At 45.6% G+C, this 243,068-nt stretch overlaps 7 protein-coding genes across 11 annotated transcripts; 5 read left to right on the forward strand and 2 right to left on the reverse strand.

The window, feature by feature from the left end:
- The first annotated feature begins 4,037 nt into the window (after positions 1 to 4,037).
- On the forward strand, positions 4,038 to 45,859 carry BIN2 (bridging integrator 2). The gene is made up of 13 exons (XM_083729421.1): positions 4,038 to 4,433; positions 15,653 to 15,733; positions 17,684 to 17,738; positions 19,542 to 19,636; positions 21,622 to 21,717; positions 23,776 to 23,883; positions 27,079 to 27,164; positions 31,075 to 31,150; positions 32,625 to 32,707; positions 33,862 to 34,663; positions 37,974 to 38,045; positions 38,592 to 38,687; positions 44,977 to 45,859. Exons 1-13 carry the CDS (start codon positions 4,356 to 4,358, stop codon positions 45,085 to 45,087), a joined length of 1,839 nt encoding a protein of 612 aa, XP_083585547.1. The 5' UTR covers positions 4,038 to 4,355; the 3' UTR covers positions 45,088 to 45,859.
- Positions 45,860 to 55,276: 9,417 nt separating this feature from the next.
- SMAGP (small cell adhesion glycoprotein) lies at positions 55,277 to 63,727 on the forward strand. 2 transcript variants are annotated; one of them, XM_083729533.1, is made up of 5 exons: positions 55,277 to 55,334; positions 57,539 to 57,730; positions 60,772 to 60,849; positions 62,682 to 62,762; positions 63,435 to 63,727. In XM_083729533.1, exons 1-5 carry the CDS (start codon positions 55,292 to 55,294, stop codon positions 63,608 to 63,610), a joined length of 570 nt encoding a protein of 189 aa, XP_083585659.1. In that variant the 5' UTR covers positions 55,277 to 55,291; the 3' UTR covers positions 63,611 to 63,727. The 2 variants fall into 2 exon arrangements, with proteins under 2 accessions (XP_083585659.1, XP_083585658.1); XM_083729532.1 differs by lacking the exon at positions 55,277 to 55,334 and adding an exon at positions 55,526 to 55,613.
- Positions 63,728 to 65,459: 1,732 nt separating this feature from the next.
- On the reverse strand, positions 65,460 to 75,600 carry DAZAP2 (DAZ associated protein 2). Its single transcript, XM_083729536.1, has 4 exons — positions 75,388 to 75,600; positions 71,454 to 71,575; positions 68,783 to 69,025; positions 65,460 to 66,934 (listed from the first exon to the last, which is right to left on the reverse strand). The coding sequence occupies exons 1-4, from the start codon at positions 75,398 to 75,400 to the stop codon at positions 66,809 to 66,811; spliced, it is 504 nt and encodes a 167-aa protein (XP_083585662.1). The 5' UTR covers positions 75,401 to 75,600; the 3' UTR covers positions 65,460 to 66,808.
- Positions 75,601 to 95,831: 20,231 nt separating this feature from the next.
- On the forward strand, positions 95,832 to 134,472 carry POU6F1 (POU class 6 homeobox 1). 2 transcript variants are annotated; one of them, XM_083729419.1, is made up of 11 exons: positions 95,832 to 96,298; positions 116,681 to 116,780; positions 117,354 to 117,558; positions 119,843 to 119,964; positions 123,999 to 124,224; positions 126,163 to 126,401; positions 127,808 to 127,936; positions 128,843 to 129,070; positions 130,509 to 130,647; positions 131,203 to 131,377; positions 133,541 to 134,472. In XM_083729419.1, exons 2-11 carry the CDS (start codon positions 116,727 to 116,729, stop codon positions 133,884 to 133,886), a joined length of 1,863 nt encoding a protein of 620 aa, XP_083585545.1. In that variant the 5' UTR covers positions 95,832 to 96,298; positions 116,681 to 116,726; the 3' UTR covers positions 133,887 to 134,472. The 2 variants fall into 2 exon arrangements, with proteins under 2 accessions (XP_083585545.1, XP_083585546.1); XM_083729420.1 differs by lacking the exon at positions 95,832 to 96,298 and adding an exon at positions 97,299 to 97,490.
- A 3,590-nt stretch (positions 134,473 to 138,062) lies between these two features.
- TFCP2 (transcription factor CP2) lies at positions 138,063 to 172,593 on the forward strand. Its single transcript, XM_083729457.1, has 15 exons — positions 138,063 to 139,004; positions 155,092 to 155,243; positions 156,668 to 156,744; positions 157,155 to 157,260; positions 158,670 to 158,776; positions 160,784 to 160,936; positions 162,993 to 163,103; positions 164,887 to 164,975; positions 165,497 to 165,545; positions 165,931 to 166,024; positions 166,621 to 166,711; positions 168,861 to 168,964; positions 169,446 to 169,588; positions 170,670 to 170,721; positions 171,003 to 172,593. Exons 1-15 carry the CDS (start codon positions 138,883 to 138,885, stop codon positions 171,038 to 171,040), a joined length of 1,488 nt encoding a protein of 495 aa, XP_083585583.1. The 5' UTR covers positions 138,063 to 138,882; the 3' UTR covers positions 171,041 to 172,593.
- Positions 172,594 to 180,967: 8,374 nt separating this feature from the next.
- Positions 180,968 to 220,134, forward strand: CSRNP2 (cysteine and serine rich nuclear protein 2). Of its 2 annotated transcripts, none has more exons than XM_083729447.1 (5): positions 180,968 to 181,212; positions 204,661 to 204,909; positions 206,439 to 206,698; positions 212,046 to 212,342; positions 213,716 to 220,134. In XM_083729447.1, exons 2-5 carry the CDS (start codon positions 204,759 to 204,761, stop codon positions 214,616 to 214,618), a joined length of 1,611 nt encoding a protein of 536 aa, XP_083585573.1. In that variant the 5' UTR covers positions 180,968 to 181,212; positions 204,661 to 204,758; the 3' UTR covers positions 214,619 to 220,134. The 2 variants fall into 2 exon arrangements, with proteins under 2 accessions (XP_083585573.1, XP_083585574.1); XM_083729448.1 differs by lacking the exon at positions 180,968 to 181,212 and adding an exon at positions 203,156 to 203,273.
- Positions 220,135 to 221,185: 1,051 nt separating this feature from the next.
- On the reverse strand, positions 221,186 to 238,735 carry LETMD1 (LETM1 domain containing 1). Of its 2 annotated transcripts, none has more exons than XM_083729464.1 (9): positions 238,468 to 238,735; positions 232,799 to 232,950; positions 231,197 to 231,312; positions 228,898 to 228,980; positions 227,042 to 227,228; positions 224,272 to 224,373; positions 223,786 to 223,938; positions 222,825 to 222,921; positions 221,186 to 222,246 (listed from the first exon to the last, which is right to left on the reverse strand). In XM_083729464.1, the coding sequence occupies exons 1-9, from the start codon at positions 238,587 to 238,589 to the stop codon at positions 222,176 to 222,178; spliced, it is 1,083 nt and encodes a 360-aa protein (XP_083585590.1). In that variant the 5' UTR covers positions 238,590 to 238,735; the 3' UTR covers positions 221,186 to 222,175. The 2 variants fall into 2 exon arrangements, with proteins under 2 accessions (XP_083585590.1, XP_083585591.1); XM_083729465.1 differs by lacking the exon at positions 238,468 to 238,735 and adding an exon at positions 233,310 to 233,970.
- Positions 238,736 to 243,068: the final 4,333 nt, after the last annotated feature.

Here is a 243,068-nt window from a genome sequence, read left to right on the forward strand (position 1 = left end):
AGTCGGACACGACTAAACGACTAAACAACAACAAGGACCAGTTTGTATAGGTCTAGGTAGACATATTGCTCAGACAACAGCCCCATGCAGAACATGAGAAGAACCTTCTAGATCAGGCCAGGGGCCCATTCAGTCCAGCATCCTGTTTTCACAGTGACCAACCAGATGCCTAAGCAGAATCTGTCTGCAGTTTCCAGCTGGCATTCAGAGGCATTACTGCCTCTGACTAGTAGCCATTGATAGCTCTCTCCATAATTTTTTCCATCTGGGGGGACCTCAGATTGGGGAATGACTGCAGTGGGCACTAGCAGATGACGCATGAGGAAAGAGACATGGGACAGTCATGAGCAATCCACAACATCTCAATGCAGTCGTACCTTGGAAGTCAAACGGAATCCAGAAGTCCATTCGACTTCCAAAACATTCGGAAACCAAAGCGCAGCTTCTGATTGGCTGCAGGAGCTTCCTGCAATTGGAAGCCCCATCAGACGTTTGGCTTCCAAAAATAGTTCGCAAACCGGAACAACCACATCCGGGTTTGCGGCATTCGGGAGCCAAAATGTTTGAGAACTAAGCTGTTCAAAAACCAAGGTACTAGTTTTTAGTGTGGTCTTTGCTCCAATCTGATACGTGTTTTGGACAGTCGTTTGTCCATTTGGACACCTCTCAAGGTATCGTGACCAATTCTTTTCATGCTGGTTCCTGAGATAAAGGAGGAGGTTTTTGTCTACGTTTACATAAAATTGGGTGCCATTTTGAATCAAGATGGCAGAGTGAGCCTTTCAAAACTGCACTGATTTCTCCCTCCCCTCCGATTCCCAATCTACACCAGCTATGAGGCTGCTAGTGGCTTTGTAAAAATATGTACAGAGGGTTATGAAGTCCAAGAGAACCTGGGGGAAAAAACCTGTGCACATCTCTTGCAGATAACAGCAAAAAAATGCTTTTCTTTATTTAGCTTCTGGTTACATGGGTATGGCTTTTGATCATGTTAGGAATTATGGTTACTCACCTCTGTTCCCTCTGAAGAAGCATGAAATATAGTTAAAAATAAATGGGTCGTTCCTCTTTTCTGCACTGTCTTGGAAGAAAGCTCTGTTGTCCCTTCTTTTCTCACTTCTCCACCTGGTGTCACCGCCCCTTGGCAGCTGTGACATTGGCACTGCTTCATCTCTCTCAAAGTGCAAGGGCAGATCTACACCCAAGGGGGCAGGAAACACTATAATAAGTCAGAAATTAAATTGTTAGACCAAAAGAAAAAAAGCGCTATGTAAAATAGCAAATAATTTTTTTGCTCTCCAGCGCCATCTGGTGTTGCATGTTTATAATGCATTCAAAGTGCTGTTGTTGTTGTTGTTGTTTTACTAATGTAGCTGAGTCCCAAGTCTCAACAGGGTACATGCAGCTTGGTGCTTTACCTCCATCTGGTCAGATCCTGCCCAACAATAATCCCTGTTACATCACTGGCAGGGGAAGGACCCACAGTGAGAGGTGCTGCTACTATAGCTCCTACAACGTACTAAGGCCTGGTTTCAAGACTGCGCCTCTGGCTAATCTTAGCTCAAACTTTAGAATGTGCTCACTAGTCCCCCTAATGCCCCAGCTAAGGTGGTCACTGTTGTACAATAAATCCAAAGTCACAACAATTGGCTATGAATTTAAGGCAGGCTGAATTTGGTGGATCCTAACCTACCCAAAAGCTTGCCCGAAGAAGCAACAAGAGGAAGGACTTGTAAGGCTTCGGGCATGAGCTGTGAGGACTCCTAGAGCCCAACTGCCTCCTTCCCAAAGCTGCTGCCCCCCACCCAGGAGCCCCTGTCCAGTGGCTGGGAGAAACTAGGGGGCTCCAGGATCAAGGTGGAAGCTTGTTTTTTTATTTTGCTTTGTCACGAAGTCCATCTGCACTACAAACTTTGCTAAGTTTAACTGTCATGGCTTACCACCCCTCCACCACCCCAGTAACTGTTACGACTGGTCTTTTTTATTTAAACATATATATTCAGTTTTACAATATACATTTGAATTTAAATGATAATCATAAACATATAGGATTCCCGCCCCCACTCCACGGTTTCCATTGTCAATTTTCTCCATTTTTCTTTAATTTCTCCATTTCTATAATTTCTCCATTTTTCTTTAAAATCCATTTTTACCTTAGTTTTTCATACATTACAAGTGTTGCTATGATCCTGCCAAAGTTTTTAGTTGTTTTCAGTGTTCTCTCAGATAACTTATAAATTTTCCCCATTCCTTGTTAAAGTTTCTATCTTCTTAGTTTCTGATTTTCCCGGTCATTTTCACCATTTTAGCTTGGTCCATCATCATTATCCTGATTTGTCTTTTTTAGAAATAAAAAAGGGTGCCCAGCATTCTTCACAAAATGCAGATATTCTAGTGGCAATCTATCAACTTATGTGAGGAGGAGGAGGTAAGGATCTTGAGCCCCTGAATACAACCCACAGGTCAAGGTGTGGACTACCATAAAACACAACTTTCATCTGCAGAGATGCTCAACTTGTTGGCTACTGTACAACCTCAAGCCTTTGTCTGCTTCCACAACTACACTTCGCTTAACCAGTTGGTGTGTTGTTGGTCTTTGGCGGCTGCTTCTTCTTCTTCTTCTTCTTCTTCTTCTTCTTCTTCTTCTTCTTCTTCTCCTTTAATAGTGTTTGACTTCATAAGAAGTTTTTTCCCCTGTAAGTTCTTCTTTCAGGTAACTTCCTCAAACCGAACAAGACTAAATTTGTACGTACCAGAGGTTAATGCCATTTCCCAGCAAGTTCCGATGGTGGAAAACTGCAACCTCACAGAAAAATAAAACTGTATATTGGACTACTTTGTTCCTTCTTTATTTTGTAGAACACTGGTACCTCAGGTTAAGAACTTAATTCGTTCTGGAGGTCCGTTCTCAACCTGAAACTGTTCTTAACCTGAAGCAGCACTTTACCTAAAGGGCCTCCCGCTGCCACCACTGTGCGATTTCTGTTCTCATCCTGAAGCAAAGTTCTTAACCCGAGGAACTATTTCTGGGTTAGCGGAGTCTGTAACCTGAAACGTATGTAACCTGAGGTACCACTGTAGTTTATTCTATACAGCAGTTGACTCTAAAATCAAAATATCAATAATATAGGGAAATTGCAAAATGACCATATCTGAACAAGTCATCACAAGCTTTCTGTTTTTGGGGTGGTACCTAGAACTGTCTATGCATGAGTGGAACAGACTTCTGCTTGCACAGTGGGACTTCACTGTGCAAGCACAGTGAGAGCTTTTTCCCTGAAGGGTGAGTTGCCCATTTTCTACTGTACACTACATGGAATTTAGGTTCCTTCAGATAACCTATTTATTGAGCATTCATCCTGATTTGGTGGACAACTTTTATACAGGCATTAGGTTATAGATGCTCTTTACTAAACTTTTGTTCTGACCTGTTACATGAAAAGGAGCCTTCATCCTATATTCCTCCAGATCTGCTTGCTTGGTCTTTTATACATCTTCCCATTAGTCGTTTGTTCATTCCACACTTTCCAGTGCTCTGAGCCCATTAATCCACTTTAATTGTGAAAACCTAAATTTCCCAGGATGCACTTGGATCTCTTCCACAGAATGCTGACATAGAGACACCCTTGGTATAATTTGATGTTGTTTAGAACATTATTATTTTTTAGATAGTCGTGTATACATTCTCTCTACTATGAACATAAAAAAATTATTATGAGAGAGAGAGAGAGAGAGAGAGAGAGAGAGAGAGAGAGAGATCTGTCCTATACCACCTTTGAAACACTTTTTGGAAATAAATAAAGCAAGCACTGAGAGAAATTTCTAGACACAAAGCCGTATCCAGAATTTGACCTTTTTGGCCTGATCTAGCAAGTCATTTCTCTTCCACCTTATTTTCCATCATTTGTACCTAGGTCTTCACTGCAAGGCCACAAGGCAGATTGCAACATATCGCACAATAATAAAACGTGTTTCAATCAGCACTTCATCCATTTCAAAATACTTCACATATCTCAGAGTAAAACAGCCATTAGAACACTTGCTTTGCAGAGGAAGAGGATGTGAGTGTACCTCACAGTCTCAGAATTGCAAAATAACTTTGAAACGGATGAAATGCCGATTTTAACAAGTCACTGCTGTTCTGTTCCTGTGAAGAAAGCCTCGCTTACCCAGCGTTCAGCTGAGGAGACACACACGCCCCAAAACTGATGGTTAAACGGATGCCAAGCCTGGTGACAGCTGACACCCCTTTCTTAAACTTCCTTCCACGGAAGTTAAAAAAAAGAAGAAGAACAAGAAAGAATTAAACCACAACTGGATGCTGAAAAACAGAAACTGCACAACTAGACACAGCCATGGCAGAGGGCAAGACTGGAGGCGCTGGGTTGTTTGCAAAGCGGGTCCAAAAGCAATTCAGCCGAGCCCAAGAGAAGGTACCGTGACAGAGAGGTTTCCTTTACTTTGGTAATACTATGGGAGGGGAGCATAGATGGGCTGCTCTTTCACTTCTCCAAAAATGTATCTCAGAAAGCAGAGATTAGACAAAATTGGGAGGAGGGGGAGGGAGGTTCCCTGCCTCTTGTCCGGATTGTTTCAGTACAGTTTTGAATGTCATACATCAGGGTGGGGTACCTGAGTGCCCATTCAGATGTTGCCAGACTCCAGCTCCCATCATTCCAGATCACTGGCCAAGCTGGCTGTGAGTTGTGTTTCAGACATTGTTGGGCTCCCTACAATGTTCTCCTCCCCTGCCTTATATGTTGGTCTGTGTTGCAATAAGGTATGCAAAACTGTTTTAATGTAAAATAGGTGTCCCTTCACACACACATACAGTGGTACCTCAGGTTACATATGCTTCAGGTTACATACACTTCAGGTTACAGACTCTGCTAACCCAGAAATAGTGCTTCATGTTAAGAACTTTGCTTCAGGATGAGAACAGGAATCATGCTCCAGCGGTGCAGCGCGGCGGCAGCGGAAGCCCCATTAGCTAAAGTGGTGCTTCAGGTTAAGAACAGTTTCAGGTTAAGTACAGACCTCTGGAACGAATTAAGTACTTAACCTGAGGTACCACTGTACTTTAACCCAGGGATCAGCAAGGTTTACCTCACCTGAGCCTGTTCACTCCAGTGGAGATCCCTCTGTGGGCCAGATCACGCGCATCCACGATTTTCTGCGTCTGTGCAGACACGATTTCCAGTGCCGTGGAAGCGAGTCCCCATGCTGCGCTGCGCCAGTTTAGCACAGCACGCAGGGATTCGCCGAGCAGGCGGCTTGGTTCAGAGGTGGCTCGGGGGCTGGTTAAACAACCCCACGGACCACTGTTGTCTTAGGTTGCCAACCCCTGCTTTAACCAGTCTTTTGGCCCCTCTGTCGAAAGGATATAAACAGTGCTTTTTTCCTAAAAAAAATCTTTTGGGATACTCTCATTTCCCTACTCATATTGAAATACTGCCCTTCAATTTAGATTCACAAAGTGTTTAGGGGTATGTGTACCCCCTGCGTCCCCCCCCCCCCCGAAAAAACCACTGGATATAAATATCTGTTAAAGATGGGCTTTTCCTCCAGTCATTCATTGTACGAATAACTGTATGAAATGGTGAGTCCAATGTGATGGTTTGTCATTGAACCACCATTTCTATGTTATATAGTCACCGCTACAAACATTAGACTCTTTCGCATAGTTATAGTTGAGCAGCTGTTGCCTCAGTTCTGTGAGAAGGGACAAAATTCTGCCGTGTGTTGGCTTGCCATAAGTCAGGATAATTCCTAACATGTCCTGTTTTTCGGGTGTAAAAAAATGGTGTCGTGGGGGAATTTTGCTGAATGTCCCAGATGCATGGCAACATGATGGAAAAAGCAGGGGAAACAGCTGCATTTTGCATTTCCTAAATAAATAAAAAACTCAACTATTTGGGGGGATTTTACTTTTTGAAATATGGCAACCCTGGTCATGTGCCCAAGGTATGAGGCAGGTCAAGTGTTTGCTCATTGGCACAAACACTGGACAGGGAGAAATCTTAGGAGAGGGGTGTTGAGTCACTTACAGAAAGTCATATTTTCAAAGAAAGAACCTTTGTGCTAAGCATGACTCTGTAACTTTTCAATGGCCTCAAAACATGTAACGCATAATGTTGGGGTTCCCCTCCTATACACCCCTGGTTCGATTTTATCTGACACCTGCCAGCCAAGCCAAATTTCATCAAGCACAGTAAAGTATTCTACTCAGAAGGACATTTCTTACGTAGGACATTTTCTACATAACTGTCTCCTTTGTCTGCTTCCTCACCTAACTTGCCTTCTGCCGGTGGTGTCTAGGAGACGGTGGCTGAGTAGTCAGAACAGCCATTATTTGGTTTAAATGACCTGGTCATGTCATTACTAAGGTTTAACCTGAATGCAAGAGACATGAGATTACACGAAAGATTAAATTTAGATCCTGAATCTCTAATACAAAACTGAACCTAAAAACTCATCCCCCAAGTGTGGATCCTTATTAGGGACGGGGTAGAAAAATCGGTTTGGTTTGGATTTTAATGTAAGTGTACCTACCGGTAATTCCCACTTTTCAGAACAATTTGCAGACTGAAACACAGCTGCTCTTCAAAGTTCGCCGTTCTCCAGCTTTTGTGATGCAGTTCTCCAACCAAATAATGCATATTACCAAAATGTGTGCATATAGAATGCATTATATTAGGGGGCGTTGCTTTCAAAAATGTGTCTATCAGGCTAAAATGCACATATGGGGGGGGGGGGTTCACTAACTGCACAAACTAATGCAGAAATGCGGAGAATTCAATGTAAGACTGGAAAAAGAAAAACGGAGAGGAACCAAAATACACAGATTTTCCCACTCCGGATCATAATGTAGGCAAGACGGCACCATCTCTGCACAGGTTTGCAGAAGTACAGATGTTCTGGAAAAACCCTCGAGGGGAAGGGCGAACCCTCAAAACAGCCCAATGAAAACTGAGTATGTTCAGTAAGCACAGAATGCTGGCTGACTGTTGAGAAGGAGCAATCAGAAACTGGGTGGGCTTGGAAGGGAGTTATCTGGGAAAGGGACATGGCTGGCCAAAAACTCAGGACAGGAGCACTCTCTGCACTGCAGCATTTTGTTGCAGGTCTCCCTTGCAGGATGCACTAAGGGTGAACTGGTGTAATATGGAACAAGGTTCACAATTATCAAAACAATCTTTATTACGGTCCAGAGACCCAACAAATCGTTATAAAGCAATGCACAATTCATACAGCCTACCTCCAGATTAAACAAGCATTTTGTTCAAAAGATAGGGATCATTGGTTCTTTCAACCACCAATAAAAACTTTGCCACTGCTAATGTTCTAGCGTTTGTCCGGTCTTCCAATAGGAACCTAACATAGTGAGCCTCAGATTTTCCCAGGAAAGGTACCAGCAAGGGTAATATCAGTTCAGCCCTGGCTTGCTCATATTTTGTACAGTGCAGCAAAATATGTTTTATGGAATCAATGTCTTGAGCACACGAGCAAAATCTGTCCTGGTAGGGAACTCCTCTCAACCTGCCATCCAACACTGCAGAAGGAAAGACGTTTAGTCTGGCTTTGGTGAAAAGCCTTGGATAATTTGGTACTGTCACGTTTTTAATGTAAGATGTTAACTTAAAGACATGCCCATATTGTACTCCTACTGCCAGCGGACTACAGACTGCCTGTGATCGAGATCGCAAGTCACTGTGTGCATTATCCCATAATCTTTCCTTTAACATCTTTAGGGCGCCTTCATAACCCAGGTAATACAGTTGGGGGGCGTGACAGACCAATAGAGATGGCTTTTCTAGCCATGGTTTTCTGCCATTTGCTGACAAACTCCTCATTGGTCAGGTGTTGGTACAAACCCTTCCCTAGATCAAACACTGAAATCCTGAGCCAATGTTTTAGGGGCAGCCCACCACGCTTTAGTTGAAATTGGGCATTCACCAGCTTCTAACAGAAGTATGGAGTTGGGGACACAGTTGGGTATTCACAATTAATTCTCAAGCTGTGTTCCAGACTTGGAAATTTAAGTGACAGGCATGCACATCATAGCTGGCTTAGCTGCACCTTGCCCTCCCCCTGGGAGGCTTCACACTGACTGACTGCCTTTTAAATATTATTTTTAGAAGTGCAGCATTGAACATTCATGTTTTTCCCCATGTATTAGTCATGTGCCAGACCTCAGTCCCCAGCCCCAGTGGAGTTCCCTAGAGCCCTGTCCTCTCGTCTGTTTCCTTACTGCCACGTAATGGATCCAAGAGGAAATGCTGTGCTAGGGTTCAACCAGAAATAGAACCGGGGTGATGGCCTCCCAAAATCTGCCTTCCGAGTTGAAGCGTGGTTAGCTGGGTTTGCCCTTAAATCTAGCCTTGCCTCCTCCCCATCGTCCCCATCATTGCACTATTTTAAAAAGGGGGGTTCATTTCAAAAATGAACAAGATGATTAATACCTTTGGCCATTTGGCATTTGATCTTAATGCCCTGCCATTCTGAGAGAAGACAGGTTATGGCTAAATTATGGGGGAACTGTTTTTCCCCTCTCCCCAGGTCACCCTGGGAAGCTCCACAAGGGGAGCTAAGAACAAAATTAAAGTCAGAAGAGATCCTAGAGGTCATTCAGCCCAGCCCCCTGCTCAGTGCAGAATCTGCAATGCAATATGCAACTACTGTGCCACATCCCTGACATGTATGCCCCGGTATGCCCCACGGAGAGCCTCAAAGTCCATAAATAGCAACACCCTAGAGGTCCTGGGCCCTAAGGAAGTTAGATTAGCCTCAACCAGAGGCAAGGCCTTTTCTAAACTGGCCCCGGCCTGGTGGAACGCTCTGGCTCATGAGACCAGGGCCCTGCAGGATCTGATTTCTTTCCGCAGGGCCTGTAAGACAGAGTTGTTCCGCCTGGCCTTTGGCTTGGAGCCAATTTGATTCCCTCCCCCTCTTTCTTTTTTCTTTCTCCTCCTGTGATCTGGCTGCATTTTAAAATTTTAATGTTTCTATATTTTAATGTTGTATTTTAATCTTGTTTTTAAGTTGTATGCATTCAACTTGTTTTTATGATTGCTTGTTAGCTGCCCTGAGCCCGGCCTTGGCTGGGGAGGGCGTGGTATAAATAAAAAATATTATTATTATTACAAAGTTAAAGCCTCACCAAAGCTACTGTAGAATCGTTTGCAGGAAGCCAGAAAGAGTCAAGTGCAACCAAGTTTGCTACTTGGACTGGGAAACAAATAACCGTGGATCTCATAACCGTTGGCAGACATTTCATTGGCTGCCTGCGGGATTTGTTGCTTTCTCAGCCGGTGTGATTCTAGCATTGTTCTACACCTACAGAGTTGTGGGAAACAGCAGATAAGCTACTTGTTTTGTTCTCAGCCACAAAACCAGGTGACAGTTCTGTTAGCGTGCTAAAAAGTATTGCCTGCCCTACTGAGCATTCGCAGATTAGGTTTGTCAGGTTGCAACCCGGAGACCCACGCTGTCATTGTAATTTCCTCTAAAAGAATATGCAGCAGCTTCTCTGAATTCTATTCCTGGTACTTCTGAGCATGTCTTACTTCTGCTACTATGAGACATACCTGGAACTCCGCTTGGGACGGCTGGTGGGAAAGAGGCAGGCCAAAAGATGGAGGAGCCAACTTGAACTGCAGACTGTGGGTGCCCTGCATGCGCACTCCATGCCACACCATCATGACGTCACATCATGATGTCATGACGGCACAGCAAGAGGTATGTATGTTCCCATGCTGCTGTGCCACCAGGGTCTGCACCTCTGCCACAGGGCCTCTGTTGGGGCCTGCTGTGGCTACAAACACAACAGGAAACCTCATGCCTTGTGAGCATGCAGAAACACATGTCTGGCCACTGCTGGAAACAGAATTCTAAAGCTGTTGTGTTGTCGTTTAGTCGTGTCCGACTCTTTGTGACCCCCTGGACCAGAGCACGCCAGGCACTTCTGTCTTCCACTGCCTCCCGCAGTTTGGTCAAACTCATGCTGGTAGCTTCGAGAACACTATCCAACCATCTCGTCCTCTGTCGTCCCCTTCTCCTTGTGCCCTCCATCTTTCCCAACATACCTAATGGGACCTTTTTCAGCTCCAGAAAGGCAGTTCCTGTGTTCTTTTGTGACTAACCTGCTATATCACCAAGTCCAAAGAGAACCATAGTGAACTGACCTAGACCCTGTGATCATTATCTGAGACCCTTCCTCACGTACCCTCTCCACCAGAGGCCCAGAAGATGGCAACATGAGAATGGGCCATTTCAGTGGTGGCTCCTCATTAGCAGAATGTTCTCCCCAGGGAAGGTTGCCTGGTGCCATTGTCACATATCTTCAGGAGCCAGGCAAAAACATTCCTTTTTAACCAGACATTTGGCTTCTAATTATAGCCTTTTAGAGTGGGTGGGGAGTTTTAATGTGTCCCCCCCCCCCTGTTTTTAGTAAGTCGTTTTGAGTTGCCATGCCAAAAAGAAGGCTAATAATAATAATAATAAATACATTTTGTGTGGGTGGGGCTAAACTGGTTGGTTTCCTTTAACCCTCCCAGTACCCAGTCTGTTGGTCCTGATAAATGCTAAAGGAAATCCTCATAGGAAGATGTGTGCATGTGTGTGTTTTTGTTTGGTTTCTGTGTAATCATAATTGAAAATACCAGATGGAAGCAGGGAGGGGAAGGAAACCGCAAAAAAGGGGATGTTTCTGAAGGCAGGGAGTGTCACATTCTAGCCCCTGGTTCTGGAGAGGCTGTTGTTGACATGGTGGGAGAAAGCATGTTCCTTCTTTGATATAGTAACTTTAACTGATGACAGTGTCAGGCCCACCCCACCCCCAGCAACATTCACTCCTGCAAAAAGGAAGTGCTAGCTAAGCCAACAAGTGCATTGTGGGGTTGTTACAGCTTGCACAATTATTTTAAGTTGGGAGATTTGTAGGAACATCATCTGAGTACCGTCAGGGGAGTGGAACTGGGTGTGCAAAAATTAGCTTCCTTTCCTCACAGGCGTACACAAGTCCCCAGTTAGCTGCAGGAATGGGGACAGTCTGCTTGTTCCCTGGTCTCCGAACACAGCTTGTCTCTGGAAATGCACAGCGGCCCCACAGCTATACAATCTATTCTATTACACCAACTGCAGACCCAAGAGCAGAAGACGAGCCTGATGGAGCAAGACAGTCCGCCATCCTGTTCTCACTGTGACTGACAGGATGCCTTTGAGAAACCCACAAGCACAACCCGAGCACAATAGCACTGCCCATACCTCTGTCTTCAGAAGCACACTGCCTCTGACTGTAACCGTAGCATAACTCTGGCTAATAACCACTGACAGCCTTCTGAAAAGCCACACACTCTCCCAGGCGATCTCTCTCAGAGGTTTCCTGTAGGCATAGGAGACACAATTGAACCCTGCAGGACCCCATAGACCAGGGGTCAGCAATCGTTTTCAGCAGGGGGCCGGTCCACTGTTCCTCAGACCTTGTGGAGGGCCGGACTATATTTTGAAAAAAATATATGAATGAATTCCTATGCCTCACAAATAACCCAGAGGTGCAATTTAAATAAAAGCACACGTTCCACTCATGTAAAAACACCAGGCAGGCCCCACAAATAACCCAGAGACGCATTTTAAATAAAAGGACACATTCTACTCATGTAAAAACATGATTCCTGGACCGTCTGTGGGCCAGATTTAGAAGGCGATTGAGCCTGATCCGGCCCCCGGGCCTTAGGTTGCCTACCCATGCCATAGACCATGGGTCAATTGGGTCAACAAATTAAGGCCCGCGGGCTGGTTCCGGCCCAATTGCCTTCTGAATCTGGCCCATGGACGGTCCGGAAATCGCCGCGTGGATCGCCAGCATGCACATTCTCTCTCTCCCCCTCACATGGTGGTGGCGGCGGCGCCTCCTCCTCCCTCCCTCCTCCTGGCTTCTCCCCGCCCTGCCTAGAGGAGGAAGGGGGCTGGGCTTTGTTGGTGCCAGCCCCTCTCTGGAGTCCTTTTGCGTGCCGCTCATCATCCCTCTGCCACCGCCACCCCTACCGCTCGCAAGACACAGGAGCCCCAGTTGGCTAAGCGCCCCTCTCGAGCGGCCACCATTTAAAGAAGAAGAAGAAGAAGAAGAAGAAGAAGAAGAAGAAGAAGAAGAGGAGGAGGAGGAGGAGTTTGGATTTGATATCCCACCTTTCACTCCCCTTCAGGAGTCTCAAAGCGGCTAACAGGAGTCTCAAAGCCTTTCCCTTCCTCCCCCACAACAAACACTCTGTGAGGTGAGTGGGGCTGAGAGACTTCAGAGAAGTGTGACTAGCCCAAGGTCACCCAGCAGCTGCATGTGGAGGAGCGGAGATGCGAACCCAGGTCCCCAGATTACGAGACTATCGCTCTTAACCACTACACCACACTGGCTCTCCAGAGCCCATTTGTGTGCCACTCATTGTCCCTCGTTCATTTTTTTCTTCAAAATATAGTCCAGCCCCCCACAAGGTCTGAGGGACAGTGGACCGGCCCCCTGCTGAAAAAGTTTGAGGACCCTTGCCATAGACCAAAGGGATGAGCACAAGCGCCATCTTCTGAGGCCTCACTGCAACTTGAAAACTTGAGCCATTGCAAAACAACCCCCATCATAGCAAGGACGCCCAGGAGGATACTACACTAGTGGCCAGAATTGTGGAAACCTTTGGAAAAAGTGTATTTCAGAGGTTTGATGGCTCATAACACCTCATTGGCTCTCCAAACACTCATGCTCATTGGCTACATTCAAATGAAAGCAAGCTCGGCATATCAACTTAAGCAAGTTGCGCTTCCTTTTATTGGTTATTTGGCTATAACTTTTGACAGAATACAGATAATTGAACAAACTTTGTTGCATTACATTCTCCATTAACTTATCTTTCATAGATAGGTATATTTTCTGGTATTACTCCAAATAAAGGTGGTGTTAAAGGTAAAGGTAAAGGTACCCCTGCCCGTACGGGCCAGTCGTGTCCGACTCTAGGGTTGTGCGCCCATCTCACTTAAGAGGCCGGGGGCCAGCGCTGTCCGAAGACACATCCGGGTCACGTGGCCAGCGTGACAAAGCTGCATCTGGCGAGCCAGCGCCGCACACGGAAACGCCGTTTATCTTCCCGCCAGGAAGCGGTCCCTATTTATCTACTTGCACTTAAGGGTGCTTTCGAACTGCTAGGTTGGCAGGCGCTGGGACCGAGCAGCGGGAGCGCACCCCGCCGCGGGGATTCGAACCGCCGACCTTTCGATCGGCAAGTTCTAGGCACTGAGGCTTTTACCCACAGCGCCACCCACGTCCCAAAGTGGTTTTATGAGCCATCAAACCTCAGAAATACACTTTTTCCAAAAGATTTCCACAATTTTGGCCACTAGTGTATGGTCGAAAGTATTAAAAGTTGCTGAAAAGGTGAAGGTCTGCTTCCAGGCAACAGCTCCGCCAAAGAACATTTGTCCTGCAGTGGAAGAAGAAGAAGAAGAAGAGGAGGAGGAGTAGGAGGAGGAGGAGTTTGGATTTGATATCCCGCTTTATCACTACCCTAAGGAGTCTCAAAGCGGCTAACATTCTCTTTTCCCTTCCTCCCCCACAACAAACACTCTGTGAGGCGAGTGGGGCTGAGAGACCTCAGAGAAGTGTGACTGGCCCAAGGTCACCCAGCAGCTGCATGTGGAGGAGCAGGGAAGCGAACCCGGTTCACCAGATTACGAGACTGCCGCTCTTAACCACTACACCACACTGGCTTTTAGTGCTTGATAAGGTCCCTCAAAGGGACGCAGGTGGCGCTGTGGGTTAAAGCCTCAGCGCCTAGGACTTGCCGATCGAAAGGTCGGCGGTTCGAATCCCTGCGGCGGGGTGCGCTCCCACTGCTCGGTCCCAGCGCCTGCCAACCTAGCAGTTCGAAAGCACCTCCGGGTGCAAGTAGATAAATAGGGACCGCTTACCAGCGGGAAGGTAAACGGCGTTTCTGTGTGCGGCTCTGGCTCGCCAGAGCAGCGATGTCACGCTGGCCACGTGACCCGGAAGTGTCTCCGGACAGCGCTGGCCCCTGGCCTCTTAAGTGAGATGGGCGCACAACCCCAGAGTCTGTCAAGACTGGCCCGTACGGGCAGGGGTACCTTTACCTTTAAGGTCCCTCAAGAAAGAGGTATGCAGGAAAACGGGTTGCTAGTGGGCACATTTGCAAAATAGTCATGGCCACCACACACATGACCTGCGGTCTATTCTATTGGTTACAGTGGTGTTTTTTCAGCAGTGGGAGGGACTGATCCTCCAGGTGCTGGGGACAGCATCTGTGGATACAGGTGAGCTCACAGGTACCATGTTGGCACCACCTGAGGCAGGAAGGACATGCATAAAGCAGCCTCAGGTGACTGATCCTTCTAATTCAGTAGTGCTGACAACCAACAAGCAGCAGCTCTGCAAGGTTTCAGGAAGGGGGGTCTTCCTCTACCTGAAACTGCCAGTGTTTGAATCTGGGACCGTCTGTGTAGGAAGCATGTCCCCCCCCCCCAAAGGTTTTGCACAGGTGTCTTTGTTTTGCATGATGTCACCCACGCGGATGGTCCCAGCAGTTGACGGCCTACCATTTGGAACAAGCAAATATTAGCACAGCTCGCCCACCCTCGCTGAAAATAAAGTGGTACCTCGGGTTACATACTGTCAGGGGTTCAGAAGGAGAGACACAGGAGGGGGAGCAAATGGAGAGTGAGGAGGAGGAGTACGAGGGGGGCGCAGGCAGTGACAGTGGCCAGAGTTATTCCACAAGCCTCTCTAGCGAATCGGAGGACTCACAGAAGGGAGCGCCGGTGGCCAGAGCGAGGGGGGTTCCAGGGGGGAAGCCCCAGGAGGAAGGGGCCAGCGGGGAGTCCCTGAGCAGCAGTTGGAGATCAGGACCAGCGTCTCCACCAGAGCGCAGTGGGGAGGGGGAGTCCCAGGAGTCGGGACCAGTGTCCTCACCACCAGAGGGAGGAGAGGAGTCAGGTTTGGCAACGCCCACATCAGGAAGCGGGGAAACGGTCAGAAGGAAAGTCACCGGCTGGGCGCGCGCGCCAAGTTCAAATGTACAGGAGCGTGGCACAGCGGGGAGCCCGGGAAGGGAGCCAGGTCCTAAAGCCCGCCGGAGGGAGGGACAAGACATACGCTTCAGGTTACAGACTCCGCAAACCCAGAAATATTACCTCAGGTAATAATACCTCAGGAAATATTACCTCAGCAAAGAAGAACTTTGCTTCAGGATGAGAACAGAAATCGTGCAGCAGCGGCGCAGCAGCAGCAGGAGGCCCCATTAGCCAAAATGGTGCTTCAGGTTAAGAACAGACCTCCGGAACGAATTAAGTACTTAACCCAAGGTACCACTGTAGTTTCTTTTCATTTTACCAAGACAGAAGCCTTACTGAGCAACACTCCTTGATATAACCCACAGGCTATTTATTTTATTAAGCATATTTTAAAATCTTGCCCTTTATTTTGCTTCATGAGATCCTAACCATTGGGAGAGATGACTGACTGAAAATCACCACTGTGGGAAACAGAAAGTCCATGGAGCATTTATTTAAAAATCAGTCTTGCGCCTTAACTGCTCAAGTAAAGTTACATGCTTTGCTCTGTAATGCTGTACAATCTTTCTTTATTTCCCTGTCACTGTAGGTTTTGCAGAAACTGGGGAAAACGGTGGAAACAAAAGATGAACAGTTTGAACAGGGCGCGTACAATTTCCAACAGCAACAGGTTGTATTGCACACGAGAGAGTGAGATGTTCCCTGCTTTCTGGAAACTTTGAGGGTAGTGGGGAATGTAATATTTTTAGGATTGTTCCGTGTTCTCGCAGTGTTTCTCAACCCTGGGTCTCCAGTGTTGTTGGACTACAACTCCCATCATCCCTGGCCACTGGTCCTGCTATCTAGGGATGATGGGAGTTGTAGTCCAACACAAGCTGGAGACCCAAGGTTGAGAAACACTGTAAGACCAAGCATCTCTAGTGTACCTGAATCTGGAGTTGATCTGACCCAGGTTTTATAGGCCCTCTGGTTAGGCAAACCATGAAAGATTCTGGCAAGCCTCAGTCTACAGACTTGTTTGGCCCTAAATTTGTTGTAAAACAGCATACTCTGCTTAGGCCACTTCTCCACATCCCTGTGGGTTCCTGGGTGGAAACAGAGAATAAGGAAAAATAATGGATTACAGTGGTACCTTGGTTCTCAAATGCCTTGGTTCTCAAACAACTTGGAACCCAAACACTGCAAACCCAGAAGTAAGTGTTCCGGTTTGTGAACTTTTTCAGAAGCCAAATGTGCTCCGTTTTGAGTGTTACACTTCCGATTTGATTGTTACGCTGAGGTCTGTCTGTTTTTGCTATTTATTTTGCATTTTTGTTTTTGTGGCTCTTTTGTGTTTTGTTTTTGTGACTGGGTGGAACCCAGTTCAGCTACTGATTGATTGAATGTGTGACTGCAGTACATTGTTTATTGCTTTCATTTTATGCATCAATGGTTTCATTAGAAAGTAAAATTCATGTTAAATGGCTGTTTTAGGGGGTGTTTTTAAAAGTCTGGAACGGATTAATCCATTTTGCATTACTTTCTATGGGAAAGTGTGCCTTGGTTTCGGACTGCTTTGGTTTTGGAACGGACTTCCAGAACGGATTAAGTTTGAGAACCAAGGTACCACTGTACTGAAATATATAGTCTCTTGAAGATTGGTATCTATAGATGGAGGATAAAGCTAGTTATGAAGTTTTGGGTTTCTTAAAAGATACCGAAGAAGGGGAATTAAGTGTCATATTGAAAAAGAACCATTGTGAGGAGACACACACATACACAGACCCACAGACAATCTTGCTCCAACAGTAGGTGTGATGTTTATGAAGACCCTGAAGGCGATGGAGCACTTTGGTAATTTTGGACAGTGGACTTACTAGGGTTACAGGATTCCACTGTTTAGATGGCAATATGTGTTACTACTGGTGCAACTGGGTGGTTTTCAGACTCTGGGCGTAACACTGTTATGGCGGTGGAGGTCGGCTGTCTTTCGATGGTGTTCCTTCGCCTACTTAAAAATGTGATAAAGTAACCCTGCTGCCTTTGGAGACCCTTCTGTCCATTTTGCTGAATGGGGGCTCTGGACTCAGGCCCTGAAGTCCTGCCTTTATGGTAAGGTAAAGGTAAAGGGTAAAGGAACCCCTGACCATTAGGTCCAGTTGTGACCGACTCTGGGGTTGCGACGCTCATCTCGCTTTATTGGCCGAGGCGAGGGAGCCAGCGTACAGCTTCCAGGTCATGTGGCCAGCATGACTAAGCCGCTTCTGGCGAAGCAGAGCAGCACAGGGAAACACCATTTACCTTCCCACCGGAGTGGTACCTATTTATCTACTTGCACTTTGAGGTGCTTTTGAACTGCTAGGTTGGCAGGAGCAGGGACCGAGCAACGGGAGCTCACCCCGTCGCGGGGATTTGAACAGCCGGCCTTCTGATCGGCAAGTCCTAGGCTCTGTGGTTTAACCCACAGCGCCAGTGCGTCCTGTGCCTTTAAGGTACCCCCCTCCTTGTGTTTTGTTGTTGTTTAACCGTTTAGTCGTGTCCGACTCTTCAATGAACTAATAGGAGCATCGTGCAGAAATGTACAGATGACACATCTGACGCAATGACTTCTTCCCTTTTCCCTTTATTCTTTTGCCCCCAGGCTGAAGGTCACAAACTCTACAAGGACCTTAAGGTTTTCCTCAGTGCTGTGCAAGGTACAGAAAGCCAAGTCTTAATACCTGTAACGTTTTCAGCCCTCGGCAGCCACCGCTTAAGGCAGTTCCTTCACGGTCCAACTGCTTCACAGGATGTGGCCTCTCTGATGAAAGGTCATCAGCTTTGCCATCTTAAGAGAGCGAGATTGCCTGACAAGATATGTTTTTTCAAGCAGATGCTCCACTTACAGTTGGCTCCTCTCCAAACCTATCCATTTTTCCAAAACTGGAAAATTATCCCACCCTTCCATCAAGTGGCTCCTGGCAACACCTCTTGCCCCTTTATCCTTGCACAACAGCCCTGAGAAGTAGATTAGACTGGGAGGTTATGACTGCTAATGCCTAAAACCCTGAAGAGATTACGGTATGTTAGCAGTGGCGTAGCATGGGAGGTGCAGGGGGGGCCGGCCGCACCGGGCGCAACATCTGGGGGTTAGGGGGCATAAATCCACGGGTTAGGGGGCGCAAATTACTTGCCTTGCCCCGGGTGCTGACAACCCACGCTACGCCACTGTATGTTAGTCAGTGTCTACAGCAGTGGTTTCTAGCCAGTGTGCTGTGACACCCTGGGGTGCCTTGAATGATGGTCAACACTGGCCTCTGTCCCTTTTCCCTTCCCTCCCTTTTCTGATGCCCTCTTGTATCTCTGCCTCCCAAAAGCTTGCACAGCTGTTTGTTGCAGCAGCCCTGGCTACAAGCTCCCTAGGCGAATGGTTCTTCTGGGGCTGGCCAGAGGGTGCTGGTTGCCAGGAGCTGAGGTGGTCTCGGAATAAGCAAACAAGTGGGTGAGGGAGCCCAGCCAGCCGGTCCACCAGCCCTTGCTGTTGGGAATGGAGTATGGACAGACAAGTCCCAGGTGCCTGTGGGGTGGTGTGAGGAGGCACCTCTCTTTGCGGCATTGGGGGGGGGCAGCTCAGAGACCAGGGGCAGCAAGCAGCGGCTGCCCAGAGGACTCCCAAGGAGAGGGGAGAGGAGGCTGAGGGAACACTCCACAAGGAAGGTTGTTCAAAAAAGGGTGAGAGGCTGCCAGCTCTGCAGACAAAGGGGGACCTAACTGGGCTCCTGAGCCCCCCAGGGGTGCCACAGAAAGAATGTAGCAGGGAGCCGTAGACTCAAAAAAGTTGAAACCTATACAGTATTAAATTAGATAGATAGATCAATGCTCTGACTCATAAGACAACTTCTTATGTCCATTCTACTGCAACTCTGGTCATCTCCTTTTAAAAAAAGTTTTTTTATTAACAATTTCAACATAACAAAATAGGGGTTTTGGGGGGGGTGCGCCGAACCCTGGCAATCACCCCAAAGGCTCTATTTGCCTGGACCGTGTCACCCCTTAAGTGGACGACGCAGAGCTCACCGCCATTAACTTCCGCAGCGAACCGGAAGTCCCTGGTCCTCTCCTGATAGAGTTCCTCTCCCACAATTTATGCACGTCTTTGCCAGATCGTTTCTTTTAAAGCTGTGAGAAACGAGGCACCTATGGGGTTGAGAAACACCATCATGCCTTTGTGAGGCCCTTGTCATTCCCTCTTTATCACAGCTAGCGGATATTATTTTCACTGTACAAAGCTGTCCAAAAGGAGAGAGGGTGTAGGTGGGTCCAGTAACCTGATTTTAAAACAACCACATGGGGACCTGGAAGAACTGAGCACACAAACAATGTGCGCAGTTGAAGAGCTGTCGTGCTTGAAGACTGAATATTTTAAGTAATTCCTGTCAGCAGTGGGGATGTTGACTTGGCCAGGGACTGATAATGACGACTGAGAGGTAGTCATCAATCTTGCTGTTTGCCCTTTGCAGTGATGCACGAAAGCTCTAAGAAAGTGTCTGAAACTCTGCAGGAAATTTACAGCGAGGAGTGGGATGGGTATGAAAAATTGCAAGCCATTGTGCAGGTGAGTGCGGCACATTTGTTAAGTCCCAGTTATCGGGGACATATTTTGCTTCATAATAAAAGTGAGCATTCCTACAACGTTACATAAGTGCTGGAATTAATCTTACAACCTTCCTGTAAGGTAGAACAGTATTATCATAGAATTGCCGAGTTGGAAGGGACAAGGGTCATCTAGTCCAACCCCCTGCAATGAAGAATCTTTTGCCCCACGTGGAACTCAAACCCATGATCCTGAGATTAAGAGGCTCATGCTCTACCTTCTGTTGAATAGTGGGTAGACATAGCAGACGACACAGCGATTTCTCCAAAGCAGCTCTTTATTTGTAAGCTGGAACAGAACTGAACAGCGAACAGCTCAGCCGGCCTGCTTTTATAGGCAGCTGGCTGTCAACATTCTAGCAACAACAACCCAGGGTTTCCTGCCTAAAATAACTGACGTGGACCTGAGTGAAAACTACACACACAATACTCCTGGTGGCCAGGGTGAGAACTTCAATACATAACACCTTCCATGTCCAGATGATTGCTGAGGCAACAGCAACTCCTCCAAGGCCACCTAGTGAGCTCAAAGCTGAGCTAAAGTTTGAGCCAGGGCTTTCTCCAGCTCACAGCCTTTGCTCCTACAAGACACCTGACTCGAGTCTGATTTTCTTAAACTGTCCACTCTTATTACAAATGGCAAAGATTGCAGGTATATCTTCAGATTTAAACTAGTTTATCAATCATTCTCTCTTCCCTGGGAACCATAGTTCCGTAAAGCAGAGTTAGGTAGGGAGACTAGCTAAGAGTGGTTTAGCCCAATATAAGGGCCAAAACAGATGTGATAATCCCACAATTGTTGCTTTGCCTAAGCAGGAAGTAGAGGTGAGAATCAGTGCTGTTTCCTTTTCACTAGGGCTAGACCATGGGTAGGCAAACTAAGGCCCAATTACCTTCTAAAACCAGCCACAGGTGGTCCAGGAATCAGTGTGTTTTTACATGAGTAGAATGTGTGCTTTTATTTAAAATGCTTCTCTGGGTTATTTGTGGGGCATAGGAATTCATTCATTATTTTTTTCAAAATATAGTCTGGCCCACCACATGGTCTGAGGGATGGTGGACCAGCTCATGGCTGAAAAAGATTGCTGACCCCTGGGCTAGACAGATCTTAGCTTCTTTCTTGTGGATTCAGGAGAAACTTTAGAAATATCTGCTGGACTAGTCTTGGGTCTGTACATGACACAATTGCTTAGGATAGCAGCAGTTGGCAACAAGATCTTAAAAAGAGGTTATTTGCTCCTGTGTGAGAGAGGCAGAGGGAGCGCCTGTTGTCACAGGATATAACAGCAGAGAGTATGCTCTTTTTAAAAAGAGAGTGTTTTTATCTCATGTTTTTATCTCATATCTGCAGATATATGCAGACTTAATCACTAATTGACTAACATACAGTTAATCAATTAATTACCGTATACAAATAGTATACTTCTGACAGTCCTACTTTAAAGGAACAATTTTGACACAGATCTCCCACGATGCCTGGCGCCTCTGACTATTCTTATGCCTTCTTCTGAATTTATCTGTTTCACACATGCAACTCACCCTTTGATTTCACGGTCACTGAGTAACGAAGCATATATATGTAGAGACAAAGCATTGGTTTCCCTCTCCTAAAATAAGTAAAAGAAAGGTAACAGTGGACCAGCAAATAATTTCACCTAATCCATATACAGTAGTCACCTTTTATTTAGAATTTCCCATAATTCCTGCTCACACCAGTATGGCAAGTTTACGTCAAACCTACTTGTCCAATAACAGACAGTATAAGCTGTATAAGCAATACAGACAAATCCACCAGCAGTTGTTTATCTCCAGCCTCTAAAGAAGGGATGGCACACCTTGAGAATAAGCCCTTAAAACTTGAGAAAGAAGTGGCTTCAGAGAGGCAGGGGTTGCACAGAACATTCCAGTGCCATTTTTTTAAATGTCTGTTTGTCCTTTTACCTGCAGAGCAATGACCTTCTGTGGGAAGATTATGAGAAGAAACTGGCAGATCAGGCTGTCAGGACTATGGAGAATTACTTGACACAGTTCAGTGAAATTAAGGTGTGTATTTCAGGGCTAACTTTGCAGTATCCAGCACCCAGAACTGAAAGTTCAACTTTCCATTTTTACATGTTTCTAGTCCTCAAGGAAAGGGACGCAGGTGGCGCTGTGGGTTAAACCACAGAGTCTAGGGCTTGCCAATCAGAAGGTCGGCGGTTCGAATCCCCACGACGGGGTGAGCTCCCGTTGCTCGGTCCCTGCTCCTGCCCACCTAGCAGTTCGAAAGCACGTCAAAGTGCAAGTAGATAAATAGGTACCGCTCCGGCGGAAAGGTAAACGGTGTTTCCATGCGCTGCTCTGGTTTGCCAGAAGCGACTTAGTCATGCTGGCCACATGAACCGGAAACTGTACGCCGGCTTCCTCGGCCAGTAAAGCAAGATGAACACTGCAACCCCAGAGTTAGCCACGACTGGACCTAATGGTCAGGGGTCCCTATACCTTTACTAGTCCTCAAGGAAACATAATGCTACTGGGAGGAAATTTTCTTCCTCCTGATCATCATATAAAATATGTTCACAAGTCAATCTCTTTACTCGTGTGTGTGTGTGTGTGTGTGTGTGTGTGTGTGTGTGTTGGCCTTTCCCAGGCATCCCCAACCTGCGGCCCTCCAGATGCTTTGGCCTACAACTCCCATGATCCCTAGCTAACAGAACCAGTGGTCAGGGATGATGGGAATTGTAGTCCCAAAACGTCTGGAGGGCCGAAGGTTGGGGGTGCCGGGCCTTTCCTCTCATTATTTTAAGCTAGGCAAGGCCAAATGTGGCCCTCCAGATGTTTTGCTACTACAATTCCCATCATCCCTGACCACTGGTCCTGTTAGCTAGGGATCATGGGAGTTGTAGGCCAAAACATCTGGAGGGCCGCAGGTTGGGGGTGCCTGCACTAAGCCATAGTATTTGTGGAAGATGTCACAGTATATGATGAGTATTTGGGGTGTGCGGTCAGAAGGAGGTCTTCCAGGGAGATTTGAATCTTGATCTCTGTGGTCCAAAACTGCCCTTATCATCAGTAAAAAAAAATTATAAAAATGCCTAAAATAGGCTAGGAACTCTACACAACTGAACATACATTGGTCTCTGCCTGCAGATTTACAGTGTTAAATACTTTGCAAAAAATACAGGCTATAAATTATAATTACTAGCATTCCTGAGAGTAAAAACACAGTGTGAGGATTAATAAGCTCAAAACTGTGGCCCACTCTGTAGGCAGGAAATTTGGCAGCCTTCTGTTGGAAGTGTATTCCATAACACCGAGGCCAGAACCAAAAAGGCCCTGCTTCATTATTTACCTCACAAGTAGAAGGAACCTTCAGCAAGGACTGTTCATCTGATCTTCAGCTGGAAGCTATGCAAGGAAGCTATCTTCAGCTGTGCAAACGGGTCCTCACCTCGCTCCCCTACTGAGTTCTGAATAAAAACAAAAAAAAATCCTTCCAGTAGCACCTTAAAGACCAACTAAGTCACTGGCACCAGAGCCTGCAATAAACCCAGATGCCAACTTTGCTGCCACATACACCCGGACCCACATACTGGCCCCAACAACATCACACATACCATCTCGGGACTATTTAATTGCTCATCGTCTAACATTGTGTATGCCATCAAATGCCAACAGTGTCCTTCAGCTCTCTATATTGGACAAACAGGCCAGACCTTACGCCAAAGAATAAACAGACATAAATCTGACATCAGGAATCACAAGACAGAGAAACCAGTAGGAGAACACTTCAATCTCCCAGGACATTCTATACAAGATCTCAAAGTAGCTGTTTTACTACAAAGGAATTTCAGAAATAGACTGGAAAGAGAAGCTGCTGAATTGCAACTTATTACCAATTTTTTACTTAGTTGGTCTTTAAGGTGCTACTGGAAGGAATTTTTTTTGTTTTGACTATGGCAGACCAACACGGCTACCTATCTGTAACTGAGTTCTGAATAGTGTCCTTGATGGTTTATCGGCCTCCAGATCAGAGAGGCAAATTTGGTTGAAATGTTCTTGTTATGGCAATAGAAAAAGAAAGTGAGCATTGACTCTAAAAAATTGTTTTTCATTTCAAAGGAGCGAATTGCTAAGCGGGGAAGAAAACTAGTGGATTATGACAGCAGCAGACATCACTTGGAAGCCCTGCAGAATGCCAAGAAAAAAGATGAAGCTAAAATTGCAAAGGTATAAGGCTGTCTTGAGAGCCCATCCAAACACTGACCAAGAAGGAGTTTCTTACAACCAGGAATGTCATTCCCATTGTGTCTCTGATTCTTGAATTCTTCCTCTTTGGCAAATCATGCTTTGCTCTACAATATAGGCTGTTGGATCCTTTTCATATCCCATTCAGTCTGCTTACAGCACTCTCGTCTTTCTACCCCTCTCACAATGAACAGACCACACCATTTAGTAAGTTTAAATGCTTTGCTTACCAACTCCAAAGATCATATCCATGCGTTGTTCCATGCAGCAGCAAGAAGAACACAGGTAGAAAATTATCGGGTAACAAAATACAGAAAAATACTTCTGAGTATGCAGTCTGGGCTTGAAGTGATCAAGCCCAGATGTGCTGCCTAATCGGCTTCACACGCTGGAAGAAAACTTAACTTCGTTCCTTCCAGGTGAGGGGTGTTACCTAGCTGAGTCTAGGAATACAATTCTGTGTTCTTAACCCCTTCATGCATTAACTTCATGCTTGCTAGTTATTGTTGTTGTTGTTTAGTCATTTAGTCGTGTCCGACTCTTTGTGACCTCATGGACCAGAGCACACCAGGCACTCCTGTCTTCCACTGCCTCCTGCAGTTTGGTCAAACTCATGTTGGTAGCTTCGAGAACACTGTCCAAGCATCTCGGCCTCTGTCGTCCCCTTCTCCTTGTGCCCTCAATTTTTCCCAACACCAGGGTCTTTTCCAGGGAGTCTTCTCTTCTCATGAGGTGGCCAAGGTATTGGAGCCTCAGCTTCAGGATCTGTCCTTTGAGTGAGCACTCAGGGCTGATTTCCTGAAGAATGGATAGGTTTGATCTTCTTGCAGTCCATGGGACTCTCAAGAGTCTTCTCCAGCACCATAATTCAAAAGCATTAATTCTTCGGCGATCAGCCTTCTTTATGGTCCAGCACTCACTTCCATACATCACTACCGGGAAAACCATGGCTTTAACTATACGAACCTTTGTCGGCAAGGTGATGTCTCTGCTTTTTAAGATACTGTTTAGGTTTGTCATTGCTTTTCTCCCAAGAAGCAGGCATCTTTTAATTTCATGACCGCTGTCACCATCTGCAGTGACCATAGAGCCCAAGAAAGTAAAATCTCTCACTGCCTCCATTTCTTCCCCTTCTATTTGCCAGGAGGTGATGGGCCCAGTGGCCATGATCTTCGTTTTTTGATGTTGAGCTTCAAACCATATTTTGCGCTCTCCTCTTTCACCCTCATTAAGAGGTTCTTTAATTCCTCCTCACTTTCTGCCATCAATGTTGTGTCATCTGCATATCTGAAGTTGTTGATATTTCTTCCGGCAATCTTAATTCCGGCTTGGGATGCATCCAGCCCAACCTTTCGCATGATGAATTCTGCATATAAGTTAAATAAGCAGGGAGACAATATACAGCCTTGTCGTACTCCTTTCCCAATTTTGAACCAATCAGTTGTTCATATCCAGTTCTAACTGTAGCTTCTTGTCACATAGAGATTTCTCAGGAGACAGATGAGGTGATCAGGCACTCCCATTTTTTAAAAAACTTGCCATAGTTTGCTGTGGTCGACACAGTCAAAGGCTTTTGCATACTCAATGAAGCAAAAGTAGATGTTTTTCTGTAACTCTCTAGCTTTCTCCATAATCCAGCGCATGTTTGCAATTTGGTCTCTGGTTCCTCTGCCCTTTCAAAATCCAGCTTGCACTTCTGGGAGTTATCGGTCCACATACTGTACTGCTTAAGCCTGCCTTGTAGAATTTTAGGCATAACCTTGCTAGCCTGTGAAATGAGTACAATTGTAGTTGGAGCATTCTTTGGGATTGGGATGTAGACTGATCTTCTCCAATCCTTGGCCACTGCTGAGTTTTCCAAACTTGCTGGCATTTTGAGTGTAGCACCTTAACAGCATCATCTTTTATCATTTTAAATAGTTTAGCTGGAATATCATCACTTCCACTGGCCTTGTTACTAGCAGTGCTTTCTAAGGCCCATTTGACTTCACTCTCCAGGATGTCTGGCTCAAGATCAGTAACCCCACTACCTGGTGTGTACGAGACATCCATATTTTTCTGGTATAATTCCTCTGTGTATTCTTGCCACCTCTTCTTGATGTCTTCTGCTTCTGTTAGGTCCTTACCACTTTTGTCCTTTATTATGGTAATCTTTGTACGAAATGTTCCTTTCATATCTCCAATTTTCTTGAACAGATCTCTGGTTTTTCCCATTCTATTGTTTTCCTCTATTTCTTTGCATTGCTCGTTTAAGAAGGCCCTCTTCTCTCTCCTTGCTATTTTTCAGAAATCTGCATTCAATTTTCTGTATCTTTCACTATCTCCCTCGCATTTTGCTTGCCTTCTCTCCCCCGCTATTTGTAAGGCCTCGTCAGACAGCCACTTTGCTTTCTTGCATTTTCTTTTCATTGGGATGGTTTTCGTTGCTGCCTCCTGTATAATGTTACGAGCCTCCATCCATAGTTCTTCAGGCACTCTGTCCACCAAATCTAATCCTTAAACCTGTTCCTGACTTCCGCTGTGTATTCAATTAAGGGATTTGATTTAGATTGTATCTTACTGGCCCAGTGGTTTTTCTTACTTTCTTCAATTTCCCACACATTGCTCAGTAGTTAGAGGAGTACATCACTTACCAGAAGTACATAATAGATAGGGAGCAAAGATCCTAACCCCTGTTCCTCTGCTTCCTATATACCTATCACACTTTATTTCTTCCTCCCAACCACTGTGATGTCTGTGAAAAGTAGCCACATGTAAGCCGTGATCTGCCTATGAGAAAACTAGAATGCTGTTCTTGGGGACAAGCAGAAAAGAAGTGGAGGGGACTGTGGAACTGCTGGCTAATTTTCTCCATCCATTGTCCATCTATGATTCTCTTATCTCTTCTTTAGAGGCTGTTTTCCATGTGTGATGGGTGGTGCTGATGCTGGGACAATTAGTTGTTCAATGGCAGATGAGCACAGATGAATGACAAGTGGGGAAAGAGGCTCTACAATCCCTTCCTTTTCTCTCTCCTTGTCTTCAGGATCCTTGGCTGTCAGAGCCTGGTTTACATGTGGCTAACATTTCACATGGGGGGGGGTTGTAAGCGGGATGTGAGTCTGCAGTCCACTGGCATGTCTACACTGTTAATGCTCTCCATTTCCTGCACCTCTAATAAACTCTTGGGTCCTGCAGGCCGAAGAAGAGTTCTACAAAGCCCAAGCTGTGTTTGAAGAGCTCAACAAGGAACTAAGAGAAGAGCTGCCGGACCTTTACAACAGGTTAGGCATGGGAACAAAGATCAGGGTGCAAATGGCAGAGAATCTCAAAGTAGTATGTTGAATCTAAGAAGTGTGGTTGTGCTGGTGACTAGGAAATACATGTAGATTTGATCCTTCTTTCATTGTTGAACTCTGGGACTAAGCTTGCTGACGATGAACCCAGGCTGGAAGGTAAAAATGGGGTGAAAGGATATATTAACACTGGGCATAAAATGCAATTTACAGATTGTTTCAACGCAAGTCCAAGGTAAGTTAGAATCATAGAACTGTAGAGTTGGAAGGGACCTTGAGGGTCATGTACTCAAACCCCCTGTAATGCAGGGATCTCAGCTGAGACATCCATGGGAGATGGCCCTCCAACTTCTGCTCAAAACCTCCAGCAAAGAAGAGTCCACCACCTCCCCAAGGAGTACGTCCCACTGTCTTAACAGCTCTCTTACACTCAGAAAGGCCTTCCTGGTGTTTAGTCGGACTCTCCTTTCTTCTAACTTGAATCCACTGGAAGTTCTGGGTGGGTCTTGACTATCAACGGGCAAATATCAAAAAATTGCTTCCCCACAATTCAGCAGATACCAAGATATTGGGAGTTACTGTGTTCACATGGGTGTTTGCACAATAAAGCTCTCTTCAGTGCTGTAGGAGTAAAATAAACATGGGGAAGGGCCAGTGGGGACAAATAATGATGATGATGATGATGATGATGATGATGATAAATTTATTATTTATACCTTGCCCATTTGGCAGGGCCTCCCCAGCCACTCTGGGTGGCTCCCAACAGAATATTAAAAACATGATAAAACATCAAACATTAAAAACTTCCGTAAACAGGGCTGCCTTCAGATGTCTTCTAAAAGTTTGGTAGTTGTTTATTTCCTTGACATCTAATGTGAGGGCGTTCCACAGGGCGGGTGCTGCTACCAAGAAGGCCTTCGGTAAGGGAAATACCAGAAGGCCCTCGGTGCTGGACCTCAGTGTCCGGGCAGAACGATGAGGGTGGAGATGCTCCTTCAGGTACACTGGGCCAAGGACGTTTAGGGCTTTGAAGGTCAACACCAACACTTTTTCTCCCTTCGCTGCTGTTTCAATTGCATTACAAGTTGCAGAAGTCAAAGGTTCTAACACAGGAGAGCCTTCTGTGCTTCTCCCAGCCCCCGTGCATTCTAGAACCCTGGGAAATCAGGGTTCCAAACAATGCAGGGAGTCTCCATCCACAAGGACAGGAGACTCCTTGCTTCAGACTGTCCTCTTCCACAAGTTGAAGGGTGATAGAAGGAGAGCAGAGCCAGCACATTTCTTCCTACTGCTCCCACCCATGTGTGTACTGTATTTTCAGCTAATAGGTTTATGTGTTGTGTGATTTCTGCAGTCAGGGATAGGAACTAGCTCTAGCAGTGGGTCTCTTTGGGGAAAATGTGGAGTATCACTTTCATCCAGCTGTTGATTTAGAAAACCTGCTGAGCTTGTTGGCACATCTCCTTTGACTGAGCTACCGTTTCTCAGATGACTTGCTGCTTGGAGTTCTTAGTCCGTGTATCCAAAACCTTCCCTGGTCTCTGGCTGCAGTTCCTTAGCCCTACGGCCTGTCGACAACACGTCACATAAAGTGGAGTCCAAATACCAAGAGGACAAAGACAAAGGATTAGCCACCTGAAATATCTTGTGGGCTAGCTATGAGATGAGCTGCTTCTCAATCAGAGTTCAGAAAAGTTTGATGACCACAGGATGGCAGCAAAATCCACAGAATTGAATTTTAGCTTTTGTGAAAAAATGATTGTTTAGGATAGGACTAGATGGGTCACCATTAGACCACAGGTTTGTTGCCAAAAATGACAACCCTTTATCCAGTTTCCCCCTCTTGTCCCATAAACATTGAGATTCTGAAAGGCATAGTATCATCTTACTGTGTGCTTTGGTGGCCCTTCCCAGTAGAAACCTACATGATGGATTGTCTGTCTAAAGTCTCACATTCTGAGAGGACAGTGTGGTGTAGTTTTTTAAGTATCAGACTTAAATCAGGGAGATAAAGGTTCAAATCTCCACTTAGCAATCACTTAACAATCTCTCAAAGGACCTGTTGATGCCATTTTACCATTGCACTGTGGAGAGCATATTAACTTATGGTCTGTGTGTGTGGTTTGGGAGCTGCACGGCCAGGGAAAAAACAATGCTATCCAGGGTTGTAAAGACTGCAGAGAGAATCATTGGGTGCGCTCTTCCCACCTTAGATCAAATCTATGCTGCCAGGTGCCATAAGAAAGCGGCAGAGATAGCACAGGATAATATGCACCCCGGAAATGATCTCTTTCAGCTTCTGCCTTCGGGAGGAAGGTACAGGGTTATAAAGGCCAGGATTAGCTGCTTGAGAAACAGTTTCTACGCAAATGCAATTCTGGTTCTAAACGCAGCATAAGGGGTCTCTATAGTATAGTGTATTTTAAAATGGGGTTTCAGAGTTTTTAGGGGTTTTTGAATGTTTTATGTGGTTTTGTAGTAGTTTTATGTAGTTTTTATGTAGTTTTATGTAGTTTTTCAATTTCATTGTTCTGCATGGGACAATGACAATAAAGATATCGTATATTATATTTTGTAGCCACAAAGCTAGCTAGGTGACTATGGACACAGTCATGAACCTTTCGCCTAGTCAATCCCCATGGGGTTGTTTTAAAGATAATGGAGGTGTGTGTGACTTTACAGAGAAACACATGGTAATAGGATGGCCCATCAAGCCATTCATTGGCTAAACACTACAGGATGAAGAGAGGGAACAGACACAATGGCATTTCAGCATTTGGTGTCATCTCTAAGTCTGCTAAGGGATGCAGGTGGCGCTGTGGGTTAAACCACTGAGCCTAGGGCTTGCCAATCAGAAGGTCGGCGGTTCGAATCCCTGCGACGGGGTGAGCTCCCTTGTTCGGTCCCTGCTCCTGCCAACCTAGCAGTTCGAAAGCACGTCAAAGTGCAAGTAGATAAATAGGTACCATTCCAGCGGGAAGGTAAACGGCATTTCTGTGTGCTGCTCTGGTTCGCCAGAAGCGGCTTAGTCATGCTGGCCACATGACCCAGAAGCTGTACGCCAGCTCCCTCGGCCAATAAAGCGAGATGAGCGCCGCAACCCCAGAGTCGGTCACAACTGGACCTAATGGTCAGGGGTCCCTTTACCTTTACCCAAGTCTGCTGTTAGGCTGTATCTACACCAGTCTTCTTGCCACATTTCATTATATTTCACTTTATTTCATTTTCCTGTGCTGCCCTGGAAGTAATTTTTTAAAATCAAAATTTTTAATTCGCAAAAAATAAATGCAACCAAAAAAATAATAAATGAATTACAATTACTGTATATTAAAGACTTGGGAGTGATTTTCAAGCAATTCCTCTGTATGCCTCTGTGTAGACAAACCAAAATTGTGCACAACAGTCTTAGAGAAAGAGGTGAGGTTCCCCTGTGGATCAGGAACTGGATAAGAAACAGGAAGCGTAGGAATAAATGGGCCATTCTGTCAATGGAGGGATGTTGAAGGTGGAGCTGCCCCCCCAAGCACCCGTAAGGGGACCTGAGCTTTTTAACTTGTTCATTTTGCTGTCTAACTTTCTTTATAGACGTCTAATCGGCTTGCCTTTTTAATGGAAGGCCTACTGCTGGGAGTGAGGGGAAGAAGATGAACTAGAAATCACTCAGAGTTCTACCCCAAAATGAATTTAATTCACATTTAGTTCACCCAACGATTATGGGAACTACTTTCAGGTGTACATAGATTTTTGAACTAGTTCAGTGAACCCCACGTGGCCAAACTACTTCATTCTGCTCTTAGAAGGTCCCAAAAAACTCAGCATGTGCCATATTACTCTTCTTTATTGTGTGGCCCCAACCCAGTTAACATTTGGGCTTAGTTTTTTTATCTTTTTTCTCCAGCCGAATTGGGTGCTATGTGACAATATTCCAGAATATTTCCAACTTGCGAGATGTCTTCTACAAGGAAATGAGCAAGGTAAATGAGCAACGGTGTCATACATGTGGGCCATTTGGACAAATGGGTGCGCTGTATCATTGCCTCCTACCTGCCCTCAGCCGGCCTGTTTTCGTACCAATCCTGGGAGTGGCCCATAGTCTCAGCGTCGTCCTTGTAGGATGGCACCAAAACTGCCTTCCACCCCAGCAGTCCCAATGGGAACAACAATGCACAGAAGTCAGGATTTGAAAGTGGTGCACATAATTTCTACTTCATTGTAATAGCCAGCTGAGTTGCATTCTCTCTTCTCTCTCTCTCTCTCTCTCTCTCTCTCTCTCTTCTCTCTCTCTCTCTCTCTCTCTCACACACACACACACACACACACACACTCAACTTGTGTGCATTCAGCTTTACAAACTTGGCAAAAAAAAGGGGGACAGAAAGGGGGCAGAAAAGAATTTGACAAACCCACCCGCCATTGCATCCAATATATTTTGACTATACACAATTTTGACTTTAGGAGCGATCCCTGAAATGTGATCCCTGCTTAACTTGAGGCTTGCTGTATTATTATTATTATTATTATTATTATTATTATTATTATTATTATTATTACTGCTACTACTACTACTACTATTTATTAAATTTGTATACTACCCTTTATCTCAGAGCAATTCACAACATAAAATACAAGATAAAAAAGACAAAATACATAATAATAACAAGAATACCCCCCCCCATTTTATTATTATTATTTACTCATCCGAAACATATTTTGGTATTATCCAGGAATCAGTTCAGTCCAAGGAAGAATGATGATTGGAACAGACATCATTCTTCCTTTCTAATATTGTTAAAGTGCCTCTAGGGCAGGGAACTGCTGTTTATTTTTAAATCTCAGAAATAAATGAAAGGGCAGCTGTCAGCTGATGTACCTTGAGGAAAGTTCCAAGAGGAAGGGGATATAAAGCAGGCAGTGACAACATTAAGCCCTACACAGCTTGGGGCCAGGATACCTAAGAGAATGACTCCTCCTGTATAGATTTGTCTGGTTGTTTAAATCTGGCAGGGAGGCTCTCTTGGGTCTGCCACCTCTATCAGAAGCTCCAGAGCCTTCTTGGTGGTGGCATCCCAGTGGTCCATTTACCTCCCCTCTGAGATATGGCTGGGGAATACCTGTCTGTGTTTCCAGCTGAAAAAGTGTGTCTCCACCCAGGCCTTTGCTGGATATTCATGACATTTTATTTTATTTTTGTCTGGTTGCCATATATCTGCCATGTTTTATGAGTGGCTGTAATAGGAGATGGATTTCGGTTTTAATTACAGCCCGCTCTGGAACTGCATTGCAGTGAAAAGTGTCTGAGAAACATTTTAAATAAACCAATAAGCTTGAAACACTTGTTGACTTGAAGCAGTCAGTCAGGATTAATTATTTTATGTGAATAAGTGAATAGCGGTAATTTCTTAATTACTGGGTAATGATATTTGCTTTTCTTGTTGCTGCTGCTTGTAGCTAAACCATGACCTGTATGATGTGATGAGCACATTGGAAAAGCAGCACTCCAATAAAGTCTTCATTATTAAAGGGGTGTCAAGGTAAGTGATTTCCTCTTTCCTGTGGGCATAGAGGAGTCTTGGAAGCAGCAGCCATGTGGGCAACTAGCAACTCCTCTCCACTTTGGATCCCAGGAGATCTGGTTTGTTTGTCAGTCAGTTAATTAAAAGATTTATAACCCATCTTTTAATAACAGGGCTTCTCAAGGCGGCGAGCTGTTTTAGAACAAAATACATATGGAAACTTTGAAAGGGGAAATGTGAACAGCCACTAAACAGCAGTCAGAGTAGAAACAAAAAACCTTTCGAGAGGAGCATGTTAGCTTCAGAAAGACTGACCGAGCAGCCACATCGATTACAGTTCATTTAAATGGGCCAAGATTACAACACTGAATCTCAGCAGCCACCTGATTACATAGCTTTGGGACTACCACAGAAAAGCGCCATCTTGACTAACGGAGGGTAGAATAACCAGTGGGTTTTATATACTGAATCTTAAGAGCAGGGAGTCACTTATAGGAAAAGATGCTCTCTTGGTTCAATCCATGACAGCCTCTGATTTGTAATCATTTGTCAAGTCTTGGCTCAGGTCAGAGATGGATTGCAGTTGGGGGGTCACAAGCAGGTCAAGGTCTAAAGCATGGGTAGGCAAACTAAGGCCTGGGGGCTGTATCTGGCCCAACTGCCTTCTAAATCCGGCCCGCGGATAGTCCAGGAATCAGTGTGCTTTTACATGAGTAGAATGTGTCCTTTTATTTAAAATGCATCTCTGGGTTATTTGTGGGGCATAGGAATTCGTTCATTTTTATTTTTATTTCCAAAATATAGTCCACCACCTCCCCCACAAGGTCTGAGGGACAGTAGACCGGCCCTCTGCTGAAAAAGTTTGCTGACCCCTGGTCTAAAGGGCCTGAGGCAGATTACATGCTCCAAGATGGGTCAGTGGTCAGTTTCTGGAGCAAGCAGACAAGGGGAGGTGATGTTAAGGGAAGCCATGGGAGTCTTGTGCGTTAAGATTGGGTTTTCTGTCAAATCTGGAAGTTGTTGAGCTTTTCTGGACAATGCCAGAAGTGTAGATTTTGGAGAAATTCCTTTATAATAGCTCAAATACTTGGAGAGGTTTACTTTCATTATAGAGGCTGAATAAAGCTGCACATTCAAACTTTGTAACGCAACTTGTGTTTCTCGTTATGCAGTAACAGAGCATCGTTGGTCATCTCGTCTCCAGTAAGCCCAACCAGCCCCTCTGCCATACCTTCAAGGAACAGCATAAGTGAGATGCCCATATCTCCGCCTGCCATTTCCTCAAATCACGAAAGAGAATCTGCTTCGGCAACCAAAGCAGCATCTGCGCCTGGTGGGGCCAGCAAGGCAGAGGAAGAGACAGCTCCATCTTTGGCTATGGATGCGGCCAGGCCAGACTCTTCAACTGCTAGTGAAGCCAAAGAGGACAGCCAAACAGTAGAGACAACCCCCAGCATTCCCATAGGCACCCTCCAGGAAGTTGAGGAGGCTGCAAATGATATAGCAGCAGGAATTTTATCAGAGGCAGTGCTTGAGGTTGCTGGCAAAAGCCCAAATGTTCCCAAAGACTCTGGAGAGACCTCCCAGCCTCCTTTGAGGAGTGACTTTGAAGCCAGTGATACTTGTGAGAAAGATGAGGGTTCCTCGTTGCAGCCAAGGGTTGAGGTCTTGTCTCTACCTCCCCAAAGCCCTCAGGATGAAGCGCAGACTGGGGGAACAGACCGTCAGGAGAACAACATGCCACTCAGAGAGAGTTCAGTTCGTCCTGAAGACAATCCTAAAGATCCTTCATCTGAAGCTGAAGAAGCCCAAGAAGGTGCACCAAGTACCACCAATGACTGCCTTTCCCCTGCTTTACCAAAAGCAGAGGATGCTCAGCAGCAGCCAGAGGAAAGCGGGGATGCTGAAGAGGACGTCAACAGTGAAGGAAGCATTGAAGAAATAGATGTCTCCCCAAAGGCCACCAATGCTCAGGTAAAAGGCATGAGAGGGTTCTGCATGACCAACCTGTCCCACTAGGTAACTGCACGCTGTGCATTAAGGGATCTTTGTTGTTGTTTAGTTGTTTAGTCGTGTCCGACTCTTCATGACCCCAGGGACCAGAGCACGCCAGGCACTTCTGTCTTCCACTGTCTCCCACAGTTTGGTCAGACTCATGTTTGTAACTTCGAGAACACTGTCCAACCATGACAGTGTATCTGAAGAAGTGTGCATGCACACGAAAGCTCATACCTAGAACTAACTTAGTTGGTCTTTAAGGTGCTACTGGAAGGAATTTTTTTATTTTGTTTTGACTACTGGGAAAACCATGGCTTTAACTATATGGACCTTTGTTGGCAAGGTGATGTCTCTGCTTTTTAAGATGCTGTCTAGGTTTGCCATCGCCTTTCTCCCAAGGAGCAGGCGTCTTTTAATTTCGTGGCTGCTGTCACCATCTGCAGTGATCATGGAACCCAAGAAAGTAAAATCTCTCACTGCCTCCATTTCTTTCCCTTCTATTTGCCAGGAGGTGATGGGCCCAGTGGCCATGATCTTTGGTTTTTTTGATGTTAAAGGAGCTTTAGTCTTCTCATTAAGGAGTGAAAAATTCAGTGTGTGGAGAGGCATGTTGAGATGGACACAGAGGAAATGGAGGGAAACTCAGCTCAGTAGGAAACCTGGGTTGTTGTGATTGTTGATGGCATCTTGTCTTGGGAGACAATCAAGGAGTACACCTTCAGGGTTGAGGTCAAGCTGTTGGAAGGTTGCAGCGCCTGCTGTGGCTGTAGAGACTGATGCAGGAGAGACATGTTTTGTTACAGCTGGGGCAGATGAAGGCATCCGGTTGTGCTACTGCAGATGCACCATGACGTTTCTTCTCTCTGCGCTCCTCCCAGCGGTCATTCCTCCTTTGGTCACTGCTGTGGATACATGACTTGACTGCCTGTCACCAGGCACCGTGTTGTGATTATTTTAGAAGTAGCTTTTGTCGTTATTATTCCTTGTTGTTATTTAGCACAAATTTGGAGAGAAATTAATAAAAGCAAAAAGGGGACTCTGCCCCAAGCACCCTGCGATCCGAATTACCTTGTGTTATTTCTCAGAATGAGAACATTGAGAGATGAGAACTCCTACACTTTCCAGGCTACAAAAGAATGAGATGGGGAGGTGGGAGAATTGCTCCAAGCTGTACCTTCCAAGATGGCTTTGCATAGTCCGAATCTACCTTATGCATCATTCTCTGTGAGCTAACAATGTGAGGAATAGCTTGCTATAATACGATTATGTGTCTACCTGGTGGCTCTTGTAATATGTCTTCCTAATTGGTGGTAGAGGCATACAGTATGAAATCAATACTGAAACCAACAAGAGAGGTGTGCAATTTAGGAACAGAAACAGTGGGAAGGAAGACAGTGATTGTATGCAGGGCAGTATAACAACTGTACTGCTAGATCAATCTCAAGACCAGCACTGACAATCCAGGCATTTCTGGGATCTTATTATGAGCAGGCAATGAAGGAAACAGCCCGGCCCTCTAACAGAGATTTGCCTTTCCCACTTATTTGGTTATTTCTCCCTTAGAGCAAGGCCCTTCTTCCAGTGCAAAATTGCCTCAGCAGCTACAAAAGCTACTCAGCTGCAAAAGCTTTCCCCAAAAACAGAGCCTCTCACTTGGGAGATTTAATTGGAGAGGCATCACACATGCCAGACATGAAGAGTACCAATGCTGTCTGACAGGAAAAACCAGTGCAGACTCCAAAAACCAGCACCATTTTAGGGCTGCTAATTCACTGTTTGGAAACCTCTGTGTGAGGTGTTCCCAGAGACTGTTGACTGAAGGCAGATTTGTGCCTGATTTGTCCTGTGGCAAAGTAGTAGCAACCAGAAGAAGAAGAGGAGGAGGAGGAGGAGGAGGAGTTTGGATTTTATATCCCACTTTATCACTACCCAAAGGAGTCTCAAAGCGGCTCACATTCTCCTTTCCCTCCCCCCCCCCACAACAAACACTCTGTGAGGTGAGTGGGGCTGAGAGACTTCAGAGAAGTGTGACTAGCCAAAGGTCACCCAGCAGCTGCATGTGGAGGAGCGGAGAAGCGAACCCGGTTCACCAGATTACGAGTCCACCACTCTTAACCACTGCTTTACATATGTTAGTAACCCTCAGGACACGGACCTGTGGGCTAAGTCAGTCTCTTCCTCCCATGTTGCATATGGAGAGATGGGCACTGAGAGTACAGTGACTTTGCTTCATGCAGCTTTGGTGACTGGGCGTAAGTGGGTGCAGAGAATGGCAGCATATTGCAGAAACTGCCCTGGGACAATGCAGTTTCCTTTAAGGAGGACATGTGCATGTTGGTACCGGTAATCCCTGCAAATCCATCGCTGAAGGAAATGACGCTCCGAAAGGGCTCTTAATTGGCTTCTAACATGCCTGAAAACTCCCCAAGGGACTCTCAAGCAGGGCCTTGATGAATGAATTTAAGATTTAAAAGATTAATATCCTGCACTCAGGGCAGGTGACAAATAAGTAAAGCAACTGCAATAAAACTGTGGGGTGTGAAACACAGAGCAGTCAAATACAACATTCCTAGAGTGGACATGTTTAGACATGAAGAGGGATGTTTGTCCAGCCAGTAGATAAACTTCCTGTTTCCTCTACATGTGACCAGAGGTGAGCGTGACCTCACCTGTGCAGGTAAGAAAAGCACAGGGCTGGCCGCCACATCTCTCTCCTCTCCATTTTGCTTTCGTCGAAGAAGGAATAGAATAGGTCTGATGGTTGAGTCTGTAAGCTCTGCTGCGTAGCTTGTGTGGTGCCCGGGGTGGGCAGGTGAGCACACTGGGGGTGGTGCCGCACTACACCCCTGCCCACCCTCGGAGGGCACAACACTCCCAAAGAATACACTCACCCTGCCCTGCCAGCCTTGTGCTGCTTTGCAATGCAGCAGGGCTGTGTACAGAGGACGCAACAGCTTGTGGGGTTGGCAGGGTTGAGGAGCAAAATGCACCCCCCCAAAGAAACAAAAAATGCCCCTCTGGGCCTCCCCATGCGATGCCACTGTGTAGGCCACCATATGTGTGTGTTTTAATGATTTGGCCACAGGGGCTGTATGCAACAAAAGTTGTCTGGAATAAAAAATATAATACTGAAAAGTACTTGTACTTCAGGGAGTGGCCATAAGAAAGTAATTCCATACTGTGTGTATTCAAACACACTTGCAGCATCCTCCAGACACCTGTGGTCAAATTTCAAATCTGGTGCTGTGATTCCGTTCAATAAGTGAAAGCCCCTTTTTTGTTTCAGATCATCTCCAGCTTCTTCTCAGATGATAAGAAAGAGAATTATGGCAAGTTGCCCTCGGGCTTCCTTTTCAAGGTAAGGAAAAAGCAATCACTAACCTGATCTATAGGGACGTGAGTGGCGCTGTGGGTTAAACCACAGAGCCTAGGGCTTGCCAATCAGAAGGTCGGCGGTTCGAATCCCCGCGACGTAGGTGAGCTCCCGTTGCTCGGTCCCTGCTCCTGCGAAGCTAGCAGTTCAAAAGCACGTCAAAGTGCAAGTAGATAAATAGGTACCACTCCGGCGGGAAGGTAAATGGCGTTTCCGTGCACTGCTCTGGTTCGCCAGAAGCTACTTAGTCATGCTGGCCACATGACCCAGAAGCTGTACGCCGGCTCCCTCGGCCAATAAAGCGAGATGAGTGCCGCAACCCCAGAGTCGGCCACGACTGGACCTAATGGTCAGGGGTCCCTTTACCCTTTACCGGATGTACAGGCAGAACCTTTGGCTCTTGTGTAAATGAGTCACAAAAAGTAGGCCTGAGTTAAGGGGGAATAGCATGATTCTTTAGGTGTGTGTGTGACCTGCAAGTTGCCCAGTCTAGAAATGCATTGCTCATTGGTATCCTGTTTCCTTTTCCAGGCTCAGGCAGTCCAAGCTCACGCTTCCAAGGATGAGAAGCACCTTCAGTTTGGAGAAGGGGAAATCATGCTAGTGCTGTCAGATAAAGAGGCTGAGGTAACATCAGGGCACTTATTTGGCACTGTTGTTCAAAATGCTAATGGATGACAATACTTGGCACTGATGTGATACAGGATGCCCTAGGAACCAGAGAGGGCCAACTGTGGCCCCAAAGCTTACATGGGCAGAGCCAATGCTCTTCTCGTGAAGCTCCTCAATAGGATAGGACAGGATTAAGCGGACCTCAGGCTTGTGGGATCTGCTTCTCCTTCTTTTGCTAAAACCCTGAGGTCAACAAATCGGAACCTGGAGCAAGAGAAATGGAATTAAAGAATGCTGAGCTCAAGCTGTTGTTCAGGCATCACCAACTTGCAGCCCTCCAGATCCTTTGGCCTACAACTCCCATGAGCCCTAGCTAACAGGACCAGTGGTCAGGGATGATGGGAACTGTAGTCCAAAACATCTGGAGGGCTGAAGGTTGGGAGTCCCGGCTCTTGTTTTTGAGTAGCAGAATGGAATGGAAGTCGCAAAAATCCTCTCCTTGTTAACTCCTTCCCCCACCCAGTTAAGAAAATCCTTAATTTCAGTATAATCTTCTTGGGGGGTGGGAGTATTATTTTGTTGTTGTCATTGTTCAACCATTGGGAGTCTTAAACCATTACCAATTTCCATCAAATCACCCAGAGAGCTACCAGTAGACCCTGATCTACTTTCTGCCCAGTAGTCCATTAAATAATGGCACTATCCATTTTTTAATTTGTCTTGTCTGGAAATGGCAACCCATTTATTTTTGAGAGAGAGCACCCTTATATATGCTCCCCCACCTATGCCCCCACTGACTTGCCAAGTACTTCCAGGGTGCAGACTCTGACCCTCCAGTTTGGGACAACTTCCATGCCTAGTCCGTGGACCTGCATCTTAGGTCCATGAAGGAGGCCAGGAATTTTTAAATCAAAGGTTGGCAACCAATTATTATTATTATTATTATTATTATTATTATTATTATTATTATTTACCCCTTATACCCCACCCATCTGGCTGGGCCTCTCCAGCCACTCTGGGCGGCTTCCAACAGAATATTAAAATACAATAACCTATTAAACATTAAAAGCTTCCCTAAACAGGGCTGCCTTCAGATGTCTCCTAAAAGTCAGATAGTTGTTTATTTCCTTGATATCTGGTGGGAGGGCATTCCACAGGGACGGCACCACTACCGAGAAGGCCCTCTGCTTGGTTCCCTGTAACTTGGCTTCTCGCAGTGAGGGAACCGCCAGAAGGCCCTCAGCACTGGACCTCAGTGTCCGGGCTGAACAATGGAGGTGGAGACGCTCCTTCAGGTATACTGGACCGAGACCATTCCATTTCACTGCCCATTTCTCCCCCTCCTCCCCTGCAACCTTGCTTAAAGGGGTCGTGCAGTGGCAACTTCTAGTGAGGTCTCTCTGGAAGCAGCCGCTGCAGCCGCACAAGACCAGCGATGGCAGGGACAGTTGGGCACTTGTGGGCCCTGCAGAATTCTGTCACCCAAGGGATGACCTTGTCTATAATTTATCAAAAGTGGTAACTCAACACCGCATCTAGGAAGCAACTAGGTCATTGTCTCCCAGGGGCAAAGGCAAGGCTTTGCACATTTGGGGCCGGGGGGGGGGGGGGATGGAGGAAAGATACCAGCCCCACAGTCATGCAGACTCTACATCAGAATACACAAGTGCACACCCTGTGTTCATAATTTACTTAGTTTATAATGGGGTCAATAACTCAGTTTTCCGTGGTGCAGAATTTGGGTTCCATTGGCGTAGAAATGTTGGCACTGATTATTTTTTTAGTGCCGGTCATGATGAGTGGAGCATATTTTGGATTTTTGTGTGTGTAAACAATAGAACCTCATTGGGTTTCTGATAACTATGGGGCATGACCCCGTTGTTTCACAGAAAGCACAGCCTGACCTTGTTGCATTCTCTGCTCTCTGCATGGAACAGGAACTGCAGGCAGAGCTGCTGCTGCTGCTGCCGCCATGTGTTAAGTCTATTTACATGTGTGTTCCCAAACCCACTGTCTTCTATCAATTATTAACTCTCCTTCACACCCTTCTCTCCACACCAACAGCACTGATCATTTGCTTCCTACAAAGGCAGAACATTTAAAGGCAAATCGACATGCTATGCGTTGCAACTTTAACCATTTGGAAATCCTTTTATACAGAAGCCACTGAACGTGTATTTATTTCCTTTTTCTGCTAGTGTAATATAGCAGCTAAAGGGGCAGCTGTGAATCAGGATGTACACCATTCAAATGTGGCATCAGCCCCATAGGTTGCCTTAGGCAAGCCACCAGCAATTAGTCTTATCTCCATGCGCCCCCACCCCCGCCCCCACCCCCCTGGATTTCAGCATTGAGTCTTACACAACTCGACTCAGAAGTGAGTCCCATCTGGCATGCTGCCTCTGAACATGAAGGGTCCGCATAGCTTTCAGGGCTGTTAAGGGTAGGTAGGCAAGTCCTCTGTGAATTTGTCTAATCCTAACCCTACAAGGGACGCGGGTGGCGCTGTAGGTTAAAGCACAGAGCTTGCTGACTTGCTGATCAGAAGGTCGGCGGTTCGAAACCCCATGACGGGGTGAGCTCCCGTTGCTCAGTCCCTGCTCCTGCCAACCTAGCAGTTCGAAAGCACGTCAAAGTGCAAGTAGATAAATAGGTACCGCTCCGGCGGGAAGGTAAACGGCGTTTCCGTGCGCTGCTCTGGTTCGCCAGAAGCGGCTTAGTCATGCTGGCCACATGACCCAGAAGCTGTATGCCAGCTGCCTCGGCCAATAAAGCGAGATGAGTGCCGCAACCCCAGAGTTGGTCACGACTGGACCTAATGGTCAGGGGTCCCTTTAAAGGTAAAGGTAAAGGTACCCCTGCCCATACGGGCCAGTCTTGACAGACTCTGGGGTTGTGCGCCCATCTGACTTAAGAGGCCAGGGGCCAGCGCTGTCCGGAGACACTTCCGGGTCACGTGGCCAGCGTGACATCGCTGCTCTGGCGAGCCAGAGCTGCACACGGAAACGCCGTTTACCTTCCCGCTGGTAAGCGGTCCCTATTTATCTACTTGCACCCGGAGGTGCTTTCGAACTGCTAGGTTGGCAGGCGCTGGGACCGAGCAGCGGGAGCGCACCCCGCCGCAGGGATTCGAACCGCCGACCTTTCGATCGGCAAGTCCTAGGCGCTGAGGCTTTAACCCACAGCGCCACCTGCGTCCCTCAGGGGTCCCTTTACCTTTACCTTTAACCCTACAAGGTGAGTACTTTCAGGCATGGAAAGATTCTTCCCTGCATTCAGAGCTGCCTTATACCTTTCAGACTATTTGTCCATTTGAACTCAGGATTTATTTGTATTTGTCGGTTGCCTCCTAATGGCCCACTTCACACATCACATTAAACTATAGTTTAAAGCAAATTATGGTTTAATCTAAAGTTAATTTGTCCCTGCTACACTTGTTCCCTGCTCCTGTTGCTGCTGCTGCACTGCAGGTGAAGAGTCTGACTTGATGTCTGACGCTAGACTTGTGGTCTGTTCCCCCCCCCCCAATAAACCATGAATTAGTAAGCCAAGGACAAAGAGCTGATGGTATATTTGGAGAGAAACAAACCCTGAGCCAGCTATGAGAACATTTGAGCTTCATGCACCAGAGCGACTCACTGCTTGTCCACATTAAACCATGGTTTGTTTCAAGCTGTCGTTTTTAATGTGGTGTGCATGCTGAGCCACTATGAATTGTCTAGGTAAAGAACACATGTTGATATAAAACAAAAATTAAAACAGTATGATCAAGGGGACGCAGGTGGGGGTGAGCTCCTGTTGCTTGGTCCCTGCTCCTGCCAACCTAGCAGTTCGAAAGCACGTCAAAGTGCAAGTAGATAAATAGGTACCGCTCCGACGGGACAGTAAACGGCGTTTCCGTGCGCTGCTCTGGTTTGCCAGAAGTGGCTTGGTCATGCTGGCCACATGACCCGGAAGCTGTACACAGGCTCCCTCGGCCAGTAAAGCGAGATGAGCGTGCAACCCCAGAGTCGACAACAACTGGACCTAATGGTCAGGGGTCCCTTTACCTTTACTTTATCCTCACAGTATCCTTACAGTATGATCAAGTTCAGTGGTAAAATCGCAAACCATCACAACAGAATAAAGAAAATGCCAACCATAGACAAAGGATTGTATTCAGAGCAAACCCACTGAAATTACCTAAGGTAGCCTATTGATTTCAATGGGTTTACTCTGAGTAGGGCAACACTGGATTTAGTTAATATCATATCACCTGCTACCTGACCCTTTCTAACTGAAGATGCCAGGGATTGACTCTGGACCTTTCTGCCTGCGAAGCACGTACTCTATCCCTGAGCTATATTGAAGCTGTAAATACTGTATTTTTCGCTCTATAAGACACACCAGACCACAAGACGCACCTCGTTTTTGGAGGAGGAAAACAAGAAAAATAATAATCTGAATCTCAGAAGCCAGAACAGCAAGAGGGATCGCTGCACAGTGAAAGCAGCAATCCCTCTTGCTGTTCTGGCTTCTGGGACAGCTGCACAGCCTGCATTCGCTCCATAAGACGCACACACATTTCCCCTTACTTTTTAGGAGGGAAAAAGTGAGTCTTATAGAGCAAAAAATACGGTAAATAAAGCTGTGGTCCCTCCCTTTTGTTCTTGATTGTGTACATCTCTACTGGTGTTCTAACTGCTGTCAGGAATAATTTTTTCAGATGTCATAAAATGTAGCGGGGATGGAGGGATGACAACCTTTTCACTTCAGTTGTAAACCTGCTCTCAAAAGTGTGTTAAATATCTGAAATTTAGGCTCCTAGACAACTCAAACTGTCACTTCACATTTTTCCAAAATCAAAGCCAATCAAGAACTTAATCTTGCATTTGATGCAAAACATTTCCATCTGCAAGATGCTTTCACACAGCCCTGTGGGGGTTTTTTTTACCGTGGAGATGAAATGGAAGTTTGCTTCTATATGCTGCATGTTCAAAATACAAAACTGTGGTTTTTAAATGCTTAAAATTTAAGAATATGGTGGTTTTGAGTTTCACAAGCTATTTTTTTTTGGGGGGGGAGAGCTAAAAATGAAGTTTGCCAACCAACTTCTGAGATACTGTGTGTTTGTGTGCAAATTTATGCATTCTAGGGGTTGATGCCCGTTTGCTTCACTCACCAACCCCACAACCCCTCCTCAAAGCTCTCTCTTTCCCCTTGTTGTTGTTGTTTAATCGTTTAGTTGTGTCCGACTCTTCATGACCCCATGGACCAGAGCACGTCAGGCACTTCTGTCTTCCACTGCCTCCCGCAGTTTGGTCAAACTCATGCTGGTAGCTTCGAGAACACTATCCAACCATCTCGTCCTCTGTTGTCCCCTTCTCCTTGTGCCCTCCATCTTTCCCAACATCAGGGTCTTTCCAGGGAGTCTTCTCTTCTCATGAGGTGGCCAAAGTTTTGGAGCCTCAGCTTCAGGATCTGTCCTTCCAGTGAGCACTCAGGGCTGATTTCCTTCAGAATGGATAGGTTTGATCTTCTTGCAGTCCATGGGACTCCCAACAGTCTCCTCCAGCACCATAATTCAAAAGCATCAATTCTTAGGCGATCAGCCTACTTTATGGTCCAGCTCTCACTTCCATACATCACTACTGGGAAAACCATAGCTTTAAATATACGGATATCAGTCCACTCACTGCTTCAAGGCAAATTCACTCATCTGCTTCCACCCCCACCAAAGCCCAGTTTGCTTGCTTGCCTGCCTGCTACTTGCTTTCCCTGCTGCCAGTTCACTCATCTTCTGCCCCACGAACTTGCCCTGCCGCCTGCCTGTCTCAAATGCTTCCCTCATCCTGGAGCTTGCACAACCGGTCACCAACAGGACAACAAACTTGTGTAAATATAGTGTGTGTGTATGTGTGTGTTGAGATGTAATGTGCTTCAAAAACAAATCTAGGCATTCAGAAATATTAGATTTTGAAATCCAAATTTGGAGTTTTTATGTGAAGTTCTGAGGCTGGGGGGGGGGAGGTATGCTACTTTTTGCTGTTGTGAATCATCATCATCATCATCATTATTAAGATGGTGGTGATGGTGAGTCTTGAATTCTGTTCTGAAAACTACATTGTGTGATGTGCTGAATGATTTGTAGCCATGCAATATGATGAGCACATCTGCACACGGGGTCTTCCATGCAGGAGCCATTTAATAAACTTACTGGCTTTTAAGCACATTGCCTATGCTGAGAAGACTCTCTGGGCTGTAGTGATGGGAAAGGTATTGTTAACCTGACTAAGAGTGGGGGATTTTTCTTTCTTTTTTCTAGGAAAAGGGATTCCTGATGGGTATAAAGGAGAAAGACTGGAAGGAGAACCAGAATATGCTATTGAAAGGAATTTTCCCACAACATCTCGTTAAATCTATCCCTTTGGAATAAACTCAGATCTGGAGCAGAAACAGGGTGAAGAGAGAACTCAATGAAGAGAAAGCCCTTCTGTCCAAATGCTGATTTGCCAAAACTCCATGTTAATTGTTCTTTCACCCACGTAGCACCTTGTCAATGTGATAAAAATGTAGATGGCTGGCGGGCCATTTTGAGGGGTAGGAACTGAGAGTTTTTGCCTCCTACCCCATATAGTCTTCTCAAAGGAGTCCCCCATCAAAGCTACATGCTGAAATGTGAATGTTGCCAGATAATGCATTGGCATTATTACGAGCTTATTATAAATTATTATAATGGGCCCACAACAAATGGGTTGATTCTGCTTGGTAGTAGACACAGAATAGGGATTAACGACATGTCCACTGGATAAATTGACACACAACGTCTGTGTACATTCATGTATTTGCTTTGTGCGTACACATGGTAGGAAGTTGCGATTGGCCGTACCTGCTTAGTGTATAACTGTGCACTTGCCCATATGTTCAACAAAATATACCTGTGTATGTGATTTCACACATGGCCTTCTGTTTACAGGCTCCATGTTAATTCCTTCACCGAAGCGTTTTCTGTGCAGGGGTTTTGTAGCATACGAATCAGCCTCACAGCTTGTTTCAAAGCTTCCTGGAAGTAACTCACTGGAATGTAATGCTGACCCAAACTAGATAACTCTCAGGGGACCATATAAATTATATTTGCTTGCTTTGACCCTCTCCCTTCTTTTTAATTTGTAAAGCCAACATATTTCAATAAACCATGTTTTGATTAACCTGGTCGCCCTGTGTGATCTGCCTGTGAGCACAAGGGACAAGGCCGTGGGTCTTGTGTGCTTGCCAGCCTCTCATCAGCATCACAAAGAGTTAATGGGGAGTGAGCGTTCTGATGACTCTGCCCTTTATTATCAATGTAGTGAAACTGGAAAGGTGAGATGGGAAGGGAAACGCCTTAGCCTAGTCACCAGAAAGCCAGCCAGCCAGCTAAGGGAAGGAGCTGGAGCTGAGAGAGGTACCCACACTAGCTGGACCTTGGAGAGATACTCAGCCAGCAACAAGGCCAATTATTCTTTGCCCCCATGTCGTCTTATCAGGTAAGAAGAACCGGGATGGGAAGCCAGTTTCTAATGCTGGAGTTAATGGAGATCTTGCCCTGTTGTCTTTTTGTGTGTGATGCCTATTATCTAGGTTAGAGCCTAAAAGCTCTGATGGGAGCAGTAGCTGTGCCTATGCAATATTTCCAGGCATGCCTACACTAGATCAGCTCAGATGTATTCCATTGCACAGCCAATCCCTGTATTCAGCACCATGCCCTATGTCTAAAAGACATTGGCAGAGACGTTTCTTAAAGGTTTGTGAGGGTTTCTGATAGGCAAGCAGAACATTTTAAAAGCTGGAAAGATGTGTGGTGGCGGTGTTGAAATGCAAGTTATTTCTTCCCCCTTTGCAGTTGCTTCTCTAGGTATGCCGTGAAGGGGATTCTTAAAAATAAAAATAATAACTCATATAGCACAGCCCTTTACCCCTCTGTCTCCCTAATTCAAATCTGTCACTTGATTTAATACAAATCTGTATTAACCTCAGTTAATACTTTGAGAATGAAAGAGAAACATAAACCATATAGAATATGAAAAGAGGAAGCTGAGAGTACATTAAGAATAACACCTTGCATGGCTTGGTTCTGCAAGAGAACTCTTTCACTGAGGATAGCAAAACTGGGGGGGGGGGGGGGAGAGGTGGTGGAAGGTGCTTTGTGGATGCCCATTTTGCCTTGGGTACTGTAGGCAAAATGCTACACCAGCCCATTCTAAACTGCAAAGGAGCACAGATTCGATTTTCACAGAGCACAAATGCTGTGTGGGCTGGCTGCAGAAATGATACAATATTTACATTGGAGTTTGGGTTTCAGATATGAGTATCTGCACAACTGAATAAAACTGCACTCCCCTTACAGCTTCCGGAATACAGTGGCCAAACTACAGGTTACATGCAAATGTGTGTGATTAAAGCTTGACATCCCCTTTATTCCTTTTGATTGAAAAGCCACTTTGAGAAGGGAAAGCAGGGGTACGTCGAGAGCTAAGCTCCTCTCAGCTCAAAACACGGCTTCCAGAAGCCATTATTTGGGATGGGGTAGATGCTGTCATTCTCCTGATATATTCATGCACTCAGCAGTTTACTCCTAATATTTTGTTATAAGATGTCTAGATTTCCTAGCTGACCATTGTGTTCAGGAGGCTGATGAAAGCAAGTGAGTTTCACCACCCCAGGCCAATCCTTTCCCAATCAGATACTCAGCTGGGAGACTTATATACTTCTTAGCTGAGTACAGTGGTACCTCAGGTTAAGTACTGAATTCGTTCCGGAGGTCCGTTCTTAACCTGAAACTGTTCTTAACCTGAAGCACCACTTTAGCTAATGGGGCCTCCCGCTGCCGCCGCGCTGCCGGAGCACGATTTCTGTTCTCATCCTGAAGCAAAGTTCTTAACCTGAAGTACTATTTCTGGGTTAGCGGAGTCTGTAATCTGAAGCGTATGTAACCTGAAGCGTATGTAACCTGAGGTACCACTGTATCTGCTTAGGGAGAAGATGCAGGAAACCACTTCTATTATACTGTTGCATGCCACTAGGGTTGCCAAATTCTACACTTCCAACATGGGCTGCCATACGTCTGGATTTCCCGACATTAAAGCGATTTCCGCCCAGACACTGTTTTTGATGGCTGAATCCCGGCAAGGTCCTGGAAATTCCTGACTTATGGCAACCCTACACTCCACCCCAGTCTTGTAGCAATGCAAGGTTCCAGGGGTTCCAGACACCTACGGAGGGTTCATGTTTCCTTTTGGGATGAGGCACAGTGGAGACGGTGGAGTCTTTATGATATATGGTTTATTTACACATATATACAGCCTGAGCCTATGATGGAGAGCCATTCCCACCCCAAAATACTCTTGTTTCTCCACTAGCTGCAAACAGACATAAAACATTGCTCTCTGAAACTCTCTCCAGCTTGTTGCTTTACTTCTAGGTCACATCGCAGACCCAAATCTCTACTTTAAACTCTGGCTTTATCTAGAATCTCTTGCTACCGCTTGGCAGAGTGACTTGTAACCATATTATCAATTAATCAATCAATTTCCTTTATTCGACCGATAGTCAGAAATAAAACACAGAAATAAAACACAATACAGAATTATGAACTAAAATATCATGAACTAAAACATCATAGGGGTACATGAATAAGGTAGGGCCACAGCACTAAACCTCTCACAGATAACCCACATCAAGGCATTCAATTGTACGTTTCCGACGCTTGAGTGCCAGGAAAAGGAATTTAGCCACTGACAAAGTTGTTTTCCTAGAAGACTTATTTAGCAGATATGCTGTCTGCTTTCCTCTTTGTCGGGGACTAAGCTGGGGTAAGTATGGGGTTATAAGATACTGTCTTAAATCGTTGTAGAAGGGACAGCTCATTAAAATGTGCTCTGTGGATTCTACCTCACCCAACGCACAATGGCATAATCTCTGGTCATATGGGACTCCTCCATATCTTCCCTTCAGAACCGCCGAGTCAAGAACATTCAGCCTAGCCGCGGTAAATAGTCTGCGGTATTCCACGTAGTGGATATCCGCCAGGTAGCGAGCTGGAGCAGCCCGATACAACTGCTCCCCCAGAAACAGCCCAGGTTTCACACGGGCTATGTCCTCCTGTCTCGCAATATCCCTTAATCTTTGGGCGATCACCGCCTTTGCGTGGCTATACGTCATGGACTCTATATAAAGGGAGGACAACCCGCACTTCTGCACTTCCTCCACTATCTCCCCTTCCCATGGAGATTTAAAGTTATCCCTCAGAATCAAGGGGGCCAAACCCACCGGTCTGAAGCAAAGCTTAAGCCAAAGCCATAACTTCGCTTTCAGGGCCACATACCTAAAGGCTTGGCAACCGGTTTCCAATCTCATGATCGCACCTGCCACGGAGGGGGGGATCCTGAGTATGGCCCTGAGGAATTGGGTTTGAATAGATTCCAATTTTTCAAAGTCCCTACGTGAGCCCAAGGCAATGCCCACCAGTAGAAGAGGGAGGACTTTCATTTTAAAGAGTCGCAAGGCAACTTTGACAGTTTGTGCCTGTTTCTTAGAGTACAGGGTTCTAATCACCAAGGCTGCTTTCAATGCGTTCGAGGCTATGTATTCTCTGTGCGCCAAGAAGGACCTATTTGATCTAACAACCTGACCCAGGTATTTGAAGCAGCTGACCTGCTCTAAAGGAATACCATTAATTGACCATAAATTAGGTTTCGGTCGAGCGGCAAAGACCATTATTTTGGTCTTGGCATAATTTAGTTGGAGCTCATGTTGGGTCACATATTCATGAAGAGCTCGAAGCATCCTCCTTAATCCGATGGGGGACGTAGCTAATAGGGCGGCATCGTCCGCATACAGCAGGACATTCAAGGCTCGTCCTGCCAGTTTTGGGATGGAAATCAGTATTTGCCATATGCACCACTAGCGAATTAATATAGAAATTAAACAGGGCAGGGGCAAGCAAACAGCCCTGTCTTACTCCCCTAGTGGTGGCAACCGGATTGGAGACTAGCCCCTTGCTATCTAGCCTAATCCTCAGGAAGGTATTTGTATGCAAATTAATAATCAGCAGGAGAAGGCGGCGGTCGATAGATGTCGCTGCCAATTTTGCCCATAGCTGGTTCCTGGGAATTAGATCAAAAGCCTGCTTAAAGTCTATAAAGGCGACGTGGAGGGCTTTTAGGCCATTGTCAGCATACTTGGTGGCCAAGTGATTTAGGATCAAGATTTGGTCTGTTGTTGATCTTCCAGGGCGGAAACCCGCCTGTTCCTCTGCGAGGATGTTGTTGCTTTCCATCCAGGTCGTTAATTTGTTAAGTAGAAATCTTGAATAGATCTTCCCGATAACATTTAGCAGGCTAATTGGTCTAAAATTGGCCGGGTCTGTGCTTGGCCCTTTCTTGTGGATTAACACAATCAGTGCAGAGTTCCAGCTTGGAGGAAATTGTGCTGTTTTGTTTATATAAGTAAAAAGAGCTGCTAAGGGTTGACACCACCAATCCTTATTGGCTTTAATAACATCTATGGAGATAAGATCGTCTCCGGGTGCCTTGCCCGCCTCAAATTGGCCTATAAGTGTTTCCACTTCAGAGCAGGTAACAGGATCCCACTCAGGCAAGGGGGCCAATTCTATCCTTTCTCCGCTGGCAGCGTGAGCTGCATATAAATCGGAGAAGAAGCTTTCCCAGGTGTCAGCTGAAATTTGGGGTTCTATCCTTGACCACGGTCTACCCAGGTATTGAGAAATTTGGTGCCAAAAGGAGGAGGGATTTCTATTTTCTGCAGCTTTTAGAAGGTTGTTCCAATCATTTCTTTCTGCCACAAGCTTCTTTTCCTTTAATAGTGCTTTATACCTTCTCTTGAGGTTCATAAGGTGACTGCTAGGTGCGGGGTCATTTGATGCCCTATATGCCAAGAATTCATTATATAGGTTGTTCTTGAAGTGTCTACATTCCTCGTCAAACCACTTTTTATGAGAGAAATGGTTACTATTCATTACCGAGGCCTTAGTTAACGAAGGTTTTAGCAGATCTACTAATTTGTCATACATTGGCAGTGGCTCAACTGCCTGGACAAGGGAGTCCCTTGTCTCTTGCAGTTGGTCAGACCGAAGGAGTTCATTTATCCGTTGAGCCAAATTGTCGGTCCATTTTAAGGCAGTGGGCCTCATCTGAAGCTGGTTATTTGTAATAGGCACACAGGAATAGGTAGCCAATTCTCCATCCAGGGTCAGAGAGAGTTCTAATGGAAAATGGTCACTTTCCAGCCTCGTTACCACCCTAAAGTTAGAAATTTTTGGAATTAGGTCTACTGATGTCCAAATAAAATCTATGGTAGAGGCTCGGGAGCCTGACCAGAAAGTAAATTCGGCAGGGTAATCAGAACTGAGAGCTCCGTTTAAAAGGTGAAAATTAAGAGACATCAAAGTTTGTCTACATTTAAAACCTGCGTATGTAGCAACACTGTATTTAAAATTCCTGGGTAAAAGGTCTGAGGTTAAAATGGGTAGTGGGGGATATTTATTATATTTAGCAAATAATGATTTATCAGAGTGAGACAATCGGCCATTGAAATCTCCTGCAACTAGGAAGGAGGCTTCAGGATATTTCTCTAGGAGAGTTTCAAGAGTCAGTTGAATTCCCCTCCATCTTTGGTCCACCAGGTTTTTCTTGTAGGTTGGGTGCAAATAAACATTAATCACCACGAACACTTCCTCCGCTGTTTGTAGCTTTACACCCAGCATGGATGACGACTGGATGTCGATTTGTTCCACTTGCAGATTTAAGGCCAAAGAAACTAAGGTAGCCAGTCCACCTTGTGGTCTACCAGGTGATAGTGAATTCTGTTGTGCATTCAGGTAGAAGCCCTTATACCCTGATAAGGAGAAGCCCTCACAAGCCCAGGTCTCTTGCAGTAAAAGAATACGACTGCCTTTTATGTAGGCGACAAAGGATGGGTCCATCAGCTTAGGTTTAATGCCAGCTACATTCCAGGATAAGAAAGTAAGTGATCTCCTGGTCACCCCTTCGAGTCATGCCGGGCCTTGCGGAGCCGACACGGCAGAATCCACCTGGGAATGCGTGCGGCGAGGGGGGGCAATAGGCTGGAAGAAGGAAGTAATTGTAGCTTGCTTACCCGGCAATTTCCAAACACCACTTACCGCAGCAGCAGCAGCCATGAATTGAGGCTTAATGTTTGGTGGCTGCGGGGATGGGTTCTGGTGCACGGGGGTATCACTTAGCGACAGGTCCATAGACTCTGCATTTAAGGTATGCTCTAAAATTGAGAGGGGTGGGACTTTTGGATCAGAGGTTGCTGTAGGAAACATGCAGTGTAAGGCAGGTGGAAGACATCCTTTTCGGTTTGCCTCCAAAAGAGCATTCAGTCTTGCCACAGCCTCCGAGTTTGACCAGAGGGTTGTCGAATCTTTCACTATATCCTGCCCAGGCTTGACATCCCGAGGCCGTGTACAGCCAGGTTGCCGATCAAAGGTCGTTAAAACGGGTTCCACTTGGGCTTGTGTAGACTGCTCTTCAATTAGTGAGAAATTCATCTTATTTACCTGAACATGATTTTCTGAGTTACGGAGACAGAGTAGCAATTCATCCAGTCTGTCCGTTATCTCCGTTCGCTCCAGTTTTGGCAATTGGGAGAAGGATAGAAGTAACTCACGCTCCGTAGAATTCTCCAGATGTATAGCCTTTGTCAGTGGAGGCAGGGGGGGTCAGTCCAGCTAATTAGATCTGCGGCCAGGGGAGTTGGAGTCGTGGCAATTGGCGAACCCTCAGACTTGTCTGCTTTATTTTTGAGCAGGCAGTTTGGTAAGGGGGCAGATCTTGGTATTGGTAAAGACTCTTGTAGCAAAGATTCCATAGTTAATTAAAAGGCTTCTTGAGGACATAATAAGTACAGGGAGCTTTTTGGTTTTAAAGGAGAGCAGCACTCTCTGCCTCTGAGGTCTGCTGCTAATATGGACAGAATGCTTCAGGTCAATAGAGCTAGGGATTACCCCCAGGAGCTCCGCTAGGTGTCTCCTTATATCACTCTTATAATGCCAGTTTATCACCTTGCCTCTAAAGGGGCAAACCGTTAAGCAAATTTTAGTAGCTTGGAGCAGCAGTTTGTAAGGAGGTTACGGATTTCTGTTTCCAGAGATTTCTGAGCTAGCCCTGGTGATACATGCCTTATTTACATGCCGTTTGAATTACAGTAACATCCTCACCTTTGGTGAAGCCAGGAGAGAGGGCCTTTTCGGTGGCTGCTCCAAGATTGTGGAACTCCTTTCCACATGAGGCTAGGCTGTCTCCCTCTCTGCTTTCTTCTCGCTGGAAGGCAAAAGCATTTTTTGTTCAGACAAGCCCTTAGCCCTCAACTGACTGTTGTGGCAGGGCGAGTGTTGTACATTTAAATTCTTTAATTTGTTGTGCTTTTAACTGGGTTTAAACGTTTCCAGTGCTGCTTTACTAGGGTTACTTATTTGTTTTTTATCTTTAATATTTATATAGATTGTGTGTGTTTTGCCTGTATCTGTTTTCATTTATGCTGTGAGCTGCCTTGGTTCTTGTATTGGGAGAAAGGTAGTATGTAAATTAAATAATACATATGGGGGGCATGTGAGGAACATAATGGCTAAAGTCAGAGCTAGAGGTAAGCATGAAGAAAAGTTGTACCTGGTCAAGAAAAATATGTGCAGCTTTGCACAACAGTTGACTCCATTTCTCTCGAGCTGGAGAGATGCTGCAGAGGTTGTCCGTGGAACTATGGATTCAACATATTCCAAAAACTGACATCACCACGTATTATATAAACAGTTCATTTCACTATGACTTCCAAGACAGAAACAATCACACCAGCAGCAGTGGTGGTGCCAAGAGTAGATGACCCCTTTACAGTCATCATTACCACAAATTTCAGGGATGATGAGACCCAAGACATTGTTCCCCAGTTTCCAGGAATGCTGTATACTAACATCAGTTCTGGGACAGGGAGCAGGATTCGTAGAAGGTGCTCCAAACTTCTATTGGTGGCTTCCTGTACTGAAACAAAAATAAGCACCATATTTAAACAGGTGTTTCTTGTTATAATTCACATAAAAAGCAGCTCAGAAGTGCTTCTGGGTGGCATTGTAGCTCTTAGAATGTTTTCACACACCCATCTAAAAGCGCCTTTGAGCTCCCTTTGTATTCACTGTGCCATATGTGGTGGTTGTTTTAGTGATTCGTTTCAGTAGGTCTACTCTGAGTAGGATTTAGTTGAATACGCAGTCAGGGTTGGTTTTTTAATGTCTTCCTGTTTTCCCCCTGCTCCTCATAAACGGGCAAAATGAAAGAGATGGCAGGTTCTTTACAGTTCAGCAGCTTGTAAGCAAAAAAGTAAAAAGTAAATTCAATTTGTAATTATTGCTTGTCCTCTTTTCTCTTAATCTTAATATGCTCAGCTTTCTTTGTCAAACCCCAATTCTTAGATGTGACTTAAGGCCAATGATGCTGTACTGCATGTTGACGGACGAGGCCCTGATGGATTCATCAGAAACTTCCCATTGCCTCTTGTGATTTTGTCCTTTCTAAGGAACAAAGCACAACCGTTTTTAAAATGGGCATGTGCTCCTGAAATATGAACGGTTGTGGAGGGAGGGTGTGTATGATCTTTGCTCTCTTTTCCAATATGAAAACATAGCATCCCTTCCGAAGCTTTGCAGTTGCTTAACTGCAAAAAGCAACCGCGTTGATAAAACATTAGGAGGAAGATATAGTCTAACGCGACACCATCCATGTTCTGGCACATAACCAAGCTGTTGTTTTCTTAAGGTCTCTTCCTCTGGAGCTCCTCGGGCTACACTGTGGTGCTCTTGGCAACCCTAATTCCCTGAGCAAGATATATTTAACCAACCCACCCAGCTAACTTCCACAAACCCATCTCCCCATCACCCCTCTGGGCCTAGACTGGGAGGTGTGGCCTGCTGTGTGCTGGAAACGCATTGCCATGCCCACCGAAGCCTTGCGCTGTGCCCGGCTGTGACCATTTTGGACTCTGAAGCTCCCCCAAAGAGTAGGCAGCAAGGTTAAGAGGTGAGAGGGGGGCTCCCAGCCACTGCCCCCACCTTCCCACTTGGTTCACTAATGACCCCTCTCCCCGGCCCTGTCAAACTGAACCCCTGCACCCTCAAAGCTAGCAAACATCACAGAGGCCTACATGAGCAGCAACCAAATTCCCCGCCTAGCTATTTTTCCTTCCTGTCCCTGGGCTTTTCTCTTCTGTTCATTCCCAGTTCTACTCTCCGATTTCCAGATCCTGATTCTAGCATCGTTTTTGGGGCCCACCTGTCCTCCTTCTGAGAGGCGGGTGGCACTGTGGGTTAAACCACAGAGCCTAGGACTTGCCGATTAGAAAGTCAGGGGTTCGAATCCCCGCAACAGGGTGAGCTCCCGTTGCTTAGTCCCTGCTCCTGCCAACCTAGCAGTTCGAAAGCACGTCAAAGTGCAAGTAGATAAATAGGTACCGCTCCAGCGGGAAGGTAAACGGCGTTTCTGTGCACTGCTCTGGTTTGCCAGAAGCGGCTTAGTCATACTGGCCACATGACGCAGAAGTTGTACGCCAGCTCCCTCGGCCAATAAAGCAAGATGAGCACCGCAACCCCAGAGTCGGACACCACTGGGCCTAATGGTCAGGGGTCCCTTTACTGCCCTCCTTCTGCCCATCCTATTCCCATTTGCTGCCTCCCCCTTCCTTCCTCTTACTGCCTCTGGAATGGATGCATCCTAATCCAAATAGCAGTAACTTTTACAGCGCTGTACACATTCCTGTTTACTCTGCTCGCACCACTTCATCGATCCTGTTGTTTCCTGTGAAATTCTGCATTTTGATGAGTAATGCCCGCCCCCAAACACCCTGCAGCTTTGATCCAAATTGAGAAAATGAATGACCTAGCCGTGTTTTACGCCGGTAATGTGTACACACGGCTTCCTTTCCTTCCGTAGTTCTTTTTCCGGGATCAAAACTATCTCCCTCTGCTCTGGCCAATGTATTATTTATCGGAGAAGCAAGTTTTCTAGAATAGAAAGCCCCTGTGGGAAAGTTTTATGAACAGAGAAGCAAGTTTCGTAACATTAAGAAAGCTCCTGTAGAAATTTCATTGCAGTAATTTATAAGCTACTGCCGGCACAGGTTATTTTTGTGGGTCGCGCTTGCTGCAGCAAATGTGTGGGGAGAAAAGCTATTGCGAGAGGGGAGAGAGACTGGTCATTTAAGCATCTCCTCCCCTTGCCACCCTTTTCTTCAGTCCCAATGGCTCCCCTAACCACCACCCAAAGGGCTGTTGTTTCATGTTTATGTGTAATGTGGTTTTGGTTTGGGGTTTTTTTGCCATAACTACCAGTGTTGAAGCAATGATTCTTCAACATCAACTTCATTGGACTGGTTGTGCTGTGCAAATGCATGATTATTGCCTTCCAAAGCAACTACTCTATTCCAAACTTAAAAATGGAAAGCGTAATGCTGATGGTCAACAAAAACAGTTAAAAGACTGTCTCAAGGCAAATCTTTAAAAAGTAGTATAAACACCAACAACTGGGAAATACTGGCCTGCGAGCGCTCCAGTTGGAGAACAGCCTTTACCAAAGGTGTCATGGGCTTTGAAGACACTCGAACCCAGGGCGCAAGGGAGAAACATGCTAAGAGTAAGGCACGCTTGGCAACTCCACACCGGGATCAACTCCCGCCCGGGAACCAATGTCCCCACTGTGGAAGGACGTGTGGATCCAGAATTGGCCTCCACAGTCACTTACAGACTCATTGTTAAAACCATGTTTTATGGAAGACAATCTTACTTGACGAAGAAGAAGAAGGTTATTCCTCTCCTTTGCTCACACCCGTTTCCCCCAAGGCTGTGGTGGTGGCCTGGGCCTCCTTCCCTGACGAGACTTGAGGTACCAGTTCTTACTCCCCATCTACCCACCTCCATCCCTTTTGAAGCCTTCTCTGCCTTCAAAGTGTAATGTTGCAAAATTATTGTTTTGCAAACCACTTTCAGGTTTCTTACAATCATTTCATAAATGTTATGGAATGAGTGAATGAGCAAATCGTTCCCTTTTATTACCAGCGGTCAGGCATAAGTCCCATTGCTTATGTAGCCAGAATGGTTACCATGCGCTAGTGGTGCGCTTAGGAGAACACCAAGGTTTGCAGCAAGGTTTGCAAACCCCTAAAGCAGCAAGAATGTTATTTGCCCAAAAATGGAAAGAAGAAGAAGTCCTGACAAAAGAAGAATGGATGCAAAAACTTATGGATTATGAAGAAATGGCAAAACTTACCAGAAAAATAAGAACTCAAGATAACAAATCTTTTATAAAAGAATGGAAATGGTTTGTTGAATATTTGCGAACAAAACGTAAACAGATAAGGACATTGGTAGGATTATTGTAATAACTTGCAGTTTCATAATATATATTTAAAGTAGATGAATAAAAGAATAAGTTAACTTAGAATATGCAGGAAATGATAAAAATAAACTTAAGGAACCGCAGAAAGAGGAGGAAGGAAGTCGAGTTTTGAATTGTTAGAATGATGATAACACTATTGAAATGTATATAACTGAAAAACATAATCTATTTTTTTTTTTAAAAAAAAGAATAACCCCTAAAGTGTATGTGGCAGGAGGGAGCCACAAACAGCCCAGAGTATCCTATAGGAAGACATGACTGATGGACTAATCAGTGAACAGGAACTCTTCACACTGCAACACTTTGTTGCAGGTCTCACTTGTACATCTGTATTTCCCAGCGCACCTTTGTTGCCATGCAATATTGCATCATAGCTAGCTTCAGTTTTAATTTCAGGCATTGATACTTCCTCCCTTCCCTTCTTACAAGATTCCCACCATTCATCTTTGGGATTTCAACACTCATGCAAATATTCCTTTCTGATTCAGCTGCGTCGCGCGGTCTCTCGTCGACTTCCTCCTCTTGCCTCTGCTTTTAGCCTGACACCCACTCACTGCCATGTTTTGGATCGTGTTTCCACCAAGAACTCCTCAGTCCTCCTGTTTCACTTCAGAATAAAAAGTGAGTACTACTAAGAAACATCTCAGAAGGAAGTCCTGTTGAGTTCAGTGGGGTTTGCTCCCATGTGATTGGCATAAGAATACAGCCGTACTTTTAATTATGAGTGGAGCAAAGAAATACAGACTAAAGGAGGGAAGTGAATGTCATATATAGTGGCTGTGTTTGGGGTAAGGAGAAAAACAGAAAAAGTAGCACAGGTGAAATTAGATTTGTATTTGACTATACTTTTACTAATGTATACTGAAAGAAGTCCCAGTACAGCCAAGGGAATTAGTTTCATATGAGATTTTAGCTGGTAGGTTATGCTGTGCAGAATATTGAGAAAAGGCACAAATCCCAACCATAACAAAACAGGAATTAACAATGTACATATGAATATGCAGCAGTGGCAAAGTGTACGAGTTATACAACAGTGAAAGAAAGGAGGGGAAAGATTAACAGATTTGTGCAGAATTAGAAAAGTGTTAAATAGTGTTTTATTTTATTAAAGCTGATTAAAATACATGCTTTGAAAAAGAATGCCTCTCTCTGACTTTTCTGGTCCATTCCCTTCTCTTTCATATTGCCCCCTTGTCCTCACCCTTTCACATTTTATAATACTGTACTGTATAAAAATGACTACAATAAAAAACCAGTATCTAAGCAAGCTTATGGGGCACTGATTTCAGGGGGCTAGTTTATTAAGTTTATTGCAGCAGAAACAATAAAGCACCTTAAAGACTAACTTCTTAATTACAGTATTTTTATGCTGCAATTCATGTATCTAATGAAGTGGACTGTAGACTATGAGAGAGCTTATGTCGTAATAAATGCATTAATTTTCAAAGTGCCACTTAGTTGTTTTAGGACACAAATAATAACAGCGCAATCAAGAGCTGAAGGTTGTCTTAAAAGGACTACAGGTTAATCGTGTTTTATATTTGTCAAGTGTAACTTGAATCTGTGATGTCGGGTGATCTGTGTAATCTAGGAAATGATACATGTTTCTGGCTTAGCCTGCCGCTCTACTTCCTTCGTTTGATAAATGAGCTTTTCCATGATTAAGTGATGTTTAAACCACATGACAATACTTGGATTATATGGGTCATGCCCTGCTCAAGGTTTGCTCCTCTGCCTCTCTCTTCCCCACTCTCTGGCAACAACTTTGCTTCCTCGTTCAGAGATAACATCTAGACTAGACTATCCATCATGACATGTCTACAGATACTACTAGATGGGTGTTTATCATCATCATCAACCTTTTATTTGACCGTCAGTCAGAAAAAATACATTTGTCAATACACAGTTAAAACATCCAGGAAGATTTTAGAACTTAGCCTACACTAAAATGGGCTAAACAGATAGCCCCATCCATATCAATACAGTCAATTATAGTCTTGCGACGCTTAAAAGCTAAAAAAAGAAATTTGGCCACCAAGGAAGGTATAGCTCTAGTGACATTATTCAGCAAGTGTAAAACCTGGTTTTCTTTGGGTAGGAAGCTAAATTGACATAGGAGTGGGTCTATAAAATTTTGTCTAAGCTCTGCATGGGTGTTTATTGTGGCGTCGGTTCTTCTCATGCATGCAAAGTTTTTTCTTTTGTTTTTGCAGTGGCCTGACAATGTGGTCTTCAAAATGCCAGCCCATCTTCCCACCCGCCCCATTTAATTTATATTTTCCCTTTCAGGTGTTGTAAACAAAATCTGCCCTTATTCCCTTATGGGGTACACAAGAGCCCTTACAGAGTCCTTTGTAGGTTCTCCAACGGTAGGAGAAAATAACAGAGGCCAACCGGAGAATATTGAGAAGCAAAGCAGCTAGTAATCCTGATCTTTATTAAAGCTGTTGCAACAGGGTGCTCCCCTCACACGCAGGATAGAGAAGCAGGACCCAAAACAAAGGTGCGCCTGCCCTTATATAGACATTTTAAATTGTCCGTCCTGGAGTCCAAGACCACCCCCAGAAACATCATACCTACATCACAGAAAAGGCGGTCTACAACAGAGATCTGAGTGCATTGTTCATCTCCTGTCTGGCAAGTTACCTGATTGCCCCATCTGATTGCCCTGATAGTCTGGCTATTCCTTTGAGATGGTAATCCCTTAATTCCTGAGACAATGGGAAGGTTCCCTCACCCCCTCCCTCCTTGCAGAGAAATATTTGGTCAGCTTGGGAGCCAAAATGGTTTCAGGACTGTCTTCCTGTGCTGCTTCAGACATGTGGTCTACATATTTATGTACGTGTTTGCTTGGTACATTTATGAACATTCATTATATATATATATAAGACCTTAAAAAAAATATTACACAGGGGGAAATCCAATTAATTTTTATTTTTTTAAAAAATACTGTTGCCAATAACCCCTTTGCAATATTAAGCCCCCGTCTAAAAGCACCCTGCACCTCTCTCCTTCCCCTGCCCCCTTCCTTCCCGCTGCCTCACTTTACAAAATGACAATCCTGCTGCCTTTGCCCAGCCTTAATTTTCACAAAATGACTAGAAACTGTTGATTAAAACCAGTGGGATAGAAGTGTTTTAAATACATAAATATTTACTTAAAGTTACGTCTCACAGAGTTGTGTGATGACATTTAAATTATCCCTCTGAGGAGTAAGATGGCGGAAATGACTGGCAGAATCTGAGACCAGGGAGAAGAGTTGGTGGAAGAAGATTGGAAGAAATTTAAAGACTATTTGCAGAAACATTGTAAAATTAATGAATGTTAAAATGATGTAGGATTGAAATGAGACGGCTTTAGCAACAAAGTTAAAAGAATATGTAAAAATGGACTGATAATTAGATGACAACATGAAGCTCAATATGTTAAGATATAAAATTAAGATAAAAACAAAGAGGGTAAGGATTTGCTGAATTAACCATGTGAACTGGAATACAAAAAAGGGAGGTGCGAGGAGGTCAGGAAAATAAGTAAATGAAATATAAGACATGAAAAAAAAAGAGATCTTTTTAAAAACTTGCTCATTTCACACCCATACGAGGAGGGGACCTGTCGATTTCTGTTAACAGCGCTATTACAGAATTTTTATTTTCCCCACCCAGCTCTGAAAGATTCTGAAGTTTTAAGCAGGGGGAAAGGGGATGCCATGGCAGCTATTCCAACACCACCATTACCCATAGGTGAGTGTGCTCAAGGGTAAGAGTGTTCTGTTTGTTTATTTATTTATTTTCCTTTTCAAAAATAAATTTAAAAAGATAGATCCAGGTGAGAGGGGCACAAGAGATTGAGAGGCCAACAGGGTTTTCTAGAATAGAGCCAGAATTTCACATACCAATTTCAGCTAACCAGATAAATCTGTAGATTGCTAGTGCATATGTTGCTGTTACCTGCCTTGAATAATTCAGATAGGGCAGGGCAGGTATCAATGATTGCTGCTGATCTGCAGTCAGGTAATACAACGCTGAAGGATATTTAAGACACAAGGGGGGAAAGGGAGAAGAGGATATTCTGGGTAGGTGGTTAGGTTTTGAGGAAGTGTAGGAAAAACATGTCTCTCTCCCGGGCATTAAGAAACCTGGGCTGGCCTTAAGACCCTTAAGGATATAATATTCCCTTGATGTCATGCATTCTTTTAAAGAAATTGGCCCCCAAAAGATAGCGACTGAATACTGGCAAGGTTTGGAAATCTTTAGAAATGAGTTGCTGGCAGAACATTTGTTCCCGTTGGCAACTCTGCCGATGTACATAATGAGATATTCACTGAGAGAGCCTGATTACCTAAGCCTTGAAAACAGTATGAAACAGTACTGCTAGACCTGCTTCTGCCCTTTATAACCTGAGCCAAATGTTGAAGTCTTTAATTGAGCAAGTTTCCCTTTGGCTTCAACAGCTTTTTTTTTTTACTCCACCAGCATTTTGGCCTCAAACGCCCGTTATTTCATCAAGACTACTTGGCCACAATCATTCTAATGAAAGTGGAAGCTTAAAGGTTTTGTGGCTATTATTACGTTTATTTTGCTGCAGTTGCTACAAACCTACTGAACCGATTTTAAGTCACTGAACCACAGCTTGATCTTGTATGGCACACTTTAAAAAAAATATAATAGTGTGCCAGGGAATACATTGGACAACATCCGCTAAAGTAGTGCTATTAATGCAAGGCCGTTTGGCTGTGCAACCAAAGAGCCCTTCCTCCTTCTCTCACTGGATGCCCCCTTAAGGTCTTCTGGGGGTTCCCCCAAACCTCTGGAGCAGATTTCGGGAGGGCATGGGAAGAGGAGAGGGATGGGGAGTTCTGTTAGCCACAAATCCTTGCGTTAATATAACTGCTTCGCTTCGTTGGATCCTGCCCATCGTGCAAAGGGTGAGTGCCGTTTTATGGAAAACAGTTTATTTATGACATTTTAATCTCATCTTAGGGACGCGGGTGGCACTGTGGGTTAAACCATAGAGCCTAGGACTTGCTGATCAGAAGGTTGGCGGTTTGAATCCCCGTGACGGGATGAGCTCCCGTTGCTCGGTCCCTGCTCCTGCCAACCTAGCAGTTTGAAAGCACGTCAAAGTGCAAGTAGATAAATAGGTACCACTCTGGCGGGAAGGTAAATGGCGTTCCGTGCGCTGCTCTGGTTTGCCAGAAGCGGCTTGGTCATGCTGGCCACATGACCCGGAAGCTGTTCGCCGGCTCCCTCGGCCAATAAAGCGAGATGAGCGCCGCAACCCCAGAGTCGGTCGCGACTGGACCTAATGGTCAGGGGTCCCTTTACCTTTTTAATCTCATCATTCCTCCAGGCACCTCAGGGTGACACGGGTGCCCAGCTCCCACTTTATTATTTCCACAACAATCTTGTGAGGTTGCTGGGGCTACAAGTGATTAGTTCAAGATCCCCCAGTGGGTTCTATGACTGAGCAAGGTTTTGAACCTTGAGTCCCCCTGGTCCCAGGTATCTTAGTTCTCTCTACTTCACCGTATTCAGATGCCTCTGACATCCATCTCTTTCTCTTATGCATAAAGAAAAGCTACTGACCAGCCCATTTATGAAGAAGATGAATACACCGACTTTGCAAGAGGATGCCAACGTGGCTGTCATAGGAGGTATTGTTGCCTGTATCTCTGCAAATGTGCTTCAGCCCAGCCACTGTGCAGCCATGGGAAGCCAGCAGTGCAGACTGCAGGCGGCATAACACATAAATGCACACATAAATCCTCTACAGCAGAGCCCTCTAGCATCCTTCTAGATCTGGGATGTAACGGTACTCATTAAAAAAAAATATCTGGACTGCCATCACACACATTCCGTGCCCAAAATAGCAGGCTTCTGCAACCTGTATATATGATGCCTATCAAGCTGTTGTCGTTTAGTCGTGTCCGACTCTTTGTGACCCCATGGACCAGAGCACGCCAGGCACTCCTGTCTTCCACTGCCTCCCGCAGTTTGGCCAAACTCAAGCTACTCATATCAAGCCACTTTGCATATATTTGCCTATTTCTGCAAAATGGGAGGGGTGAAGGTTGTGTGACACGTTAAGAGGCAGATACATGTCAGCAGCCTGTTCCTAAACTCATAGAATCATAGAATCATAAGAGTTGGAATAGACCACAAGGGCCATCGAGTCCAACCCCCTGCCAAGCAGGAAACACCATCAGAGCACTCCTGACATATGGTTGTCAAGCCTCTGCTTAAAGGCCTCCAAACTCAAAGCACTGGTGAGTCTGCTCCAGACCTGTTTGTGCTAAAGTTCCCCTTTTCTCAATTTTTGTTTAAAGCCGTCATCGCTGTGGTTTTCGTCACTCTCCTTTCGGTCGTTGTGCTGATCGTTGTTTACCTGTACAAGAACAAAGGCACCTACCGCACCTATGAACAAGCTCCACCAGATCCAGAGGGGTCGGTCCAAATGGAGGATCTCCCGTGTAAAGGCGAGAAGGAAGAATATTTTATATAGCTGCCAGCATGCTTTGGACAATGAGATCTTAAGTAAACTGTTTATTACGTTGTAAACTGTTTATTACGTTTGACACCCATTTTTGTCAAGGAATTAAAAGCTGTATTATTTATTTTATATCACACTGTGTTCCTAAGCTCGACTAGGCACCGGAAGGAGTTGTGTATCGTGACACCATAGAGGTTGCCCCTTTACAGGTCTAAGAGCTGTGATCTCTGGGATGATCAAAGTCAAGTTGCAACACACAGACCCTCTATGAACCCTCTGTGTTTATTTGGGGTTAGAGTAGGCAAATACGTCATTGGGAGTACTGAACACTTCTTTCCCTCTTACTACCATAGCAGTATCTAAGCCTGATACACTCCAATGACTGTGACAGGTGCAGGAAAATGGATTGGCAAAAAAATTATACTACTACTTTTTTGCTTTTCCAGCACCTATAAACCTGCAGAGGTCATAGCGTAAAGCATATGTACATTTAACCTTGCTTCTCTGCAGTAATAAATACTCATGCATGTGACTGAGGCTTCAAGAGTTTTAGAGTCATGTGAAAATCTCCAGTGTATGACAAAGCCAGTATGTGTCTACTCAACTGTGCGTCTCTCATGATTGTACAATTCATGCAGTTTCAAACAGCTTCTCTCTCAGACTCATGCTTTACATTGTGTGAGACAATGAGCAGAAAAATGAAATTTAATCTTTCTTCTCTTTGTCTCCGTTCCCCTCCCTGCATTCTGAAATGTTGACATCAAGGTTCCTGTAGCAATTGATGCCTTTTTCTGCTTCACTCTTTAAGAAGATCTGTGTTACGGTATTAAGATTGTATCTTGAGAATGTAAGTGTTCTGCAACAGGTGAAAACCCCACAGAAGTTCTCTCCCTTCGCTCTGCAACACATGACCAACAGCCTGGCATCCCCAATGGCACTGATCTGGCATCAACAAGGAAATGCACACACTGCGAGTGACTCATTGCTTTTGGGGTTTTGCATTTCTGTATTTGTATGTTCTAAACCGGCTGTTTGCTTTTTAAACTATTTTCTCAAATTCTGCAAGTTGCTTTCGAAATTTTATACGGAAAAAAGCGTTTGACCAGACCAGTTTGGAGGTAAATGTTGCCACACACTACGGAAAAGGGAAGAATCTGATGCGGCAGTGCCATTTTGAACGGCAGCCCAACATCGTATGTAGCAAACCAGCCTTCCATAAAAGCAATGGTGGGTGATATGCAATCTTAAACGCAACTTAATTTGAAAGTTTTGGGGGTGAAATCTGTCTTGTCTATGTAAATGTGTTCAGAATTAAGAGTCTTAACGCCAAACTGAATGTAATGCTAAGTCAAGAGTGGGGTACCTTTGCCTCCCTAGGCCCCAGGCAGCCTAGGCAACAGTCAAGGAAGATGAGAGTTGCTAACTAAAATCACCTGCAGGGGCTCAGGTTCCCCACTGCTTTGCTACATGCATTGTTAGGAAGCCTGTCAGTATTTTTTAATCAATCACGCAAGGGAACAGATCATTGAGGTCAGAGTATGTGTTACTCTCCCAACAGCAGTTCTGACAAAAACCATTCTCACCATATGGTTGGGGATAATAGTTGTTTGAGAGAGGTCAGGACCACAATGCAGAAGAAGAGGGTTAAATCTCCCCTCTGCATACTGCTGCAGTCCTAAGGACTCCCCCACCAATTTTAAAAACAACTGATGGGCTTCAGTTCCATGTTGTTTGACGCTAAAAGTTGAATAACCAAACGATGTTTCACACTGACCAGTTACAGTGCGCAGAGAAACAAATAAAGGCAAAACAGATTTTAAATGTTACGGTGTTTTGATGGACAGGAATTTAAGAGGCTAAATTCAACTTTGTCACTTTATTCAAATTTTCAAAATAGCCTTTATTCTACTTGTTTTTAGTATAAAAAGTCCACAAGTTAAGTGCACCACAGTGTTTACAGAGAGACCTAGAATCCCAACCTTTCATTAACAGTCAGCTGTATGGTTGACCATGACACATACAACACACAGAAAATTAAGATAAAATATATTCACCAAATCTGATAATTTTTTTAATTCATAAAAACAAAAGCAAACAACAACAAAAAAGATTGAGGATCCCTGAAATATTCTTCTTAACTCTAATAAGACTTCATTGTACCCAAGCCACTTTGTAAAGTTTGAATCTAAAACAAAACAAAAAACCAACCCATCAAAGCCAGCACCTTTGCATGCTGATTGACATCCAACAGACCTTCTCGTCTCTCTAGCCTGAATAACATTCCATACAGTTTTTTTATCAATACACTGGGTTGCTTTTTTCCCCCTTAAAAAAAATTGTTTCATTTTCAGCTCTCATTTCCATTTTTATTTTGAAAAGTACAGGAAGCATTTAATGAAATGTTGTGTTTCTGGCACCAAAACATGGCTTCAGTTAGAATCTTAATGTGCAAAGGAGTCCAAGATCACTTAAGAGTGTAGAAAAAGAACATCTCGGGCCAACACTCTAGCTGCATACCTTCCTAGCAAAGGAACAGAGAGCGAAAGTGAGGAGAAGGAACTGGCTGGAGGGTTCTGAAACTGAGAACTTAGCCCACCAGTCCTGCTTCTCGAATAGGCATCTGCCATCGATGCCCTCCCTCCCAAAGGAATTCTATCCGGCTACCTTTCTCCCCAGCACCACTGATTCTATGGAAGAGGAAAGAGAATGCATTATCTTAATCCTATTCATTGGCAACAGGCATTATCTGCAAGCTTTATATGATACTTGGAAGCTAGGCTTTCTTCCAGACTTCCATTTCTCCCCCCCTCCCGTCCCTTTCTCACCACCCCCGCCCCACCCCCTGGTTTTATATATAGTTGATTAATAAAAGCCGAAAGAGAGAGAGAGCGCTGCAGTGAAATCACTCCAGTGGAATTAAAAGGGAAATCTGTGGGGCAGCTCAGCTCGCGTTCATTTCACAATTTAACCCCCAAAGTTTGAGAGAGGCACTCCTACCATTGCATGGTTTTTGTATTTAAAGTTTGCTTTTTTTAATTTTTAAAAAGAAAAAAGTGCCTGAAGGGACAGGGCACCAGGAAGACACCCCGCATCATCATGTGTCTAAACTGCAACTCCAGGTTAATACGACTAAAGCGGTTACATTGTGAGAAGTGCTGACAGTATGTGATGTCGTTCCTTTACACCAATGTAGCCCCCCCCCTTCTTTCACTAGATGGTGTAGCCGCCATCAGAGCCTCCCATGTAGAAGTTGCCCTTCCGTTGCGTCACTAGAACGTTGGCGCCCTGCATGACAGCCAGCTGGGCCGCGTTGGGGGGGCAGCCGGGAGGCGGGGGCTGGAAGAGAAAAACAGCAACCTGTTAACGGGGGGTGGGAAAGCATATAGAAGGTGCAACAAGCAAGCAGCCCCCAGACTGTCCATGGGCTGCCAAGCAGGGCTCCAAAAACCAGGGTTTAAACAAGAATTTGGGAGGCTGGGCAACATGGCATCCAAACCACATCCAGTCTGTGGGCTGCGTGCTAAACAGGCAGTATTACAGCAATGTAATGCGGGTGGTGCTGTGGGTTAAACCACAGAGCCTAGGACTTGCCGATCAGAAGGTCGTGGTTCGAATCCCCGTGACGGGGTGAGCTCCCTGCTCCTGCCAACCTAGCAGTTCGAAAGCACGTCAAAGTGCAAGTAGATAAATAGGTACCACTCGAGCGGGAAGGTAAACAGCGTTTCCGTGTGCTGTTCTGGTTCGCCAGAAGAGGCTTAGTCATGCTGAGCACATGACCCGGAAGCTGTACGCCGGCTTTCTTGGCCAATAAGGCAAGATGAGCGCCGCAACCCCAGAGTCGGCCAGGACTGGACCTAATGGTCAGGGGTCCCTTTAACTTTACTAATGCTTAATAACAGTGAATGATGCAGACTGTTCTGCACAAATGATCCTATAAAGTTGCCCTCAACCAAGCAAGACCGTTGATCCATCTAGCTCAGAGCTAGGAACTGTCAACTGGCAGAACTCCACCCTTGTCTGGGGCAGAGACGCCTTCCCAGCCCTACTCAAAAGACCCTTTTAGCTGAGATGTCATGGACTGAGCCTGGGATTCTGTCATTCGCTGAGCAAGTTGTCCCTGCCTCCACATACCAGCAGTGATTCACAATTGCAGACCACACAGCAGTACCTGTGGTGGGACTATATGCTTGCCCATCCGCCTCGGCTGTTTCTGCAGCCAGCAGCAGTCAGCTGCGGAAAACGAACGGCAACATGCTGTGCATTGGCAGACAAAATGCAGCGCAGATTTATTTCCATACAATTTTTTTAAAAAGGCATGGCCTAAAAAGGCAAGGCAGCAGGAGAGCTGCGCAGAGCAGAAGAGCTCCATGCACTGCCCTGAAGCCAACAAGCCTCCCAAAGATCCAGCCTACGGCCTTCGCCTCTCCCCGATGATTTTGCAAAACCTAACTTCTGCAAAGCTGGGCTTTCCAGAAGAAAAGGGGGTTCTCACTAAGGGACGCGGGTGGCGCTGTGGGTTAAACCACAGAGCCTAGGACCTGCCGATCAGAAGGTCAGCGGTTCGAATCCCCACGACGGGGTGAGCTCCTGTTACTCAGTCCCTGCTCCTGCCAACCTAGCTGTTCAAAAGCACATCAAGGTGCAAGTAGATAAATAGGTATCGCTCCGGGGGGGAAGTAAACGGCGTTTCCGTGCGCTGCTCTGGTTCGCCAGAAGCAGCATAGTCATGCTGGCCACACGACCCAGAAGCTGTACGCCGGCTCCCTCGGCCAATAAAGCGAGATGAGCGCCACAACCCCAGAGTCGGCCACGACTGGACCTAATGGTCAGGGGTCCCTTTACCTTATGTTCTCACTAAACTTTAGAGAAGCTCAGGAAATTCAGGTTGTTTGGTGTTTTCTCTGGCTGATCTCATGGCTTGTCTTCCACAATTTACACCCAGAGTGAAGCTTATGGCTGAGAGATCTTATAATCCCTGCAGAGCTGTTCATTATTTCAATAAAGAAACGCTGCCGATTCCTCTGCTGCGTTACCACTACAGGTATTTCCTTTGATACTGCTTAGTTTGCATACCAGGTTCTCCAGCAATAAACAATCCCTGACATAATTTTTAAGCACCCCCCCTTTCCCAGACTATTTTAAAAACAAGAAAGATGCAATCACTCTACTTCGCCCCCTACTTACAGGAATATTTGCAGGGGCACCAGTTGCAAACCGTGCTCCCGCATCGAAGCCCCCTTCAACAAGAACAGTGGACCCAGGAGGATAGACAGGGCCCACCGGGTAAAATGCCAGGGGAACTGAAGAGCCCATTGGACCCATAGCCATGGATTGAGCCATAGGAAGATACAGGGAGGCACCAGGGTAAGCTGCAGACATGGTAGGTACAGTGGCAGCTCCGGGATGCACAAAACTTGGGCGGTAGAGCTGCAGGGAGAGAGAGAGAACAGAAAAGGTTTCTTATTCCAAGGCCCCTTAATCAGAAACCTTACACCTCAACACATCAAACTTAGAAAAAAGTGGCTTATTGCCACTGACAACAGAAATGCACTTTATGAATTTAAGAACATACAAAATGACTTGCTAAAACAGACCATTAAGCCCGCAGCATTTTATTTCTAGAAGGAGACAGCCAGGTGCTACTGGCAAACTCGCAAGCAAGAGATGTAAGGCTGATAGTCTCGGCCTGTTTGTTTGTAGCACCTGGTGCTTGTCCATCATGGCATGTCCAACAGGTAGACTGCAGGGGTGTCTCAGGTAGATTGCCTTTGGCCAACCCCCCCCCCCCCAAAGCTCTTCTGTCAACACCCCCCCCCCCAAATGACAATGGGTAGATCACAGCCGGTCTTTTTATACTGTGAGTAGATCACAGCCTCTTGGGAGTTGGACGTGCCTGCCCTATAACATGTAGGGGAAAACATAGATCCATGGGACACACTGAATCACAGCAGCTCCCTAGAATTTAAGGCAGTCATCCCCAACCTTCGGCCCTCCAGATGGTTTGGACTACAATTCCCATCATCCCTGACCATTGGTCCTGTTAGCTAGGGATCATGGGAGTTGTAGGCCAAAACATCTGGAGGGCCGCAGGCTGGGGATGCCTGATTTAAGGCAAAACTCCTTCTCAGCCATGGAGGCCACTCTTCTAAATTTGGGGATCAAGCCCAAGACTGTAAGCAAACATGCCTAGAAATTACTCTGCCGCCAACTGACCTGCCTACCTCCTCTTCCCATTTTGGAACAGAGCTACTCCATCAAAACAGAAGGAGCTATCAATTAATATCTGAACAACTGGCAGTAGTAGCCAGGATTGAATGTTGATGCCTGGTGCCTGTTTTAAGAGGTCAAGAGTGTAAGCAGCACTATCAGCCACAGCAACCTCTTGCTTCTAAAACCCTCCTTCACCATCTCCACAGTTTAAATTTTGACTGCAAGCTCAGGGTGAAAACCTGCCTTCTTTGCTTGAGTTACTCACTAAAATGTTGTGCATATAGATTTCCATTATCTATTTTTAAAATACAAAGATTGGCCCTAGCCCATCCTGAATAAAAGTAGGTAAACACACAAACACACACAAATACATTCAGCTATGATGAAGTTAAAAGCTGGTATACAGTTCATCTAAAATCCACCATCATTGTTATCTTAACCCTGGCAGCTAATAGCTAGCCACAAAAGATTTCCAAAAGATGCTTATCCCCAAATAAGTCACCAAGAGAAGAGAGATGCAAGATGTTGGACCAGCCTGTGAGAAGGTCTCTTCACATCTCTCGGTCCTCTTGCGGTCCTTGGTACATGAATGATAAACCCAAGAGTGGGGGGTATTGTGGGACAGAATAAATGAGGTAGTATCTTAGGCAGCTTGGGACTCAGCTGGTAAAGATGCAGATGGACTCTCAACTCCCATCATCCCCACCAGCATAGCCAATGGTCAAGGATTATGGGAACTGTAGTCCAGCACAATCAGGTACTCCACTTCTGTGGGGAAGGGTTTGATAAAAGATTTTTATTTTTTTTTATTTATTTTTTCAAAATTTTTATTAGGTTTTTTTAGTAAAAGAGATACAAAAATGAAAAACAGCATTGTTTGTGTCTTTACAAAATTTCATAACATCTTTGGACTTCCTCGCGTCATCCGCTCGCACTTACATTGTTCATAAAATTTTTCAAGCAAATTACCATCTTATTTGTAATCTTATAACCAATCATTACAATATAGTCTAATAATACTCATCTAATTTAGTGATGGCCAATTGTTTATAATCAAGCATCCTTCTTAGCATTCTGATAAAAGATTTTTAAAAGGGAGAAATAAACTGCAACAACCTTGAGGTGTACTCAGAAGGCAGAAGGGAACTATAACACTGGTATAATGTGTTCTCTGTAAACCATTGTCGTGGAAGCTGAGTCACCATGTGCTACACAATTCAAAGCCGGTTAGGCTTAGCAAAGGCACTAAGCTCAGCAAGACCCTTATGAGAATGGTGCCATATCAACTCTTCGTTGCCACAGTGGCATGTTATGGGCATACTACCACCCCTTATGAGATCAACAGGTGTTGACACAAAGTTTGAAAGCAAGTTGTCTCTGTTGCCATGCAGGACCCAGGATCATGATGAAGCATCCAGACACGCAAACGTTTGCATGTGGCTAAGGCAGGGCTTGGAAAGTCTATATTTGAAGTTAAAAATGCCACAATGGGCGAGTTAGTTGATAACATACTACTGTAAGCAGCAACTCCATCCCCGCCATCATTACTAATCAGTACTGTTATCTTTATTAGTGGGGAAATGCCTTTGGTCTAATTCAGCAGGCCTAGCCTTACATTCTTATAGAAGAAGAACAAGGTACGTACTTCAGAGTAAGCTGGAGGGGCCTCGGTGTAAGGTGGAGCCTGAGGAAGCTGTATGGTCTGTGGGAAGACTGATGGATTACCAAGAGGCTGAACCGCATAGGAAGGCTGTGTAGGATATTGACCTAAGAGGAAAAGTTAATCAATGTTAGCACAATGGTTCTTGCTGCAAAAGAACAGGAAGCATGTGAGGTCAGGGAAACACTCTCTTCTGGAAGCCTTATCTGAAAGAAAGAAAACAGATCTGAAAGAAGAGAGATACCTAAACAGCAGGTCTAAAGACAACAAAACATCTCCTAGAAAATTACATCTGCAGGAAGCTACCTAGAAAATGAGGGATGAATGAAGGATGCTCAGCTGATGTCATTCAAACCTGCTCTCCTACCAGGCTTAAGACCAAAAGTAGTCAATAATTATTTTTTTTTAAAAATGATGGTGCCATCTCATGGGGACCATAAGTATCTTTCAGAAGTTAGCAAGAGAAGGACTGCTTAATCATTCTTCCCACAGACACCAAACCCATTTTCATTATTAAACTGATTTAACAGTCAAAACAAAAAAAAAAAATTCCTTCCAGTAGCACCTTAAAGACCAACTAAGTCAGTTCTTGGTATGAGCTTTCGTGTGCATGCACACTTCTTCAGATACACTGTGGTTTCAGTGTATCTGAAGAAGTGTGCATGCACACGAAAGCTCATACCAAGAACTGACTTAGTTGGTCTTTAAGGTGCTACTGGAAGGAATTTTTTTTTTGTTTTGACTATGGCAGACCAACACGGCTACCTATCTGTAACTGATTTAACAGTGAAACACTGAAATCCATCATTGGTGGTCTAAACCAGTATCTACTCCAATGGGATTACTTTGCCCATTTGGTACAGTCCCCCCAACCCATATTTCTTTCCACAGCAGGGCTGGCCTGCTTTTTACACTTCGTCATAAAGTTAGGCCATTCAACCTGTTACAAATATCTACTAGGTAAGCATTATGCAGAATTTCAACTACAAGGGGTTAGCTTATACTTGAAACTTTGTAGGTATCTATAGAAACTGGATAGCGTTGGTGTGGGCCAGAATGCTCAAGTAATCAGATTGTTCTGAAAATTGAAAAGAGTCAAGCTGATCTATAGCAGAAGTAGCCAACATGATGTTCTCCAGATGTTGTGGCAACTCCTCTCATCATCCCCCACCAGCATTACCAGGGGCCAGTGACAATGGGAGCTGGAGCCTAGCAACACATAGAGGGCACTTATGCTGGCTTCCCCAAGCTTTTCTTAATGCTTCAGCTTCCAGGCTGCACAAGAACAAGATGAAAGGGCACAAAGAGAAAATCCCAGGACCCGGAGCTCATATCATATACACACACACACACACACAAACAGTGGTACCTCGGGTTAAGTACTTAATTCGTTCCGGAGGTCCGTTCTTAACCTGAAACTGTTCTTAACCTGAAACACCACTTTAGCTAAAGGGGCCTCCTGCTGCTGCCGTGCTGCTGGAGCACGATTTCTGTTCTCATCCTGAAGCAAAGTTCTGTTTGTGATGCTGTTCTTGTCCCTGGTAAATGTCTGGGTCATAAGGTGAGGTAGGGCAGTGAATTGAGGAAGGCCGGAAAAGTGAACAGGAAAAAATTGTACCAGATCCTTAGGAAGAAGCTGGCAGGGGAAGGTAGCAGAGGAGGCTGCACCTATTGTCCGATTAAGACTGGACAGGAATAAACTGACTATTAAGACTAATCACAAGATTTGAGTGTCTCCTGCTGAGACGGACACTACAGTGGTACCTCTGGTTACGTACTTAATTCATTCCGGAGGTCTGTTCTTAACCTGAAACTGTTCTTAACCTGAAGCATCACTTTAGCTAATGGGGCCACCTGCTGCCGCTGCACCGCCGGAGCAAAATTTTTGTTCTCATCCCGAAGCAAAGTTCTTAACCCGAGGTACTATTTCTGGGTTAATGGAGTCTGTAACCTGAAGCGTATGTAACCTGAAGCATATGTAACCCGAGGTACCACTGTATATAAAACTGTAGGCCACCTTGACCAAAAAATGGTATATGAATGAATTAATTAAATAGTATTGATTTCACTTGCTTGGAGATTTCCCAAAAAACAGGCTGAACAGGTACTATTGCAGGTGGGGGGTGTTGAAATACAGGTCAAAATACCCATTTAGGTCACAGCTTGGACTACATGATGCACCACATAGTCCATTCCATGTAGGCTGCATGTAAATGTACTCACTTTACAGTGAGCAACACACTGAACTTGGGCTTAATTCCAAATGCACTGACTGGCCAGAATTTGCTTGTCAAGTCAAGTAAAATATGTTTTATTGGCATTACACCTGTCATACAGGTAGAGAGTAGCAAAGCAAAAATGCAGGGCGATATTCACTATGGAACAAAAAATGGGATTACAGTGGTACCTTGGGTTACATACGCTTCAGGTTACATACGCTTCAAGTTACAGACTCTGCTAACCCAGGAATAGTACCTCGGGTTAAGAACTTTGCTTCGGGATGAGAACAAAAATTTTGCTCCGGCGGCGCAGCGGAAGCAGGAGGCCCCATTAGCTAAAGTGGTGCTTCAGGTTAAGAACAGTTTCAGGGTAAGAACAGACCTCCGGAACGAATTAAGTACGTAACCTGAGGTACCACTGTAGTGTCCATCTCAGCAGGAGACACTCAAATCTTGTGATTAGTCTTAATGGTCAGTTTATTCCTGTCCAGTCCAGTCTTAATCAGACAATAGGTGCAGCCTCCTCTGCTACCTTCCCCTGTCAGCTTCTTCCTAAAGATCTGGTACAATTTTTTCCTGTTCACTTTTCCGGCCTTCCTCAATTCACTGCCCTACCTCACCTTATGACCCAGACATTTACCAGGGACAAGAACAGCATCACAAACCACCTGCCTGGTTAGTGGTGATCCTATTGGGCCCATAACTGCGTTTTGAGAAAGCAGTGATGGAGCGGAGAAACGTTTACCAGTCCATGCACCCCGATAGCTCAGTGGATGGAGCATGAGATTCTCAATCTCAGGGCCGTGGGTTTGAGCCCCAGTGTTGTCCTGCATTGTCTGGATGACCCCTGCGCTCCCTTTCCATCTCTACAATTCTATGAAAAACACTTATCAACAAACGTTCACGTGCATTTTAATACAGTAGTGCCTGTTTGGAGGGAGGGAAATCCAAGCTACTGAATATGCTGGGTAATAATCCTGGAACACCAGGATGCGATTGGGTGCTTGGGACCTTGGGTACGTGTCTGCAGGCAGCAACAGCCGACACACACACATGCAAACACCCAGCACCTTCTCTTTGCAGTCCAGATCCGCTGTGCAAAAAAGGGAAGATCGCTCCCCCCCCCAACCACCTAATTCCCACGGGGGCTTCCCCATCTCCACGCGATCCACCTCCCCCCCCAGCCCCGGCATCCAATCTCTCCCCTCCTCCCTTCTTCTCTGGCTTCCAGCGCTCCAGTTCCGAAGCTTTTCACGCGGGCCTGATGGAAAGGAGACCCGGTCCGGGGGAGCCCGGGTGCCCCCGCAGCACTGCGCCTGCGAGCTGCCAAGGGGCCACGTGACTCCTCCCCGTGTTCCCACAGCGCAGATGTCGAAGGGGAACGGAGGGCTCTTTCTGCCCACGAACCGCCTCCCCCCCCCCCATTTTTACCCCCCACGCGGCAGCCACAGGGTTAACTTTCTGGCCAGGAGGGTTGCGTCATAGCAACCTAACATCCGCCCTTCCCCCATCCCTTCGCCCCTCCACACAGGCCTTTCCGAGGCTTCCCATTGGCCAGGACTGCCGCCAGTTACGGGCTAGGCCCGCAGATAACGGGACTGCGGCGCCAGCCTTAAAGGAGCAGCACCTCGCAGCGCGCTGAGGAGACTTGGGCGGGGTTGCGGGGGGAGGAGCGGGAGGGGTCGGGAGCAGCCTCTTGCCTTTGCTGTTCATGATGGCGGCGGCGGCGGGAAAGGCGGCTCGGTCAGCTGCGGGGGGATTGCGGCGACTGTCGGCTTGGGCGGCGGAGGCAGCGGCGGCGGTTCGTCTCGCTCAATCACTTCCTTGTTGTTGTCGTCGTCGTCGCTGCAGCGCCGATGAGAGGGGTTACGTTCGAGCGCGTGACGTCACTCCGCAGCGCTGCCGCCAGGGAGGAAGCGCAGGGAGCGAGCGGGGGGGGGCGAGGGGGCGTGGCCATAACGGTGAGGGGGCGTGGCCTTAGGCCCTGCAGAAGGTGTTGAGGGAGAGAGGCGGGCGGGCGGGACAGGTGGTGGAGGCGATTGGGAGTTGTTGTATTATTATTATTATTATTATTATTATTATTATTATTATTTGTAGACCACCCTCTACCCGCAGGTCTCTGGGTCGTTACAACATAACAACACAAAATACTTAATAAAAATAAAAACAACCCAATAACCGCCCCCCACATCCCCAACACATTTTAAAAGGGAATTGGCAGTGCTTTTTTCCCTTAAAAAAATGTTTAAGGGTACTCTCATTTTCCTACTCATATTGAAATACTGCCCCTCAATGAGGCCAAACAGATTCACAAAATGTTTAGGGGTATGCGTACCCCCAGAAAAAAAGCACGGGGTACCTCACAATTGCACTCATTTCACATGCTAGCAAGGTTATGCTCAAAATTCTACAAGGCAGACTTAAGCAGTATGTGGACCGAGAACTCTTAGAAGTGCAAGTTGGATTTCGAAGGGGCAGAGGAACCAGAGACCAAATTGCAAACATGCAGACCCAATATGGAGGCCAAATGGCCAAAATATTGGGAAATATTAGAAAATGACGGTGACAATTGGAAATTGCAGAGTTTGGAGAAAATGGAGGGTAAAGTGCGAGACTGGTTACATTACGCCCAGATTAAAGAAGTTTTTAAAAATGACAAAAAAACTAGGGTTCCAGGTGGAGAAATCGAAGTTGGAGACAGAATTGTTAGAACCAAAGACTAAGGTACTATCAAGAATGTATAACTTGCTGTTAAAATGGAACACACAAGACGAAATGGTTAAATCTGCTATGATAAAGTGGGCACAGGATATTGGGCATAACATTATGTTTGAGGACTGGGAAAGGTTGTGGACCACTGGGCTGAACTTCACTGCATGTAATGCTTTGAAGGAAAATGTAATGAAAATGATATACAGATGGTACATGACCCCAGTTAAACTTGCCAAAATATACCATTCGTCTGATAATAAATGTTGGAAATGTAAAGAAAATGAAGGAACATTCTTTCACCTCTGGTGGACTTGCCCTAAAGTGAAGGCCTTCTGGGAAATGATATATAATGAGCTGAAAAAGGTATTTAAGTATACCTTCACCAAGAAACCAGAGGCCTTCCTCCTGGGTATTGTCGGCCAGAAGGTGTTAAAGAAGGACCGAACATTTTTTATGTACGCAACAACAGCAGCAAGGATACTCATTGCCAAGAATTGGAAGACTCAAGATCTACCCACACTGGAAGAATGGCAGATGCAGCTGATAGACTATATGCAACTGGCAGAGATGACCGGCAGAATCCGAGACCTGGGAGAAGAAAGGATTGAAGAAGACTGGAAGAAATTTAAAATTTACTTACAAAAATATTGTAATTTGATTGAATGTTAAGAAGGATGCTTGATCATAAATAATTGGCCACCACTAAACTAGATTGGAATTAGATGATAAGTGAGATTAAAAGACAAACCCTTTTGGGAGAACTATTAGACTATATTTAAACGAGTGGATATAAGATTGTAAACAAGATGATAATTTGCTTGAAAAAACTTTTTAACAATGTAAGTGGGAGCAGGAGACATGAGGAAGTCCAAACAAGTTATGAAATTTTGTGTGTGATATAAGCAATGTTGTTTGTTACTTATGCTTTTCTCTTATACAAATCTTAATAAATATTTATATATATAAAAAAAATAGATTTGAAAGGCAAAAAAACAAAAACAAATTGCAAACATGCACTGGATTATGGAGAAAGCCAGAGAATTCCAGAAAAACACCTACTTCTGCTTCATTGACTGTGCAAAACTATGGCAAGTTCTTAAAGAAATGGGAGTGTCTGATCACCTCATCTGTCTCCTGAGAAATCTCTATGTTGGACAATAAACTACAGTTAGAACTGGATATGGAACAATTGATTGGTTCAAAATTGGGAAAGGAGTACAACAAGGCTATATATTGTCTTCCTGTTTATTTAACTTGTATGCAGAATTCATCATGTGAAAGGCTGGGCTGGATGAATCCCTAGCCAGAATTAAGATTGCCGGAAGAAATATCAACAACCTCAGATATGCAGATGACACAACCTTGACGGCAGAAAGTGAGGAGGAATTAAAGAACCCTTTAATGAGGGTGAAAGAGGAGAGTGCAAAATATGGTCTGAAGCTCAACATGAAAAAAAACCTTAAGGTCATCACCTCCCATCACCTCCTGGCAAATAGAAGGCAGGGGAAAATGGAGGCAGTGAGAGATTTTACTTTCTTGGGCTCCGTGATCACTGCAGATGGTGACAGCAGCCACAAAATTAAAAGACGCCTGCATCTTGGGAGAAAAGCAGTGACAAACCTAGACAGCATCTCAAAAAGCAGAGACATCACATTGCCAACAAAGGCCCGTATAGTTAAAGCTATGGTTTTCCCAGTAGTGGTGTATGGAAGTGAGAGCTGGACCATAAAGAAGGCTGATCGCCAAAGAATTGATACTTTTGAATTATGGTGCTGGAGGAGACTCTTGAGAGTCCCATGGACTGCAAGAACATCAAACCTAGCCATTCTGAAGGAAATCAGTCCTGAGTGCTCACTGGAAGGACAGATCGTGAAGCTGAGACTCCAATACTTTGGCCACCTCATGAGAAGAGAAGACTCCCTGGAAAAGACCCTGATGTTGGGAAAGATGGAGGGCACAAGGAGAAGGGGATGACAGAGGACGAGATGGTTGGACAATGTTCTCGAAACCACCAACATGAAGTTGACCAAACTGCAGGAGGCAGTGGAAGACAGGAGTGCCTGGAGTGCTCTGGTCCATGGGTCACGAAGAGTTGGACACGACTAAACGATTAAACAACAACAAGAAAAAGAAGTTACTGGCTGTGATAACTAAATTTATGGATTTGTTGTAAGCCACTTTGAGGAGCATGGTGGGAAAGTGGCAAAAAATCTAATTAATCCATTCATTAGGTATAACGATTTGTGTCCAAACAGAGACAGGAGATCCCAGAGGAGCTTATAAAATAAAGTAATACAATAGGAAACATAACAAACCAACGGGAAACCAAATCATTCACCAACACCCAAAAACAGCATCATCTAAAAATGGCATACTGTGCTTTCAGTAGAGTTATATAAGATTATAAAAGGCCTGGTGGGGAAGGGAGGGTTTTTCTTAAGCTTTTGCCTAGCACTGAAAGGACAAGTCTGTAGGTGCTTTTCCCACCAGAGTAGTAAAAAACTGGGGCACCACCACTGAAAAGTCCCTCCAGTATCCGCCTAGTAGGGGTTATCTTAATGGAATTAAATTTGTGAATTTTATTTTTTAAAAAAATAATTACGATACAAAACAACTTAGAAGAATGGAAAAGTAGAACAGAAAATGAAAGGTCCTGAACTTCAAAACTGAACTTCATATCCCAGGCTAGAAGCAAAATAGTACTGGCGTAGGAGGACCTTTGACCTTATATAGCAAGACTATTATAGCTATACCTACTGATTCCAGTACAGTATTAATGTAAAGCGAAAGGTGTTCTCATTGTACACCTTTCTTGTCCACTATGCTTGGCTGTGTGTGTTTTCATCTCAGATGCTACTGCTATTAGAAAGGTGACATGGGGTGAGGTTTGTACTGTTCATATTGTTTCTTTTTTTGTGACTGTTTTGAGTACCTGAATCCCTTTCATAAGCCTAGAAGGAAATTTTGTTCTAGAAAGAGAAACTGTTATGTACCTGGAGATCAAGAAAACCTTCAGTCAATAAATAATACAAACACCGAGATAATCCTTACTCCTTGGTTTGGTTTTTTAAAAAATAAATGATGATTGTGTTTTCCTCGATGAAAGTACCCCTAGCTAGGTGTGCATCTGGGCTTATTTTGATGCAATAATTATTATAGAGTGAAGAACTATTTTGCATAGGTTTGTAGCTTTACATATTCATGTATTTTATGTAAATTGAAGCATGAACAATCAAACACATCTTGCATCGAAAATATGCAATGCAAAAAAGGTTCAACCAAACAAATGAAATTACAAATGTAATATAAAATGTTTTAAATCTAGTTTTGTTTCGTTTTTGTTAACATGCAATGCAACCTTGTGCACGTTTACTCAGAAGCACATCCCACTGTGTTCAATGGAGCTTCTTTCCAGGTAAGTGTGCATAGGATTGCATACCAACAGTGGAATCTTTAAACATGCCTGCTCAAATGTTAGGCTGAGTTCAGTGGGACTTATTCCAGGAAAATGTATATAAGACTGCTGCCTGAGTTTATCTGCCAGATACTTGGAACAATCCACAACCAAACACATACAAAATGCAAAATAATAATACGTGGGAGTCTCTATTTTTCCTTAGGTTACATATTTTACAAGCAACATTAATTAAGTTTTGTGTGAGCGCCATCTTCCATTGGCTTGCCTGCATCCAGTCCTCTTCCAAGACTGCTGGATTTCAGTTGGATGAAAATTGGAGGGGTAGAGCCATATATCATCAGTGACAAAATGTGATATTGCATATCACATTGAACAGGAATGGGGGCAAATGATGAATAGCTACTTATTACTACCGCCCACCTCCTTTATCTCCCCCAAATGAACAGGTCCATTCCAGACCGATTCCACAAGCCCTTGCCAAAGTTTCACAGACTTGATATCAGAGGTTGCAGACGGATCTAAGGTGCTCAGTAGTGTGCAGTTACTTCTCAGTCTCTAAGCCAGTATTACAGACTAAAACCACAAGGACAGACTGAGTTCCTTGTTCAGAAGAGAAGCCAAACCAACAATAAAGAAAACCATTGTTTCCTCATGTGTCAATAAAGGCCAATAAAGGGGGAAGGTTGGAATCAAGCTAGTAACTGACTTAGAAGTAGGCATCCAGATTCAATTACAGTATTTATTTTTTAAAAATATATATTAAACAACCACAGACACTGCTTTATTTTAAGGTGGCAGTGACTCCAACCAGTGCAGGAAGCAAAATTCCCCTGGTTGGAGGTTGGATGGCGGCTAACAGATTGAGGTTGAATCCTGACAAGACAGAAGTACTGTTTTGGGGGGACAGGAGACAGGCGGGTGTGGAGGACTCCCTGGTCCTGAATAGGGTAACTGTGCCCCTGAAGGACCAGGTGCGCAGCCTGGGAGTCATTCTGGACTCGCAGCTGTCCATGGAGGCACAGGTCAATTCTGTGTCCAGGGCAGCTGTTTATCAGCTCCATCTGGTATGCAAGCTGAGACCCTACCTGCCCGCAGACTGTCTCGCCAGAGTGGTACATGCTCTAGTTATCTCTTGCTTGGACTACTGCAATGTGCTCTGTGTGGGGCTACCTTTGAAGGTGACCCGGAAACTACAACTAATCCAGAATGCGGCAGCTAGACTGGTGACTAGGAGGGGCCGCCAAGACCATATAACACCGGTCCTGAAAGACCTACATTGGCTCCCAGTATGTTTCTGAGCACAATTCCAAGTGTTGGTGCTGATCTTTAAAGCCCTAAACGGCCTCGGTCCAGTATACCTGAAGGAGCATCTCCACCTCCATTGTCCAGCCCGGACACTGAGGTCCAGCGCCAAGGGCCTTCTGGCGGTTCCCTCGCTGTGAGAAGCCAAGTTACAGGGAACCAGGCAGAGGGCCTTCTCGGTAGTGGCACCCACCCTGTGGAACGCCCTCCCACTAGATGTCAAAGAGAAAAATAACTACCAAACTTTTAGAAGACATCTGAAGGCAGCCCTGTTTAGGGAAGCTTTTAATGTTTAACAGGTTATTGTATTTTAGTGTTTTGTTGGAAGCTGCACAGAGTGGCTGGGGAAACCCAGCCAGATGGGAAGGGTATAACTAATAAATTATTATTATTATTATTATTATTATTATTATTATTATTATTATGGCTAGCTTTTATATAAACCACAGGTAACATATTTTCTGGCCATTTATTTTCCTTCCTGGTGCCGACTGTGAGGAGTGTGGCTAGGGCTAATAGATGCTCCATTTTAAATTTTAGCTATTAGAAAGCCGTTTTATGTATTACGGTAGCTACATTTGTCTCCTACCCTTCCATCATAGAGCTCATTGCAGCATTTCATTCCCAGGGCAGCCCTGCAAGGCAGATCCAGCTGAAAGAGATTGGCTTGCTGAGGACCACCCCAGTGAGTCTCATATCTGAACAAAGATTTGTTTCCCAAAAATAAACCATTTCATACTGGTTTCACTGAGAGCTGCACACATTCTCCAGGGACTTAAACATTAGTTAAGGGGTATGAGTTTGAGGGGTATGGGACACGGGTGGCACTGTAGGTTAAACCACAGAGCCGAGGGCTTGCCGATCAGAAGGTCGGCGGTTCGAATCCCCGCGACGGGGTGAGCTCCCGTTGTCCGGTCCCTGCTCCCGCCCATCTAGCAGTTCGACAGCACCACAAAGTGCAAGTAGATAAATAGGTACCGCTCTGGTGGGAAGGTAAACAGTGTTTCCGTGCACTGCTCTGGTTCTCCAGAAGCGGCTTAGTCATGCTGGCCACATGACCCAGAAGCTGTACACCGGCTCCCTCGGCCAATAAAGCGAGATGAGCGCCACAACCCCAGAGTTGGCTGCAACTGAACCTAATGGTCAGGGGTCTCTTTACCTTTAGCTTTATGAGACAACCAGTCTCATATACTGTAACCAACATGCTTAAGTCTAATTAATGCATGAAGAGGTTAATACAATAGAGTAAGCTGTCCTGCCAGCCACTTTCCTCACCTTGGGAAGAACAAGGTAAGTGTTTGTTCTCCTCCAGTCAACGTGTGTATCTGGCATACGAGGAGTTCTGAGCTGCTGCCTCAGACCACATGGCTCTCACAAGCCACTCTTGATTTCCTATATACCAATAATTTAGGGACTTTCACCACTTTGTAACTAAGCCAAGTTTTATTGCCTGTGCACGTAAATTCTGAAGCACACAAATCTGACTTTGAGAGTTTGTAAGTAAACCATTTTAAACTTACAGAACAGGCTGTTTTTCCTATGCTGGAGGAAGAGGGAGACTCTGGAAAGAAACTTTTAAAGAGACATTTTGGGGATTCACTTTAAAGGGCTAACAGACTATATTTCCACATTTTATTTTGCTGCATGTTTCTTTGGTTTTAAATGTCTGCTGGGGGGGTTCACTAAAGAGTACTTGCTGCAAACCAGGATCTTTGCATCCAGGAATTTTATTCCCTTTCTCTCTCTCTTTCTGTCTCTCTATATATGCAACCAACAATGGGAACATCTTTTAATCTCCCAGGAGTTACTTTTCTCTGATAAGGAACTGCGGTTAGAGAAATAACTGATGTCCAAATTCATGCATAAGAGATCAGTAGAAGGAACAGATAACTTGCAAATATGTTTTAAGTTTAATTAAGCCTTAAGGCTGTTAAACTTGCACCAGTAAAAGAGCTCCGCTCATTAGCATCAAGCTAATGCTTTGTTAGTTATTTCACCATCAGCTTTAGGTTATGTTAGTTATTTTAAAGCTTATCTTCTTGGATGTTGTCATAGCAAAGAAGAGAGTGTCGTATCCTTGTCTGCTTTCTTTTTTCCTTTTTTTCCTATGTGCAGGCTGGTGTATGTAGAAATTTCTATTTTGGTAATTTCCTGTCTGCAAGATTTTCTTTCACATTTCTGACCCCATCTATCCATACTGTGGAAACCAGATTGCAAATCTTCAGTCTAACCCTCCTATTTCAGCCCTTTAAACCTGTTTTTGTTAAAAAATCTTTTTTTAAAAAATCTAGTTCATCTTAACGATGATTATTATTATTATTAGCCCCCATCATCCAGCAGATGGCTGTAACGAGTTTTCTTTCTGCCAGCATAAGCCTGGGTTTTGCATTTGTGACCCAGGCTCTCATTTCAGGGATCTGCAATGATGAAATGAAGCAGCAATAGATGCGGACATTCGAAGACACCGTCTGAATTCTTGAAAAAATATGCAATCCATTTTTACTGTCATGGATCAAGAGTTTAGGTCAGTGGTGGGTTTATACAGGACCATCCATGCATCATTCTGTGTAACTAAGGCAAGGATCAAGCTGTATGTGTAAAGGCAGGCTGGCACACTGGCAATCCATATCAGAGCATGGTATCAAGGGCTAAACTCAATGTAATAAGAGCAAGCCAGTTTGTTACTTTACTCACATGTAACTTCTGCACTCAAGGTGGGAGGAGTTCTGATTTTACAACAAAATCTGAGTAAATGAAGGGGGAAGTGTGAAGCTGATCCGAACGTAGCTGTCAACCTTCCCTTTTTTGTGGGAAATTCCCTTATTCCAGCACCGTTTCCCGCTGCTTCCCACTGCTATCCCAGATTGTTAGACATCCCATAGACTGTCCCCGGGACAGGTGAGGCTGCTGATCCCTTATTTTCAAGGCTGCTGATCCCTTATTTTCAAATCTGAAAGTTGACAGCTATGGATCCAAACCTGAGCAGTTTGTGTCACAAGAGTGAGGTTGTCTGTCCCCTTGTATGCATCACCATAGTTGGAACTGAGTTTAGTGTAGTTTCACAGTCTGGAGAGTGCAAGTGTTTGCCTTTGATACAGCTAGCGGACTAACTCATAGAATCATAGAATCATAGAGTTGGAAGAGACCACAAGGGCCATCGAGTCCAACCCCCTGCCAAGCAGGAAACACCATCAGAGCTCCTGACATATGGTTGTCAAGCCTCTGCTGAAAGACCTCCAAGGAAGGATACTCCACCACACTCCTTGGCAGCAAATTCCACTGTCGAACAGCTCTTACTGTCAGGAAGTTCTTCGTGTCCGCTTCTCTGGAGCAGCAGAAAACAACCTTTCTCCCTCCTCTATGTGACATCCTTTTATATATTTGAACATGGCTATCATATCACCCCTTAACCTCCTCTTCTCCAGGCTAAACATGCCCAGCTCCCTTAGCCGTTCCTCATAAGGCATCGTTTCCAGGCCTTTGACCATTTCGGTTGCCCTCCTCTGGACACGTTCCAGTTTGTCAGTGTCCTTCTTGAACTGTGGTGCCCATTCATCATTTCCATTCCCTGAATTTTCCCATGAGGACTGTATAAATGAACTTCTTCTTTTTTAATGAACTGCATTATTAATCAGATGTCTGCTGGGTTATACAATAAAGCAGACCCCAAACACCCTTCTCAAGCCAGACCAAATGTAAGATACCTGGAAGAATATTGTACCTGTTTCAGGAAGTGCAGTCCACCCCCCACCCCCACCCCCCACATGGTCACCTTGTACACAAACTTCCCTGGGTTTGAAGAAAGTCTCCATCAAGTCTAAGTCCTTAAGCCTTTTGAGCTACAGATCACATTTACTTGCTGTCCAAGTTTACTTCTCGTGTGCGCACAGGGTATTGCTGAATATGCATATCAGGCTATTATGCAGGCATGAAGCTTAAATAATTCATGGGCATAAAATATTCTTCATTTTCCTTGAAAAAGGTTGAGAAAGAGGTCTGGAAAAAAATTAAGAGTAAAGTCAGGATTGCAGGAGGTGGGGGAGTCTCTTAGGCTGTCCACGTTAACAGTGTGAAAGCAGGAGCCAGATTGCCAGAGACCCCTGTTGCTACAGAGCTGGCAGACTGGCAAAGGTGCCTGGAAATAACCAAGCTGAGCAATATATGGGAAATGTATGTATGAAGAGGGTCAATGGCAGCCCTCAGCACCCTTGGGCAGCCACTGGGGCCCAAAAACCCCAGCAAGGTCTCCTGGTGCCGATGTTCTGACCTATCTGGTTCCCCCAGGTCCCAGTTTCTCTGGAAGCTGCCCACCATTTAAAACTTCTGCCATTGTCCCAGAGAGACCTACTGTATTTTTCGATCCATAAGGGGCATCGGACCATAAGGCGGACCTACTTTTTAGAGCGGGAAATCAAGAAGCTTCTCCCAGAGCTTCTGGGGCTGCCGGGGGAAGCCCGGGTTATCCCCCCCAGCCCCAAAGAGCAAAGAAGCCAAGACAGCGAGTGGGATCCATCCCGCTCGCTGTCTCGGCTTCTCCTATAGCTGCGCGCCGCCTCTCCTGGCTGGAGGGGCTGCACACAGCTATGGCAATACCCCCGCAAAAGCCCACAGGAGCCGCACACCCTTTAAGGAGTGTGCGGCTCCTGCAGGCTTTTCTACAAGGAGGGAGAAGGGACTGACTGGCCACATCAGTCCTTTCTCCCTCCTAGGGAAAAGCCCGCAAGAGCCGCGCGGAGCTTGTGTGCGGCTCTTGGGGGCTTTTCCTGCCTGCCCCCCTGCATTTGCTCCATAAGACGCACACACATTTCCCCTTACTTTTTAGGAGGAAAAACGTGCATCTTTTGGAGCAAAAAATACGGTATATAGCATTGCTCCAGACACAATGGGAGCATAATGTTAAGTTGTGGGTGAACATATCAGATGACAGCGATTCTTCAAACAGCTCTTGTTTATTCACAGGCCAGAACAGAACAGAACAGAACTGAAGGGTTCAGCCAACCTGCTTATATAGAGCTCAACTACAAAGCAACAGTAACAACTTTCTGTAACTATCCAATCACTGAACGTCACTTTCAATTCCCTATTTGCATATGTGGACCTGAGTGAAAACTATCTACAGTATCCCCCTGCTGGCCCAGGGTAAGAACTCAAGTACATAACACATAAGATAGGAGGTGGTGTCATGGACTGGCTGGATACAGAGAAGCGGTGGGAGGCACCAGCTGGGGAACCACCAAGGAAAGAAGGCTCCAAGCCCGGGGAGCGGTGGTGGGATAAGAAATAGGTGGTCAGAAGGAAAAGAGGGAGAAGACTGGGAGGATGAGGTGTCACAAACTGAAGGGGTGACAGGGTTTAGTGAGCAGGGAGAGTCTGTGGCAGAGAGCAGTCCAGAAGCAGGAGCTGGAGAGGAGGGAGGCCAAGGGAGAGAGATGAGTCAGGCTGGTGAAGAAGCAATCCTATTGCGATAAGCTCCCCTCCCCACTGGTCTCCCAGGACCAGGAGAGGTATGAAGTGGGAGAAGCAAAGGCAAGCAGGCCATTGTAGTCTCAGATTGCTTGGGAAAGACCTGGGAGAGGAGTAGACTAAGGCAGCTGTGGGAAGGTAGGGACCTTCAGTCTCCACAGCTGCCTCATAAGGACTAGACCTACTGATGAAGAGTTGCTGTGCTCATTAGGCCTGGCACTCCTGAGCAGATCCTGCTTCCTCTAATAAAGAGTTAACTTCATTTACTCCATGTGATTTATTGCTGGCTCACTGCTGAGAGGTGTCTACCCGCACCCAAGCCACTGTAGCCAGGTAAGCACATGGGAAAATGGGGAGGAGGGACACAGGAAGTTGCTTACACCAAGTCAGACCATTGGTCCATCCAGCTCAGGATTGTTTCTACAACAGCGTTCTTCAACTAGTGAAGGCGGTGAAGGTCCTGTGTGAGTGCCTGGAGGCAGTTGGAGGTTGGATGGTGGCTAACTGATTGAGGTTGAATCCTGACAAGACAGAAGCACTGTTTTGGGGGGGACAGGAGGCGGCAGGTGTGGAGGATTTCCTGGTCTTGAATGGGGTAACTGTGCCCCTGAAGGACCAGGTGTGCAGCCTGGGAGTCATTTTGGACTCGCAGCTGTCCATGGAGGCACAGGTCAAATCTGTGTCCAGGGCAGCTGTTTACCAGCTCCATCTGGTACACAGGCTGAGACCCTATCTGCCTGCGGACTGCCTCGCCAGAGTGGTGCATGCTCTAGTTATCTCCCGCTTGGACTACTGCAATGCACTCTACGTGGGGCTACCTTTGAAGGTGACTCGGAAACTGCAATTAATCCAGAACGCGGCAGCTAGACTGGTGACTCAGGGCGGCCGCAGAGACCACATAACACCGGTCTTGAAAGACCTACATTGGCTCCCAGTACGTTTCTGAGCACAATACAAAGTGTTGGTGCTGACCTTTAAAGCCCTAAACGGCCTTGGTCCAGTATATCTGAAGGAGCGTCTCCACCCCCATCGTTCTACCCGGACACTGAGGTCCAGCACTGAGGGCCTTCTGGTGGTTCCCTCACTGCGAGAAGCCAAGTTACAGGGAACCAGGCAGAGGGCCTTCTCGGTAGTGGTGCCTTCCCTGTGGAACACCCTCCCACCAGATGTCAAAGAGAACAACAACTACCAGACTTTTAGAAGACATCTGAAGGCAGCCCTGTTTAGGGATGTTTTTAATGTTTGATGTATTATTGTATTTTAATATTTTTTGGAAGCCGCCCAGAGTGGTTGGGGAAGCCCAGCCATATGGGCGGGGTATAAATAATACATTATTATTATTATTATTATTATTATTATTATTATTATTATTAATACTATAGGTTCCCAGATTATCTTAGATTACAACTCCCATCTTCCCCAACCAGTTTAGCCAATGGTCTGGGATGGTGGCAGTTGTAGTTCACCAACACCTGGGGACCCAAGCCTGAAGAATAGTGGTCTACACAGGCAGCAGCTCTCTGAGATTTCAGATGGGGCTCTCTCCTAGGTGTACCTTAGAATTCCAGAGCTTGAATCTGGGACCTTCTGCATGCAAAGCAGGTGTCCCACCAGTGAGCTATGGCCCTTCCCTGGGCACACAGGTGGTGGAAGGTGAGGATCCCACTGCCGGAGACTTCATTAGAGGGCCCTGTAACTTGGAGATGGCCCTCACACAAAACATACCCTGAGGTATCTTAACAATGTCATCCTTTTCTGAAGCAACACTCCTTCTGCACGCTCCAAAGTTTTGGTTATTTGACAACGCAGCTTCACCCAAGCGAAGGGGTGCCTGTGAAGTCTACCCTTTCTTTCAGAGAAACCCAGAGCCACTTAAATAAGTAAAGAGTAAATAAGTAAAGTGAGTGGCGCTGTGGTCTAAACCACTGAGCCTCTTGGGCTTGCTGATCAAAAGGTCGGCGGTTCGAATCCCCATGATGGGGTGAGCTTCTGTTGCTCGGTCCCTGCTCCTGTCAACCTAGCAGTTTGAAAGCACACCAGTGCAAGTAGATAAATAGGTACCGCTTCGGCGGGAAGGTAAACAGTGTTTCCGTGCACTGCTCTGGTTTCGCCAGAAGCGGCTTAGTCATGCTGGCCACATGACTCGGAAGCTGTACGCCGGCTCCCTCAGCCAATAAAGCGAGATGAGTGCCGCAACCCGAGAGTTGTTCACAACTGGACTTAACTGTCAGGGGTCCTTTACCTTTTTATTTATTTTAAGCTACACTCTTGAACACGGGAATCCAAAGAAGAAAACCTTTTTATGTCTGACTACTTTATATGCCCTAAGCTTTTACAGCAGACATTTTCAAATTCCATTTTCAGCACTCTCAAGATTTTAAGAAAAATCCTCCAGTCTGACCCCGCTGGACTGTAGATTTCCCATTGCAATATCTTGGTGACTCAGACAAAGGACCCTAAATACCATTTGGGCCAGCTGAGAAGGATAAGGGAGAGAGACGGGGGAACCTATTAAATTCACCTGCACATCCCGCCCCAACAGCCTCACCATTAGGCCCTGAAGTTTCCTCAGAACTAAAGAATCATGGCAAGAAAAATTGATGGACTATGCAGAACTGGCAAAACAGACATACAAGCTACAGGACAAGGATAACTGTGACTTTAAAGATGAATGGGAACCCTTTACAAAGTATCTGAAGACGCAACAAAGTGAACTGGACTCCTTGGCTGGCTTTCAATAAACATTGACAAACTTTTTATTGATAATAATCAGCTAAATAGTTTGAGGATCTATACAACTGTGTAACATGCAGAAAACAGCATTCTTAGAGAAATCAAAGACTGGAACTGAGGGAACTCGGGGGGTGGGGGGGTTGTATGGGAGGGTGGGGGGAATAAGGATGATATGTTTTGTTTTGTTTTAATTTTGAATAAAAAAAGTTTTTTAAAAAAGAAGTTTCCTCAGAACCAGGAAAGGAAGGGAAGGGAAGTACCAGCTGCAGCTTATCGAATGACTGTCAGCCTAGAGATCCCCATTTTTATTACTTCTTCTTCTTCTTATTATTATTATTATTATTATATTATTATTATTATTATTATTATTATTATTATTATTATTATTATTATTATTATTTCCATTAACAGCCCAAACTTCCTCCCAAAGCAGCCCAGGGCAGCAGAAACAGCAATGATAAAACTTTTTCTTTCTTTTTTAATGACAGATAAAAACAGTTTAAAACGATTCTTAAGAAACAGCTAAAACATTGTAGAAACAGCTAAAAACATTACAGTATCAGCCAGCAATCTCAGGGTTGTCAGGGTCAGTGTTTTCCATTCCTGGGTAAACAGGAATGTTTTATTTTATTTTTTCCTGAAAGTCAGTAGTGAGGGGTCACAAATGCATCTCAGTAAACAGGGCATTCCACAAACAGGGAGCCACGACTGAAAAGACCCTGTTATGGGATCAAAGCAAACTTTTTCTTTTTCTTTCTTTTCATTCCCTTGCTTCTATTATGGACAAGGGCTGGGAGTTTAATGCTCTGGATGCTTGTGAGAAACCATTCATACTGCTCAAGGTGAAATTTTGAATGGATTGGAGACGGGGGCGGGAGGATTGACAGCAAGAAAATTGACTTTTCAAAACCCAGAACAGCTGTACAATTCTTCTGTCCTTTCTGAGAGGTTTTGGCATGTGCAGCGACATATTGGGCAGGTGAGCCTATCTCTACAATATCTTCAAACCTGCAATATTACTTTTCCAGTTTAGCCATGAATTTAAATTTTTTAAAACCTGGTTTTTTATGTGTGCTTTTCTACACAAAATTATTAAAATATTTGTGTAATAGTGCTTAAATGAAAATGTGTCTTAATGCAAATTGAGTTATGATCATAGAGGTTAGTGTGCTTTTGCATGATGTGTGCATTGATAATCGCATTAGATGTTTTTAAAATGGGTGTGTGTAAGGTATTTTGTTTGAAAAACCACTTCTGTAAAGAATGACATTTACAGCAGAAAATGAAACAAATATGGCTTTAACCCAGAGAAGGGAAATTAATTTCATGTGCGGAAAACAAAGAAGAAAGAGGAAATTTAAAAGTTGGAATATAGAGTAATCAACAATGGAATAATGAGGCACACAGAGGATTTATACAGAAAGTATCTGATAGCAATCATGTGGGGGGAACTTCATTTCTTTCTGCTATTAATTTTAGTATAATTCCCCCCGCTTTCCCACCCCCTGAGCTATTTGCTAAGGAAGAAAAATTGAGTGGTGGCTGAAAAAGGAATTCTGCTGGTCTCTGAGATGAGTTAAAAATTAATGTGCTCTGTTTTCCTGAATCTATTATAATAATGGTATGCCAATGTATGTAAATGAGTCTGAAATCCAACAAGATGGAAGTATTTAAATATTCATCATCATCATATAGCATTAGCACATGCAAACTAGGTTCTCGGCCGAACAGCAATACGATGTCTCAGAAAACCAGCTGTACAAGTGCAAAGATATTTTATCATAATGGATGCAGTTGTTAATTAAAACGTTGACAGTGTTGACTCCAGTATTCTTATTCTTCTTTAGCAATCACTCGTAGCTGAGAAAGATTGTCTTCCATTAACACGGTTTTAACAGTGAGTCCGTAAGTGACGGTGGAGGCCAATTCTGAATCCACAAGTCTTTCCACAGTGGGGACATTGGTTTCCGGGTGGGAGTTGATCCCGGTGTGGATTTGCCAAGCGTGCCTTACTCTTAGCACGTTTCCCCCTTGCGTCCTGAGTTCGAGTGTCTTCAAAGCCCATGGCACCTTTGGTAAAGGCTGTTTTCCAACTGGAGCGCTCGCAGACCAGTGTTTCCCAGTTGTCAGTGTTTATACTACATTTTTTTAGAGTTGCCTTGAGACAGTCTTTAAACCTCTTTTGTTGACCACCAGCATTACGCTTTCCATTTTAAAGTTCTGAATAGAAGTGGGCACAAGATATTGGCCATAACATTATGTTTGCTGACTGGGAACAGTTGTGGACCACCGGTATGAAATTTACGGCATGTAATGCCCTAAAGAGAGAATATTATGAAAATGATTTATAGGTGGTACATGACCCCAGTCAAGCTTGCAAAAATTTACCACTTACCTGATAATAAATGTTGGAAATGTAAAGAAAATGAAGGCACATTCTTTCACCTTTGGTGGACGTGCCCAAGGATTAAGGCTTTCTGGGAAATGATATATAATGAAATGAAAATGGTATTTAAATATACCTTCCTGAAGAAACCAGAGGCCTTTCTCCTGGGCATGGTCGGCCAATTGGTGCCAAAGAAGGATAGAACATTCTTTATGTACGCTACAACAGCAGCAAGAATACTCATCGCAAAGTATTGGAAGACACAAGATCTACCCACCTTGGAAGAATGGCAGATGAAGGTGATCGACTATATGGGACTGGCAGAAATGATTAGCAGAATCCGAGACCAGGGAAGTGAGACGGCGGAAGAAGAAGATTGGAAGAAATTTAAGGACTATCTTGGAAAATATTGCAAAATTAATGAATGTTAGAATGATGTTGGTTTAGAAAATTAAGGGGTTTTTCAGCTGTAATGATTAAGTAAAAAGAAAAGAAAGGTTGAAAATTAAATGAAAATTAAGGGAGAGGATTTGCTGAATTAAAAATTAGAAATTGGAATACAAAAAGGGGAGGTATGAGGAGGTTGGGGAAGTAAGTTATAAGAAAATAAGGGAATGATACTTTACTTGTTTTTAAATAGTTTTTAGTTTTGTACTTTGTTTTTTTATTTTTTGTGTTTGTGTTTTGCTTTTATTATTGTTTTTTTTTTTGTATAATTCTTGAAATCTCAATAAATATCTTTTAAAAAAAAAGTTCTGAATAGAATAGTTCCTTTGGAAGATGATCCTCAGGCATCCGCACAACATGACCAGTCCAACAAAGCTGATGTTGAAGAATAATTGACTACAGTATATGCTAGCATGCATCCATCCTACTTGCGTCTTGGAACCTGATTCAGACAAGAATTCACCAAGCAGGCATTGAAACAGATGCTTAGGTGGGGAGAGTAAGTTCATCAGTTTCACACTTAAGACTACTAGTAGCTATGCGTGGGGAGCCTGACTGCATTTCTGAAGGCCGTGGATTAAAATGTTTCACGCAATGACCATCTGGAGTGTCTCCATTCATATACCTGGAGAAGCGCTTTGTGTTCTTCTCTAAATGTGACACAGGTTAATTGGGTTGGAGAAGTGGATGGTAATTGGCAATTCATTACATCCAAAAGTGTGCTATGAGTTATAGAGGTTGGGAAGGCGAAAGTACATTGCGGATGTCGTTTGTGAAATATGACACGGAACGTGGGTGATAGCTTGGGGCAAAGGACATGTTTTGCATATAAAAGGTTGCTGGTTCAATGGCTAGCATTCCAGGTAGGGCTGGCGAAACCCCATCTGAAATCATGGAGAGCTATTGCCAGTCAGGGCAGAGTATTTAGGTGATGTTTAGTTAAATGGCATTATGCTCAGTCAGACCACTAGCCTATTCCTTTTATATTCAGCTAGACCTCATGGAAATGGGATGCACAGGTGGCGCTGGGGTCTAAACCACAGAGCCTAGGGCTTGCCGATCAGAAGGTTGGCGGTTCAAATCCCCGAAACGGGGTGAGCTCCTGTTGTTCGGTCCCAGCTCCTGCCAACCTAGCAGTTCAAAAGCATGTCAAAGTGCAAATAGATAAATAGGTACCACTCTGGCAGGAAGGTAAACGGTGTTTCCGTGCGCTGCTCTGGTTTGCCAGAAGCGGCTTAGTTATGCTGGCCACATGACCCAGAAGCTGTCTGCGGACAAACACCAGCTTCCTTGGCCTATAGAGCGAGATGAGGGCCGCAACCCCAGAGTCGTCCGCGACTGGACCTAACGGTCAGGGATACCTTTACCTTTACCTTTAGACCTCATGGGAAATGCCTTACTGGTTAAGCTTGCTTTTTATCATCCTGGGAATCCCTCGCTTAGGTAGCACAAAGCACAGCATCAAATACAAAATGAAAAGCACTCCCTGCTGTAGATGTGCAGGGCCTTCCTTGCCATATTCCCAGGGTACTCTTCCTCCTTGCAGTTTCTAGAAACTGGCATTCAGAAGCATCCTGCCTCCAACAGCGGAGGGAGAAAATAGCTACCATGGTCAGTAGCTACTGATAACTTTATCCTCCAGAGCAAAGTCCATACCTTAACTACGTGCAGCGTGAAGAAGTATTTTAGTCTTTCTGTCCTGAAACTTCCAAACGTTCAGTTTCATTGGATGGCACCAATCTAGTATTATGAAAAGGGGTGGGGGGGGGAACGCCTCCCTATGCACTTTCTCTAAACCAGGCATAGGCAAACTTGGCCCTCCAGATGTTTTGCGGCTACAACTCCCATCATCCCTAGCTAACAGGACCAGTGGTCAGGGATAATGGGAGTTGTAGTCTGAAAACATCTGGAGGGCCGAGTTTGCCCATGTCTGTTCTAAACCATGCATAATCTTATACACCTTTGTGTTGTTCTCACTTACTTTCCTTTTTATGAAATCCGAATGTTGTAACCTATCCTCACAGGGAAGTTGCTCCAGCCCTTTGATATGTTTGGTTGCCCTTATCTGAGCCTTTGTGTGCTCCACATTATATCATTTTTGATAGGCATTCCTATTCAACTAGGGTGTGCACTGCATCATGTGATCGATTATGCAGGGCGGGGCTTACCTGGGCCCCCACAATATTTTATTCAAGCGGGCACCCCTGATGCATATCTACTCAGAAGGAAGTCCTGTTTGTGCAATGGGGAGGACTTACTCCTAAGTCAATGTGTGCAGAATTCCCAGGCAATCACTGCACTTCTCTCTCTCCCACGATCTGCTGGAATGCATTCAAACTTTTTTAAAAAATAATAAAAATCCCCCAGACGTTTCTCCAGAACATAGCTGTCAACTGTCCCTTATTTGGCGGGAAACTCCCTTATCCCAGCGCCGTGTCCCTTATTGATGATGTCCCTTAAATTTCCCGGGTTTCATGCTCGCCCGGCTCAGGAGGGAAGCAGCGGCTCAGGGTCACGCACACATGAGCTGCCGCATCTCCGTCTCTCCCTTTCCCCCCTCAGGGGCGCATTGTGAGGAGACGGGTGGCGGCGGGCGGGCGGGCAGACAGCCCCTCTCTTGCAAGACTTCCACCATGCTGCCAGGGGAAGCTGGAGGCAGCGGAGGCGGCTGAGGAGGCGGCCTGAGGGAGGAGGAAGAGGAGGAGATGGGGAGGGACGCAGAAGGGCAGCACTTCAGGGCCGCGGTGGCACCACAACCGTCTCATGCCGGGCTCACGGGTGGCGTGGGTGAGAGTCTGTCTCCCTCCCTCCCTCTCTCTCGGGCAGGGAAGGGCTGATGGAACTCCTCGTGTCAGGACAATGGCAGCTCCGACGTGCTGCTTAGCATCCCCTCCAACCAGGGCAGCATCTTAATGTAGTGATTTCCCCCTCTGCATCCCTTTCATAACTCTAATTTTATAAATCATTTGTCCACCCATAGTTCAAATTTTTACTACAAGTTTTCTGCCAGTCCTACCAATGTATGTAACTCTTGACAATAGCTTTTCAACTAAATTATAAACTTTTCCCATCAGTGGCGTAGCGTGGGTTGTCAGCACCCGGGGCAAGGCAAGTAATTTGAGCCCCCTAACTCGTGGATTTGCGCCCCCTAACCCTAACCCCCAGATGTTGCGCCCGGTGCGGCCGGCCCCCCCTGCACCCCCCACGCTACGCCACTGTTCCCCATTCTTTATTCAAGAGGTCCTCTTCCTGGTTTCTAATTCTGCCTGTAAGCTTTGCCATCTGGACGTCGTTCATCAGTTTTGTTTGCCCCTCTTCTTTGGTGGGAGTTGTAGACCCTTAGGATTATCTAGTCCAACCCCCTGCAAAACACAGTCGCAGCAAACGCAGTATGGCTCCATCAGTGCCGGATTTCTGTATAAGCTTGGCAAAATCCCTTTTGGGGGCTGATCCCTTATTTTCGAGGCTGCTGGTCCCTTATTTTCAAATCTGTAAGTTGACAGCTATGCTCCAGAAGCATTTTGCAGGTCCTGGGGAACTAAACCCGGCTGCGAAGGATGCTTCGACCCCGGCAAAGGAGTCGTTGGGGCATTCCTCGGTTTCATCCCCTCCCACCCCGTGCACGCACCTCCTAGTTTTTGCAACGAGAAAGCACTTTGGACCTTGTTGGGGGGGGAGGGGAAACGGGGCGGGGCCTCGGGGAGGGAGGGGGCTCCCCTGCTCCCCCTAGCGTCCTCCCGCGGGCTGTGCAGGATGCGGCAAAGGCCTTTGCATAAATTATGTTCATGACGCAGCAGCTAAAAAACCCCCAGCGCCGAAATCTGCCCCCTCGTTCTCCCCCCAGGCGGGGCAGGGGCTCGGGCGGCTGCGGCGGGGGGGCAGGCCCGGTGCAAAACCTCGGGGGCTGCGCTTGCAGGAGGGCTTGAGCCCGGCTGGGCCCTGGGGGTGGGGGGCGCTGCCTCCCCCCTCCTCTTTTTGTGCGTGTGCAAGCAGCGCCTTTCGCTCCCGCTGCTGTGAGATGAATTTTTAATTATTCCCCGGGAAAAAAAGAGAGAGAGAGAGAGAAAAGAAGACGAGGAGGGGGAAAGATCGGCTCGGAGGAGCCCCGGCCCGGGCAGGGGGCGAGCGGGTCCCTCCCGGCTGCGCAGCGGTGAGTGGGGTGGGGGGCGGCGGCGGGGCCGGTGCTGGGGGTGGGGGGCGGGGGGGACCCGGTTCGGTGAATATGCAATGGTCTTAATTAGCATAATTTATATATTTATGATAAAGAGAGAGGAAAACAGGGGCCGGAGCGCGGGGGAGACGCCGGGGACGGCGAGGCAGCCCTGGGCGCGCAGAGGGCGGGGGGCGCAGGCAGGGCTGGGGGGGTTTCTGCTTTTGGGGGGGCCCTCCATCGAAAAGGATGCAGAGGGATCGTTTTTTTGCGGTAGGGGGGTGTCGGTGGGTGGGGTGGGGGAGGATCCGGACTGCACGAGGAGAGCGAAAGGCTGGCTAGGAAATGGGCAGGGTGGCAGTGGGAATTGGGAAGAAAAAGCGGGGGGGGCTAATAATAATAATAATAGCAATAATAATAACAATAATGAGGCGGCTCTCCTGGAGGATTGGAGCCCGGCTGGGCAGAAGCCGGCGGCGAGGAGCGAAGGGGCAGTTGCCGAGAAATGGGTTAGAGAGGGAGGCAGAGGGCAAAGGGGCTCTATTTGGCGTTTTCGTGCTGCAAACCGCCCTGCTCGGGCGAAGGGCGGTATGCAAACTTAAGGAACGGACAGCATCCTAAGTGGATGAGAGGCGGGCGCGAAGGAGGGCGACGCTGCTTGGGGAGCCCCCGCGGGGAAAGAGGGGGGCTGGGGGTGCTGGGTCCCCACGCGAAGGAGTCGGAGGGAACACCCCCTGCGGTGTGGGGTGGGCCGTGAGGGGAGAGGAAGGGGGACTCGAGGAGGGTGCCGAGGGCGCCCCCCCCTCTGAAGCTGGGGCTGGGCACGAGGAAAGGGAGCCTGAGGGGCTCGCAGGGAAAGGGGGTCCCGGGGGCGTGTGGGGCGGCCCGCGAGGAAGAGGCTCCAGGTGCGGGGCTGAACCCGCCACCCCGGGGAGAAGCGGTGCGCTCGGCTTCGGAGGCGCCGCGGGCATTGGGCGCGAGCGGGAAACGGAAAGAGGAAGCCGGGCAGCGTTTGGCGTGAGCCCCGGAGCCTCTCGGCCCCGCCGGAGCTCAGCCCCCGATGCCCGAGGAAGGCGAGGGCGCCGGAGGGAGCGGCTGGCGTCGAGTCCGGGGCGTAGCGGAGCCGGGCGGCACTTTCGGAGCTTCCTCGGGACTTCACGAAATGTCGCCCTCCGACGCGGCAGGTATCTAGGTGGGTCTTATGAGCAGGAAGGCGCACCTGGCGGGCGGCGGAGTTTGTCAACAGGGCGGCCAAAACAGGGTGAGGTGGGGAGGGCAGCGCATTTTTCTATGCAATGTCGGGCATGGCTTCCTTGCTACCACAGGCCAAGCGGGTCTCTCCCTTGTTTTTTTTTCCGGCTTCAAAAGAAGTGGATATTTCCCCTTTTAATCTGACCACTGGAAATGCAGAATTTGGCAGCCCAGGTTGCTTATGGGGCAAGGCAGTTTGAGCATATAATGCCCATTCCGTGCCAACTGCCCTGGCTGCCAGTTAGTTTGGGGCCCCAGTTCAAAGTGCTGGTCTTGACCTATAAAGACTCAAATGGCTGAGGATTCGAATACCTCACAGACCACCAAATAAACCGACCTGCGATCGTCACCTGAGGCCCTTCTTCGTGTGCCTCCTCCGTAAGAGGTCCGGAGGGTGGCAACACGAGAAGGGGCCATTTCTGTGGTGGCTCCCTATGGAGGCTCATCTTGCGCCTTTGTTACTTATCTGTAGGCACAAGGCAAAAACCAGGTCTTTGGCTGATTAACATGCTATGGCTTTTTAAATATGTGGAAGGGGAGTTAATTGGTTTGGGGTTTTTTTTAATGCATTTTGTGTTCTTGTTCTGTATTTTTCTGATGTGAACCACCCCGTGATGTTCCACTGAAAGGTAGTGTACTACTACTACTACTACTACTACTAATATTCTCCCCAACTTCCTCTCCCAGTTGAATGGCTAATGGTAGCTTCAGTGTAACTTGTTGAAACTGGAGAAATGAAGGCTTAGATCTCAGCCCTCTCCCAATACTGAATTCCTTTCAATTTGGCTCCTTCCTCCATGGCTGCTTTTAAGTCTCTCTCTCTCTTTTAAGCACAACAAGATCTGATCATGGATCTCTAGCTAACACCACATCTCTCACACACACCCCTCATTTCAAGGAATAAGGGCTGGAGAGTGAAGGACAGCTTGACCTTTGGTACTTCCTCTCTCCTTTTTCTCCACTTTTACAAATTTTACAAATTGAACATAAGAACAGCAGAAGAGCTCTGGTGGGTCAGACCCAAAGGCTTATCTAGTCCAGTATCCTGTTCCCACAGTGGCTAACCAGAATCTCACAAGTAGGACTGGCCAAACCAAGGACTAGTTCACACTGAGGTTGCAAAGCTGTCTCTGAGCTGTACCATTTCAAACCACAAGTGTGGGCTGTCTTGAATTAATCTTCCTTTGTACTTAAAAAGAGAAATAATCTCCGCATCGAAATCTAGATGCCAGAAGTGAGGATTATGATGGTGTTTTCAGGCATGTCAGCCTCTGCTTGCAGTGTGAAATGGGACACAGCTTTACCAACTCTGTGAGGTCTCAACACTGATAGGAAGCAAGGGGGCCTGTGAAAAGAAAGAAATAACTTTGCTGCGCAAATGGGGCTGAATATGCCTCGAGGCTAATAAAACAGTTGGCTATGGCAACCGCTGCTTGTGTGTCTTTTTGTATAAAGGTTGATTCAACTGTGGCTCAAATATAATCTCCATGTAGGCAAAGATGTGTTCACTGTTACAGTGTGCAGGCCACCAGTTGTATTTGACCTAGTGTTTGATGGTTGTGGTTATTTTGGTCACCTGTACATGGATTTGGAAGTGACTCACCAGATGAGCATATGCTTTACATGCAAGTATTATGACTGAAGTTTAGCCCCTGACACTGCAGGGGTTTAGCTCAAGACACCGCATAGATGGGAAAAGCTTTAAAAGGATGTTAGGTAATGCAGCCTCAAGGGTCTGCTCTGTGAGACTTGGATAATCATTGCCCAGTGTATTCCTAAATAACATTTTCATCCTGCAGTTCCAAGGAGCTCAGGGAGGCACACATGTTCCTGTTGCCTAAACCCAAAAGTTTAGGTTAAAAACTTAGGTTAGGAACTTCAACTGACTCAGGGTGTTTCATGACTGCGTAGTAATTTGAAGCCAAGTATCATCATTCCAATTATCTACAGACTTTACTGAGCTAAATGGATCAGTGTAAGGCAAAACCTCTAAACTGCCCACAGTTTGGTTTGTGCATGTAACAAATACTGAGAGGTGAGCAAAAACTTCTGCAGTGCTGCAGCTTCCCTCAAGCCTATGTGCACAACCGCAGGTGTGGCTGTCTGTTTATGTTGCCTTTTAATTGTCCCATTTGCTGCACGGGTGGCGTTGTGGTCTAAACCACTGAGCCTAGGGCTGGCCGATCAGAAGGTCAGTGGTTCGAATCCCCAAGACAGGGTGAGCTCCCATTGCTCTGTCCCAGCTCCTGCCAACCTAGCAGTTCGAAAGCACGTCAAAGTGCAAGTAGATAAATAGGTACCGCTCTGGCGGGAAAGGTAAACGGTGTTTCCATGTGCTGCTCTGGTTTTACCAGAAGCGGCTTAGTCATGCTGGCCACATGACCCAGAAAAATTGTCTGCGGACAAACGTCGGCTCCCTCAGCCAGTAAAGCGAGATGAGCACCTCAACTCCAGAGTCGTTCACAACTGGACTTAACTGTCAGGGATCCTTTACCTTTTAAAGCCTCATTTGGCACCTTTGTGATGGTGTAGTGAAGGACTAAGTTTTGTGAGGTGTGTACTTTACTGCATGCCCAGCTTTTCCAGCAGCTATTCAGTCTACATTCCATTACAATACTGTTGCTTGTCTGAGTATAACTCTTTTAATGGAAGTGTTTGTGCCATGCAAAGACATCACAGGGTGATGGAAGATGATTGTGCCCATCCCTGCCCAGGGCATTTGGTGTTGTGATGCTGATGGCAGGGAAGACCTCAGTTCAGATCCCCAGAACAAAGAAAGTTACTGGTGACCTTGGGCCAGTCATTAACCTGCTTCACAGGATTGTTGTAAGGATAAAATGGGGAGGAGGGGGCGCTAGTATGTTAATTGCCTTGAGCTCTTTGGAGAAAAGGCAGGATTTAAATGAAATAAATAAACATCCACTTCCAGTTTGGGGAGGTTCTGTGGATAATACGTAAAGATGTCTGGATTCATTTTTGAACTAACTGATCCAGCTGTCTCCCTTTCCACTAGTAGCAGCAGAAGCTCAAAAGTAAATTCTTGCATCCTTTAAAATATGCTATTAGTGAGGCAAAGGGAGGAGTTGGGAGGAAAGAGTTCAGCATTGAAGGGTGGGAAACGGCCCTTCTGCCTTGAGCTCTGGCACTGTAACTGTCTTTGGTGCTGAGATTAGGCCTGCTTCACAATGGGATGTTTATTCTCTGTTGGACAGGATCAGCGGCTACACACCCCTTTTATATTCTGCCCGTGGGGCATGATTGCTATCTAAAATCAACTCCTGTGTCAGTAGGGCTAACTTTTAAAAGCTAGTTGTACAGAAAACTAAGACGTAGCGTAGTTATTCTCTGATCTATATGCCTTTGTAAAGGAGAAGGGGTCCTGTGAGCCTTGTGTTTGTATGCCTTTGGAAAAATGCATATTCAGAACACCATTAAATGGAACAAGATTTCACTTCAGAAACATTTCGATCATTTACATGGGTGGAAATGAAAGTTGCAGCACATTTGCATACTGACATTCAAAACCTTTTAATCATTGATGGCACACTAAGCTCCACCTTCTCCCTCCTGTAGCCTGGAAAGTGAATATATTACCCTCATTTAATTTTATGATATATTAACATGTTGTCTTCCATTCTGTGCTGGGAGCGTTATCTCTCTCCCCCACCCCCCTCTGTTTCCCCTTGCCTCCAGAGATCAAGAAATAGCTTTTATCTCAACACTACTTTTTCACGTTTTGCTGCAAAAGTGAACTAAAAAGTGAAATAATCAGAACGAAACAGGTGCGTTTTCATAAAATTACCGTTGCAAATGTGTCCCATTCCACTCTTTTAACCACTCTTGTGCAGTAGGCATCTGCTGAGAAGTGAGAAAGAAATCTGTAAAGACACTTGAGATTTTATGCCAGTGCTTTCTGCCTTGCTGAAAGACAGAAGACGGGTAAATGACTACACTTTTCTCCCCCCTTTTACATTATTTTACAACAGAAATAATGGAATTCTGCTTTTTTATTAAACAATACTACGCAAGAATCACAACAGGGAGGAGCAACTTGTGGCTTTCTGGGTGTTGTTGGATTCCAACTCCCAAGAGCCTCAACCAATAGCCAGGGATCATGGGAGTTGTATTCCAACAACATCTGATTCCCAACCCCTATGTTACAAAAAAATTTTAAGCCGGTTTGTATTCTTCCTCTGCCACCAGTTTCAGGGCGGTTAACAACCGCATAGTACAGCTGTAATTCCCAGTTCATTGGAACCTATTTTCATATAATGCGTTCCAGTTTGTATTCCTTATATGCTGAGCACCATTAATTCATAGTCCAATTCTGAAGTTCATATGGCCCAAATAGGCACATCAACTCCACCGACTTTCTGAGGAAATGGCAATCTTTTGACAATCTCCACCCTAGTTGGCATTTGCGTTGAGACCACCCTTTACACCAGAATCCTCCTCCACAAAGATGGAACTACATGGCTACCAAAGTTGGCCGCTTTGTACTTACCCATAATTACTTCCACTTTGAGGACAATATGTGTATTCAGATTGATGGTGCTAGCATGGGTACCTGCTTGGCTCCACAGTGTGCTAGCATCTTGATGACTCACTTAAAACAATGCTTTCTCAACTCCTATTCCCAAAAGCCTCTCTTCTATGTGAAATACGCTGATGGCATCTTTGTCATACGGACTCATGGACAGTACGTACTTGCCACTACACTGGGTTGTTCCAGTGTTCATTATCCTCAGAGTAGGCCTATTGAGATGAATGGACATAGAATAATAGAATTGTCCAACTTAGGTCCATTAATTTCCATGGGTTTGAGTAGAACTTATTTGGATGCAGCCCAGTAACTTGCCAGTCCGCTATCAACATTAGCCTACAATCTATGCAAGAGGTCCACTTTTGTATACTACTGTACAACTGCGCAATGGACACATTAGAACCATGTTTCATAGGAAGTGTTGGTTGCTAAATGTGCTTTCATGCTTCCAGCTTCCACCCAGGACAAACCATGAGTCCATTGTCTACAGCTAAGCCCTATGACACAACACATCTGTTCAGGGTCATCAGACAGACTACTTAAGAATTTAATCAGACATTTGAGACTACAATACCTATCCAATGAAGTAAAATAATGCATCAACAAGGCCAGAATGGTATTCAGGAACAATCTATAGGGCAGGCTTAGAAGAGAAAATGACAGGCCACCGCTTGCTGCCACTTATTTCTCAGCTGAAACCACTCAGACATATCATCAGGATTCTAGAGCCCGTCCTGGACAATGGCACTTCCCAACCTAAAACTCTGCATCAGCAACAACCAGCTAACAAAATTTTGGGCACAGGAAACAGATCCTCTGACAGAGCCAAGTACCTAATCTGCCCCACCTCATGTCCATTCTGGTATGCTTTTACAAGACTTGATAATGTGATCCAAAGTATCATGGGTTCATTCATCTTCTTTTCCAATGTGATTTATGCTATCATCTGTTAACAAATCCCTACTGCATTCTGTTTAGTCGTGTAAATTTTCCAGCATATAATACCTTATGCGAATTAGGGGAAATGTTCAGTTTGCTTAGAGAAATTTGCTGATGACTTGGAGAGTGGCTTAATTCTGCATGTTTTACTTGTATTTAGTAAGCAAAGTGAAAACTTTGAAAAGACCAAGCTTGCATAATATTTATTTGCCATTGGCACCCATTCATTTTTCCTAACAAACTTATGAAACACACACAAAAAAAAATCCATGGAAAAATAAAGCACTGGAGAGTTTCCTGCCCCATATTACTAACAGGTCTGAGAGATCAGTCTCTATTCTAGGCAAAATAATAGTTGGGCACAAATCTGACATCAGAAAGTGACAATAGCAATAAACCAGTGAGGATGTTTCAGTCTCCCAGAACACACTGTTATTGACCTAAAGGCGGCCTTTCTGAAACACAGGGATGTCAAAAGAAGAAACAGCTGAATCACAATTCAGCCGGAAGTTCAGTGCTATACCGTGTGGGTTAAATGAAGACAAAGGATGTTCATTAGCCCAGCCAGGGTACCTGTGCTGTCTGTGGCTGTTTCTGTCTCTACCTCTCTATAGGTGTTAATATAATTTCAGCAATTCCTACCAATCTGCTGATGCAAAAAGCGAAAGTCGTGCCTCTTTAGAATATATTATGAAGCTCTTAACTGACACCTTTGCATTTCATTGCCGTTAAATCCCCACCTTATAATTGTCTCTGTCTCCTTTTTGGACCTGCCAACTAAGATTTCAGTTCACGCATCTGATGCAGTGAGCTTAAATCCATGAAAACCCACACCATAATAAATTTGTTAGTCTTTAAACTGCCTCAAGACTCTCTGCTTGTTTTTGCTTCAAGAGGCAAATGTGGCTCTCCCTCTGTCATGTTTCATTAATAGAGTGGTTTTCAACCAGTCTGTTGTGGCACCATTGGGTGCCTTGAATGATGATCATGGAGGCCGCAGGCAACACTGGCCTCTGTCCCTCTTTCCTTCCCTCCCTCCTCTGATGCCCTCTCAGGTCTCTGCCTCCCGAAAGGTTGCACAGCTGTTTGATGTTTTAATGTATTGGTGCTAACTTGAAATGATGGTAAGCAAAACCAAAAAAGTCTTGTGTCACCTTAAAAATTGTCGTGGCATGAGCTTTCGTGTGCCCGAGGCAGGTTTACCAAATGCATGATGTATAGTTCTGAATCTGCAAACCTATATACGCAAGGCAGGAAAGTCCAGGAGAATTTCAGAAGGAAATGAATAAAGCAACATAGTGCAGAAAAGAATCACAGTGTTGGTAGTAACGCAAACATCTTTTCATTGGTTAGCTAATTAATGGCTGTAGCAAGATTTTTTTAAAAAATAACAAAAACACCTGATGGCTAATTTGTTGAGAAATATTGGCCACCCTTGGACAATTAAAACTCAGCTTAATAAGCCAAGATATAAATGAGCCTTGTGGCTGCTCACTAGCGGAAGGGTGCTGTGTTTGCAAATGAAGACAGGAAGTCTTCAGTTAACTGTATCTTCCTGTTTTGTCTAAACCAAGAAACTGTTTAATGGCTTTGGAACAAGATGGCATTAAGCCAACTTCAAACTGTGGCTTCATTAAATATAGTTTCCCAGTTTGGGAGACTAGAGTTAACTGACTTGTTTGTTAGCTTACATGAAGGGGCACCACACACCCAGAGTTTGGTTTCCAGTGTGGAATCTGGAATGCTAAGAGCTTCAGCATGGATTGTTTTTTAAAACATCTGTAGTCCTCATCTTTATAGGAAGAAAAGCTTGAGTGAACGTGATATGTTTCTGCTATAAGCTTGGAACTCACAGAGAGTCAGAAGACAGTGCTGGGACAGGATCTTGGGAGATCCACGTTCAGATAGGATGGTCAAGTTGACTTTGTTAATTTTCTCATGGCCTTGTTAATTGTGCTTATTGTGTACAGCAGGGGAGCAAGAACCGTGCTAAAATATGGGCTACTCTGTGATATAAAGGATTTGGGAATAATTGACTGTTAATTGGTGAAAGGAGGAAAAGTAAAGTTACATTATATTAAGATAATTTACAGGATTAAAATTTTAAAAGAGGGAAAGGATTTGCTGAAATGGATAATTGACCTAGAATACAAAAAAGGGAGGTGTGAGGAGGTCAAGGAAACAAGCTAGTGAAAGATAAGTAATGAGGAGATTTGATATATTTTTCTTTGTGTTTTTGTTTTTGTTTAATGGATTTTATTTTTCTGTTTTCTTATATTGTGATGTGTTGTTTTGTTTTTGTTTAATGTGGTATTTTTACTTTTTCTTTCTGTAACCTTTAAAATTTTAATAAATATTATTTAAAATAAAATAAAATAAAATATGGGCTACTCTGGGAGGAAGGGCAAGATAGAAATGACCACAGTCTTATGGACTGCTGGGTTTGGCATGGTGTAAGGGAAGGGTTCAGGCATCCGAAAGCCTAGCTGCTGATCAATGAATCCATGCAGCCCACATGATGGACAACATTTGGGGGAGAAAGGCCCCGTATGGTGTGGGTTGGCATCATGGGCAGCTGTGAGGTGACATTTCACAGGCATTTTAGGGGTCCATACTGGAGTGAGGAGTCCCCTCCCCACCCACCCTGGCTATGGATCCTGCTCAGTGTCCTCAGTACCATCCAGAATGGAATGATGGTATCGTGAGACATATGGTAATTGATCCCCCTTCCAAAAGACTGATGGGTTGTATCCAACTAAGCTCTCTTCAGCATAGACCCATTGAAATGAATGGACTTAAGTGAGTTGTGTCCATAAACTTCAATAGGTTTACTCTGAGTAGAAGTAACATTAGCTACAATGACCCGTTGTTATGAGGAAGGCCAATGTCCCATGATACTAAAGCCAGTTGTGAGTTGTAGGTAAGATTCCTTCCCAGCCCCAGTTGCAAGCTGCTAATTTCTATTTGGGACAAGGTGATAAATGCTGTGAAATAAGGTCAGGTGGGAGACATGAAGGGAATGGCTGTGCTGAAACCTGGGCTAGAACCTCTATTGATGGTGAAAAGTTCTTCCTCCTTCTTGACCAACCAGCTCAGTTAATTGGCTCTTGGAATGGCACTCAGGCCATAGCATGGGCAGATGGTAGACTCACTAGACTGCCACCTTGCCAGTGCTAAGAAACATATTGTCCTCCTTCTCCCCACCCTCCACCCCAAAACACAGACACATGCTGAATGCAACTGGGGCTCCCTGGCGATCTGGGAACTGATGATTAGTCAATAGCAGCTCTGTTTTCATTTGACGATGGTACCACCACCACTAGAAAAAAATTAAATTCTGCAAAATTTATTTAAATGAAGGGGGGGGTGCAATCTTTTTAAGCTCTAATGAAAGAATGTGCGGCTACAAAACCGAACATATTTAGGCCCAGGTTCCAAGCTCCTTAAAATGGGGAGTGTTCCTGAGTCCCAAGCATTGTTTTCCAGAGTTGTCTCTCTAGGTGTGCTCATCTCATTCAAAGTTCAACTCAGACCTAAACTTGTTTCCTCAGCAGCCGTAACTCGCTGAGTTATTTGGGTTGCTTCTCCCCTCCGCGTGATAAAGAGATGGAAAAGTCATGCCTATAATGGAAAACAATGCCATTGAATAGATGTGGGATTTATTTATTTTTAATTACAACTCAAGGCCAGGAAGTAATGAGCAAGCTATCTTCCAGCACCATCATATAGCTCTGCAAGTAGAAATATATCAACTACTACCGTATTTTTCACTCTATAAGACGCACCAGACCACAAGACACACCTAGTTTTTGGAGGAGGAAAACAAGAAAAAAAATATTCTGAATCTCAGAAGCCAGAACAGCAAGAGGGGTCGCTGCGCAGTGAAAGCAGCAATCCCTCTTGCTGTTCTGGCTTCTGGGATAGCTGCGCAGCCTGCATTCACTCCATAAGACGCACACACATTTCCCCTTACTTTTTAGGAGGGGAAAAGTGAGTCTTATGGAGCAAAAAATACTGTACCTTTTCCTGGCAAAGCTTGCATTTATTTTTTTGCAAATATGGACTATTGCTCCCGTAACTAATGTTCAGCTACAAGTGAAGCACCCTTCTGCCGGCAGCTTTCCTTCCTTCTATATATGTCGGGGTTCAGAGCAAGGCTATTATTAGCCACTCTGCTTTGTTTTAGGAACAGCCGGATAGTTAGCCAAACAGCCAGATCTGATGACAGATTACTTTATAGCTTTGGGCTGCAATTCCTTCCCCACTCCACTCCAACAGCTTTTAACAAATGCCGTGGTATCTGCCCTTATGTTTTGTCAATGTGTTTTAAGAAAATCAGCCAACAAAGGCCTTTGTTAGCTGGCCCATCCTGGCGCAGACTTTCCAGGAATGAGGATGAGTCATCTTGAATGAGATTAGAAATGGAAAATATTGGGGCCAGTAGCCAGATAGGATCGAAAGACTGCAGTCGGAGAACTTGCCAGGTTTCCAATCTGTTCTGATGGTTTTTACAGCCAGCCATAACATAGTCCTACCTTGAGCTTCCCCGCCCACCCTGCAAGCTGCGTTCTGGACTTCAATCATGTTATTTTGCCAGGGTGTATAGTATACTTCTTCATCCTTTACCTCCCTCCAAGCCTACTCACAAGTAGCTGACAATGTTTGGTAATTTGGAATTTGGGGCACTTGTAGATAGAGAGTTCCATAAACTGACAAGTGCTCTTTTTTTTGTCTCAGTCTCTCTGATTGAAAGGTTAACCCATAGCTGTCAACTGTCTCTTATTTGGTGGGAAAGTCCCTTATCCCAGCGCCGCGTCCCGCTGCTGTCCCTCATTGATGATGTCCCTTAAATTTCCCGGGTTTCAAAGGAAGCAGCTCCTCTCCCTCCCTCCCTGCTGGCCAAGGAGGAGGGAGGCTCCAACTGTGATGCTTGGCTGCGTTGCTCACCCAATAAGGAGTCTAAGAATGACTGGGGGGTGGAGCTTGCATGCCTTGTGCCAATCAAATCGGCTGCTTTGCCTGGGGACTCACCTTTGCTCAGCGCTTCCCAGCGGAGAGGTGACAGTGATTTTGCTTGCTGCATCCCCTTTGTCGGATTGCTGTGCTGTGGGAACCACTGCTTGAGGCTTTGTTTGGCTGCTGGTTGGGCTTTCTGCCTTTGGCTTGGAGTGGCTCAGAAGTTGAACATACCTGTGCTTGGAAAATCCCTTATTTTGGCTGCTGATCCCTTATTTTTGAGGCTGCTGGTCCCTTATTTTCAAATCTGTAAGTTGACAGCTATGGGTTAACCCAATAGTTAATCAGCTGAAACCAACCTAATTGACTAAAGTTTCCAGCTATAGTACAAATAATATTCCAGAAACATCCACGTAAGTATTCTTTTATCCAGCTGGCTCCATGTTTCTTCAATTAAGAACCCAGAGACCTCTAATTTTGAGACTGCAATGCCCAGCTCATGTCAGCCATAAATCAAAGTCCTGAAGTCACCTGCCATTATAAGCGAAGGCTAGAAAGGGCAAGAATTCGGGGGAAAGAAAGAGACAAGATGAATCTACTTGTTGCTTAAATCAAAGTGAGCATGCTCAGGGAACTTGTATTTATTATTATTATTTTATCATTATATATTTATTTATACCCCAGCTTTTTCCCTAATGGGACTCAAGGTACGTTACAAGAACCACTAAAATCATAGAAAAATCAATCGTTAGAATACAATGAAACATGGATAGAATTAAAACGATATACATATATAAAATCTGTTGATGGTGCCTTATCACATGAACCAGATTGACTTATTGACTGGCTAGTGATCTTTTTTCTTAATAATTTTATTTATGCATTTTTACAACTTATATATACTTCATACAATATTCATCATTATCGCTTATCCTTAGACTTCCCAGTTCATCTCTCCATGGCATTCTAGGTAATCTTTCGCTGGCTGCATATTCTATTATTCCAATCCATTTTTATCTCAAATCTTCCTTTATTTAATGTTATCTGCTGCTCATATGTTCATTCCTACTTGTAGGTTAAATGGAGTATTATACCCTCTAAGAAACTCTTCAAAGCACTTCCATGTCGGTTTGCATTTCTTGGTACAGAAAGTATTGATTTGGTGTGTAATTAATTCAAGAGGGTTCTGGAAGCTCTGTGTGAAAGACAAGCAGAAGGTTCATGATGTTTGGTGCTAAACCTTAGCACTAAGAAACACCACACCAGAAAGAAGAGAGAGAAAGAGAAAAGTAAGACCCAGGCTCCTTTTGGTCCATACAGTGGTACCTCAGGTTAAGTACTTAATTCGTTCCGGAGGTCCGTTCTTAACCTGAAACTGTTCTTAACCTGAAGCACCACTTTAGCTAATGGGGCCTCCTGCTGCCGCTGCACTTCTGGAGCACTATTTCTATTCTCATCCTGAAGCACAGTTCTTAACCCGAGGTAATATTTCAGGGTTTGTAACCTGAAGCGTATGTAACCTGAAGTTTATGTAACCCGAGGTACCACTGTATTTATAGTCAGCATGACTGCAGAATAGAGATAAAGGAACTAGTTCAAAGCAGCTTCCTAGAAGGTATAACCCAAACAATCATTAACACTGCTGCCTCTGCTCTCACACAGAGATGCTTCTAGTAGTTTCCAGAATTAATCAGAATAGGAAAGAATAGGAAAGATCTTTACACATGAGATCAATACTTTCTGCACTAAGAAATGCACACTGACAACCAGAACTTCAGAAGCACAAGCTTATTTGCACTTCCAACTTTTATCATCCGCTCTTCTACTCCTGCCCCCAACTCCCAGCTAGGTACACGATTTGCAATAATGTGACCCATCAACTGGAGAGTGTGGCCTGAAAGAGAGAACTGCTGTTTGTTTCATGTGTAGCCAGTCCACTGTCAACTCTGCTAGACAGGTGTTGTGGGTTTTTGCATTGCTTCCATGAACAAAAGGAAGGGGGGAGGCAATGATAGGGAGCTATGCTTTTCTTGAACCACTTTCATCTCCCTCCTTACTTAAGAAACATCCCTACACAGCAACAGACGCAGGCCTACAGTCTGCTTACAGAAGTTGGCCAGTTCTCTCGGGATTTAAACGAGAGATTTGGGGCGCTGGTTAAATCCTGACAGTTTTCTGATGGCAAGTGAGGGCATCTCTGCAGGCTCTGTGCTTCTTACCTGTGGCATGTTCAGGATAAGATTCCCTCTGGAATAGTATCTGGGACAGTTATATTTCTGACTCATCGGCATTTGTAATTAAACATGGTAATTCTATTCACTGTGGGGCTTGGGGTGTTGCAAATTGCCCTCTTCCCTTTCTCCCCCCCATTTTTGCGCATTTCATTTCTTTGTCACCATCTGCTGCGAAATGGCTGTTTCTCTTTCGGTGTGCACTTTGCATTGCCATCTGGGCAAAATTATTTGTCCCATTAATTGTGAAAATGTGTGAAGAAGCAAAACAAAAATGCTACTACAAGCCAGCGGAATGTGTGCTAAATGAGATCCAGCCCACTCGCGAGAACATGCACAGAGCTTGACATTATGAAATGCCTATTTTAATAGCCTCTCTTGCTAATTGGTCTTTGCACAGCGTCGAAAAATAGCTCTCCACTTGACTCTGTCCCACGGGGAGGGCCTGAAAAGATCTGAGTCTTTTTTACAAGATTATAAATATCTTAGTATGAGCACTGTCATACTGTGGCTATCTTCGGGCTCCCACAATCGCTTTCGTGATCAGGAATCTGAGGTGCTAAAAGTGGCTCTCCAAAGGCCTTTGTCACCAAAGCTCCGTGTAGAGAGAAACTTCCCCAAGGGGGAACTGGTGTATCTTTTTATATCCGCACACCTCCCCCAGGCATATATACATCATTAGACCATTTAAGTCCTTAGCCATCCTATCTCCCAAGGGAAACCTGGGAGCTGTAGTTCTGTGCAGGGCTACAGGTTGCTTCTCAAATTATCAGCACCAAACTACAGTTCCCAGTGTTCCATCTTGGCCATTTGAAGGCATAGAGCAGTTAATGGTTAGTGAGTACAGAGGTCTGTGCTAGAGTTGGCAGAGGCAGCAAGCAGCAGAAAAAAGGAAGACCTGGTAGTCAGACAAGCCCTGCAGGACTTGGACAGCTCCCAGGACTTGGAGAACTTGCTCCAACCACAAAAAACCAGAAACACCATAACCAGACACTGGAGAGACCTGTCAGGAGTAAGCATGGACCAATGGTAACAAATAGTATTGGAAACAGCCCTACTAGAAAAATTAACCAATAAACTGAAACTGACACGGGGACAAACAGAAGAAGACGCCTTTACCCCGGTATGTCTCCCCTTTATCACATACACAGCCCAAGAAGACAACGACAATAATCCACCAACAGCATACAAATCAATATGGCTAACCTGATCCAAAACACCCACCCGCCCCACTCACACACTAAAACAAAGATCACCACAGCCAATCACAAACAAACAACCACACCCTAGGCCAACCCCAACCTCTCTCACCACCAAAGAAGCACAAGTGAACAGCACAAGCAACGCTGACACCAAACCCTACATACATTAAGCATAACAGAAACATCGCCACCCGACCCCACCTCTACCCCTTCTTTTTTCTCTCTTCCCCTAATGTTTCAACAAATAAAACGGATTTGTAAAAATGTTCCGTAGAAAAAATATGAGAGACATTACACTTCTGTAAAACAAGAAAATTTTAATAAAAAAAACCAACAACAAAATGATCCTTACGTCGTGGTGAAGGCCTTGAAGACTGTCTCAAGCCCTACCTCCTCAGTGAGTTTCTTTTAAAATACAGCCTTCTGAAACCTGGTGCTCTGCAGATGTTCTAGATGAGTTCCTTCATCCCCGGCCAGCATGGCCAGTGGCCAGGGATGGAGAGCTGTAGTTCCAAACATCTGGAGGGCACAAGGTTGGAAAAGGCTGCTTTGGGAGATTGCAGTCTGGCACGCTTCTGACACCATGTTCTCTTTGTGGACTGGTTATCCTCCCAGTCTGATCCCCCACAACAACCCTGTGAGGTAGGTTAGGCTGAGAGGCAGTGACTGGCCCTAGGGCACCCAGCGAGCTTCACGGCTGATTTGGGATTTGAACCCTTGTCTCCCAAGTCCTCATCTGTAACGGCTACACTACACTGTGTGCTTTGCAACAACATGCACATGCAGGGGTAAATACATAATGGAAGAGTTATGCAAACGATTCTCTAATTAATTAAAACAAAATAAGGCTGTATTGTCCTGAGCTAACTATGATTGAATCTTTGTTTCGTAAAGCAGAGGTGGGACCTGAGACAACACAGACTGAGTTTTCCTATTGCCACTTTTGTAACTCCCTATACTACCATTATCTTACTTTATTGTTTGCTTTAATAGGGTGGGAAGGGTGGTGTATATGGGTACTTAGTTTGTGGTTTGTTTGTTTTTATAAAAAAAAAACTTTAAATAAACATTTAGTAAAAAAAAACAAGGCAGGAAGGAAGAACCTGTGTTGCTAGACTACATCTCCCATAATCCCAGGCCATTGGGCATGCTGGCTGGGGCGGATGGGAGTTGGAGTCCACAATTTCTGCAGAGCCTGCAGGCTCCCTGCCCTATTATAAAGTATAGTGATTATGGGATAAGTACCGTATTTTTCGCTCTATAACACGCACCAGACCATGACACGCACGTAGTTTTTAGAGGAGGAAAACAAGAAAAAAAATATTCTAAACGAAACAGTGGATATATGATTTTTGTGGTTCGTGCTGTGGCCATAGACGTTATCTGACAGTGAGTTTGGAGTAGCCCAATGCAAAAACCCTGAGGATCCATGTGGATCCATGCTTTGTAACCACGTTTTTGCACCACTGCGGCCCCAGGCAACAGTCGGTGCGTGATTTTTTTGGTGCAAGATGTAGCCATGGGCATGCTATGTGATCTGATGGTGAATTTGGGGTGACCCAGTGCAAAAATCCTGAGGATCCATGTGGATCTGTGCTTTGTAACCACGTTTTAAGTGGGGAAGGAAGGAAAAGCACACAAGGGACAAGGAACATGCGTGGGGTGGGTGGAGAAGGATGCTGCTAATAATGCAGGAGAGGAGTTTAAGGGGAGAAGAAGCACGCGTGGGGTGGGTGGAGAAGGATGCTGCTAATAATGAAGAAGAGGGGTATAAGGGGAGAAGAGTCCTCTCCCCTCCCGCTTTGCTCCTTTAAAGAAGCAGGCTCTCTGTCCCTCTCTCCTCCCCACTCCGCGGCTCTTCTCCCGCTTTGCTGTTTCAAAGCGAGTCACGGAGGAGGGAAGGAAGGGGAACCATGGATCCTCTGCTCACGACTGCAGCAGATCTCCCTCGCCACCCACAGGCATTCACTCCATAACATGCACAGACATTTCCCCTTACTTTCTAGGAGGAAAAAAGTGAGTGTTATCGTGCAAAAAATACGGTATTTTGCTATATGCTAATATACTACTCCCTTCAGTCCAAAGGGAAAGAACAGTGAAGTCTTTCAGGAAATGCAATTAAAGCACATTTTCCTGCTTTCCCATTCCAGCTTGGTTAGATATACACTTTATGCAAACACACACACACACACACACACACACACACGTAGAGAGCACATTGTTAACAGCTCGCCTCAAGTCGTTGAAGGCTGAACCTTGAGGGGCACTGAAGTTTTATAGATGTATGGTAAGTTGCATGTTTGGATTGTGGTTCCTGCAATTAGCAGATGAGGTGGGAGATCGGTTTCTGCATTAGACCACTTCAAACTGCAGCTGCGTTCTTGTACATAATGCCTGGGAAACAACTAGATTAGAGGAACCTTGTCCCTGGCATCTCATTTAAGATGCATCATTATGTAGTCTGTGCCCCACGGTCTGAAATGTAACAGCCCAGATAATGTTTCATTTATCTCCTCATTTGCTTTGTGTGAGAATGAGGTTTAGGAAGAAAGAATTTTAGCTATGTGCATAACAGGAAATTGTATACTGAGAGCATCATAGTTGACAAAGGCTATCTGACCTTGAGATGCCAGAAAAGGAGTGGACAATGAGCAGAGAACAGAGTAGCCATGTGGAGAACGATAACAAACGACTTTGGCAAAACTTGGAGAAAAGGCTCTCAAACCCATTCCGGTTTGGAAGACAGGAAAAACTCAGACCTTAGTGACTGCTAGCTCTGCCCATGGGAACCCCTAAGTAAAACCAGGCAGAGGTTCTGCTTGCAACCAAGCGGCATATAAATTTTGTTAAACAAAGAATAATAAAATAATTGTTGTGACTCCCACTCAAGAACAACAGCAAGAGGTGTGCTTCCTTGGGGGTTAAGAAGCTGTTCTTTATTCTGACAGTATAAACTCAGGAACGGGAGAAGAGCAGAAATTAATCTAGATGGCCCTGGGTACCAGTGCTAAAGCAAACCAATTCAAGCTTCATAGTCCGCTAAAGGCAGTTCATGATTCCAGCATCAGGAGTTGCAGTTTGTGTCAATCCGATAGTTACGTAAATTGAACTAAATATACCCACAATGTAACTGGCTGTGTTTAACTATATAAATTCTTTATACATCATATAAACATAACTCTTTTCACACGATCTACAGTGGTGCCCCGCAAGACAAACGCCTCGCAAGACGGAAAACCTGCTAGACGAAAGGGTTTTCCGTTTTGGAGGCGCTTCGCAAAACGAATTTCCCTATGGGCTTGCTTCGCAAGACGAAAATGTCTTGCGAGTTCCTGCGGGGTTTTTTCCCTCCCCCCCCTTTTCCTAAGCCGCTTATCAGCTGATCTGCTAAAAGCCACATATCAGCTGATCCGCTAAAAGCCGCTAAACCGCTAATAGCGCTAATCCGCTAAGCTGTCAATGGGCTTGCTTCGCGAGACGAAAAAACCGCTATACGAAGAGCCTCACGGAACGGATTAATTTCGTCTTGCGAGGCACCACTGTAATTGAGTAGAAGCAATTAAGGACCAACATTTAGAACAGGAAATACAAAAGAATCAGTTTTTTTAAACGTAATGTCCAAATAGAAGCTTTTTGTGTTCCACGTATGTCTTAGCGAATACAAGAGTAAAACGTAACATCTTTAAGGAGCAGTACTTGCAAAAGATGAACTTTTGTTTGTAATGTTCCACATCTTCGTTTGCAAAGTATGATTGTTGTATGCAGGTTTCAGACAAAGGATACGAAAGATCTTAACATGTGCCTTTGCAAAATATAGTTGTTGTATGCCGGTGTCAGACGAAAGAACTTAAACGTGACAAGGATTCCCGGAATAATACCTTGTTTCGCCCTGCCAGGCTTTGTCAGCTGAGCATACTCATATTTTGTGTATCAGAGACATGGAACGAATGACATGGCGATGCTTCAGAGGCAACACCTGACTTTCCTCTTCCTGACTGCTGAGTCTCCCTCCCTTCTTCTGGCATTGAAAAGGGCCTCCCTGGCATTGCACTGGCCTTTCTCCTACCCCAGAACCAAGAAGGAGAGGGCCTGTGAGTCTTCCAGAAGGAGAATCTGAATGGAAAGACCTGGCTCTGAGCAGGAGGACTCTGATCCACAACCTCTCTCCTCCCACTCGTTGCCCTCACCAGAGTCCTTGGGGATGGCCATGTCAGAAGGGTCTTTAGGTTTTTTCAGGTGCACACAATTTCTGGCCAGTTGAGTGGTTGTAATTTGTGGGCTCCTGCATGTGTCTGCATAAATAAAGAGCTCCTTCCTGCATGCATCAAGTAGATTTGAATGTCACCCAGGAAAGCCAAGTGCGTCACAGAGACACTCCTTATAAAAAATGCATGAGACTCTTATAAAGGCAATTACCTTTCTGCAAGGCAGTGGAGGGACAATACGTGACCCAACGAAGTAATGAAAAACGTGTAAGAGTGGAACACTGTTTTGTCCTGTCAACAAGTGAGGCTACCACCGCCACACACACACACACACACACACACACACACATCCAGTAATTGAGCATGGCAAGGAAAAATAATCCAAAATAGGAAATATAAGACGAAATGTGGATGACATCTTCTTCTTCTTCTTCTTCTTCTTCTTCTTCTTCTTCTTCTTCTTCTTCTTCTTCTTCTTCTTCTTTAGATAAGTTCACATGATCTGTTTTGCCTGCTTTGGCCCCTATGGGGTAATGAGCCGTTGTCACAGGATCACCTTCCCTTTCATGACGAAACCCGTAAGCTGTTCGAGACAAACACAGCTTGGGAACATGTTAGTGGGCAGCTCAAGGGGTTATTGCTCCCAGTTCCTGCAAAGATGCCCATGGGAGCAAAACCTCCTTGAGCTGCCCTCCAAGGACTCAACCAGAAATAGCAGGGTTGGGTTAGGGTCGGGTAGAATCAAAGGAAGAATTGGTGAAAGTGAGATTTGGGTGGGTTAAGCAAGGCTTCTATAGTGCCTTGAAGAAAATAGGCTAAACTAGATACTGCTGTGCAAAGGGCTGTAGCTCAGTGCAAAGGGCTGTAGCTCATCTGTTTGGCATTCACAAGGTCCCAGGTTCAATCCCAGTAGGGCTGGGAGAGGCCTCTGACCCTGGAGAGATGTTGTTCATCAGGTGAATCAATGGCCTGAGTCATTAAAAGGCGGCATGCTGTGTGGCTCCCAGGCTTGGACCAATGAACGCTCCCATAACCTTTGTGTCTTCCTTTTGCAGTATGTGACCCGCCGAAGGCTGCCACCAGCTCTTCCAGCGTCCAGTCATGGACACCGACACCGTGCCCCCACATGAAGCCTCGTTGACAGTGAATGAGCAGGTATGTGCCTCTCACAGACCCCTAATAATAATAATAATAATAATAATAATAATAATAATAATAATAAAATTTATTTATATCCCGCCCTCCGAAGCCAGGCTCAGGGCGGCTAACAACAATAAAATAGTACAACATTCTAAAATCATTCATTATAAAATTAACTCGAATCAAATTGATGGCAACCATTGGGCTAGAGTTCTGTGAAGAATTACCAAAGGAGGGGGTCAGACTGTGCCTTGGCCAAAGGCCTGGCGGAACAGCTCTGTCTTGCAGGCCCTGCGGAAAGATATCAAGTCCTGCAGGGCCCTAGTCTCTTGTGACAGAGCGTTCCACCAGATTGGAGCCACAGCCGAAAAAGCCCTGGCTCTAGTTGAGGCCAGCCTAACCTCTCTGTGGCCTGGGACCTTCAAGATGTTTTTGTTTGAAGACCGTAAGTTCCTCTGTGGGGCATACCAGGAGAGGCGGTCCAGTAGGTACCGCTTTGTCAAAGGGGTGCTGGAGTGGCGGGGGAGAGGAGCTGCCGCTGCCCCAGCGGAGCCTTAGACAAGGTTATCCTTTGTTGTCTCTTTTCAGGTGATTGTGATGTCGGGTCATGAGACCATTCGGGTGCTGGAGGTGGGCGTGGATGCTCCAATACCTGTGGAGAACGAAGGGAAAACTCTGAAAACTGCAGCAGCAACCAGAGAAGAGGCTCCTGTGAGCTGCCCTCCAGAGCCCAGTGAAATGGGAAGGGAAGGGGTAGAGCAAAACCCAGCAAAGGAATCGGGAGAGTCAGGTGGTAAGAGGCACTTTGTTGGTTCATTCTTTCCGTCCGCCCTGCTGCCCAAGAGGCCGTGTCGTAAAATAAATTGTAGGTTAAATGGGTCAACAAGGGGGCAACTTACAGCCCTCTTAGTCTTCTTTTTGTGGTATATTCTGCATTAGGAAAAAGTCCAACTTTATAAAAAGTTAAGGACCCTACAATCTTCATCAGAGGCCCTTCTCTGTGTGCCTCAATCAAGGGCCCAAGTGAATCGATCTTCTTGGTGGTGACTCTCCATCTGTGGAATGTTTTCCCCAGGGAAACACGTCTGGCACACGTCTTGTCAGTTTTTATGAGGCACAATAACACATTTTTTAATTTGTCAAGGCCTTTGGTACTTAAGTTTGTATCTACTTCATCTTTTAGTGAGGTGGGGTAGGACTTGTCCTTATTATGTTTCTGGGTGAGCATTTTAGGAATTTTGTATTGTAAAGGTAAAGGGACCCCTGACCATTAGGTCCAGTCGTGGCCGACTCTAGGGTTGCAGCACTCATCTCGCTTCACTGGCCGAGGGAGCCGGCGTACAGCTTCCGGGTCATGTGGCCAGCATGACTAAGCCGCTTCTGGTGAACCAGAGCAGCGCACGGTAACGCCGTTTACCTTCCCACCGGAGCGGTACCTATTTATCCTCTTGCACTTTGATGTTCTTTCGAACTGCTAGGTTGGCAGGAGCAGGGACTGAGCAACGGGAGCTCACCCTATTGTGGGGATTCAAACTGCCGACCTTCTGATCGGCAAGTCTTAGGCTCTGTGGTTTAACCCACAGCGCCACCCGCGTCCCTACAATTTTGCATTGTACTCTGTTTTAAATGATCTATTTTTTCATCCTGCCAGTTTGTATTCTCTCATGTTGTCACTTGGAGACTTTTTAATGTAAAATGACTCAAATGTAAGTAATCATAATAAGCAATGCTTCCCTAGCTGGTGAGGAAACATGGTGCACGTGAAAACATGAGGGACATTCTGCTAGCAAGGAGCACTTGAGAGGAGTGGAAACCCAGCTATTAACTCCCAGCTTCCAGAGGTTAGGCCAAAGGATGAGTAGTTTCTCCAGCTGAAATCTCTTGCCAGTGAGCTTTCACACTGCCTGTTGCCAGTTGGTCCATCTCTAGGCCTTGGCCCACCATGTGGGAGTGGAGGGTTGAGGCAGCAGAGATGGATAGAAGCAAGTGGTTGCAAAGTGTGTGGGCTGGGCAAGGTGCCAAAGCCAGGAAGAGACAAGTGGGCAAATGCAGAAGGCATCTGGGTAATAGGGATAGTCTGAAAGACATGGAGGACCAAGTACTTTCTCTAGGCAGTGCATTGTTCAGACTGGAGAACAGCAGTGGACCCCTGCAGGCTATCTAGGCAAAAGTGGAAGGTACCCTAATTTGTTTCCTCCTGAGTTTCTCGCTAGAACAATTCTACCCAGATTCTTCACCTAAGAGGCCTAAGGTGCCTGCTATTCCTTTGTTGGGGGCCTAATTTAAGTGGGTGGACCTATCCACACGCTGTTCCCTGCAGCTGGGCTTCCTGGTTAAATGGGGCCCTCACCTGGTATGTTGGCAGTGTTAGCATGGTTCTTCTGATGGGTACCACAATCACAGTACAGTTAGCACAGGTTTGACTCAAATAACTATCATTAAGAAAAATGAGTCACTTTGCAAATTCTCTCATCATTTGTCCTTTGCGTGTAAAGCAGGTGCCCCCAAATTAAAGAAGAAGAAGTACAGAACGTTTTAAATAGGATCCCTTACTACAATGCCCAAAAAAATCTACAGTCCTCCAAACATTTTTAATCAACTTATGGTTTACTTTTTAAATTGACTGCCCCATTGATGCCCCACTGTGATGCCAAAAGGTCTTTGTGGCTTCTGCTCAAGCCCTCCCCCTCCCAAATTTGTCTATTTTTTAAAAAAATTAAATGTGTTTTTTCTTTTTCTTTTAACTGACGAGACCTGCAGGCCCCATGCTATAGTTTTCCCACTTCCAGAAAAAAAAATGACAGCACCCATTTTTACGCTTTGGTGTTGCCCACGTTTACATTTTGGCCACATGCACTTTAAAGGACAATTGGAATTGGAGGCATGTGGGCTATCCCCCCCCCTTCTCTGCCTGCCATTATCCTATTTCCAAGTTCCTTCCCTGAATGGCTCTTCCTTCTGTAAAGGGCGGTTTCATGCCATGCTCACGTGTGCTACCTCCAACTCCACTTAGCCTAGCATTCTGTGGGTATCACCCGAACGGGTAAACAAAACGAACTGTTTCCTCTTGTCTCCAGGTGAAGTAAAGGCATTACCTGAAATAACCCCTGCACCTATCCCAGGAATCGTCCCCTTCAGCCAAGTGACAAGCCAGCAAACACAAACTCTAACGCCGGTCACACTGCAAGCTGCACCGCAGGTAACTTACCTTACAGTTCTTTTGTCGGGCATGTGGGAGGAAGAAGCCTATTGGCCACTGAACAGAGGAAATGGTGCATTTCAATTTCTGCAACAGTGTGGGAGTTTCCACCTGTGCCTTGGAAGAGCTAGGTGTGGACACATCCTACTTATGTAGAAGCTGAGTTGCCAGAAGTCCCTTGGCTTGGAGGGTTGTAGAACAGAATTCCAAAACTGTCTGTGAAGTTGGCATTTGGTGTGCATTGAGCACTCTGGGCCCCAGGTGTTCTGGGATCAAGAATGCCACATTCTCTTCTATGGGGCTTTGATGCTCTCGAATGGGTTCCTGTTTTCGAAGTGTTCCATCTGGCCAGACTTTGTAGAAATCAAATGCACTCTTCCAGTGTTTAGTGGCAGGGATCTGTTTCTTAGCTTGTGCGAAGCGCTGTGGGGCATATGCAATGCAACTCTGGGCCGTGGGTCTGTTCAGGGCCTTACACAGTAAAGAACTTATCTCCTTCTTGTCCTGGAAAACCTGGGTTCCAAAGCACATAGGCATTTTGTTCACTGCAAGCTTATATGGAGCAACAATTTTTGTGAAGAAATTGTTCTCGCCCCTAGCCCCCCACCATAATCATAGGGGCTAACCATCTCCAAGCCTGAGAAAACTAAGGCGATGCTGAGGAGCCTTTCCACACAATCAGCTTTTTTTATTGAATCAATGAGCATTTGTTACCGAATTTGATGCACACAGTCCTCCTCCAAGGTTGCATTTTTTGTTGTGGGCATATCACATTTTCCCAGCATTTAATCTGCAGTATTACCAGGGAGTGGGGTGGAGGAATGGAGTTGTGCAAGAGTCAGCTGCTAGGCATTCTGTGCTATTATTAGTGACGCAATTCCCTCCAGCACCAGCACCACCGCTCTGGCACACGTCGTTTTGTAAATGTCTATTTATTTCAGAAAAATCTAATTCCTCCTGGTAGTTGTCCACTCCTTCATTATTCAATGCAAAACATGCCCTCAAGCCTACAAGCCACTTTTCCCTGGGCCATTTTTTGAAATTTAAATTGTTGGTTTTAAATTATCTATATTGTTGTTGTTATTATATTTCGAACAGGTCCCTATGGGTCTTGGGTCCTTATGCACCTCACAGTTTGCAAACAAGAGTTTGTAGCAAACCAGAATTTATTTATTTGTTTTTTAAAAATAAAATACGATAATACTAGTTTTATTCTCAATAGTCACATGCATTTAAAGTTTTAAACATTTTTTTTCTGGGGAAAGTAGATTTCCTTTTCCCCACTTATTACGGCCTCTTGAAGGAAAAGGAAAATATCCTTGAAAAATAATTGAAAAATTCAAAATGCCTTGGGCCGTTTATAAAAGGATAAAACTGGTCTTCCGCGTTTTTTAATCTTTTCCTGTGTTTTTGTCCTCCATCGCGCACACATGCAGCAAGACAAGGCAATGCAGACCTTCCATCTACTATATTGGAATGAGATATCATATTTATTTGCATTGGGACTTGGGGAGCTATCGCCTACTTCATAAAATGCAATTGAATCGTGCTTCATTTGATTGTGTGGAAAGGCCTTTAGTGCTGATGTCAGCAGGAGAGATTCAGTGCTCAATCATCTTCTTCCCTGCTCTGGGCATTTGCCACTTAGAGCAAGAGTTCCCAGCCACTGCACATTTTGTGGATGCTGCAATGTCCACAGAGAGGCAAAAGACTGAGGCAGAGGTACCTGAGACTGAGATGCTTTTCTAGGCAGGAGGCTTTGTATTCAGGTGTGCTTACACCACCCAGCTCTTTTCTAAGATGAGTACAGAGGAGCTCTCCTTCCTTGCTCTTCTTCTCGTCTGAACCCTCTGCAGTGCTGTTTGCAGCGGGTGGCGCTGTGGGTTAAACCACAGAGCCTAGGGCTTGCTGATCAGAAGGTTGGTGGTTCGAATCCCTGCAATGGGGTGAGCTCCCGTTGCTGGGTCCCAGCTCCTGCCAACCTAGCAGTTTGAAAGCACGTCATAGTGCAAGTAGATAAATAGGTAAGGGAGGGAAGGTGCCTTCTGGCGGGAAGGTAAACAGCGTTTCCGTGTGCTGCTCTGGTTCACCAGAAGCGGCTTAGTCATGCTGGCCACATGACCCGGAAGCTATACGCTGGCTCCCTCGGTCAATAAAGCGAGATGAGCGCCGCAACCCCAGAGTCGGCCACGACTGGACCTAATGGTCAGGGTTCCCTTTACCTTTACCTTAAAGCAGCAAGCCGGAGTACTTAAAGCGAATAGATTTCTTTATTTATTTTTATTAAATTTCTATATTGCCATTCATCCGAGGATCACAGGGCAGTTTACAATATGAAATCACAAAAATACCTACCGTAGTAGCAAAAAGTAAACCCCACCCACCCCTTTTAAAAGGCCATAGATTGTTTAATTCGCCAAAGGCCTGGGAGAAGAGGAATGTCTTTGCCTGGAACCCAAAGATACATAGCACAGGTGCTAGGCAATGCTCCCTGGGGAGAGCATTCCACAAGCAGGGAGCCACCATAGAAAAGGCCCTTTCTTGTGTTTCTGCCTTCTGGACCTCTTGCGGAGGATGCACACAAAGAAGGGCTTCAGATTATGATCGCAGGGCCTGAGGCGACTTGTATGCAGAGAGATGTTCCTTGAGGTATTGTGATCCTCAGCCCCTCAAGGCTTGATAGGTCAAAACCAGCATACTGAATTGGGCCTGCAAACTAACTGGCAGCCAGTGCAGTCAGGCCAGGATTTGCATTACAGTGGTGCCTCGCAAGACGAAAAGAATCCGTTCCGTGAGTCTCTTCATCTTGCGGTTTTTTCGTCTTGCAAAGCAAGCCCATTAGCAGCTTAGCGGATTAGCGCTATTAGCGGCTTAGCGGATCAGCTGATAAGTGGCTTAGCGGCTTAGAAAGGGGGGGGGAGGGAAAAAAACCTGCAGGAACTCGCAAGACATTTTCGTCTTGCGAAGCAAGCCCATAGGAAATTCATTTTGCGAAGCACCTCCAAAACAGAAAACCCTTTCGTCTAGCGGGTTTTCCGTCTTGTGAGGCATTCGTCTTGCGGGGCACCACTGTATATGCTTAAACTATTTTGTCCCTGTGAGCAACCTGGCCGCTGAATTCTGCACCCGCTGAAGTTCCCGAACTGTCTGCAAAGGCAGACCCACATAAAACATACTGCAGTAATCTAGCCTAGAGGTTACCAGAGCATAGACGACAGTAGTTAGGCTACCCCTGTCCAGATAAGAGCACAGGTGGGCCACCAGCCAAAGTTGATAGACGGCACTCCACGCCACTGAGGCCACCTGAGCCTCAAGCAACAGCCATGGCCCCAGAAGTACCCCCAAGGTATACTTTTATCAAGAGCAGGCAATTTTCCAGCCAGCCGGTCTAGGGAACCACTCGCTAACAGTGCCTCAGTCTGCAGCTAAGTAGATCTGTAGATAGCAGATCCCAAGATCTGCTACAGAGCTTCATGGGGAGCAAATCCAATATTGCTTGCAGTGAATATTTCCTTGTGGAACATTGCAGGGAGTGTTCTCTTAAGGAAGAACTGTCCCACCTACAGGTGGAGCAGCATTCAGTGACTCCGCCAAGGATGTGGTACAATTGTGCCAACTTTCCCCAGGACATATCCCGGGAGAAATAATTGGCGCCAACACATCCTTAAAATGTCTGCGCTTTACTGTGATTTGCTAGAAGGCCTTGTGCTTTGGCTGGGTGGGTGTGGGGAGGGCAGGGGAGCCGATAAAAGATGCAGCCTAGAGCAATTTGTCAGGGCTGTGAAAATGTCCCCATCTCGCTTGAACGTTGACTTTGCAACCAGCCCCCACCTGAGTGCCACAGAGCTGGGTCTGCCCAGCTGCTGGCACGGGGCACAAAGCCGCACACAGCACAACTCAGGCAGGCGTCTCCTGGCTGGGCTGGGCCTCCTGTGGGCTTGCTAACGTGGCTGCTGCTGCTGCGCTGATGCTGTCTGCAGTGGCGTTGATTTCTTTTTTCCCTTTTCTTTTTTAAATCTTGTTTACTTTTGCAGGTCTTGACTCAGGAAAACTTAGCAACAGTTGTGACAGGCGTTATGGTTCCAGCAGGGGCAGTTACTCAACCTCTTCTTATCCCCATCAGTATTGCAGGTCAAGTGGCAAGTCAGCAGGGGCTGGCTGTGTGGACATTTCCTGCAGCAACGGTTGCTGCCCTCCCAGGACTGACGGCCGCCTCTACTACTGGGGGAATTTTCAAATCACCTATAGCCAATTTGCAAGGTAACAACAGCTTCTTAGAGGGTCTCTCCTTGTGACAGTGACCATTCAGTGCTTGTTCAGAACCAGAAGCCAGAGGCCCAGAAATACTTTGCGTTCTTTAAGGAACGCGGTATTGCTTTAGGAGTAAACAGAAGGTGGAGGAGCAGGGGGTTAATTTAAAAGAACACAATGTGGAAGGGGGGTAGTTTAAAAAGAGCCATTGGCAATATTTCCATTTCCATTATCTTAGAAGGAAGGGCGTGAAGCATGTTTTGCAGCAGGGGCAACCAAAGTCATGCCCTTCCAGATGTCGTTTGACTACAGCTCCCATCATCCTTTCCCATTAGCTATACTGGTAGGGGCTGATGGGAGTTGCAGTCTATGGGCTAGTGCTTTTTTTTACTGTATATTAGTGACCATTGCTCTGATCTACACTCTGGAGCATCCCGTTGATGAGTTCATCTGCTAGCTTTAGTTGAGCAAACTAGATAACATTTTCATATCTGTTACCTCTTCTGAAATGAATGAGGGATCCCCTGGAAGCTGAGGGCCTCCATCAAAGCGGCCCCCGGCCAGGTACGCAGCAAATTCAGTAGCAGTCCGTGAGCATGTTCAGTAGATTACAGTGCAGTGTGTCTAGTCAGTTTCAGAGCAGCTGATTCCATGCTTGTCTCCCAACCCCAAACCCCCAATGTCATTTAAGAGAGGCTGTTGTTACAGTCAGTGGTTTTGTCTATTTATTTAACCAATTTACAGACTGCTTCATAGCTTAAAGCCATCAAAATGGGCAGAATGAAAAGAAGTGATCAAACCTGTAATTCTCGCACACAGGGGGCCACCAAAATTATACATTTGGAAAGTTGATTAATTGATATTTGATTTGGTATTGTGATTTGATATGGATAAAATGAGGCTTATTTTGGTTTCTTGTAATTGAAAGCTAATAAAAATTATTATTTTTAAAAAGCCATCCAAATGGCGTACAAGGTAAAAACTGGTTAAAACACACAAACACGGGTACTAAAAACAATACAACTGTTTTAGAAAATTATAAGATCAATAACGCAATTTATTCTGAAAGCCTTCTTAAACAAAAACATCTCCAGTGAGCACCTAAACATCATGATGCTGGGTCCCTGTCTCATTTTGGCTGGTAATTGATTCCAGAGAGCTGAAGCTGCAACACTAAAAGCCTGGTTTCTAGTACAGGCTAGATGTACCTCTGGGCACATGGTGCTCTCAGCAGTGCCCCATCTGATGAGTGCCATTGCCTGCACAGATAAACGGCCAAGGTGGTCTTTTAGATACCCTGGTCCCAAGTTGTATGTATGAGAATAACAATTAATGAGGAGAGGGTACTAAGGCAGGGATGCTTAATGAGGAAAATATGGTCAAGGCAATATTACTTCTGCAGGCACATCTTGTCACCGATGGGCCGTTCACACAGGAGCCTGTGATCTGAAGCCTCCTGGTGGATGTAGAGGCTATCAATTATGACAGCTGCTACAGCAACTGTGAGGCTTCCAGAAAGCCCTGGCTTTATCATGCAGTAGGGGAGAGCAAGGAAGATGTAGTGATACAGATTTCTGTGTAACACACAAACTTTCATATTCTCAATTTGGATATGATAAAAGATGCTACCTCATCTTTTATCTCAATCCTGTGCAGCTGCAGCAGCAGCAACATTCTGGATATAAAACACCTGCTCTTTCCTTTAGCTTTATGGCTTGCTTGCCTGCTTTACAGCACAATCCTATACGTGCGTACTCAAAAGTAAGCCCCACTGTGTTCAATGGGACTTATTTCCAGGTAAGTGTGTATAGGATCGTGGCCTTAGACGTAGAGGTGTAACTTCACGGATTGAAGCAACCAGCAATGTGACCGTTTGGATTTACAGGGCAGGAGAAAGAATGGCAAAGCATAGCGGCGATATTGAGTGTTCTTGTCTTGCTCCTACAGCTGCCGCAGTGCTGAACACGGCAATACAAGCCCCTTTGCAGCCAGCCCAGCCTCTCCAGGCGCAGCAAACAGTCCAGCCGCGGCCACCAGCCCAAACACAGACTGTGTTCCAGCCTCAGGCTCAGCCAGCCATTTTGCCGCAGCCGGCCGCAGCATCCACACCACCTGTCGCCAAGCCCTTGGAAACGCCAACCCAGATCACAGTTCAGCCAGCAGGATTTGCCTTTAACCCTGGAATAGTAAGGAGCTGGAAGCATCGCTGAAGAGCTAGCTCAGAAGATTGGGGATGGGGGCAGGAGGGACAAGTTGTCAATGGGCCCACAGATCCTTCTGATCTCCTCTGAGGTCTGCAAGGAGCGGGGAGAGGTCAAGTGTAGTTTGGCGCTAAGGCTACCTGTCTTCTGATGTTGACAGAGAGGAAGTTCTTTCATTATATGCTTCCGTTATAAATGTGAGCAGCAACTTTTTTTTGGGGGGGGGGGGGTTCCTTTACATACTGAACAAATACCATGGGATTGTATCTAATGGTTTTTTATATTATGATTCTATGTTGTGAACCACCCTGAGATCTACGGGTATAGGGTGGTATACAATCAATCAATCAATCAATCAATCAATCAATCAATCAATAAAGGCTTTGTGTTAGCAGAAAACGCTCTTGTGCAAGTTGCTGCAGCATCCACAGTTGCTTCTGGGTCTTGGGGGAGCCACTGGAGCAGTGTGAGATGTAGCACAGAGGGCTTCAGTGGAGGAGGGTGGGGGGTTGGTGAAAACTGGTTGCACCTACTGTGCCGGGACAGGCACTTTCCACTAGTGCAGGGGTCAGCAACCTAAGGCCCATGGGCTGGAAGCGGCTGCGGAGGTCCTTTGACCGGCCCACGAGCCGCCACCAAACCGAGCTGCCCACTCACGCACTGTGCTAAACCAGCGCAGGGACTTGCTTCCGCAGCACCGGAAATCGCGTCGACGCAGGTGCTGGAAATCGCATCTGCACACATGCAGACGCTGAAAATCGTGGGTGCACGCACGTGCAATCTGACCCACAGAGGGATCTCCGCAGGACCAATCCGGCCCAGGCAAGATAACCCTTGCCGACCCCTGCACTAGTGCAAAGCCATCCTTGGAATCACCCCATGAATCCATGTCGATAATAAAGACTGACCCACCTAGACCAGCATCCTGGTCTCACAGTGGCCAGCCAGCTGCCTGTCAGCATCTCTGACATAAACTGCCCATCACAACCCGTCTTTGGTCTTAATTCAGAGTGGGTAACTTAATGCATGACTAGCTGCTTCAGCACCCAGAAAACATCTTTGCCCTTGAACAAAGCACATTGGAAATAGTGGTGTAGCAACACTTTAAAGTTGTTTTGTGCTTTCAGTGCAGTAGTACTACTAATGCTACTAATGGATAGGACAGCTACTCTGGTCAGGCAGCAAGCCAGGGGCTGATTGCAATACAAACAGACCTCTTCATGAATGCGCAGTATTCTTGATAAGGGCTTCATAATAATGGATTGCTTAGACTGGGACATCACATACACAATACTGAAAAAGGAGGGGAGGCAGCTGAAGCAGAGAGATAAGTCTCACTGTGAATGGGAATGCAGAGTAATTCAATCCTTGGCTTCTGTTTTCTCCTGCAGATCAGTGCGGCTTCTCTGGGAGCCCAAACACAGCTCCTCAGCTCCCTGGCTGCTACACCAGTAATTGCAAACACCATTCCTAGTGTGCAAGGGATAACTGGACAGATCCTGACCAATGCTCAGGGACAAGTAAGTGCCATTTGACTCCAGAACCCAATCAAAGCCACAGTAGACCTGGACCTCTTGCACTACTAAGGGGCACAGGAATGGGTGTTAAGTGACCTCCTATTTAAAGAAAATACGGTGTTTTCTTAAATGTTTTATTTGTTTATGTAACTTTCAGTTTCACTATTCTTTGATCAAGGCAGCTTACAAACAGTGAAAAACTGGCAGAAGTGAAAAGGCTGCTGGGTGGAGTTTTAATTGTTGGTATTCTCTGCTTTTTTGGGGGGTGGCGGCGCTGTGGTCTAAACCACCGAGCCTCTTGGGCTTGCCGATCCGAAGGTCGGCGGTTCGAATCCTTGTGACGGGGTGAGCTCTCATTGCTCGGTCCCAGCTCCTGCCAGCCTAGCAGTTTGAAAGCATGCCAGTGCAAGTATATAAATAGGTACCACTCCGGCGGGAAGGTAAACGGTGTTTCCGTGCGCTGCTCTGGTTTCTCCAGAAGTGACTTAGTCATGCTGGCCACATGACCTGGAAAAACTGTCTGCGGACAAACATCAGCTCCCTCGGCCAGTAAAGCGAGATGAGCGCCGCAACCCCAGAGTCGTTCGCGACTGGACTTAACTGTCAGGGGTCCTTTACCTTTACCTTTTTATTCTCTGTTTTAAACCACACTGAACTATTTTCGGCTATGAACACACATTTAAAGCATCACAATAGGGGGGGAAATATGATGTGTAAATTGCACAAGTTTGACTCAGCCCATGAGTAGTTGAAAGTCTCCCTATTCTGCAAACTCTTCCACCCCCTCCTTTTGTTTCTCATAGCACTGTCACTTTTGTCCTGCCGTCCTCCAACCCTGCAAAGGCGAGGGGGAGAGATTTGAGAACCTTTGCTCTGCATTCCTAATGCATCTTTCCTTCTCTCTTCCAGGTCATTGGGACTCTTCCGTGGGTGGTGAACCCAGCTGGAATTGCTACAGCCAACGTCGCCCCTGCTACATTGCCAGCACAGAACCTGCAGCTGCAGGCAGTGACGCCGCAGCTGCTTTTGAATGCCCAAGGCCAGGTCATTGCCACCTTGGCTAGCAGCACCATCCAGACAGCGACAGCGGCAGCTGTTAGAAAACCTAGCACGCCAGAAACTCCAGCAAAGAGTGAGGTGAGCTGCAGCTAGCAAGGACAGCTGATTCTTAGGGGAAACCACTGCAGCAGAAGGATAGCAAGCCGGCATGCATGGGGCACCCATATAAAGGGGGGAGGAAATGAAAGTGGTCCTAAAAACCACTTACAGGAGTTAAAAAGCCTTTCAGGAGGCTGGAGGACCTTCCTGAGTGAAGTGGGTTATGGTGTGGGTAATTAAATAATGACGCTTGAGATTCTGGTGACCTGTACCCTTGTTGGCTTGGCGGTTGAAATGTATGAAACGACTCCATTGTAAAGTGTTATTTGAGGCAGTACAAATTTCAAGGCACTACGAATAAATGTTTGTGTCAATCTGTGACAACTCATATGTACACGCCAGTCAATGGTCTTAGCCATCACTGGGTGTTTCAGTTATTCATTGATGCAATGTGTGAGCATGAGGCAGGTTCACATAACCTCATCCTGACTGAGGGTGAAGACAGACATGTCGTCTTTTTAGAACCAGTGGGTCTCTTTAGCAACCCCCTCACTGCATTCGAACTGAGTGCGCCTTTTCTTCGCAAGACCAAGCTCTGGAAAAACAGACTCTACTAGTTTTGCAGCTGAAGGCAGATGTGCATGGCACTGATTGGCTGCTGCCTGTGATGTCACTAAAAAGCACATATCCACTGCCACCCCAAGGTCCCTTGAACAGATTTTCAGTTTTTAAAGTTTCTTTTTTAATAATAATAAAAAACCACACCGCTAGGACAGAACAGTAAAAGAAAGATGGTTATCCCTCTGGAAACCTGAAGGAAGGGACAAAACTAGTGGCTGAGTTGATGTTTTGATTGCCGTTTCAGTAGTGAGAAGATGCAGGGTTCATCCTGCAGATCAGACACTTGCTGTGACATATGTTTATATCACATCTGCTTTCATTCTAATTTGTATCAGAGGGGACAGGGCTTCCAGGTGGAGGAATATAGCTTTTGCTCAAGCTGTATGCATTGGGCAAATTTAGCAAATGACAGGCATATTAGTTTGCATGATTCTGATTGTGTGTTTGATCTTCCTTGAGTCACCAGGACTGCACACAGTCCTTGCTAATTACCATATTTTTTGCTCTATAAGACGCACCAGACTACAAGACGCACCTACTTTTTGGAGGAGGAAAACAAGAAAAAAAATATTCTGAATCTCAGAAGCCAGAACAGCAAGAGGGATCGCTGCGCAGTGAAAGCAGCAATCCCTCTTGCTGTTCTGGCTGCTGGGATAGCTGCGCAGCCTGCATTCGCTCCATAAGACGCACACACATTTCCCCTTACTTTTTAGAAGGGAAAAGGTGAGTCTTATAGAGCAAAAAATACGGTAGGTTTGTTCATCAAGCCATGCCCCACAGCTCATGAAAACCCCCAGTCTCTGATAATAATAAAAAACCACGTTCTTAATGTCACTCTCTTTTGCTGCCTTGCCAGGTCCAGCCAATTCAACCCGCCCCAACTCTGCCACAGCCAACCATAGTCATTGCAAGCCCACCCCCTGCATCCAAGCTAGCTTCTGCTCCTGTCCCCATCACCTGCTCAGAGACTCCGACTGTCAGCCAGCTGGTTTCCAGTAAGCATCTCTGCGGTCCCTTTGGCTTTGGAGGCAGGTGGAGGGGTGGCTGGTAATGGGAAGTGGTTCACGGTCCAGTGCCCAATTTGTGTGGCGAGAAAGCATTGCAACCCACGAGGCCGAAGCTAGGCCAGTCTGCGTCTGGTCAGTGTCCACCTGGGGACCACAGGGATGTTGCCTTGGGTTCCACGATGCAAGAAAGGTGGGATAGGAATGTAATAAAAATTAAGACACCTGCACAACTCTCTTAGCCTGAAGAAGAGGCTGCTTAGCCTAAAGAGGCCTGTTGTCAGCATTAGCCTTTAGGTGCTGCAACACAGCAGCAGCAGCACCCTTCTCAGGCTCTTCTCCTGGGTTCCTGCTTTGTGGTGTAAGGTGTCCAGGTGTGTGTGCTCCACTCTTCCACCAACTGCAGTGGACAGCATTTGTTGTGTGCTTGGCTGCAGGAGCCGCAACTGCATAGGGTTAGGATTTCCCCATGTACCGTGACAAGGGCATAAATTGCATCTCCTTACTGGTCCTTTTTTTCCTTTTTTACTTCTTCACTCCCTTTAGAGCCTCAGCCTCCAAACAGCGGAAGCGACGAAGACGGGATCAACCTGGAGGAGATTAGAGAGTTTGCCAAGAACTTCAAGATCCGACGCCTATCTCTGGGTCTAACGCAGACGCAGGTGGGGCAGGCGTTGACTGCTACCGAAGGACCCGCGTACAGCCAGTCGGCTATATGCAGGTGAGATGGGTGTTGCCGTTCCCCAGGGCTCCTTCATCCATGACATCTCCACTGAGTCTGTGTGGTTGCCGCACAGTCATGGGATCCAGTATTGGGCATTTGAAATAAATGGTGTACCTGTCTATTTCCCAGTCCCTTTGAATACACCCTTAAAATATAACAGTGCGATCTCAAGGTAATCTGCTTGCAATCCATCAAATAATGGCCAGTCATCAGATGGCCATGTGTCTTGCATTCACCCCAGGAACACTGAGAATGCTGAATCATCCTCTGTCTCCAGCCTCATTGGCTTCCCCCAGCCTTAAAAGTACAGTGGTACCTTGGTTCTCAAACTTAATCCGTTCCGGAAGTCCGTTCCAAAACCAAAGCGTTCCAAAACCAAGGTGCGCTTTCCCATAGCAACGAATGCAAAATGGATTAATCTGTTCCAGACTTTTAAAAACAACCCCTAAAACAGCAATTTAACATGAATATTACTATCTAACAAGACCATTGATCCATAAAATGAAAGCAATAAACAATGTACTACAGTGACACAATCAGTCAATCAATCAGTAGCTGAACTACTGTAGGTTCCACACAGTCACAAAAACAAAACAAAAAAGCCGCAAAAACTAAAATGCAAAATAAATAGCAAAAACAGACAGACCTCAGCGTAACACTCAAAATGGAAGTGTGGCACTCAAAACGGAGCACACTCAGCTTCCAGAAAAACTTCACACACTTGCTTCCGGGTTTGCAGTGTTTGGGTTCCAAGTTGTTTAAGTACCAAGGCGTTTGAGAACCAAGGTACCACTGTATTTGAAAGTATTTAAGAAAATATATATAGAGAGAAAGAGTTTTCATTTATTCTTTATTTATACTGGTTTACTGAATATTTACAGATAAATTGCAAACAGATAAAAACATTAGCAGGATTATTGTAGTAACCTGCAGTTTCATAAGAGTATATATTTAAAGTAGATGAGCAAATTAAATTAATTTGGATATGCAGAAGATATTAAAAAAATTAAGGAACTGCAGAAAGAGGGGAAAGGAAGTCTAACTTTGAAAAGTTAAATTGATTGTAAAACTAATGAAATGTATAAACCTGAAAAGTATTTAAGAATATTTTAAAGGATTTGGGGAGTTGAAAGGTTAAAATTTATAAAGATTGAATAGGTTAAGAAATGTTAAAAAGTCCTTAAAATTAGTTTTATAAGCCTGTAGGTAACTGCCAAGGATGCCGCGGCGGGGGTTGCTGCAAGGCTCCCTTAAAACTGATTTACAATGCTGGCTCCTGGGGGTTGAGGGGGCACATAAAAGGGCCTAATAAAAGAGAAACCAAGAAACCAACAAGCAATCCCAGTCAAACCGCTAAAAAATAGCCTGTGGAACTCAGCTGAGCACACCCAACTTGGCACCATCTTGATGGGAAGTCCCCGAATGGTATTGGCAACCTTGTCAGAACATCAGGTGACCATAACACCCCCCCCCCCCATTTTAACAAAATATTCCCATTTTGAGTTCTGCTCTGGGCTAATGGGTTGGTGCCCCTTATAATGGAGGGGAAGAGCAGTCTAGCCAGTTGCATAGGAAGCTGCCTTCTACTGAGTCAGACCATTTGGCCCACCAAACTCAGTACTGTCTACATGGACTGGCAGGGATGCAGGTGGCACTGTGGGTTAAACCACAGAGCCTAGGACTTGCCGATCAGAAGGTCAGGGGTTCGAATCCCCGCCACGGGGCGAGCTCCCGTTGACCGGTCCCTGCTCCTGCCAACCTAGCAGTTTGAAAGCACGTCAAAGTGCAAGTAGATAAGTAGGTATCGCTCCAGCGAGAAGGTAAACGGTGTTTCCATGCACTGCTCTGGTTCGCCAGAAGCGGCTTAGTCATGCTGGCCACATGACCCAGAAGCTGTATGCCGGCTCCCTCGGCCAATAAAGCGAGATGAGAGCCACAACCCCAGAGTCATCTGCGACTGGACCTAATGGTCAGGGGTCCCTTTACCTTTACACTGACTGGCAGCAGTTCTGCAAGGTTTCAGGCAGGGGACATTCCCAGCCCTACTATTGAGACACCAGAGGGACTCAAGATGGGACCTTTAGCATCTTGCTAACCTTTAGTTCAGGTTTCCGTAGGAACTCTTCAGTGCTCCTCAATGGTCCTTTGCTGGCTTTTCAGGTTCGAAAAGTTGGACATCACTCCCAAGAGCGCCCAGAAGCTGAAGCCCGTGCTGGAGAAATGGCTGAGCGAGGCCGAGCTTCGGAACCAGGAGGGCCAGCAGAACCTGATGGAGTTTGTGGGCGGCGAGCCGTCCAAGAAGCGCAAGCGCCGCACGTCCTTCACGCCGCAGGCCATCGAGGCCCTCAACGCCTACTTTGAGAAGAATGCCTTGCCCACGGGCCAGGAGATCACGGAGATCGCCAAGGAGCTCAACTACGACCGGGAGGTGGTCCGGGTCTGGTTCTGCAACCGGCGACAGACTCTCAAAAACACCAGCAAACTCAACGTCTTCCAGATCCCTTGAAGGCGTCAAGCCTCTTGCGTACCCTGTGCGTTGCTGCTGTGAGCACTTTGTGGTGAATATTTCCCTGCACCTGCTGACCCTTTTGACAGTAAAGACTGGAGCGGAAGGAGTGAGATATGGGCTTTCCTCTGGTTTCAATGTGTCCCAGCCTTTCCCCACCCCTCACATGACCTAAATCGTGTAAATGTCAGCCGTGTCCTTCCTTCCTGAGTGTTGTACTGGAGCTGTGAAGGGTTTTAGGAATACATACGCATTTAGCTTCTTACTGTGTCAGACAAAACATTATCAGGGTTTTGGTTTTCTGAAGGACTTCCTGTGTTTTTTGTTTTTTTAAAAGATAGCGTTAGGGATGGCAGCAGAATAGCACCCACCAGAAATTCATTTCAAGGAGAATGTGTGAAACCCTATTTCACTTCAACCTATTTTCATGGACACTTTTATCTCTTCATATCTGGTAACAGGCCCAGTTTAACAACATCTACGCAGAATAGTGGCATAATTTATATCTCCTTTTTCTTGTGAATATTATTATTATTATTATACAGAGCACTATTAAACTAAAAGACTTTTTATTCACTGAAGAAAATTATTATTATTATTCCTCTTTAAGACCCCTGGGTCTGCTGCTAACCTTGTTTTAAAAAGTGACAGTTTTGGCGATTGCAGACGGGATTTGCTGAACGGGTTCATATCGGCCCCTCCAAAGTCGTGCTGGGAAGGGAGAGGGAGGCAGGGATCAGGCACTCTTCTCCTGCCCTTCTGTTCTGTGGGAACCACACTTCAGCACTGGGGTGGTGCCAAATGCCAGTAGCATCAAACACAGGTGCCTTTTGGAATTGCAAGGAAACTCTATGCGAAGAAAGGCAGACGTTTGTAGAGCATGACTTCCCAAACTGGGACACTTCTAGGCTGTCTAAATTCCTGGGCAGATGATCTTGGTTCTAAATCCTTGTCAAGTAGGATCTGGGCAAAGGGACTGGCTGCGGCTGCCTTCTCTTCCTCTAGCACCGCAAGCCCGGCAGCAGAGAGGACGCATAAAAACCAAGGGGTGTGCATGAGGGCTTGTTTGGCATACGCAGTGTGCTGCAATGTATGGTGTCAAATGTCATCTTCCACACAGAAGTGATCATGGCTGTTGGAGTAAGGCTGAATCCTTGATTTGGAATGTGGCTCATACACAAATGATAATACAGTGGTACCTCGGGTTAAGTACTTAATTTGTTCCCGAGGTCCGTTCTTAACCTGAAACTGTTCTTAACCTGAAGCACCACTTTAGCTAATGGGGCCTCCTGCTGCTGCCGCGCTGCCGGAGCACGCTTTCTGTTCTCATCCTGAAGCAAAGTTCTTAACCTGAAGCACTATTTCTGGGTTAGCGGAGTCTGTAACATGAAGCGTATGTAACCTGAAGCGTATGTAACCTTCGGTACCACTGTAATCAAAACTTTGAAGCAAAGTTAATCGTCACATGTTAATCTTCACCTCCCCCTGAACCAGGATTTTTCAAGATGGTCCTCCTTTGCTCACCTTCCGCTTTTAAAAGTAAAGGGTGGCTTCTTCAATTGCACAGTATAAGAAGGGGCTTGTGGGCTGGCTGCACGGGTTTCTCTCCCTCTCTTAGATAAGAGCCTGAATCAGCAAAGGAGACCACTGAGGGCCATCTCCCAGGATGAGGCCCTGCTCATAACCAGCAGGTTTCATGCTGCCAGTGCCGACATTTGTGTTTTGACCATTTGCCAATGTGTGCAGCATTCAGTCTGCATGTGGCAGCTGCGCATGGTTGGCAGGGAATTGATATATGCAGGCACGTCATCAGTCAAGATTTGACCCTGGACCCAGCGCTCATTGACACAGACACTGGGTTAGAGAATATGTTTTCAAGCATGCCTCGGTAATTCTTCATCCCATCTCAAACGGAAGCAAGGCATTATTCAGTTGTGTCTCCTGGAACTGAACCCGAAACCTGTAGAGCGGGCAAACTGGGAAGATGAATGAGTTGGAGCTAGAGAAGGTGGATTCATTCAGGAAGGGTGCTCAAGGTGTGCACCTTTCCCAAGAACTGGCCCTGCCTCTGAACACCTGGAGCTGCAGGCATGAAAAGCTGTCACAAATATTCCATGCTTGTAAGCTTCCCAGAGGCTTGAATGCTGACATTTTGGGCTGATCTTATGCTGTATGTTCTGCTTTTCCATTGCCAGGACTGTACTCGGTCCAGCAGGGGCTCCTTGTGGCGAATAGATGTGCTTTACATGGGTTGAGGTTGGTAGGATGTGAGAGCCTGTCTTTTCAAAGCACAGTTGTGACCTTGTAACTGAAGAAGAGCTGAAGAACACAAGTGCTACATCCATAGCACAGTCTTGAAGCTGTGCTTTTGGAATCTTTCTCTGAATCTCAGTACAGTGGTACCTTGGCTTACATACGCTTCAGGTTACAGACTCCGCCAACCCAGAAATAGTGCTTCAGGTTAAGAACTTTGCTTCAGTATGAGAACAGAAATCGTGCTCTGGTGGCGCGGTGGCAGCGGGAGGCCCCATTAACTAAAGTGGTGCTTCAGGTTAAGAACAGTTTCAGGTTAAGAACGGACCTCTGGAACGAATTAAGTACTTAACCCGAGGTACCACTGCATTTGTTCTTCCTAACACACTAGTCCCCCCCCCCCCGCCTTTTCTTCCCTGTGGGAAGTGGAGACAAGACAGCTACAATCAGTAGGTGGCAGCATCAGGCAATAATAGATAACAAGCTGACAAGATGTACACTGATTCAAGGCTGAAGAAGGAGGTGCCCAATCATTAAAACACTTCCAAGGGAGCAGAGAAACAGGCTAAATTAGCTAGCCCTCTATGGGGGGGGGGGGCATTCCTGTGTGCCAATAAAAGGAGGCTTTTCTCTTACTCTCCTGACAAAACAAAAAAAATTCCTTCCAGTAGCACCTTAAAGACCAACTTAAGGTGCTACTGGAAGGAATTTTTTTTGTTTTGACTATGGCAGACCAACACGGCTACCTATCTGTCTCCTGACAAAGGCTCTCTTGAGGCTGTTCCTCTGAACTCCATTAGCGTGGGGCCAAAGGGAACAGCCATGTCTACTCAGCCCCCTTACTCCACAGGAAGACATAGGAGTCCTGGACTTAAACCTGCTGAGACCAATAGCACAGAAGCCAGGCATCCTAGGAGAGGAGGCCTACAGAAGGAAGGCTCATATAGTTGAGAGTAATCTAGGACATAGGAGGAGGAGGCCTGTGGAGGAACAGGCCTGAAATAAAGCGATCCTCTCGCCAGACCAGATGCCTTCTTTGATCCCTTAGTCAGGTGTGGGAAGATACTTTTGCATGCCACCCCAATCTGCAAGCAGGGTGAGAATTCACAGGTTCCAGGCACTCACCCAGGGTTCATGTTTCCTTTTGCAGAGGAGGCACAGCGGAGACTGTGGTGTCTTTATTAAATATGGTTTAGTTACATATATATGCCTGGAACTGAGCTCCCGTGAGCTCTGGCTGGGGAAAAAGCCCTGATAATAACTAAACTGAATTTGGATGATGCACATTCCTAGCTAAGTGGGGTCAAGGTTGTGGATTTAGGTGTACCTTGGCAAATAATTAGTGGTGCAGCAATAAAACTGCTAGTGCATTTGCAGAGCTAAGCAGGGTCTGATATGGTTTCAAGTTGGATGAGAAACCATGTGTTATAATTCCTGCACTGCAGGGGGTTGACCCAGATGACTTCCGGGATCCCTTCCAACTTTACAATTCTGTTATTCTAATTAAAAAAAATAAACCCCGCAATGAACACCATGGGGCTGTCTTCCGAGTAAGTGCGCAAGCAGGTTCAGGCCCTGCGCATCCCGGACTCGGTCAGCACAACCGCGCTGCACCTCGCCCGCTCCAGCATTTAAAGGGTGCCACGAGGGGGAGCGGGAACCCAACGCGCACGCGCGCACCTAGGCACCCTCTCTCCCTCCCTCTCTCCATCCCAACGCACGCAAGCGCGGAAAAGCCCCGCTCCTCTCAACCCACGCTTCTGCGCCGGGCACCCAAATAACCACCTTCGAGGCCCCGCCCCTTTCTGCGACCCGGCCTATGGGTCGAGAGAGGCCTCCTCGCTCCTGCCCTGCGATTGGCTGAGGGGAGGAGTGGGCAGGGAGGAGGGCCGTGGTTGGCTGCGGGGCGGGTCGCTTTCCCGGCCGGGCTTCTGCGTGTGTAGCGGAGTTGTCTGCCTTTCTCTCTCTCTCTCTCTCTCTCTGTCTGTCTCTTTATCTCCCTCCTGCCGCCTCCATGTTGGAGGAGGCCTCGGGGCTGGCGGCGGCGGGAGCGAGCGCGGCTCGGCTGGGCAGCTTCCTCGCGCGCGCGGGTTAGGCGGCGGGGGCGGGGAGGGCGCCGGCGGGGGCGAGCGAGGGCGGCCGGGCTCCGCCGTGTGGGGCTGAGGGGACGCTTGCCTCACGGGAAAGCGCCGCCTGAGGGAGCTGCTTGGGCTTCTCCCGCGTCCTCGGGCGGCGGGAGCCGGAGGGCGTGTTTGGCTCCACGTGGTGGCGGCGGCGGTGGGGAGAGAAGACCCTCTTCTGGAAGGGGGTCGTCGTGAGGCGACACGGGTTGTTAGCCACAGTCGGGGTCGCTGAGGGGGGGTCGAGTTTGGGGCGCCCAAGACTTCTCCCTCACTCGCGCTCCCTGAAAGCTGCTTGCCTGCCTCGTGAGAAAACGTAGCTGGGGGGGTCCCTAGCAGCCCAAAGGGGTTCAGGCGGGGGGGGGGTTGTTTTGCAAAGGCGGGGGGGGTGCTAAGCAGGGCTGCCGCCCAACCCCTCAAGATGGGTGGTGTTTGGCCGTTGGGGTTCCCCTCCACGTGGCCGGTGTTCGTCTGAAGGGGAGGCTCTCTGTGATAGGTAATGGTGCCTGGAAAGCTGCCCGGGGCCATCCTGGCGTGTATGTGAGTCTTCCTGGAGGAGCCCCCGTCCCCCCCACTTTCTCTCTCTGCCCGAGGCTAGTCAGCCCCCGAGGTGCTGTGCAAAGATGGCTTGGGCTCTGAAGCTGCCCCTCGCGGACGAAGTTATCGAGTCCGGCCTGGTTCAGGACTTCGATGCCAGCCTCTCAGGAATTGGCCAGGAGCTGGGCGCTGGTGCTTACAGCATGAGGTAAGGAAGGGAAATTGCTCTGACTTTTTGGAAGGATATCCATCTGATTGATGGAGCTCCTCAAAGGGCTGAGTTCTGAAATATTTATTTGGGAAGGCTGAACTGGCATGTGTCACTTTTCGTCTCTGTGTCTGGTGCCTGGAGTGTAATTGAACCAAATGGCATCTCATATTACTTTTGGTCCAGTATCCTATGAGCCGCTGCTTCCTGCTTGCACCATGTGATGTCCTTTTGTCAGGAGGGTGTATTATGAAAATACTGTATGTTGTCATGTCTTCCTCTAAAATTATGGGGGGACATTAATCTGTTATGCAAACTACACATCCCCATAACTTGCTGTAGCTTGCTGAATGAAAGTGGGGTTTACAAAACAAGCAGTTTTACCAAGTTGTAAAATAGATAAATCCATAGATTGTAAGACTGTCATAATAAGCTGCACATGTGTCAATCTCGTAGCAAGGTTAAGCTTGATCTTGAGTTGATCATACTTTTATCCTGAATAGTTTGATTCCTAACATGTTGCTCTTGCATTAATCAGTACTGTAAGAATTAAAACTTGGTAATGAACATCAAATTTGCACTTTATTTAGAGTGATTATCTTGTATAGCTTGCCCAGGATTTTTCTTCATAGCAATAGGATTGTTTAAAACAAGTGCTTTTTATGGAAACTGTAGAGCCTACTATTACTTCCCGAAGTAACTGTTCACATTCATGTCATCAAAATGTAACTTTCTTCCTTTCACTGCATAACTTGTTGGACACCTAGTTGGATTTCAGAATGCATTAACCATACTGTATTGATGGCTGACTTTCTGAATCTGACTTCCACAATTTTTCTTTCTTGCGAGTAAGATGCAGCCATTCAGGCTGCCATCTTGGATAGACTGCTTCATAAAAGGAAGGATTGGGCAGATCACATGTTTTTGTGTTGGTCACCTGCTGCTATTTGATAATGGATGGAGGAAGTAGACATAGACATCATAGGAACACTGCTGGATCAGATGAAAGGCCTATCTAGTTGAACATGGTGTCATCACAGCGGCCAGCAGAAGCCTCTGGGAAACCCATGAGCAGCACCTGAGGGAAATGGTAATCTGTTTGAAATCGGCAGCTGCTGGTACTGGAGGCAAACCTCTTAATACTGGAGCTAAAAAAACATAATGACTATAGTAATAATAATAAATTTTATTTATACCCCGCCCTCCCCAGCCAAGACCGGCCTCAGGGCAGCTAACACCAAATATAAAAGCAGTTGATTAGAATACAGCTTAAAAAACAAAATTAAAACAAAACATTAAAACATTAAAATGCAGCCTCATTTCAGTGCAACTCAATCAAAAACTTTTGGGGGGATAAAAACGTCAAATCTTCACCAAGGCTAACTATCCTACATGGGCCAGAAAAAAGCCAGGGAAGTCCCCAAATAGGAGTTCCAACACAGAAGGAGAAAGGAAAAAAGAAAGAGAGGGAGGGAATCAGATTGATTCCAAGCCAAAGGCCAGGCGGAACAACTCTGTCTTACAGGCCAGGCGGAAAGAACTCAGATCCTGCAGGGCCCTGGTCTCATGAGGCAGAGCATTCCACCAGGCTGGAGCCAGTGTTGAAAAGGCCCTGACTCTGGTTGAGGCTAATTGACTTCCTTAGGGCCCGGGACCTCTAGGGTGTTGCTATTTATGGACCTTGAGGTCCTCCGTGAGGCATACCGGGAGATATGACTAGTAGACATTGATAGACTTATCCTTCATGATCTCCTTTTAAAGCTATCCAGTGTAGTGGCCACCACTGTATTTTATGATAGCAAATGCCACAGTTTAGCTAGTTTCCACGTGAATAAATCTGTCCTCGCATCTGTCTTGAAACCAAGTGTCCCCAACTTCTATTATTATGAGAGAAGTCCTGGCTATCCACTTTCCTTATGCCATGCATAATTTTAAACATTCCTATAATGTTCTTGATACCCTCACACTTGCTTTTTTTCTGAACTAAAAATTAGCTCCAAACATTACAACCTTCCTTCCCTGGGAGAGTCCCTCCATCCCTTGGGTTGCTTTTTTTGCATTTTTTGAGTTCTGTACACTAGTGCCCTGGATCTGCTGTTCAGTGAGAATGAATCCAATGCCACTTTTATGTGGTGTACAGACCAAGGATTATTGAAGCTTTAAGCTTGTTTTCTATAACTACCTCTGTGTGGGTGGGAAGTAGTCAGGTGTAGTTATTAGATGTAAGGGCAGCTACCCTCATTCTAACTGAGCACATTTGGGACTTTCCTGAAGTGCTTTTTTTACCTTTTTTTACTGGGGTCCATTAGTGTACCAAGAGAATTGAGTCCCCAAAGCCCACACATGGTGAAGGCTGCTTTTTAGATTCCCCGGAAGCTAAGCACCGTATTTTTCGCCCCATAAGTTTTTGGAGGAGGAAAACAAGAAAAAAAATATTCTGAATCTCAGAAGCCAGAACAACAAGAGGGATCGCTGCGCAGCAAAAGCAGCGATCCCTCTTGCTGTTCTGGGATAGCTGCGCAGCCTGCATTCGCTCCATAAGACGCACACACATTTCCCCTTACTTTTTAGGAGGGAAAAAGTGAGTCTATAAAGTGAGGGGGAAAAACGGTAATTCATGTCCTGTGTCTGCCTTATGCGATTCCTCTTGTTCAGTCACTCTAGATGCAGAACTACCTCCCCTCAGTGGAGTATGCTCTGATAGTTAGCTACATAGAAACAGGGGGTGATCTTCACAATCTGCATCTGATTGATTGATTGATTGATTGATTGATTGATTGATGTCATCAATTTTAGAATGGTTACATGTATGCTGGCTTAACTTCAGAAATAAAGCTGCCTCATAGGTTGGGTAGGTATACTTTTACAGCTCTTTCCTGACTGCTGCTTACTGAAGGAGGCAGAATACGGAAACTGCTTTACTGAAAATGTCTTTAAAAACGCCTTCTGATACTAATCCTGTTCAAACATAATGGGCCAGATTCAACTAATTAGTCCCACTAGCGGAAGCCTGCACAACGACTTCTGCTAGTTCAACGGGGCTTCCCGCCCTCCGCTTGCTCCCTGAAGTTGGCTCAGAGAGGGAGAAGAGAACCCCTAGAACAGTCTTTCTTGACCTTGGGTTCCCAGATGCGGTTGGACTACCACTCCCATCATTCCTGATTGCTGCCCCTGCTGGCTATGAATGATGAGCGTTGTAGAACCCAAGGTTGAGAAAGGCTGCCCTAGAGCATCACATGGGGTGAGAAGGGAGAATGTTTCAGTGCAATTGATTGCACTGACAGAACATCTGCCTCAGTGTGGTGTTGAATTCCTCCCATTTTGGTCCTGGGTTCCAAGAAGGAGCCCTGAGGAGTCCTTAACTCAGACACTGTCTCTTCCCTATTGAGCAGTGGTTCCAGACTTCCAATCATGATTTAGTGTCAAACCACAATTTGCCTCTTTGAATGAACAGCCAGGCTGAGGTCCGTGCCTGCTACAAGCCCGGATCCCAGAACATAGTCAAATGCTAACTTCCAGAAAGTTGCTGCTAAGCCATATTTTGAAGTCCAAGACTGGAGAGTGTAGGGGTAGATGAGGCAGTGTGTGAGCCTGAGGCTTATCAGGGATTGCTTCTGTGAAAGTAAACCTTGGTTTGGCATTATTTGACTCGGGGTCTTTCGACACATTGATTACAGTGTGCTGTCGCATTGTAAGGGTGGTGTTGTGAGGAATCCTTAATGTGAACTGGGCAAGCCAAATTTTTCTGAAAGTTACTGCTCTGGTTTAGTTTCAGCAGAAGGCTAAGTAAGTGTTCAGATTCTCTTCCATCTTTGTTGGGGATGGGGAGCAATCAACTTTTCAGCTGATTGTTTTGGCGAGGGTTAATTTTTTGCATTCCATTGAAATTGCATAGATCAGTTGGCTGATGGGTAGACAATTCTATCCCATAACATGGGGTTACACTAGACAGCTTTTAGGTTCTTTGCAGTGCTGATCTTCAGTGACATAGGCACTTTTATTTAGATTTGCCCAAAGGAGAAAGAAACATTGTAGAAAGGAAATTAAAAATAACAGCACTGTGAGCACTAATTTCCCGATGTGACATTTCCTCTTGGTGATGCTGATGCAATCATATAATCCAGCGGTACAACGCAATTAATTGTGTTGCTTTACCTGCTGACACACTCAGGAGGGACTGAGCCTTCAAGAACCTGGAATTTCACTTATAGCACAGTTACCGTTTCTAAAGGTACATTGGCAGGTTGTGTGCTTTTGGTCATGCCATCTGCCACTTGGTAATTATTCCTTAAAATCAGGCATTTTGGAGTTTGCTTTTATTAACTGAGTAATAAAAGAGGTGAAAGCCCAGGGACTAGCTTTCAGTAACTTAGCACTTAATGAATTCTGGAAATCTGCTTGTGACTCTTGAGTTGTTGTTAAAAGTGATGCTTGAGGTAGTAAAATTAGAATTTGTGTGGATGTAGGAGTACTGTACATATGTGGAGGTGGCTCCAGCTGCCTTCAAAAGTCTGCACTGTATATCATTACTGCTTTTCTTTTTCTGGCATGGGTGGCAGGGAAGCATTTCTGTTTGCTCCCCCCCCCCCAAAAAAAAAACCAACCACTTGCAAAATGACCTTGTGAAATGACTTTCTCCTTGTACCTATGACAGCCCAACTATGCAGTCAGTGAAAGTAGACAAATTGCTGTGTGTGTGAATATTAGATGGGTTGAATGACATTCCCATGTAGAAACATTTAGATATACAACACTTTGGTTTTCTGCACTCTCGGAACAGTGAAAAACCAAACTATTTCTCAAATGCTGCCTGTATTCCTTTTGCAAATGATGTATGCTATTTATCAGTTGTTTATGCAATCTGCTGTGCTTCTTAAGAAAAATGTTCTCTATTCTGAGGGTTGTTCCCTGTTTTGCACAACACTTGTGCAAGCTGCTTTTTAACAGCGATTCATTCTGTGTGCTGTGATGAAGACTGAGGAGCTTGACACAAAGTGAATTTTGTGGTTGTCTGTAGAATGAGTCATGTGTTGGGTTTTCTTAAGGGCACAAATGCCTGACAGGTTTGCATTTTGGGGCAGGTAAACCTGTGTTTGCAAGGCTTTGTTTTGCTAGAAGAGAGCAATACATTTCTGTAATGTACAATGTGTTACTCTAGGTGGTTTTGAGTCTTAAAAGGGGCAATAGGTGGCATTGAACATATAAATGCTAGCATCTTCATGGTAGTTATCTACACTCTGTCCTCTTTATCTGCATTTTACTGCATGTTCTGGGATTACATTGTGCCCCATTTAATGCCAATCTCCTTGTGTAAGAACATAAAAGCCCTTCTAGATACATTTATCTTTCAACACACCCTGGTTATGAAACACTTTGCCTGGGAGATTTGTCTGGCACCCTCTTCAATGATCTTTCGTTGTCTCTTTACTCATCTTTTTCTGCAGGCATTTGTTAATGTGGCTGGCTAGTGTTCTTGTGCTTAACTACTGCTGCTCTCTACTCTTTGAAGTTTTAATTTTCTTCCTTTCCTTAGACTTTGGGTACTGCAATGAAATGTTGCAGTTTGAAATGATTCTGTTGAGTGTTCTACCCACTTAATTCCACCCCCACACCCACTTGTCATTTCTCTCCCCCTCTCACTCAGCACTGAGTTGTTGCACCCTTTTGGATTTTTCCACCCCATTTTGAGGGGTGTCTGCAAACCTCAGGGTTATCCTGCATCTCCTTGCCTTTCTATTGTGCATCAGTTGTGCTGTTTTGGCTTCAGCTCAATGAGCACTGGAAGACCAAATCATTATTAGAATAAAATATATCTGCCTAAGTGGGGGTATAAAGTCCATGTCATTCAGCATTCCATTTTCCTCAGACGCCATCCAGTTGCTTCGTGCCCTTTTTGTGGCTTTCCCGGATGTAACAGCCATTCCTCCCTTCTCTTCCTCCCCACTCCCCTCTTCAGCTCTGCTACAGTGGCTCCCATGCACAAGAGAAATTGAGAAATCAGGGGTGTAGAAGGGGATCTGACGAGTACACCAGAGGTCATTCTATGGCAAATGTCTTGCAGCATGGACAGGACCTCAAATTAAGAGCATCAGGTTGGCGCTTTATTGATTAAACAAATGCCTAAACCATTTCACAGCATAAAGGCATTGAGGCGGCCTGTGTACACATTAAAAACAGACTAAAACGCAAGCTTTATAAACGACAAAATGATACATACAAACAACACCAGATACAAAATGGATATTCTATAGATGACTGGGTTACACTCAGTGAAAGCCTTCCTAAACAAAAATGTCTTCAGGTAGGCACCTGAACAGGATTGCGCCAGGCACCTATCTGATTTCAGCTGTTAATTGATTCCACAGAGCTAGATCTCTATGTCTAACATTGCTCCATGTGCTCCTGATGTAGTTTGAATTGATTGTTCTGTGTAATTGAGCGTTTTGCTCTGGGGCTCATTGCCCTGTGGATGTGACATGTTGTGAGTCTGTCCTATATATATTTATCTCTAGGGCAGGGGTTGCCAGACTCTGGGCTCGGGGCCAGAATGTGTTTCTTCAGACCTCCCAGTTCAATCTGTGGGACTTTTCCCCAGGCCACACTACTCACTAGTCCTGCTCTGCACCTTCTTTCAAGTGATTTTTCCTAACTGGAATGCCTCATTGAACTGTGATAATGCATTTTGCTTGCCTAGGTAGAGGGGTGAAATGTCTGACTTTTCATTTGCTGAAATGTAGCCTATTGTATAAAGGTGAGTCACATTCATCCTCTCTCGCCCCTCCCACAACTCACAAAGAATTTGTGACCCTCAGGTTGAAAATGTTTCCCTTCTCTTTTACTAGGGGACAGATGTGTGGGTGGTCCTGTTTCGCCTCTTGTTCCCTTCTTATTCTGGCTTTAAATTTTGTGTATTGGGGACAGGAAGTTGTATGGTGGTGGAAGATCAGATATGTTTGCGGTGATAGCAAGCAGAAAAGAGAGGTGACTGGATACTGTGAAGAACAGGCAGGCTATTATAAAAAGTGTACAAGTGCCTTCCTCTGAAAAACTATCTGCCTTGTGCTGGTGTTTGAAAAACGAGGAATTATGAGAGGTTAAAACATGGTGCTTTCTTTAAAATATCAAAGCTGAGAATCTTGATTCCTGCATTTGATATCTGAACCTGAGCAAACCCCTCTGTGCAGAATCTCTGTAAAAGATTCAGAAAAGTATGGGAGTACTGAAGGTCTTCTAACTTCTTCTGGTCACAAACCGGATATGGTGACAGGCAGAATTCCAGTGTGAAGAAATGGGTAGTTCAATGCTCTGGCCTCAATGAGGCTAGAGTTAACTGTGTTAGGGTCAAAGGGCCTTCTTTAATCAGTAATTTCCACTGAGGGTGCTAATTCTGGGTGGTGGATTGTAGGGGGTGGTGGTTGCTTTGAGCTGCTTAACTTGGTTTCCTTTATCATCTTCCCTACAAATGGTTAACCTTTTTATTGCACATGGGTGACATGGGAAGCTGACCTTATGGGAATTGTATAGAACTGAACCACAGTAGTACTGATAACTTAAAACTGCTTTATTTCCTAGCTTAGGTACTCTTATCACAGTTCTGATTTTAAAAAGCCTATTCCTACTAACTTGGTTGTTAAGTGTCTCTTTGTTGAGTTGTCATCTCTGTGTGGATTTACTGGTATTCTTAATCTAGTACCAAGGTTATTTTTGTAACTTGAAGTTAGGCTTACACATGAACAAATGAAAGCTAGTAGCACACCTAAGAGGAGAGAAAAACACCCAGCTAGTTCTTTTTCAACATAAAGGAACACCTCGTGTGCTTCCCTGGAGCCATATTTACTATAGACAACCAATCTAGTGACTGAGGTTGTGTGTGTGTGTGTGTGTGTGTGTGTGTGTGTGTGTTAAACAGTCACGGTGCTAGATCAGGCTTCTGAGTCATGTCCATTGGGTTCACGACTGCCTGATGGTTCTTCTAACAGGAATCAGGTCTGCACTCATCTCCGCTTTCAGGCAGAGGGAGCCTGTTTGACCACAGACAGCTTTTCTGGGTCATGTGGCCAGCATGACTAAACCGCTTCTGGTGTAACAGATCGAAAATAACTGGTCGCCAGACATTTTTTTGTGACTCGGGAGCGCCACCCAGTGACACAAGTTGAGATTTCCAGTTGCTTTGTGACTCCTGCCGCACCCTAATAAAGGTGAAATAGCAACTGTTTATGTACACTCCAAAGCTGATAGAATTTGAAGGTAGCCGTGTATATTGTTTCTATATGAATAACTGAAGTAATCCCACATTTGCCTTCAAATTAAGCATTGTGGTATGCTGTGTTGGAACTGGCTGTTTTGTGACTTCATTTAGGAAACACAGTTGGAATTAAGTATTCACCAGCTGAATTTGCAAGCCTCTGATATTTGCATTGCCCACTTCCAATTATGATGTGTGGCTAATAGACATGCTAATCTTCTGGAACAGAGCATTTTAACCAGATGCTGAATTTGAATAGTTATGTAAGCCCCAGACAAGATTGCTGTTGGTTCTGTATTCATTGTTCGTGTATTGGAGCTGACTTCCTCAAAATAATGTTATTGAGGCACAGAAAAAATGAGCTATAAGGAAAAGGGGGGTATTGCTGTCTTAAATGGAAAGTTTTAATCTAATGTAAAACCAGTGTTCCTTCTCCAGTGTTTGGTCTGTTTCTGACATCTGGGAGCTCTCCCTTTTGATAACTGCTGAGGTAGAAAAATACCGTGGATCAAAAATATTTTTTTGTTCCTCTGTATTGCATTGCCTTGTAGAAACCTTAAACAGTATATTCTGCTTGCAAATTGTGGGCAAAATGGTGTGGCAAGCAAAACTGGCAGCCTGATATACCAAATGTTTGTTGTTTACTCACCAACTCAGAACATAATATCCCACCATAAACTGCCAAAATCATTGGGCATAAATTAAAATAACTTCCCCTGGGGTTAATACATTCTGGTAGTTGGTGCTAGCCCAGGCTTGAGGGGGTTATTGAACCACCACCCCAAATTTCTCCTATCATGTCCTCAGCACTAGACAGGGATGTCTCAAGGCTGAATTTTGGCCCATGCTGCTCAGATTCCTATGGAAAATCTCAGAAGTGGCTTGGTGCTGAAATGATAGGGACATTTTTGTATCCCTTGGGCGGTATGCTTAGATGAGTGGGACCTACTGATGGACTAGAAGCAAGGATCTTGAACTGCTTGTGAGTTGACTTAAGGCAACATTTTTTTCAATGACTGCCTTATTTATTAAAAAATTGTCCGGTAGCACCTTAAAGCTTATACCCAGAACAAACTTAGTTGGTCTCAAAGGTTCTACTGGACAATTTTTAAATTTTTTATTTATTTCGACTATGTCAAACCAACACTGCTACCTACCTAAATCTGCCTTTTTTATGTTCCTGAATGCTTTCCCTACCAGCCCATGGACTAATTGTACTAGATGTACCTTGGTTGTTCTGACGTCTGCATTTGTGCAAGCATGTTTTTAAAGCTAACATTCATGTCATATTTTGGGTGTGCTGTAGGTAGAGATAGAGTCAAGTTGTTTATGAATGGAGCCCATCCCTCTCCTGCCTTGAAAACAATTCTGTACCAGCTTCTTGTCCTCACCTGTAGTCTCCCTGCTGCCCTTATTGACCCACTTTTGGTGAACCATGGAGAGTGCTGGAGAAACACCAACACACCACCTTGATGACTATTTCCACATGTTCTCTGTTGGCCTTGAATGGCATGGAAGGGAAAGCAATTCAGTGCTCTGGTTATGGCACATGCTATTTCTCCTGCAGTAAAGAGCCAGTGTGGTGTAGTGGTTAAGAGCGGTAGTCTCATAATCTGGGGAACCGGGTTCGCTTCCCTGCTCCTCCACATGCATCTGCTGGGTGACCTTGGGCCAGTCACACTTCTTTGAAGTCTCTCAGCCCCACTCACCTCACAGAGTGTTTGTTGTGGGGGAGGAAGGGAAAGGCGAATGTGAGCTGCTTTGAGACTCCTTAAAGGGAGTGAAAGGCAGGATATCAAATCCAAACTCTTCTTCTTCTATGGCACATGCTATTTGTCCTGCAGTAAGGTGATACATAGGGGGCAGGTGGCGCTGTGGGTTAAAGCCTCAGCGCCTAGGACTTGCCGATCGACAGGTCGGCGGTTCAAATCCCTGTGGCGGGGTGCGCTCCCGCTGCTCGGTCCCAGCGCCTGCCAACCTAGCAGTTCGAAAGCACCTCCGGGTGCAAGTAGATAAATAGGGACCGCTTACCAGCGGGAAGGTAAACGGCGTTTCCGTGTGCAGCTCTGGCTCGCCAGAGCAGCGATGTCACGCTGGCCACGTGACCCGGAAGTGTCTTCGGACAGCGCTGGCCCATGGCCTCTTAAGTGAGATGGGCGCACAACCCCAGAGTCTGTCAAGACTGGCCCGTACGGGCAGGGGTACCTTTACCTTTACCTTTAAGGTGATACATATCCATTACTTCTGGTGGAAGCGGGAGCGTTTGTGTGTCAAGCTCCCCAGAGTCCAGTATTTTTCTCAAGCCTCCTGACTGCAAGACCATTTTATTTAGTCTGTGTTTTGGCAACTGAGCTTATTCATAGGAATGTTGGTTTCTTAGCCTGTTTGTGGCAGCAGGTATACAGGATTTCACTGGGTAGCAGAAATATCAAAGTTGCAGCATAGGGCATTTGGATTTGAATGTCCTTAAAACCATCACGTTTGCAGGTACATAATCAGAACATGATAAATAAGCATGAGGAACTAGGAAAGAGGAATTTTTTAAAACCAAGGGACTATGACCCAATATACCATTATAGGTGAAGGTACCCCTGACCGTTAGGTCCAGTTGTGGACGACTCTGGGGTTGCGGGGCTCATCTCGATTTATTGGCCAAGGGAGCCAGCGTACAGCTTCCGAGGTCATGTGGCCAGCATGACTAAGCCGCTTCTGGCGAACCAGAGCAGCACACGGAAACGCCATTTACCTTCCTGCCGGAGCAGTACCTATTTATCTACTTGCACTTTGATGTGCTTTTGAACTGCTAGGTTGGCAGGAGCAGGGACCAAGCAACGGGAGCTCACCCCGTCGCGGGGATTCGAATCACCAACCTTCTGATTGGCAAGCCCTAGGCTCTGTGATTTAACCCACAGCACCACCCGCATCCCTCTATTCCATTATAAGCTTGCATAAATAAATCAGCCTAAGAATGTCCCGTGTTTTTCCATGTATAAGACAATGCTTTTTGCTAAAAAAAGAATTAGGCAAAAATTGGCTTACACATGGATAGTGAATGCAGAGCGGGGATGTGCGATTAATGGCAGCAGCAAACGGGAGATTGGCAGCGGCGACTGGGTGGGTGATTGGTGGCTGCGGCAAGGCCTGCTGGCGATTGGCTGTGGCTGCAGCAATTGGGCAGGTGATTGGTGGCTGTGGCAAGTGGATGGGTGGGTGGGCTGTTGGTGGCGGCAAGCAGGCAGACAATTGGCGCCTGCGGCGAGGTGTGTGATCGGCAGTGGTGGGCAGGCGGGTGAGCGATTGGCAGAAGTGACTCCCAACCCCCAAAAGCTGAACAACTTAATTTCTTAATTTGGTGTTAAAAAAATAGGGGTCGCCTTATATATGGGGGGTCACTTACACGGAAAAATATGGTAATTCTACACACACTTACCCTAGGAGTAAGTACAGTGGTACCTCGTGTTACATACTTAATCTGTTCTGGAGGTCTGTTCATAACAGGAAACTGCTCGTAACATGAGGTGCGCTTTTGCTAATGGCGCTGCCCACTGCTGCCACACCGCCGGAGCGCAACTTCCACACGCATCCTGGGGCAAAGTTCACAACAAGGGGCATCTGCTTCCGTTTAGCAGAGCACGTAACCCAACGCATTCATAAGGGGGATAGTACATAACTTCATGTATAGAACGGTTGCCTGATGAACAGCTAATTGGGGTAATAGACTTTGGTTTTGATGACATGGGACCTGATAGAGTAGGGATTGGGAAGTTTTTTGGCTCCAGCGGCCAGATCGCTATTGGGGTTGGCCTTGAAGGCCCAGTTTCACAGGTGGGTGGGCAGGCAGCTACTTGTCAATTGCACAACATCATTTTGATAGCATATGATTGGTAGGTGAGCAGGGCTGCCCACCTTGCAAAATCTCTCACGTGACGTTGAAAGCCTTCCCACACTTCCCCTTAAAACTTAAATGTTGGAGGAACATGATGGACTTGCAGAAGTAAGTGCTTTAACAGTGTGTCTTAAAGCTGCAAATCACCTTTTGAAGTAGTCTCTACCCCACTGTTTGTTTGAGAGACGCCTTTTCATGATGCTGATTTAGGGTGTTGGTGTGCATCACCTCCAACTTGTGTTTGGCAGTGAATCCAAAATGTGTGTCAAAGGTAGCTGTTATGTGGCATATAGATGTATTTCTCTGGTCCTCTGCTAACTCCATTATTCACAAAGATCTGTAAGGTAAAAATTACAGTTCTGCTATGTTTTGGTTCATGCTGTCCAATATAAATTCAGCTACATCCAATAATAAGCATCTTTGCTTCATGACTTGAAGACTCTCAGATTATGTGTGTGTTGGATTTATCACTTCATTCTTTTAAGAGTCAATATTCCATTTCAAAATAGCATTCCTCCTAAGTTTGTAAGAGCTGATGGATCTCATTCTCACTGCTTTATGGGAGTTTAGGGTGGGGTAGAGATGGCAGCCAGGGTTCAATCCACCAAAACCTGCATGAGTAGTGCATCATCAACTGTAGGATGTCAGAGATCCTTGAAAAAAGGTTTCTGGGACCCTGTCATTAGAAATTGGGGCGGGGTGTGTGTCTGCTAGTCTAGTTCTGCCCTGTTGGATGGTAAGGGGGTATGTCTTTTAAACCAGGACCAAGATACTGGAAACAGTGGCCCTCACTGGGTCTTAATACAAAAAAAAAACCTTAATTAGGTCTTTCTAATGATAAACTTAAAGCAACCTTTCTCATTTTTCATCATTCACCTTCACTGGGTCAAGAAAATAGTGAATGTGAAGGTCACCAATGAGAGGTGTATGCCACAGCTGTGTGTACTTTAGTCTCACATGGCTATTGGGAGAGGCAGGCCCTGAATTCTAACCCATTTGACTTTTTTCTCACCATCCTGCCCTCTCCAAACCTCTCAGTGGTGTGAAGAGTCCGAGTAGTGCAACTTGGGTTTGGATGCTGGTCGCAGGCTTGTGAGAGAAATGGGAATATTACTTCATCACTGTTTCCCTAGAAGTCTTTGCACTAAGCTAAACCCAATTTGCACTTAATCTTTTACCAGTTTGCTGTACATGTAATTCATGGGCATATTTGCCCATGCAACTTCTCCCGAGTACAAATTTTCCATCTGTCTATACATATACAAAATGGAATGGAGAGAGGCAGTGCTTTCTTAAGCTTCCCATTTTAGAGCTTGCAGGGGAGGTGTTGTTGCTAGTCCCTCTGAATGGAAAAGTTTTCCAATTTCTTTTGGTTGAATAAACTGATGTTTTGCTAGTATTCTGGGTCAGCTGCTCAACACGACAAATTGTGGAAAATGTGGCAAGATATTTTTTGTACCACTATAGATTGTGTGGCAGGAGTGTTCCAAAGTATGTTCTGAACATTGATGTAAAAAACATAGTTACCATGGTGTAGAAATCTGCTGTGTTAATGAATTCCTAGTAATCTTAACTAATCTTCCTGATGGAAGGAAGGATTTAAATCCCTACTTCCTAGCAGCATAAGCATTGTAGCACCAATCTTTAAATAACAGAAGCTGCTATGGGTTTTGTAGGGCAAGAGGCTGAACTGTGCCTTGCTTTTACATAAAAGATCGTTTGGGCATCAGTTTTTATGTGTCAGTGGTAAACAATATCAGGTGATATTGGCTTGGATGTACACTCCTGTGCAATTGTGACAAGCATGTTTCACTATACACAGGAAAGATTGTGTGCTTGTTAATGGTTGTGATTTATTGGACAAATCCTGGTTCAGATATTTTATGTTTTTATGTTTTTAAATTGTCAGCAGAATGAGTGCTTAAGCATAAAGGGTTCTATGTCAGATGTACAGAAAGCTGAGGATTACAGCTTATAGCTAAATTTTGTGCTTCTTCTATCCTCCTGTCTACAAGCATTTAGAAATACACACACATATATAGCACTGAAAGGTTCAGAGACATGCAAAATCCAAGTGATAGCTATGTCCTAAATCACGCCTTAGTCTAAGACAGAGGTTGGCAACCTAAGGCCCATGCGCCAGAAGCAGCCCATGAGGGTCACTTAACTGGCCCATGAGCTGCTCCTGAGCAGCCCACTCGGCAAGTCCTCACGCACTGCGCTAAACTGGCACAGGAACTCTCTTTCCATGGCTCCGGAAATGGCTTCTACGCATGCCCAGACACCGGAAATTGTGTCTGTGCATGTCTGCAGCGCCGAAAATTGCTTCTGCGCAGGCATGATTATCGGCATCTGGGCATGCGCAGAAGCGAATTCCATCACTGCGGACATGCGCAGACATTATTTCCGGCATTGCGCTGCGCCAGTCCGGCCCACAGAGGAACTCCGCGGGAGTGATCCAGCCCATCCCCAGTAAGCCTTGCCGACCCCTGATCTAGGAAGTGTGGATTGGATCTGTTTGTATTGGAATTCACAAATGCTGAATTCTTCAAGCATCCTAGCTTCACGGGCTCTAGGATTTAAGCCCTTATTTTTACAAGACTTTATCCAAACTTATTCAAAGGTAGACCCTTGCTCTAAACATTTAGTTTGGAATACAACTGACCACTCAGTCTTGCTGCTGTCTCCCTTTTTCTTTTAATAAACTCATCATTGCTGAATCTTGATTTGAAGGGGATCAGTATCACAGAGCTTCCAGAAAAAGCCAGTTGCAGTCTGGGAATAAGCCATACAGATGCTTCAGTCAGCTCTCTTCATTTGATATCACGAGGCATTCTAAATTTCTGTGTTGCTTTTTGAGGGGCTTCAAAGGGTAGTTCCCCAAACACACGTAACTGAGGAGAACATATCCAGAATAAGATCATGGTTGTTTGATGTTGGATATGGTCACTACAGAATTTAAATGGATTAGATGTGGACCTCTGGCTGATAAGACTTCTCAGAGGATTTTGGTGCCGAACTAATTGTGAATCTGAAGTGGAATCTCAGCAGACCCATTGTTTTTAAAAGGCAAATCCTGGAGAGGGAGAGTGGGTTTTTCCCTAGTTATCTTCTCCCCATCTACAGTTTTAGGTCTTACACTTCAGTGAGTTGAAGCTGTTTCAGACTCTTGTTAGTAAAGTTAGCCTTCATTGGGTAGGGAGAGGCTTACAGCTTATGTAAGGAATATTGTGATGACTCAGACCCCTCTCCTAGAGTGGCATTTCTGTGAGGCATGTGATCCTGTGCAGATTCCCACCCCCACCCCCCCAGAAAAGGACTACCCAGTCTGAGCTATAACCAATGATGTAGTATTGCTTCAGATCAGTAGCTGTTTGAGGACAGGAGCATAGTTCTCTTTCGATTTGTGAAAGTCCTTATCTAAACTTTAGAGGCAGGTGGCATTCACTCTCGGGGGTCAAAAGCAACAGGCTGGCTGACCTGCTGTTAGGACAACAGCTAGTTTGCCTCTTTAGACATAGAGAGATGTTGTTCAGTGATTATAATTGTTTACACTTCCTTTAAATCCAAATTGTTCTTACTGCAAGAGCTGTGGATGAAAGTAGAACGATTCTTAATATAAACCTAAATGCCAGACTTTTCCAAACTGGTACCCTGTTGGACTTGGGAACACCCATCAGCCACAATCAGCATGGCCAATGGTTATAGATGATGCATTAGTAATGTCTGCCATACAGCCTGATCAAATACCTCTTATAAGGATTGCTGGCTAGACTGAGGATTATACATGAACACTAGGTACACACACACACAAACTCTTTCTCATATTTTGTCTCTCTCAATTAAGATCCTGGAAATATTTTTTTGTTTTAATGTCCTGATATGCTCTATGGATTTATTCAGTCGCCAAATATGGATAATCATAACAACTCTTAACGAAAACCATTTTCTTGTAGTGATGTCCTTGCCCTGCCCATCTTTAAGCAAGAAGAATCCAGCTTGCCTCCTGACAATGAGAACAAAATCCTACCTTTTCAGTATGTCTTATGTGCTGCCACTTCCCCTGCTGTGAAACTCCATGATGAAACTCTCACCTATCTCAATCAAGGTAAGCCACATTTCTGTTGCCAGAACATCAGGTGGGGAGTAGGTGCTTTCCCAGTCGTGGCATTTATATTGCTTCCTTGCTGCATGCCTCTTTTAGCTCACTTTCCAGAGTGCACACTCAAGGCCGCAGCACAAATTATTTTAGACTTTCTTTTCTTTTAACCTATCTGCTGTGCTCTCTGTGGGGGCCGTGAATAGCTTTCATCTGAACTCTTGGTTGGAAATTAGTGTTCTAGTTTTTGCTTAGTGATTGAAAGTCTGAAACCAAAGCTGGAAAAGATGCAGACAGAAGTCCAAATTATTTATCTAATTAAAATACTTGTATGCCACGCTTCAGTAAACCTATAATTCATGGACCAGGATTCGTATCATGGGAATAAACTATGTGGGTTTTGTCAATTTAGCACATTTGAATTTTTGAGCTGTGTTAGCACAAATTAAGAACCTGAAATGTTGTGGTAAATGAAATGCTACCTCCCTAACAAGTCCTTGTTTCTTTCAGCAGAGATTAAGTTCTTTAAAAAAAAAATAGGACCAGATTAAAGTACAGTGGTACCTCGGGTTACATACGCTTCAGGTTACAGACTCTGCTAACCCAGAAATATTACTTTGGGTTAAGAACTTTGCTTCAGGATGAGAACAGAAATCGTGCAGCGGCGCAGCAGCAGGAGGCCCCGTTAGCTAAAGTGGTGCTTCAGGTTAAGAACAGTTTCAGGTTAAGAACGCACCTCCAGAACAAATTAAGTTCTTAACCCGAGGTACCACTGTAAATAGTGTCCCTAACAGAAGCTAGGGCAACAGGGTTTCCATGCGAGAACCCTTCCTGTGCTTGTTGCACCACGGCAGAAAGTTACAGATAGGTAGCCGTGTTGGTCTGCCATAGTCAAAACAAAAAAAATTCCTTCCAGTAGCACCTTAAAGACCAACTAAGTCAGTTCTTGGTATGAGCTTTCGTGTGCATGCACACTTCTTCAGGTATCTGAAGAAGTGTGCATGCACACGAAAGCTCATACCAAGAACTGACTTAGTTGGTCTTTAAGGTGCTACTGGAAGGAATAGGTATCTGAAGAAGTGTGCATGCACACGAAAGCTCATACCAAGAACTGACTTAGTTGGTCTTTAATGTGCTACTGGAAGGATTTTTTTTTGTTTTCACGGCAGAAAGGTTTATGATGAAGGGATGGAGGGGGAGCGATACAACTCCTTGCCAAGGGTGTAAGGGTCCCTAAGTCTGGGGCTACATGAAAGTGGACTTCGACAAGCACACATCCTTTCACCCAGAATGCCTCCCCTCACACTCGATAGGGGTGTGTGTAAGTTACCGGGATGCTTTCTTTTCAGTCAAACTTGTTATACTATGACCTCAAGAGAAGTGGATTATTATTATTTTTTTGGTAGCAAATTCAGAGATCTTTTCTTCCTCAGGTCAGTCCTATGAAATCAGAATGCTGGACAACAGGAAAATGGGGGAATTGCCTGAGTTAAATGGAAAGCTTGTAAAGGTGAGTGCCCATAATAATCTATCCTCTCCTAAAAGCTCTGGGTTGGTGACAAGGCTAAACGTGCTTGTCAGGTAACTTGTGACACCTGTGAACGTAATTCAGTCAATCTCTGGTGTCAGCAGTTGGGTAGAGCCACTGTCTATCCAAGCAGACCCCAGTAGTGTTGGGTTCATGCCCCTCTAGCTGTGAAATAAACCTTGAACGTAAACTGCCTACACATGTAAATGCCAACCTGTGTGTGCTCCATTCGCACCATCCATCAGTTCCATGGTGGAGAGATGGTGCAAGGTTACACTTTAGGAAAGCTAAAATCTTCCAACTGGCCACACCAATTTGTCTAAGCTCGTCTAAAGGTTCCAGGTTCCAGCATATGCTGTTTACTCAATGAGAAAATTTCCTTATTAACCTAGAGTATATTCAGAGTGGTGTTCCATGATCGGCGACTTCAGTATACAGAGCATCAGCAGCTGGAAGGCTGGCGATGGAACAGGCCAGGTGATAGGATACTGGATATTGGTGAGTGGCTTCTGCAAGCATGGACTAATTTGGCATTGTAGCTTTTTGTAACATGGACCTTGGAGGGCATTGGAAACTGCCACCATTAGAGGTATAGAGCTCTTTATTGATTTTGAGAGTGGTTTCAGTCTCTGCTCAGAGCGTTATTGTTTGCCATAGTTTGATTTAGGTGGCTCCGATTTTTTTAAAATGTTGCCTTCTGATGTGAACGTAGCTCAGTTCACTAGCTTATACCATCTTGCGCCTATTGCTCTGTAAGCACTTTCCTGCAGTACACCTGCACTCTGCTTGGGATACATGTCAAGGATTATGCAGTTAAAAGCCTCCACAGGTAGGCAGTTTTCTGGTCCCTTCTGGCTTCCTACACCTATGTCAAATGACTTAGCACTTCTGTTCTTGCCAGGAGAGAATGAGCCTCTTACTGTTGGTACAGTGGTACCTCGGGTTACATACGCTTCAGGTTGCATATGCTTCAGGTTACAGACTCCGCTAACCCAGGAATATTACCTCGGGTTAAGAACTTTGCTTCAGGATAAGAACAGAAATCGTGCTCCGGCAGCGCGGCGGCAGCAGGAGGCCCCATTAGCTAAAGTGGTGCTTCAGGTTAAGAACAGTATCAGGTTAAGAACGGACCTCCGGAACGAATTAAGTACGTAACCAGAGGTACCACTGTACATTCACTTACTGCCTTAAATTCAGTAGATTATTATAGTTGACTCAGAGGTGAAACTTATAATTTATAGGTTTCAGAATTCTGCTTTTCTTGGTATATAATATTGGTTTCTTCTTAGAATCATAGAATTGTAGAGTTGGTAGCTTCCTAGAGGGTCTTTTAATCCAACCCTTTGCAATGCAGGAATATGCTTCATCAGTTCATAAGTTTATTCTTCTAGCCAAAGGCCATGACAAACATGTAGCAATAATATTCATAAAGTAATGCAGAACACACATCCTTAATATAAACCAGCATCCATGATGTGTGAGGGAAAAGATACCAGCAAAGTATGCATAAGCCTGTCGTTCTGAATTCCTAAATTTTCCTGAAATAGGTTAGCAGGGCAGTCCAGAAGCAGCTTACATAGATAGTGCCTCAGTTTTATACTGTAACAGGCATGCTGGTACCTAGATTTTTGCCTTAATTAATTAATTAACATCCTGTCTTCCATCCTGGAACTCGAGGTAGAATACATGGGATTCACAGTTGGTCTCCCACATAGGGACTGACCAGACCAAAGCTTGCTTAGATTCAGTGATGTCGGTGCATCGTGTGCCTTCAGACTGTACCCTAAATTACCCAGTCTTCTAAGCTCTTGGTGCATTATTTACTACATAAGTCCCTTAACATTGTGGTGGACTTGCCATGCCTCTCCTAGCCTCGTTCTAAAGGGTTGGGCTTTTGTCTTCTGCAGATATTCCAATGTCCGTGGGTATAATCGACCCCAGGGCAAACCCCACGCAGTTGAATACTGTAGAGTTTCTGTGGGATCCTTCAAAGAGGACTTCTGTATTTATTCAGGTAAATCAATACTACATGGGAGGTGTTTCTTAACTGTTCTCTCTGGTTAGGTCTGTAGCAAGCAAGCTTTGAGATTTGCTGCCATCAGTTTTGATGGATCTCTACCGCCATATACCTGATACAATCACTCTGTCACTCTTCCAAATTCATATATTAGAGGAATAAAAGAGCAGTCCTATTCTTCTGTGGGGTGTTCCTCTGAAGTGTACTTGGGTCTCCTTCTGCCTTTCTTTCTTGGATCTGCTTGCTCTCAGTGAACCACTACCATTACAGATTCATAGCTGCCAGGCTCAGATTTCAATTGACATTGTTTTAAGTGTCAGCACTGTGCAGCAGAGACAGTGAAAAAAAGTCAGTTCATGGGTACCTGGGGATTCTTCCAGCTCCGGTGAATGCTGATGAGAAGCTGTCTGTCTTAGTTACAACCGAGATGGCTCAACAAATTGTAATCTCTACTTGGGAGGCTACTATAATGAACTTTGAGAACCCTTGAACTAAAGAGTAATGCTAATTGCCCTTGACAAGAACAAAGTGGAATTCTGACTGGCAAAACCGACGGGGAAAGCTACCATTCATTTCACTGCTGTGAGGGTGTTGAACGCTGAGGTGCCGGGGAAGGATTCTGATTACTGGCTTTAATTTGGTTTCTGTTCCCGTCAACTGTGGTGGGGGCAGGACAAATGCTGGCAAAGGGAGCAGACCCCTTCAGAAGCCCTCCCATCCAGGACGATGAGTCAACCAGAATGAGGCCACACATTCGAGACTTATTTCTAGGGATTTTTTTATTTGATCTCTTCTCTGCCTGTTGCAGGATTAGGTCAATATTACGATTTCACTAATCCTTGTGGCTTGTTGAGGTAGGTCACTTTTAGAGACATGGTGCCAAACCTGTGAAGTCACCTTCAAAGTCCATTAGGAATAAATGGTGTGTATTCAGTCCATTCTGGACAGTGCTGTCTGGTTTTGATTTTGAAAAATAATGTTTGCTGGTAATCCAGGGGTACACAGTGGATGTTGCTGGACTACAGCTCCTTTGACCATTGGCCATTCTGGCTGAGTTCAACAGCATATGGAGTGTATGGCTACCTCTTACATTAAGCCATATCTTCTCCCTTTAGAATAAGACTTTCAGTTGTACTGAGTGGAAGCATTAGCCTATTCAAGTATTAAGGGCATCTAGGTAAACGAAAACCCAGGCTGTTTTCTTTGGACCCCCCAACATGCCTTTTCATCTCTGTGGGCTTGGTGCAGGTTTAACTATGATTACAAGATCAAAAAACATTACGATACTGGGAGAATATCCTTCCTCCTTGGGCTTGCTGCTCTTCACTTCTGATCAAATTCTCATCCCTTTTCATTGTAAGCTGTGGTTAGCAGGTAGCTTCTCACTGCAGTTAGTTCAACTTGATGCAGTTGGTGCTCAGAAGAGGAGAGCATACACCCAAGGGGGGAGAGGGAGGGGCTTTGCCATGTGCTCCCAGTCTAAGAGATCAGCCCTGAGTAGGAAATGCCTGCTGGGTGTGATTGCAGTTTACAGATCCTGCTGAGAGATAACTTGGGAGCAAACAGAAACCTTGGAATATAATTTGAAAAGCCATCGGTAACTTTGGTTTTCTCCATATTCTAGGGTCCCACAGACCAATCCATAATCCCTTTTCTCCTCTGCTAGCATTTTCCACTGACAAGTTACCTCTTTCTTGCATGCATACTTCTGTAGAGAAATTATAGATTTCAATTGCGCTGAACTGCAGAACACAATATCGTTTTGTTGCTTCTTCTGGCCTGACTGCTGATGCCCCCTGCCCCCTGATTAAAAGCCAGAGAGCAGGATGAACTCCTTCCTCTGCTCGAGAGCTTTGTTTGCTATTGGAAATGGAGTCCCCAGACTAGCTGGTATCCTGCGCTATCACTTTCTTGGAGTAATTGTTAAACTGTTCATGTGCACCTTTGTTGTACAAGCAGCAAGCCTGCAGCCTGGAGCATCTCTGTGTCTGTTTTTCTTCACAGGTGCACTGCATCAGTACAGAGTTCACCATGAGGAAGCATGGTGGCGAGAAGGGTGTGCCATTCCGAGTCCAGATTGACACTTTTAAGGAGAATGAGAATGGGGAATACACTGAGCACTTGCATTCTGCCAGCTGCCAGATCAAAGTCTTCAAGGTATGTGTGTCTTTTAATCCATCCAGTGCATACCACCCACCGTTGTTACTTAAATTGTGAACTAAAACCTGACTTTCTTAGAAGAACTTTAATGTTGCGGAATGTATTAGTATCCATACCACCTGCAGCCCTTCACTAGCTGGTCCTAGGTAGGTTACAACAATTTAAAATTCAGTATTAAACACAGTTAAGTCAAATTATAATTGACACATCTAACTTTATGATGTGACATCTCCATTTGGTTGCCTCTATTGGAATGTCTAATACTACAACCATCAGCTGATATTTCCCTTTCCTTTCTGAACAGCTACTAAGCTCTGTATTTCCTTCATGGGTATGTTTTGTCACTTGAATTTTATTTTTTTTAAATATTGATTTGAAAGACAAATTACAGCCCCCAGAATTGGGTGGGTCCTGAAAACACACATGTTGGGCGTCAAAGATCAGAGTTAAGAGGTGGCTTAAGCTGCCAGATGCACCTTTGTGGGAGGGAAACCCACAACCTAGGGGCTGCCACAGAGAATGTACTCTCTAAGTAGGACTCTGGGGAGGACATAGTCTTGTCTTCATAGGCAACAGGCATATCCTCCTCCTTTTTCGTTCAATGGGCCCATTGTGAGACCTAGCTATTGGTGATATACATCAGTTATATTGTTGTGCTTACCCGAGGCAAAATAGCACTGGATATTTCTGAAGGGAGCTATTCAGGAATAAACAGGCCTTGATGAGGACTTAGTAGTAGAGGAATGTTTGGGGAAACTAAAACCACAGTTTATGCCTGCATATGCACAGTATTAGGAATAGCTGCACTTAAAACTGTTTAGTACAATACTTTTCCTGAAAGCATGTGAAACTGCATTGGAGCCAATATTGTGTTGGATTGGAGCAGTTGCTTATGTGGATGTTTTAGGGCCTAGCTGATTGGCCAGGTCATCCTGTAGAAAACTTATTTACTCCAGGAAAAGCTGAGCCAAAAATCACTGTAGAGGCAAGAGAACTCTTGCCAACATCAATCTTTTATCTCCTCTCCCTCAAAAGTTCCCACTGGCATGTGATACAAAAGCTCCAACTTACAGATAACAAATGTGTGGAATGAGCCTAAAACGTGTGCAGTATGTGATTATTTCCTACAAGAAAAGTTGCCATGCTTCCTTGTTTCAGAAATACTGGAAAGGGCTTCAGTCCTTTTTGAATTCCAATCTTCTGAACATGATTTCTGAGAGCCAAACTAGACATGAAAGTGGCAAATGCATTTTCCTTTAAATCCAAGTCTGTCTCTTTCAATCACACAGAAACAATTTTTGTGGGGGCAGGGGAACATGTTGTTTCAGAGCAAAAGCTTTATGTGCATATTAGGGGATGTGAACTCTACACCATGTCAACTATTTTTTGTAGCCTCTTCCCCCACTCCCCTCGACCAAAGCTTCTCTCTGTACATTCACTTCTAATATTGGAGCTTAGGTGAAGATACAATTTCCTGAAGGTGGGCTGCCCCTCATTTTCTTACATGTTTTTATACGTAACTGAAGAGACGCCACAATGAGACTGCAGCCATTACATCTAGTCCTTCAGAACAGCACAAGTAACTTTGAGGATACAGGAAAGCGAGGGTTTTGTATATAATCCCTGTCCAAAGTGAGCACTTCTGATTACTGCTACCTATAGGTATTCGGGCAGATTTATAGGTGTTTTAGCTAGATAAAAATCTGCAGGGCTTCAGCAAGAGAATTCAAAGTGCAAGAGGAGCAGCAGAACAGGTTTTTCATGTTTGCATGAATTTCCAGAATGAACTTTTAAGCTCTTGTAGGGGAAATGAGTATCTCCCATCCACCAGCTCACTTTTCTCTTTAGGGGTCTGTTGCCAGTCTAGTTCCCTTGCCAGGATCACTGAGAAACATTTCATTTGTATACATAAATGTATTACTATGTGTGCATGTATGTATTACACACTCACACATCAACCTAGTGCTGTCCTTATCAGCTGAGAAGAACTTTGGCTTAGTGCTTCCTTTCCCTAGATCCCATGTTCTGGTTTGACTAACATGTTGGTTTCCAGCCCAAAGGAGCCGACAGAAAGCAAAAGACAGACAGAGAGAAAATGGAGAAGCGAACACCTCATGAGAAGGAAAAGTATCAGCCTTCATATGAGACTACAATACTTACAGAGGTAAGGCATGCATTGTGAGTCGTAGTATCTAGAACCTCTGTTTTTGAACAAAGCCATTTAAAAGGCTGGTGCGGGTGGGTGGGTGGGCTGGCTGGCTGGCTTGCTTACAGGTAATGTGCTTGCAAAAGTTCACTCGGAAATCCAAGTGTTAGAATGTTTGCACCAAGGTATAAGACAGGGCAAAGGTGTGATTGAATGGCATTGTCTGGCCAAAGTAATGGACACTTGCTCAGAGCCATTGTTGTCCAGAAAGTGCCAAACGACACAAGAGTACGCTCTAATACTTTGGAATAGTTTCTATTCCTGGTCCTGTGGCCTCTGGCACATGATTCTGGACATGTTTGTTTAAACAGCAACGAAACCAAAGCTGCAGCTCTGTGGGTTTCTGTGTGGTCGATGTCACAAATAAATAAAAGTGGGTGGCAGCTGTGCATGTAATGTTGACACTGCTGCAACATGCTCCAGGCCATCAATCCCTGATGTGCAGATGTTACATGTATAAATACCAGCAATTCACTTTTAGCCTGACAAGTACCGTATTTTTCGCTCTATAAGACACACTTTTTCCCTCTTAAAAAGTAAGGGGAAATGTGTGTGCGTCTTATGGAGCGAATGCAAGCTGCACGGCTATCCCAGAAGCCTCTGCAGGGAGAAAAGCCCACAGGAGCTGCGCGCTTTTTAAAGGGTGTGTGGCTCTTGGGGGCTTTTCCCCAAGGAGGGAGAAGGGACTGACTGGCCGCCCCTCAGTCCTTTCCCCCACCTCCCGGAAAAGCCCCCAAGAGCCGCACTCCCTTTCACTAGCCACATGGAGCTCTTGGGAGCTTTTCTTCCTGAGGAGGGAGAAGGGCAGCCCGTTAGTGAAAGGGAGCGCTGAGCAGAGCCTGGGATGCATGCATCCCAGCACATGCTCTACTCAGCGCTCCCTTTAAAAATTTATTTTTTTCTTGCATTCCCCTTCTAAAAACTAGGTGCGTCTAATGGTCAGGTACATCTTATGGAGTGAAAAATACGGTATATGAAGCACCACATGAGTAAGGTTTTTGTTACACACCTGACCTCATGGCTCCAAGTCACTAATGGATATGAATCCATGCACCATGAGTAAGGATGAGTTGAAAGTGTGTTGGAAAAATACCACTTTTAAATCATCCCAACTCATACAGTATGTGACTCTAGCTGCAAAGGTTGTTCTTCCAAATATAGCAGCTTCAAATGTATGATCTTCATACAAACAAAACAAATTCAGTTGGGTTCTTCTTGATCTCTCACGAATGGCTAGGATTATAGAGGAGCAGTGAGCTTTAACATTTGACTAATTTTCTGGAAAAACATTGTCTCCTGTAGCATTCAAGAAACAATCATTTTAGTCAGGGCTGTGTGTGTGTTGTGGCTTCAACCTAGAATAAACAACTACACTATGTAAACACTTACAGTTGTGCTCAAAGAAACAAGGTGTGCTTTTTTTTTTCTTATCAAGGACTGCAGCAGTAAAGGAAATGGAGGTTTTACTTTATTTGACACATGGAGAAAGAAAGAAGTATGGATTTCTTGTGTCCTACTCAGTCACTACTGAAAGATTTGCTCTAGTGTATTTTAGCTGGCTGAGACATCTCTTCCACATGTTCTTACATGTTTCCAGGTGATTTTCCACACGCACAGAGGCTAAAATCCTTGACATGCTACAGGAAATACATGGCATGCATGCTTTTTTCCACAGGAAGCAGTTTTGAGGTTCGGGACCACAATGCTTGTGAATATCTTAACATTGGTTTTTCTATTCCAGTGTTCTCCATGGCCTGAGATCACATATGTCAATAATGTGCCATCCCCAGGCTTCAGCAGCTCCCACAGCAGTTTCTCCATTAGCGAAGGGTAAGTCTGGGCATTGAATTTTCTTCTGGCTTTTGCCCATTTACCTTTCCTAATGCATTTTTGGTCACTTACCTGCATCAGTAGCCTGTAGGATTGCAAGTTGACAGAGCAAATTAATGACATGTTTTCATCTTGTGCCTTTTCATGTTAAAATAAGGGGAAAGTGGCTTCTGACAAAACTGTGACAAGAAAGGGAGATTGCTAATTCTCTCTCTCTCTCTTGCTGTACTCCTTTGTAGAAAGGCAAAGAGCTTCAATCCTTCAATGGAGGAGGGCCCATTTTGGGGGGTTCGGGTCAAAGATGTTCAGTTTTTTCAGGGAGGAGGTAAAATGTTGAGCTTTTTTTAGGGGAGCCACAGTTGTTCAGCTTCTTTGGGGGGAGCCAGTGATCTGCCAGTGGATCACAATCTACCTGTTGGACACGCCTGTGCTAGAGGAACAATTCAAATCACAGCTGATTTGGAGACAAGCAGAGTAAAGCAAATATCAACTTCCTTCTTCATTTCTTTTTTTAAAAATAGAAACGGGTCTCCAAATCACCAGCCTGAGCCTCCTGCTCCCATTACAGATGTAAGTCTCATTCATATTTTGTGTTTCATTCCTCTAATGTCAGACAGTGGGGTTGTCTCTGAGTTAGCAGGCTAACACTTCAGGGGACTGAATGTGTGGCTAGCTTTGAGAAAGTAGTTCTTTCAGTCTGTTGTATTAGGTCATCTTATATATTTGCATTGTGTTACTTTTTATTTTATTCTGTTTGTCTTACACTATTGACGTTATATCGTAAGCTGCCTTAGGATCAGGAAACTGATGAGGGCTGGGCCAGAAACTGAATTAATAAGGAATAATGAATGACCTACTGTGGGTGCAAAAGTCTGTAGGTGACATGCTGCAAGTCGTGTAAGTTGTCTGTGCTGCTCTTGCAAGGATGCATCAGGTTTCCCTCCCTCTCTCGTAGAACCTCCTGCAGACATCCACACCTCAGGAAGCTCAGCAGTGGCTGATTCGGAACCGCTTCTCAACTTTCACACGGCTTTTCACCAACTTCTCAGGTAGTGGAAAAAACCTCCCCCCTCTCTGCGACGTCACAAGGAGGCTTCAGCATTTGGAATCCATCAACTTTCTTGTTGATTCCTCAGACAGTTTATTCTGCCCTCAAGCAAGCTTCTTAGAAGCATCTTCTGGGGGTTGTGAGCTCTTTGACCTGTGGATCTTCTATTCTGTCCATTTCCCCCTGCCACCGTGACCATAGGAAACACCTCTTTACAGTTTGCCACTGCTAATTGAAGCCAAAACCAGCTCTAGCCTCTTTGAAGGGACTCAAGTTTGAGTTGTGTGTGTGCGTAGGCTTAATGGCATCCACCACCATGTAAACCTCACTAGATTTCTCTAAATCATGCACCTCCTTTATCCTTTAAAAAATATATATGAAAGTGGGCTATCTAGGGCCTCTTTCCTTCCTCAGTGATGAGAGCCCTGCTTAAAAGCAGCAGCCAACACCCTAGATATGTGTTCACTGAATTTGAAACTCAGACGTCTCTTTCATTAAGTGGTATTATGTAGAAGGATTTATGTGGAAATATGAAGTCTTCTATGTTGAAACATATATTTGCTAGCTCCCAGCTTTCTTTCTTTTTTTCATTCCTAGGGGCAGATTTATTGAAATTAACCAGGGAAGATGTCATCCAGATATGTGGCCCTGCAGATGGCATCAGACTTTTCAATGCTTTGAAGGGACGGTATGTATCATCTAGACTTGCTTTTAAATTGTTTGGGCTTTTAATGTGCTGTACAGCACAATTTCTGCTTTTCCAGTTTAGGATTTCCTATTTTATTTTGGCACTTGAAAACCAGGTGGCATGTAGTGCTTCCTTTGGTCTTCCCTGAATATCCCACCTTTCAGCTTTTATTGAATGACCCTGGGTTCTAGTACTACAAGACAGAGAAAGGCTTCTCTGTATACATACAATGCAGTTTTAGACATTTAAATCATGTTCCCTCCTTACTCACCTTTTTTCTAAACCAAAAAAGCCCCCTACGTTTCTTGTCAGGAGAACAGCTCTGGTCCCCTCACCATATTAGTTGCTTTTATCTATACTTTCCCTTCCCTGGCAGTCCCGTTTGTTCTTCTTAGACGTGGGACAGGCACCATGCTGTATCCCTCCTCCCAACCCACCCCCTTTCATTCTTGCAATTTCTTGCTGCCTATGGCTACCAGACTCATCCTTAATATACAACTCATGCCTCAGTAAGACGGGTGGGAACTTCGGACACTGTGGGGGTATCCTGTAATAAGATCAGATGTGTTAAGGACAGACTGGCACAAAGCAGATACCTGGTTTCTTGGGCACCTAGGAATATGGAGTATATATTGCACATAGTACAAGACTGGAACTCGACTAGAAACATCTTTGCTTCCTTTTAAGGTGGTTTGGATATGGATGGATGAGAGCACTTCCATGGCTCCTTCATTAAATAAGTCTTGCTTCATTATTTCCTTTGTGAAATAGATATGCAATTGTTTGATTCTGATCTTTCCTCCTGCCCCCTTTGAGCTGGAGAGGGCTTAATATGCTCTGCTGTTTCTTGAGTGATTGTTAACTTGGTCCCTCAAGTAAAGAAAGCAAATGTTGGCCAGCTCCCAAATCCACAAGAGTTAGGCTTCTGGCAAAGGTCAGCAAAAGGTGCTGTGCTAATAGCAAATCATACCATGGAGTTAATGGACCAATTCTGATTGTTCAGATAGTAGTGTTTGGGGGTGGGATGTAGAGTTGCCCTGCTAAGGCAAAAGCTCCCCTTTCTGCAAACATTTTGTGTATTTTTAAGGTGTTCTCTGGCTCCCTTTTCTTTCTGTACCATGTAGCCTGTGTGGAACCTTCTTTCCTCTTTTCTGTCCCCTCTTAGTGCACATGCTATTTCCTGTTTACCAGCACCCCACCTCTTTTTATTTCTCCACCTCCACTTTTTCTTTCTACCCAATTGAAGAAAATGCTATCTGCACTGCAACAGGCCTCTCTGCACAACAACTCAGTGCCTATCCATCCTCAGCCACCCTTCTGCAATAGCATACATGGGTTTCACTTCCCCCAAGCAAAGTCCCTTGGGGTATTCCCTGGATTGGGCAGTCTGGATTGGGCAGCTGGTTGCAACAGACTGGAAAAAATGGCGCCATCTCCACTGCGCATCTCTGATTCCAGTGAGGAGCAGTGCACAATATAGATGAAATTGTCTTCTTCCTCCCTGCCCGTTTTTGTGGGGTTTTGTACGTCCTATGCTTTTTGATGGGACACAGGTGGCACTGTGGGTTAAATCACAGCGCCTAGGGCTTGCTGATCAGAAGGTCAGTGGTTTGAATCCGCACGACAGGGTGAGCTCCCATTGCTCGGTCCCAGTTCCTGCCCACCTAGCAGTTCGAAAGCATGTCAGAGTGCAAGTAGATAAATAGGTACCACTCTGGCGGGAAGGTAAACGGCATTTCCATGCGCTGTTCTGGTTCGCCAGAAGCAGCTTTGTCATGCTGGCGACATGACCCGGAAGCTGTATGCCGGCTCCCTCTGCCAATAAAGCGAGATGAGCGCCACAACCCCAGAGTCGGTCACAACTGGACCTAATGATCAGGGGTCCTTTATGCTTTTTGATGGGAGTGAAGCAGGCATGCATTTTCCACCAGCAGGAAGTTGGAACAGACCTAGGAGGTCTGTAACATGGCCTTTCCCCCCTACATGTCCAAATTGGTCAAGCATAGTTGTGAAACATTTTACCAACTTGTGAGCGCTGTTGAAGTGCTTCTTAATCAAATTATTCCTCTCTTTCCTTTACTCTTCGTGGCCCTGTCCTTAAAACATTCCCTGATAACTCTGGAGTGCTCATGTCTTATTTTCTCCCAAGGATGGTACGGCCAAGACTGACCATCTACGTCTGCCAGGAGTCGCAGCAACTGAGGGAGCAGCAGAAGCATGAAGATGGGGATGTAGCCAACAATACTTTCTATGGTGAGAACTTCAGGAAAGAAGCCCAAGTGCCTCTTTTGACTAATGGACCCACAGGCTCTTGCAATGGCAGTACTTCCGTTCCAGGAAATGCTGTGGTAGCTCCAAATAAGTAGGGGTACAATCTTCAGTCCAGCCTTCCCTATTCTGATCCCCTCCTGATGATGATAAACTTGTAGGCCTCGTGGAAATGTCCATGACGTGTTTCTTAGGCGGCAAATTCTGCTGGAAGAAGTGGACTTGCTCAAGCAAGCTTTAGTGGCCAGAAAAGAGTGTGGATTTATTTTTAATCTTACCGAGAATACAGTATAGCTGAATATGTTGTTGATTGCCTCAGAGTCTTAGGAGGATGAGGTAGGTTAATATAAATATATAAAGGGAAAACAGCACTACTCTAAATATAGGTTACTCTATGGCTAATTCCTGCTGAACCTGTTGCCTGACAGAATGTGCTCCTTGCCAACAACTGTTCTTACTTCTTCAGTGTACCATGCCATCTACTTGGAAGAACTGACAGCTGTGGAACTGACAGAGAAAATTGCCCAGCTCTTCAGCATTTCCTCTCAACAGATCAGCCAGATCTACAAGCAAGGTCCCACAGGGATACACGTGCTCATCAGTGATGAGGTAAGAGGGACCCAATAGTCTGCTGAAACACTGGGAACAAATTTGGGAGTTTAAAGTATCATCGCAGGCTCAGCTCTGCTTCTAAAAGCATCTCCACTCCTTTGAAGTGGATGTCTTTTCCCATCACCGTACAGTGTGAGGTCTGTCACCTGTCATTTCAGAGTAGACTGAGCAAGCAAGAAGTTGCACTTTTATACAGCTCTACTTAATTGTCCATTACTTACAGAAAAACACAACATCAAATAGCATGCTTAAACGGGGAAAATAAACCCCCGCTGAGTAATTGTGTGTGTGTGTGTTAAATACTGTTAAACCAAAGTAGGTACTAGTGGGGTAGGAGAGCTGGAAATAATTCCAAGATATTTCACACCTGGCAACCAATGCGCCCCTTTGGTTTGAGATAGTACATGGGTAAAGGTAAAGGGACCCCTGACCATTAGGTCTAGTCGCGGACGACTCTGGGGTTGTGGCGCTCATCTCGCTTTATTGGCTGAGGGAGCAGGCGTACAGCTTCCGGGTCATGTGGCCAGCATGACTAAGCTGCATCTGGCAAACCAGAGCAGCACACAGAAATGCCGTTTACCTTCCCGCCGGAGCGGTACCTATTTATCTACTTGCACTTTGATGTGCTTTTGAACTGCTAGGTTGGCAGGAGCTGGGACCAAGCAACGGGAGCTCACCCCGTTGCGGGGATTTGAATCGCCGATCTTCTGATTGGCAAGCCCTAGGCTCTGTGGTTTAGACCACAGCGCCACCTGTGTCCCTAGTACATGGGTAGATGAGTCTAAAAAGCCCTGGAGACAAATTTTCATGGCCCTCTAGCAGCTATGGTGGCTCATTTAACCAAAGTAATGTATTTAGCATTAACTCTGGAAGTGTATACTCAATTCTGACCAAACCATGCCTCGTAGGAGCCGGAGGAGACAACATTATTGTGTTCTAGGAGGCTTGCTTTTCTCAATGAAGTTCCTATTGCTAAAAGGAAGGAGAAATATTTAGATGGTCATATTGCTTGAATTCGCAGTTCTTTTTGAGTAATGCCTGGAGCCCTAAAAACTTCGGTTTTTCATTTCTATTTTAGATGATACAGAACTTTCAGGATGAATCATGTTTTGTCTTGGATACAATGAAAGGTACCAATTTTTTTAAGTGCACAATATTATCCCAATCCCCTAGTCTTTTCCCTTTTCTCTGGAAAACTTAAGCGCTCCATTCTTTCCTGCCATAGGGTGTCAAAACCAGCATGCCATAATAGTTGTGCATTGTGCATTTTTTATTTATTAAATTTTTAGTCACTTTATCCTGCCCAAAGCGACTTACAACCAAGCAAATGATGAATTGTCGTGGGGTGGCAGACAGGGGGATTGTACTCCTTGTGTCCATCCAGTCTCATGGTGCTTTGCTTTCTTTGCAGCTGAAACCAATGATAGTTATCACATCATCTTAAAATAGAGGGACTTGGACTTGTTGCATCTTCTCTCATGCACACAGCTGTTTGGCACCTGGACACACTGGCAGAAATCCACAAGAGCAACAGAAACTCATCTTGCTTCCACAGCATGTTGCCTTCTGTTAGGTGAACCATCCGTACCATTGCTGGCATGCTGTAGGCACCAGTTTGCAAGCACGGGGCTGCTTCTTCGGAGTTCAGTGCCATGGCTGCACCCACTACCTTTCGAAACAGCCAGACTGGCCAGTGATGGATTTGCAATTATGTACATTGGGGGTGGGGTGGGCAATTGCAACATTTTTGATATGCGACAGCTTGGCCGGTTGTGATGGATGCTCTGGGAATCCCTGGACAAATGAGCATCTATTCTGAGGGTCCTCTTTCAAAGCCGGTCCCAGCTATTCAGACCTCTCAGAGGCATATTTGGCTGGTAGAGCCAAGGAGACTTTCAGGTTTGCTGGACAGTTGGGTAGGGACTTTGTTCCGATTCTGACTTTCGGACCACGTTACAGGTTTGTGGGCGTGCAGCTGTCCATGTGTGAGTGATACGTGGCTGTCTTCTCTGCCAGTGTAAGTTAGGAATAACGCCTATCTTGTGAGATCTATAGGGTCGCCTATGGCATTGCTATACACTGCAACTGAAGAGACTTCAAATGCAAAAGAAGGAATTGCTATCCTGAGCTGTTAAGGAACACAACGAACTGAGACAGAGGCAAAAAGATTGTGTTTTTAAAAAAAATGTGTTGGCTTTTTTTGGGGGGGGGGGGAGATATGTAGAAATGATGGCTGCCTTTGAATGAAATCCCACATGAGGGCCATAATAACATTATCCCAGAAACAGCTCATGCAGCAATAGTCCATAGTGCTTATTTGAAAAGCCTGTGGAAGCTCCATGGTGACAGAAGGGCCTGCATGTCCGTTTCCCAGGCAGCAGCCAGCCTCTTGAGTAAAAGGCTTCAGCCTTCTGACATGGATGCCAAGATGAATTTTTTGAGCTTTGGAGAAAAATATGGGAAACTGTTACAATTGTAGTGATGACACTGTGAAAATCACAGGCGAACAACTTGTCTGAAGGGGGAAAGACCACTTCTCCTTTAGCCTTCCAGTCCCCCTAGAAAGCAGCAATTCTCTGGAAGCTGCAACCTTGTGCGTCACAATGACAGTTGCACAATCAAGTCTTGATAGACACTGCATTGGCTGCAGAACTGGCAGCTGATGTAAGCTGTGCTTAAGCTAAGTTGGAGAGGTGGGAAAAATAACTTTCATTTCATTAAATGAAACCTAGTTACATATTTTTCTCAGTACCAGATTATTTGAGGGTTTTTAAAATCACTTTGACTTGGTATTTTTACCAAAAAGTGCTGAACTTTTATTTAAATCAATTAGGTTTAGTAGGTTGCTTCTTAAGGAGGCAAGAAACTGGGTCCGGTCAAGGTCAAGTGAAATAAAGTCAATGAAGAAGAAGAAAAACCTTGGCAGTTGCGACTCCACAGCTTTTAAGTAGAAATGTTATGTCTCATCATATATATGCCAATAAAGATCAATTCTGTTTTCAGTCAGTCTCTGGCTCAGTTGTCTTCGGAGCTGGGAGTTTACAACTGTGACATAGCGCCCCCTCCAGGATCGTAGCCGGCCAAAGTTGGGGTTTCATTTGTTTTCAGAAATACCAAGCCTTCACAATCAACAGTTTATATGGTTCAGCAGAATGCTTATTCAGACTGGAAACTGTGATGGAACCAAATCTGAAGTGACCCAGAGAAGTTCACATTTTGGTAGCCTCTGTTTTGATGAAAGCCAGATCCACTTGTTCCATCTCAAGGCGATGATCAGCTGGTTGGTTGGAATGCAGGCAGACACACACACACACACACACACACAGCCAGAGTTGGACTAGCAGTTAACTACCAGAGATCTCCCTGCTGCCCTTGAATAATAAAGCTGTGATTTAGCGTCTTCCCAGCAATAATCAAAGATGGTGCAAACCAAATGGCAGAGCATGGCTTTGTGGTACCTGTTGAGAAGGTAGTGGCATCGTTCTGCCACCATGATTTCTCAGTCCACTTGTCCTTTGCCTTTTGTTTTCCCCTTGCTCACTAGCGCCTGTGATGATATCCTGGTTTCTTAAACCACAGTTTCTGGTCATGTTTTGAACTGGGAAACTGGTTTAAAGGGCTCCCTTCAAACCTGAATATGAAACTTGGTCAAAGAACAATCATAACTTCTGAATTGGCCGTTGTCATGCTCTCTCTTTACAGCAGGATGCAATTTGCAGTGCATAAGTGGCAGCATATTTTTTTTACTTCCCTGCTCCCCAAATCTGTGTTTGAACACTTGGAGGATGATCATGCCCCCCCCCCACAAAGCATCAGTGAAGGTCGCTCAAAAATTTGCCATCCTTCCTAGTGTTGTAACAGTCTGTCATGCTTGTGTGTGTGTATTTCTAAAACAGAATGATACCTACAAACTCTAAAATATGACGGTGGGTTGTGTTCCTTTTTATATTCTGGGACCTTTAATGTGGGAGTCATTAGCCATCATAGACCAAGCAGCATCAGTGATGGTGTAGAAGATAAGAATTGAATATAATATTTGGGGTCTTTTTTGCTGCAGAATAATCTCTGCCCCTAGAAACTGAGAATAATATTAGCTGTACATAGAGAAGCCTTTGGTGTTGGAGGACACTCTTGAGAGGCCCATGGACTGCAAGAAGATCAAACCTATCCATTCTTCAGGAAATCAGCCCTGAGTGCTCACTGGAAGGACAGATCCTGAAGCTGAGACTCCAATACTTTGGCCACCTCATGAGAAGAAAAGACTCCCTGGAAAAGACCCTGATGTTGGGAAAGATGGAGGGTACAAGGAGAAGGGGACAACAGAAGACGAGATGGTGGGACAGTGTTCTTGAAGCTACCAGCATGAGTCTGACCAAACTGCGGGAGGCAGTGGAAGACAGGCGTGCCTGGCGTGCTCTGGTCCATGGGGTCACGAAGCGTCGGACATGACTAAACGGCTAAACAACAACAGCCGTGTTGGTCTGCCATAGTCAAAACAAAAATAATAATAATAAATTCCTTCCAGTAGCACCTTAGAGACCAACTAGTGTGCATGCATACAATAGCTCATACCAATAACAAACTTAATTGGTCTCTAAGGTGCTACTGGAAGGAATTTATTATTATTTTGTTTCGACTACCTCGAAGGGTTGTTGTGAGGGTACGAAGAGTCGGACACGACTAAACGACTAAACAACAACAAGAGAAGATTTAACGTTTAACAGACCACTGTATTTTAATATTTTGTTGGAAGCCGCCCAGAGTGGCTGGGGTATAAATAATAAATTATGATTATATAGAGAGGTGTCAAATCTTGGGCCAGTGGTGCTTTTGTACATATTTTTTTTGCACATACAGTGCTTTAGGACTGAGAATTTACATTCTAATTAGTTTCTCTGATCATGTGTGACAGGTATAATGAGACAAATGTACAAGTGTCATGCTTGCTTAAGCTTTGTATCATTTTTGCTTTTGCTTTCAGGTGTGTAAATGCATCAGTAAATTCATCCACTATGTGCGTCCACAGTCAGGTGTGCGGACATTGTATCCATGTTCAAATTGAGCTGTCGAGTAGACCAGGACAATAATTAATACGAAGTGTTGAACACCAATTATGTGGGGTTCAGAAAGAAGTCCAAAGCAGGAGAGCTTCTGCATTTTATTTTATTTTTTTAAAATAATTTTTATAAGGTTTTTGTTTAACAATAAAAAACACATAATAACGTAACATTTTCCAATATCCACATTTCATACACTTCCTTGGACTTTCTCGCACCTCTTGTTCCTGCTTTCTAAACTCATAAATTTTGACAGCAAATTATTAACTTATTTTAGTTTATATAATAAAATTTTCCACTATTAAAGTCTCAAATTTTGAAATTTAACCACTCTCTTATTAAAACTTAATTATAAAATATTGTTTATCCGAAAATAGTCTTTTCTTTCAATTACATTCAAATTTATATTCCTTATTACTAATTTATTGGAGCCATGTTATTATAAATCTTACATCTTTCTTAGCATTCATACAATTTACAATGTTTTTGTAAATAATCCAGTCCTCCTCCACCAGTTCTTCTCCCAGGTCTCAGATTCTGCCAGTCATCTCAGCCAGTTCCATATAGTCCATCAGTTGCATCTGCCACTCTTCCAGTGTGGGCAAATCTTGAGTTTTCCAGCATTTAGCAATGAGTATCCTTGCTGCTGTTGTAGCATACATAAAAAAGATTCGATCCTTCTTTTGCACACTCTGGCCGACAATGTCCAGGAGAAAGGCCTCTGGTTTCTTAGGGAAGGTATACTTGAATACCTTTTTCATCTCATTATATATCATTTCCCAGAAAGCCTTCACTCTAGGGCAAGTCCACCAGAGGTGAAAGAATGTTCCTTCAGCTTCTTTACACTTCCAACATTTATTGTCAGACACATGGTATATCTTTGCAAGCTTGACTGGAGTCATGTACCACCTGTATATCATTTTCATAATATTTTCTTTCAAGGCATTACATGCCGTAAATCTCAAACCTGTGGTCCATAACTTTTCCCAGTCAGCAAACATGATGTTGTACCCAATGTCCTGTGCCCATTTTATCATAGCTGATTTGACCGTTTCATCCTGTGTATTCCATTTTAGCAGCAAGTTATACATTCTTGAAAGTTAGCTTCTGCATTTTATATTAGTTTGCTTCTATTCTGCCTTGGCAAGTTTGGTAAAGGAAAGAGTCAATTTTTGCTTGCTTAGGAGTAATTTGGCTAGTTATAATCAACAACAGCATTGCTGATGCAGCAAAAGATTGCCTGGAGCTTGCATTAATTGGTGTATGGAACATAAATTATCATGGCAAGCACAAAACCATTGCTAAATTTTAAAAAATACCTCCAGCATGCTTCATCATTGTGCTTTTATGCTCTTCAAAAATATACCGTATTTTTCGCTCTATAAGATGCACCAGACCACAAGACGCACCTAGTTTTTGGACGAGGAAAACAAGAAAAAAAATATTCTGAATCTCAGAAGCCAGAACAGCAAGAGTGCCAGAACAGCTGCGCAGTGAAAGCAGCAATCCCTCTTGCTGTTCTGGCTTCTGGGATAGCTGCACAGCCTGCATTCGCTCCATAAGATGCACACACATTTCCCCTTACCTTTTAGGAGGGAAAAAGTGAGTCTTCTAGAGCAATAAATATGGTATCCGCTTTCTTCCATGTGTCTGCCTAATGTGTTTTGAACACATTATTTTGTGTGTATGAGATACCAACCTAGCTAAGATATTTGATCTCTTTATTTAAACAGCAAATTTACACCACTCTATGGCGCAACTGCATCAGTGCAACCGGATGTCTTCATCTGCCCCAATTGCAATTAAACATGTCTCTCCAGTATCAGTCTCTATAACCACAGCAGGCACTGTAACTCTCCAATGGTTTGACTTTACCCCCCCCCCCCAATGGAGCACTCTTCCATTGGCTCTTGAGACACACTAGTGCCAACAACAAGAAGTGTGGCAAAAATCAGTTTCTGGGTCAGATACCATTGCACTGAATACAGAGCTACTCCTGTCTCACTCTTGAACCCTTGTGAGTTAGAGTAAGCATTGCAGTTGTTTGGAGTTTGTGCCACTGGCTCTGGTAGCCCAAAACATTTCTTTCCCTGCTGCTCCAAGCTACTAGTTAGTAGCAACAGCAACAAAGTGCTATTGTTCATGTGTGTGATGAAAGCATAATGGCCTTTAGCATGGATGTCCTGTGTGGCCTGGCTTGCATGTAAAGATTGCATTTTAACCCATAGTGGTATTTTCGTCACTGTCTCTATGCAGTATTGCATAGGTTACAAGTAGATAGGAATAGGAATGCACTCCTAAGTTCCATGAGACTTACCGTATTTTTCGTCCCATAGGACGCTCCATCCCATAGGACGCACCTACTTTTTTGGGGGGAAAATAAAGGAATTTTTTTCCCTTTATTTCCCCCCCAAAACCAGGTCGGGGAACAGTGGGATGGCGGCGCTGCGCCTCCTCGCTGTCCCCCGAGCTTGTGGGGCTGGCCGATGTCTGCCCGGCGCGAGGGGCGCTCTGCTTCAGGGCGGCCTACGCGCCGGGCGGCAGGCTGCGGACACCTGCACGAAGCACGGGGAGTCCTCTGGAGGGTGCCCCGTGCTCCGCGCTGCAGGCTGCCGCCCACAAGCCTTGCGCACCTGGGGGGAGTTCCCCCCGGTGCGTAAGGCTTGCCGACACCTGCGCGAAGCACGGGGCGTCCTCCAAAGGGCGCCCCGTGCTCCGCGCTGCACGCTGCCGCCCGCAAGCCTTGCACGTGGGGGGGGGAGTTCCCCCCGGTGCACAAGGCTTGCGGACACCTGCGCGAAGCACGGGACGTCTCCGGAGGGCGCCCCCTGCTCCGCGCTGCAGGCTGCTGCCTGCAAGCCTTGCGCGCCCAGGGGAACTTACGGATAGCTTCCTGGAGCCTGGAGAGCAAGAGGTGTCGGTGTGCACCGATGCCTCTCGCTCTCCAGGCTTCAGCGAAAGCCTGCATTCGCCCCATAGGATGCACACACATTTCCCCTTCATTTTTGGAGGGGGAAAAGTGTGTCCTATAGGGCGAAAAATACGGTACCTGGGAGTAAAGTGTATTACAATTACTGTATTTCAATTGCAATTGGAGTAGATGGTTTGTGCACTTGAGGCCAACCACATTTTGTTGTCGTTTAGTTGTGTCCAACTCTTCGTGACCCCAGGACCAGAGCACAGCAGGCACTCCTGTCTTCCACTGCCACCTGCAGTTACAAGCCTCAAATAATGGGATGGAGGGAGGGGGATTCTGTTCAAATAGGTCCAGCTTTGAGACACGTAAAATGAAATCAAGCAGCATGGCCTCCAATGAAATATTAAGTCTGCATCTGAATTTAGAGGTGTGTGTGTGTTCAAATAGTGAAACTACTTTGGGCTGGTTAGGTGCAGGGGCGGTGTCGCCCCAGGTCTGAGCTATAATTTTGTTTTTCTCCTTTTTCTAATTTGTTGTGGCACAGCAATTACACTTGCATTAACTGAAAACCAAAATGAAGTGGCCTGGACTTGTTTAGCCTCAGGGTTAAGGCTGCAATCTTCATACCTGAAAGCAGTGGCTCTATGTATCGTGTATGCAGCATACTGTATAGGATTATGCTGCACAACGTCTTCTTACAGTGAGAAACTTCAGTGCCCTTCAAATTATTTCTTGACCCCTATAGTAAAGAGAAGTACTGTACAGTGGTACCTCAGGTTACATATGCTTTAGGTTACAGACTCCGCTAACCCCGAAATAGTACCTCGGGTTAAGAACTTTGCTCCAGGATGAGAACAGAAATTGTGCTCTGGCGGCTAAAGTGGTGCTTCAGGTTAAGAACAGTTTCAGGTAAAGAACGGACCTCCGGAACGAATTAAGTACGTAACCAGAGGTACCACTGTACTTAATTATGGCAACAGTTTTCCCCTGTTTCAAAGTCATCCCATCTAGTAATAGGGCTGTAAAGGTAAAGGTAAAGGGACCCCTGACAGTTAAGTCCAGTCGCGAACGACTCTGGGGTTGCGGCGCTTATCTCGCTTTACTGGCCGAGAGAGCCAACGTTTGTCTGCAGACAGTTTTTCCAGGTCATGTGGCCAGCATGATTAAGCCACTTCTGGCGAAACCAGAGCAGTGCACAGAAACTGCATTTACCTTCCTATTTATCTGCTTGCACTTTGACGTGCTTTTGAACTACTAGGTTGGCAGGAGCTGGGACCGAGCAACGGGAGCTCACCCCGACGTGGGGATTCGAACCGTGACCTTCTGATCGGCAAGACCTAGGCGCTGTGGTTTAGACCACAGCACCACCCGCATCCCAATAGGGCTATAGTCAGTGCTATTTTTCTAGGAAAAGAGTTGCCAAAACTCACCATGAACACCTCCCTTGCTCTCTTCTAATGGCACTGGCAACTACCTGGAGAGGTGCCAGAACTGAGCTCCAGTGAGTTCCAGATGAAAAAAAAAGCCCTGGCTCTTTCACCATTGAGAATGTCAATGCAAAGTTGACACATGTGTCTCAATATAGAATCGTAGAGTTGGAAGGAAAATGCTCCCGTTTATAAAATATGGAAATCTAACAGAATGGGATGGTATCCTGATGTTCTAGAATTCCCGTTCCCCTAGAACAGACATGTCCAAAGTCCTCTTCGGGGGCCGAATCTGGCCCTCTGGTCGGTTTAATCTGGCCCCTGTGGCAGTTTATTTCCTGGGGTAAAATCCTAAGAAAACGTTAACAACTTTAATAATAAAAGAAGCTCAACAACTCCAACCCTAAGAAAAGCTCAGCAACTTTAATCCTAAAAAGGTCAATAACTTTGGTCAGCTCCCACTGCCCTTCACTTCATCAAATCTGGCCTTTGAAAAAAGTTAGGACACCACTGCCTTAGAACATCAAGCAAGGTGCTTGTATGCAGGTTTTTTCAAAAGGCATCTGAATCATAGTTGGAAGGGGCAGTGAGGGTCATTTAGTGCAACCCCCTGCAATGCAGGATCTCAGTTAGATCACACATAGCAGGTGACCATCCAACCTCTGCTTTCAAAACCTGTAAGTAAGGAGAGTCCACTGCCTTTGTTGGGAATCTTTTGGACATGGGTAGGCAAACTAAGCCTTGGGGGCCGGATCTGGCCCAATCAGCTTCTAAACATAGCTGTCAACGTTTCCCTTTATTAAAGGGAAATTCCCTTATTCCGAATAGGATTCCTCGCAAGAAAAGGGAAAAGTTGACAGCTATGCTTCTCAATCCGGCCGGCAGACGGTCTGAGAATCAGCGTGTTTTTACATGAGTAGAATGTGTCCTTTCATTTAAAATGCACCTCTGGGTTATTTGGGGGGCCTGCCTGGTGTTTTTACATGAGTAGAATGTGTGTTTGTATCATAGCTGTCAACCTTCCCTTTTTGGGCGGGAAATTCCCTTATTCCGGCGCCGTTTCCTGCTGCTATCCCGGATTGTTAGCGATCCTGTAGACTGTCACCAGGACAGGTGAGGCTGCTGATCCCTTATTTTCAAATCTGAAAGTTGACAGCTATGGCTTGCACAGTGGTACCTCAGGTTACATGCGCTTCAGGTTACAGACTCTGCTAACCCAGAAATATTACCTCGGGTTAAGAACTTTGCTTCAGGATGAGAACAGAAATCGTGCTCCGGCAACGCGGCGGCTGCAAGAGGCCCCATTAGCCAAAGTGGTGCTTCAGGTTAAGAACAGTTTCAGGTTAAGTACGGACCTGCGGAATGAATTAAGTACTTAACCCGAGGTACCACTGTACTGTATTTAAAATGCATCTCTGGGTTATTTATGGGGCATAGGAATTCGTTCATTTCTTTTGTTTCCAAAATATAGTCCGGCCCTCCATAAGGTCTGAGAGACAGTGGACCGGCCCCCTGCTGGAAAAGTCTGCTGACCCCTGATTTTGGTCATCTCTTCCTGACAGACCGTTCTCCCTCTTAAGTAAGGTTTAGGAGGCTGCGAGAACCATGACGAGCTAAGCTTGTCATCTACCCTCAGCGGCCGCTAGGTGGAGCGCCTGGAACAGCAAGCCCGCTTTCCCTGCGCTGCCATGCGCATCCCGCTTCAGCCACCCCTTCGGGACTCCATTTCCCGGTGTGCAAAGCGCCGCCGTTCTACCTTGGAGAGTGTTTCTTTCTCCCCGCTCCCCCGCCTCCTGAGGAAAAGACTGCGCGCGCACGTGCCAGGTTGCCTCTCCGGAAGCGCCTACATTTCCCATGCTGCCCCGCGGCCCGCCCCACGCGTTTGTGAGGGAGACAGGGGAAAAAAAAAAACCCGCGCCGAGGAGGCGCGTCACGTGTCTCGTGCTATATAAAGGGAGGCGCTGCGCCGGCAGCCCTATTGTTATCGCCGAGCCGGAGCCGAGGAGGCCGGTGGTCCTCGCCGCCCGGGGCTGTTGCCTGCCAGAGCCGCCCCCACCGCCGCCGCCCCCACCGGCATCCCTCTCCCTCCCCTCCCGAAGCACGGCGCCGCTGCTTGACTCCCGTCCCCCCCGGACCCTGGGGGAGCTTCGCCCTGCAGCCCCGGCCTGTGCGGAGGGAGGGGAGGAGGGACCGGCGGGAGGGAGGAGCAGCCCCCACCCGGTGAGTGAGGGAGGGGCCGCCGGGCCCGGGGGGGCGCGGGGGGGGGCAGAGAAAGGAGGCTGAAGGGACCAGAGGGGTGTCAGAAGGCTCTTCATCCTCCCTTCATATATATATATATATAGATATAGATATAGATATAGATATAGATAAAGAGCATCCCAGACCATAATGATCTCTATACTGTATGTAGATACCTGCATATCTATATATATCTATCTATATATCTATATCTATATATATAGATCTGGTTTGAAGGCAGTAGATTTCACTCATTTCTTGAGGGGAGCTCCCTCAGCCTCAATTCTCCCTACTTAGATTATTTCTGCAGTTCCTTAATTATAATTATAGCATCCCAGGACCATAATTATTCTGTATATCTGGTTTGAAGGCAATGGATTTTGCTCACTTCTTCAGAGGAGCCTTATTCTCCCCACTTAGATTATTTTGTAGTTGCTTGAGATTTCAGAAAGGGGGGGTGAGAACCCCTTTATCACCCCCCCTTCCTTATCATCTCCTTCCCCATCCCTTTTCAGTCCCTCCCTGAGGCTAAAGGCTACTTCATGAAGAAGTGATTATTGTCTTTTATTTTTTTTTTTATTACATTGCAGGGCTGGGGGGTGGACTTCCACTTTTGGGGGGGATGCAGGGCTTACCTACCCAGCTGGGTTGAACTAGGCCCTGCTCCTGAACCTTGCATGCTCCCCCCCCCAATGATGCAGCAGGTTGCTCCTTTTCCCTCTGTCTCGCCCCTCCCTCCCCGCCATGCCATAAAAGATGCCTTTTAACACATGTGAGACAAAGAGAGAGAGAGCTGTTGTGTCTGTTATCCTGAGCTGCATTAATACTATCTTTGAAATTGCTAAAGAATTCAACTTATTTCAAGTTTACCTCAATAGCCCCCCCTCCTCCTCCCACACAGGTGTCTTGCCTCTAGTTGCTGCTTTGGTAGATGTTCATCTATCTCAAGAAGAACTCAGCAACTATCTCTTGGTACAGCGGCTATGCTAATGCACACCCAAGCTGGGCTGATTGAAAAGGGCAGGTGCTTCTGAAAAGAAGTATTTTGTTCTTCCTTATGGCATTGAGACCTTTTGTGGTGTAGAGTAAGGATTTAATCTAAGGTACTGTACCGTTGGTTTGAGGTGGGGCTTGCGGATATGTGACTACAGAATCTTTGGGGCCTTCATGTGATGCTTCTTAGAGAGATTAGCTTCATGGCTATTCAGTCAAAGATGGATATATATGCTGTTCTTGGTTTTGTGGCCTAGAACGGGGAAGTGTTATATGGGCTTACTGGATGAGATAATAATATGACATTCATGGAGGACTCTTTCTGCTTCATTGATGGAGTTCAGAGTGATGTTTCGGACATGTCAGGCAGCGATATTTTATTCTTGAGATTACATTAGAAATGGTTTGTCAGAGTCAAGGTGGGCTCATATGCTTTTAGAGCTCTAATATCAAGAACAGTATAATGGAAGTTTGGCCTTGAAGATCAAGTGTTTTAACGTCAGTTGAATCCCAGGCAATTCCTGAATACAATGTGTATTATTTTTCTTTCCAGCATTTGAAGGCTCTTGTAAGCCTTTTCTTTAGAAGGTTCTGGAAAGTCTCTCTCTTTCCCCGCCTTAGATCGTCCACCTCCCCATGACCAAGCTATGGGGTCAGATGTGAGATACCCTATTAGTTATTTTTAGCAAGAGTGAAGGTCGTGAGAAATGGAATGGCATTGTCTTACTGAGTTGCTGGCACTTCCTGAGTTGTTTCCTCCACCTCTTTCAATGTGATACATTAAAGGTCAGCTGCCCCCTTTCACTGGAATGCTGCACTGGATAGATTCTTCTGTGTATTTTGATGAAATCTTCCTTTTTGAAATGGAGCTGGGGTTGTGAGGAAAATCTTAATATCTTGAAGAGTCATTTCGTTAAGCCTGGAAAACACAGTGGCCTCTTAGCTTGTCATTGAATGTGTTGGAGCCAAGTGCGTAAAGGTAGATTGAAATAGGCTCATGATTAAGGTTCCCCAAAGTTATTGGCAATACAAAATACAGCCCAGTCATCAGATGTTGCTTGAAAGCCAATGGTATATTCAACCAAAAGCATAGACTTCTGTACAGGGTTCCACAAAGTCTGTAAATTGCTCAGCCCTGCATGAAGTGATGGAGAACTTGAGGGAGTGGCAGTGGTGGTATTTCTCATACATGGCATGAAGTGAGAAAATTTCCCCCTCCTCGCCTCCCACATTATGAGTGTTCAGTTGTGGGTAGAGAACTCTGGGAGGGTTTTCCTGCCACGCTTGTGCATAAATACATTTGCCAGGGAACTGATTCCCTGATTGCCAGTGACAACAACCTAATAAGCCCTGTGGGCATAATACAACCATCATCAACCTCATGCCCTCCAGATATTGCGCTCCATCAACTGTAGCCAGCATAGCCAAGCCATTGGTCTGGGATGATGGGAAATGTTGTCCAACAGCATATGGAACCCACCAAGTTACGAAAAGCTGGTATATAATAGCTCAAGCGTCTGCCTCCAAATCCTCATGTTGATGTCCCGAAAAAGTCAGCCATAGGTACTGCTGATTTTGAATCTGTAAAATACTGTACCAGGTGTACCTCGGCTCCCGAATGCCGCAAACCCGGAAGTGAGTGTTCCGGTTTGCGAATGTTCTTTGGAAGCCAAACGTCCGATGGGACTTCCACGGCTTCTGGTTGACTGCAAGAGCTTCCTGCAGCCAATCCTAAGCCTCACCTTGGTTTCCAAACGTTTTGGAAGTTGAACGGACTTCCGGAACTGATTCCATTCAAATTCCAAGGTACCACTGTACTGTGTTCAAGTGACTCTTCAATATGTCGGGCTTATAGTAACAATAAGTGATTTTAATGCCATGTGTGTCTATACTCCTGCTTTTTAGAGTTGGACACTTGCCTATTCTGTGTATTTGCCCAGTGTAACCTGCTGAAGCATGGTGATAGAGTTCATAAGAGGATACATGAGAATGATTATGTGATAGTTTGGAAGGTGATGTTAGGCCCAGTAAAATGGTCCTAGAGTAGATGAGGGAACAGCTTGCCTTGGAGTTGAACCAAAGACGTGTCTTCTTTGCCTCAGAACAAGTGATGTCATAATGACTTTTCAAGAAGGTTATCTTTCAGAGTCTGATGTATGAAAAGTCTGAATTATGGTGAGAACATAGAAGAGGCCACAAAGAAACATAACTGAGGCAGAATTCTTCTGTAATTGTTTAGGATGGTGCATTTCACACTTGCTAAAAACAAAACTCTCATATAGCATATCTGCACTTGAGAGCAGATTCACACATAGTATTCTAACCCCAGTGGTATGAAATAAAGAAGTCACTTTTTACATGGATGAGCAATAATCTGCTCCTTATTTATTCCACAGCATGTTCCATTGCTGCCAAATGAATGGTCTGAGTTGTCTGTCATCCTCAGTTACAGAACAGGCTGATTCTGACTAGTTCAAGGAGTGCAAACAGTGTTGGAAACAAAGATATATAAGTTAATTGCCAAATGGCATCTTAATCCTAAATTATGGTCACCACAATGTAATTCCTATGTGCCATTTTCCCTCCCTGAAACATTACTATTATTATTATTAATTTCATGTCTATGTCATTTTATATTATAAAGGGGGGAAATCTCAAAGCTGTTTACAGCACATTAAACAAAACAACCCAGAATAAAACAATTTCAAGCTTCAAGGAAAATATATCAGATCCTTATCTAAGTGGCATTTTGCTTTCCCCATATTTATTTAGCTACTTAATTTATATAGTTGCACCATAGCAGAAGCACTCTTAAGAAGCCAGTGTGGTGTAGTGGTTAGAGGGTTAGACTAGAACCTGGGAGATCAGGGTTCGAATCCCCACTCTGTCCTGAAGCTCACTGGGTGACCTTGGGCCAGTCACAGCCTCTTAATCTACCTCACAGGGTCATTGTAGGGATTGATTGATTGATTGATTGAGGTGAACCATGTCATCCTTGGAGGAAAAGATGGGATATAAATGCAATAAATAAGCTCTTCTGCTGACCTGCTTATGAAAGCTGGAGGAGCCAGCCAGATGGAGATGTCAGTTGCCACCCTGCCATCCATAAATCTCCGCATGGTCGCAGTTGGATCTGCGCCAGTCGCAAAATGTGCCTGGCACCTGGGGAATTTTAAACTCTGAAAAAGGACTAAAGACAAGTTAACCCTATGAAAAATATGTCTGACCTTTGAACCCCCCTGAAATAGAGAAGAAGCATCAGGCCAACAGACATGATGCAATTAAAAATAAATATTGAGGAAAAAATTGTAGATGGGTTAACCAGAAAAATCTCTCTAAATGCAATATAGTTATCAATAAAATTATAACTAACGGAACACAAAATCAAGATTCATTCCTGCCTTTCTTCCAAAGCTCTCAAGAAAGGGTGTGTATGGTTCTCCCTTCTCTCTCTCTCTCTCTTTTTTCCCCCAATCACAGCTCCTTTAGGTTAGGCTGAGAGAGAGCAGCTGGCCCATGTTTTACCTGGTGGGCTTTGTGACTGAGCAGGGGTTTGAACTCTGTGCTCCCATGCCCTTGTCCAACTGGTTTCCTAAGCAGTGCACGCTTAAACTAGTTGCAATAAGACCGTGGTCGTGATTGTCCTCTGATCTCAGTTGTAGGTTCATCTCACAAATGTTATTTAACCTATGTGATTAACCTATTCTTTGGAGTATGGTGACAGGGCGATCCGATGTTGTCGCTTAGAAGCTGTGTCTTGTTATCTGAATGACTTAATTGGTTTATAGTGCAGCAAAACACATTGACTGGGCTCAGGCAAATGGGCTGAGAAATAAGTGAGCCTTGTTGTATGCAGCCCGAAGTCTCCAGCTAACAGTAACGTCCTCTTGAAGTGTGGTTACCACCTTTGGAACAAACCCATGGTTTGATGTTGCTTTTAAATCCTGGAAGAGGAAGGAGAGTAGGTGCTGTGGGTCCATCCATAAGGCTATCTCAGCTTCTTAAACCTACATGACCACCTGAACCTAGCTGCGTAGGGTCACACTTGCAGTTGCTTATCATTTTTGCTACTCCCTCCTCCTAGTTTATTTCTTTGGAAATTTGTAAATATGTGCAGAGCATGTTATTTATTGCTCCTCTTCCCCTGTTCAAAGTGTGGCGACATCCCCTCTTGTGACATTCTTGGAAGTTGGTTCCAAATCCTAGCGTACACATTTGAAAAAGGAGCTCTTTGTTTGGCAGAGCCCTTGGTGCCTTGACAAGAGCTTGTGTGGTCCACTGGGTGTGCGTTCAGTGTTGGTACTGGGTCTGGATGAAAGCTTATTTTGGATTCCACCCATAGACAACAGGATAGCTCTGTGCTCAAAGCAACCTGACCAGACCTGTCCCTCAAAAATAATGGCTTTTTCAATTTGTTCTGTAGGGTATCTGTGTTCCGGTTAGTATTTAATTGCCTTGTACAGTGGTACCTCAGGTTATATATGCTTCAAGTTACATACGCTTCAGGTTACAGACTCTGCTAACCCAGAAATAGTGCTTCAGGTTAAGAACTTTGCTTCAGGATGAGAACAGAAATCATGCTCTGACAGCGCGGCGGCAGCAGGAGGCCCCATTAGCTAAAGTGGTGCTTCAGGTTAAGAACAGTTTCAGGTTAAGTACAGACCTCCAGAACGAATTAAGTACTTAACCTGAGGTACAACTGTACAGAGCACCATCCACACTACTGACCCTACAGTAGTTTGCAATAGGAACATTATAGTGTTGTTGCTTTGGGATATTCCCCATGTTTGTTTGTTTTTATGGCAGGAGAGCAGTAAGTATGGGGTACTTGCAGAGCCTCTACGTTCCTCAGCATCTTCAGATGACATCACCCAATACTAGTGCAGTTTGCGTCTCTCTGCAGTGATGGTGCCATGTCATTCTGGGCACCATCACTTCTGCTGTATATGTGGTAACTTTGTGAAATTGGACACTCGGGGAATTCTTGATGAGGTTATTCTATTGCAGAGGTTATTCTATTGCAGAAGGGTATGAGATCACAAACAGCCTGATTCTCCACCCCACCCCACCCCGCCGCCAAGAAAAATGCAATTTAAGAAAGAAGGCTCTTATTTCTGAGGCTCACGCCAGCTTTCTTTGATGATGGACAGTTCTTAATTTTTCAAAAAAAGATGTGTCTTTGATTTACTTCTGTAGAGTCCCAAAATAGCATGAGCTCTTTGCAGCAATACAGAGGGAGTTTGTGCTAGTGGGAGCCCCAGGCCTCCAGATGGGGCCATGTTGTCGTCCCTGGGTCCTCCCCTCGTTCATGGGCTTTTTGGTGTGAGGAAGGGGCAAAGGGTCCCTGCCGTCAGTGTTGGCTCACCTATTGCAATTGACTGGCTAAAGCTGGGCTTCCCGGGGTTCATGTGAGCACCATAGGGCACTCGGTTCCCCCACTTTGGCACCCACCTCTGGCCCCTCCCTTTACACTTCATTGGGCAAGTCTAGAATGAGTCATGCAGAGACACAGTGGGCAGCCTCCCTTGTGGATGAGGGCCTTCGGTTCCCACTAGTTTTTGATTTACAGTGGATGCTCAGGTTGCAAACGTGATCCATGCGGGATGCATATCCGCAACCCGCAGCGGCACGTCTGTGCACGCATGGGTTGCGATTCGGCGCTTCTGCACAAAGCACAATTTACCGTGTCTGCGCATGCACGACTGCCGAAACCCGGAAATAACACGTTCCGGTACTTCCGGGTTTCGGCGATCCGCAAGCCAAAAAACACAACTTGAAGCGTCTGTAACCTGAGATATGACTGGCATCTAATCTTACAAATTTGGGCAAGAACCATGTATTTGGAGCCTTATTTTTGTAAATTGTCATCTCATGAGCATAGCCAGGATTTATGGTGGGGTGGGGTGCAGAACCTCAGTTAAGTATTTTGTATTGATTTACTTGATTTAGAGGGGGCAGCTCAGCCCCCCCAACCCCACTCATGTATCATCTCTTGGTGGGGTGTTTCCTTTTTATAATTCCATCTCTCTCTGCCTCCCTTTAGTAGAGAGAGTCCCAATAGGTGAGCCTTGTATCCCTTCGTCTGTCAGTCTGCTGTGACAGTTTACTATGAGATAGTAGGTAGCACCGTGATTTCAGTACGTTCTAATGTCAGCGTTTGCTGGAATTGCTCTTCCAGTGAAATTAAGGTCATGGCAGGAAGCTTGCACTTTCCTGTCTCTGTTTCAGGTTGCCTGCAAACTCGGGAAGACAATACAGCATTGCATTACATGGAGAACGGCCTGTGTGCGAGCACTCTGTGTCAGCTTTGTTCACAAATGCTTCCTTCTAAAAGGAGCTTCTTTTTAAAAACCGAATACTGGCATTAGGAAAAGAAATTGCAATATGCCAATCACAAGACTATATCTAGAGAGTCTCCTGTCTTATATCCCCAGCTTAGAAGGAGGATTTTAGACCGAGAGTTATTTTAAAATGGAGATCATCTTATCTTGACAAAATGACTTTTAAAATACGTCTCGGAGTTTGCAGAATGATAATCACTGTAATGGAAGCCTTGACATTGCCAACTACAGCTCATGAAACCTTCCTTAAAGGGAAGGGAAGGAGGAAACAATCAACCCCTTACCCATAATAATAAAAAAGTGTTTTTAAAGGTTGGTGGAGATATACATGGGACTTGCCTCTTGTGTGTTAGGCAGACTTCCCCCTTCCCCTTCTCGGTTTCAAAGTTAACTATCTTCAGATTTGCTTCTGCACATGTGTGTGTGTGTTTGCTAACAGTACTTGGGGCCAAACCATGATTAGAAGCAGATTTGCATAGTGCTTTTAACCATAGTTCCAAAACTGTGAAAGGGAGGGGAGCACTGGCGGTGTGGGTGAACCTGAGCAGGGCTGCTGCTTTTTCTTTCCATCATAGCTTAGAGGCTGGACAGAGTTGCATCTGTGCCATGCCTCAATAGGTGTCAAGCCCTGACAATCCAGTTCCGAACTGGGACCAATTCAGCCAGCTATGGAAGGCTTTGAATATGGCCCAGCCTCGTGATTTTGGGGTGTGCTTTCTGGAAGACCCGCACCTTTTCATTTTGCCTTCTTTGCTTTTGTAGTCTGGCATTACACATCAGGATGGTTATTAAAGCTTGTATTTCTGGGAAGTTAAGCAGTGACGATTTCGCAGATGTTCTAAGATGGGCCCTGGGAATGGGAGAGAACTGATAAGAAAATGGAGAAAGTAGCAAGATTTTGCCAGGAACACTGGAATGAGTTTCCTCTGAGGATGAAGGTTTGAAACCTGAATTGCAACCAATTACTAAGGGGGATTGTTGAGTACTTCCTGCAGGCATAGGAAACTTCTTCATACTGAGTCAGGCCCTTGATCCAGCTAGCGCTGTATTGTCTACCCTTGCAGGCAATGGCTCTTCAGGGTTACAGCGCAAGGGCCTCTTCCCAGCCCTACCTTGAGATGCCAAGGATCAAGGGATCTTCTGCATAGAAAGCAGATGCTCTACCATGAATATAGGTGATTGGGAAGACCAGCAATTGTTTTGAATCCAGCCTAAAATGCTGCCAAACCCTGTAGTTCACATGCTGAAAGTGCTGAGGCTACATTGGTTTCCTCTGGTTGTATGCTGGGGCAGTCCAGAAGACATATTGGCGATTGGCTTGATATTGGCCCTGGCAATGTGTAGTTTCTGCAAATTGGCGCTTTCTGTTATGGGATGCTTTCCCATTCTTCCGCCATAGTACTGAAACCAGCGGCTGATGAAACTGCTAAGCAGACACATGTTTCAACAAGCCAGAGGGGATGTTTGAGCTGTGTGTGAAGTATAACTGGGGTGGGGAGCAGTGATGGAGATGGGGAATTTGGGTTGGTAGCAGAGTAAAGCTTGACAGCCTGCTTTATGGAAGGAAGAGAGCGAGGTAGCCTTGCGCGTAGAGAATAGTGTTCAAGTTGCAAAGTCTGGCGTGGGAGAAAGGTGCAAAGCGAAAAGTACATTCTGTGGAGCAGAGTGTGTGTAGGGCAGCGTTGGGGATCCTGTGGATCTTTTGGATGTTCCTGGTTTAGAACTCCCATCATCATTGGCCAGGCTAGCTGCAGCTGATGGGAGTTGGAGTCCAGCCACATCGAGAACACCACAGGTTCCCTAACCCTGACGTAGGGGAATAAAAGGAGGTAGGAGCCTCTTGAATGTGATCACAAAGAGTCATTGAGCTGTAAAAGTACCAAGGAAAGAGTAAAGAGTGCTGAACCGAAAAGACACACACACACACACACACACACACACACACACACAGGTTCTCATTTCAGTCAATTGAATGTGAAGGATGAAATTTGTGTACTACTTTCAAAGGTACAGAACAGCGTCAATCGAAATAAAAATGACCACAAACTTGAGGACTCTTTTGTGGTGGAGGTCAGAGAGCAGCAATCCCCCCCCCCCCGGCCACGTAAACATGGTCTACGAGGAAAAACAGCCCTTGCAGGCATTGAGTCATTTTCAGTACACATAAATTCATCCCTGAAGTAATCTGAGATTGGCTTTTTCTTGACTGTCCTGGCTCCTTTACCATGGCAGAGGTGTTCAGTAGCATCTGCGCCTGGAGAACAGGATCTCTTGCTTCTCTGGGAAGTGGGTGAAATATGTGTCCTAAGGCAGCAGTGCAGATGGGAGCTGTAGTCCCAAACCAGATTGGCAAATGCTGCGCTAGAGGGTGTAAAAGCAGCTCACTTCTCCCTCCCAGTAACACCACATTGTGTCCAAGCTTGTGCCAGTTCCTGTCTTGGGGTTGGGGATCAGTAATTAAAAGGCTGCAAGTAGGAGTATTGGCCTCCCACCCACCCCACTTCTCTTTCTCTCCCCCTTTTGACTGTAGTCAGTGGTTTAAGCTCCTTGTTTGACTGCCTCAATTATGTGATAGGGCTACTCCTACATGCATTTCTCTGCCAGCACTTTGCCAGTGGTCCTTAACTGCTTGAATCTCTTTCTTGTTTGCTGCGTTGTGTGTGAGATGTCACCGGGGTTGGAAGTCTGCCTACTCGCATACCATTGCAAGAGGAGTTATGAGGTAGGGGGAGGATCACAAAGTTTCTTGCACGTTTTGTTTAATGCTGTATATGTCACTTCAGTCACTTTTTGCAGAGAATTCAATTAATAAATCTATACGTAAATTAATTTGGGGCTGGCAAGAAGTTTGCCATCCATCAAGCATGCAAGTTGTAGCATAGTGGTGCTTTTTTCCACACATGTAAGCTGATTTGCAGAGGGTTGAAGGTAGATTTTAAGCAAGATGACTTTTTAGCTGCCACCCCCCCCCCCTTTTTCATTCTGATTTTCAGGGCTGCTTCTCACGTGTTGGATCATCACTTTATTTCTGTATCCTGATGCTTTGCTGCTGAATTTGTGAGCTAACAAGGTTATGCCAGTTGTATCTGTGTAGTTAGTTCTGTGAGGACCCACTTGCTCATGCATGCCAGTCATCACCAGTGCCTGTGAGGAAGGATCATGACACTCTGGCTGCAGTGTTTCTGCGCTGGCTGTTCCGTGCAAGCATTCTGCCTTCATTTTTAAAATATAGCTTCAAAAATTTCCATGGAGCAGCAGCAAAACTAATGCCACATTTGCTGGCAAGGGTGAGTTCAGCCATAGTACAAGTGCGCTAAGTGGCACACAGCAGAGTGGAAATAGTGTATGAACGGGATACCTTCTCTCAGCATGCTTGTAAAGTGCAGGGGTCCACATGTGCTGCCAGGATTTCTTGTAAACAAAGGGAATCTTCTCAGGTGCCCAATAGCAAATAGTTCCATTGAGGTAGACCAGTTGGCACATGTGTTGCTCAGCCCAGACTGTTTCAGTTTACACATAACTCTTGCTGGTAGGAAATCCTTGAGGGTGATGTAAACCTGCATTCTGGCAGCTCTCCACCCACATCACTAATGAATTGACATAAGGACTACTAATGTGACAAAGGTGAGTTGCAGCGGCGTGTGCCGGCTGCATTCTGTTCTGCCCTAAAACGCACGTGCAGAGCCAATGATGTGAGTTTTATTGGAATAGCAGTAACCAAAGTCAGTAAAAAAAAAGCTTTTTTAATGCTAGACTGATTTTAAAGTGGTTTGTTAATGAAAGAAGGCAAGGGGTGTCTCATCTGTCCTGTTCACAAATTTGTTTGAGTCCATAGATTTTCCTGTGTGAATGAGTTTCGTAGTCCAGAAGGTGGAGAAAGGGGTGTTTAAAAAACTTACCCAGGCTGACCAGTGTTAGAAACTCAGATACCTAATCTAAACCTGAGCAACTTGTACCATCAGGAGGCTCTTCATAATTTTTATAAGTCAAAATTCCCTTTCTCGCAGTTAGGAGCCATTAGCTTGAGTCCTACCTGTGGTAGCAACAGAAAAAAAAAATTCTCCATCGTCTGTGTGACAACCCTTCAAAAATTTAAGGCTGCTATTGTGCTGTCTCTTATTTGTCTGGCCTGCAGCCTAAAAATATGCAGATCTTTCCACTTTGTTACATATATGGCCTCCAGGTACTCCCTCCTCAAACCATTTCTTTTGCCTTTCTCTGGACATGTCCCAGTGCTACATAAACAATCATGATTCATTTACAGTGGTGCCTCGCAAGACGAAATTAATTCGTTCCGCAAGTTTTTTCTTCTTGCGAGTTTTTCGTCTTGCGAAGCATGGTTTCCCATAGGAATGCATTAAAAATCAATTAATGCGTTCCTATGGAGACCGCTTGCCAGGCTGGCGGTGCGGAGAAGGGCTTTTCTCCCCACCGCAAGCCTTCAGCACAGGTACGGGAACAGAGGGGAAGGCGCGCAGCGCTTCTCCTCTGTTCCCGGGGCTTGTGGTGGGAGGAGGGTTTTTCCTCCCCACCGCCAACATTCAGAACAGCATTCTGAATGTTGTCGGTGGGAAGGAAAACCCTCCTCCCACCGCAAGTCTTCAGGACAGCCTTCCGAAGGCTGCCGGTGGGACGGAGAGACCTCCTCCTGCCGCCAGCCTTCGGAGGAGCCTTCCGAAGCCTGGCGGGGGGAGAAGGGCTCTCCGCCCCATCGCCAGCCTTCGGAGGAGCCTTCCGAAGCCTGGCGGGGGGAGAAGGTCTCTCCGCCCCACCGCCAGCCTTCGGAGGAGGTCTGAGGACAGTGGGGAAGACACGCTGCGCTTCCCCGCTGTCCCGGAGATTTCCCTATGGGCTTTCGTCTTGCGAAGGAAGCCCATAGGGAAATTCGTTTTGCGAAGCGCCTCCAAAACGGAAAACCCTTTCGTGTAGCGGGTTTTCCGTCTTGCGAGGCGTTCGTCTTGCGGGGCACCACTGTATATAGTTATTCCAGGTATACAAGAAGGCCTTCTGTAGCCAATGGTGATCATATAACCCTGTCAAATCCTTAGTCTTGTGGGTCTAATGGATGAATGATACTGGCTTTCCTGTACGTAGCTCTGCCTTGAATGGGAAAGGTGGACGGACAGCCTGGAGGGAGAGCCAGCAGGCTAGAAAGTTCCTTTCAGGTTGAGCGCAATCGGTTGGGTTGGGTTGGGTTGGCATTGTCTTTTGAAGTTGCCTTCCCCTCTCTGACCCCTGCTTCTCAAATTCCTCCCTACTCCCTAACCAAATTAACTTCCCTGGTAGATTCTTTCTCTCCCCCACCCCCAACTCCCATATCTCATTCTTGTTCCTTCCTTTGTGCCTGATCCGCTGGTGTGTTTCACCGGAGGACTCCCACCGTTCACTTCTGTCCTTTCCATCAGCGCTTTCCCCCTGCCCCTGCAACACCGCAGGGTTACCCTCAACATGTTTGGAATTCCTTGTCATAATGAGAAGCAGCTGATTCTCCTCCTGCCCATTGAAACATTTCTCCCTTATGTGTAAATCCTTGCAGGATTCATGTTGCTGCACTCTGGTTGGTTCAGGGGGGGGGGAGATCATTCAGGTGAGGCTCCTGGCATCCCTAACGTTTGGTAGCTCTTCTGAGTTCTACCGTCAGTCTTCGCGAGGTGCTTAAGTCTTTTCTCTGTGTGTGCTCATCACAAAATAGAATGGCAAACAGCAATAGTCAGGGTGGTTCTTGACATCCTAATGGCCTAGTTTGCACATCACAGTAAGCCACAATATGGCTTACCACGACCACGCAAACATGTTCACACCTGCATTGCTCCTTCTTGGGCTTCTCAGGTCAGCAACGAAGCCAAGCTTTGGCTGAGCCTGTCACCCAAACCTGGAATCATAGTTAAGGTCCCTCTTCCTTAACCACAACCTGTAGCCATAGGACAAACCTTGGTCATGGACAAGGAGGGGAGACCTTAACCATGAGCCTGGGTTCAGGTGATATTCTGAAACTTTGCTTAGGTGCTGCACCATACTGACCTGAGTGGCTGGGGAGGCCTGGCCAGATTGGCGTGGTATACCGTATTTTTCGCTCTATAGGACTCACCCTACCATAGGATGCACCTTGTTTTATAGGGGGAGAACAAGAAAAAAAAATTCTCCGGAGGCTTCAGGTGCCTATCCCTGAAACCTTCGGAGCGCAGTGTGAGTTCCCGCTGCGCTCCAGAGGCTTCAGGTTCCTTTCGTGGAAGCCAGGAGAGTCTTGCTCTTGCGACTTCAGCGAAAGCAACGCAAAGCCTCCAGAGCGCAGAGGGAGCGCTCCCTCTGCGCTTCGGAGGCTTCGCGTTGCTTTCGCTGAAGCCAAGGAGCCTGCATTCGCTCCATAGGACACATACACATTTCCCCTTAATTTTTGGAGGGGGAAAAGTGCATCCTATAGAGCGAAAAATACAGTAAGTAATAAATTATTATTATAAGTTATTACCTAAAAATCTCGAGGATCAGATTATCTGTGATCTCCTCCTTGGGAACCAAAGCATTTGGTTTCTAAGCCATGGTTTGACTTGGCATGTCTAGTGAATGTGGCTAATCTCAAAGAGCTTGGTAGAAAAATTTTCCTTTGCAGGGTACGTTGCAGTAGAATCATTGTTATTTTTCTAGAAAAAGAGGTGCTGGACCTCACCATGAACTTCTCCCTTGTTCTCTTTGAATAGCAATGGCACCCACCTGAGACCTGCGGAGCTCCATTGAGCTCTGGCTGAAAAATTGCCCTGCATTTAATACAGTCTTTCTTAGAAGGTGGGGACCCTTATCCACTGAACATAATTTGATGTTTCTGAGCAGAACCAACCCAGAAACCAGAGGCAGCCTTCTCACATTTTGGGTTACTTAAAACTTAATTGTGGGAATCAGTAAGATGGATTCACATCAGCTTCCCTAAAGGATATTTAAGGAAAACTAGGTTCACCTGCTGAGTAGCTGGGTAGAAAAGGTGGTTCTACAAGATCGTTACTCCAAAGCAGTCATTCTGAAACTCTGCCGTAAGAACGTCAGAGCCCTGCTGGATCAGGCCAAAGGCCCACATAATCCTGCATCTTGTTCTCCCAGGGGCCACCCAGATGCCTATGGGAAGTCTGAAAGCATCAGCACTTTCCCCATTTGTGATTCCCAGCTACTGGTACTTGGGTACAGTGGTCGTGGAGCCATTGTGATGAGTAGCCATTGGCAAGTCTTAACCTCCATGAATTGGTTCAACCCTCTGACATGCTGTTGCCTATTGTGCTCGTCTGCCACAATGGTCCCTCCAAGCCTTGAAATAAATCGACAGGAACATGCTCCCTGCGCTTAACAAATCTGTTGAGAAATCTTAAAAGGCACAGATGTATCATCACTGTGTTCCAAATTGCTTTCATACCGGCTATAATGAGTTTTACGTACCGAAAGAAGGTTGCCCACAGAGGGAGAAGGAGAAAGTTGAGTGTGACAGTTCTTGTCTCAATTTTTTTCATTTAATAAGATCTCTCATTATTCAGGCTGGGCACTCAATTAGCTAAGTAGCTTCCTTTAAGCATGCAAGTGCTATCTGTGCGCTGTCTCCCTTCCCACTTGTTAATTGCTTGAGTGATGGGATGGGGAAGATATCTGGGAGAAGGGAGAGAAGATATCTGTGTGAGAAGGGGAGACAGGCAAGAGGTGCCAGAACTGTATGGGGAAAGGGCATCCTGCGACATGTGGCATAGAAGAGGCAGAGACCGCCTCTCCGGGTATGCCCCGCGGAGGACCTTAAGGTCCATAAATAGCAACACTCTAGAGGTCCCGGGTCCTAAGGAAGTCAGATTATCCTCAACCAGGGCCAGGGCCTTTTCAACACTGGCTCCGGCCTGGTGGAGTGCTCTGTCTCATGAGACCAGGGCCCTGTGGGATCTGATTTCTTTCCGCAGGGCCTGTAAGACAGAGATGTTCCACCTGACCTTTGGTTTGGACTCAGTCTGACCCTTATGTTTCCCTCCCTTTATGTGATCTATAGGCTACTTTTAAAATGAGGCTGCATTTTAAATTGTATTTTAACCTGTATTTTAAATTGGGTCCCCCCCCCTCCCTATTATGTTTTTACTGTAATTTTTACTGGTGTTAGCCGCCCGGGGAGGGCGGGGTATAAATAAAATTTATTATTACAGTGGTATCTCAGGTTATATACGCTTCAGGTTACAGACTCTGCTAACCCAGAAATAGTGCTTCAGGTTAAGAACTTTGTTTCAGGATGAGAACAGAAATCGTGCGGCAGCAGCAGGAGGCCCCATTAGCTAAAGTGGTGCTTCAGGTTAAGAACAGTTTCAGGTTAAGAACGGACCTCCGGAACGAATTAAGTACTTAACCCAAGATAGGTAAAGGTAAAGGTACCCCTGCCCATACGGGCCAGTCTTGACAGACTCTGGGGTTGTGCGCCCATCTCACTCAAGAGGCCAGGGGCCAGCGCTGTCTGGAGACACTTCCGGGTCACGTGGCCAGCGTGACATCGCTGCTCTGGCGAGCCAGAGCCGCACACGGAAACGCCGTTTACCTTCCCGCTGGTAAGCGGTCCCTATTTATCTACTTGCACCCGGGGGTGCTTCCGAACTGCTAGGTTGGCAGGCGCTGGGACCGAGCAGCGGGAGCGCACCCCGCCGCAGGGATTCGAACCGCCGACCTTTCGATCGGCAAGTCCTAGGCGCTGAGGCTTTAACCCACAGCGCCACCTGCGTCCCTAACCCAAGATACCACTGTATTGTTATTATTAAAGTTCTTCTGGCAGTCACATGTGCCGCTTCTGAACCAAGACCCTATTTCAGGGGAAGGGACAACTGGAAGTTGCAGTGTTGTTCTCCCCCCAGCTCACCCCAAAGGCATCATCTTTATAGCACCCTTGTGTTGCGTGTGCCAAGGCAGAAATGTGCACACACCAGCTCCGTGGCGTCTGGCCTAGTTCAGGAAAAGTAGGCGGGTCCAGAAGCCTTTTCCCTCACCTGTAGCTTTGCGTCCAACACCCAAGGCAACCAGTAAACACCTTGGGATTTGGCTCAGCTGCTGCACCACTTGCATGCAGAGCCAGTTCCTCCCAAAACTGAACGCTGCCTCAGTTCTTTTGCATATAAAACTAGGGTTGGGTGTCCAGCCCAAGGGTGGGGACCGCAGTAGCGGGTAGTGAGTTGGGGGCTTGCAAAGTGAAACACTGTGCTTGACTTTTTACTCCCTGTGCTTCAGCTGATTTGGATCGGTCTAGTTTCATCCTACCTTTTGGAAAACGTTTTTGAGGTCATAGAATCATAGAGTTGGAAGAGACCACAAGGGCCATCGAGTCCAACCCCCTGCCAAGCAGGAAACACCATCAGAGCACTCCTGACATATGGTTGTCAAGCCTCTGCTTAAAGACCTCCAAAGAAGGAGACTCCACCACACTCCTGGGCAGCAAATTCCACTGTCGAACAGCTCTTACTGTCAGGAAGTTCTTCCTAATGTTTAGGTGGAATCTTCTTTCTTGTAGTTTGGATCCATTGCTCCGTGTCCGCTTCTCTGGAGCAGCAGAAAACAACCTTTCTCCCTCCTCTATGTGACATCCTTTTATATATTTGAACATGGCTATCATATCACCCCTTAACCTCCTCTTCTCCAGGCTAAACATGCCCAGCTCCCTTAGCCGTTCCTCATAAGGCATCGTTTCCAGGTGCAGGGGGCAAGGCCTTTGGGGAAAGGAGAGGAAGGCTCCCAGGTAGGGAGGGGGGCACACTGCGCAAGTGAATAGGATGACTCCGCTCGCGTTTTGTTAGCAGCATGAAGAACTCTCTCTTCTTTTTTGCTCCCCGAGAAGCTGAGCCGCGCAGTCAGGATCTTCTTGCTGCCGTCTGCCACAGCTGGCTGGCATGTTTCTTTCAAGCCCATTTGTTCAGCTTTGTTGCCATGGAAACGGTTGCTAGGACATTGATGGGAACAGACAAGTGCAAGGAAGAAGCGGACTGGGCTGGGCAGGGCTGGGTGGGTGGGTGGTGGTGGGCTTGCATCAACCAGCAGAAGCAGAGGCCTATTCTGGGAGGGGGGGGCAACCGCAAGAGAGAATTTAGGGGCTGTTTCCACCTCCCGCCAACAAACTTTAACATAGAGGCTTCCTGGTTCTCGTGTTCTATTTTAGGAAAGCGGGGTTTGCGGGGAGAGGTGTTGAGTGGCACTTTCTCAGCTGTGACTTCAGAGGATGCAGTTTCAGCTTTTGGCAAGGCTTTTATTGTGTTCCCTTTGTCTTTGGGCCTTCTTTCCCATCAGATTCCGACTGTGAAGGTTGAGAAACCTCTCCGACACTTACTACCGCCTTTTATTATTACAGAGAACGGTTAAAAATCCGCCCATCACCCACCCTTCGTTCTTCCCTTCAACATGTGCGCCTGTCTTTTAAAAAGGGCAGAGTCTTTCTTTCATGCTTCTCCTCGACCCTGCCTCTAGCTTTTGCATTTCGTGGGGAGAAAAGGTGGTTTTAAAAAATGTGATTTCTCTCTTAGAAATGCAGGGCGCAACAGCAAACGACGGGCCTGTGGTCATGGAGATCTTCTGTCTCCTAGTGGAGTAAAGGTCATTGTTTTATAATGAATGTCTTGTTGCATGAAAGTGGAGATGGGATAAAGAATTGTCAGCATGATTTGAGCTTCCTCCCTCCCTTCTTTCTCTATTCAAGTTTTCCCCCCTCTTTTAAATGGTGTAAAAGTACTGGGCATTTGGGTATTGGGGCGCTAAGCTGCTGTAGAGTGTGTTCTGTTAAGACCTTGTCTCTTTTGCTCTGTGCATGCATGCCATCCAGCCTGAGTCTTTCAAATGACACAGACCAAATGGCCAAACTCGGCCCTCCAGATGTTTTGGGACTACAATTCCCATCATCCCTGAGCTAACGTCCTGTTAGCTAGTGATGATGGGAGTTGTAGTCCCAAAACATCTGGAAGTTGAAGTTTGGCCATGCCTGGACTAAATGGTTCAGTTGGTTTTGGGGGAATGTAAGGAAGATGTTCTGAAACATTGCGGGGGGGGGGACCTAAAAATTAGAGGTAAAATACAGTGTGTGCATGTGTGTTTTGAGATGGCAATGGGCAGGGGAGTAACACATAGAGAGCCAGTGTGGTGTAGTGGTTTGAGTTCTGGACTAGGACCTGGCAGACCCGGGTTCAAATCCCTTGGGGGGATTATATGTGGAGGACCATGTATGCTGCCTTGAGCTCCTTGAAGAAAAAGGTGGGATAATAACAAATACATAAATAAGGTACTACAGTTACTGAGTTTGAGACTTCTTCTACTTTGTCCTTCAGCTATGAAGTGCAGTGACACCTCTCCTTTCTCTTGTCTCCCTCTCCTGCCGCAGAAATTGGGATTTGTTTTGGTGCTGGTGTAGCTAAGGCAGGGGTGTAGAGCCTTTTGGTCCTCCAGACATTGCTGTACTGCAGTTCCCATCATCCCTAGCCATTGGCCATGCTAGCTGGGGCTGATGGGAGTTGGAGTCCAGCAGTATCTGATGGGTGGGGCACAGTTTTCCCATCCCTGAGCTAAAGTGATGGAGATTAGACTTTGTCCTGGGTTCTGCCGCTTAGATTTTTAGCAAAGGAGCTTCTACAGGAAGGCAGAGCCGTTTGCCCCTAATTAATTGATTTTTCTTCTGGCTTTCAAACAGGCCCTCTGCCAACTGACAACCACAAGCTAACCTCCAAGAGAGGCACTCATCAGTACCAGCTATTGGCTGTTACCCTGTCAAGAGCAGTCTTGGTGTAAAGGATGATATGCTTTGGAAAAAAGAGAGCCACCTGGCATTCCCCTTCCTCCCCCTCTCTGTAATGTAACCCAGATGCTCTCCTAGCTCAAAGGCTGCCTGAGTGTTGGTCTAATAGGTCTCATTGTCTTTTGCCTCTGGCTGCTGCTAGCTTCCCCTTACTGGGAAAAGGCACTGCATGGCCTACAGAGCCCCCCCCCCCCCCGTCACGTTTCTGCAAAAAGCTATGCTATCTGGCAAAATCCAGGATGCAGAGAAGATAATGGCAGTGCTTCATGTTTTTTAAATAGAGCCTAATGCTAAATCAGGACTTGCAGAGCATGTTTGTAGCACACAAAGCCTGCCCCCATCCCCCTAACAGTAATGTTTGCATCTGTTTTATGCCATACCTCAATGCAGGGACAAGAGCTCTGGTAGCATTTGGAGGCTCCCTGGCCTGCGCCCCTTTTTTTTGCTTGCAAAGAGAGCATCTTTTGTGATGGGTAAGAGGGGACAGACCAATGTGGGAGGGCACAAGTCTAGCAGCTCCCTGTAATAAGAAGAGTTTGTTCCACTCCCCTCTCTAGTAAGCCATTCAGGGCTTAAAGCACAAAGGACAAGAGTGGAAGAGTTAAGCTCTAATATCTGTCTAAAAGGGGACCTTGGTGTGTATGCATGATTCTGCCACTGGGGAGACTGTATTCTGTCCTTTTCTGCCTTATTTGTTTGTTTCCAATTCACAAATAGGATAGAATCTGAGGTGCTGTTTGGTGGTTTGGATACCTAGAAAGCACTTGGGATTTTCAATGAAACAAACAAAAAACAAGGTGGGGAGAAAATTGGAAAGTCACTTAAAATTCCAGCAAGAGGTTTCCCCTCTTTGGATATGTGCTCAGTATCGGAGAAGGTTGGGCTTAAATATTGGCAAGAGCGTGGCATCAGCAAGGAATATCAATTCCCTGTATTGACAGAGTCCATTGCACCCGTCTGTATTTCCTACATACGACAGCTGGTACATTTTAGCTCAAACTGCATGTGACCACTTTGTCTTCCATGAGTTTGAGGGGTTTTCTTTTAAATTTGTGGGATCCGAGACCTCATGGGTTTTGTGTGTGCTTTAAATAGAGTTGTGAAAGGCAGTTTGTTACACCTGAGGTACCTCGCAAGCAAATTGTGTATGGCAGAGGGGAAGGTAATAGCAGAGATTGCATCTGCTTTGTGCTGCAAGTCTGACCAAAAACAGGGAGTGCTTTTGTTAGGGTTTGTTGGGTATTCACATTTCATTCTCAGGTAAGAATGATCAACCCCTGGCACAACATCTGGCACAGCTTCCTGGAAAGTCAAGAAGGAGGTGAGGAACTACCGACTTTGAATGAGTGGAGAATGAAACTTATGGACTACGCAGAACTAGATAAAATGACTGGAAAAATCAGATATCAGAAAGATCACAAATTCATCGAGGACTGGGGAAAGTTCATGGATTATCTGAAAATTATATGTGATGAACAGACAACGCTAGTGGGTTTTAAGGAGGTTTTGTGATAGTACAAGGTATATTGTAAAAAAGAAACAGAGATGGAAGGATAATTTTAAATTGGCAATATTATATATAGAAAATGTGTGAAGATAGGAAAAATGGATGATTGATGGAGGTGCTGGTGGAAGTTCAAAAACTGGAATTTTGTAAACATGGTTGTATGGACTTATTTGTAAAGGAAAAAATTAATAAAAAAATTATAAAAAAGGAAAGTCAAGAAGGAGGTACCACTTCTGTCTCAAAATGTTCCCCAAGGTTGAACACGTTCACCGCAAGAGTGTTGAGGCTGCATACTACTTCGCTAATGTGGAGCCCCTTTTGGCTTTCTGAAGACTGAACTTTTTATTTCCCTCCCCTTGTTACATAGGTAGGTCAAAGGATGGTCCTTAGGACAATTGCGGGGTCATGATTTCCCATACTAAACACCTTTGCCATCACCCTGCTTGCATTTACTGAACAGCAGCCATGCTCTTGCATATGCCAGATCTCCTCTTACCTTCTGGTCTTCCACCCAATGCGTGCTCTTGTGTCTCTTTGCTGGAGGGATGCAGGCATGTGTTTCACATCCATCTGCCCTTCCGTCAGTAACATGTGATGGCAGAATTTTCTATTGTGTTTTTGTTGTTGTCATTGTCTGTGGCTTCCACACTGCTGTGAGATCAGCAAGACTATTGGCTGACTCTTCCTAGAGTACTGTGGGTAGCAACAGGGGGTGGGGTGGGGGAGGGATAAGAAGATATTGGCATAGGAGCTGCATGGAGTCGGAGAGCCACGGCCCCCAGAACTGGGTCATCAGGTCTGCTGTGTTCGCTTACGCCCTGTAGTGCAAGTCAGTGTTCCTTCCAAAAGGCTTAACCTAGTCTTTTGCTATTGGAGATTATGATCTGACTGCCTTGGGGCAGGATTATCCCATCCCTGCCAAATGCTGGGCTCCTGATGCACCTTCATCTGGACTCTGGAACATCTGTTGCTGGCCCCGATTTGAGGCAGATCCCAGATGACGCCAAAATGGATCTGACCTAAGGTCATGCATTTTTGTAGTTATTCAGTGATGACATTAAAAAGATATTCATGCAGATATTTATATTGTGTAATAGCCAAGTATCTTTCCTCTGTGAATAATTGGCATAAACAAATGTATTCCTGCGTGCATTGTGTGGTAAAATGGTTGCAATTTCCCAATTGGCTTCTGCCGTGCTGTAAGGCTTAGTTTGCTCAAGATTCCTGTCTGCCTTCTCTCGGAATGTGAGTGCACACATGACTCTTGCTCCCTTGGTGTCTGCTAACTGCACAAAAGGCAAGAGCAGATTTAACCACTCGGAGCCAGCTGCATGCATACCACACATGTCTGACTTGTAAACATGGTCAGAAATAGGAAAGCATATGGTATCTTCAGAACCCTCGGTTGCTTCATTCCGCCATAGAATTCCATCTCTCTGTGAGTGTGTGGTTTTTTTGTTTGCTTTTGAAAACCCATAACCAAAATAGCAAGGGTTTCATACTGACTGCTTGTAGTCCAGCTTTGTGCACCTAAGAATAGGTTGGATGCAGAGTGTCTAGAATTCTTCCCTTTAAAAAAGAAAGGGGGGGGGATAGTGGCAGTGGGAGCAGAACACTCAAAATTCAACACTCAAAATGATGTGTATGAAACATGTGCATAGTAGACGGATGTAGAAACTCAGATGTATGCAGGCTATAAAGGTGGAGCTGGCAGAATTCTTTTGGGAGCCCCATAGGCCAGGAGGGACTAACCTTTCTCAGGATGGGTGGAAAACACTTGAATACCTTAAAAAAAGGAAGTTGTGTGTTTTGTGGCAGGATGTGTTGGGGTGAAAAGAGTAATCAGCTGGAGAGACTTTGGTCCCATTGAGTGTCCTGTCAGGCAGAGGTGGGAAAGCCTCCAAATGTTCAGCAACTCCCCAATTTCCAGCAGCTGCAGCCTGCATGCCCAAGGTCAGGGATGTTGGGAATTGCAGTCCAGCAACGTCTGGAGGGCCACAGCTTCCCCATCCCTCCTATGGAGCTCACAAAAGTAGTGCAGGTACACAGCATTGTTTTCCTAGTGAGGAAGACCTGAGCCACTTAGCTTTGCCTTAACCACTCTTAATTCTGAGTTACTCCATCTCACATTCTTTTGTGCAAAAGAATGTGTTGTTGAGTATGCTTTGTGTACCAGTAAAGGGCATTGTAATTTATGTTTTCTGTTGGCACCAGGCAGTAATGTACGACTGTGCATATTGATGCATGTAAAACAAGCTAACAGGCACAGAAGGGAAGGGTCAGCACCCTGCGCAGACACGTACCCAATCTCTCCAGAATTTATTGTGGCATATGGGAAGGGAGCCGCCAGTACAGCAGCCTGAAGGGGCAGAGGGAGCCGCAGGTTGGTCTGCTGAAGACCTCTCCCATGCCATTCAGCTTGTGGGTGGAACTGGTGCTGGATGAAGAAGCTGCTCAAGCTGAGGCTGCAGAGTTATGTGGTTGCTTCATGCCAACTGCCTCTGGGGGCAACCAGTGGAGGTAGTAGGTGGCTTTGGGTGGGGGGTCTGCTTGAAGCAGCGCAAACAGCTGAAGGGAAAGTGGACTGTGTCTGCAGCGCATACTTGGGAGCTGGTATGATGTAAGGCGGCTCTTTATAGAAGCTGTTTAGCTCAGCACAGGGAAAGTAATGGGAAACAGGAGGGGAGCAGAGCTTGAGGAATTTATGGTACTAGTCTGAGTTTGTGTGCTGCGCTTTGTGAAATCGTGTGCGATTCAGTTGTGTGGTGTGATTGAGTTGCTGATTCCAACCACCCCCTCCCTTCCCCTCTTTGTTATGTTCCCAGGTACCCGGTACACCCCACAGATTGGCCTGGAGTTGGAGATCTTCAGTTGACACTAGTCCCCTTTCTGTTCTGTGGCTCTCCATGCGAGCCAGGGACAAATGGATGCAATCGCGAGTGCCAGCCTCAAGAGGAAGTTTGATGAGGTGGACGTGGGATCGCCCATCTCCAACTCTGATGATGAGATCTCTAACAGCGACAGCGCAGACAGCTGTGACAGCGTCAATCCACCCAACTCCACCGGCTTCATACGTAAGTGGTTGGGCCCGTCATTCTTCAGAAGGTGTGGCGCACCCTGCCCAGGGGTTTTGTTTCAGCTTGATGGTATCTTCAAAATAATTTGCTTGCCTTTAATTTAGCACTTAGCCATAGAAGTCTTACTTCATCAGCAGCGCCCTCGTTGTTGCATCAAACTTCTACCCTGAGAAAAATGAGCATCCCAAGGTGGAGGGTGGTGGGTTTGAGGCTCCAAGCAACTACTTCTCCTATGATGTTTGTTTGTTAATGTGTGGTGTGCTATGCCTAATAAAGGATTTTGAATTAATTACTTCTCCTTTGGAAACCTTTTCAAAAGCAGCACACTTCCTGTGCCTTTGGCAGCTGTGTGTGGCCTGTGGCTAGTCACTGTTCCTAAACTCCCATCAGCTTGTTTATATAACCAAATGAAACCGACCGTCTTGCAATCGTTGGGTCTTGGGAGACTGGTGGTTTTAATAACACTTTGGAATGCATAATAGGTTTCTTGTCCCCAACATGATGCTGAGGGAGTATGTATCCAGGGTGCTGCCTGCTTTTCCTGTACTGGGCCTTGCACAAATGAATTACGTAAGGAGCTTTAAGGTACTCTAGCATAGGAGTTGTGCAGTCCAGAATATAGTCATTGACTTTTGCCCTCACTTTGCTCTTTTTTCATCATGTTAAGGAGAACTGTTCAGTGAGCACACAGTCTTGTACCCCAGAACTTAAGTCTCTGGGTTTGTCTCTACCAGGGTGATAGATAGAGGAGCTTTGTTCAGAATTAACCGCAGATGGGAGTCAAATTCTGTCCTGCTACTCTGATAGGTTTCGATACTTTTTCTTAACTTCAGGGTCGCTGTTTGGTATATTTGTGGGGAGGCGTATTTTTAGAGGCGGTTTGCTTCAAGGGAGAAGTCAGAGTTTTAAGGGATAGTTCAGGAGACAAGAATTGGGGGTTAGCAACCATGGGGGGGGGCAAGGGAGAGAGAACCGTCTGAGTAAAGGAATTCTACGCTGACTTCCTCTTCATTTACTTGTCTGAAAGGTGCTTTTATAAAAGAATGGGACCCATGGCTTCCTTCCGTGGATTTCTCAGGGATTTCTCAGTGAGATGACCCCAGGATGACAGCTGCTACACCACAGCTGACATTCCTCTGCAATGCACAGCCACGGTAGACTGAGTATGTTGCAGATTGTACACTTGATCTAGTCCAGTGGGCCTGACCGGTGCCCTTCATGGTCTGTGTGCATGACAGTCTCCCCCAATCTGGTGCCCTCCAGATGTTGCCGAAATACGGTTCCCATCAGCCCTGGGGCTGGTGATGATTGTAGGAAACATCTGGAGAGCACCAGGTTTGGGAACAGGCACAGATCTATAGTGCCCAGGGATTCCATCATGTTTTGAAAGCTGCTGTAGTAAAGTGCCTATAATGTGAATGATAGGCCAGGTGGGACTTTGTGGGACTTTGGGAACCCCGATGACCAGGGAGCAAAGGTATACTCTGCACTTGCTGTTATCCACACCCTTCTTTCTCTCCTCCCAGCAACTTCCATCCTGAAAAGGCAGAAACAGTTGCGCAGGAAGAATGTGCGCTTCGACCAGGTGACGGTGTACTATTTTGCAAGGCGCCAGGGATTTACCAGCGTGCCCAGCCAAGGGGGCAGCTCCTTGGGCATGGCGCAGCGCCACAACTCCGTCCGCAGGTACACCCTTGGTGAATTTGCCCAGGAGCAAGAAGTGAACCACCGGGAGATTCTCAGAGAGCACCTCAAGGAGGAGAAGCTCCATGCCAAGAAAATGAAGGTACTTTTTTGTGGCCATAAGCATCTCTCCCACTGGCTTGCAGAAGGTTTTAGTGTGTGGCTATAACTCCGTGTAGATTTCGACACATATAATGGGGGCCATTAGCACAGCAGCCGTGGGAAATTTGCTTTGTGTGCCCATATCTGTTCATGCAGTCTGTAACTTTAGCTGTATTAACCTGTAGGACCCATCTCTAAGAAACATTAAAGACCAAGTGGCCCCTTACACCCCTTGGTGCATTGGCAGATCTGCTACTGTTCTGCGTCAGAAAAAGATAAAGAAATCTGCTTCTCTGGTTATTTTTTATTTGCCTGATTCTGCTAATCCATGCTAGCTCTGTGCCCCAAACTAAATTCCGTGCCCGTCCGTCCCTCGTAGATATACACAGGCCCTTCACATGATGTTGGGACACAGCTAGGTGCAGTTGCTAATGCAAAAATGGGAGCATATGAGGCTTTTCCCCTAGGGGAAAAGAGCCTCAGCTTGCCAAGAGCTTTCCCAACAAGGGCGTGTGGAGATAGGGTCCTTTTAGCAGAAAGTGGCTTGCCAGTGAAAGAAGTGGAAGGATTCCCCAGCTTCTTGTGAATGAGGCATCAGGGCAGCACAGCCAGGAAGGGTCTGTGAGTGACTCCAGCCAATTCTCCCCTAGTGACCTGGCACCAGCTTTTGCACAGCCCCTTCTGCTTTCCGTCAAGCTGATTCATGAGGAGGCTGAGGAGCTGCGGTGAAAGATTCTGGGTCTTGGCCCTACCCCCTGGAAGCAAGCGCCTTGTTCCAGCCTTCTCCATATCATGCCTCCTGGCTGTCTGGCCTGTGTGTCCCTGGGGTTGCCTAGCAACTGGGTTTCCCTTACCAGACTGGATGCTTCTGTCTACAAACCTAGAATTTCCAATCAGTCTCTGGCTGCCATGACAACCAGCTGAGCGAAAGAGACAAATACCCTTTCTTATAGTCCTTCCCCAATTCCTTCCTTGTGCTGTGCATACTTCCAGTCATGAGGAGGTGAACCTGCTTTGGGGTTGCACTATTTCAGGGTGCAGGGGTGGGCTCTCGTGATGAAATGCTCATTCATGCTAATGCTCATTAGACTGCATTCAGCGTATCGCCAAGGAGAATGTTCCATCATCCACGCAAGGATTTCTCCTTGTGCATTGGAATGTTCTTCTCCTCTCCTGCCCTTCTCTCAACCCTCCAGAGCAGATTTGGGGATGATGTACAGGGGAAAGGAGTGTTGCGCAAGCGCTAGTATTTTGTTGAATACCAATCACTAAATTATTTTTAATTATTCTTTTTAAAAAGTATTAATAATATTTGCATGCAGAAAACACACACCTCAGGGAGACAGGGGCTGGCCTAAAACCCTTTGTCCTCGTGTGTTAGTCTTCCGTGGGTGTGGATTTACTTATTTAATTGCATTTGAGCATCTCCCCCCACCAGCAGCCTCATGGCACATTCCAGAAACAGGCTTGCACACTCATCCATGAGAACTTTGCCTGTGCTATACAGAACTCCATTCCCTGCAGTTCTGAAACTAAGGAGCATTTGGTTAGGACAGATCAGTAGGGGTAATGCCAAGGCAGTTGATCAAATACATGGCTGTAATTATAGGAGGCAAACACAAATGAAATGGAAAGTAAATCTACAAAAATCTGGAATCTGTGGTTCCTGAATTCTGTGGGAAATACACTGTTTAAAGTGCAGTCTCCTCAAGCCAGGACTGCATCTGTACACTCCACACAGAATCCAGCTTTCAGAAGACCTTGGCTTTTCCATACGTCTTTGGCAGACAGCTGAGAAAGGCTTAGAAAAGTATGGGCTATACCTGAAAGTGTGGATTGTGGGGGTGGAAGTTAACGCAGAGATTTCCAGCGGCCAGAGAACTAGTTTCACGTGGCCACCTTCTTGCCACCTATTCGTGGGTCTGTCCCTCCAGCCTCTCCCCTCCCCTGCCCTCCCCAACCCCACCCCTGCAGCATTCTTGTACAGATGCCCATACCCTCCTCTCTCCTTGTGTCTACCATATCTGTGTGAAAAAAGAGAAGAAACTACCAACGCCTTCAAAGCTCTAAATTTCAGAAGCAAGATAACAGCTCCCTTCTCGGTGCAGACCCAGCGGACCCCCAGCCTACGGTTTCTGCCTTGTCTTCAAACGCCCTGCCTTGAGGATAGGCTCTGACTGATTTCCACATAGCAAGTAGAGAGAGGGGAGAGAGTGTGCATGTCGCCAGCCTTGTTGCTTTCATCTCCTGCTTCTTCCAAGAATCACAGTTAATGGGTGCGTTTTAATATCGCAGCAATCTTGTGTTGTAAAATGACCTAAGGTCGCCCACGTTTTGGCGCCCTCAGCCGGGAAAACCCAAAACCAAGCTGCAGCCGTTGCACCACACTGGCTCTCGCTGCTGCTTCCCATGGAACGTGAGCAGCGAAGCCAAGTAACGTTGCTGCGACCTCAGTCACTCCTGCGATGAGGCTTTGTTGCATCATGTCTCTGAGGAATAGTCCCTCTGTAATCCTGTGGCCAGTCTGATGAAATCGCTTCCACTTGCTTTGTTTTGTGCAGGCAGGTCTCTTTGCCATTGGCAATACTTCTGACTGTGAGCACAGGTGTGGGATTTTGGGGTGGGTAGAGAACAAGTTGAGGGAGAGCAGCTGTCCTCTGTGGAGCTCCCTAACTGAACTGAGGTTCACAGCTCTGGAACTAGCAGTAGTTAGGCTTTCTGTGTGCTCATTGTCCTCACGAAAAGAGCATAGGAATTCAATGGTCACTCTTCAAAACCATGCATAAGTAGAAGAACATGCTTAGGAACCCTGCTGCTTCTAATACTTGGAGATTTAGTTGCGTTTCCCAAGAAAGTTCATAAAATAAAAATGGCAAAAATCTTCTTGCCTCTGTCCCATTGTAATACAGTTGCCTTCTTTCTTTCCCCCTTCTCCTTTGTGTCTTGTTGGCATGGTGTCCTTATTATGCTTGTGCCAGAAAAGACGAATTATATGGCGGAAGTTGTGATTGCAGATGCATTTGGGGGAAAGTGGTGTCTTATTAGGTGTAAATGGAGCAGAAGAAAGAGATGTGGTACTTCAAGCAGCACTGAACTCAGACAACAGAAAATGGAGTGCAAAACGAATTGTGCTGCCTTCCCCCAATCATTTTGGTTAAGTTGTCTTTTTAAAACTTAACCTTGCAAACATGAAGGCTAGAAACATTCTCCCTTAGGATTCTGTAGAATGCAACACATGCTGCACTCTCCTCTTCTCTACCTTGCTTCATTCCCTTGAAAAATGCAAGCTCCTGCAGGCAGGGACTTTCTGCCCTGGTTTATATTACTCTGTAAAATGCATTGTATGTTGATAGCACTATATAAATAACCCAAAGCAGAAAGGGTGATGTGCACGGATGAGCCAGGGTACCACAATAAAACATAGAATTTTGGAGTTGGAAGATACTATAAGAGTCATCTAAGGGACGTGGGTGGCGCTGTGATCTAAACCACAGAGCCTAGGGCTTGCCGATCAGAAGGTCAGCAGTTCAAATCCACATGATGGTGTGAGCTTCTGTTGTTCGGTCCCAGCTCCTGCCCACCTAGCAGCTCGAAAGCATGTCAAAGTACCAATAGATAAATAGGTACCGCTCTGGCGGGAAGATAACCGGCGTTTCTGTGCACTGCTCTGGTTTCTCCAGAAGCTGCTTGGTCATGCTGGCCACATGACCTGGAAGCTGTCTGCAGACAAATACCGGCTCCCTTGGCCTATAGAGCGAGATGAGCACGCAACCCCAGAGTCATTCGCAATTGGACTTTTAACGGTCAGGGGTCCCTTTACCTTTATGAGAGTCATCTAGTTCAGCCCCCTGCAAGGCAGGAATCTTTCAGCCAATGTGGGCTCGGACCCATGGCCCTGAGGTTAAGAGTCTCATGCTCTGCTGACTAAGCGATCCCAGTTCATATGCTCTAGTTCTGTTTTGTCCCTTGTTTTGCTCCCCCACCCCACTCCGGCCTGTAGTAGAATATGGGCTGTTTCATGTATTAAGCTAAACATTAATTCATAGGTGGATAGATAAATGGATGGATAGAATTTTTTTAATGTATTCAAATATTTGTATGCTGCAATTTCATTTTTAAAAAATCAGAGCTGCTTACACCAATTACTGTACTACAGTAAAAACTACACAAAAATCAAAACAGATCACCAGCTATCACAAGGACATGGGACAGTGGCATAGGAAACTGCCTTCTGAGCCAGCCTACTGGACCAGTGTTGTCTCCCCTGAGAAAAGGAGCTCTCTGGGGTTTCAGGCATAAATCTTTCCCATCCCTGGGACCTTCTGTGTGCCAAATGTGTGCTGTGCCACTGAGCTGTGACTCTTTCCCGCGGGTTACAGGGAGCTGGAATTGGATGTGGCTCTCTGTCCAGGGTGCCCTTTGTGGCAAGCCCTGGTTTTCTCCTACGCCATGCAAGAATGCCCAGGAAGGATGATAGTGCCTTCTCCCTTAATTATTATTCCTATATTAATCTGAGCTAGTCTTTTTGACCTAGATAGAGAGGAGGAATAACTCGCAGAGAAATATCTTCCAAAGTCTCTGCCCCCATCTACTTTCCAAGAAACCCTAAACTGCTCAATCTAAGCATTCATCTCGCATATCAAATTGCGCTTTGAATGTGCAGGTTTTCAAAGCGTTTGGAATGTATTTACTTTAAGGAGTGGGGCTTTCTTTGGCTACTAGCCTGAGCGGCTAAGTTTCCCCTCCACTGAATGTGACCTGCAAAGAACCACAAGGGTAGAGTGCCCTGTAGCACTCGTCTCTCAGTGGTGAGCTTCCAAAGGTGTTTGGCTGGCCACTGAGAAGAGGGTGCTGGGCCAGATGGGTTTTTTTGGTGTGATCTAGCAGAGCCGCTCCTACATTATTAAGTAGCAGTTGTGGGGTGGGTGGGGGGAGAACAAAAAGAAGGGCATGGAAGTGGAAGACAGGTGTGTCTTAGGGACTAATGAGCGATTGCTGTGCAAGAGGGATAAAGGACAGTGCAGGTGACTGCTGGCCCATCACTTAACTGCCAGAATGCCTGCCAAGCCCTCACCAGACCTGGCCAGGTTTCCCAGCTTCACTCTGAGTGAGACCTGGGCAATTTTTTTTTTTAAAGCCTAAAATTCTTGGGACCCTTGCATTCTGTGCTGCGTACCAAGATTTTGCTCTGACGCAAAGATGTGTAGAATACATTTTCAAATTTCAACCCAAGGAAATTGCTTGTCTCTCCGCAGATTGCAAAGCGGGATGCGGCTTAGAGAGTGTTGAAGATTAACTTTGCTGGTGTGTGTGTGTGTCTTCTCTCTTCTCCCCCACCCCACCCAAAGCTGACCAAGAACGGCACCGTGGAGTCGGAGGAGGCGGATGGGCTGACTCTCGAGGACGTCTCCGACGACGACATAGATGTAGAGAACGTGGAGGTGGACGACTACTTCTTCCTGCAGCCCCTGCCCACCAAGAGGCGCCGCGCCCTCCTCCGAGCCTCGGGGGTTCATCGCATCGATGCAGAGGAGAAGCAAGAGCTCCGCGCCATCCGCCTGTCGCGGGAGGAGTGCGGCTGTGACTGCCGGCTGTACTGTGACCCTGAGGCCTGTGCCTGTAGCCAGGCTGGAATTAAATGCCAGGTCAGTGGGGAAACCGCTAGGCTTTGGCCTGAATTATACCACGCAGTCTTTGTCTGTCTGTCTGTCTGTCCCTTTGGTGTTGAAGCGTGTCCATTTAAGGTCTTTGTGGCTGTGTTCGTCCTGAGCTTGCAAGGAGAAACAGTTGTGCTCCATAGTAAGTCTGTGTGCCCTGCTAAATTAACACACAGGAAGGTCTTGTGGGATCTGGTGGTGACACTTGGGCCTTCGCATTTCTGAGGCAGAGAGAGAGGCAGTCTCCCATTATCTCAGGAGGAATTTCCCCAAATAGAAGGTAATTGTTTCAGACTCTATTTGGGTTTTGGGGAGAGAGGGGAGGGGGACAGCAAGATGAGATGGATCTTTTTTTGTAGGGGAGCTGAAAGGGTTCCTAGGATGAGCAGCCCTGGTTGCTATTGAGCGATAACTCTGTCCTTGCAGTCTGCATGGTATCCTCATCCTTACTCTGCATGTGAGGTCTGCTGTCCCTCTGCTCCCCTCTACTGGCTGCCTTCTGAAATGAACAGATTAAGAAAAACACTTTCTCCATAAATTTGCAGCATTTGTGCAATTCTAAGCACATGTTCATGTTTCATTATTCTGCTCCTCCTATTCCTGTGGGGAGCATCAGGGAGAACTATTCAGGATCCACCAGAAATCTTGGCTCTGTTTCCACCCCATCCACCTTCTGAAACTTGTAGTATTGCCTGTGCTCTTTTACTCTGTCTTTGCATCCGTTAGAGCTACAAACTTGCGTTCTAATTTTTACATTTGCTGAAATGAAAGCTGAGGTTCTCAGGATGCTGATCTCCTCACCCAGTACCAAATTCTATGTTTTCACTGTGTAGAATTGGTCTTGCATGTTGTCCTTCTGTTCTAACACAGTCCTTCAGATTGTGTGCATTCTGTCCCTTCCTTAATATTTTCCCCCACACGTGCATCCTTTTCTTCTTTGGCTGCTGGCAGCTTTTTATGTGATAAATATGCAGTTTTGGTCCAGGGGGAGGTCTCAGATATTTTCCACTCAGTGATGTGCTTCCAATGGAAGGATATTTAATTCCAAAGCACTAAAGCTGCAAGCATTTGATCACTTGTCTTGGCCAGCAGACCTGTTTTTTTCTTTTAGCATCTAGAGATTGGCTTGGGGAGGGGGCTGCAGGATGGGGCTGCATGCAGACCTGGCTGTCCTGTTGCTTACCAGCGGCAGCCCGCATGAATTTTGCATGCTCCTCCCAACAGGAACTTGGCTTCTGTTTCCTCCCAGCCTCCCCCCCCCCCCAAAAAAAAAACCTTGGCTAGGCTTGCATTATCCACTCCCTGCCGCAGTGCTCTCCCGCTGGGCACAGATTCACTGTCCCTCAACTTCCCCCACCCAGGTGGACCGGATGTCCTTTCCGTGCGGCTGTTCCAGAGATGGCTGTGGGAACATGGCGGGGCGCATTGAATTCAATCCCATCCGGGTGCGGACTCATTACCTCCACACCATTATGAAACTGGAGCTGGAGAATAAGCGGCAGGTGAGCCGCCCCCAGACTCTGGAGGAGGAGGCCGCTGCCCCTCCCAGCTCCAGCGGCGATTGGCTGGGGGCCCAGACCCCCGAGACGCAGGACTTCCAGGAGTTCATGGCGGAGAACGAAACGGCGGTCATGCACCTGCAGACGGCCGAGGAGCTGGAGCGGCTGAAGGCCGAGGAAGACTCCAGCAGCGGCTCCAGCGTGGAGAGCCTGGGGGTGTGCATTTTGGAAGAGCCCCTGGCGGTCCCCGACGGGTTGTGCCCGAGCCTGGCCACGCCCATCCTCATCCAAGCCCAGCTGCCCCTGGGCTCCTCCGTTCTGTGCTTTACGGACAGTTCTGAGCAAGCCAGCTCTGCTGAGGGCAGCCAAGCCTACTTGAACAATGGGCCGGTTGTGTACTATCAGGTCGACCAAAGGTCGATGCTGGGCGTGAAGGGCGAGAGCAGCGCCGAGGAGCCCGACATTCCCCCTCGCTACCCAGACGAGAAGGAGCTGAGCGTCTACTCCGTCCCGGTGACCTCGCTGGTGCCTTGTGCCAGAGCCGCCGTCTCCGGCAGGGCGGAAGGGGGCAAAGCGCCCCTGTCCCCGGAGCCCCTCGCTTCTGAAAGCTGCCCGCCTGAGGTTCCTCCTCCACCAAGCCTCTCATTCCACACAAACGTGCCGCAGGACAGTTTGCGGCCCCAGAGTTTGGGGCAGTCTCCGGAGAGGGCCTGTGAGCTCCCCTCGTCGGAGGAGTGCTCCCTGGGACCTGCTCTGGCCGTGTGACCCACCCCGACCCACTGTAGCTCTTAATCTTGGATGTCTATTTATTGGCAGAGAATTTATCTAACGGCCGCGGGCCCCCGGGGATTATTTAACGTGGGGCGTTGGGAGGGGGGAGTGTTGAAGGAGGGACTGCTTCGTACAGGCTCACTATGAAACGAACTACACCCAGGGGGTCAGGGGGGTCTTCTGCGGATTGGGCGGCCTCTGAACACGGAAGCGCCTGGACCACGGACAGGAAACGGTCCAGTTGGAGCTGCTGCAGGGCACGCACCTTATCCCCCACCCTGCAAGGACCAAACGTGAATGTGTGTCATGGAAGCAATAGAGTGGAGCTGCCTTTTCTCCCAGAGCGCTCAATTGAGTTTTTTTTTGGGGGGGAAGGGGGTAGAAGAGGATGTTGCTACTGCTACAGAATATCACAAATCCATACATGCTGTGGAATCTCTCTCTCTGGCTCCCAGTGCAGCTGCCTCGACCTGTACCATTTTGTCATCTTTCAGTGCTCTGTCTTCTTGGAACTGTGACCTCCTTTAATCTGCTTGAACTGCTCTGGCCAGTTGCACAGCTTTAGGCTCTTACAAACTCTTATTTATGTGACATTTTTGCCGCCCGCCCTTCCCTCCCTAGGAGAACTTTTCTTCTACCCCCCCCCCATTTTAAATTCCATATGGATTAACGCTGACCGTGACTGGTTACACCTGCAGTTTGGCATGCAACTGTCCATACAGAACCATTGGTCTCTGGGATCCTCCTTGCCCAGTGGCTTCACCCCAAGCAGGCTTACTCTCCGTCTTGCTGGCTCTGAATGGGGTCCGGTGAAATCGATCAAGTTCCGTTGTTTCTTTCTTAACTAACAAACAAAATTTGCTGAATGTTTACTGGGACTTCCTATGACACTCCAATGTCCATTCTGAGCTGGGGTTTTCTGCCTCTATGATGTTAATCCCTTCTGTGATCTGATTCTTGAACACTCAATGCACTTGGAGCGGGGGGCGGTTTGATCTTCTCAGTGGAGGTAAAGATCTGACCATTTGGGTGGACAGGGAGGTCCAGCAGAGTAATTATCCTTCTGCCCAGTCGTTCCACTAATTTTTTTCCCCTCCTTCCCGTCAGCTGTTTCAAGACGTTCCATTTTAATTGCACGCTAGTTTGGAGGTGGATCTGAGAGCTTTATATACTCCCTTGCTACTTGCTAGCACCCTAGCCTTCTGGATGAATCTGAATATGCAATGCAACTGTAGCTGGCTGGGTTGCGAGCACAAGGGATTAGGGTGCAATAGGGTGGCAGTGGAGAAGTCCTCCAAGCTGTATATGCATCTCCTGAGATCTGCATTGCAAGGAAGGGGTGCAATTAGCTGTTCTTATTAGTCCTAGAATGAAAGGGACGAGGTGAGGTATCCTTAGAGCTGCCACATTTCCCCTTGTCCTACTGATGGTTCTCTCACTGCAAGATAACAAAAGCACTTTCTGCATCCACCCTCCCTGGCATTCTTCTCCCCTAGTTTTTTTGTAGTAACAGATTATTGCCTTCCTCTGCAGTTCTTTGTTCTGGATCAGTTTGGCTATCACCATGGCTTCCGTGTGGTGTGCCTTTAGATCAGGAGTGGCTTACTTAATGGCATTCCAGATGTTGCTGGACTCCAGCTCCCATCGTCCCTGACCATTGGCTAAGCTCACTGTAAATGATAGGAATGGTAGTCCCAGCAGGATCTGAGACCCAAGGTTGAAGAACACTGCTCTAAATACACCAGGTTAGCTCAAAACCAGCACTGAACTTTCCCTACTTTATAATCTCTTTCCTTTCCCAGACTGTTCATGACCTCTGTTACTTGCGTAAGCCCTTTGGGATATTTAATTTCCTGCCATTCATTGCAGCTTTCCCCATTCCCTTGCACTCTGGATGTTTTTGGACTACAACCAGTGCTATTTTTCTAGAAAAAGAGGTGCCGGAACTCACCATGAACGCCTCCCTTGTTACAACAGCAATGGCGCCCACCTGGGAGGTGCCGGAACTGAGTTCCACCAAGTTCCAGCTGGGGAAAAAGCCCTGACTACAACTCCCATCATCCCTAACCATTGGCCAAGCTGGCAAGGACAGATGGGAGTTGTAGCCCTATCTGGAGGGCACCAGGTTGGGGGAGGCTGCCTGGAGGATTCCCTAGGCAGTACAAGGCTGCTGTACTTATATTTATTTAGAAGGGAGGGTGAAATATAAGCATCCCATGCAAGAAGCATTCTTCCTTCATCACTTAATTCTATCTGGGAGCTAACACATGAGTACCCTTAAGATGTATGAAATGCATGTCGTCTTTTCAGAAGGCAGCTTCTTCCTAAACAGGACTACCTGAAACTGACCGCTGAGCATCTGGCCGGTGTTTTGGATAGTGGTTGGGGGAAGAGGGGCTGGTTGACAAGAACCCCAAGCCCATGATCCCTCTTAAACCATACAGGTGATGGAGAGAGAACAAAAACATTTTACCAGCAGCTGCATCTAACCCACTTCTTTGCCTCCACCTTTATCACAATGATAAATGGTGGCTAATAGAGATGTAAGAATTGCTGGAATTTTGAAGCCTTGGTGGTGGAAACTGGTTCTTTTTCCCCACCGAGGGGGGGTTAGAAATGGAAGTTTTGGGGGCAATTGAAATAAGAACGTAAGAGCAGCTTTCTGGATCATGCCAATGTCCCGTCTAGTCTAGCATCCTGTTCTCACAGTGGCCAACCAGATAATATGCAACTCTTACCAAACCTACATTTATTTTACTGCTTTTAATAACCCAAAAGGCATAATTTATAACTTGGCTTACAAAATTTTACTCTGGGATTTCCAGAGCAATTCTATGCATGTTTACCCAGAACTAATACCTTTTCTGTTTAGTGTTCCAGAGATAAGCGCACGCAGAATTGCTGTAGGCTGCCCATCCCCTACACACTTACCTGGGAGTGAGTCAGTTACGCCAAACAAATGAGACTTAATTCTGAGCATTCAGGCTGCAAAGGATCATGCTATGTTATAACAGGGTGTCTGTGTCACTGTCACTTGAGGGGAGAGGGGAAAAGGTTGACCACAAGGGAAGGACCCAGTCAAAAGCATAGGCGTAGAATATCCACTTCTCCTGTGTTCATAGTACACATTTTGAGTGAGCAAAAACTTGCCTTAAAGCATTTAAGTCATTCCAAAAAAAAAAAATGCTTCAATTTTCCATCAGAAAGTAGATTCTAGGGCAAACCCCACCCTGTTTTTTCTGGAAAGTTTCCAGTTTGGGGGTTTTTTTGGAACCTCCACATCTCTAGTAACTAAGCACCTTTGCCAACCCACCTGGAAAAGCCCATCCTTCTGAAATGGCACTAGCTCCCAGGGGGATAAGGTGAACAGGAGCAATGCAGTCCTGGAAATGACAGCAACAGGGAGAGAGGTTTTCCTTTCCTTTCTTCCGGAACAGCTCCTGACCTCACAGTAATATTGGAAACTTCACACTGCTGGGTTGATGAGGCTTCCGACCAGATGGTGAGTATTTAAGTATATAAAAAGGCTTCGGTACTTTATAACTCCTCCCCGATCTTCCTTTTAATTCCCAAGCTTTCCATCTGCCGCTTAGCATCAATACCGCACACCTGAGCTTCCTGCGCTTCGTCTCACAAATAAGTACTTAATTGCTGCCTCGCCATCTCCTGCTGCAGTGAACGGTTTGGAAACGGCGCCAATGCGTGCAGGAGCCAGGCTTCTTTGTGCAATGACTTTTGAAATGGGGCAGGGAAGGGAGAAGAGGACCTAGAAGCATCGGAACGAGAAAAGCCTTAAAATGTCTATCACAGTCCCATTTGCTGCCTTGCGAAGCAAAGGGTGCCGTGCACACAAACGGGTGTCACTGGCCTCGTTGCTAGGAGTTCTGCTGCTAATATTTGGGGTTTTCTCCCATGCTTCTCTACAACCAGGGCTTGAAAAAGGGGCACTGGTGACATTGCTAGGTATCCCCCCGCCCTTTCCATACTAGACGTTTACAAAATAAAAGGTGCTATTAAAAAGCTGGCTTTAGTCATTTCCAGATGCAACCCTCTCTGATAGCGTATGTGTCTGTTGTGCTTGGAGATTCACAGAGCAGAAGAGTTCTAGCAGGGGGGCAAGGGATGCGCTCCCTCTACAGAGTTGCGCCGCCTGTCGTCCTAGGCCAAAGGTGCAAAGGAAGTAGGGTTGAAATGCCCCCATTATATAAACCTCCCCAAGTTCATCATAACACCACTGTAGCCTTTATGGTGTGTGTCCAGTCCCCACCGTTCCCTGCCTTGTGGCGCGACTAGCAGTGTACACTCGCAGGGCGCACCATTTGTATCTCTGGCTTCCTGCTGATGCGTGCAAGGCAAAAAGGACTCCCCCACCCTGCCAGAACACTTAAACACTTCCAGCTGGCCACTCCAGCACTGGCCTAGGAGCCATGGGCAACTGTGGTGCAGTTGTGTCCTAAAGGAAACAGTTAAAATGCCTGACCACCAGCCCCTTATATTTGTAGCCTTTAAACTCCACACTGCACGTTCCTTTCTTTGGGGATTGGCTGTGATCAGCTCTAAAGGAAGAGGTGCAAATGGGACACACCTCAGCCGCTGGCAAATTCTCACAATTTAAGAACTTTGTTCTTTTGAGTGCTTTTAAGTTGCTGCAGCCCATGAATGACAGGTGGCCTGCTCTGCAAATGGAAACAACTTCGCACTTAAATATCTGCTTTTTGAAACTGAAAAAGGAATTATTATGACTGACATTCCAAGAAGCAGAGGATGTCGAAATAGGTTGATAGAAACCCATCTGGATAAAACTGGCATCGTGGACACATACCCAGGCCAGCATCTGAATTGCTCCATCTCTGTTGTCCTGGCCCTATGCTCTAATTGTGTCCATGAGCCAGCAAAGCTGATCGGACCTTTTGCACCTGTGACCTTGGAAAAACAAAGCAGCGTGTCGCCCTGATGGAAGGACAAAGTAAAATGGCTTTTGTGGGTGGGATGTGACCTGGTTGCAAGTGAAAAAAAATATAAATCCTCAACTCCAAATCATGTTAGGAAATGGATCTGGTTTTCCTTCACTTGGCTTTTTTTTAAAAGACTTTTTAAAACGCTGGTACAGCATACCCATAATGAAATGAGCTAGTGTTGTTGCAAAGCAATCACACACACACACTCCTCCTTTTTCCTCTCCCTGCCCCCTCCTCTTTTTTGGTGCTAGTGAACTGTTTACATGGGAATGGCCCTTTTACTACCTGTTTGGGAGACTCTTTAACTATGCCCCAGTTTGAGACATTTGGTACAAGCCCTGCCCCCTTCATCAGTTGCGACTCCGATAACTTTATAACTTGCTCTCAGCTCTCCTGCCTCACATGGTATACAGGTGGCATTTTCAATGTGAATCCAAAGCTTGTCAGGTCCTCTACATTTTGTTTTGCCTTTTATGTTATTTTCATTGTGATAATGCTGTATTTAAAGAGGATATTTAAGTGTAAAAATAAAGAAATGCTTGAACTTGCAAAGCAGCTTCTGTCCTCAGTGCCAAAGTTGGCAATAGTGGTTTAGGTTATTGCTGCTCACTTAATAGTGCAATGGACATGCAACCTTGCATAATCCTGACTAGAGCCAAGCTTGTGCTCCCGCTGCTCTTCCATGGTGTATATTGTCTGCAAAACCACTAATCTAGGGTTTATAAACTATGGGTTGTACTCAAAGCAGTGCTGATGCTTGTTCATGCCACATGCGCTGACACGAGCTCCCCTCTCCTCGCCCTGCACATCATTCTGGGAGGGGAAGAAGTCCTGTTGGCGCTGACTTCCACTAGTGCGATTACTGAGTTTAATTGGCCCTATAATTTCAATCTTGGAGCAGAATCTGCCTTGTAACGAAGCACACACAATATATGGTTGGTTCAGAAACAGCATCGAGACCACAGAGGATAGCAGTACCTGTTCTAAGGCAGTTCGTGCAACTTGAAGAACTGGGCTTTTTGCATCATCTGTTTACTTCATTCATAGTGAAATATCAGTGGGGCCTTTCAGAGAGGCTGTGGCTTACTCGCCCGTAGAGTACAGCTTGGAATATAGTTAATAGAAGCACAAGCTGCGTCTGCCGCAGCTGATCCCTGGCAAGCAGAGCCAGCCGTTTCATTTCTTGGCAGGGGAATTAAACTCTTGTTACAAAGAACTGGGGTACAGTGTGTGTTGGCCAGGGCCCTTGCCTGTATGCGGCATAAACTTATGGTCTTGCATAAACTGCAGGACTCATTGGGGAAATGACAAGGTGAATAGCTTTGATCAGGGGTCACCAACCTACAGCCCGGGGGCCGGATAAGGCCCGAGGGACTTGTTTATCCAGCCCGTGGCAACTGCCGCCACTTCCGGGTCGGAGAAGCACCAGAAATTGCGTGTGCGCGTATGGTGCATGCTCCTCCGCCCTCTGTGAGTTGTCGCTCGAGACACCAGCCTGAGGCAAGGAAAGCTTGGAGACCCCTGGCTTTATGATCCCAGCACTGTGCCTCTCTAAGCTATTGCCAAGCTGTAAGAAAACAAGCAGTGTTCTAAACAATCCAGGTAAAATGTGAGATTGTCCTTTATTAGCTATCTTTAACAAAACATTCACCTCAGGTATAGCTGGACGTTCATTTACTTTTACGCGCTTCTCATGCATTTTATAATGACTGACTCAATCACTAGTCTACCACACACAATTTATATTACTATCTGGCCAGAATTCCAGCTTCTGGAGTGCAAGACTTGGCTTTTTTCTTTTTCCCCCACTTGGCTTTTAAGTATCGTGGCAGTAGTATTTAAGACTTGGAGGCACAGAAATGGATATTAAGTGCTTTGGGTAGAGATACTCCAATTAACTTGTGGAATTACCCTGTTGAATTCTGTAGGCTCTTAACACATCTGCCAACATGAAATGCACCTTCCATAATGCCCATGTGAGAGCACAGCTGTATCTTTCCTGCAGAAGAGCATGCCACTAACAGGATTTCAAACAAAAGTTGCAGCTCTGAAAAACGGGGTCCTATATTCAAAGTCTTGCAGCACACTGCAAACGCCCAGCAAAAGGCACTGAGCTACATGCAGCCTTGTTGATTGTAAAAGTGAAGTTTAAAAGGGGGAGGGTAACAGTATGGGAAAGTTCCTGACAGCTTTGTTACCCTTCAAAGTTACAAGGAAGTCAATCTTCAGCAGATGTTTTTACAAGAGACTTAAGCGGTGAAAAGAAGTACGGAATCATGCTGTGCCCACGAGGACATTCTGGAGCCAGATCTAAACAGAAATATTGTGGTCTTCTACAGTACAGGCATTTTGTCCAGGGCCATACTGGCAATTCTCTTGTCTCCCTCTACGGCAGGGGGAGGAATATTCAGCATAATGCAGTGTTTCCTCTACCCTCCTCTCAAGGCTAATAATTCAGTGGGAGATGCTTCTGCAGGGCTCCTGCTCATTGTATTTTAGTATAAGCAAAAATCCTTATCTCCCTCTGCTTCAGCCAAGAGTCACTGTCGCAGCATCTCTTCAGAAGTGGTCCACCAGTGAGGGGTGCCCTTAGTCAGCCCTTGGAAGAAGGAAAGTTGATAGAAAGCAAGACCATGCCATGTGCCAAGAGTGAAGTCTCAACATCTGGAAAGAGAAAAGTATGCATTGCATTTGTGTCTATTTGCGACATGTGCCAACCCTTCACTGTAAACTCTCATAGGGCTGGCCACAACAAACAATTCATAAAACGATCCAGTGCTTCTAAATAGAACCAAATCATAGCTAAAAGTAAAAAGGGGCTTCCCCTCCCACAATCTGTCACAGGAAAGTTTTTTAAAGAAAAGTTGTTTTTGCCTGGTATCAGGAGCTAATCAGTGTCTACACCAGCCTAATCTTGGTGTTTGTGTTTTGACTGGTCGATAGCTGGGAGGGCATATTCTTCCATTGCAGGGAGTTGGACTAGATGATCCTCAGGGTCCCTCCCAACTCTCTAATTCTATGATGCTGCCACTAAGAAGGCCCTATTCTGAATTATTTGCCTTCCAAACTTTGCTAGGCCATCTCTTTTGCAGCCAGGACAGTACAGGGGCAACAGGTACCTCTTCAGGTAAACACTGCAACAATAAGGATGGGTCAGAAGAGCAGCTGCTTCTAGTTGTGTGAGAGAGATTCAGTAAGGGCTCTAAGGGAAGCCCCACGTGGCCAAATTCAGGAAGGCTTACCTTTCAGCGAACAGGAGAGTGTGAGCCAGTGAGCCAGCCACAGCCTGCATGCCAGTGGGCTGAGGTGAACAGAATTCAAGCCACGGGTATAACAAGCCTGCAGAGAAGAGAGGCATTCTGTTGGATCAGAGAGACTTTCATTTGAAAAGCAACGGCTAAATGCAAGGACATTCACTGCTAAATTCTGACATTAAAAGCTGGTCTGGTGTGTGTGTGTTTTTAAGCCATTCAAGCTGTCCTCATTTGACATAAGACTGACATTACTATTTATGAAAAGGGTGACACTGTTACTGTGCAGTATAGCACAGCTTGTGGAATGTGGTCCACGACAGCTTTTAAGGCACAATAAATAGTCTTTTAAGGTTACCCTAAAGGTACGACGCAGGTGGCGCTGTGGGTTAAACCACAGAGCCTAGGACTCGCCTATCAGAAGGTTGGCGGTTTGAATCCCCGTGACGGGGTGAGCTCCCGTTGCTTGGTCCCTGCTCCTGCCAACCTAGCAGTTCAAAAGCACGTCAAAGTGCAAGTAGATAAAAAGGTACCACTCCAGCGGGAAGGTAAACGGCGTTTCCGTGCGTTGCTCTGGTTCGCCAGAAGCGGCTTAGTCATGCTGGCTACATGACCCAGAAGCTGTACACCAGCTCCCTCAGCCAGTAAAGTGAGATGAGCGTCGAAACCCCAGAGTCGGTCACAACTGGACCTAATGGTCAGGGGTCCCTTTACCTTTAAAGGTACGACACAGCTCAGTCAGTAGAGCACAAGACTCCTGATTTCAGGGTCATGGGTTTGAGCCCCACACCGGGCAAAAAGGTTCCTGCATTGCAGCGGGTTGGACTAGATGGCTCTCGTGGTTCCAGCTTTGATTCTAACCCTAGCATGCGAGAACTGGCACAGCCATGGTTAGTTCCTAGCCAGCAACACTGCACCTCAGTTTGCTACAGTATACAAAACTTCATCTCACCGCTTGCACTTCCTCATCGGTTAGCTGCCCCACACCCAGTTTCAGCATCGCTTGGTCCAGATGGTGCAGCTCTTTTATGTGGCTCTGCAAGCGGTATCTCAGGAAGAGAGATGGCAAGCGAGGAGTTAGGAACAAAACACGGCTTAGGACTTTCTGGGGGGAGAAGAGAAGACGGTGGGATTAAACTGCACGATGGTAGTCAGCAAAGCTTTTCAGAGCTGCCCTGCTTCCCCAGATCAAAATATGGCTAACAGGAGGTTACGATCATTCGCCTCCAAAAAGGCAGCACGTAAGGCAGCATAGATCAGTAATAGGTTTCAATTTAAGGAGAAGCAACTGTCTGTTGCACCTTAAGGAGTTATAGCTGGAAAGATTTATAGTCTTATTTTAAAAACTCCGTCAAAACCTAGGGGGGCTGCAGTTGGTGGCAATAGATTTAGCTGGGTCGTCAGTATAATCCCATTTAATTTCTGGAATGGCACTCACCAGCTGCTGAACCCTGAGTTGCTGGATGCCAAAGGGATGTCCCACAAATAAGGTCCTCACAGCTGTAAGTTCTCTTACATCTGGGTGGCATCCTTCCTGCACCTTGAAGATTAAGATATATCATTGGTAGAAAGAAAGAAAGAAAGAAAGAAAGAAAGAAAGAAAGAAAGAAAGAAAGAAAGAAAAGCACCATACTGCTTTCCAAGAATAAAAGAGGATGGGAATCTTGTAAAAACCTGAAAACCAATCCTGCTATAACATATAGCAGCTGAGAACATTTTCATTCCTGGAACAAATGAGAAGTTCCTGTTTGCTGTAGTCATTACACCCTTCCCAAATAAGTTGTTGTTGTTGTTAATAATAATACCCCACCCCACCCCTGGGTGGCTTCCAACACACATAAAAACATAATAAAACATCAAATATTTAAAACATCCTGATACAGGGCTGCCTTCAGATGTGTTCTAAAAGTTGTATAGTTATTTATCTCCTTGGCATCTGGTTTGGGGAGGGCATTCCACTCCACTGTCGAGAAGGCCCTCTGCCTGGTTTCCTGTAGCTTCACTTTTTGCAGTGAGGGAACCACCAGATGGGCTCTGAGAGGTGGACCTCAAGTAACTGGGCTGAATGATGGGGATGGAGACGCTCCTTCAGGTATACAGAGCCAAGGCTGTTTAGGGCTTCAAAGGTCAGCACTAACCCTTAACAGTGCTCTGCTTCGCCATTACCATGAGGAAAGTTGCTATGCCATATTACCTAGTTGTATTAATGGGATAGGTGCAACAGAATTACCGTATTTTTCGCTCTATAAGACGCACAAGACGCACCTCGTTTTTGGAGGAGGAAAACAAGAAAAAAAATATTCTGAATCTCAGAAGCCAGAACAGCAAGAGGGATCGCTGCGCAGTGAAAGCAGCAATCCCTCTTGCTGTTCTAGCTTCTGGGATAGCTGCGCAGCCTGCATTTGCTCCATAAGATGCACACACGTTTCCCCTTACTTTTTAGGAGGGAAAAAGTGAGTCATAGAGCAAAAAATACGGTAACCTTTTTTCTTGTTAGATGGGCATTTCTTCAGCTTAGATGGAAAACTATGCACACAGAGTATCTGACCAGTAAATACTTCATTAGGCCAACTAATAAATTGACTGACTGACTGACTGACTGACTGACTGACTGACTGACTGTATGCATGCAGATCAGGCCAAATTGAATTATTTCCTCTTATCCTTTATACAACTCACTTTGCAATATGTTTTCTAGAAGTTCAATCAGGTGGTTTCAAAACTAGACAGCTGCTGGCTGATGTGGAATTTGTTTTGTCGCCTTTAGGGTATATACACAATAGCTGACAGTTGTGGGCTACTTTTTTTTACCTAAAACAGTGCTGACTGCCCAAGGGCTATTTGGGTTTTGTTTTGGGGGGGGGGGTTGGTTATTTTGGGAGAAATGCATGATTAACTTATTCTTGGATTATCCTTTTTGAGCCGCATTGTAGTGGTCATTCGTTACAAACAATAAAATCTGACTGAGGGGGGGGGGACCCTCCACCAGTGTAGCTAATACCCACTGTTATTTAGTTCCTCCCTTCCAAAAACTGTCCCATAAAGAATAATAAAGGCCTGAATTTACTTCTTTTTCTTGTTGTCATCTACTAAAATTGCAAGCCATTATTATAAACTGACAAGTACTCAAGAGTGCATTGCCAGAAAGCCTCTGCATAAGTGACAAATCAGTAGACACAAGTATCAGAGCATCCTTTTCCTCGCCAGCATCTGCTAAGCCAACTATACAGTCTGGTCTCTTACCTGAATGACTTTTCTATACATGTTCGTATTCAGGTTAAGGTTGTTGTTTTTTTGTTTGTTTTTTTAAAAAAACTCTTTTTTATAATAATTTTTATTAAAGATTTTACATTACAAAAAATAAAAAAAACAGAAAAATCCAACGAAAATTGTTAAAAACAATCCTTCTTTCCATCTCCTTAATTTTCATTTACTTGTTTCTCGGACCTCCTCATACCACCCTTTTTTGTATTCCAAATCAAATTATTAATTCAACAATTTCTTTCCCTCTTTTTGTTACCCAAATCTTATTCTTAATTTATTACAATCTTAGATTTTTACTTATATAAACCCATTTTTTCATATTCTTTTAACCCATCACAGCTAGAAACCACTTAGTTTAAAAAAAAAACAACTCTCTGGAATGACTTTAAAACTGTATAATTAAGGTTTCAGAAGTTTGCAGTATGTTGCTCACATGACAACAGGAAAGTAGAATATAGACATCATGAAATTGGTAGTGATGAGCCAACTCTCAATATAAAAAGCATAAAGGACCCCTGACCATTAGGTCCAGTCGTGACCAACTCTGGAGTTGCGGCGCTCATCTCGCTTTATTGGCCGAGGGAGCTGGCATACAGCTTCTGGGTCATGTGGCCAGCAGGACTAAGCCGCTTCTGGCGAACCAGAGCAGCACACAGAAACGCCATTTAACTTCCCGCTGGAGCGGTACCTATTTATCTACTTGCACTTTGACGTGCTTTCGAACTGCTAGGTTGGCAGGAGCAGGGACTGAGCAACGTGAGCTCACCCCGTCGCGGGGATTTGAACCGCTGACTTTCTGATCAGCAAGTCCTAGGCTCTGTAGTTTAACCCACAGCACCACCCACATCCATTAACTCTCAATATACAAAAGCCTTATTTCTGCAAAGCAAGACATGCCCAAAGACTGCCTCTCTATCAGCTGGGGTTGGGTGGTAATTAGATACCTTTTTGCAGAGATCTAGCATCTGTTTCTGAAGCTGGGAATCAGCTAGGGAGCGAGAGAGGTTCATTAGACCATCAACCGCTTCTGGGTATGCCTCCTTTCTCATATTGTGGTAGGTGTCCAGAAATTCAGCTTCTTGTTTGGAAGTCCAGAAGTGGCGTATCAAGAGTTGTCTTGGGAACAGATACCTTGGGAAGGAAAGATTGTCAAGAAGATACACATTTCAAAACCAAGACACAGCTGTGTATCAAAGAACATTCAAATCTGGGCCCCAGGAACCCAAATTCTGCATTTTGCAGCTTCTGTTGATTTTGTGGGATTTGCCTATTTTATACACATTTGACTGCTTCTTCCAGCCAAGACAAGGAGCAACCAGTTATGTGTTGGCTGAAACCTCACCCCCTGACAAGCAGAAGCCCTACTGAACTTTGCTTCTGCAAGCTTAACTAGACCTTGTCCACAGACTTTCAAGTTACCTTCATTTATTTTAAAATGAAATATTTTAATTAAAAAAACCCCCAATGTTTTCAGAATGCCTAGTAGACCATTTTCTCCCTCATGAAATCTACCTGGCAACTTGAAACAATCTCCTGATGCCTTTCTCTAGATTCTTCTGCCTTCAAAAAAACCAGGCACTGCAGGATTTTAGAACTACTTTTGTCAGTTGTGATATAATCTGTTTCTTGTTAAAGTTCACATTAAGAGATTATCAAGCCTATACGGCAGGCATCCCCAAACTCAGCCCTCCAAATGACTACAACTCCCATCTTCCCTAGTTAACAGGACCAGTGGTCAGGGATGATGGGAACTGTAGTCCCAAAACATCTGGAGGGCCGAGTTTGGAGATGCCTGCTATAGAGCATGCTAGGCTGTGATCCGGGGCTGTTAAGAGCAAGCCTCAAACATAAATGATGTTATCTTTACCTGTTTTTAACTCCCAAGCTGAAAACACCTATTTGGAACAGACCAAGGAAGGGGTGGGGGAGCTGCTTAAAGGTGAGGCCTGCCCCCCCCTTAAAAAAAAGTTCCGGGGGGAGGGGGGTTTAAAGCAGTTTGGGAGTTCTGTTGGGAAAACAACAGAGATGGTAAATGTTCAGAAAAAATGTGGGAGGGTGCACAATTGCTGCACGATGAATTGCCACCCAGAGAAATTCACCAAAAATAATCCCTTTAGACTTAGGCTACGCATGGGGAGAGAATACAATGTGGAGTTGTGACTAGGGAAGCAGAGGCTCAGAAGAGTCAGGGCTTGATCCCACCCCCAGTGATTAATAAGATATGAATATGCTTTTGCAATCTTATTTTGGTACCTGCTAAAACACAAAGCAAGGGACGCAGGTGACGCTGTGGGTTAAACCAAAGAGCCTAGGACTTGCCAATCAGAAGGTCGGCGGTTCAAATCCCTGTGACGGGGTGAGCTCGCGTTGCTCGGTCCCTGCTCCTGCCAACCTAGCAGTTTGAAAGCACATCAAAGCGCAAGTAGATAAATAGGTACCGCTCCAGCGGTAAGGTAAACAGCGTTTCCGTGTGCTGCTCTGGTTTGCCAGAAGCGGCTTAGTCATGCTGGCCACATGACCCGGAAGCTGTACGCCGGCTCCTTCGGCCAATAAAGTGAGATGAGCGCCGCAACTCCAGAGTCGGCCATGACTGGACCTAATGGTCAGGGGTCCCTTTACCCTTTACCTTTACCTAAAACACAAATCTGTACTCTAACAAGCTCTTCATCAAAGAGCAGTGCAGGTAAGTGATGAGAGGGAGAGAGAGAGAGACAACCCCCCACTACTGTTGCCAAGCATTCACCCTCTCACAGTTAAGCGCAAGGACCTTTCATCTGAACAGGCGCACAGTTGTACTTACATGAGCAAAAGAACCAGGTAGTTGGCAAAGGGAGGAAGAGAAAGAATCCCAACTGGAATGGCCTTGATCAGATCTCTGCGAAACTTCAAAAATGCTTAGTCAGTAGAGCTGCCGTGCACACACCCAAAACTACTGCAACGGTGAGGAAAATGCACATATAAAGGGACTGATGGAGCAGTGGCATGCAAGGGACCAATGCTGCGTACTCTGGCATTTTATATGCCTCAAGGCTGTGCCTATTTTTGTCTCTCGCAAACTTAGTAACTATGGATGCTATATCATGGGTAGGCAAACTAAGGCCTGGGGGCCGGATCTGGTCCAATCACCTTCTAAATCCGGCCCGCGAACGATCCGGGAATCAGCGTGTTTTTACATGAATAAAATGTGTCCTTTTATTTAAAATGCATCTCTGGGGTATTTATGGGGCCTGCCTGGTGTTTTTACATGAGTAGAATGTGTGCTTTTATTTAAAATGCATCTCTGGGTTCTTTGTGGGGCATAGGAATTCGTTGTTTTTCAAAATATAGTCCGCCCCCCCCCCAATGTCTGAGGGACAGTGGACCAGCCCCCTGCTGAAAAAGGTTGCTGACCCCTGTGCTATATGGATGCCATTTGGTAGCTTCTTATTAAAGTGGTAGCATTTTTTTTGCAGCGAGAAAACACTATTCATATGTGGTATCAGGTATGAGGCAGCTAGAGACATGGCTGCCAAGGCACAACCAGGAACCTTAAAGTGCGCTCCAGATTGTGCATTGGCAGTGGAAAATAGGCTACAATTTTACTGCCCGTCACCTGACTGGGATGGGAGAAAAATAGGTCTTCTATATGAAATAATTATGCTGCAGCCAATGGACAATGCCATGCAATAATGTGTCTTTCTTTACACCTGCTTTTTCTGTTGGTTATTTTCCATATGTGGACCTCCACACACACATCAGCAACACTTTATTGACCTGTGACCTACATCCAGTCCGCTATGTCTATATCTGTTATACAGCTGTCCATGGTGATGATGTTAGACTGACAACCTTTATGTAAATGTCACTTAGCTCCATGTTGCAACACAACACAACACAACACATTGCGTTTGAAAAAGGAGAAAACCTCCCCTACCTCAGCTTTCCTTTGTTTGAATAAAAGTGTTTAGATGGAATCTTTCAAGAATAAGAACCCAAATTTCAGCCCTTCTTCTCTACACAGAAACATTTTTACTCTAACTCAGCCCAACAATATGATAAATGTTCAGGCAAGGAAGAAATAAATGCATCGGGTGAAGGTTGGCAGAAATCAAGCAGAGCTGCCAGACTTTGTTTATTTGCTTTTGCTGAAGTACAGAAACCTCTTAATTAATCTACCCTAGAAGCAGTAAATATTAGTCCACCTATTTGTATTAGTATAGTGGATCCTCACAAAAGTTGCACGTGGTTCTTGCTTATCGATTCAGAAGCTCTCAATGTGTTTACATAGTGTAGTGGGACAGGGAGACCTGGCTTCAAATTCCCGTTCGGCTCTTAAGTTGGTTGGCTGACCTTGGGGAGTCCCTCTACAATGACACCCACACAGCACCTAACTTGTCTTTTTTAAAAGATGTGGTGATAGAAAGGGAGAGGGACCATGCATATTGCCCTATGCTCCTTGAAGGAAAGTCAGGATAAGATACAGTAGGAGAAATAAATCCCAATTGAGGGATGGGGAGAAGGCAGGTAGTAGTTAGTTACTCTGTTGCTGTGGATTTATTTCTGTATTCTTTCATTTAAAAAAAACCCAAACCAATTCTATCTATGGAGTTATATTTTTCATCTGTACAAATTTTACAGTAATGCCCTCCTGCAAAAAAGAAGTAAATCCAGAAAGCAAATGGAATGCACAATTGTACATTTTGACCAGAGGATGGGTTGTTTTTTAGCAGACGGGGAGAAAGGCCAGCAAAATAACCCAGTGTTAACTCACAATTCATTAGGAGGAAACTGCAATATTTGAGACAAGGGAGCAGTCACTCATTCATGCCATTTCAGAATGAAACCGAGTTTAGAAAATCAACATCGCATCGAACAGAAGCAAACATGCTTCCAATGCAGGTATGTCCCCGAACTGAACATTTTTCTTGTCAACCCTATTTGATTATCTTGTGAAACTCCTCAGTGTACGAGATGGGAAGTTGCTAGACAGCTAGAGCATCTTAGGTGGGCTCCTCACATAGGAAGGGCGGCAGCTGCACAACAGTGGAAACTACCAAGTGTCGCTTGAAATCAGTTTGATTTGTTGACTACCATTGTTACAGACAAAAGTAAAAGCCTACCTGTCTTAGTCTCTCCATCTCCCTGTATGGAAGTTGATGGAACTGGATCTTTCTATATGACATGTTTGCCTTTATTCTTCTTATTTCTTTCATTTCTGTAAAGAATATCCAAAATCCTGTGGAAAATACAGAAATATTTTCAGATCTGGAACTGTTCTCCCTGAATGTTCAACCTCATGCCAAAGTCCTTCCCAAGCCTTTTACCTAAGAATAGAGTATCACTGCATAAAGAACAGGGCTAGGGAAGCTCTGACCCTCCAGATGCTGCTGAACTACAACACGGCTCCCAGCATGCATGGCAAATGGCCGCGGAAGATGGGCATTGTAGTTCAGCAAAATCTGGAGGACCAAGGACTCCCACAACTGGCATAAAGTAACACATACATGAATATTACATCTCTGTCTCTCCCTTGCCTTAAATGATTCTTCTGACCCCTCTTAATCCCATCCTCTTTGTAAAACTCCAGCCAGCTAAATTGTTTTCTTTGCTTTAATAGTGTCAGGACATCATAGGGAAAGCCCAAATGCCTTGGCTAGGTTAGGTTTTTCACAGCCTAACCTCTGTCTAAGGCTGCCATGAGGGTAAAAGGACATGTCCCTTGCACGCCATTCAGAGCTTCTCAGAAGCAAGAGATAATGGGATAATGTTTTCTAAGCTCTAAAACAGGTTTTGTCTTCTCTCTCTTGCTATGCCTCTTACACATGAGCTTCTAACACATTACTACTTCCTTCTCTCTAATCCTGCAGAATCCACTGCCTTCTTCTACAGAGGGTCTTAAATTCTTCTCGCTCCTGCCTTTCCTTACTACAGCTATAATTTTGCTGGATGTACACGGAACTGCCTTCACTCAGACTCTTAACATGTTATTCCCCACCCCAAAAATTACACCATGGACTGTTTTTTTTGCAGATTTTTTTTTCCAGCAGGAACAAGCAACGGAAAGCTTCCATGCTCTCCTTTCTCATTCTGAGCTCTTGAGGCTGAAATGGAAATTTTTGTTCCAAACTCTAAACAAACACAATTCCTTTTGAATTCCAAACTCATAAGAATTATGCTTCATAAGTCTAGGGTTTACGAGAAGAAATAGGATAAAGCCATGGTTTGCAATCCTGGCATCACAAACCATAGGAGGGGGTGTTTTAGAAGCACAGTTCTCCAAAAGTGGACCTCGCGGGAAACCACAATTTATTTAAAATAAAAAAGGAAGCTTTCAATCTCCTATTTATTGGCTCAAAAAAGAACCAGACAGAAGGGTGTGTGAGCATACGCGTGGTTGAGGCTTCCGGCAGCTTGTCCTTATAGCAGGACACCAGTTTCCCATTATACCTGAAATGGGTCTGTGCAAACACACAAACATGATGCTACAAATGTCATCCATTATTGATACAAGAACTTGTTTCTTCATTCTCACTGTAACATGAACCTCCGCCATCCCTATTGAGAAACGGCACCCAGAAGATAAGGAGTCCCCACCTAGGGATGGGTTAGAAGTAAAGAAACTACTTTACACTGACAGATGCATAAGCGTTTTGTTCTTAAGGATCACATTCCTCCCGGAATCATGAAACGTGCACAAAGGTGTTTTTTTAATGAAAACCCACCTTTCAAGAAGGTTGAATATAGCTGGTAGAAACGTGGGAATGTTCTTTCCAAAAACCTTTCATATTTCTCATTCAGGTATTTGACTTTTGAAACCAAAGCAGAGAGTGGTTTTTTGGAATTTGCGTTTGCAGAAAATTGGCACACTGGAGGTCTGAAACAAAGGAAAGTACATGCAAGCCTTGAGTTCTATTGCCACGTATTTCAAGCCCTTTAGAATACAAAAAGGAAGTCACAACTACAATAGCTAATAAACGGGTATGTGGTGAGCAGCAGCATCTGACTGATGCACAGTCTAAGAGCTTAGCAATAAACTAGCCTGTTATGGCCACAATGCAAAAAGATGGGGGGGGGGGGGGAATCCATAGGCTATTTCAGGGATAAATGAAGATGAGGTTATGTGCATAATTTTTTCCACTTGCTAATTTTGCCTAATTGCTACCAAAGTACACATTAACCTAGGGGTCATGTATTGTTGGGTTTACACCTATGAATAAGAATAGCAATAAATACCTTCTTAAACAGATGCTGTTCTTGATTAACAACATGAGACTATCATTTTAAAAGTCGGCTGTCAGGAGAATAAAAATGAAACTTGTTTTCTGTAGGAAGACACACAAATGCAAAGGGCAAGTATATTTTTATAGACTTGATTCCTGGAATTACATTATTGCAGGGAAGAATTTGCTTTTGTTTTATACATTAATATGTCTTGCATTCACAAAATGCATACATGAAGTGCAGTTCTAGGTGCTCATTAAAATTTATCAATTAGGGCTGCCAAATGATTAAATAACTTTTAATTAACCGATTAATCAATTTAGACAGCTTATTAATCAACTACATTTTTCCAAAACATCAGAATAGTTCAAAATCAGAATGCCAGAAGGACACCATCAATTTCATAACCAGGGGTTTCCCTGTATTTTCCTCCTAGTGAGAGATTTCTACAAACTGAGGTTACGGCTGATTGGCAAGGCAACCTACAATTTTTGTCATTCTTTATTACAGCAGAAAATCAGAACCCAAACAGCAGCACTGAAAGATAAAAGGTGTGACATTTAGTCTGAACCCTACAAATAAAAGTTGCCCACCTTTGTTGATCTGCTAAAGCTTTACAGGACAATCTTAACCACGTCTACTTGGAAGGAAATCAATGGGGCTTTGTCTCAGAGGAAGACAATCCTATACATTCTAGGTAAAGGTCAAGGGACCCCTGACCATTAGGTCCAGTCGTGACCGACTCTGGGGTTGCGGCGCTCATCTCGCTTTATTGGCCGAGGGAGCCGGCGTACAGCCAGCATGTGGCCAGCATGTCTAAGCCGCTTCTGGCGAACCAGAGCAGCGCACGGAAATGCCGTTTACCTTCCCGCAGGAGCGGTACCTATTTATCTACTTGCACTTTGACGTGCTTTCGAACTGCTAGGTTGGCAGGAGCCTATCCATTCTACCTATCAATTAAACATAATTCATAGCCCCTCTCTTGATGCTAATCCATACAAACTGGATATCTTTCTTTATATGGTCCTCCCATCAGATGTTAAGGACCTGACTTTTAGAAAACATCAGAAGGCAGCCTTGTATCAGGAGGTTTTTAATGTTTAAGGTCTTACTATGTTTTTACATGTACTGTAAGCCACCCAGAGTGGCTGGGGAAATAATAATAATAATAATAATAATAATAATAATAATAATAATAATGTATTGTTTTATGTATTTTTGTTGTAAACTGCTTTGATAATTCATATGAAATAGTGGTATACTGTAGAAATATTTTTATGCTGCCTGCCTGAGTCAACGTTACAGTGGCCAGTAAACATCTCCGATAAAGTGAAAGCAACATCACCTCCAGAATTAGAACAGCCTGGGAGGTCTCGAGGGAGGTTACCATAGATGCCCTTCTGAATGTTGTGAAGGAGCCATCCAAGGCAAGAAAATACACTTCTACCAAGCTCAGTTAGCCCAATAATAAATTATTAGTTTTCAATTTTGTGTGTTTGTGTGTGTAACCTGTGTCTTTAACTGCTACATAATCAACAGGAACTTATCTTACTCGGCATTCCTGAGTTCCTGGCATATGAGCCATACCCAAAAAAAGTGGCTGCCCTAACCAACCCATCTTTCACTAACCATCTTGCAAGAAATAGGTTTCCATTTTAAGCGATCTTGGAAGGAAAAGCAGATATCACCCAGTTCAAATGCGGTCTTCCCAAAGCCAATCTGCAGGAACATTTTCAGCTGTTTGACACACGGTTCAGAATGAGATGGTCTGCACTACTTCAAACCGCACATGGAGTACAGTTTTAAATCTAGGGCACAGTAGGGAGAAAGCAGGTTCACATAGAGCCTCCTTGCTGAATTAAGATGAAGAAGAACGATGCATTTTTAAAAAATGGTATTCCTTCTTCCTGCTGTATACAATAGTACCAGCCATTCTACAAGATTTTGCTGCACAAGTAAATCCAGCCACGTATCTGCTTTACACATGCAAAAGAAAGTGGGAGAACAGACTGTATTTCTTTCAGGTTCAGACTGTGTAAGTGAAACGGTATTATTGTTCCCTTGCATTAAAACTGTTAATACATAAATCCAAGCATCTATGTAAATAGAATAGTGTTGCATGGAGTTACCTTTACTTTGAACTGAAATGATTGGGCTTTTTTTTTTTTATGCAAGGAGCCTGTGTGCTCTCCAAAATGCATAGCAACCAGAATTGTGACAGGGATGGAGCAACTCCCCGGTGAGGAAATGTTACAACATTTGGGGCTTTTAAGTTAAGACAAAAGGTGAGCATAAAATTATACATGGCATGAAGAAAGTAGATAAGATGTTTTCCTCCTCTCGTAACATTCAGTCAAAGAAGCTGAATGTTGGAAGATACAAGACAGGCAAAAAAAAAAAAAGTACGGTACTTCTTCACACAGCTGGAACTACGGAATTCACTCGCTCAAGAGTCTGCAATGGCCACCAACCCAGATGGCTTTAAAAGAGGATTAGGACAAATTCATCTAGGGTCAAGCTGTCAGTGGCTACTAGTTACAATGGTTATACTGTATTCTGTCTCCACTGTTGAGACCAGTATGCCTTTGGATCATAGCTGTCAACCTTCCCTTTTTTTGCGGGAAATTCCCTTATTCCAGCGCCGTTTCCCGCTGCTATCCCGGATTGTTAGATATCCCATAGACTGTCCCCGGGACAGGTAGGCTGCTGATCCCTTATTTTCAAATCTGAAAGTTGGCAGCTATGCTTTGGATACCAGTTGTTGGAAATCGCAGGAGGGGAGTGCTGTTGCACTCAAAGTCTTGCTTTTGGGGTTCCCACATGCGTCTGGCTGGCCGCTGTGTGAAGCTGAGCCTTTAGCCTGATCCAGGATGGCTCTTACGTTTTACTTGGTGGAAAACTCAAAAACAGCCTGACAATGTTTCAGGTGGCAGGGGATTTTTCGTGCTCCCTCACATCCAGAAACTCTGGGGTGGGGGTGACTAGGAAGAAGCAGGTGTAGTTCAGAATCCCGTATACCATAATGAGATATGGCGACTCCTTGTTTTTGCCTCCCTGGAAACTGCCATGGTGCAATTGTTGCTTGTGTGCTTACTTGCTTCAGAGGTGCAAAATGTGTGGCCCTCCATATGCTGTTGGAGAACAGTTCCCCTCACCTCCCCCACCCCCAACGAACAACTGGCCACCATGGCTGGACCTCATGGGAATACAACATGGGAGGGGAGACACACCAGAAGGTTGGTAGCCTTTCTCAAACTTGCCCCTCCCCCCAGTCACTCCCATCATCCCTAGCTAGCAGGACCAGCGGTCAAGGATAATGGGAGATGTAGTCCAGCAACCACTGAGGGGATAGCTCAGATGGTAGAGCAGAAGACTCTTAACTCCAGGACTGCGGCTTTGGTCAAAAGATTCCCTCATCACAGTGGGTTGGAGCAGATCAGTGTTTCCCAAACTTGTGTCTCCAGACGTTTTTTGGACCACAACTCCCATCATCTCTTGCTATCAGGGCCAGTGGTCAGGGATGATGGGAACTGCATACCAAAATCAGCTGGAGACCCAGGTTTTGTTGCTAGAAACAACTGAATCCCCTTGCTTCAAAAATAACTGACTGACCAGTGTCAATAATACTAACTGACCTGTGTCAATAATAATGGCTGGCCTGCGTCTTTGTTGTGGTACAGTGGTACCTCGGGTTAAGTACTTAATTCATTCCGGAGGTCCATTCTTAACCTGAAACTGTTCTTAACCTGAAGCACCACTTTAGCTAATGGGGCCTGACACGCCGCCGCAACACGATTTCTGTTCTCATCCTGAGGCAAAGTTCTTAACCCGACGTACTATTTCTGGGTTAGCGGAGTCTGTAACCTGCAGCATATGTAACCTGAAGCGTATGTAACCCAAGGTACCACTGTAATTCAGGGTTTCCCAAACTTGGGTTTCTAGCTGTTTTTGGACTACATCTCCCATCATCCCTAGCTACCAAGACCAGTGGTTAGGGATAATAATAATAATTTATTATTTATACCCCACCCATCTGGCTGGGTTTTCCCAGCCACTCTGGGCAGCTTCCAATAAAATATTAAAATACAGTAGCCCGTCAAACATTAAAAACTTCCCTAAACAGGGCTGCCTTCAGATGTCTTCTAAAAGTCAGATAGTTGTTTATTTATTTGACATCTGATGGGAGGGCGTCCACAGGTAAGGCCCTCTGCCTGGTTCCCTGTAAGTTGGCTTCTCACAGTGAGGAAACCGCCAGGACCCTCAGCACTGGGAACTGTAGTCCAAAAACAAGACCCAAGTTTGGGAAATGTGGCCGTCGCGGTCCCTTCCAGCTCTGCAATTTTAACACCCCCAGGGGCCAAAGTTGAGAAAGGTTTTGAGCTTTTTCTGTTGTGCGCTGCCTTGGGATCGGTATGCAAATTTAATGCATGATAAGGAAATTTAATACATGATAAGGAAACGGTGAAAGCAGCCACGGAATTAAAAGATGCCTGCTTCTTGGGAGAAAAGCAATGACAAACCTCGACAGCATCTTAAAAAGTAGAGACATCACCTGGCCGACAAAGGTCTGTATAGTTAAAGCTATGGTTTTCCAATAGTGATGTACGGAAGTGAGTGCTGGACCATAAAGAAGGCTGATCGCCGAAGAATTGATGCTTTTGAATTATGGGGCTGGAGGAGACTCTTGAGAGTCCCATGGACTGCAAGAAGATCAATCCTACCCATTCTTAAGGAAATCAGCCCTGAGTGCTCACTGGAAGGACAGATCCTGAAGCTGAGGCTCCAATACTCATGAGAAGAGAAGACTCCCTGGAAAAGACCCTGATGTTGGGAAAGATGGAGGGCACAAGGAGAAGGGGACGACAGAGGACGAGATGGTGGGACAGTGTTCTCGATGAGTTTGACCAAACTGCGGGAGGCAGTGGAAGACAGGGGTGCCTGGCGTGCTCTGGTCCAGGGGGTCACGAAGAGTCGGACACGACTAGACGACAACAAGGAAATGACAGCAGCTCACCTGGGGACACCGCCCGCCGCCCCCGCTGGAGGTGGCAGGAACCTGCCCTGCCTCCCCCTGACCCCGCTGCAGGCGGGAGGGCGGCGCCCTGAGGGGTCTCCTCGGCGCCCCCTGAGTCGGGGCTCTGGGTTCCCCTCCCCCCCCCCAAGGACTCACCTCAGCCCCGGCCACGGGGGAGGCTCCGCCGGGCGCAGAGCCAGGTAGAGCGAGGCGGCGGGCGCAGGGACTCCGCCGGCCCGGCAGCGCCCGCGCAGCACCAGCCGCAGCACCAGCGCCATCCTGCCAGGGCGCCTGAGGAGAAGAAGGAGGGCGCGGAAAGAGCGCGGAGGTCCGGGCAGGAAGCCAAGAAAGCGACGACGACGACCCCGGGAAACGGGCCACGTGATTACTACGGGCGGAAGGAGGCTCGGCGGAAGGAAAGCCAGCGGAACTCTCCTTCTTTCCCCGCCTCCTTCGGTACACGTGACCATAGGCGGAAATGGGACGCGCGGAAAGAGGAACTTCTTTCCCCTCTCCGGCGTGAGAACCTCGGGACCCGGATGTTGGGGCTTTTCTACGGGGGGGGGGGGCGGTTTGCTTGGGCGTTTGGTTGAATGGGACTGAGTTCTAAGTTGGGAGTTTTGAGTTTCGCATACCCTCCAACAAATAGGGCGTCCCATTCCATAATGATATTTTTACTGTTTCTAATAGAGATGGGAAGGTCTGGAAAAATTGGGGGGGGGGGACACAAGTTTTTTCCCCAAAGCCTTTTTCCCCCGGAAAAATTGGGAGTGTGTGGAATATTCAAACTATATCAAACTGGGGTTTTTTTTTTAATTTACGGGGGGGGGGACGGCTTTGGGGAAAAACGGGGGGGAAAACTGGTTTTTGGGGGTGGGGGTTCCAGGCTTTCCCATATATAGTTTCTACCCCGTCCATCTGTCTGGGTTGCCCCAGCTACTCTGAGCAGCTTCCAGCATATACTGTATATACAGTGGTACCTCGGGTTAAGTGCTTAATTCGTTCGGAGACCCCTCCAACTCTCTACTCTCCTCCTTGTCCCTCCCCACCTTCTTCCTGACCTCTGTGGCACTCCTGACAGCAGTGTTTGCAGCATAAGGGAAGTAAATACAAAGCATGAGAGAGAGGAAGGAAAAGCAAGGGGTGGGGGAAGCACATAATATCATTTTATGCAGAGAAGAAAAGGATGGAAATATAGAAGGTGCTTGAAAGGTAGTGGCCTTCTCGGTAGTGGCTCCCGCCCTGTGGAACGCCCTCCCGTCAAATGTCAAAGGAACTATCTGACGTTTAGAAGACATCTGAAGGCAGCCCTGATTAGGGATGTTTTTAAATGACTGATGTTTTAATGTATTTTTAATCTCCTGTTGGAAGCCGCCCAGAGTGGCTGGGGAAACCCAGCCAGATGGGCAGGGTAGAAATAAGAAATTATTATTATTATTATTATTATTACTACTACTACTACTACTACTTCTCCTACTACTACAGGGGTAAGGGCTAGAAATGTGAATCTGATGTGGAAGAGATTATGGAAACAGTGGAAGGGATTTGTTTAAACGGCCTTAGGATGCATATCTTTAGCATGAAATAAACCAAGTCTAACCCTCCTTTTTAACAAGCCTCAGAAGCTGTTATGTACTGAAGTTCTCACCCTGGGCCAGCGGGGGATACTGTAGATAGTTATGCAAATGAAGGATCGAAAAGTGACGTTCAGTGATTGGATAGTTTTAGAAAATGGCAACAGTTATATTGTTCTGGAGCTCTATATAAGCAGGCTGACTGAGCTCCTCAGTTTAGTTCTGTTCCAGCTTACAAAATAAAGAGCTGCTTTGGAGAAATCGCTGTGTCGTCTGCTATGTCAACCCACAACTTAACAGAAGCAGATCCAAGAATAACGACTGATAACTTCTCAGTACACCCGCCAGATACGTTTTCTTACATAGTTTGCAAAAATAATAAAAATTAATGTGTTCTGTAAAGTATCCCCAATAGCCTGCTGTCCTTTTATCTCTGGGTAACCACATGAAAGGAGAGCTTAGCGATGTAAATTGCAGAGTGATGGACCTGGACTGTGGACACACCTGAGTTCAAGTCCCTGCTCGTCCATCAGTTTCACTGAGTGACTTGCAGCCTTGCCTGCCTCAGAAAGTTGTGAGAATGAAAGAGAATTGCCCCACCTATTCTACCCTGAGGCCCTTGGATGAAGCGCAGGATACAAAGGTGGATCCGAGTGATAATAATTTATGCATTGCTTCACGTGATCAGAATCCGGTTGCATTCCTCTGAGCAAAGAACGCCGTATATTTGGTGTTGACCTTTAGTCCCGCCATCGCAAGTGTGGAGACTGTCACGTCCTCAGAAGAGTGTATAGTGCTCCACTCTGCTGATCTGGCAGAAACAGCTACTGAGTTAAGGAAAGTCTGAAGGAAATTCTTATTTGCCTGCTTGTTTTAAAAGTTCCCTTTTCCTTGAGTAACTTCTGTTTTCTTTCTGCTCCTACGTTTTATTTTTTGAGGGCTATCGTTTACTCGGATCAAGAAGGCTAGTTAAAAGTGGGGAAAGCAGAAACCACCCTCACACAGACTGCTTTAAAATAACCCAGCCTGTGGGTGAAATATTCATGACTGAGGGCCAAAGCTGAAAAAGGAAGATTACTAAGTCAATCTTTTTTATTAAAAAAAAATGACACTAATGTTTTCTAATTTGGTGAAGTTGTCCAAAGCATCTCCTAAATCCTGTGTAGCAATGGACTCAAGTGGGCTAGGAGAGATTTTTTTAAAAACCCCATCCAACAACCAATGTGCCCCTTGGGTTTCAGATAGTAAATGGGTAGACAACTCTAAAAAGGCTGGGACACAAATTTTCATGGCTTCCTGCAGCCAATCAGAAGCCGCGCTTTGGAAGTTGAACATTTCGGAAGTCGAATGGACTTCCGGAATGGGTTCTGTTTGACTTCCAAGGTACGACTGTACTCAGAAAGGCATGATACAGGTGCATGTCCTGACTCATATGTCATCTCCCCACAGGGACACAATGTCATAATAATAATAATAATAATATTAATAATAATAATAATAATAATATATTCTTTATACCCTGCCCATCACAACCTTGATGGCAGAAAGTGAGGAGGAATTAAAGAATCTTTTAATGAGGGTGAAAGAGGAGAGCTCAAAATATGGTCTGAAACTCAACATCAAAAAAACTAAGATCATGGCCACTGGTCCCATCACCTCCTGGCAAATAGAAGGGGAATAAATGGAGGCAGTGAGAGATTTTACTTTCTTGGGCTCCATGATCACTGCAGATAGTGACAGTCAAAAAATTAAAAGACGCCTGCATCTTGGGAGAAAAGCAATGACAAACCTCGACAGCATCTTAAAAAGCAGAGACATCACATTGCCAACAAAGGCCCGTATAGTTAAAGCTATGGTTTTCCCAGTAGTGTATGGAAGTGAGAGCTGGACCATAAAGAAGGCTGATTGCCGAAGAATTGATGCTTTTGAATTATGGTGCTGGAGGAGACTCTTGAGAGCCCCATGGGCTGCAAGAAGATCAAACCTCTCCATTCTGAAGGAAATCAGCCCTGAGTGCTCACTGGAAGGACAGATCGTGAAGGTGAGGCTCCAATACTTTGGCCACCTCATGAGAAGAGAAGACTCCCTGGAAAAGGCCCTGATCTTGGGAAAGATTGAGGGCACAAGGAGAAGGGGACGACAGAGGATGAGATGGTTGGACGCTGTTCCCGAGGCTACCAGCATGGGTTTGACCAGACTGCGGGAAGCAGTGGAAGACAGGAGTGCCTGGCGTGCTCTGGTCCATGGGATCACGAAGAGTCGGACATGACTAAAAAAAACACCCCTCCCATCTGACTGGGTCTCCCCAGCCACTCTGGGTGGCTTCCAACCAAATATCAAAAACAATACAGCGTCAGACACTAAAAACTTCCCTAAACAGGGCCGCCTTCAGGTGTCTTTTAAAAGTAAAATAGTTGTTTATTGCTTTGACATCTGCTGGGAGGGCGTTCCACAGGACAGGCGCCACTACTGAAAAGGCCCTCTGCCTGGTTCCCTGTAACCTCACTTCTCGCAGTGAGGGAACCGCCAGAAGGACCTCGGTGCTGGATCTCTGTTTCCGGGCTGGATGATGGGTGTGGAGACGCTCCTTCAGGTATACTGGACCGAGGCCGTTTAGGGCTTTAAAGGTCAGCACCAACACTTTGAATTGTGCTCAGAAATGTACTGGGAGCCTTATCGTGGCATAAGGCACTTGTTAACTGGTCCAGCTAGGGTCCTTTAAAGATGGCCGTGCACTCATATTCCCCTCTGTCCCCGAGTCAATGATACGTCTGCTCTTGTGGGTGTGTGGAGGTTTCTGAGGTCTTGTGTGTTCAGCTCTTTCTTATCAGAAAAAAATCCCACATAGAAGCCAGAAAGGCTACCGAAAGTCTTTAGGACAACTGGCTGATAAATTCAGTCTTGATGGAGCATTTGAATCAGTGGATCAGTGATAGACTTTGTATTGTATTGATTTATCTAATGAGACTTATCAGGGCTGCACTTATCATAGGTGGAAAATGCGCAGTTGTGCCAAGTTCTGTTCCCAAATGACAAAAAGAAACCCCTCCCAAAACAAACTCTTCCAGATTTCATTATATTTTATGCACAAATCATTGGAATGCTTCCTTCATTTTCACCAAATGGCTTTTTAAACTCTTTCCCCCATATCAGTAACATTTGCCCAATATAAGCCCGCTGTGA

The sequence above is a fragment of the Podarcis gaigeae genome (genome assembly GCF_964106915.1).
Source record: "Podarcis gaigeae genome assembly, chromosome: 2".
NCBI lineage: Eukaryota > Metazoa > Chordata > Lepidosauria > Squamata > Lacertidae > Podarcis > Podarcis gaigeae.

Bases quoted from the DNA above. Each gene is read 5' to 3' on its own strand.
- DAZAP2 (XM_083729536.1), bottom strand. The intron at 69,026-71,453 runs GTACGTACCTTG...CTCTCCCTGCAG, and splicing joins CCCCTCCAGCTTACTCTGAA to CTCTACCGCCCAAGTTTTGT. The intron at 66,935-68,782 runs GTAAGTAGGGGG...TTTCTCTTCCAG, and splicing joins GTGCCCCTGCAAATATTCCT to CCCCCGCCTCCCGGCTGCCC.
- TFCP2 (XM_083729457.1), top strand. From the start codon at position 138,883: ATGGCTTGGGCTCTGAAGCTGCCCCTCGCGGACGAAGTTATCGAGTCC. The intron at 157,261-158,669 runs GTGAGTGGCTTC...TGTCTTCTGCAG, and splicing joins TGATAGGATACTGGATATTG to ATATTCCAATGTCCGTGGGT. The intron at 163,104-164,886 runs GTAAGGCATGCA...TTTCTATTCCAG, and splicing joins AGACTACAATACTTACAGAG to TGTTCTCCATGGCCTGAGAT.
- LETMD1 (XM_083729464.1), bottom strand. From the start codon at position 238,589: ATGGCGCTGGTGCTGCGGCTGGTGCTGCGCGGGCGCTGCCGGGCCGGC. The intron at 231,313-232,798 runs GTGGGTTTTCAT...TATTTTCCACAG, and splicing joins ATATTCAACCTTCTTGAAAG to GATTTTGGATATTCTTTACA. The intron at 224,374-227,041 runs GTATCTAATTAC...TTAATCTTCAAG, and splicing joins TGCTAGATCTCTGCAAAAAG to GTGCAGGAAGGATGCCACCC.
- POU6F1 (XM_083729419.1), top strand. From the start codon at position 116,727: ATGGACACCGACACCGTGCCCCCACATGAAGCCTCGTTGACAGTGAAT. The intron at 116,781-117,353 runs GTATGTGCCTCT...GTCTCTTTTCAG, and splicing joins CGTTGACAGTGAATGAGCAG to GTGATTGTGATGTCGGGTCA. The intron at 127,937-128,842 runs GTAAGTGCCATT...TCTCTCTTCCAG, and splicing joins TGACCAATGCTCAGGGACAA to GTCATTGGGACTCTTCCGTG.
- CSRNP2 (XM_083729447.1), top strand. From the start codon at position 204,759: ATGGATGCAATCGCGAGTGCCAGCCTCAAGAGGAAGTTTGATGAGGTG. The intron at 204,910-206,438 runs GTAAGTGGTTGG...CTCTCCTCCCAG, and splicing joins CAACTCCACCGGCTTCATAC to CAACTTCCATCCTGAAAAGG. The intron at 212,343-213,715 runs GTCAGTGGGGAA...TCCCCCACCCAG, and splicing joins AGGCTGGAATTAAATGCCAG to GTGGACCGGATGTCCTTTCC.
- BIN2 (XM_083729421.1), top strand. From the start codon at position 4,356: ATGGCAGAGGGCAAGACTGGAGGCGCTGGGTTGTTTGCAAAGCGGGTC. The intron at 34,664-37,973 runs GTAAAAGGCATG...TTTTTGTTTCAG, and splicing joins CAAAGGCCACCAATGCTCAG to ATCATCTCCAGCTTCTTCTC. The intron at 38,046-38,591 runs GTAAGGAAAAAG...TTCCTTTTCCAG, and splicing joins CCTCGGGCTTCCTTTTCAAG to GCTCAGGCAGTCCAAGCTCA.
- SMAGP (XM_083729532.1), top strand. From the start codon at position 55,541: ATGCCCGCCCCCAAACACCCTGCAGCTTTGATCCAAATTGAGAAAATG. The intron at 55,614-57,538 runs GTAATGTGTACA...CCTTCTTACAAG, and splicing joins CCTAGCCGTGTTTTACGCCG to ATTCCCACCATTCATCTTTG. The intron at 62,763-63,434 runs GTATTGTTGCCT...TTTTGTTTAAAG, and splicing joins CAACGTGGCTGTCATAGGAG to CCGTCATCGCTGTGGTTTTC.